The sequence below is a fragment of the Triturus cristatus genome, chromosome 3_1 (assembly GCF_964204655.1).
Source record: "Triturus cristatus chromosome 3_1, aTriCri1.1, whole genome shotgun sequence".
Lineage (NCBI taxonomy): Eukaryota > Metazoa > Chordata > Amphibia > Caudata > Salamandridae > Triturus > Triturus cristatus.
Window position 1 is genome coordinate 10,318,885 of NC_140583.1, and position 288,358 is coordinate 10,607,242.

At 51.0% G+C, this 288,358-nt stretch overlaps 1 protein-coding gene across 3 annotated transcripts; it reads left to right on the top strand.

Moving 5' to 3' along the window:
• The first annotated feature begins 79,910 nt into the window (after nucleotides 1-79,910).
• Nucleotides 79,911-229,873, top strand: C1QTNF4 (C1q and TNF related 4). 3 transcript variants are annotated; one of them, XM_085646271.1, is made up of 3 exons: nucleotides 79,911-80,058; nucleotides 163,630-164,149; nucleotides 228,448-229,873. In XM_085646271.1, exon 3 carries the CDS (start codon nucleotides 228,450-228,452, stop codon nucleotides 229,524-229,526), a length of 1,077 nt encoding a protein of 358 aa, XP_085502397.1. In that variant the 5' UTR covers nucleotides 79,911-80,058; nucleotides 163,630-164,149; nucleotides 228,448-228,449; the 3' UTR covers nucleotides 229,527-229,873. The 3 variants fall into 3 exon arrangements, with proteins under 3 accessions (XP_085502397.1, XP_085502398.1, XP_085502395.1); XM_085646269.1 differs by having other exon boundaries at nucleotides 79,916-80,058; nucleotides 163,627-164,149; XM_085646272.1 differs by lacking the exon at nucleotides 163,630-164,149 and having other exon boundaries at nucleotides 79,913-80,058.
• The last annotated feature ends 58,485 nt before the right edge of the window (nucleotides 229,874-288,358 follow it).

Genomic DNA, 288,358 nt, shown 5'->3' on the forward strand with positions numbered 1-288,358 from the left:
TCTTGGGCGGGACAAGACTTACAGCCGCCTCGTGACCCATTTCTATTAGCCCTAAATGAGAAGAGACGTGGACCAGCACTGCCGGTCCTGCCCGACCTGCCAAGCTTGTGGGAAGACTGGGGGACGAGTGAAAGCCCCCCTCCAACCATTTCCAGCCGTCCACACCCCGTTCAAACGAGTGGGAATCGATATCGTGGGGCCCCTCGACCCCCGAACCGCCCTGGGGCACCGCTTCATCCTGGTACTGGTCGACCACGCCACCCGGTACCCAGAGGCCGTCCCCCTCCGAACTGTGACAGCTCCAGTGGTGGGCCGGGCCCTGATGGGCATCTTCTCCAGGGTGGGGTTCCCCCGAGAAGTGGTGAGCGACAGGGGTACGAACTTTATTTTGAAGTACATGAGATCCCTCTGGCAACAATGTGGGGTCACATATAAATTCACCACCCCTTACCACCCCCAGGGGAACGGACTGGTCGAGCGGTTCAACCGAACCCTGAAGGGGATGATCAAGGGCCTGGAAGAGCCCCTAAGGAGGAGATGGGATGTCCTGCTGCCCTGCCTCCTGTTCGCCTATCGGGAGGTACCACAGAAATCCCTGGGCTTCAGCCCCTTCGAACTGTTGTATGGACACCCCGTCCGAGGGCCCCTCAGCCTGGTCAAGGAGGGCTGGGAGGCGAACGTCCCAGATGCCCCCCCCGACCTCTACCGGTACCTCCTGACCCTGCGGAACCAGACTCGGAAGTTCCGGGCCCTGGCAGACGCCAACCTCGAAGCCAGTCAAGAAGACATGAAACGCTGGTATGACGAAAATGCCTCAGCCGTCGAGTTTGAGCCGGGCCAGCAAGTCTGGGTCATGTCACCCGTGGACCCCTGCGCCCTGCAGGACAAGTGGACCGGGCCCTTCAAGATAGTTGAGAGGAAGAGCCCCGTCACCTACCTGGTCGACATGGAGTCCCCGAGGAACCCCCTCCGGGTCCTGCACACCAACCGGCTCAAGCCCCACTTTGCCCGAACTGAACTAAGCCTACTGCTGGCTACCGATGATGGGGGCGAAAGTGACTCCGAGCCCCTGCCAGACCTCCTGGGGTCCTCGGGCCAAGACGGCTCCTTGGAGGGCGTCCGCCTCTCCGCCACCCTGACACCAGAACAGCGCCATGATTGCCAGAAGCGGAAAACAAACAGGGGAAAGATTCTATTAAGGAGTACAGAGGTTGGAATCTAAAGCTAGAATGAAAACACAGGAGTACCTCTGACACCATCAATTGAGCATATTTGTGTAGGCCAAGTGGATTTTTTATTTATCCCCGGGCAGTAATTAAATACAAAACCAAAACTAATTTAAACTTTTACATCAAGACTTATGGTTCCTGTACATCAGCAGCTAGTGTTTATAACTCCGTGTTTCAAACAATATTTATATACAATAATGACAATCAACATAAGACAAATGCAACAACAAATAGACGATATTTACATCTGTACACACTTGTAGTTAGACCCAAAGTGGAGAAACAGTTAAACAATACTGATACAAATATATTCATACAAATCACTAAATAGGAGTACATCAAAGCAGTCCTACGTATTTCTTTGGGATGGGAGTACGGGAACTCATTTGTAGTAGAGTTCTCAAGGTACACAAATCTATTGTTTGAAGCCAAAGCAACGATGGGGGGGCCTCGTGTGTGGAACACCAGATCCACAGCTCTATAGATTAGAAGGGATTATTTTCTGTGGATAGTAATCGGAAATAATTTGGACATTAGTTCTATCTGGGTTCTTTGGGGCTCGCCTCCACCGTGAAAATACCAACGCGTTTCGACCTCTAAAATGGCGCTTCTTTAATAAGAGGTCTTCATCAGGGTGCGAGATTATTTCAACGCAGGACTCGTGATATCATCACGGCGGTAAATACGTGACAGAATCCGAGGCTTCTAGAGTCAGTGCAGATATAGTTTTTTTATGCCTTTCTTGCGCGTGTCAAGGCTCCAAAATGAATTGGTACGGCGTCTCTATTGCACGCATGCGAACCGCTGCGCGTCTCGTTTTCTTATCCTTCGGCAGTAGTACAGGCAAAAGGCCTTTTGAAGACCTCTTATTAAAGAAGCGCCATTTTGGAGGTCGAAACGCGTTGGTATTTTCACGGTGGAGGCGAGCCCCAAAGAACCCAGATAGAACTAATGTCCAAATTATTTCCGATTACTATCCACAGAAAATAATCCCTTCTAATCTATAGAGCTGTGGATCTGGTGTTCCACACACGAGGCCCCCCCCATCGTTGCTTTGGCTTCAAACAATAGATTTGTGTACCGTGAGAACTCTACTACAAATGAGTTCCCGTACTCCCATCCCAAAGAAATACGTAGGACTGCTTTGATGTACTCCTATTTAGTGATTTGTATGAATATATTTGTATCAGTATTGTTTAACTGTTTCTCCACTTTGGGTCTAACTACAAGTGTGTACAGATGTAAATATCGTCTATTTGTTGTTGCATTTGTCTTATATTGATTGTCATTATTGTATATAAATATTGTTTGAAACACGGAGTTATAAACACTAGCTGCTGATGTACAGGAACCATAAGTCTTGATGTAAAAGTTTAAATTAGTTTTGGTTTTGTATTTAATTACTGCCCAGGGATAAATAAAAAATCCACTTGGCCTACTTAAATATGCTCAATTGATGGTGTCAGAGGTACTCCTGTTTTTTCATTCATGATTGCCAGAAGCTGCTGCAACCCTTCTCTGCCCTCTTCTCTCTCACGCCCGGGGTGACCCCCTGGTGCGTCCACGACGTGGACACGGGGGACAGCCCCCCGGTACGACACCACGCTTATAGAGTACCTAACCGAGTCCGAGCCTGCATAAAGACTGAGGTCGCCAAGATGCTCGCCCTCGGAGTCATCGAGCCTTCCGACAGTCCGTGGGCCAGCCCGGTAGTCTTGGTGCCGAAGGCCGCCGCCCCCGGCACGGCCCCCGAACTCAGGTTTTGTGTCGACTACCGGGGCCTGAACGCAGTCACCAAGACCGATGCCCACCCCTTGCCACGAGCCGACGAGCTGATCGACCGCTCAGGGGCCGCCCGCTACCTCAGCACCTTTGATCTCACCGCTGGGTACTGGCAGATCAAGCTCACTCCCGGCGCCCAAGAACGATCAGCCTTCTCCACCCCCGATGGGCACTACCACTTTCGGGTAATGCCCTTCGGTATGAAGAACGCCCCAGCGACCTTTCAGAGGCTAGTAAACAAGGTCCTGGCCGGACTAGAAGCCTTCAGCGCGGCCTACCTCGATGACATTGCTGTCTTCAGCGACCACTGGGCCGCGCACCTAGGACACCTTGGGGAAGTCCTGGCCACTCTCCAAAGAGCCGGGCTCACCATTAAGGCCAGTAAATGCCAGATCGGTCAAGGATCTGTGACCTATCTGGGCCACCAGGTGGGGAGTGGCCAGGTGGCGCCCCTCCAGTTAAAAGTCGACGCCATCCAGGCGTGGGAGCCCCCCGCAACCCAAACCGCTGTCCGGGCCTTCCTAGGCCTCACAGGCTACTACCGACGATTCATCAAGGATTATGGCAGCATTGTGGGCCCCCTTACGGAACTCACTTCAAAGAAACAGCCCAAGGCGGTGCACTGGACGCCCCGCTGTCAGACCGCGTTTGATGCTCTCAAGGCGGCCATGTGCGCTGCCCCTGTGCTACAGGCACCCGACTACAACAAGGAATTTGTAGTCCAGACCGATGCATCGGAGTACGGGGTCGGGGCGGTCCTCTCCCAGCTGGACGCCAAGGGCCTCGACCGACCGGTGGCCTTTATCAGCCGCCGACTGCTGCCGCGAGAACAGAGGTGGAGCACCATCGAGCGGGAGGCCTTCGCCGTGGTATGGGCTCTCAAGAAGCTCCGGCCCTACCTCTTCGGCACCCACTTCAGGGTCCAGACTGACCACCGGCCCTTGCGGTGGCTCATGCAAATGCGGGGCGAGAACCCCAAGCTGTTACGCTGGTCCATCTCGCTGCAAGGGATGGACTTCACTGTAGAACACCGGCCCGGCAACGACCACGCCAATGCTGACGGCCTGTCCCGATTCTTCCGCCTCGGCGAGGAGAACCCCCAAGGAGATGGGTGACTCTCCCTGCCTTCAGCTGGGGGGGACGCATGTGGGAGCCGGCCTCGTGGCATGGTCCTGTTTCCCCGCGCTAAGCCGCACAAGGTCCCATGCACATCGGGGCTCCTCCATTTTGGATTATACGTCACTTCACGTGACCACCTGCGTGACCCTGCTCTACCCGGCCTCGGTCCCAGCGAGGCCCGACATCGAGACGCCAACCCCTGGCCCGGGGGATACCACGTGAGCCCTTCCCACTCCCGGCGGAGGGCAGTATCGATGGGACCCCCAACCGTCCTTCCACACCTAGGTGCGATCGCCCCACAGCTCTCTGGGGCCTGGCGCCTCTCCTGCTGGGCGTCTGGCCGCGCCCTACTCGGCCTCTCCGCCCCCTCCGGGCGCAAGGGTCCGGACATCAAAGGGCTCCCTTCCTATATCTGGGGCGACCCGACAACAGGACAGGAGTTGTATCCTGGAGTCAAGAGCCCTGCTGATCGGATCGCGGCTGACCCTACGGAAGAAGACTCACCTTGAACCCACCCTCTGAGCCCTGCTGACGACGTCGCGGCTCCACCGTGCTTAAAGACCTTCACGAACCTTTGGGGCCCTGCTGACGCTGTCGCGGCCCGACCTTGTTGAACATTACCACCAGAGCCCAGCTGACCTCGTCGCGGCTCGACCGAAGCGGACCTACCACCGGAGCCGTGCTGACTGCGTCGCGGCTCGACCTAAGCGGAACTGCCACCCGAGCCCTGCAGACGCCGTCGCGGCTCCCCACGTCCGAGCCGCTCTGAGACCAGCACTCAAGGTCTGGCGCAGAGCCCTCCCGTACCTGGTTGGTACTAAGACTGTCCCGCTACCCTATTCCCCAAACGGACATTGAGACTCTTATAGGATCCCTCGATCCCACTGTAAATATTGCACGTATTACTGCTGATAAAGAACCAAGTCACGCAACTGATATTGAGTCCTGTGTGGTGGTGTTACTGGGCCTAGTACGATCATAGGGGAAAGACCTCCCCGAGGGGGCTTCTCAGCGGCGCTCGGCTATAACTTTGCGGTAGGAAGGTGCCCCGGAATAGTCTCCCCGACTACCCGGTGGGCCTCCCTCCAACAACAAGAAAGATACGGATAAAGTTTTCAATACATTTATTGAAACACTTGTAGTCTTGCATCGAAAGAATGAGCTGCGATTATACGGCATATAAAACAAAGCAATGAAACCAGCATGATGAACAGGGTGATAAGAATAAATAGACCAGCCTCTGCAGTCTGATTTTTACATATTCCTACCTATCACTACCCCTACTCTGAGAGCGTAGTGGGTGTACCCTCTGTCCAAACTCTTAAGTTAGCCTGAGCCCCCATACCTGGATAACCAAGCCAGGGAATCAGCCTAGAGTGGAAGTAGCAATCCTTGTCTGCAGAATGGAAGATTAGCGTCAGCAGAGCTGCATGTCGAACACAGGATTAGTTCGAGGACAGCTGTGACCAGAGTGCTCCTCTGACACGTAAAAGCGCAGTGCACTGTTTATATAATAAAAGCCACTGTGTTAGAGGTACAGCTCTGATGCTATGATATGTCTAGATGTTAGTAGCTTTTCGCCGAACAGGCAAGGCAGCACTCGAATATTGTGTTCCATGTACCTACCCTTGAACGGAGTATACTGATCACATAGCAGGAAAGGCTTTCTAAAAACCAGCAACATGTACAACATCTTCTCATAATAATAATATTGTGCAAGCAAAACATGTAAAAATAACATTGTGGAATGCTGCCCGCGCTGCAGGAGGCCTTTTCCAAGGATAAGGTGGATCTGAGACTTGAAGGCCGCGGCACCATCGATTCAGAAGCCAAGCATTGCATTCATCTGATACCAGCGGCCTCAATGGTTCGACAGAGTTGGCATAGGAGGAAACAAGCTCCTCCCTTGAGACAGTCCGATCTAGACCGACTACATATACATTCTTTGTGGGTGTCCTACCACCCAGCACAGCCCTGAGGAAGGCCTTCAGTATGAGAGATTGCCGTGATCCAGCGGGTTACCAGCTAGAGATGCTCACAAACCACATACTCACCGGGGCCCTTTAAACATGTATACACATGAGCTAGTAAAGTACCGCTGGGGTCAATTTTTTGTACTAATACCTGTAAGATGAATTTACCTTATCATTTCTTACCAAACCTTTCTGACCGAATGTACTTTCCTGTGGTCAATGGACCTTTTAGTTAACTATTGTAGGTAAGAATTGACATAGAATAAAATGTTTTAAATAACCACAGACTCGGGAGAGTTTTAAATGTTTATCCAGTTAAATTCATATAAGCCAAGAACCCAAATACAATTCATACTCTGTTTTCTCCAAGGAAGGGAATCAGAATTTAAGTCAGAAACAAATCGTTAAACAATGTTATTAGGATGACAGTACCTCAATAGGGAGAAACACAATGACATACTACACAGATTTTATAGTTACCTAGGATGGTGTTGAAACCAAGCTCTTGGCCAATGAGCTGGAAAGGGTTCCCTGGGACAGATCAGGTGACAAAGGCTCAGGACAGGATTCAGGGACAGGATAGATGGCCTCTTCTAGATACGACGCCTGGGTCGCACCCCTCTCTGACACTATCTTCCTTCTCGATTCTTCCGCGATCTTCTTCTAATTAATCGGCTCAAATTCTAAGTCTGGAAATATATTCTTCTTCAGCATTTATTCGGTTCTCCGACAGCATCCTGGTCTCTCAGCATCTCAGCAGTTTGAGCACTGCAGCATCAGCTGACTAACTAACTAAACTACCTCAATCATACTTTTCTAGAGGCATGTAGCACCCCTAAATGATTCAAATTGATGAAACCCCTAATTCTTATTGGACAAGCAAGGGGGGATTATCATCACCCCATGCTAAGTTTTAATAATTTTCTATAGTCTATTGTTCAGCGTTCCCGCCCCTTAAATTTATTATTTTTCCAAGCTTTATTTCCCACCCGCATTTCACAATTGCTTTATTTCCCACCCGCATTTCACAATTTTATCAATAAAAAGTATACATTTAATAATTTTCTCATTCTTCATTCAGGATGTCCACTGCTTTCTCAGGATATGTTGCGATCGTGGTCTTGGCTGAGGTTCAAGAACATCATCATGGTTCCTGGCGGGTTACGAGTGCGCGTGCGTAGGGTGTCACGTGGTGTATATACTTTAGTATTGCTCTGAGGCCCCATACGAACAAAATAGAAAGAGTCAAAGAAACATGTTACATATCAAAATAAAATGATTTCACTGTATACCACCTATCTCTACTCTAATCCCATTTACTTATAAAAATCTTTCGCATTAGCATTTTAATAAAGTTGCATGGTTAATTTCAGCAAAAGCATGCGCATTAACATGTGAGTTTCAAACGGCCATCTTAAAAGCGATTGCGCAGCTGCAAAGATTTCCCTCCAAGCAAAGACTCGTCATTACTACGTAGATGTAGTTGACGCATGCGCAGTACAGAATTCTGCGTTAGCAGTCATTTTAAGTCACACTCGGGTTACTTGTTAGTGCGACACATATGCAAGCTTCCCCTAAGCTTAAATGTATGAACTGCAATGCATATTAGTATTTACAAACATAATTATTACGGTATTACAAGTTATTGGAGAGGATTGCATCCGAGCAAGTCTCTTTCATATGAGTCCTTGCTCCATCAGCCGCACAGAAGGTCGAAACACATTGGCATACATAAGACTATGGAGAGTGTAACAAAGTGTTATATGGTCCCCTAATGGTCCGAATGAAAGGACTTTTGCAGAAGATGCTTAAACTACCGGGCTTGTGCGTTACTGCGTTAACACTTCTTTAATGTCAAACTGGATTTAAATGGGGGACAGTTGTGTATGTGAAAAGTACTACGGACTGGGATTCAGCTGTGTATCATTTTGTTCAAAGTACTTTTTGAAAGCATCTTTGCTTAAAGTTTTGCACCAGTAAAGTGTATTTTTTAAATACTAGATAAATGTTTGAAAATACGTTCCACAAACCTTGTTATGAATGATACTTTTGGTGTATGTAAGGAAGGCATACTCGGTATATGGAGGGCGTGCCCAGTATAAGGAGGGAGTGCTCAGCATAAGGAGGGAGTGCTCAGTATGAGGAGGGAGTGCCCAGTATAAGGAGGGAGTGCTCAGCATAAGGAGGGAGTGTGCAGTATAAGGAGGGAGTGCCCTGTATAAGGAGGGAGTGCTCAGCATAAGGAGGGAGTGCTCAGTATACGGAGGGAGTGCCCAATATAAGGAGGGAGTGCTCAGTATAAGGAGGGAGTGCCCAGTATAAGGAAGGAGTGCTCAGTATAAGGAGGGAGTGCCCAGTATAAGGAGGGAGTGCCCAGCATAAGGAGGGAGTGCTCATTATACGGAGGGAGTGCCCAATATAAGGAGGGAGTGCTCAGTATAAGTAGAGAGTGCCCAGTATAAGGAAGGAGTGCTCAGTATAAGGAGGGAGTGGCCAGTATAAGGAAGAAGTGCTCAGTATAAGGAGGGAGTACCCAGTATAAGGAGGGAGTGCCCAGCATAAGGAGGGAGAGCTCATTATACGGAGGGAGTGCCCAATATAAGGAGGGAGTGCTCAGTATAAGGAGGGAGTGCACAGTATAAGGAAGGAGTGCTCAGTATAAGGAGGGAGTGCCCAGTATAAGGAAGGAGTGCCCAGCATAAGGAGGGAGTGCTCATTATACGGAGGGAGTGCCCAATATAAGGAGGGAATGCTCAGTATAAGGAGAGAGTGTCCAGTATAAGGAGAGAGTGCTCAGTATAAGAAGGGAGTGCTCAATATAAGAAGGGAGTGCTCAATATAAGGAGGATGGAGTGTTCAGTACAAGGAGGGGACCGTTCAGTATAAGGAGGGAGTGCCCAGTATAAGAAGGGAGTGCTCAGCATAAGGAGGGAGTGCTCAGTATAAGGAGGACTAGCTCAATATAAGGAGGGAGTGCCCAGTATAAGGAGGTGGTGCTCAATATAAGGAGGGAATACTCAGTATAAGGAGGGAGTGCTCAGGAAAAAGAGGAAGTGCGCTTTACAAGGAGTGAGTGCTTGGTATAAGGAGGGCATGCCCAGTATAAGGAGGGAGTGCTCAATATAAGGCGGATGGTGTGTTCAGTACAAGGAGGGGACCGTTCAGTATAAGGAGGGTGTGCTTAATATAAGGAGGATGGAGTGTTCAGTAAGAGGAGGGAGTGCCCAGTATAAGGAGGGAGTGCTCAGTATAAGGAAGGAGTGCTCAGCATAAAGAGGAATTGCCCTTTACAAGGAGGGAGTGCTCAGTATAAGGGGGGAGTGCTCAGCATAATGAGGGAGTGCCCAGTATAAGGAGGGAGTGCTCAGCATAAGGAGGGAGTGCTCAATATAAGGAGGGAGTGCTCAGCATAAGGGGGGAGTGCTCAGCATAAGGAGGGGGTGCCCAGTATAAGGAGGGAGTGCTCAGCATAAGGAGGGAGTGCTCAGGATGAAGAGGGAGTGCACTTTACAAGGAGTGAGTACTCAATATAAGGAGGGAGTACTCAGTATAAGGAGGGAGTGCTCAGGATAAAGAGGAAGTGCACTTTACAAGGAGTGAGTGCTTGGTAAAAGGAGGGAGTTCCCAGTATAAGGAGGGAGTGCTCAATATAAGGAGGGAGTGCTCAATATAAGGAGGATGGAGTGTTCAGTACAAGGAGGGGACCGTTCAGTATAAGGAGTGTTAGACGGACCGGGAGGGTCGGCCGAGGACAAGGGGAGAGGTCTCCGAGGAGAGCCGTCTCCAGCGATCGTACAGATAAATAACTTCTCCCCCACAGACAGATACCACACAAGGAGATGAGTTAGCGTTCTTTATAAGCACTTCTTACGGTACGATGGAAAGGTACAAGGAGGTCTGGACTCAGGGGTCCCCTCGATTCAAGTCTCTCAAGGTGGGACAAGGGGGTAGCGGGATAGTCTGGTTACCAGTTTGGTGGTTGAGGTGGTATGGTGGGTAGCTCACAATCCTCGAGCTTGGTGGTCTAGTGGGTACGGGCCGCGGCAGCGCCAGCAGGTCCCAGTGAAGATGGTTGAGGTACGGTCCGCGGCAGCGCCAGCAGGTCCCGGTGAAGATGGTCGTTACAACGGGCCGCGGCAGCGCCAGCAGGTCCCGACGAGGATGGATGTTGCAGAAGGCCGCGGCAGCGCCAGCAGGCAGGACGATAGTTCACAAGATAGGGCTACGGCAGCGCCAGTAGTCCGTCAAGGCTGAGTTCTCTCGGTGTCTCTCGACTCCAGGATACAACTACCTCCTACTCCGGAGCTGCTCCAGTTATAGGGCAGGTGCCCTTTGATGTCCGGACCCTCGCACTTGGAGGTCGGAGGGTCCGAGATGAAGGTGTCCAGACACCCAGCGGGGGGTGGAGCCGGTGCCTGGGGGGAGCTGGAGGCGATCGTCACCTGGCGGGGGAGAGTCCTTGGCGCTTCGTTCTCCCATTGACCTGCCAAGTGGTCCGCTCACCTCCTGGGTGGATGGTGGTGCCGGGATGTCGGGACTGGCCAGGCCCAGGGTTAGGGTCGGGGGGAGGCCACGCGGCCTCGTGGCGCAGGGCCCAAGATGGCTGCTTGACCCGGCCGAGGGAGCCGGTGGTGGCTTGGGCCCGTGATACATGGAGGTCCCAGGGCAGGAGTCCCGTCGGGAGACGGGGTGCGGGTGATTCTCGTGGGTCACGCCTGGTGGGCCGGGGCTTGGGCCCTGTCAGGCGGGGAGGGAGCAAGCCCTTCGTGTGGCCTGTCCAACATGCGTCCCCCCCAGCTGAAGGCGGGGGGAGTCACCCATCTTCTTGGGGACTCTCCTCGTCGAGGCGGAAGAAGCGTGACAGGCCATCTGCGTTGGCGTGGTCTTGGCCCGGCCGGTGCTCCACGGTGAAGTCCATTCCCTGCAGGGAGATGGACCAGCGCAATAGTTTCGGGTTTTCCCCCCGCATCTGCATCAGCCACTGCAGGGGTCTATGGTCGGTTTGTACCCGGAAGTGGGTACCGAAGAGGTAGGGCCGGAGCTTTTTGAGGGCCCACACCACTGCGAAGGCCTCCCTCTCGATTGTGCTCCAGCGCTGTTCTCGGGCCAGGAGACGTCGGCTGATGAAGGCCACCGGCTGGTCATGACCCTCGGGGTTCACTTGGGAAAGAACCGCTCCGATGCCGTGGTCGGAGGCGTCTGTCTGTACTACGAATTCCCGACTGTAATCGGGGGCCTGGAGCACCGGGGCGGTGCACAGGGCGGCCTTCAGCTTTTCGAAGGCCGCTTGACAATCGGGGGTCCAGTTAATCCGCTTCGGTTGGTTCTTGGACGTGAGACCCGTGAGGGGCCCCACAATGCTGCCGTAGTCCCTCACGAACCGCCGGTAGTAGCCGGTGAGCCCCAAGAAGGCTCGGACTTCGGTCTGGGTGACGGGGGGCTGCCAGGACTGGATGGCAGCAATCTTAAGTTGTAGTGGGGCCACCAGCCCGCTCCCCACCTGGTGCCCCAGGTAGGTCACGGACCCTTGACCAATTTGGCATTTGCCGGCCTTAATCGTGAGGCCGGCCCGCTGGAGGGCCTGTAGGACCTCCTGGAGGTGGAGGAGGTGGTCGGACCAGTGGCGGCTGTATACAGCGATATCGTCCAGGTAGGCAGCGCTGAACTCCTCGAGCCCCGCCAAGACCTGGTTCACAAGACGTTGAAATGTAGCGGGGGCGTTCTTCATGCCGAAGGGCATGACCTTGAAGTGGTAGTGGCCATCGGGGGTAGAGAAGGCGGATCGTTCTTGAGCCCGGGGTGTGAGACCGATCTGCCAGTAGCCCGCTGTTAGGTCGAAGATACTGAGGTAGCGGGCGGCCCCCAGCCGGTCGATCAATTCATCCGCTCTGGGGATAGGATGAGCGTCGGTTCGGGTGACAGCGTTCAAGCCCCGGTAGTCGACGCAGAATCTCAGTTCAGGTGTGGTGCCGGGGGCAGCGGCTTTGGGGACCAATACAACCGGGCTGGCCCAGGGACTGTCCGAGGGCTCGATGACCCCGATCGTGAGCATTTTGGCCACTTCCTCTTGTATGCAGGCCCGTACTCGATCTGGTACGCGGTAGGCCCGGTGTCGGATAGGGGGACTGTCCCCGGTGTCCACGTCGTGCAAGCACCAGGGGGTGACCCCGGGCGTGAGGGAGAACAGTGAAGCGAACCGCAGCAGGAGGTCCCGGCAGCCCTGGCGTTGCTCTGGGGTGAGGGCATCGGAGAGCCGGACCCCGTCCACGGAACCGTCGGTCTCCTGAGTCTTCAGGAGATCCGGGAGGGGTTCGGAGTCCTCCTCTGCTCCACTGTCTGTAGCCATCAGGAGGCTGAGTTCTGAGCGCACAAAGTGTGGCTTGAGTCTGTTGGTGTGGAGGACCCGAAGGGGGTTCCGGGGGGTCCCTATGTCGATGAGGTAAGTGACGGGGCTTTTGCGCTCGACCACTCTGAAGGGCCCCGTCCACTTATCTTGCAAGGCACATGGTTCGGTGGGGGACATCACCCACACTTGTTGACCAGGTTCGAACTCGATGGAGGAGGCGTTGTGGTCATACCATCTCTTCATGTCTGCTTGGCTGACCTCGAGGTTCGCCTTGGCCATTTCCCTGAAGCGCCGGGTCTGATTACGCAAGGCCAGGAGGTACTTGAAGACGTCTGGAGGGGTCTTCGGGGGGGCCATCTCCCAACCTTCTTTGACTAGGCTGAGTGGTCCTCGCACAGGGTGCCCGTACAGGAGTTCGAAAGGGCTAAAACCGAGGGACTTCTGGGGAACTTCTCGGTAGGCGAAGAGGAGGCACGGGAGTAGTACATCCCACTGGCGACGGAGGGGCTCTTCCAATCCCCCAATCATCCCCTTGAGAGTGCGGTTGAATCGTTCCACTAGCCCGTTCCCTTGGGGGTGATAGGGGGTCGTGAATCGGTAGGTGACCCCGCACTGTTGCCAGAGGGACTTCATGTATTTGGAGATGAAGTTCGTGCCTCGGTCGCTGACGACTTCTCGGGGGAAGCCCACCCGGGAGAAGATCCCCATTAGGGCCCGGCCAACCACCGGAGCTGTTACAGTTCGTAGAGGCACCGCCTCGGGGTAGCGGGTGGCGTGATCCACTAGTACCAGGATGAACCTATGTCCTTGTGCTGTGCAGGGGTCCAGGGGCCCCACAATGTCTATTCCTACCCTCTCGAACGGGGTGGTGACCACGGGGAAGGGTTGTAGAGGGGCCTTCAGCTTACGGCCACTCTTCCCGCTGGCCTGGCACGTGGGGCAGGACCGGCAGTGGTTCAGGACGTCGTTCCGCATCTTCGGCCAGAAAAAGTGGGTCACTAGGCGACTGTACGTTTTGTCTTGGCCCAGGTGTCCAGCCAGGGGAACATCGTGGGCCAGGTTGAGCAGGAAGTCTCTGAAGCGGAGAGGTACCACCAGTACTCGACCGGCCCCTAGCTCTGCGATTCTCTGTTCGCTGTATAGCAGGTCGTTCTCCCAGTAGACCCAGTGAGTTCCGGTGGAGTCCCCTGCGCTCTGGGCGCTGGCTTGTTGGCGGAGTCCCTCGAGGGAGGGGCAGGTCTTTTGCTCCTGGCGGAACTGTTCTTGGGTGGGCCCCCCCTCTTGACGCCACTGAGCCAGGCCGGGGACGTCCTGGGGTTGCGCGTCCCCTTCGGTCGTTGGTTCCGGGGGGTTGGCCTCGTCGTTGTCTTCTACTGGGGCGACCGGGGGCGGAGGTGCTGGCCATTCCGGTTCTTCTGGTCGGGGAACGGCACGGGTGGCCATGGACCGGGTGGTTACGCAGGCCCAGTCCGGGAGGCCCAGCATTCCCAGGTGCTCTCTCCTCTCGACGGTGGCCCACGGGGAACTCTCAAGGTCATTCCCCAGGAGGCAGTCCACGGGGGCATCATCCCGGACCGTCACTTTCAACATGCCGGAGACCCCTCCCCATTCGAAGGGGACGCAGGCCATTTGACACAGACTTTCGGAATTGTCGGCTGAGCGGACGGGGCAGAGAATGTTTGGTAGGATCTGGTCGGGTTTCACCAGGTGACAGCGGACGGCCGTCACACTGGCGCCTGTGTCACGTAAGGCCTCGGCCCGATGCCCATTAATGGTCACCCACTGACCGTATTTCCTGGTGTTGGCGGGTAGGGGAGCCCGCGGGACTAGGTCTTTTCCCCCTAGGCACGCTAGAACCATGGCGGCCGGCTCCCACTCTTGCTGGGCCGGCTCATACTCTTCCTGTTCCTCTGATAGTCGTTCTTCCCCCAGGGCGGCGGCAGCGACCTGGCGGGGCTTGGGCGTTTGGTTCTGCGGGCAGCTCGGGTCATTGGCGTAATGGCCGACTCGCTGGCATCGGTGGCACGTGACATTGGCTCGGAACCCTGGACGCATCGGGGGGTTTCCCCGTCCGGCTGGGGGCGGGGTGCTGGCCACGGGGGTTGCCGGGAGGGGGTCTCTCCCTCGCCCCTGGCCTCCTCCTCCTCCCCGAGGACGGTGCTGGCCTTGGTTGCTTCGGTTCTGCTTGTGTGGTCCTCTCCGGCCCACTCGGGTGCTCTCCCATCGGTCAGCTTCAGCGGCGAGCTGCCGGGGGTCAGTCAATTTACTGTCGAGGAGGTGTTGCCTGAGCTCGACGAAGCAGTTGTTCGACAGGTGTTCCCATACCATAAGGTTAAAGAGTTGTTCGTAGGTCGTTACATGGCTCCCCTTTATCCAACCCTCGAAGGCTCGGCTGAAATAGTTTACGTACTCCACCCAAGTTGTACCCGGGATCCGGGTGCAGTCTCTGAACCTCTGGCGGTACATCTCGGGTGTGAGGCCGTAGCGGGTGAGGAGGGCAGCCTTCATGTGGTCGTAGGACGACATTTGGTGATCTGGGAGCTGCAACAGGGCATCGCGACCCTCGTTGACGAACCTCCCCCATAGTCCAGCTCCCCAATCACTCCGGTCGATCCGGTGGGAGGTCATGGCGATCTCGTAGGCTTTGAACCACTGCTGTATGTCGTCTTCTCGGACATACTCTCGGACAACATCCTTGGGGATGTGGACTTTTTTCTCGGTTGCCCCTGGGGTGTGCGGTCGCTCAGGCACCCCCGGTTCTTTATTCTGTTTCCGAAGTTCTATTTCCGCCAGTTTGCGCTCGTGTTCGAGTGTTATTCTTTTTTCCTCAAGCTCTCTCTGTCTCTGTTTTTCTTCTCGTTCCTCTCGGAGCCGCAGATGCTCTAGATTTAATTTCTGCTCGGCTAATTTTAGTTCACCGTCCATCTTGAGTCGTGCCATTTCCAACTCGTGTAATCTGTTCCTTTCTCTTTCCTGGATCTCCTCCTGCGAGAGGCCCGTTCCCCGCTCCTCTGGAGCCGTGGCGTTCCCCTCTGGTGCGACACTGTTTTGGTCGGGTGATCCGGTGACCCCAGTTTCTGCCCACGACTCAAGGGCGCGCTTCAAATCATCTTTGGTACTCAGGCCGGTGGTAGCAATGCCGAGTTCCATGCAGAATTGTTTAAGTTCGCGGTGGCTATATTCTTCCAACTTATCCATTTGGAACTTTTCAGTGGAACCGCTATCTTTGGCTGACATCGTGGTTTTGTCGTGGGGTGAGCTACTCTCTGTACGATTACGCGTTGATTCGGATCGCGCCGCTGGCCACCAATGTTAGACGGACCGGGAGGGTCGGCCGAGGACAAGGGGAGAGGTCTCCGAGGAGAGCCGTCTCCAGCGATCGTACAGATAAATAACTTCCCCCCCACAGACAGATACCACACAAGGAGATGAGTTAGCGTTCTTTATAAGCACTTCTTACGGTACGATGGAAAGGTACAAGGAGGTCTGGACTCAGGGGTCCCCTCGATTCAAGTCTCTCAAGGTGGGACAAGGGGGTAGCGGGATAGTCTGGTTACCAGTTTGGTGGTTGAGGTGGTATGGTGGGTAGCTCACAATCCTCGAGCTTGGTGGTCTAGTGGGTACGGGCCGCGGCAGCGCCAGCAGGTCCCAGTGAAGATGGTCGATACACGGTCCGCGGCAGCGCCAGCAGGTCCCAGTGAAGATGGTTGAGGTACGGTCCGCGGCAGCGCCAGCAGGTCCCGGTGAAGATGGTCGTTACAACGGGCCGTGGCAGCGCCAGCAGGTCCCGACGAGGATGGATGTTGCAGAAGGCCGCGGCAGCGCCAGCAGGCAGGACGATAGTTCACAAGATAGGGCTACGGCAGCGCCAGTAGTCCGTCAAGGCTGAGTTCTCTCGGTGTCTCTCGACTCCAGGATACAACTACCTCCTACTCCGGAGCTGCTCCAGTTATAGGGCAGGTGCCCTTTGATGTCCGGACCCTCGCACTTGGAGGTCGGAGGGTCCGAGATGAAGGTGTCCAGACACCCAGCGGGGGGTGGAGCCGGTGCCTGGGGGGAGCTGGAGGCGATCGTCACCTGGCGGGGGAGAGTCCTTGGCGCTTCGTTCTCCCATTGACCTGCCAAGTGGTCCGCTCACCTCCTGGGTGGATGGTGGTGCCGGGATGTCGGGACTGGCCAGGCCCAGGGTTAGGGTCGGGGGGAGGCCACGCGGCCTCGTGGCGCAGGGCCCAAGATGGCTGCTTGACCCGGCCGAGGGAGCCGGTGGTGGCTTGGGCCCGTGATACATGGAGGTCCCAGGGCAGGAGTCCCGTCGGGAGACGGGGTGCGGGTGATTCTCGTGGGTCACGCCTGGTGGGCCGGGGCTTGGGCCCTGTCAGGCGGGGAGGGAGCAAGCCCTTCGTGTGGCCTGTCCAACAAGGAGGGTGTGCTCAATATAAGGAGGGTGTGCTCAGTAAGAGGAGGGAGTGCCCAGTATAAGGTGGGAGTGCTCAATATAAGGAGGGAGTGCTCAGTATAAGGAGGGAGTGCCCAGTATAAGGAGGGAGTGCTCAGTATAAGGAGGTAGTGCTCGGTATAAGGAGGGAGTGCCCAGTATAAGGAGGGAGTGCCTAGTATAAGGAGGAAGAGCTTAATATAAGGAGGATGGAGTGTTCATTACATGGAGGGGATGTTTCAGTATAAGGAGGGAGTGCTCAGTATAAGGAGGGAGTGCTTAGTGAAAGGAGGGAGTGCTCAGTATAAGGAGGGAGTGTTCAGGGGAAACGGGATGTACGCAGTACAAGGAGGGAGTGTTCAGTACAAGGATGGAGTGTTCAGTATGAGGAGGGAGTGCCCAGTTTAAGGGGCAGTGCTCAAGATAAGAAAGGAGTGCCCAGTATAGGGAGGGAGTGCTCAGGATAAAGAGGAAGTGCGCTTTACAAGGAGTGAGTGCTCGGTATAAGGAGGGAGTGCCCAGTATAAGGACGGAGTGCTCAATATAAGGAGGAAGTGCTCAATATAAGGAGGATGGAGTGTTCAGTACAAGGGGGGGTGTTCAGTATAAGGAGGGTGTGCTCAATATAAGGAGAGAGTGCTCAGTATTAGGGGGGAGTGCTCAGCATAAGGAGGGAGTGCCCAGTATAAGGAGGGAGTGCTTAGCATAAGGAGGGAGTGGTCAGTATAAGGAGGAAGAGCTCAATATAAGGAGGGAGTTCCCAGTATAAGGAGGGAGTGCTCAATATAAGGAGGGAGTGCTCAGTATAAGGAGGGAGTGTTCAGGATAAAGAGGAAGTGCGATTTACAAGGAGTGAGTGCTCTGTATAAGGAGGGAGTGCCCAGTATAAGGAGGGAGTGCTCAATATAAGGAGGGAGTGCCCAGTATAAGGAGGGAGTGTTCAATATAAGGAGGGAGTGCTCAGTATAAGGGCGGGAGTACCCAGTATATGGAGGGAGTGCTCAGTATAAGGAGGGAGTGCTCCGTATAAGGAGGGAGTGCTCAATATAAGGAGAGAGTGCTCAGTATAAGGAGGTAGTGCTCGGTATAAGGAGGGAGTGCCCAGTATAAGGAGGGAGTGCCTAGTATAAGGAGGAAGAGCTTAATATAAGGAGGATGGAGTGTTCAGTACAAGGAGGGGATGGTTCAGTATAAGGAGGGAGTGCTTAATATAAGGAGGGTGCGCTCATTATAAGGAGGGGGTGCTCAGGGGAAAGAGGATGTATGCAGTACAAGGAGGTAGTGTTCAGTACAAGGAGGGAGTGTTCAATATAAGGAGGGAGTGCTCAGTATAAGTGAGAGTGCTCAGGATAAGAAAGGAGTGCCCAGTATAAGGAGGGAGTGCTCAATATAAGGAGGGAGTTCCCAGTATAAGGAGGAAGTTCTCAATATAAGGAGGGAGTGCTCAGTATAAGGAGGGAGTGCCCAGTATAAGGAGGGAGTTATCAGTATAAGGAGGGAGTGCTCCGCATAAGGAGGTAGTGCTCAATATAAGGAGGTAGTGCTCAATATAAGGAGGGAGTGCTCAGTATAAGGAGGGAGTGCTCAATGTAAGGAGGGAGTTCCCAGTATAAGGAGGGAGTGCTCAATATAAGGAGGGTGTGCTCAGTATAAGGAGGGAGTGCCCAGTATAAGGAGAGAGTGCTCAGTATAAGGAGTGAGTGCTCCGTATAATTAGGTAGTGCTCAATATAAGGAGGGAGTGCTCAGTATAAGGAGGGAGTGCTCGGTATAAGGAGGGAGTGCCCAGTATAAGGAGGGAGTGCCTATTATAAGGAGGAAGAGCTCAATATAAGGAGGATGGAGTGTTCAGTACAAGGAGGGGATGGTTCAGTATAAGGAGGGAGTTCTCAGTATAAGGAGGGAGTGCTTACTATAAGGAGGGAGTGCTCAGCATAAGGAGGGAGTGCTCAGGGGAAAGAGGATGTACGTAGTCCAAGGAGGGAGTGTTCAGTACAAGGAGGGAGTGCCCAGTATAAGGAGGGGAGTGCTCAGGACAAGGACTTAGTGCTCAGTATGAGCAGGGAGTGCACAGAATAAGGAGGGAGTGCTCGGTATGTGGAGGAAGTGCTCATGATAATTAGGAAGTGAGCAGTATAAAGGAGTGCTCAGTGTAAAGAGTGAGTTCTCAGTATAAGGAGGGGGTGTTCAGTATAAGGAGGGATTGCCCAATATAAGAAGGGAGTGCCTGGTATTAGGAGAGACTGCTCAGTATCAGGAGGGAGTGCCTAGTTTAAGGAGGGAGGGCCTGGTATAAGGAGAGACTGCTCAGTATCAGGAGGGAGTGACCAGTTTAAGGAGTGAGTGCCTAGTATAAGGAATGAGCACTAAGTATATCAAGGGGGCGTCCCGGAACGTCGCGGTAAGTTAAGTGCACTTTTTATTTTACTTTCATTGTACATTTTCTTTTTAAAATATTTATTGCTGGAGGGTGGGAGCCGCTGAGCGGAGCAGAGCTCCACGTAGTTTTGGCCAACTCCGTAGAGCTCTGCGTAGAGCAACTCCGCCTGCTCCAACCCGTGGTTACTCAGTATACGTAGGGATGCTCGGTATAAGGAGGGAGTGCTCATTATAAGCAGGGGTGCTCAGTATAAGGAAGGAGTGCTGTGAGAAGCCGGCCTGGTGTATGATATACACTTATGTAAGCGGACACCTTGCACCAGTCCAGACAACCCTTATGGTGATTTTAGTGATCTCAGACAGCCTTAGCAAGCTCTCTAAGTGGTAGCTGTGGAGAGCAGCCTTCAAGCTTATTCCAGAAGGAGTGTAAAGAAGCTTGTTTTACCAGAATGCAATTTTATATGTATAGATTAAGTAAAAAAGAACCACAGCAAGTATTCATAAAATTATGTATTGATTATATATTGCTCTTTAGTACATTCAAATATCTCAAACACAGAGATAAACACAATTCTTTAGCAAGAAACACAGTAAATAGCACAGTATACACAGTGGACCCTGGGGGGCTACAAACCATATATTAAGAAAGTGGAATAAGAACCACGGCTCGAGTCAGGACGATGTCGAGAGGACGTAGAAGTGCTGGGGAACCACAGAACCCCCAAGGTAAGTAGATAGGGACCCCACAGAGAGCGTGTGCAGTGTGTAAACACAACCGTGTGCTCCGTACAACTCTAAGTGTAAGTCGCAGTTGGAGTTTTAAAGATTAAGGATCCTTCCCAGTGGACCCTGAAGAAACCCTGTGGAAGACAAAAGGTTGGAGAGTCACCCCACCCGTGGATACCCTAGTACCCACGTTACTGTGAGACCGGCCTCGTGGCGTGGGCCCTCCCGACCAGCAAGTCACACTACAAACACGCTGAACCTCGTGGGCACGGCCTTTCGGCTTCCGTGGTCCAACATCCCGAGGGCCGAACAGATCCCCAACACGCATGCCCGGCCGAGGGAGAACGACACCCCCCCCAAACCAGACCGAGAGGCGCCGACTCTGTCACACCTCTGGTCTCTTCCCCGAGGGAGGTTTCGATCGGCCACCAGGCCCCCGGTGAGCGGGCGCCTCTCCTGCTGGGCGTCTGGAGTCCCTCCCGGACACATCTGAACAGATCAAGGGGCTGAGCGACAGGAAACCCCGACACACCGCCCCCAGGCACCAGACCCCTCTCCGCGAGGACCCCGGACTTCAAAGAGGAAGGGGAGTATAACAAGGGGTGCTTAAGGGACGAGAGGCAGAGAAGACCTGGACTGACGAGAGCCTGCTGACCTGGTCGCGGCTCAATCGCTCACCAAACAGAAGATCGCTATCCGAACTCTGAAACCACCTGAGCCCTGCGGACGCTGTCGCGGCTCCCCGAACTCTGAAACCATCTGAGCCCTGCTGACGCCGTCGCGGCTCCCCGAACCCTGAGACCATCTGAGCCCTGCTGACGCCGTCGCGGCTCCCCGAACTCTGATCCATCTGAGCCCTGCTGACGCCGTCGCGGCTCCCTGAACTAAGACCCTCCGGTGCCTGCTGAGTGACTCGCGGCCCGTTCCTCCAAGAAGATCGGTAGAGATCGCCGAGAGAAGCAACATCCCCTCAGCTCGAGGATTGAGAACTGGGCGCCGGATAACTCGCAGAGACACTGATTCAAAGACTGTCCCGCTACCCCCTTTTTCCCTCATCACAAGATCGCTGCCGGTTGTGGCATTTACTTTGATACCTGCTTACCGGATCATAAAGATCCCTGACAACTACCGATAAAGACTTATTACCTTATAAACGACCTACTGTGTGGTGTCCCTCTATCCGAAGAGAGAGTAAGCGCAGCGCGTGCGATCCTAGGTGCGAGACCCTGCCAGGCAGGGCCTCTCTGCTTGCTCGGCCTAATTCTGGGAAAGGTGGGCCCCAGGGTGGACGGGAGCACACTCCATAGCCTCCCCGGGAACCGCTTTCCAACATTTGGTGGCAGACGACGGGATCCGAGCCAACACCTAGAGATCGAGCAGTAGACGGCTGACGCACTACCGAGAAGAATGGAAGGAGAAACTTCCCTAGGTGCCGCAGGCACCAACCCAAGCACGGCATTTCAAAGAGACCAGTTAGAATCTTATACGCACCGAGAACTGAAACAATTTTGCAAAGACTTTGGAATCGCTACCACCGGACTGAGCACGAAAGAGGACTTCCAGGGGGCATTAAAAACCTGGGTTGAGGCAGAAGCTCCCCGGACACGAACAGAAGGAGAAACCCCCAATGAACCACGAAGCAGCCCGGGGAGGAACGGCGCCCCCGAGGGGGGCCTATCCCCTGAGGAACTAGCGGACCGAGAAAGAGGTCGCAACCACGAACTGGAACTAGCAAAACTAAAAATCGAAGGAGAGATAAAACTGGCCGAGAAAAAACTGGCGGTGGAACAGTTACGCCTACAAGGAGAACTACAGGAAAAGAAACAACAGAGAGACGACGAAGAAAAGAAACTCCAACTAGAGCACGAACGTAGCCTAAAAGAAATCGAGCTCCAGGCCAAGAGGGCGGAGGCCCGACCCTCGGAAACCCAACCCATCTCCTCCACCGTGGAACCGAAGGTCCACATCCCCAAGGATGTGGTGAGAGAATATTATAAGAACGACGACATTCAGCAGTGGTTCAAGGCCTACGAAGTCGCCATGACCTCCCACCGAGTCCCGCAGAAAGACTGGGGGGCTGGGCTGTGGGGCCGGTTCCTGAGTGAGGGGAGAGATACCCTGCTGGACCTGCCCTCCACGGTAATGAACTCCTACAGTCACATGAAAGAGGCCCTGGTAGCCAGATATGGGCTCACCCCTGAAATGTACCGGCAACGGTTTAGAGACTGCAAAAAGATACCCGGTACCACCTGGGTGGAGTACGTGAACTTTTACAGCCGGGCCTTGGACGGATGGATCAAGGGCAGCAAGGTCTCCACCTTTGAGGAGCTGTTCGACCTAATCGCATGGGAACACTTGGCCGCTAATTGCTTCGTAGAGCTGCGCCAGCACCTCCTGGATAGCAAACTCACAGACCCTCGGAAACTGGCCGTCGAGGCTGACCGGTGGGTGAACACCCGGACCTCCCGGGGGCCCGTGGGAGACTACGGTCGCCACAGTCAGGGACCCCCCCGCCAGAGGGGCGGGGGGAACCAAGGCCGGCCAAGGGAGCTCCCGGGGGGATCCCCACTCAGCCCTCCCAGAGGACAATCTCCACCTTTTCCCGCTCCACCTCCGGCCAGCACAGGGCCACCCGGGAGGACGGGGCCCCGAGGGAGGATCACCTGTTTCCGCTGCCAGCAGACCGGACACTATGCCAGTGACCCTCAGTGTCCCCTGTACCAGCGGGCCGCCACCACAACCCCGCCGGCTCGACAGATGGCCTCTGTAGCCCTGGGAGAAGAGGTGGAAGACTCCGAAGAATGGGAACCAGCCGCCATGGCCTTGGTCTCCCTAGGGGACCGGGAGATGGTCCCCGGAACGCCCCTGCCCGCCAACACAAAGAAGTACCGACAGCAGGTAACGGTCAACGGTCACCGCATCGAGGGGCTCCGGGACACGGGGGCGAGTGTCACGGCGGTCCATTGCCACCTGATTTTCGAGGATCAGATCCTGCCTGACGCCTTTTGCCCCGTCATATCATCAGACAATTCCGAGAGCCTCTGCCGGATGGCCCTAGTCCCCTTCGAATGGGGGGGAGTCACCGGCAAGTTAAAAGTAGCGGTCCGAACCTCCCAGCCCGAGGACTGCCTCCTGGGCAACGACCTGGAGAACTCCCCGTGGGGACAAGTGGAACGAAGGGCCCACCTCGAGATGATGGGCCTACCTGAGTGGGTATGCGCCACCACGCGCTCAATGACTCTCCGGGCGCCTTCCTCCGAGGGGGGAGAGGCCAGGCCCCTGAGCACCGCCACTATCCCTGAGAGCCAGGATACACCACCAGAGGCCAACGACCCCCTTCTGGACGAACCAACCGCTCCCGGCGAAGAATCCGGGCCTTCCGACCCTGAAGCCCTGACCAAACTCAGGGACTTGACAGAACTGGCCCCGTGGCCCTGCGAAGGGGGCCCCTCCCGTGAAGAGTTCTGCCAAGAACAATCCACCTGCCCGTCCCTCATTGGGCCCCGACAACAGGCCGAGGCCCAAGCAGCCGGCGACCGGACTGGCACCCACTGGGTATACTGGGAGAACGGACTGCTTTACAGCGAACAGAAGTCGGCCGAGTTGGGATCGGCCCGAGTACTAGTCGTACCCCTACGCTTCCGAAATCTTCTCCTGGGCCTGGCCCATGATGTACCCCTGGCCGGACACTTAGGCCAGGATAAGACCTACCAGCGACTCGTCACCCACTTCTATTGGCCCAAGATGCGAGCAAATGTGGAGGCCCACTGCAAGTCCTGCCCCACGTGCCAGGCCAGCGGAAAGAGTGGGGGCAAGCGCAAGGCTCCGCTCCAACCCTTCCCCGTTGTCAGTACCCCTTTTGAGCGGGTAGGAATCGACATTGTCGGACCCCTGGACCCCAAGACCGCCCAGGGCCACCGATTCATCCTCGTCCTGGTGGACCATGCCACCCGTTACCCCGAGGCCATCCCTCTCCGCACCGTGACGGCCCCCGTGGTGGGACGGGCCTTGATGGGGATCTTCTCCCGCATGGGGTTCCCCCGCGAAGTCGTGAGTGACCGGGGCACAAACTTTATCTCCCGCTATATGAAGTCCCTCTGGCAGCAGTGCGGAGTATCGTACAAATTCACCACCCCGTACCACCCCCAAGGAAACGGCCTAGTCGAGCGCTTTAAAAAGACATTGAAGGGGATGATCATGGGCCTCGAGGAACCCCTACGCCGGAGGTGGGACGTCCTCCTCCCATGTCTCCTGTTCGCCTACCGGGAGGTTCCCCAAAAATCCCTGGGATTCAGCCCATTCGAACTGTTATACGGACACCCCGTCCGAGGACCCCTGAGCCTGGTCAAAGAGGGGTGGGAAGCGACCCCCCGGGGGACCCCTCCGGACGTGTTCCGTTACATCTTGGCGCTCCACAACCAGACCCGAAAATTCAGGGCACTCGCAGAAGCAAACCTTGAGGCCAGTCAAGAAGAGATGAAGCGCTGGTATGACCAGAATGCTACGCTGGTCGAGTTTCAGCCGGGCCAACAAGTCTGGGTCATGGCCCCGGTGAGACCCTGCGCTCTCCAAGATAAATGGACTGGGCCCTACAAGGTGATCGAGCGGAAGAGCCAAGTCACCTATCTCATCGATGTGCAGTCCCCGCGGAACCCCCTCCGGGTTCTCCACGTAAACCGCCTCAAGCCCCACTTTGTACGGACCGAATTAAGTCTACTCCTAGCCACCGACGATGGGGCCGAAGAAGACACCGAGCCCCTCCCAGACCCCCTGGGGGTGAAGGAAACCGATGGATCCGTGGAAGGAGTGAGACTGTCGACCGCCCTCACAGCCCAACAGACCGACGACTGCCGCCAGCTACTAGGGCAGTTCGCGGATCTCTTCTCCCTGACCCCTGGGGTCACCAGCTGGTGTGTCCACGACGTGGACAACGGAGACAGCCCGCCCGTGAGACATCGGGCCTACCGGGTCCCTGATCGGGTCCGGACCTGCATCCAGACCGAGGTAGCAAAGATGTTAGACCTCGGGGTCATTGAACCATCCGACAGCCCTTGGGCCAGCCCGGTAGTCCTGGTTCCGAAAGCGACTACCCCGGGGGTTGCCCCCGAGCTGAGATTCTGCGTGGACTACCGAGGCCTCAATGCGGTCACCCGAGCAGACGCTCATCCTATCCCCCGTGCCGACGAACTCATTGACCGCCTTGGGGCCGCCTGCTACCTCAGCACCTTCGACCTGACCAGTGGGTACTGGCAGATTGCCCTCACCGAGGGAGCCAAGGAGCGCTCCGCCTTCTCCACTCCAGATGGGCACTACCGCTTTAGAGTGATGCCGTTCGGAATGAAAAATGCCCCGGCCACCTTCCAGCGGCTGGTGAACAGGGTCCTGGCCGGACTAGAGGGGTTCAGCGCGGCATACCTTGACGACATAGCAGTCTTCAGCTCCCAATGGACCGAGCACCTCCAGCACCTCCGTCAAGTCCTGCTGGCTCTGCGCCGGGCCGGCCTCACCATCAAAGCTAGCAAATGTCAGATTGGGCACGGCTCCGTAACTTATCTGGGGCACCAGGTGGGGAGTGGGCAGGTCGCCCCCCTCCAGCCGAAGATCGACGCCATCTTGTCTTGGGAACCCCCTACAACCCAAACGGAAGTCCGAGCCTTCCTGGGCCTCACCGGCTACTACCGTAGGTTCATTAAAAACTATGGCAGCATCGCCGGCCCTCTCACAGAACTAACCTCCAAGAAACACCCCAAGAAAATACACTGGACTCCCGCCTGCCAGAAGGCGTTCGACACCCTAAAGGCCGGCTCCGGTACTCAAAGCACCCGACTACACCCAGGAGTTTGTGGTCCAGACGGACGCCTCGGAGCACGGCATCGGGGCAGTCCTCTCGCAATATGACAACAAAGGCATAGATCAGCCCATCGCCTTCATCAGCCGAAGGTTGCTGCCCCGGGAACGGCGGTGGAGCACAATTGAACGAGAGACGTTTGCCGTAGTCTGGGCCCTCAAAAAGCTACGGCCCTACCTGTTCGGAACACACTTCCGAGTGCAAACGGATCATCGACCCCTGCGGTGGTTGATGCAGATGCGAGGGGAAAACCCAAAGCTGCTACGCTGGTCCATCTCTCTCCAGGGGATGGATTTCACTGTGGAACATCGCCCCGGGACTGACCACGCCAACGCGGACGGCCTGTCCCGATTCTTCCGCTTCAGCGAGGAGAACTCCCAAGTGGATGGGTAGTTCTCCCCGCCTTTCAGCTGGGGGGGGCACGTGTGAGACCGGCCTCGTGGCGTGGGCCCTCCCGACCAGCAAGTCACACTACAAACACGCCGAACCTCGTGGGCACGGCCTTTCGGCTTCCGTGGACCAACATCCCGAGGGCCGAACAGATCCCCAACACGCATGCCCGGCCGAGGGAGAATGACACCCCCCCAAACCAGACCGAGAGGCGCCGACTCTGTCACACCTCTGGTCTCTTCCCCGAGGGAGGTTTCGATCGGCCACCAGGCCCCCGGTGAGCAGGCGCCTCTCCTGCTGGGCGTCTGGAGTCCCTCCCGGACACATCTGAACAGATCAAGGGGCTGAGCGACAGGAAACCCCGACACACCGCCCCCAGGCACCAGACCCCTCTCCGCGAGGACCCCGGACTTCAAAGAGGAAGGGGAGTATAACAAGGGGTGCTGAAGGGACGAGAGGCAGAGAAGACCTGGACTGACGAGAGCCTGCTGACCTGTTCGCGGCTCGATCGCTCACCGAACAGAAGATCGCTATCCGAACTCTGAAACCACCTGAGCCCTGCGGACGCTGTCGCGGCTCCCCGAACTCTGAAACCATCTGAGCCCTGCTGACGCCGTCGCGGCTCCCCGAACCGTGAGACCATCTGAGCCCTGCTGACGCCGTCGCGGCTCCCCGAACTCTGATCCATCTGAGCCCTGCTGACGCCGTCGCGGCTCCCATTGAAAGCTACAGGGCACCCGATGCCTATAAAGCACTCTGCACCCGGCCGCCCTAGTGCCGCTGAGGGTGCACCTTTTAATGCTGGCTTAAACCTCCATTTGCCATGAGCTTAAGTCCAGGAGCTTTGCTCCCACAACACTGTGGCCTGCTTGTAAGCAGCCACCAACCGGAGGCTCTCTATATCCCCCATTGATAACATTGGGCCTCTGCACTCTGCACCCGGCCGCCCCTGTGCCGCTGAGGGTGCACCTTTTGTCCTGGGCTTAAAACCCTATTTGCCCTGAGCTTAAGTCCAGGAGCTTTGCTCCCACAACAATGTGGCCTGCTTGTAAGCAGCCACCAACTGGAGGACCCCTGTTCCCCATTAGATAACATTGGGCATCAACACTCTGCACCCGGCCGCCCTAGTGCCGCTGAGGGTGTAGCAAGAGTGCATCCTTTACCCTGGGGGACCACTGAGTGTAACCCAAGAATACCAACTCCCACAACTGAATACTTACCTTTGAACCGATAACCCTATTTTCTTCCATAGGATAACATTGACTGTTTTTCTGTGAAAAGTTTCTAAGTGTGGAGTTGAAAAAACTATGAAACCCTTTAAAACTGTAACTAAATAACAAAAACGCTTTTACTTACCTGTTTACAGGAAATGTCCCAGTGCAGTATCCAGGTATACTGCACTGTGTAAGAAAAGTAATCTGTAAAGTAATCTACTTGACATTCTACTGAAAAGCCAATACAAAGTATATGTACAGTATATCAAAAGCATTGCATTGCTAGTAGTTCTACTGTAATCAAACCAAACGTATGTATACAACTGCAATACAAACTGTTTACAAACTGTCTTATTACTGCAAAGTACTTATCACTTACCTGTGCCAGACTTGCTTGTTTCTAGAAAATAAAATAACTAAAAGAATATTTTTATATAAAGACAATTGGCCTAGAGTTAAGTTCTTAAGTGTGTGAATTCATTTGCTGACTGAGTTGGTACAACAAATGCTTAACACTGTCCTCTGATACTGCCTTACTGCTCGACCACACTCCACAAATAGAGAGTGAGGTGCTATCTAACTTTGCCTCTGCCTACCTTTGGGGATCCACTGGACTCGGTGCACACTATACCTCACTTTGGGATAGTATATATACAAAAAAACACCACCTGTGTTGCAGAGCACACGGATTCCGCAGAAATTCAGGGTCTGCAGACCAGTCAGTTGTGTTGCTGTGCGGTGCCTGCAAATGCAGGGGAGTGACTCCTTCTCTCCAAGGGAGATCCCTTCAGGTGTCTTTGATGCTTCACAGGCCTTGGAACAGACGATGCAGCAGACTGGAAGGGGGATGAAGTCAGGCCCAAACGAAGTCCAGCGAAGTCCAGAGTGCCCAGACAGTAGAAGTGGTATCTGATCTGAATCTTATCCCACAACTAATCTAGGGACCTACACCCAGGTAAGCCCTTAAGTACCCTAGGGACAGGGTTGGGAAGATTCAGGGTACCCTCCCAGGGGAGGGTCTGGACAGGGGGGAGAATACTCCTATGTCCTTTGTCCAGTTTTGCGCCAGAGCAAGAGTCAAAGGCTCCCAGGACTGGTTTGAACTGGACTATGCACAGGGACACCAAATGTGCCCCTCATGCACACTTTCTGGCATTGACAAGCGCCCCCACCCAGCCCAAATACACTAAATCCAGTCTGGGAGGTGGTCACACCTCTCTGTGACAGGATGCCTATTGTGCTGCCTTCCCCTGCTCGAGCTTGGCTAAGCAGCAGGAGGGCAAAATTGTGTCTCTGGTCGGCAGCCACCATTTTGTGCTGTCTGGGTCAAGAAGTATGGTACTGGGAACACTGAGAGCCTAACGGAGGGTGCTTTCAGTGCTTGGAATCATAACGTGTGGGGGTATGATTCCAACATTATTGATACCAAACATGATAGGCTTCGCTGCAGCCGTTTTTGAGATGGTCATCGCGTAATTACGCAGTGCCCCTCTGTTGGACCCGGCCTCGTGGCGTGGTCCTGAACCCCCTACCCGACCCTTCGGGCCATCCCTGGACCGTACCCCAATACCCGCACCAATCTTCACACCGCGACCCGCCCCGGCCGCGGTCCCCGCGAAGCCCCGACATCGAGGCACCAAGATCCGCCCAGGGGGGGTCGAGTGGCCACTCCACAGATCCCGGAAGAGGAGAGTTTCGATGGGGCCTCCAGCCATCCCCCAACGCCTGGTTTCGATCGCCCTCCGGCCTCCCTGGGCGCTGGCGCCCCCTCCCGCTGGGTGTCTGGACTCTCTCATCCCGACTCCTCCGACCCCCCAGGCGCGAGGTTCCGGACATCAAAGGGCTCCAGACCTATATCTGGGGCAGCCCGAAACCAGGACAGTAGTTGTATCCTGGAGTCAAGAGCCCTGCTGATCGGATCGCAGTTGACCCTACGGAGAGAGACTCCTTGCCTGGACCTCGGAACTCGAGCCCTGCTGACTAGGTCGCGACTCCCCCCTTGCTGAGGAGAAGATCCTCACGGAACATCGGAGCCCTGCTGACGTTGTCGCGGCCCGACCTCGTGGAGTAACCATCGGAGCCCTGCTGACCTAGTCGCGGCCCACCTTCGCTGAACTAACCCTCGGAGCCCTGCTGACTTCGTTGCGGCTCCCGGAACCTCCCCAGCCCGAGGATTACGAACTGGCCGCCGAGTATTCCCGTACCAGGCCGGTACTGAGACTGTCCCGCTACCCATCCCTACAAAGACCCTGAGACTCTTTTGGATCCCTCGATCCACTTGTAAATATTGCCACTGAATCCTGCTGTTAATACTGATAAAGACTTGTGTGAAACGATACTCTTGTTGAGTCCTGTGTGGTGGTGCTACTTGGCTGTTACGATTATAGGAGAAGGACCTCGCCTAGGAGGCTTCTCAGCGGCGCTCGGCTACTTCCCCACGGAAAGGAGGCTCTTGGGGGCTCCCCGGGGTCGCCCTTCCAACATTTGGTCCTCGTAGGCCTTGAACCATTGTTGGATGTTGTCGTTCTTGTAGTACTCTTTGACGACATCCTTGGGGATATGTACTTTCGCCTCGGCCGGCGGATGGGTGTCCCTGTTTCTGGGGGTGCCGGTCTCTCCATTTGTTGGAGGGAGGCCCACCGGGGAGTCAGGGGGATCACTCCGGGGCACCTTCCTACCGCAAAGTTATAGCCGAGCGCCGCTGAGAAGCCTCCTAGGGGAGGTCTTTCTCCTGTGATCGTACTAGGCCCAGTAACACCACCACACAGGACTCCGTATCAGTTGCTTATCTAGGTACTTTATCAATAGTAGCACATTTGAAATATTTACAGGGGGATCGAGAGATCCAGAAAGAGTCTCAATGTCTTTGTAGGGACAGGGTAGCGGGATAGTCTTAGTACCAGCCTGGTACGGGGAAGCTCTGCGCCAGACCTTGCGTTAGGCCGAAGGTGGCTCCGGGGACCGGAGCGGCAGGTGCTGGTCTCCAAGCAGCTCGGACGTGGAGAGCCGCGACGGTGTCTGCAGGGCTCGGGTGGTAGTTCCGCTTGGGTCGAGCCGCGACACAGTCAGCAGGGCTCCGGTGGTAGGTCCGTGTTAGACGGACCGGGAGGGTCGGCCGAGGACAAGGGGAGAGGTCTCCGGGGAGAGCCGTCTCCAGCGATCGTACAGATGCGTAACTTCCCCCCCACAGATATACACCACACAAGGATAGGATTTAACGTTCTTTATAAGCGATTTCTTAAGGTACGATGGAATGGTACAAGGAGGTCTGGACTCAGGGGTCCCCTCGATTCTAGTCTCTTGGTTTGGGAAAGGGGGTAGCGGGACAGTCTGGTTACCAATCTGGTAGCTGAGATGGTCTGATGGATAGCTCACAATCCTCGAGCTCGATGTTCTAGCTTTGGACGGGCCGCGGCAGCGCCAGCAGGTCCCGGTGAAGGTGGTCGTTACACGGTCCGTGGCAGCGCCAGCAGGTCCCGATGAAGGTGGTCGTTACACGGTCCGCGGCAGCGCCAGCAGGTCCCGATGAAGGTGGTCGTTACACGGTCCGCGGCAGCGCCAGCAGGTCCCGATGAGGATGGAGGGTGCAGAAGGCCGCGGCAGCGCCAGCAGGCAGGACGATAGTTCACAAGGCAGGGCTACGGCAGCGCCGGTAGTCCGTCAAGGCTGAGTTCTTCTCGGTGTCTCTCGACTCCAGGATACAACTGCCTTCCTGCTCTGGAGCTGCCCTAGTTATAGGTCTGGCGCCCTTTGATGTCCGGACCCTCGCGCTTGGACGTCGGAAGGTCCGGGATGAGGGAGTCCAGACACCCAGCAGGGGGGTGGAGCCAGCGCCCGGGGGAGCTGGAGGGCGATCGGCACCTGGCGGGGGAGAGCCATCGACATCTCTTTCTCCCATTGACCTGCCAAGTGGTCCGTTCACCTCCTGGGTGGAGGGTGGTGCCGGGATGTCGGGGCCTGGCCAGGCCCAGGGTTAGGGTCGAGCTGAGGCCACGCGGCCTCGTGGTGCAGTGTCCAAGATGGCGGCTGATCCGGCCGGGGGAGCCGGTAGGGGTTCGGCCCCATGATACATGGATGTCCGGGGGCAGGAGTTCCGTCGGGAGACGGGGTGCGGGTTGCTCTTGTGGGTAACACCTGGGGTTCCGAGGCTTGGGCCCTGTCATGCGGGGAGGGAGCAAGCCCTTCATGTGGCCTGTCCAACATGCGTCCCCCCCAGCTGTAGGCGGGGAGAGTCACCCATCCTCTTGGGGACTCTCCTCGTCGAGGCGGAAAAAGCGTGACAGGCCATCTGCGTTGGCGTGGTCTTGGCCCGGTCGATGTTCCACAGTGAAGTCCATCCCCTGAAGGGAGATGGACCAGCGCAATAGTTTTGGGTTTTCCCCCCGCATCTGCATTAGCCACTGCAGGGGTCGATGATCGGTTTGCACCCGGAAGTGGGTACCGAAGAGGTAGGGCCGGAGCTTTTTGAGGGCCCACACCACTGCGAAGGCCTCCCTCTCGATTGTGCTCCAGCGCTGTTCTCGGGCCAGGAGGCGTCTGCTGATGAAGGCCACCGGCTGGTCCAGACCCTCGGGGTTCAGCTGGGAGAGAACCACCCCGATGCCGTGGTCGGAGGCGTCCGTTTGCACAATGAATTCCCGACTGTAATCGGGGGCCTGGAGCACAGGGGCAGTGCACAGGGCGGCTTTCAGTTTCTCGAAGGCCGCTTGACAGTCGGGGGTCCAGTTAATCTTCTTCGGGTGGTTTTTGGACGTGAGACCCGTGAGGGGCCCCACAATGCTGCCATAGTCCCTCACGAACCGCCGGTAGTAGCCGGTGAGTCCCAAGAAGGCTCGGACCTCGGTCTGCGTGACAGGGGGTTGCCAGGACTGGATGGCAGCGATTTTGAGTTGCAGAGGGGCCACCAGACCGCTTCCCACCTGGTGTCCGAGGTAGGTCACGGATCCCTGACCAATTTGGCACTTGCCGGCCTTGATTGTGAGGTCGGCCCGCTGAAGGGCCTGCAGGACCTCTCGGAGGTGGTGGAGGTGGTCGGACCAGTGGCGGCTGTACACAGCGATATCGTCCAGGTAGGCGGCGCTGAACTCTTCGAGCCCCGCCAAGACCTGGTTCACTAGTCGCTGAAAAGTAGCTGGGGCATTCTTCATGCCGAAGGGCATGACCTTGAAGTGGTAGTGGCCATCGGGGGTAGAAAAGGCGGACCGTTCTTGGGCTCGGGATGTGAGACCGATCTGCCAGTAGCCCGCTGTCAGGTCGAAGATGCTGAGGTAGCGGGCAGCCCCCAGGCGGTCGATCAATTCATCCGCTCGGGGGATGGGATGAGCGTCGGTCCTGGTGACAGCATTCAAGCCCCGATAGTCGACGCAGAATCGGAGTTCAGGAGTGGTGCCGGGGGCAGCAGCTTTGGGGACCAGCACGACCGGGCTGGCCCAGGGGCTGTCCGAGGGCTCGATGACCCCGAGCGTGAGCATCTTGGACACTTCCTCTTGGATGCAGGCCCGTACCCGATCTGGTACGCGGTATGCCCGGTGTCTGATAGGGGGACTGTCCCCAGTGTCCACGTCGTGCAAGCACCAGGGGGTGACCCCTGGGGTGAGGGAAAACAAGGCAGCAAACTGCAGCAGGAGGTCCCGGCAGCCTTGGCGCTGCTCTGGGGTGAGGGCCTCGGAGAGCCGGACCCCGTCCACAGAACCATCTTTCTCCTGAGTCTTCAGGAGATCAGGGAGAGGCTCGGAGTCTTCTTCCGCCCCACTGTCTGTAGCCATCAGGAGGCTGAGTTCCGAGCGCACAAAGTGGGGTTTGAGTCTGTTGGTGTGGAGGACCCGGAGGGGGTTCCGGGGAGACTCCATATTGATGAGATAGGTGACGGGGCTCTTGCGTTCGACCACTTTGAAGGGCCCCGTCCACTTGTCCTGCAAGGCACATGGTTCGGTGGGGGACATCACCCACACTTGTTGACCAGGTTCGAATTCGACGGAGGAGGCATTTTGATCGTACCATTTTTTCATGTCCTCCTGACTGGCCTCAAGATTTGCTTTTGCCATTTCCCGGAATCGCCGGGTCTGATTGCGTAGTGCCAGGAGGTACTTGAAGACGTCTGGAGGGGTCTTTAGGGGGGCCATCTCCCAACCTTCTTTGACTAGGCTGAGGGGCCCTCGCACAGGGTGCCCGTACAAGAGTTCGAAAGGGCTAAAACCGAGGGACTTCTGGGGAACTTCTCGATAGGCGAAGAGGAGGCACGGAAGTAGTACATCCCACTGGCGACGAAGGGGCTCTTCTAATCCCCCAATCATTCCCTTGAGCGTGCGGTTGAATCGCTCAACTAGTCCGTTTCCTTGAGGATGATAGGGGGTCGTGAATCGGTAGGTGACCCCGCACTGTTGCCAGAGGGACTTCATATATTTCGAAATAAAGTTTGTGCCTCGGTCGCTGACGACTTCTCGGGGAAGCCCACCCGGGAGAAGATCCCCATTAAGGCCCGGCCGACCACCGGAGCTGTTACAGTTCGCAGGGGCACAGCCTCGGGGTAGCGGGTGGCGTGGTCCACCAGTACCAGGATGAACCGATTGTAGGAGAGTAGGGTCTGCAATCCTATGATCACCCAGATTTTTTGCTTTTGCTTCATTGGTTTACGACTTTCTCCGGCTGTGGGCCTGCCAATCAGACCCACAGCCTAGCTGTTCTCTCTCGAAATTAACACACATGTACGTTAGGTGCATCCACTAATTGGAACTGGGCCGCCTTGTCAGTCCCTGTCTCAGCATACCACAGGTATCCAGGGCATCGGTGTACCCAGGGCCTACCAGGGGCTGAAGCATGTATTATGACACCCCTGGAATGGCCGCCCAAATCTGACACAACTGGCTGCACGACAGCTGGGGCCACGTGGTGTAATCACCCGTTGCTGTAGGTGTAGTATTCCTACATCTAAACCCTAAAATGGACACATGGATTCCTATCAGTCACTCCTATAGCAGGCCTTATCAATCCTGAAGGCAGAGTGCAGGGAATCATGTGGGACGGTGCTCTGGCGCGAGCTGAGCCCGTCGACGGCTTGCGGAACCAAGTCCTAATAGCCGTTCCATGGTGACGCGGGCCAACTACTTTTAATGCATTATAATCCTTGCGGTTATTTGCTAACTTTGGCATCGCATCACCTATACATGTCGAGTAAGGTGTCATACGAATGGGAATACGAACCCCTCGCCAGTCCTGGTGCCGGGGTTAGCATTCCCCCCTTTTAGAGGGACACGACATGGAAGTAACCTTGAACCCCGGTTAAAGTTGACTCAAGCCTCAGCATCACAAAATGGATGCTGCCACCAGACACAAGTCTGACCTCCACCTGCTGGGGGGACCTTCCAGCAAGGGGAGCTTGGACAAAGGGTTTCCTGTCGAGGGCGGTGTTAGCACCGTCCCAGACAGGGTTTGTGTATCCCAGGTAGGCAGGGCTGAAAGGAAGGTGATTGCAAGTGGCACCCCGGTGCTCACTGTGCATAGCCCGGCTCAAACCAGTTTCGGGGGCACACCAGCCCCTGAGCCGGCGCGAAGCCGGACAAAGGATAGGGGTGTAACCACCCCCCTCCTGGCTCCACCCATAGGTAGAACCTAGTCACGGGCCAGCCCCTTTTCTTAGAATAAAGGTAGGAGCGAGTCCCCTTCCCAAATTGGATAATCAGATAATCGGATAACTCCGAATCACGAACTACTTTCCACGAAAGGAACTCTTGACTATTTCTGAAGACTCTCCCTTGTGGCTAAGGAGTAGCCACCCTGCACCAGCAGGCACCATCTAAGCGCTTGCGGTTTGCTGTAAGTCTCTCCTACGGATCAAGACTGCCCAGCTCGACGAGACCCGAGTCCCTGCCATCTCTGACCTTTTACCTACCTCATCAGCCCAGCTGAGAGTCGTAGGTGTGACGAGACCTGCGGGACCGGCTATCTTCAGAACCTGCACGACGCTTATCTAGCACGCCCACCGAGGGACCCTCGAGTGAGTGCACCTAGGGTTTGAGAAGCCCTAACCCTGAGCAGCTCCAGCATCGAAGTCTGCCTCCCCAGCATCCCCGAGATCTGCGTGGGGGCCCTTCCGCTCCTTGTTGTTCACCGCGTTGTTCGACCACTTGCCGACCGGCGTGTGGCCCTCTTCACGACGCACCACGATTGTTTCATCACTAGTCTGGTTGCTCCAGACTGGCCCTTGCTCCCCTTCAACAGAGGAGTACCACGGACCCTCCTGGTCCACTCCCGACGCCATCTTGACTCCCCCGCTTGGGTTGCCACTGCCAAGATCCGCTGCCCCTGCCTGGGCCCAGCATCATCGACAGCAGACACCTTCGTGGGACAGCTCGCCCTCCATCCTGGTCGCCGCCGTGCCTCCTGGTCCGAGGAACAGCCGAGTCCGACGTCACCCACTCACCTGGTCGAGGTGACTTCAGCCGGTACCCTCCTGGTACCCACACGATCGCTGGCTAGCGGTTGAGAACTGAGTCCCCTCTGCTTTCAGGTTTCCTTCATCACCGATCCAGGCTTGGATCGCTCCGAACATCGTCACTGGTCGCCTGCCAGCAACTTCTTCTTTCAGGCTCCTGAGACTACACGAGGACTCCCGACATCTTGCCGAACTTCACGCAGCCGCAGCCTCCGGGCTAGGTAACTCGAGCATCTCGGTGCTCCATCGCAGGTTCGCTCTACAAGTGTCCAGTTCCTTTTTCGTTTAGTCCCACTGATCGGATCACTCCGGAATCAGTACCTCCAGACTCTAACCATTCGCATTTCACTGTTAGTGTAGATGGTTTCTCGTGCCCCTCGGGCATTTGTGTAAATTGTGCAACTGAAGTATTTTCCTAAGAGTTTTGTAGTGTGCTTAGCTCCCTGACTCATAAAGAGCCAGGGTAGTCTTGTTATAAATAAATATCCTTTTATTTTCATAACAACTTGTGTGGTGTCCTTTCACTTGGTGTTCAAGGGGTATAGGTGGTGGTAAACAGCTGGCTTAACACGCCCTCTAGAGTTTAGCCTAAAGACTGCTCGTATCCACGCTACTAGGATAGCTGGTCTAAAAGGTTGACTTACAACCAATCATCAATAAGGGTCGTTTGGAATGATACACAGTGATCACTAGAATAGTGAGCACTACATATCAGGCCAACTTCTCACATTGGTGAGCAGCGGTTGGGATTTGAGCTTGCTGTTGTTTTACCACACACGTATCCTAAGAATATCGCAGTGAAAGATCACATAAGTACCCAGGTACATATAACTTAACTTAGAATACTCCGAGTTCTACTGAACCGGCTGTTGTAGTGTAACAGGGCTTAGCACACCCTGACTACAACTCTTAGCAAGGGATCAGTAGGTAAACCCATAGTGTAGGTAGGTGCAACACTTACACCTCACTAGAAAAGCATGTCGGTCCATGGAGAGTCTGCAGGGACTCCCCTAGTGGTCAGTGACCCTCCACAGGTCGTGTCACGATATGCAACTCTTAGCTTCAAGGAGATGAGACAACTGTGTGCCTCCAGGAAGCTAAACCAGGGTTCTAACCCTACCATCGCAATACTGATAGGTCTCTTAGAGGCGTACGATGCTAGGAGGTCCTCTAACCCAGGTCCCCCCAGTGCAGATGGGAACATGCCCCCCTTAGAGGGAACCCTCGGTGACCCAGACCTCGACCTCCACACAGAGGAGGAGGACGAGGACGAGTTATCGGGAGACGAGGCAGACAAAGGTCCAGTGGTAGTCGGCAGGCGTACAAGGACCAACTTAAGCAGGCATGAGAATGGAACTGGGGGAGCCCCGGGCCCACGCTCAAGCAGGCTTAACCTTGGGAACAGACGAGCTAGGTCTCTCTCCAGAGGATCTGGCAGATCGGTTCATACACATGTCTCTCAGGCACCTTCTCAGAGAGGAATGACTTCCCCTCAGAGGAGGGAGCATGAAGCGAAGATGCGGGAGGTCAATCTGAGGATCGAGCGGGAAGAACTTGCCCTCGCCAAAGAAAGACTTGCCTTGGCCCGAGAGCAGAAATTAAGTGGGTTAGATCCCGCTGGTGGCAGCATTCTCAATAGAGAGAAAGACAGGGGTATAGACACTAGACACCTGAGTAAAATAGTGCCCCCCTTTAAACAAGGGGACGACATCCACAAGTGGATAACTGCCTTGGAGAGGGCCTGCACTGTCCAGTGCGTCCCCCCAAGTCAGTGGGCAGCTATACTGTGGCTTTCCTTTGAAGGTAAAGGAAGGGACAAGCTCCTCACTACAAGAGCTGAGGATGCTAACAACTACCAAGTCCTGAAGAACACACTGATTGATGGGTTCGGCTTAACCACGGAACAGTACCGGGTGCTGTTCCGGGACACTCAGAAAATTCAGTCTCAGGATTGGGCTGACTTTGTCGATTGTGCCACTAAGGCTTTGGAAGGCTGGTTGCTGGGTAGCAAGGTTACTGATTACACAGGATTGTACAATCTTATCATGCGAGAACAGATTTTAAACAACTGTCAGAACCAATTGTTGCATCAGCACCTTGTCGACTCGGATCTGACCTCTCCCCAAGAATTGGGAAAGAAGGCAGACAGATGGGTCAGAACAAGGGTCAAGCAGAACCAGAATCAGAATCAGGGTGGTCAGAAGAAAGCAGACCAAAAGGGTAACAAGAACGAACAAAATGACCAGAAGTCTTCGACAGGTCCCCAACAAACCAAAGAGGGTGGGGGTCAGGCTTCACAGAAGAAGAAGACTCAAGAAGGCCAGTCAAAAAGGTGGTGCCAATACTGTAAAAGTAAGACTCACTGGTTTAGTGAGTGCACCAAGAAAGGAGGGCAAACTCCTACCACTGCAGCCCCTAAGGCACCTGCACCCCCTAGTACAGTCAGCAGTGGTAGTGCGCCTCCCAAGGCATTAGTTGGGTTAACCTTGGGAACCGAGGGGAGTGACGACTTAGTCGGCACGCTCACTCAGGCCGTCCTTGTCTGTACAGGGGATATGGATATGTCCCCTGATGCCAGTCCCAATACTTTGGGCAAATACAGGCAGACACCTTTGATAAATGGAAGAGTGGCTCAGGCCTACAGGGACACGTGTGCCAGTGTCACCATGGTGACGCCTAACTTTGTGGACCCTGGACAGATCATGCTAGGTACCAGTTACCTAGTGACCAATGCCAGCAACGTCACTACCAATCACAGTATGGCAGTTGTTGATTTCTCCTGGGGAGGGGTAAGTGGCCCGAAAAAGGTTGTGGTTAGTTCAGACCTCCCCGTAGAATGTCTGTTGGGCAATGATTTGGAAACGTCACAATGGTCAGAAGTGGAGCAGAGGACTCACATGGAAATGTTAGGTTTGCCAGCACATGTCCTTGCTGTGACCAGGTCACAGGCCAAAAGATGCCCCACTGAACAGGTGCTGGATCCTGGAAGAACGGACCAGACACCTTCCAAGAAAAGGAGCAGTAAGGGTAAGGCTTCGCCTTCCCCCTTGCCCCAGGTCGTGGATCAAGTCTCCGAGGAGGCTGACCTTAAAGAACTGAGGGAAACTGAGCCGCAAGAGCTTGAACCTGGTCAGGTTGAGTTTCTGGGCTCAGGGGGACCCTCCAGGGAAGACCTGGGGAAGGCACAGTTAGACTGCCCCTCACTTGAACCCCTCAGACAGCAGGCCGCTGCTGAGGCTGCAGGGAACGCCACAGGTACCCACAAAGTGTACTGGGACGATGGACTCCTGTACTCTGAGGCAAGAGACCCCAAACCTGGTGCGACCAGGAGGCTGGTCATCCCCTTGTCTCTGAGAGGTTTCCTTCTCACCTTGGCCCACGAGATTCCCCTTGCAGGTCACTTAGGCCAGAATAAGACTTGGGACAGAATTGTTCCACACTTTCACTGGCCCCACATGTCCGAAGATACGAAGGAGTTTTGCCGCTCCTGTGTCACTTGCCAAGCCAGTGGTAAGTCAGGTGGCACGACAAAGGCCCCCCTCATACCACTACCAGTGGTGGGGGTACCCTTTGAACGAGTGGGGATCGACATTGTCGGACCAATGGAACCCCAGACAGCATCAGGGCACAAGTTTATACTGGTGGTGGTGGACCACGCCACCAGGTATCCTGAAGCTATTCCCCTTAGGACCACTACGGCACCTGTGGTGGCACGGGCCCTACTTGGAGTGTTCTCCAGAGTGGGCTTCCCTAAGGAGGTCGTCTCAGACAGAGGTGCAAACTTCATGTCGGGATATCTGACTGCTATGTGGAAGGAATGTGGTGTCAACTACAAGTTCACCACACCCTATCACCCACAATGCAATGGGCTTGTTGAGAGATTCAACAGGACCCTAAAAGGGATGATTCACGGGCTACCTGAAAAGCTTCGGCGGAGATGGGATGTCCTGATACCCTGCCTCTTGTTCGCCTACAGAGAGGTCCCGCAGAAGGGGGTTGGCTACAGCCCTTTTGAGCTTCTGTTCGGACATCCTGTAAGGGGACCCCTTTGTTTGGTAAAGGAAGGATGGGAGAGACCTCTCAGAAAGCCGGCATCAAACATTGTGGACTATGTGCTCGGTCTCCGCTCGCGGATGGCGGAGTACATGGAAAAGGCGTCTAAAAACCTGGAGGCGAGCCAAGAATTACAGAAAGCTTGGCACGACCAAAAGGCTGTCCTGACTGTGTACCAGCCTGGACAGAAGGTGTGGGTGCTGGAGCCAGTGGCCCCAGCAGCACTCAAAGACAAATGGTCTGGGCCCCACACGATCATTGAGCAAAAGGGAGAGGTCACCTACTTGGTAGACCTGGGAACTCCCCGGAGCCCCCACAGGGTGCTCCATGTAAACAGGCTCAAGGCATATTTCGACAGGGAGGGCATGGGCTTGCTCATGGCCACAGATGAGGGACAGGAGGAGGAGAGTGACCCTCTCCCAGACCTGCTCTCTCAGAACCCTGACGATGGATCAGTAGATGGTGTTGTCTTTTGTGGCAGCCTCTCTGGACATCAACAAGAGGATTGTAAACAGGTTCTTCAATCCTTTCGACATATGTTCTCTCTGACACCCAGTCAGACCAAGTGGTGTACCCACGAGGTCGACACTGGGGACAGTCTGCCCGTAAAGAGTAAAATCTATCGGCAACCTGATCATGTCAGAGACTGCATCAAGACAGAGGTGCAGAAAATGTTGGAGCTGGGAGTCATTGAACCCTCGGACAGCCCCTGGGCTAGTCCCGTAGTGCTCGTGCCGAAACCTCACACCCAGGGCGGTAAGAAAGAGATGAGGTTTTGCGTGGACTACAGAGGTCTCAATGCGGTCACTAAGACCGACGCCCACCCGATACCAAGAGCAGACGAACTTATCGACCGGTTGGCCTCGGCCAACTACTTAAGTACGTTTGACCTGACAGCTGGGTATTGGCAAATCAGGTTAGCTGAGGAGGCCAAGCCCAAAACAGCATTTTCTACCCCGGGTGGGCATTATCAGTTCGTGGTAATGCCCTTTGGTTTGAAAAATGCACCTGCCACCTTCCAAAGGCTGGTGAATCGAGTTCTCACTGGGTTGGACGACTTCTGTGCGGCGTATCTGGACGATATCGCTGTCTTTAGCTCCACCTGGGAGGATCACCTGGTCCACCTGAGGAAAGTGTTAGAGGCCCTGCAGAAGGCAGGCCTCACTATCAAGGCCACCAAGTGCCAGATAGGGCAGACACAGGTTGTATACCTGGGCCACCTTGTAGGTGGAGGCCAGGTTCAACCATTGGAGAGCAAAATACAGGCCATCCAGGACTGGGCTCCTCCAACCACCCAGACTCAGGTTCGAGCTTTCTTGGGCCTGACTGGTTATTACCGGAAATTTGTCAGAAATTATGGATCCATTGTGACCCCGCTAAACGACCTGACAAGTAAAAAGATGCCAAAAAAAGTTCAGTGGACAGCAAGCTGTCAGAAGGCATTCGATGACCTAAAGCAGGCCATGTGCACAGCACCTATCCTAAAGAGTCCAGACTACTCCAAACCATTCATTGTCCAAACAGACGCTTCGGAGCTGGGTGTGGGAGCTGTTCTATCGCAACTGAATTTTGATGGTCATGACCAGCCCATAGCTTTTATTAGCAGGAGGCTGAACCCCAGAGAGAAGAATTGGTCAGCTATCGAGAGGGAGGCCTTTGCTGTGGTTTGGGCCCTGAAGAAGTTGAGGCCATACTTGTTTGGCACTCACTTCAAGATTCAGACCGACCATAAGCCCCTCTTGTGGCTAAATCAAATGAAGGGTGAAAACCCCAAACTACTTAGGTGGTCCATTTCCCTACAGGGGATGGACTTCACAGTGGAGCATAGACCTGGCACTGATCATGGCAATGCAGATGGGCTCTCCAGGTATTTCCACTTAGAGCAAGAAGACTCACCTGGTCAAGGTTAGCTTATTGTCCCAAAGTTTGGGGGGGGGTCATGTAGGAGAGTAGGGTCTGCAATCCTATGATCACCCAGATTTTTTGCTTTTGCTTCATTGGTTTACGACTTTCTCCGGCTGTGGGCCTGCCAATCAGACCCACAGCCTAGCTGTTCTCTCTCGAAATTAACACACATGTACGTTAGGTGCATCCACTAATTGGAACTGGGCCGCCTTGTCAGTCCCTGTCTCAGCATACCACAGGTATCCAGGGCATCGGTGTACCCAGGGCCTACCAGGGGCTGAAGCATGTATTATGCCACCCCTGGAATGGCCGCCCAAATCTGACACAACTGGCTGCACGACAGCTGGGGCCACGTGGTGTAATCACCCGTTGCTGTAGGTGTAGTATTCCTACACCTAAACCCTAAAATGGACACATAGATTCCTATCAGTCACTCCTATAGCAGGCCTTATCAATCCTGAAGGCAGAGTGCAGGGAATCATGTGGGACGGTGCTCTGGCGCGAGCTGAGCCCGTCGACGGCTTGCGGAACCAAGTCCTAATAGCCGTTCCATGGTGACGCGGGCCAACTACTTTTAATGCATTATAATCCTTGCGGTTATTTGCTAACTTTGGCATCGCATCACCTATACATGTCGAGTAAGGTGTCATACGAATGGGAATACGAACCCCTCGCCAGTCCTGGTGCCGGGGTTAGCATTCCCCCCTTTTAGAGGGACACGACATGGAAGTAACCTTGAACCCCGGTTAAAGTTGACTCAAGCCTCAGCATCACAAAATGGATGCTGCCACCAGACACAAGTCTGACCTCCTGCTGCTGGGGGGACCTTCCAGCAAGGGGAGCTTGGACAAAGGGTTTCCTGTCGAGGGCGGTGTTAGCACCGTCCCAGACAGGGTTTGTGTATCCCAGGTAGGCAGGGCTGAAAGGAAGGTGATTGCAAATGGCACCCCGGTGCTCACTGTGCATAGCCCGGCTCAAACCAGTTTCGGGGGCACACCAGCCCCTGAGCTGGCGCGAAGCCGGACAAAGGATAGGGGTGTAACCACCCCCCTCCTGGCTCCACCCATAGGTAGAACCTAGTCACGGGCCAGCCCCTTTTCTTAGAATAAAGGTAGGAGCGAGTCCCCTTCCCAAATTGGATAATCAGATAATCGGATAACTCCGAATCACGAACTACTTTCCACGAAAGGAACTCTTGACTATTTCTGAAGACTCTCCCTTGTGGCTAAGGAGTAGCCACCCTGCACCAGCAGGCACCATCTAAGCGCTTGCGGTTTGCTGTAAGTCTCTCCTACGGATCAAGACTGCCCAGCTCGACGAGACCCGAGTCCCTGCCATCTCTGACCTTTTACCTACCTCATCAGCCCAGCTGAGAGTCGTAGGTGTGACGAGACCTGCGGGACCGGCTATCTTCAGAACCTGCACGACGCTTATCTAGCACGCCCACCGAGGGACCCTCGAGTGAGTGCACCTAGGGTTTGAGAAGCCCTAACCCTGAGCAGCTCCAGCATCGAAGTCTGCCTCCCCAGCATCCCCGAGATCTGCGTGGGGGCCCTTCCGCTCCTTGTTGTTCACCGCGTTGTTCGACCACTTGCCGACCGGCGTGTGGCCCTCTTCACGACGCACCACGATTGTTTCATCACTAGTCTGGTTGCTCCAGACTGGCCCTTGCTCCCCTTCAACAGAGGAGTACCACGGACCCTCCTGGTCCACTCCCGACGCCATCTTGACTCCCCCGCTTGGGTTGCCACTGCCAAGATCCGCTGCCCCTGCCTCGGCCCAGCATCATCGACAGCAGACACCTTCGTGGGACAGCTCGCCCTCCATCCTGGTCGCCGCCGCGCCTCCTGGTCCGAGGAACAGCCGAGTCCGACGTCACCCACTCACCTGGTCGAGGTGACTTCAGCCGGTACCCTCCTGGTACCCACACGATCGCTGGCTAGCGGTTGAGAACTGAGTCCCCTCTGCTTTCAGGTTTCCTTCATCACCGATCCAGGCTTGGATCGCTCCGAACATCGTCACTGGTCGCCTGCCAGCAACTTCTTCTTTCAGGCTCCTGAGACTACACGAGGACTCCCGACATCTTGCCGAACTTCACGCAGCCGCAGCCTCCGGGCTAGGTAACTCGAGCATCTCGGTGCTCCATCGCAGGTTCGCTCTACAAGTGTCCAGTTCCTTTTTCGTTTAGTCCCACTGATCGGATCACTCCGGAATCAGTACCTTCAGACTCTAACCATTCGCATTTCACTGTTAGTGTAGATGGTTTCTCGTGCCCCTCGGGCATTTGTGTAAATTGTGCAACTGAAGTATTTTCCTAAGAGTTTTGTAGTGTGCTTAGCTCCCTGACTCATAAAGAGCCAGGGTAGTCTTGTTATAAATAAATATCCTTTTATTTTCATAACAACTTGTGTGGTGTCCTTTCACTTGGTGTTCAAGGGGTATAGGTGGTGGTAAACAGCTGGCTTAACACGCCCTCTAAAGTTTAGCCTAAAGGCTGCTCGTATCCACGCTACTAGGATAGCTGGTCTAAAAGGTTGACTTACAACCAATCATCAATAAGGGTCGTTTGGAATGATACACAGTGATCACTAGAATAGTGAGCACTACATATCAGGCCAACTTCTCACACCGATGTCCTTGTGCTGTGCGGGGGTCCAGGGGCCCCACAATGTCTATTCCCACCCTCTCGAACGGGGTGGTGACAACTGGGAAGGGTTGCAGAGGTGCTTTGAGCTTGCGGCCGCTCTTCCCGCTGGCCTGGCACGTGGGGCAGGACCGGCAGTGGTTGAGGACGTCGTTTCGCATCCTCGGCCAGAAAAAGTGGGTCACCAGGCAACTGTAGGTTTTGTCCTGGCCCAGGTGTCCAGCCAGAGGGACATCGTGGGCCAAATTTAGCAGGAAGTCTCTGAAACGGAGGGGCACCACCAGCACTCGACTGGCCCCTAACTCCGCGATTCTCTGTTCACTGTATAACAGGTCGTTATCCCAATAGACCCAATGGGCTCCGGTGGAGTCCCCTGCGCTCTGGGCGATGGCTTGCTGGCGGAGTCCCTCGAGGGAGGGACAGGTCTTCTGCTCTTGGCGGAACTGTTCCTGGGTGGGCCCCCCTTCTTGACTCCACTGAGCCAGGCCGGGAAGGTCCTGGGGCTGGGCGACCCCTTCGGGGATTTGCTCTGTTGTGTCGGTATAGTCGGTGTCCTCTACTGGAGCGATCGGGGGAGGAGGTGCAGGCCATTCTGGTTCTTCCGGTCGGGGGATGGCACGGGCGGCCATGGACCGGGTGGTTACGCACGCCCAGTCCGGGAGGCCCAGCATCCCCAGGTGCTCTCTTCTTTCGACGGCGGCCCACGGGGAACTCTCAAGATCATTCCCCAGGAGACAGTCCACGGGGGCATCATCCCGGACCGTCACCTTCAACATGCCGGAGACCCCTCCCCATTCGAAGGGGACGCAGGCCATCCGACATAGACTCTCGGAATTGTCGGCTGAGCGGACGGGGCAGAGAATGTTCGGCAGGATCTGCTCTGGTTTTACCAGGTGACAGCGGACGGCCGTCACACTGGCCCCTGTGTCACGTAGGGCTTCGGCCCGGCACCCATTAATGTTCACCCACTGGCTATATTTTCTGGTGTTGGCGGGTAGGGGGGCCCGCGGGACCATGTCTTTTCCCCCTAGGCACGTTAGAACCATGGCGGCCGGTTCCCACTCTTGTTGTGCCTGCTCGTATTCTTCTTGTTCTTCGGAGATTTGTTCTCCCCCCAGGGCGGCGGCAGCTACCTGGCGGGGTTTTGGAGTTTGGTTCTGTGGACAGTTCGGGTCATTGGCGTAGTGGCCGACTCGCTGGCATCGGTGACACGTGACGTTGGCTCGGAACCCCGGGCGCATCGGGGGGTTCCCCCGGCTGGCCGGGGGCGGGGTGCTGGCAGTGGGAGCAGCCGGGACGGTGTCTCTCCCTCGCCCCTGGCCTCCTCCTCCTCCTCGGGGACGGTGCTGACCTTGGTTGTTCCGGTTCTGTTCGTGTGGCCCTCTCCGGCCCACTCGGGTGCTTTCCCACCGGTCAGCTTCGGCGGCGAGTTGCCGAGGGTCAGTCAATTTACTGTCGAGGAGGTGCTGCCTGAGCTCGACGAAGCAGTTGTTAGATAGGTGCTCCCACACCATGAGATTAAAAAGTTGCTCGTAGGTCGTTACGTGGCTTCCCTTGATCCAACCCTCGAAGGCTCGGCTGAAATAGTTGACATATTCCACCCAAGTTGTACCCGGGATCCGGGTGCAGTCCCGAAACCTCTGGCGGTACATTTCGGGTGTGAGCCCATATCGGGTGAGGAGGGCAGCCTTCATGTGGTCATAGGATGACATCTGGTGGTCTGGGAGCTGTAGCAGGGCATCGCGGCCTTCGTTGACGATCTCGTAGGCCTTGAACCACTGTTGTATGTCGTCCTCTCGGACATACTCTCGGACGACATCCTTGGGGATGTGGACTTTCTTTTCTGTCGCTCCCGGGGTGCGCGGTCGCTCGGGCACCTCCGGTTCTTTGTTCTGCTTCCGTAGTTCTATTTCTGCCAGTTTGCGCTCGTGTTCGTATGTTAATCTTTTTTCTTCGAGCTCTCTCTGCCTCTGTTTTTCTTCCCGTTCTTCTCGGAGCCGCAGATGTTCTAGGTTCAGTTTTTGCTCGGCTAATTTTAGTTCACCGTCCATTTTGAGTCGTGCCATTTCTAACTCATGTAGTCTGTTTTTTTCTCTTTCTTGGATCTCTTCCTGCGAGAGGCCCGTTCCTCGCTCCTCGGGAGCTGTGGCGTTCCTCTCCGATGCTGCACCGTTTCGGTCTGGGGATCTGGCGACCCCGGTTTCTGCCCATGACTCAATGGCGTGCTTAAAATCGTCTTTGGTACTCAGGCCAGTGGTAGCAATGCCTAGTTCCATGCAGAATTGTTTCAATTCACGATGGCTGTACTCTTCCAATTTATCCATCTGGAATTTCTCGGTGGATCCGCTCTCTTTGGTTGACATCGTGGTTTTGTCGTGGGGTGAGCTACTCTCTGTACGATTACGCGTTGATTCGGATCGCGCCGCTGGCCACCAATGTTAGACGGACCGGGAGGGTCGGCCGAGGACAAGGGGAGAGGTCTCCGGGGAGAGCCATCTCCAGCGATCGTACAGATGCGTAACTTCCCCCCCACAGATATACACCACACAAGGATAGGATTTAACGTTCTTTATAAGCGATTTCTTAAGGTACGATGGAATGGTACAAGGAGGTCTGGACTCAGGGGTCCCCTCGATTCTAGTCTCTTGGTTTGGGAAAGGGGGTAGCGGGACAGTCTGGTTACCAATCTGGTAGCTGAGATGGTCTGATGGATAGCTCACAATCCTCGAGCTCGATGTTCTAGCTTTGGACGGGCCGTGGCAGCGCCAGCAGGTCCCGGTGAAGGTGGTCGTTACACGGTCCGTGGCAGCGCCAGCAGGTCCCGATGAAGGTGGTCGTTACACGGTCCGCGGCAGCGCCAGCAGGTCCCGATGAAGGTGGTCGTTACACGGTCCGCGGCAGCGCCAGCAGGTCCCGATGAGGATGGAGGGTGCAGAAGGCCGCGGCAGCGCCAGCAGGCAGGACGATAGTTCACAAGGCAGGGCTACGGCAGCGCCGGTAGTCCGTCAAGGCTGAGTTCTTCTCGGTGTCTCTCGACTCCAGGATACAACTGCCTTCCTGCTCTCGAGCTGCCCTAGTTATAGGTCTGGCGCCCTTTGATGTCCGGACCCTCGCGCTTGGAGGTCGGAAGGTCCGGGATGAGGGAGTCCAGACACCCAGCAGGGGGGTGGAGCCAGCGCCCGGGGGAGCTGGAGGGCGATCGGCACCTGGCGGGGGAGAGCCATCGACATCTCTTTCTCCCATTGACCTGCCAAGTGGTCCGTTCACCTCCTGGGTGGAGGGTGGTGCCGGGATGTCGGGGCCTGGCCAGGCCCAGGGTTAGGGTCGAGCTGAGGCCACGCGGCCTCGTGGTGCAGTGTCCAAGATGGCGGCTGATCTGGCCGGGGGAGCCGGTAGGGGTTCGGCCCCATGATACATGGATGTCCGGGGGCAGGAGTTCCGTCGGGAGACGGGGTGCGGGTTGCTCTTGTGGGTAACACCTGGGGTTCCGGGGCTTGGGCCCTGTCATGCGGGGAGGGAGCAAGCCCTTCATGTGGCCTGTCCAACAGTCCGCTTCGGTCGAGCCGCGACGGGGTCAGCTGGGCTCTGATGGCAAGTTCAACAAGGTCGGGCCGCGACAGCATCAGCAGGGCCCCAAAAGGTTCGTGAAGGTCTTTAAGCACGGTGGAGCCGCGACGTAGTCAGCAGGGCTCAGAGCGTGGTTCCAGGAGGAGTCTTTCTCCGTAGGGTCAGCCGCGATCCGATCAGCAGGGCTCTTGACTCCGGGATACAACTGCTGTCCTGTTGCAGGGTCCCCCCAGATATAGGTCTGGAGCCCTTTGATGTCCGGACCCTTGCGCCCGGGGGGCGAAGAGGCCGGGTCGGGAGCGACCAGACGCCCAGCAGGAGAGGCGCCAGGCCCAGGAGAGCTGTGGGGTGATCGCACCTAGGTGTGGGAGGACGGTTGGGGGTCCCATCGATACTGCCCTCCGCCGGGAGTGGGGAAGTGTTCACGTGGTACCCCCTGGCCAGTGGTTGGCGCCTTGATGTCGGGGCTTGCTGGGACCGAGGCCGGGTTGAGCGGGGTCACGTAGGCTGGTGCGCAGAGTCACGTATAATCCAAAATGGAGGAGCCCCGAGGTGCAGGGGACCTCGTGCGGCTTAGCGAGGGGGAACAGGACCACGCCACGAGGCCGGCTCCAACACGCGTCCCCCCCAGCTAAAGGCAGGGAGAGTCACCCATCTCCTTGGGGGTTCTCCTCGCCGAGGCGGAAGAATCTGGATAGGCCGTCGGCATTGGCGTGGTCGTTGCCGGGCCGGTGCTCTACGGTGAAGTCCATCCCTTGCAGCGAGATGGACCATCGCAACAACTTGGGGTTCTCGCCCCGCATCTGCATTAGCCACCGCAGGGGCCGGTGGTCAGTCTGGACTCTGAAGTGGGTGCCGAAAAGGTAGGGCCGGAGGTTTTTAGAGCCCATACCACGGCGAAGGCCTCCCGCTCGATGGTGCTCCACCTCTGTTCTCGGGGCAGCATTCGGCGGCTGATGAAGGCCACAGGTCGGTCGAGGCCCTCGGTGTCCATTTGGGAGAGGACCGCCCCAACCCCGTACTCCGAGGCATCTGTCTGAACCACGAATTCCTTGCCGTAGTCAGGGGCCTGTAGTACAGGGGCAGCGCACATGGCCGCCTTGAAGGTTTCAAAAGCGGTCTGACAGCGGGGCGTCCAGTGCACCGTCTTGGGCTGCTTTTTGGAAGTGAGCTCCGTGAGGGGGCCCACAATACTGCCATAGTCTTTGATAAATCGCCGGTAGTAGCCTGTGAGGCCTAAGAAGGCCCGGACAGCTGTTTGGGTTGCGGGAGGCTCCCACGCCTGGATGGCATCGACCTTCAACTGGAGGGGCGCCACCTGGCCACTCCCCACCTGATGGCCCAGATAGGTCACTGATCCTTGACCGATCTGGCACTTGCTGGCCTTAATCGTGAGCCCGGCCCTTTGGAGAGCGGCCAGGACTTCTCTGAGGTGTCCTAGGTGCGCCGCCCAGTGGTTGCTGAAGACTGCAATGTCGTCTAGGTAGGCCGCGCTGAAAGCTTCTAGCCCGGCCAGGACCTTGTTCACCAGCCTCTGGAAGGTCGCTGGGGCGTTCTGTAGTCCACACAAAATCTGAGTTCCGGGGGGGTGCCGGAGGCGGCGGCCTTCGGCACCAAGACCACAGGGCTGGCCCACGGGCTGTCGGATGGCTCGATGACTCCGAGGGCGAGCATCTTGGAGACCTCGGTCTGTATGCAGGCTCGGACACGGTCGGGCACTCTGTAGGCGCGGTGTCGCACAGGGGGGCTGTCCCCGGTATCCACGTCGTGGACGCACCAGGGGGTCACCCCGGGCGTGAGAGAGAAGAGGCAGCGAAGGGTTGCAGCAGCTGCCGGCAGTCATGGCGCTGTTCTGGGGTCAGGGTGGTGGAGAGTTTGATGCCCTCCAGGGAGCCGTCTTGGTCCGATGACCCCAGGAGGTCGGGTAGGGGCTCGGAGTCGCTTTCGCCCCCATCGTCGGTAGCCAGCAGCAGGCTTAGTTCGGTTCGGGCAAAGTGATGTTTGAGCCGGTTGGCGTGTAGGACCCGGAGGGGGTTCCTTGGGGACTCCATGTCGACCAAGTAGGTGACGGGGCTCTTCCTCTCAACCACCTTGAAGGGCCCGGTCCATTTGTCCTGAAGGGCGCAGGGGTCCACGGGCGACATGACCCAGACTTGCTGGCCCGGCTCGAACTCGATGGTCGAGGCATTTTCGTCATACCAGCATTTCATGTCTTCTTGGCTGGCTCCGAGGTTGGCTTCTGCCAGGGCCCGGAACTTCCGAGTCTGGTTCCGCAGGGTCAAGAGGTACCTGTAGACGTCAGGGGGGGCATCTTGGACGCTCGCCTCCCAGCCCTCCTTGACCAGGCTGAGGGGCCCTCGGACGGGGTGCCATACAACAGTTCGAAGGGGCTGAAGCCCAGGGATTTCTGTGGAACCTCTCGATAGGCGAACAGGAGGCATGGCAGCAGGACGTCCCATCTCCTCCTCAGGGGCTCTTCCAGGCCCTTGATCATCCCCTTCAAGGTTCTGTTGAACCGCTCGACCAGTCCGTTCCCCTGGGGGTGGTAAGGGGTGGTGAATTTGTAGGTGTCCCCACATTGTTGCCAGAGGGATCTCATGTATTTCGAAATGAAGTTCGTACCCCTGTCGCTCACCACTTCTCTGGGGAACCCCACCCTGGAGAAGATGCCCATCAGGGCCCGGCCCACCACTGGAGCTGTCACAGTGCGGAGTGAGATGGCCTCTGAGTATCGGGTGGCGTGGTCGACCAGTACCAGGATGAAGCGGTGGCCCAGGGCAGTACGGGGGTCGAGGCGCCCCACGATGTCGATCCCTACTCGTTCGAACGGGGTGTGGACGGCTGGAAATGGTTGGAGGGGGGCCTTGACTCGACCCCCAGTCTTCCCGCTGGCCTGGCAGGTCTGGCAGGACCGGCAGTGGTGGTCCACGTCTCTCCGAAATCAGGGCCAATAGAAATGGGTCACCAAGCGGCTGTAGGTCTTGTCTCGCCTGAGGTGTCCGGCGAGGGGCACGTCATGCGCCAGGTTCAGGAGGAACTCTCGGAATCGGAGGGGAACCACCAACACACGGCCGGCTCCTAGTTCGGCGACTTTCTGCTCGCTATATAATAAGTCATTGTCCCAATAGATCCAGTGGGTTCCCGTGGGGTCCCCCGTGGCCTGGGCGGCTGCTTGCTGTCGGGCCCCCTCGAGGGATGGGCAGGCCTTCTGTTCTTGTTGGAATTGTTTGCGGGTGGGGCCCCCGTCGTGGCGCCACTGGGCCAGCTCGGGGATCTCGTTGAGGGAGGCGGCCTCGTCGGGGGAAAGTTCGGATGGCCCGGCCTCATCGTCAGGCTCCTCCGTGCCGGAGGAGGGTGGCAGTTCTGGACCCGCAGGCTCGTCGGGGGCCGCTGCAGCGGCTGGTTGTGCGGTCATGGACCGGGTGGTGGCGCAGACCCATTCGGGCAGCCCTAGCATCCTCAGATGCTCTCGGCGCTCCACCTGGGCCCAGGGGGAGCTCTCAGGTCGTTCCCCAGGAGGCAGTCCACTGGGGCGTCGTCGCGGACAGTTACTTTCAGGGTGCCTGACACTCCTCCCCACTCGAAGGGGATCCGGGCCATCCGGCACATGCTCTCGGTGTTGTCCGCGGTCCGGACAGGGCATAGGACATGCGGCAGGATCTGTTCGGGGGTCACCAGGTGGCAGCGGACAGCGGTCACACTGGCCCCAGTGTCCCGGAGGGCTTCGGCCCGTTGTCCATTGATGGTGACCCACTGCTGGTAATTCTGGGTGTTGCTCGGGATGGGGGCTCGGGGCACCATTTCTTGGGAGCCCAGGCATACGAGTGACATGGCAGCCGGTTCCCACTCGGGGGACCCGTCGTCGCGGTTTTCCTCCTCTTCTTCTCCTTCCCCCAGGGCTGCGGCGGCTATTTGTCGGGGAGGGGGCCCAGCGGTCCCGTTTTGTCGGTTCACGGGGCATGATGAATACAGGCCCCAGCTAGGCCCGCAAAATACAAGGGTTCGCTCTTCTGTAACGTAAACTAGAAGGAAGTTGGCACGGAAACTGCAAATACAAAGACAAAGTTTATTAACCCTTAAGGGTGGTCCTACAACCCATACAACACTCTTCAGTATTGCATAAAGTAGCACAAAGAACTTGCGTACACGGTCCCCTTTTATACACAACAGAGGGGCTCATGAGTGGGTGGATACAACATGAGGCGAAGAGCATTACCTTTTATGGACATTTTCGATACAGAATCAATATGTGGGCGGAGTTAACACACTCCTAAGCCCGCGAAAACATGTTCAAGCAAGGACTAACTGATAACAGATGTGGTCAAGTCTGGACATGCGCCAGACGGACAAAGGAACTATTTATAGACTGTTACTAGGCAGATTACAAGAGCAACTAGCGAAAAGGTAGGACTCTTCTCGTGCAAAGCACGTGGAGACATGACAATACAAAATGGAGTCCGGACATTAGTCAACATAAGACAGAAAACATGTTTTAACTAGAAAGAAGTCATGTCTTTAGTGAATGCTTAATCACATCGCCGTTTTAGTTTTCAACAGACGACCCTTTCAGCATTTACTGAAGACATTCGGCTTATTAGGATAATCATCATATATGTCAATTTTCATCATCTCTTCCACCTCTTTGGTTAAATGTTTCTGATAGGTGACATTGGCAATAGCTTTCTTATCTGGAATACAAAATGACACACATAAAGAACAGAGTAAAGGACCACACTGGACACAGATGCAACAGGAAAACAGAATTGCCACAATAATGCAGAGACCAGTTAAAACCTTCCATCCCCATGTAGTGATCAATACCCAAAACCATCCAGAAAAGGTCCAAGCGCCATTTTCTGTATGAATCTCAGCTGCGATTTTATGCAATTTATTAATAGCATTATAAACTGATGGCGTATGATCAGGAATAAACACACAACAACTACTTCCGATAATTTTACATGCTCCACCTCTGTCAGCTAACATAACATCTAATACCATACGATTCTGCAATGCAACAATTCTAGTGATTTGTAATTCTTCCGTAAGATTCCCAAGAGCAGCAGCGGTTTGATTCGTCACAGCCTCTACAACTCTCGTTAACCTTCGAACCTTCCTACTATTTAGGGCAGCTCCAACAAAGAAAAACAATCCTAAGTTAAAATCAATATACTGCTGTAAGCTAGTATCAGTTTGATCAACATCATCAATAGATAGAGTACGTTTATATCTATTTACAGTTACATTGTTCAACAATTTCATATCTTTATGATAAGATGCAGGTGCTAAAAATACAGGAGGTAATAAGAACGCTACATAACATACTCCGGACCAGCCGGCTGGCAAACGATAATAACCCTTATTCCCACATACAAAGTATGTATTATGGGAGGCTAAGAAAGTACTATTATTTAGACCATCTATATTCAAAACAATAATACAGTCACTAACACCAACTGGAATATAACCCACACTCTGGACACACAGGTCCGCTTGAGCTTGTGCCACTTGAATCACAAATTTCTCTTTGCCTACTGTGTCTCTAGTGTTCGTGAAAATGTAGGGGATCGATTCATTGTCTGGTCGATATTCTTCCCATTCCCATATTGTCCCATTCGCTTGTGGATAGCCTTCTTTATCCTGATGACATTCCTTATTAAGTCGGAAAAGTAGTCGTCCCACTGTAGGTTTCCGTGTGGCAAAAAGCAAAGTGTACCATGCTCTACAAGAGCCATTATGAGAAAAAGGAAGAGGTATGAATGGCGTTCCTCCTTTCTTCTGATGAGCTGGCATCATACCACATATCCAACAGTTCGTAGCATTTGTAGCAACATGAGTATGATGCAACATCTGGATGAAAGTGTTATTCAAATAAGACTGACGATGCTTCAATTCTTGATACGGGAGGGTATAAAAGTAGTGCTCCTCAGGCACTGGAGTGGTCAAGACAAGCAACTCACGGGCAGGAGTCACGTCTTCAACAAACCATGTGATTATACCAACAATAGCTACACTGATAATAAAACTCGTCGCACAAACAATCTTCTTCTTTTCCATCGTATAGTAAAAGGTCAATAGCTTCCTGAAACTAAAAAGGTTGTCAGAACTCTTCCCCTTAGGCAGCCGTTGATTTCTTCACCAGCGGGCCAAGACGGGTGTCACTACACTAATGCAGGGCTGATCCCCCCCCCTTGCCACATTGGCTCTCCGTTTCACTAACCTAAGGGCCGTTCTGACAACGTCTTTGGATACACAAAGGAAATCACTTCCTCGGTCTGAGATGATATCTTCCTCCTCCAGGAATCGATTGGTCCGGGAAGAGCTCCTCAGTGTCGTTCGGTTCCACAGCACGGCCTTTCTCTGCAGTCAGGATTTCTCGATGGTCGGTCAGCACAGCAGGCTCCACCAATCCAGGCGGCACTTTACGACAGTGCAAGGAGTGAATCCAGTTCTTCCGATTGGAAACTCGCACAGCTGTCCTCGTTGCAAGCAGGACCTGCTCAGGACCAACCCATCTCGGCTCCAGACTGTTCGTCCTTTCGAATACCTTGATCATAACCTGATCGCCAGGTCGGAGATTATGACCTTCACCTGTGGACCGATCAGGGAGCGCTTCTCGAACCTGTTGATGAATAGAAACCAAATTATCCGTTAACTGTGCCAGATAATCATTCATCATTACACAAGGTACATCATACACTGACCTCGGTTTTGGTGGACCCCAAATATTCATTGGGCGTCCGAATACAATCTCGTAGGGTGTGAGACCAGTCCGAGAATGCGGTATCGATCTAATTGACAACAATGCCAGCGGTAAAGCGTCTGGCCAAGTCAAAGAAGTCGAAGCTTGAATCTTCGCGATCTTAAGCTTCAGAGTACCATTATATTTCTCGACCAATCCCGCAGACTGAGGGTGAAACACTGCATGAAATTTTTGGGTAATTCCCAGGCCTTTCAGGACATACTTGATAACGTCTGCTATAAAATGAGGTCCATTATCACTCCACAACAATCTGCAAACCCCATATCGAGGGAAGAACTCCTTCAATAGCATCTTGGCTGTAGTCATTGCAGTATTGGCTTTCGTAGTGTATGTCTCAACTCATTTGCTGAAGGCACAAACCACTACTAGAACATACTTCAGATTGTTACAGCGCTCAAGCTGAATGTAATCCATCTGCAAAACCTCAAAGGGTGCAGTAGGTGTCGCAAATCCTCCTGCTGGGGTTCGTGTACCCTTTCCCGGGTTATACCTCAGGCAAATCATACAGGTCTGCACTACCCTCTTTGCCGTACTAGCGATCTCCGGATGCTCCCAAACTCGTGTGAGTAATTTAACAATTGCGGAAGCTCCGACATGCGCTAGTCCATGTGCCATCTGAACCATAGGTTGTACGAAGGCTGTGGGTAACTTCCACTTATCCATCTGCTTACTTCTCCAACACCCTTCATCATCTAATTCTCCATCATTGGACCATTGCTCCCGTTCCTTATCGGAAGTGGTCCTCTGTATCTCCAGCACTTCTCTCCTAGCATCGTGCCATCTTTCTGCCTGTGACTTCACAACATACATTGCAGTAGCACCAGGCTGCATCGCAGTCTCTCGTGCCACCTGGTCTGCTAAAGCATTCCCTTCTCCAACTTTATCAACCACTTTCTTATGGGCGCTACATTTGACTATAGCAATCTTCTTTGGATATGTTAATGCAGTCAAAAGGTTGTGAACTAACTCCCCGTACATTATCTGTGCTCCATGTGACGTTAGAAACCCTCTCTCCTTCCAGAGTAGGCCGAAATCGTGCGCTACTCCGAAGGCATAGCGGCTATCTGTATAAAAATTCACACACAATCCTGTACTGAGCTCACTTGCTCGTGTTAATGCTATCAGTTCCGCTGCCTGAGCTGATTTCTGCGGTATGCGTGCTGTCTCCACTATTGTTTGTAATGTGGTAATTGCATACGCTGCTGAAGTCGTACCGTCTGGTAGCTTCAGGCATGATCCGTCCACCCATAGTTCTCCATCTACATCTGTAAAGGGCGTATCCTGGAGATCAATACGACCCTTTGTCTGTTCCTCAGTCACAAGAATACAATCATCTGCTTTTCGTGCTTCAGACTGAGTTTCCGGGAACGGCAACAATGTGGCTGGATTTAACGTTGCACATCTCTTTAACGTAATATGAGGAGCCAAAAGCGTCAACTCATATCCCGTTAAACGAGCACTGGTCAAATGCTGCGTCTTTGTCTGATTAAGCAGGGCATCAACAGCATGGGGGACTAATACCAACAGTTTGTGAGATAACACAATTCCCTCACTTTGGCGTATTGACACAGCTGTCGCTGCAACCGAGCGAAAACAACCAGGCAATGCTCGGGCAACAGGATCAAGTACGGCCGAAAAATATGCACAAGGGCGCTGCTTGTCGCCGTGCATCTGCACTAAAACTGATAATGCACATCCATCTTTCTCATGCACATACAGCGAAAAGGGCTTCGTATAATCAGGGGTACCTAACACTGGTGCTGAACAAGGGCTTGTCGTAATTGCTGAAAAGCAATTTCACACTCATTTGACCAGGGAAGAGGGATTGGTGTGTCTTTTGTCAAAAGTGCTAACAATGGTTTAGCTATATGTGAAAATCCCAATATCCATTGCCTACAGAAAGAAGCGAGACCCAAAAATGCACGCACGTCCTTCTGTATGGAGGGTACTGGCGTGTCCAAAATGGCTTGAATACGATCTGGTGTGAGTGCACGCCCCTCCTTAGACAAAAGGTGACCCAAATAAGTCACCTTTGGTCCACAGAATTGCAATTTCTTCTTCGACACTTTGTGATTGTGAGATGCCAAAAAGGAAAGCAAGGATAACGTGCACTTCTCACACAGCTCAGGAGTGTCGGCCGCCAACAAGATGTCATCGACATATTGTATAAGGGCGACACCCTCGGGCAGAACAAAGGAATCCAATTGTCTTTTCAACGCTTGACTGTAAATGCTAGGGCTTTCTGTATAGCCCTGAGGGACTCTACAAAATCTATAAGACCTATTATTCAGAGTAAAACCGAAAAGGTATCGGCTATCAGGATGAATAGGAATCGAAAAGAAAGCATTTTTCAAATCAATAACTGAAAACGTGGTCGCCGTTGGCGGGACCAGAGTAAGTAACGTCGTGATATCAGAAACCACTGGATACTGAGGTATCACTATCTTATTCACTTCCCTTAAGTCAATGATAAAACGATAAACCCTGGTATCGGTATCTTTCTTCAAAATGGGTAAAATAGGGCTATTGCAGACATTGTAGGGACCTTCTTCCACTACTCCCACCTTAATCAAATCCTGCACAATCTGTATGAGTGCCTCCTCCCCCTCTTGGGAAATACGATACTGAGGGAGGCGCGGTAACACCGCACCCTCCTGGACACTAATGTGGACAGGCGGAATCACCATCTGTCCCACATCAGTATCCGAAGTGGCCCACAAAGAATGAGGGAGGGAAGCCAATACAGTATCCTCCGCAACCACACACATCCGGTCTGTCATTGGGTGATTATTGTTTAATATCACACGTACTCCAGTAGGGGAGCAGCGGATCGTTGCTCTGAAGTACTTGAGCATATCAAGACCCATAATGTTGTCGGGCGTGTTCGGAGCAAGCAAAAACGGACAGGACGCAGAAAGGTTGTCAACATGGAATGCAAGGGGTCGGGAAAGAGGGCTTCAAGAGAGTGTACCATCAAACCCTACCGATGTAACCATTAAGCCAGATGGGGGAGCCCTCGGAACCAATTGTTTTGACAGCGCACTGCGAGTAGCTGCTGTATCGACTAGGAACCGATCAGTAGAACCCAAAACATTTGCTGAAACATAAGGACCCTTCTGATCAACCGGCACTTCAACTGATTCTAACCCCATCCAACGCAATCCTACGCATGCAGTGAGTCATGATACCCAGAACGGTCGTTCCCAGACATTTGATACTGGTGTTGTCTATCAAACACATTAGGCCTATCCCGTTGCTGTACGTTAGGCTCAAATCGAGTACGATCATTAGAGTTCCCTCTATAATTCGAAAAACCCCCTCTACCTCTCGGTGGTCCCTGACCACGTCCCTGACGAGATGCATATAATACCGGGCAATCTCTGGCCCAATGACCCGACTGTTTACAATACGCACATTGATTTCTATTTACATCTGACCGACCCGAAGGGGGACCATAGAATCCTCCCCTACCTCCTTCTACACCCCGACGAGGCGGACCATATACTTGTGCTAACATCACCTTAGTTTTCAGATCTTTCGATTTCTTTTCCTCATTTCCCTTCGCTTCTTGTTCCTGACGCTCATAATACTGAGCCATAGTCAGGAGGGATGCCGGAGACGAGGTGGACCAAGAACTTTCACTCGCTTTTAAACGAGCTGCTATTCCCGGTAATAAATTCACAACATATTTATCCACAACAAGATGTCGGCCCGTATCATCCGTAAGCGACTGACCACTGAAATCGTGAAATGTCTCCTCAAAGCGTGTAAAGAAATCTGAGACTGATTCATCACCCTTCTGTTTACACGAGGCTAACATATTCCAGTCAATCTTTTTAGGGGGAATAATCGTTTTCAACTTGGTCAAGATAGCAGCGGGGAGATCTAAAATAATCTGGGGCGGTTTTTTCGCGGGTTTTCTCTCCCTATCCTCATCCTCAATCTCAGACCATTTGGCCTTAAAAACGGCTTGATCATCCACCTTCCGCACAGATCGCCACATATCCGGTAGTAAAATAAGCCCAAAGAACAAATCTATATCTGCTAAAGTCATAGTACAAGAATTCAAGGCCCCTTCGACTTCTTCGTAAAAGGCCGCTGGATTCTTGCGGGGGTCAGGCAATGCATTCTTTAATGCCATAACATCAGCCCTATGCCAGGGAGTATAAACCCAATTATACACAAAATAACCCTTAGCATCGGGGGAAGACATATCTGAGCTAGTTCCTGCTCCTTTAGGAGGAACATACAAAGGTGCCGCCTCTCGCATTGGTTTAGTATGCACTAATTCGCTCTTATCTGAGTAGGAGGTAGATGATTGGTCGCCGCCGATACGTGAATCCGATTGCTCCTCCTGCCCTGTCTTTAGGCGCGCTCTATCTTTAAGTTCACTCGCCGCGTCCCGCAATGCCAACAGCCGCAGGACCGCATCGGGTGCCTTAGAGGGAGAAAAAACACCGTTACGTAATGCTTTAGCATCTAATACTACATCATCAGGCTCAAAAACTTCTGAATATTTCCGAAAGGCAGTAATCACTTCATCAGAAAAGGTTTCAAGAAAATACAACTTCTCTCTATCCCGCCACTTTTCCAAAGAGTCCAACAATTCAGCAAGGGATAACTTGCCCTTAAGTGCACGAAGAGAAATTTTCCGCAGCTCACCCATACGCTCAACTGATAACATGGACCGCGTGTCTACCTTATCCGAAACCGATCCAGAATCCCATGATTTCGGGGCAGACGCGCCAACATAAGGGGGCGGAGAGCGATCTAATAAATAAAAATCATCGTCAAGATTAGTAAGGACAGGATAAAGTGGCTGGCGGACAGCATATTGACCTGAGACTTGCAACCTACGTTCTTTCTCTTGTTTCTCCGCCAGTTCTCTTTCCTCCTGACGCTTCGCTTCCTGCGCTCTCACATGATCATTTTTCCGTTGCTCTTTATCCAACAGCGCTTTCTCACGATTCTCTCGCTCACGCACTTCCTTCACCCATAACCGTACACATTCAAACATGTCTTGCCGAGCACGCCGTTTACACATACACTGTTCCACATACTCAATCTTACGCATATCAAACGATCCATACAAAGGCCATCGTAACTCAGGATCCTTTTTGGTGTATTTCCTCCACACTGTGCTGTACATTATAGAGGAAAGACCATGCTTCACATACATATCCCTATTAGGAGTCCCCTCTGGGGGGGCTGGAGCAGATTCCTCGAGGTTTAACCGATTTCCAAAACAGCAGCACCACTTACGGAGTGCGCTAAAAGCAGGCATGCTCAAAAATAATGCAAAATATGCAGTATTATCAAAAAAATGGCACTTAAGCTTTGCGCCGTTCAGATTTACACAGCTCCGGAGAAATATCTCCACATTACCTGCCTATATGTGTTGCAACGCATATATTCTCACAATAATCAATACAAAATATGACCGGTCATCACAAATCAAACTCAAATAGCCAACCCAGGCTTCAAAACTCGGAGCAAGTACCGTACAACGGTTCTTACCAATCAAGAGTGTCCAGATTCCAACTGCCAAGTTCCAAAATTCGCCCAAACGGCTGTCGCGGCAAACCGACAGAAGAGGTCTCAGTCGAGGACCGGCGCCACCCAGAAGGTCAGTTCGGAAGGGAAGGAAGAAAACCTCGGGATGCCAGGACTAAACCGCCGCTGGCAGTGATCACATCCCCGGCCAAATTCCTCACCTTCGTCACGACCAGTCCTTCAAGCATCCGAGTCGCCGATGAGCCCCACGTGACGGGCGCCAATTGATGAATACAGGCCCCAGCTAGGCCCGCAAAATACAAGGGTTCGCTCTTCTGTAACGTAAACTAGAAGGAAGTTGGCACGGAAACTGCAAATACAAAGACAAAGTTTATTAACCCTTAAGGGTGGTCCTACAACCCATACAACACTCTTCAGTATTGCATAGAGTAGCACAAAGAACTTGCATACACGGTCCCCTTTTATACACAACAGAGGGGCTCATGAGTGGGTGGATACAACATGAGGCGAAGAGCATTACCTTTTATGGACATTTTCGATACAGAATCAATATGTGGGCGGAGTTAACACACTCCTAAGCCCGCGAAAACATGTTCAAGCAAGGACTAACTGATAACAGATGTGGTCAAGTCTGGACATGCGCCAGACGGACAAAGGAACTATTTATAGACTGTTACTAGGCAGATTACAAGAGCAACTAGCGAAAAGGTAGGACTCTTCTCGTGCAAAGCACGTGGAGACATGATAATACAAAATGGAGTCCGGACATTAGTCAACATAAGACAGAAAACATGTTTTAACTAGAAAGAAGTCATGTCTTTAGTGAATGCTTAATCACATCGCCGTTTTAGTTTTCCTCAGGCAGGCCGGGTCGCTCGCATAGTGGCCTGTCTGTTGGCAGCCGAAGCAGGTCACTGTTGGTCGGGGTCCAGGCCTGGCGATGGGAGTCCGTCCCCCTACGGACCAGGGTCGGGGACGTGTTGTTGGCGGCTTGGCCTCGTGGCGGGCTTCGGGGCGGCCCGGCCGGGAATTCTCTACTGCGGTGGGACCCCCCTCCTCCTCCCCGCTGGCGAGGAGGTCCCGTGGTACTCCGTTGGTAGTCCCCCACGGGGTTCCGGGGGACCCGGGTGTTGACCCATCGGTCGGCTTCGGCGGCGAGCTTCCGGGGCTCGGTCAGCTTGCTGTCAAGGAGGTGTTGCCTTAGTTCGACAAAGCAGTTGTTGGCGAGGTGCTCCCAGACAATGAGGTCGAACAGTTCGTTGTACGAGGTGACCTTGCTCCCTCTTATCCACCCTTCAAAAGCTCTGCTGAAGAAGTCCACGTATTCGACCCAGGTGGTACCGGGGAGCTTCTTGCAGTCCCGGAAGCGCTGCCGGTACATCTCGGCTGATAGTACGTAGCGGGTGAGTAGGGCCTCTTTCATGTGGTCGTACGATGTCATCACCGCGTCGGGGAGTTGCAGCAGGGTATCCCGGCCCTCGCTGAGGAACCTCCCCCATAGGCCGGCCCCCCAATCCTTCCGGGGTACCCGATGGGAGGTCATGGCTACCTCGTATGCTCGGAACCATTGCTGGATGTCGTCGTTTTTATACTACTCCTTGACGACATCCTTGGGGATATGAACCTTTGGCTCGGTCAGTGGCAGCGCGTCCCGGGATCCGGGGGTGCTGGTCTCCCCCGTTTTGGATTTCAGTTCGAGTTCCTTGAGGCCCCTCTCGTGCTCGATGGTTAGCCGTTTCTCTTCCAGTTCGCGATGGCGTTTCTTTTCTTCGATTTCCTCCTGCAGTCGTAGTTGCTCCAAGGCCAATTTCTTCTCCGCCAGCAGGAGTTCACAGTCCAGCCGGAGTCGTGCGAGTTCCAATTCGTGTGTCCGGACCCTCTCCCGTTCTCGCATTTCCTCGTGGGATAGGCCGGCTTCCGGGATGCTTCGCCCCCCATCTGCCGGGGTCATGGTCGGCGGCAGGTTTTCGTCCCGGGCCGAGGTCCCTTCGGCTCGGGGTGGAGTGGCCTCGGATTCTGCCCAAGCTTTCAGGGCTTTCTGCATTTCTTCCTTGGTGCCCAATCCTGTGGTTGGGATCCCTTTGTCCTTGCAGAATTGTTTCAATTCTTTGTGGGTGTATTCTTCCAGCCTTTCTTGCTGGAAGGTTGCGGCCACGGTTGTTTCTTGGCTGCTCATGGTTCTCTTCCTTTTTCCGTCTGGTTAGGCAGCGGGTGCGTTACTTGCCTGTACGATTGCGTTTGGCTCGGATCCCGTCGCTGGCCACCAAATGTTGGAGGGATGCCCACCGGGGAGTCAGGGGGATCACTCCGGGGCACCTTCCTACCGCAAAGTTATAGCCGAGCGCCGCTGAGAAGCCTCCTGGGAGAGGTCCTTCTCCTATGATCGTACTAGGCCCAGTAACACCACCACACAGGACTCCTTATCAGTTGCTTATCTTGGTTCTTTATATAAAAGGGAGCACACTCAATATTTACAGTGGGATCGAGTGATCCAGTAAGAGTCTCAATGTTCTTGGAGGGATAGGGTAGCGGGACAGTCTTAGTACCAGCCAGGTACGGGAAGGCTCTGCGCCAGACCTTGGGTGCTGGTCTCCGAGCGGCTCGGACGTGGAGAGCCGCGACGGCGTCTGCAGGGCTCGGGTGGTAATTCCGCTTGGGTCGAGCCGCGACACAGTCAGCAGGGCTCCGGTGGTAGGTCCGCTTCGGTCGAGCCGCGACGAGGTCAGCTGGGCTCTGATGTTACGTTCAACAAGGTCGGGCCGCGACAGCGTCAGCAGGGCCCCAAAGGTTCGTGAAGGTCTTGCAAGCACGATGGAGCCGCGATGTCGTCAGCAGGGCTCAGAGTGTGGTTTCAGGAAGAGTCTTTCTCCGTAGGGTCAGCCGCGATCCGATCAGCAGGGCTCTTGACTCCGGGATACAACTGCTGTCCTCTTGCAGGGTCCCCCCAGATATAGGTCTGGAGCTCATGGTTCTCTTCCTTTTTCCGTCTGGTTAGGCAGCGGGTGCGTTACTTGCCTGTACGATTGCGTTTGGCTCGGATCCCGTCGCTGGCCACCAAATGTTGGAGGGATGCCCACCGGGGAGTCAGGGGGATCACTCCGGGGCACCTTCCTACCGCAAAGGTATAGCCGAGCGCCGCTGAGAAGCCTCCTAGGGGAGGTCTTTCTCCTGTGATCGTACTAGGCCCAGTAACACCACCACACAGGACTCCGTATCAGTTGCTTATCTAGGTACTTTATCAATAGTAGCACATTCGAAATATTTACAGGGGGATCGAGAGATCAGAAAGAGTCTCAATGTCTTTGTAGGGACAGGGTAGCAGGACAGTCTTAGTACCAGCCTGGTACGGGGAAGCTCTGCGCCAGACCTTGCGTTAGGCCGAAGGTGGCTCCGGGGACCGGAGCGGCAGGTGCTGGTCTCCAAGCAGCTTGGACGTGGAGAGCCACGACGGTGTCTGCAGGGCTCGGGTGGTAGTTCCGTTTGGGTCGAGCCGCGACACAGTCAGCAGGGCTCCGGTGGTAGGTCCGCTTCGGTCGAGCCGCGACGGGGTCAGCTGGGCTCTGATGGCAAGTTCAACAAGGTCGGGCCGCGACAGCGTCAGCAGGGCCCCAAAAGGTTCGTGAAGGTCTTTAAGCACGGTGGAGCCGCGACGTAGTCAGCAGGGCTCAGAGCGTGGTTCCAGGATGAGTCTTTCTCCGTAGGGTCAGCCGCGATCCGATCAGCAGGGCTCTTGACTCCGGGATACAACTGCTGTCCTGTTGCAGGGTCCCCCCAGATATAGGTCTGGAGCCCTTTGATGTCCGGACCCTTGCGCCCGGGGGGCGGAGAGGCCGGGTCGGGAGCCGCCAGATGCCCAGCAGGAGAGGCGCCAGGCCCAGGAGAGCTGTGGGGTGATCGCACCTAGGTGTGGGAGGACGGTTGGGGGTCCCATCGATACTGCCCTCCGCCGGGAGTGGGGAAGTGTTCACGTGGTACCCCCTGGCCAGTGGTTGGCGCCTTGATGTCGGGGCTTGCTGGGACCGAGGCCGGGTTGAGCGGGGTCACGTAGGCTGGTGCGCAGAGTCACGTAGAATCCAAAATGGAGGAGCCCCGAGGTGCAGGGGACCTCGTGCGGCTTAGCGAGGGGGAACAGGACCACGCCACGAGGCCGGCTCCAACACCATTTTTGGATTTAAGTTCCATTTCTTTAAGGCTCCGCTCATGCTCGAGGGTTAGCCTCCTCTCTTCCAGTTCTCTGTGTCGTTTTTTCTCCTCTATTTCTTCCTGTAACCGCAGTTGTTCTAGGGCCAGTTTCTTTTCTGCCAGTAGGAGTTCGCCGTCCAGGCGGAGTCGGGTGAGCTCCAACTCATGGGTCCGGACCCTCTCCCGTTCTCTTATCTCTTCTGGGGAGATGCCGGTCTCCATGCTGGTTCTTCCCCCATTTGCTGGGGCTGCGGTTGGTTGTAGGGGCACGTTTGGTACCGGGTTTTCTTCGGTTTGGGGTGACGCTGCTTCGGACTCCACCCAGGCTTTTAGGGCTTTTTGCATGTCTTCTTTCGAGCTTAAACCGGTGGTCGAAATGCCTTTGTCTTTACAAAACTGTTTTAGTTCCCTATGGGTATATTCTTCCAATCGTTCTTGCTGGAACTCCGCGGTTGGGGTGGTTTCTTGGTTGCTCATGGTTACTCTGTGTCTGGGTAGGTGGTGGGTGAGTTACTCGCTGTACGATTCGCGTCTGGCTCGGATCCCGCTGCTGGCCACCAAATGTTGGAAGGGTGACCCCGGGGAGCCCCCAAGAGCCTCCTTTCCGTGGGGAAGTAGCCGAGCGCCGCTGAGAAGCCTCCTAGGCGAGGTCCTTCTCCTATAATCGTAACAGCCAAGTAGCACCACCACACAGGACTCAACAAGAGTCTCGTTTCACACAAGTCTTTATCAGTATTAACGGCAGGATTCAGTGGCAATATTTACAAGCGGATCGAGGGATCCAAAAGAGTCTCAGGGTCTTTGTAGGGATGGGTAGCGGGACAGTCTCAGTACCGGCCTGGTACGGGAATACTCGGCGGCCAGTTCGTAATCCTCGGGCTGGGGAGGTTCCGGGAGCCGCGACGAAGTCAGCAGGGCTCCGAGGGTTAGTTCAGCGAAGGTGGGCCGCGACTAGGTCAGCAGGGCTCCGATGGTTACTCCACGAGGTCGGGCCGCGACGACGTCAGCAGGGCTCCGATGTTCCGTGAGGATCTTCTCCTCAGCAAGGGGGGAGCCGCGACCTAGTCAGCAGGGCTCGAGTTCCGAGGTCCAGGCAAGGAGTCTCTCTCCGTAGGGTCAGCCGCGATCCGATCAGCAGGGCTCTTGACTCCAGGATACAACTACTGTCCTGGTTTCGGGCTGCCTCAGATATAGGTCTGGAGCCCTTTGATGTCCGGAACCTCGCGCCTGGGGGCTCGGAGGAGTCGGGATGAGAGAGTCCAGACACCCAGCGGGAGGGGGCGCCAGCGCCCAGGGAGGCCGGAGGGCGATCGAAACCAGGCGTTGGGGGATGGCTGGAGGCCCCATCGAAACTCTCCTCCTCCGGGATCTGTGGAGTGGCCACTCGACCCCCCCCTGGGCGGATCTTGGTGCCTCGATGTCGGGGCTTCGCGGGGACCGCGGCCGGGGCGGGTCGCGGTGTGAAGATTGGTGCGGGTAGTGGGGTACGGTCCAGGGATGGCCCGAAGGGTCGGGTAGGGGGGTTCAGGACCACGCCACGAGGCCGGGTCCAACACCCTCTATATAGTATATGGCTGCTGCACTGACAATCCGGGAAAATGGACTTTGTAGGCTGCAGAGGTGTCCTGCTCATGCAGGGGAACCCTCTTAGTTGGAACCAAGCACCCTGCCTTCAGGATTGCAAAGGCCTGCTATAGGGGTGACTAATAGATTTTAAGTGCAATAACCATTGGATATAGTAAACCCATATCTTTAGTAAGTGGTGCATGCACCAACTTAAAACCAAAGGGGATGATGAACGGAGTGTTGAACATTGCAAGCACTCACCCCCAGTCAAGTGATCTGGGTTTAATCCATCATCATTCTTTAGCTTACTCTGCCACCCCAGTTCAGATATGCAAATCAGTCTGACCCTGTGCCTCATGGGAACAGTCCAGCCCGAACTGCTAAGTCATGTCTTCCCTGTACCGGAAACAAGCATCCTGGGACCGGTTTCTGGCTAATCAGCCGTCATCAGCCAGGCTAGCTTGAATCCAGTGGCAAAGTGAGCAAGGGACCCACGTCTTGGCATACCCTTCCAACTTAGGGTGAACAAAGCAAAACCAACAAAAAAGGCATTCCACAGTAATGTTGGATGACATCCAAACTAATCCATCAAGGTATAAGCACAATAAGTTGCAACGGCTTCCAAGAGGAAATCATTGGAACGTTCTTCAAAATTATCTGCCATCCAATTCAGCAGGGGGAATGAACACACATGTTCCTCGACAACTGGATCCTCTAGTACCATCAGAGGACAACATGCGTGTTCTTCAAGATAACTTCTCGCCAAGAATTCAGCTGCAGCCGTTCCGATGTCCCAATTCCCTAGGACTCCATGTGCTGCTCCACAGGCCATAATCCTGACACCAGAACAGTCCAACTCATGAGCCACTAAGGGGCTCATTAGTCGATCATAATCCGGGGCGGGAGACACCGAGTTTGACAAGCACAAATCCAGAGCCCATTGGAACGGACACTCTAGTCAATGAAAGACGGGCTGTACGCAAGTAAAGTAGGGAAACCTGAAGGACAACCCATAGGCTATGCTCAATGTTGCCAGTGGTAGTGTTCAATAGTATTCAAGCATCCGGTTACGAAGATGGAGCAGCCGGGACCTGCTGTTGTGTGACAGTTGTGCATCCATCGCGTAGTACGCAGACCAACAACAGTACCCGAGCCACGAGGGCGAGAATCAACGGGAGACCTCCGAAGACGCTGGAAATAATTGAATGAAAAAATGCCGGGATCACACCAAACATAGTTTGGAAGGAGGTCACGAGGCCGGAGCCCACAATTTTGAAAAAATGTGCCAGGCCCCTTGTTGACGAGGCATTAAAGATAGTCTGAATTAGGGCACCAAAATGAAGTGGTAGGTCAGTATTTAAAAGCGCCTGCACCTCGGTGCGCGTGTTTGCTACGTGAAGGACAAATGTTCCCGGGATGAAGTCAACGCGACTTCTTTTTGAGACAATAGAGCCCTTATTCTGCTCATCTTGTTGAACTCTGCTTTCAAGGTTGGAATGGAAGGCCAGATGGATATATCGAGCCGTCCATGCGGGGGTGGGTAAAGGACGTTATTACAGCAAACTACTCTCTGTGATACAGTCACTATGTAGGGAATTCCCACTAACATCCCGCAGCAAGCTTCATTATTCATTAGCAAATAACTACCGTTAGCAAGCAGCGTAAAAGACGGTGTTATAACTGGCACCGGGATCCCTTTCAGGACGCAAGCTAAATTAGGAGCGTGCACATTACATGCACCATGCAATTGAATGTGCCGAAACACCACAGAGTGATCCGGAGTGGAAGTGCACTCTTCACCTTTTAAGTAAACCTCTTTTCCGTCCCTCACGCATCTGTACGTGAATGGGAGTGACCAAACTTCGTGCAGGAAGGCAGTACCTAGTTTTTCATATCTGCCAAGGGCATAATGTTTCATGCACGAACTGAACTTAAAAAGAGGGAACGGTAATGTGATCAACCCGTGGATAAGCCACACAGCAGAATTTAATTCAGCAACAGAGAAAGGTAAAGGTTCTAACTTTTCAATGTGTAACAATGAATAAGTTGCATCTTTCATGGACATGAATTGCTGTTTCGCAGTCAAGTTAAAGGGAAAGGAATAAAGATGAAGTTTTCATGTAATCCCAAGGGACTTTCCCTGCCTTCAACGTTTGCAACGTCCATGCAAACTGCATAATGGAACGCAATTGATTCTGACCATGATACAAAACAGACAAATCATCCTGCACAATGTCTACCACAGATGAAACAATATTATCTAAGGTATGAATTCTGGAAGACAGGGTGTTAATGCTATTATCAATGACAGCCAATACCTTTTCCATATTGGCTTGATCAATAGCTCGTAATCTGGATGCAGCTTCAATCTGTGATAGCTTCCAAACTTCGTTGTAAACAGCATATACCCATCTTTTGGACCTGCCAACCGCAGGACTTTTAACAAAATCATTCAAATCTATTTTGTCGTTCAAATGTGATAAATGAAGTTTAACAGATGCTAAAGTGGAATGTTGCAGCCAAGATTGGCATAACTTCCCTACTGAGTAGGTAGTTACAGTGTGAGAGGATTCAAAACGGGGGTCCACACAAACTTGTGTATACCCAGGATTCAAATCCAGAAACCGATGTTGACAGGAATCTGAGCTCGTTTGCCATATTAACCATCCCTTCGGATTTAATTCAGAAATATTGAAGGATGTGTTAGAAATGTATGACTGCAACGTAGCAAGGGACAGATCCGTATGATTATCCCAATTAGGATAAGCATCCAAATCCGGAGTAGAGGGAGAATTACATTTTTTAGAAGTATCCAATCCAAAACAGGTGGTCTGAAAAATTGACGTATTCAAAAATAACATGTGGTTCGGGATGAGGCAGGCACGATGCAAAGCTTCTGATCCCTGTACCTGCCACGGTTTAGAACCCCAAACCGATTTAAGATCGACAGTAGCTTTCCACAGATCATAACCTCCGATTGCCAACTCGTCCATAAAGGACTTGGAATACAACAATTTAGTGTGTGTCAGTCTAACTTTCAAGGCAGACTCAGCCGCCACCTTAAAGTAAAAGGAGGCCGGATTCGACACACACTGGAATCAGAAAAATATGTGAATTTGTCCACTAACGTGGTGGAGCTCCCCAGCCTTGGGGCGGGACAGTGTTCCCATTGCGTAAAATTTACAAAATTTCTAAACGTATTTGCTTTGTGTAGGAAATGTGTGCCATAATGTTGATAGCAGAATTGCTCATCATAATTAGCAGTATCTAAATACAAATCCTCAGCATCAAACGCAGCATAATATTTCAAATCAGAAAACAGTGCTTCTATGGCTTGAACATCCCAATCATCCGAGCGGATGCTTTGCTTAACTACATCACCCATAGAAACACGAAATACATTTGGCACATTGATAACTTCAGTGGGACCATGAATTTAAAATTTAACAGCATCCCACGCGATCCCATCCAGTACAGGCCAGGCAGTAATGTTCACAAAAGTCTAGTCCCTTTTCATGATATGTGATGAGGAGTGGGGGGCCAAAGTTCCATCAATTAGTCTAATTGTAGATCTTTCTTTCAGGTAGTGTTCATTTATAAGTCGAAAAAACACTACCACAAATCCAATGGACATAAACAAAAAAGCTGATGACAGCTGATTAGCCAGTAACCGGTCCCAGGATGCTTGTTTCCGGTCCAGGGAAGACATGACTTAGCAGTTCGGGCTGGACTGTTCCCATGAGGCACAGGGTCAGACTGATTTGCATATGGCCATGTCTGAACTGGGGTGGAAGAGTGAGCTAAAGAATGATGATGGATTAAACCCAGATCTTTGACTGGGGGTGATTGTCTGAAAAGTTTCAGCGCTCCGTCGATCATCTCCTTGTGTTTGCTTTGTTCACCCTAAGTTGTCAGGGTATGTGTAGGAGAGTAGGATCTGCACTTATGTTGCTCCCCCTTTTTTTCTGATGTATACACTCTCTGTTCTCTCTAAACAAAATGGAGTGCATATTAGATGCACTAGTGATTGGATACTGTGGTACCTTATGAGCTCCTAGTATATGGTACCTTAGGTACCAAGGGCATAGATACTTCACAGGTCTAGCAGGGGCTGAAGCATGTATTATGCCACCCATGGAAAGCAGACTAAATCTGACACCACAGGCCTGCTACTGCAGCCTGGGTGAGGTAGTGTTAGCACTCCTCACAGAGATGTAGGTTCCCTATATCTCACCTTACACACACATATAAACCTATCAGTCACCCCTAAGGCAGGCTCTAACAATCCTGAGGGCTGGGTGCTTGGTTTCCATGTGAGGTGGTGCCTCTGCCTGAGCAGGGCCCCTCTGCAGCTCTCAGAGTCCATTCTCTGTAGCTGTTTGTGGATGCGGTTAAACCATATACTCATAAGTGCATTATAACCTAGCGGTAAATGCTAACTTTGGGATGGCTGCATCAAAACATGTTGTGTTTGGTATCAAACGCTTTGGAATCATACCCCCACCAGTAACTGATGTGGGAGTATGATCCCACCCTTCTAGAGGGATAGATATGTACCCACTGTGGAAACACAGTAGAATCCTGAAGAGCCCTGGCATCACAAAATGGATGCCACCAGTCACAGACACTGGGCTGCCCTCCTGCGGATGACCGAAACTCGCAGTGGAGGAGGCCCAACAATAGGCATACTGTCACAGGGAGGTGTAACCACCTTCCAGACAGGATTTAGTGTATTGGGGCTGGGTGGGTGCACTCTTAGAGTGCTTTGAAGTACTGCACTGGGGGAGCAGTAGGCTCCTCTGTGCATGTGCTTTGGACCACATGTGATCCAAGCCTCTAGCACAATTTCCTCCGAAGATCAGAGGCCTACCTCATCCCGAGTGACCGTGGGCTCCTGGTGAGTGAATCCTCCCGAGGCATCTTTGCGATCCCTTGCCGGCTGGCTTGTAGGTCCCCTGAAGACTTCTCTACAGAACCAAAGGGCTCCCCTGGTTGCCCCAGGGCTGCCCTGACTTACCCTTGCTGGGTGAGTCCCTCAGACCTTGCTGGTCTGCACCGCTGACTTTATTCACTTTCCACTAGACTTGCTGTTGCCAAGGCTTGTTGGCTCCAATCCACTTGCCGACACATCAGTAAGCTGTAGACTTTGTGGGACACTCCGAATCCAGCTCCTGGTTGTCGTCAACGCCTCCTGGACCTTGTGGCTGAAGAGTCAAGACACCCATGATCACCTGAAATCACCCCACTTCTGTGGGCATCCAGCTTCCTGGCCCCGGGTCACTGGCAAGTGACTTTGAACACTGTCTCCTCTGCTTTCAGGTCTTCCTTCTTCTGAATCCAGCCTTGGATTCCACCGGACACTTCTTCTGTCTTCACAAGCAGCAAGTCTTCTTTGGCTCCCATTGAAAATGACGCCGCGACCCAACACCAAAAGACACCTCTGCACCCGACTTCCCTGGGTGAGGTAACTCGAGTACTCCGGTGCTTCTGTGTGTGTTGGCTCTAGAACTATTTACCCTGTAAGTGACTTGCTTGTAGACTCTCCCGAAGTATCCTAAAACTTTAAAATTCCAACCGCTACTTGCTCCTTTGAAGTCTATTGGGATCCGCAGCTGTGTTCTCACACTGCATGCGTCTCCTATGGGTCCTTTACTTACCTGCCTTGGGTGGATTAGTGAGGCCCCAGCGCTTCTGAAGGCCCTAGGCCTTGTCTCTTCTCAAGTCGATATCCTTATACCTCTTTTTTAGTATATGGTCTGGTACGCCCCTAGGGCCCCAGCCATATAAGAGCTTAATTTGTTGTGCAACGTTGATTTGTGCATATGTCCTTGACTTCTAATCTCATAAAGAGATTAGTAGAGTGTGTCTAGTAATAAATATATATATATAGTTTTAACCTGTTTTACAATGTGTCCCAGGATTTTGATAAAATGTGAGTGTTTATACAACCTTGTTTTAACCTTGTTTAACCGTGTATGACTTTTAATACGTATATTTATTTATTTATTTATTTATTAGTCATGTTAATGAGTGTCTGGTATTTAGACCAAAAATTTGCGTTATTTTGCAAATAGCTATGTATCAAAATTGCAATCAACAATTTGCATTTGAAAACCTGAAAGCACTTTACGTAGCATTATGCTGAAATGTCTTCAGTTTCTATGATGTAGATACGGAAGTAATTGCTTGTCCTTCCCGCGCAGTCACTTTAAATGGTGTAGAATGAGCCATGTGATGTATCATGTGACCAAGGCCCCTAGAGGGCTGAAACGTGTAATGGCGGCGGTGCAGGGCACGAAATAAAACTTTGAAAGCACTGAATTTGGGTTTGCTTCGTCCTTTCCTAGCACACGGACTGCGGGACGAGTACCGGATATATTTTATATATATATACCTGTGTGGTGTCCTTTCATTTAGTGATTCAAGAGATTAAAAGGTAAAACGAGCTGCTTTACATCCCTCTAAAGACTTAGCCTGAAGGCTGCTCTCCATAGCTACCACTAGGATAGCTTTCTTTAAAAGGTTGTCTTTAAACCTATCTACCAAGAGTCGAATTGGACTGGTGCAAGGTGGCCACTATAACTAGTGACCAGCATATGCCAGGCCAACTTCTCACAAGGGGTCGGTGCAATCTCTCCTGTGAGGGGAGAGCTGGAGACTGCCTGGCAGTGGAGGGGTCGGAGCGATCTCTCCTGTGAGGGGAGGGATGGAGACTGCCTGGCTCTGGAGGGTTCGGTGGGATCTCTCCTGTGAGGGGAGGGCTGGAGACAGGTTGGTAGTGGAGGGGTCGGAGGGAGGGATCTTTCCTGTAAGGGGAGGGCTGGAGACTGCCTGGCAGTGGAGGGGTCGGAGGGATCTCTTCTGTGAGGGGAGGGCTGGAGACTGCCTGGCAGTGGAGGGGTCGGTGGAATCTCTCCTGTGAGGGGAGGGCTGGAGACAGGCTGGTAGTGGAGGGGTCATAGGGATCTCTCCTGTGAGGGGAGGGCTGGAGACATGTGGTAAATATTTCATTACCGGTACTATTTTTTATGCGGTAAAATCTAGTAAGAATAACTCAGTAAATATAAGAGGCAGAATCCGTGGTATTAGAGGTTCTAAAAGGCTTTATTCCTTTACAAAGGAAATACAATTCGAATTGCAGGCTTCAAATTCCATCACCACGAAAGTTCAGGAAGGAAGGGCATACATTATTGACAGGTAATCACTTTTATAAGAAATGCATTATAGTGAAACAGATGCAGGAGGCGTAACAGTTGATAAGAGAGATAAAATATGCATACGTAACCAAAAAAGGCGGACATATAGGCGTAACTTAGAAAACGTCATTATACATGATGTCACAAGTGGGTGGATCCATAAGAGAATCCTGCAATGTCAGCAGAAATATTTGGCAGAGATGCGCGCGCAGCCGCATGACGTGTGATTGACGTGCAACTAGAGGGTGAAGGGGACTTGACATTTAGCTCTACATGTGGAGACAGAAGTCTGAGGGGTCATGTCAACCTAATCCCAAATCATATCTAATATCTTATGTTTAAAGAACTGTATTATCCAAAAGGAAAGGTCTCTCGGACGGAATCTATTCTATACTGACCGTTAGTGCGTGTACGAGCGTCTAAGTGTCTACATGAGATGCGAGGGGGCAGGAATCTTCCATGGTAACAGGGGCTATGAATTACTTGCATGAGGACAGCAAGGCCTGGCCCTTTGCACTGTAGCTGGAGGAATGTTTACCTAAACTACTAGACAAGAATGCATCAGATGAGGAGCGGAGCAGATAATCTTGAAGGTGAAATACAGTTTTTGGCAGGCAACAGGCTGGATCAAGCACCGTTAGCCGCGCAGGGAGTAGGACAAAGTTCATGGATACAGATGCAAGCTCGGGCTGGAGCTTCCAGAGGCAGAAAGCAGGGAAGGCTTGTTGGCAGAATTCAGGGCCTACTCGCCTGAATCTGTAAAATGTGGAAAGTGAACCACATAAAGTCGGTGGCCTTCCATACTTAGGAATGGAATATCTGACCCATTCATGGCGGATCTGAAAGAGGACATGTTGACGGTGGACGCACATGTATTTGCGTCTTCAAAACTGGAACTGGAGGGAACATACATGTACTTATAGCATGCACATGGAGCCGTTGAGGTCTACGATAGGGGACATAACTGATCACAAAATTCATATTTCCTCAGACAGGCTGGCAGTGGAGGGGTTGGAGTGCTCTCTCCTGTGAGGGGAGGGATGGAGACTGCCTGGCAGTGGAGGGGTCGGAGGATCTATCCTGTGAGGGGAGGGTTGGAGACAGGCTGGTAGTGGAGGGGTCGGAGGGATCTCTCAGGTGAGGGGAGGGCTGGAGACTGCCTGGCAGTGGAGGGGTCAGAGGGATGTCTCCTGTGATGTTAGGGCTGTAGACTGCCTGGCAGTGGAGATGTCGGAGGGATCTCTCCTGTGAGGGGAGGGCTGGAGACTGCCTGGTAGTGGAGGGGTTGGTGGGATCTCTCCTGTGAGGGGAGGGCTGGATACAGGCTGGTAGTGGAGGGGTCAGAGGGATCTCTCCTCTGAGGGGAGGGCTGGAGATAGGCTGGTAGTGGACGGGTCGAAGGGATCTTTTTGGTGAGGGGAGGGCTGGAGACTGCCTGGTAGTGGAAGGGTCGGAGGGATCTCTCATGTGAGGGGAGGGCTGGAGACAGGTTGGTAGTGGAGGGGTCAGAGGGAGGGATCTCTCCTGTGACGGAAGGACTGGAGACTGCCTGGTAGTGGAGGTGTCAGAGAGACCTCTCCTGTTAGTGGAGGGCTGGAGACTGCCTGGCAGTGGAGGGGTTGGTTGAATCTCTCCTGTGAGGGGAGGGCTGGAGACAGGCTGGTAGTGGAAGGGTCGGAAGAATCTCTCCTTTGAGGGGAGGGTTGGAGACTGCCTGGTAGTGTAGGGGTCGGACAGAGGGATCTCTCCTGTGAGGGGAGGGCTAGAGACAGTTCGGCAGTGGAGGGGTTGGAGGGATTCCTCCTGTGAGGGAAGGGCTGGAGACTGCCTGGCAGTGGAGGGGTCGGGGAGATCTCTCCTGTGAGGGGAGGGCTGGAGACTGCGTGGCAGTGGAGGGGTCGGGGGGATCTCTCCTGTGCGGGGAGGGCTGGAGACAGGCTGGTAGTGGAGGGGTCGGAGGGATCTCTTCTGTGAGGGGAGGGCTGGAGACAGGCTGGTAGTGGTGGGGTCGGAGGGGTGTAACTCTCCTGTGAGGGGGGGCTGGAGACTGCCTGGTAGTGGAGGAGTTGGTGGGATCTCTCCTGTGAGGGAAGGGCTGGAGACAGGCTGGTAGTGGAGGGGTCGCAGGCATGCCTCCTGTGACGGGAGGGCTGAAGCCTGCCTGGTAGTGGAGGGGTGGGGGATCTCTGCTGTGAGGGGAGGGCTGGAGACAGGCTGGTAGAGGAGGGGTTGGGGGGGATCTCTCCTGTGAGGGGAGCGCTGGAGACTGCCTGGTAGCAGAGGGGTGGGGAGATCTCTCCTCTGAGGGCAGGGCAGTTGACTGCCTGGTAGTGGAGGGGTCGGAGGGATCTCTCCTGTGAGGGGAGGGCTGGAGACAGGCTGGTAGTGGAGGGGTCGGAAGAATCTCTCCTTTGAGGGGAGGGCTGGAGACTGCCTGATAGTGGAGGGGCGGACAGAGGGATCACTCCTGTGAGGGGAGGGAAGGAGACAGTTCGGCAGTGGAGGGGATGGAGGGATCCCTCCTGTGAGGGAAGGGCTGGAGACTGTCTGGCAGTGGAGGGGTCGGGGAGAACTCTCCTGTGAGGGCGGGCTGGAGACAGGTCGGTAGTGGAGGGGTCGGAGGGATCTCTCATGTGAGGGGAGGGCTGGAGACTGCCTGGTAGTGGAGGGGTCAGTGGAATCTCTGCTGTGAGGGGAGGGCTGGAGACAGGTCAGTAGTGGAGGGGTCGGGCGGATCTCTCCTGTGAGGGGAGAGCTGGAGACTGCCTGGCAATGGAGGGGTCGGAGGGATCTCTCCTCAGAGGGGAGGGCTGGAGACAGGTCGGTAGTGGAGGGGTGGGGGGCTCTCTCTTGTGAGGGGAGGGCTGGAGACAGGTTGGTAGTGGAGGGGTCGGAGGGATCTCTCCTGTGAGGGGAGGGCTGGAGACAGGCTGGTAGTGAAGGGGTCGGGGAGATCTCCCCTCTGAGGGGAGGGCTGGAGACTGCGTGGTAGTGGAGGGGTCGGTGAGATCTCTTCTGTGAGGGGAGGGCTTGAGACTGCCTGGCAGTGGAGGGGTGGGGGGGTATCTCTCCTGTGAGGGGAAGGCTGGAGACAGGTCGGTAGTGGACGGGTCGGGGGAATCTCTCCTATGAGGGGAGGGCTGGAGACTGCCTAGCAGTGGAGGGGTCGGCGGGATCTCTCCAGTGAGGGAGGGCTGGAGACAGGTTGGTAGTGGAGGGGTCGGGGGATCTCTCCTGTAAGGGGAGGGCTGGACACTGCCTGGCAGTGGAGGGGTCGGGGGATCTCTCCTGTGAGGGGAGGGCTGAAGACTGCCTGGCATTGGAGGGGTCAGGGGATCTCTCCTGTGAGTGGAGGGCTGGAAACAGCCTGGCAGTGGAGGGGTCGGAGGGATCTCCTGTGAGGGGAGGGCTAGAGACAGTTTGGTAGTGGAGGGGTCGGAAGGATCTCTCCTGTGAGGGGAGGGCTGGAGACTGCCTGGCAGTGGAGGGGTGGGGGGATCTCTCCTGTGAGGGGAGGGCTGGAGACAGGCTGGTAGTGGAGGGGTCGGGGGATCTCTCCTCTGAGGGGAGGGCTGGAGTCTGCGTGGTAGTGGAGGGGTTGGTGGGATCTCTCCTGTGAGGGGAGGGCTGGAGACTGCCTGGCAGTGGAGGGGTCAGAGGGATCTCTCCTGTGAGGGGAGGGCTGGAGACTGCCTGGCAGTGGAGGGGTCAGAGGGATCTCTCCTCTGAGGGGATGGCTGGAGACTGCCTGGCAGTGGAGGGGTTGGTGGGATATCTCCTGTGAGGGGAGGGCTGGAGACAGGTTGATAGTAGAAGGGTCGGAAGGATCTCTCCTGTGAGGGGAGGGCTGGAGACTGCCTGGCAGTGGAGGGGTGGGGAGGGATCTCTCCAGTGAGGGGAGGGCTGGAGACTGCCTGGCAGTGGAGGGGTCGGAGGGATCTCTCCTGTGAGGGGAGGGTTGGAGACAGGTCGGCAGTGGAGGGGTCGGGGGATCTCTCCTGTGAGGGGAGGGCTGGTGACTGCCTGGCAATGGAGGGGTTGAGGGAGGGATCTCTCTTGTGAGGGGACGGCTGGAGACTGCCTGGTAGTGGAGGGGTCGGGGGGGGGATCTCTCCAGTGAGGGGTGGGTTGGAAACAGGTCGGCAGTGGAGGGGTCGGGGGGATCTCTCCTGTGAGGGGTTGGCTGGAGACTGCTTGGTTGTGGATGGGTCGGAGGGATCTCTCCTGTGAAGGGAGGGCTGGAGACATGTTGGTATTGGAGGGGTCGGAGAGATCTCTCCTGTGAGAGGAGGGCAGGAGACTGCCTGGCAGTGGAGGGGTTGGGGTGATCTCTCCTGTGAGGGGAGGACTGGAGACTGCCTGGTAGTGGAGGGGTCGGGGGGATCTCTCCTGTGAGTGGAGGGCTGGAGACTGCCTGGTTGTGGATGGGTCGGAGGGATCTCTCCTGTGAGTGGAGGGCTGGAGACTGCCTGGTAGTGGAGGGGTTGGGGGGGATCTATCCTGTGAGTGGAGGGCTGGAGACTGCCTGGTAGTGGAGGGGTCGGAAGGATCTCTCCTGTGAGGGGAGAGCTGGAGGCAGGCTGGTAGTGGAGGGGTCGGGGGGATCTCTCCTGTGAGGGGAGGGCTGGAGACTGCCTGGCAATGGAGAGGCTGGGGGAGGGATCTCTCCTGTGAGGGGAGGGCTGGAGACTGCCTGGTAGTGGAGGGGTCGGGGGGGATCTCTCCTGTGAGGGGAGGGTTTGGAAACAGGTCGGCAGTGGAGGGGTCGGGGGATCTCTCCTGTGAGGGGAGGGCTGGAGACTGCCTGGTTGTGGATGGGTCGGAGGGATCTCTCCTGTGAAGGGAGGGCTGGAGACTGCCTGGTAGTGGAGGGGTTGGGGGGGGGGATCTGTCCTGTGAGTGGAGGGCTAGAGACTGCCTGGGAGTGGAGGGGTCGGGGGGATCTCATCTCTCCTGTGAGGGGAGGGCTGGAGACTGCCTGGTAGTGGAGGGGCCGGGGGGATCTCTCCTGTGAGGGGAGGGCTGGAGACTGCCTGGCAGTGGAGGGGTCGGGGGGATCTCTCCTGTGAAGGGAGGGTTGGAGACAGGTCGGCAGTGGAGGGGTGGGGGGATCTCTCTTCTGAGGAGAGGGCTGGAGACAGGCTGGTAGTGGAGGGGACGGAGTGATCTCTCCTGTGAGGGGAGGGCTGGAGACAGGCTGGTAGTGGAGGGGTCGGAGGGTGGGATCTCTTCTGTGAAGTGAGGATGGAGACTGCCTGGTAGTGGAGGGGTCGGGGGATCTCTCCTGTGAGGGGAGGGCTGGAGACTGACTGGCAGTGGAGGGGTCGGGGGGGGGGGTCTCTCCTGTGAAGGGAGGGTTGGAAACAGGTCGGCAGTGGAGGGGTCGTAGGAATCTCTCTTGTGAGGGGAGGTCTGGAGACTGCCTGGCAGTGGAGGGGTCGGGGGGATCTCTCCTGAGAGGGGAGGGCTGGAGACTGCCTGGTAGTGGAGGGGTGGGGGGGAGCTCTCCTGTGAGGGGAGGGCTGGAGACTGACTGGCAGTGGAGGGGTCGGGGGGGGGGGGCTCTCCTGTGAAGGGAGGGTTGGAAACAGGTCGGCAGTGGAGGGGTCGTAGGAATCTCTCTTGTGAGGGGAGGTCTGGAGACTGCCTGGCAGTGGAGGGGTCGGGGGATCTCTCCTGAGAGGGGAGGTCTGGAGACTGCCTGGCAGTGGAGGGGTGGGGGGGTATCTCTCCTGAGAGGGGAGGGCTGGAGACTGCCTGGCAGTGGAGGGGTCGGGGGGATCTCTCCTGAGAGGGGAGGGCTGGAGACTGCCTGGCAGTGGAGGGGTCGTAGGGATCTCTCCTGTGAGGGGAGCGCTGGAGACAGGTCGGTAGTGGAGGGGTCGGGGGGATCTCTCCTGTGAGGGGAGGGCTGGAGACTGCCTGGCTGTGGAGGGGTGGGGGGGTATCTCTCCTGAGAGGGGAGGGCTGGAGACAGGTCGGTAGTGGAGGGGTCGGGGGGATCTCTCTTGTGAGGGGAGGTCTGGAGACTGCCTGGCAGTGGAGGGGTCGGGGGGATCTCTCCTGAGAGGGGAGGGCTGGAGACTGCCTGGCAGTGGAGGGGTGGGGGGGTATCTCTCCTGAGAGGGGAGGGCTGGAGACTGCCTGGCAGTGGAGGGGTCGGGGGGATCTCTCCTGTGAGGGGAGGGCTGGAGACTGCCTGGCAGTGGAGGGGTGGGGGGGTATCTCTCCTGAGAGGGGAGGGCTGGAGACTGCCTGGCAGTGGAGGGGTCGGGGGGATCTCTCCTGTGAAGGGAGGGTTGGAGACAGGTCGGCAGTGGAGGGGTCGGGGGGATCTCTCCTGAGAGGGGAGGGCTGGAGACTGCCTGGCAGTGGAGGGGTCGGGGGGACCTCTCCTGTGAGGGGAGCGCTGGAGACTGCCTGGCAGTGGAGGGGTCGGAGGGATCTCTCCTGTGAGGGGAGCGCTGGAGACTGCCTGGCAGTGGAGGGGTCGGGGGGATCTCTCCTGTGAGGGGAGCGCTGGAGACTGCCTGGCAGTGGAGGGGTCGGGGGTACGGATCTCTCCTGTGAAGGGAGGGTTGGAGACAGGTCGGCAGTGGAGGGGTCGGGGGGATCTCTCCTGTGAGGGGAGCGCTGGAGACTGCCTGGCAGTGGAGGGGTCGGGGGTACGGATCTCTCCTGTGAGGGGAGGGCTGGAGACTGCCTGGCAGCAGAGGGGCTGGGGGAGGGATCTCGCTGCCGCAGCCCGCACTCCCTCAGCCCGTCTCATCCGCCGGAGGAGGAGGAGGACGGTGCAGGTAGGACATCCGCGTCTCCACCATCAAATAACAGCACAGACCACACACGGTGGTCTGTGGGGGCTGTCCGACCTCCCCGGGGCAGCTCCTCGGGGGCAGCTGGGGGTGTTGGGTGGCAAGAGGGGGGCACAGAATCATTGGATGCCGCTCACCTGTCGCCTCGTCAGTCAGTTGGCGGGTTGGGGGGCTTTATTGGACGTGTAGTGTGTGGTGAAGAGGGTCGGGAGATGAGGGTGAGCATAGGTCTGCAGAGGGCAGGGTGTCTGGGGGGGCTGAGTGTGCAGAGGGCAGGGTGTGGGGGGGCAGGGTGCGCAGGGGCGGGTGTTCAGGGGGCGCGGTGTGCAGGGGGCAGGGTGACAGTGGAGGGGGCGGGGTGTGCAGGGGGCAGGGTGACCGTGGAGGGGGCAGGGTGTGCAGTGGGCAGGGTGTGCAGGAGGCAGGGTGTGCAGGGACAGGGTGTGCAGTGGGCATTGTGTGCAGGGGGCAGGGTGTGCAGGGGGCAATGTGTGCAGTGAGCAGGGTGTCCGTGGAGGGGGAAGGATGTGCAGTGGGCAGGGTGTGCAGGAGGCACGATGTGCAGGGACAGGGTGTGCAGGGTGCAGGGTGTCCGTGAAGGGGGCAGGGTGTGCAGGAGGCAGGGTGTGCAGGGGGCGGTGTGTTCAGGAGGCAGTTTGTGCAGGGGGCAGGGTGTGGTGTGTGCAGGGGGCAGGGTGTGCAGGGGGCAGGGTGTGCAGGGGGCGGGGTGTGCAAGAGGCAGTGTTTGCAGGAGGCAGTGTGTGCAGGAGGTAGGTTGTGCAGGGGGCGGGGTGTGCAGGGGGCGGGGCGTGCAAGGGGCGGGGTGTGCAGGGGGCGGGGTGTGCAGGAGGCAGTGTGTGCAGGAGGCAGTGTGTGCAGGAGGCAGGGGTGCAGGGGGCGGGGTGTGCAGGGGGCGGGGTGTGCAGGAGGCAGTGTGTGCAGGAGGCAGTGTGTGCAGGAGGCAGGGTGTGCAGGGGGCCGGGTGTGCAGGGGGAGGGGTGTGCAGGAGGCAGTGTGTACATGGGGCCTGGTGTGGAGGGGGCAGGGTGTGCCGGGGGCGGGGTGTGCAGGAGGCGGGGTGTGCAGGGGGCGTGGTGTGAAGGAGGCAGTGTGTGCAGGAGGCAGGGTGTGCAGGAGGCCGGGTGTGCAGGAGGCAGTGTGTGCAGGGGGCCTGGTGTGCAGGAGGCAGGGTGTGCAGGGGGCAGGGTGTGCAGGGGGCGGGGTGTGCAGGAGGCAGTGTGTGCAGGAGGCAGGGTGTGCAGGAGGCCGGGTGTGCAGGAGGCAGTGTGTGCAGGGGGCCTGGTGTGCAGGAGGCAGGGTGTGCAGGAGGCAGGGTGTGCAGGAGGTAGGTTGTGCAGGGGGCGGGGTGTGCAGGGGCGGGGTGTGCAGGAGGCAGGTTGTGCAGGGGGCCTGGTGTGCAGGGGGCCGGGTGTGCAGGGGGCGGGGTGTGCAGGGGGCGGGGTGTGCAGGGGGCGGGGTGTGCAGGAGGCAGTGTGTGCAGGAGGCAGTGTGTGCAGGAGGTAGGTTGTGCAGGGGGCGGGGTGTGCAGGGGCGGGGTGTGCAGGAGGCAGTGTGTGCAGGAGGCAGTGTGTGCAGGGGGCCTGGTGTGCAGGGGGCCGGGTGTGCAGGGGGCGGGGTGTGCTGGGGGCGGGGTGTGCAGAGGCGGGGTGTGCAGGGGGAAGGGTGTGCAGGAGGCAGTGTGTGCAGGGGGCCGGGTGTGCAGGGGGCGGGGTGTGCAGGAGGCAGTGTGTGCAGGAGGCAGGGTGTGCAGGGGGACGGGTGTGCAGGGGGCGGGGTGTGCAGGAGGCAGTGTGTGCAGGAGGCAGTGTGTGCAGGGGGCCTGGTGTGCAGGGGGCCGGGTGTGCAGGGGGCCGGGTGTGCAGGGGGCGGGGTGTGCAGGAGGCAGTGTGTGCAGGGGGCAGTGTGTGCAGGGGGCAGTGTGTGCAAGTTGGGCAGTATGAAGATATGGGAGCTATATGTGCACCACACTGTATCTGAGGGCAGCGTAGGAGAGTGTGATCAGTGTGAAAATGAAAGCACAGTGGGGCATATCAGCAAAAACCGGTGATAGTTATCGCTAAGCGCACTTAGCGCTAGGATAATTATCGCCGGCTATCGCTGAATTTTATCACTGAGATAGCGTGCTATTAGCAATGCTTATCTCAAAAGCAATAAAATTCCAGGCGCAAGCTGCCAATTGGAAATCCAGCGATAATCGCAAAACGTTTGGCGATAGCTTGCTGATGGGGCAGGGCAGACTCAGCCATGATATCCACCTTCCATAGGATATCATGGCTAAGTCAAACTAAAAGCAGGCGTAAGGAAAGTAGTGGTAACCAAGATTAGCGCTACTTTTCTTATCGCTGTGCTTGTTAGCGTGCCCATTGATAATTGGAGAAATGTCAGTTAGCGATAGTGTGACCTTGCTGATATAGCGATAAAATTATTGCCGCTTTTCGGCCGAAAACAGCCGCAAAAGCGGCGATAAATTTTTTATTGCCGCCTTGTAAATATGCCCCAGTATTTGCGCTGGGGCAGTGCATGCATATCAGGGCAGTGTGTGCATATTAGGGCATGGTAGCATACGAGGGTGTGCCTAGGGCAGTGTGTGCATGACACTGTGTATGTGAGGGCACCGTAGGAGTGTGAGAGCAGTGTGAAAAAGTGAGGGCAGGGTGTGCATGTGAGGGCAGTTTGTGCATTTAAGGGCAGTGTGTGCATGTTGGGACATAGGACAGTATGTACATGTTAGGGCTGTGTATGTATGTTAGGGTGGTGTGTGCATGTTGGAGTAGAGTGTACTTGTGAGGGCAGTGTGCATATGGGCAGTGTGTGCATGTTGGAGCAGTGTGCTTGTGCGGGTAGTGTGCGCATGTTAGGACCGTATGTACATGTTAGAGAAGTGTATACATGTTGGAGCAGTGTGTGCACGTAAGGGTAGTGTGTGCATGTTGAAGCAGTGTGTACATGTGAGGGCAGTGTGTGCATGTTAGTGCATGTTAGGACAGTATGTGCATGTTGGAGCACTGTGTGCATGTAGAAGCAGTGTGTACATGTTAGGACAGTATTTTTTATATATATATTTTCTTTACGGAGTTTTATATAGCGCGAATTTGACCCGAATCAAAGTGCTTTACATAGCACCAGATTGCATTACATGAGGACACATTCATTTTTTTTGGGTTAGGCACGGGGAGGTTAAGTGATTTGCCCAGAATCACAGGATGTTCAGCGTGATTGCCGGGACTCGAACCCAGTTCCCCAGATTGGAGGTCGACCGCCCTAGCTGTTAGTCCAACTCCTCTCCCCATGTACATGATAGAGCAGTGTGTGCATGTTGAAGCACTGTTTGCATGTTGAAGTAGTGTGTACATGTGAGGGCAGTGTGTGCATGTTAGGACAGTATGTGCATGTTGGAGCAATCCGTGTATGTTGGAGCCATCTGTGCATGTGGTAGTAGTGTGTGCATGTTGAAGCAGCGTGTAAATGTGAGGGCAGTGTGTGCATCTTGGAGCAGTGTGTGCATGTTGAAGCAATCTGTGCTTGTGACGGTAGTCTGTACATGTTGGAGCAGTGTGTGCTTGTGAGGATAGTGTAGACATGTGAGGGCAGCTTGTGCATTTGAGGGCAGTATGTGCATCTTGGAGCACTGTGTGCATGTTGAAGAATCTGTGTATGTGACGGTAGTGTGTATATGTTGGAGCAGTATGTGCCTGTTGAAGCAGCTTGTACATGTGTGGGCAGTGTGTGCATGTTGAAGCAGCGTGTTCATGTGAGAGCAGTGTGTGCATGTGAGGGCAGAGTGTGAATGAGAGGGTTTGCACAGGGAGTGTGTGCTACTGAGGGATGTGTATAATTGTGACAACAATTTATGCAATTGAGGGTAGTGTGTGTAAAGGGACGTGCAATGGGTGTCGCTGTTGGCGTTCCACCGCAACACTTATTGCTTATTGACGCTTCCCCAGATTTACAAGGATCTGTAAATCTGAGGCAACGCCAAAAACGAATACCATGGAAGAGCAGGTGTTGCAATGGTGAAATGAGTAGAAATACTGTGATTTCTCCTCATATTTGCTCTTTCTATGTGTGCAACATTGCAGCATTGGGATTGGTCAGGGGAGCCTGGGTGCTTACCAATCATAATACTGTTCGGTAATATGCTGTCGCAGACAGAATGTGGCTTCAGCTCACAATCGGCCATTCTTTCCTTGACACGGAGCCAGTGGAGGGAGGCACGGGCACTGTTAGCTAAGGCCCCTTTGGGGACTGTCAGCAGAGTCCTTGCGGCCACATTTTTGAGAACTTGGAGTCTTTCGGTAACTTGTTTAGGAGCCAATGTATAGGGAGTTCCAGTCGTCCAGTCGGGGGATGACTGGAGATTGGGCCACAGTTCTTCTGGACGGGTTGGGAAGAAGGTCTGGGATTCTGCAGAGAGGAAGCCAAAGCAGGTTGCTTCACGTGTTTTTTCGCATGTGCATCCATCGAGAGGGAAGTGTCCAGCCACAAACCTAAGCGTTGATGGGGGGTAAAGGGTTGGAGAATTGCTGGAGCACTCAGGCCATTCTAGAGAAGGATGGGGACCCGGTCTGTTCCCCAGAATCCTCCACTCTGTCTTTTCCCCAGTAAATTTAAGGCAGAAGTTTGCCGTCCACCTAAGCAGGGAGCCAGCTGTTCGTATTGTGATCCTTTCCCAGGCGTGAGGGAGATGACCAGTTGTGTGTCATCGGCATATGAGATGATCGACAACCAGAATTCCTGAACAATGGCAGCTAGTAGGCGCATATATAGGTTAAAAAGTGTGGGGCTGAGGGCAGAGTCCTGCAGTGCCCCACACTTCAGGGGGAGGATGTCCGTGTAGCATGAGCTTTAGCAGATGTGAAAGGACCTATCCTTTGGAAAGGGAGTGAGACAATTTAGAGCGACATTCTTTTTATAAGTATCTCCTAGTCAACAGTATCAAACGCCGGCTAAGGTCCAGGGCGATGATGGCGACAGCTCCTCCCTGGTGCAGCAGCATTTTTAACTCCTCCGTGAAAGTTAGAAGGGTGGTTGCCATACTATGTTGTGGGCGGATTCCTGTCTGTGTGGGGTGGAGGAAAGAGTTTTCTTCCAGAAAAGGGAGTAGCTTTGATTGTCATGTTTTTCGAGAGCCTTCTCTATTGCTGGAAGTTGGGAGATAGGCATGGAGTTTCCAGGAAAAGATGGATCAAGATTGCTTTGTTTAGTAGAGGTTTGACCACAGCTTGTTTCCAGGTCGGGGGGCTCACACCAGTTGTAAGAGAAAGATTGAGGAGGCCCAGTGGCGTAGGGAACATAACCTGAGCTCCTTGCAGGAGTATGTGGTGTGGGGCTGGGTCCAAATGGGAGCCCAATTTAACCTTCCTAAATAGTGCTGGGAGAGCTTCCCTGGAGATGGGGGAAACGATGGGGCTAGCCGTACACCAGCTTAAAGTGCGCCGAACGGACTACGATGTTCTGAAGGACCAAGCTGGTGCCGTCAGGATTCTGTGTGGAAGCACTGATTGGCTGTTCTGGCGTGAGATATGCACGCCTTATCAGAGTTTACTGCCATGCCTCAAAGCGCCTCGAAGTTGCTGCAGTACTTGCCAGAGTCCTGCACCTAGAAAGGCCCCAGCACGACTACCGTTGAGACTCACCAGAACCGACTGCAGGGCTCTTTTACTGCCTTCAGGATCATGCCAAGTGGCCTGCACCCACCCGGCCTTGACTCGACAGCAGAGCTTGAATGCTCACAAAGAGAATGTGCTGCACCTGCACTATTGACTACTGCATAAGACTCCAAATTAGCAAAATCCGGGGGACGATAGAGTGCATGAGGCTCCCACCTTGAAGCGTATTCGACTCACATGCGGACAGTGGGTATCTAGGCCTTCTTATGATTTGTGTTGTGCCGTGCCTCACTCACTGTACAGTGACAAGCACTGGGATGGGCAAACAAGCTATAGTGCTGCTCGCTGGGGTGTTGAGTTCTGATCCTGTTGTCCGTCAGTAGCCTGTGGCCGCCATCGCTCCCACGAGAGCCAAGCACTGATGAGGGTGTTGAGTTGGTGAGTTCTGATCTGTTCCTCCGCACTAACCTCCTTGAGAAGCCGGTGGCTGCCCCCATCGCTGCCGCTGAGAGTCAAGTGTGAAGGGGTTGTACTTGCCCCAGCTTTGCAGAGCCATAGTAGGACGTACCCTAGGACAGCAGAGGCAAACAACCTCACCCCCACAGCGGCGGGCTAGTTGCCCCTACCTGCCTCATGCCCCCACTACCCTGAATGAGGTCTCAAACTGTCACATTCACTCAAAGAGATCAAACGAGGTCTAAGGTCAACCTTCAATAGATCGGACAGTTGTGAGGAAGTCAAATGCTGTTATGATATTTTGAAGGCTGAATACTCACCTGGCCATTACACGTCACATATAGCATGGAATACTCACATGGAGCACACACATGGCACGGCCATTATAGCACAACACACTCACATGGTGTTTATAGCACAAACACTGGCAGGGCTGTTATATCATAAAGGGCTCACATGGTCTTTATGCAAAAGAAACAATTGATGGACAGAATGTTGGACGATGCAATCATTCACCCCCAGTCACAAGGATCAGGGTTAAATCCATCATTTCTTTGCTTACCACACCACCCCAGTTTAGACCCAGCCATATGCAAATCAGTCTTGACCCTGTTCCTTGTGGGAACAGTTCAGCCCGAACTGTCGAGCCAGGTCCTCACTGGACCGGAAACAAGCATCCTGGCACCTGATTCTACATGCCACTGGAGTCAAGCTATCCTGGCTGATGAGGGGTGAAACCCCGAAACCGGTCCTAGGATGCTTGTTTCCAGTCCAAGGAGGACGTGCCCTGGCAGTTTGGGCTGGACTATTCCCATGAGGCACAGGGTCAAGACTGATTTGCATATGGCTGGGTTCAAACTGGAATGGTATGGTGAGCAAAACAACAATGGATTTAGGCCCAGATCTCCGTACTGGGGTGGATGTATGACATTGTTCTGCATTCTGTCCATCAATTGTTCTTTTTGCATTTGTCACCCATGGTGGAACGGGTATGCTCAGACGTGGGTCCCGTGCTCTCCATGCCACTGATTTCAAGCTATCCTGGCTGATGAGGGGTGAAACCCCGAAACTGGTTCTAGGATGCTGTTTCCAGTCCAGGGAGGACCTAGCACTGCAGTTCAGGCTAGACTGTTCCCATAAGGCACAGGGTCGAGACTGATTTGCATATGGCTGGGTGCAAACTGGAATGGCATGGTGTAGGAAAGTGGGTTTCTGTTGCAGTAACCACCCACCTTTTGCCAGACTACTGATGCACTTTTTCTTGGTGTGCCCTGTGTCCCTCCCAATCAGGTTCCCAGGGCCTATGTTCTTTCCCCAAAACTAACCCAATTGTTATCTCTGGCCACAGGTCAGCCCCTGGTAAATAGTACCACAGGTAACCAGGGCACTGTGACCAGGGTAGACCTCTAAAGGTTGCAGTACTTATTGTGCCACTCTTAGAGGCCCTGTACCTTTACACACACACACTGCCTTAGCAGGCTGCGTGTTTTGGTGCAGAACAAAGTGAAGAGTCGTCATGGCACACATCTCTGTGTGCCATGCCTGCAACACACTTCCCTGGCATAGCTGGGTGCCCTATGCCAGTGGTGAGGGTACAGGTGCATGAGTCCTGTACCCCTACAGTGTCTAAGTCCATTCTTAGAGATTGTAAGTGCAGTGCTGCCATTAAGAGTATATGGTGCTGGGAGCTTGTCATTACCAACTCCACAGCACCATAATGGCTACACTGAAAACTGAGAAGTTTGGTATCAAACTTCTCAGCACATTAAACCCACACTGATGCCAGTGTGGGATTTAATGAAAAATGCATGAAGAGGGCATCTCAGAGATGCCCCCTGAAAACTAACCCACCACTAGTGTCCAGAATGAGTGGCTGATTTCAGCTGCCACCACCAGACATGTTTCTGGACCCCTGGGTCGAGAGCCTGCAACAATGCACATCCTGGGACGAGGTGCCAAGCCTCCTCCCCCAGGATGGGCAGGGTTCAAGAAGGGGACATTTCAAAGGCATGCCGCCTTTGTGAGCCTCCCCAGACCATTTGCTGCTTTCAGCAACTGATCCCACTGGTTCTACCCCCCACTTTGAGCGGGAGAACTGGCGGGAAAAACAAGTGAGGGAAAAGAGGGGTGCCCACCTCTCCCAACTCCACCCCTCAGGTGGGGAGGCGAGGTGAAGCACAACTCTGAGTCCCCGCCATCTTGAGGATGGGGGGACCCAACCAACCAGGAACAGGCTCCTGCCCTCCTCCCACTGGAGGGTGGCACGATAGGGGGAGTCCCCACCCCAGGGAAGGGACCCGTTGGGGTGTTACCTACCTGTAACACCCCTAAATCTAGTATTTAGGGGGCACCCTGAACCTTGCTTCCTCAGATCCAGAAACGAGAAGAAGAAAAGAAGAAGAAGGACCGAACAGCTGTGCAGCCAGCTAACAAGAGGAAGACGCCCACTGACTTGTTCCCAGCCCTAGAGGCCTGTCTTCCCTCGAACCTACTCCTGCGAAATCCTGGTGTGTCCTGCATCCAGCAACTTCAAGACCCCAGAGGACCTGCCTGCCTTCACTTCCAAAGACTGCTTCTCCCGTGAACACCGGATTTGTTTAACTGCAACCTCTGGCAGCAGCCGGAGACCGCAAATCCAGCCCACTCTGCACCCACCGAACTCGGCCCAAGCTTGAGTGGAAAACCACCACGAGGAGGTGACCCCAGCGATCCTGACCCGAGATCCGGCGACCCCTGACCTGCCTCAAGCCTCCAGCCTCCAGCCGACGCCTGCAGCCTAAATCCAGAAGGCCCCCCTGACCGTGACCCAGAGATGGTAAGAAGATCTGACACCCAAAAGGCATCCCTGCACCTGAGGCCCCACCGCCTTGTGTGCCCAAACCAACGGTGCCTAACCAACCCCTAACTTCCCAACTTACCTCTTGAAGTGGTGGTCACACCCAGAAGTCCTTCGTCTCCCTGCCTGCAGTGCTTTTGCAAACCGAAGGTTCGCCGTTGAAAACAACAGGCCGCCCAACGTCGAAACAGCACTCTGCACCCGGCCGCCCTAGCGCCGCTGAGGGTGCACCTTTTGTGCTACTTTGTTTCCCCATTCGCCCTTACCTAAACCTTAGGAGCTTCGCTCCCACAACCCCGTGGCCTGCTTGCCAGCAGCCACCAACCGGAAGCCCCCTTATCCCCCATTGGATAACATTGGGCCGCAACACTCTGCACCCGGCCGCCCTAGTGCCGCTGAGGGTGTAACGAGAGTGGATCCCTGACCTCGGGGGACCCCTGAGTCTAACCCCAGAACCTTAACTCCCACAGTCGATAACTTACCAGTGAACCGATAACTTGTTTTTCCTCTATGGGATAACATTGACAATTTTCTTCCAAAAAGTTTTTTAAGTGTGGAGTTTTGAAATCTAAACATATTCTTTAAAAATCGCACGAATACCCAAAACGTATTTACATACCTGTTTGCAGGAAATGTCCCAGAGCTGAATCTAGGTATCCAGCACTGAGTTAGAAAAGTAACGCAAAAGTATCTTACCTGTGATTTACTGAATATGCCTATTCATTTCAATGTACTGTATTTGCTAAGTATTGCAACCTACTGCATCCCCTGTAAATCAAACAAAGTACAAGTTCTATTGCATTTTCAAACTATTCTACATTCAGCAACGTATTACTGTAAATAATTTAATGCTTACCTGTGCCAGGCCTGCTTGGTTCTAAAAATAAAACAACAGTATATTTTTGTACAAAAACAATTGGCCTAGAGTTCAGTTCTTGAGTGTGTGAATTCATCTGCTGACTGAGTGTGTTCATCAAATGCTTTATACTGCCTTACTGCTCGACCACTCTACCACAAATAGAGAGTAAGGTTATATCTAACTTTACCCTCTGCCTACCTCTGGGGTCACCTGAACTCTATACACACTATACCTCATTTTGGTGTAGTATATATAGTGCCAGTTTCCTACACATGGTAAGCAAAAAAACAATGAATTTAGGCACAGATCTCTGTACTGAGGTGAATGTATGACATTTTTCTGCATTCTGTCCATCAATTTTTCGTTTTGCATTTGTCACCCCGAATGGGGTGGGTATGCCCAGACGTGGGTCCCGTGCGCTCTCCATGCCACTAGAGTCAAACTATCCTAGCTGATGAGGGGTGAAACCCCGAAACCGGTCCTAGGATGCTTGTGTCCAGTCCAGGGAGGACCTGGCCTGGCAGTTCGGGCTGGACTGTTCCCATTGGGCACAGGGTCAAGACTGATTTGCATATGGCTGGGTGCAAACTGGAATGGCATGGTGAGCAAAAAACAATGCATTTAGGCCCAGATCTCTGTACTGGGGTTAATGTATGACATTGTTCTGCATTCTGTTCACATGGTCTTCATAGCATAGAACACATGCAGGGCTGTTATAGCATAACATGCTTACATGGCCTTTATAGCATAGAACATAGGCAGGGCTGTTATAGCATCACGCGGTCACATGGCCTTTATAGCATAGAACACAGGCAGGGCTGTTATAGCATAAGGTGCTCTCATGGCCTTCATAGCATAGAACACAGGGAGGTCTGTTATAGCATCACACGCTAACATGGCATCGGGCGTGACTTCTTCTGGAGCCGGCATGCGGATCGGACGAGGTAGACCATAAAGTTCTGTTTACACAATATTGCTTGTACCGACCTTGATCCCCTGAATTAGCATGACGTTCTGGACCACCGACAGTTGGACACTGACTTGGATTTGACAGCCATCTCTGGCATACATCCTCACAATTTTGAAATTGAGGATCTCTTTGTGAATTTTTCAGACATACCTACAGATTCGGCTTCTACTGTTTCAAGTTTAAGTGCCTAATGGACAACTTATGTTGATTCATTCTTCGTTTTCATTGAGATTTATTTGAAAAACAGTGGACGCTCCTACATATGATGCTTTTGTCCTGATGATGACCTTCTAAGTACCCTTGGGTCGAAACGTCGTCGTCGCCAGTAACGTGGCCTAAAAGAAAGAGGACATAATTGTTGTATTATGTATTTTTGTTTTATTTTGAAACCTGTTTTCTGTATTTTTCCTCAGCCACTATCTGTTTAGTTTACACTTGTCACTGTCTATAATCATAACACTGTCTGTGTAACTGTATGAGCGCCATTAATAATATATATATATATTTGTAATACGCTTTTTGTTCAATTAACATTAAATATCAGTCTTTTGATACAATTACTGGTACATGGGTAATGTGGAATATAGATAGCATTTGTTCTTCTTTTTTATTTTAGGTGCTCTCCTAAATTTTAAAACAACAAACTTTATTTTTAAGTTTGGCTCGAACCATTGTTTGGACTATAGCATCTATTACCCCAAGTTCTTGTTCTAAGGTTGCCCTTGTTGTTTGTAAATCACATGGCCTTCATAGCATAGAAAATAGGCAGGGCTGTTATAGCATAGCACGCTCACATGGCCTTCATAGCATAAAACGCAGGCGCGGCTGTTATAGCATAAAGTGCTCCCATGGTCTTTATAGCATTGAACACAGGGAGGGCTGTTATAGCATAACACACTCACATGGCCTTCATAGCACAGAACACAGCCAGGGCTGTTATAGCATAGCACGCTCACATGGCCTCAATAGCACAAACACAGGCAGGGCTGTTATAGCATAGAGCACTCACATGGTTTATAGCATAGAACACAGGCAGGGCTATTAAGCATAATGCATTCACATGGCCTTTATAGCACAAACACAGGCAGGGCTGTCAAGCATAACTCGCTCAAATGGCCTTCATAGCATAGAACACAGGGTGGGCTGTTATAGCGTAACACTCTCACATGACCTTTATAGCATAGAAACAGAGGCAAGGCTGTTATACCATAACATGCTCACATGGCCTTCATAGCATAGAACACAGGGAGGGCTGTTACAGCATCACACGCTCATATGACCTTCATAGCATAGAAAATAGGCAGGGCTGTTATAGCATAGCACGCTCACATGGCCTTCGTAGCACAGAATACAGGCAGGGCTGTTATAACATAACGTGCTCACATGGTCTTCATAGCACAAACACAGGCAGGGGTGTTATAGCATAATGCGCTCACATGGCCTTCATAGTATAGAATTCAGGCAGGGCTGTTATAGCATAAGGCGCTCACATGGCCTTTATAGTATACAACACAGGCAGGGCTGTTAAACATAACGCTTTCTCATTGCCTTCATAGCACAAACACAGGCAGGGCTGTTAAGCATAACGCATTCACATGGCCTTCATAGCACAAACACAGGCAGGGCTGTTAAGCATAACCCGCTCACATGGCCTTTATAGCACAGAACACGTACATAGCCTTCTCAGCACAGAACAATATCATGGCATTATAACAACACTTGTATGATAGTGCAGCATTGGAGACACCAGGTGTGCTGTAAATCTATTAGGACGCAAAGGCTGAGATTATCGACTCCACCTGTGTGCCCCTGGGGGTCCAGCGCAAGCTATAGGTAAGTGCAGAGGCCTTCACTCAGAGACGTTTTAAGGCATGGGCAAAGTGGGCTCATGCCCAGGGCCCCTCCTTCATAGGGGTCTCATCATTAAGCCTTTAGGACAGTTCCAGACAGTGGCATAACATAAACATGATATGGCTCCCTGCACAATATGAAAATGGGCTCCCAGGTCTCCAACATCTCATAAATATTCAAAAGCTTTTCACTGAGTGGAGGCCCCCTGAATGACTGGGGACCCCTTAAAGGTTTGGGGACCAACAAAGAGGGTTGTGAATGGTCAGCTCATAATTACTGAGGGCGTGAATGAGCTGAAAATGAATAATAAATTCAGAGTTTATCTAAGCGGGGTGCTCCAAATTATGTTTGGCACTGGGCCCCTAAAATTCTTCAGATGTCCCTGCCTTCACTGTGGGAGTCGTGGCTTCTTCTGCCAGAAACAGCGCGGAGCAACAAGGGCTCTGAGCATTCATTAATTTACACATTTAGGGGAAGGCAGGCCTTCTCCCAGCTAAGTGTGAAGTGACAATGTGTTGTGTTGGGAACACATGGTGTAAAACAATGGGGCGCGCAGCAGTCGCTCAGAGTATTCTTGTCATGTTTAGGAAGTTGATTCCTCAGGTTTTCTTTCCCGGATCCTACTCTTGTGAATAATTCCAGTTCCCTGAGTTAGGACAGGTCATCTGCAGGAAATACTAGTGAAGACAAGTTACAGACAGCAGAAAACATCTACCAGCCAAAGAAGAAGTCTGTTTAATTGGTTTCAGATACCTCCCCCAAAGACCAGGCGTAAAACCAAAACACATTCCATGCTCAACTAATGTAGAAGGACTCACTTGGTAAAGAAGTGCTCCTGTTAGGAGTACCTCCGTCATCGATGCATGTTACAGCGCTGCAAAGCAGCAACACCCCATTAGTAGGCACTGACTAACAACAAGTTCATATAATGCCGAGGGACTCTTCGAACAATGTCGATAATCTGCCATTGTGCAGTCAGTGTGAAGACTGACGATGTCCTGTGCACCACAAACCTGTCACTTCCATCGAGTGTGGGCAGGTCAAAGAGCCCAGTGCTCCACCAACCACAGTCTCTTCCCACTCACTGCTACCAAGTGTGAGTTGTCACCATGTGCCACACTCCACCAAACATTCCCCCTTCCCACTCATCGCTTCCGTTATGTGTGGGTGGGTCACTTGCCCCTTCGCTCACCAACAACCACAGACCACCTCTGCCTTGTCACTCATTGCTTCTGTTAAGCGGATGGCGGAGTGCCCTTCACTCCACCATCCACTTCCATCATCCCATTCATTTCTTTCATCCAGTGTGGGTGGTTCACGTGACCTGGGCTCCACCAACCAAATTTGCCTTCCCACTTACTGCTTCAATTGAGTGTGGGTTGTGCTCATGCCCTGCGCTCCAACCTCCCCTCCGCACTTATCACTTCCATCGACTGTGGGTGGCTCACCGTGCTCTTCAGTCTACCAACCACCTCTGCTTTCCCACTCATCTCTTCCATCAAGTGTGGGTGGCTCACTGTGACATGTGCTCCACCAACCAACTCTGACAGCCCACCCACCTCTTCCATTGATTGTGGGGGGCTCACAGTGCCCTTCAGTCCACCAACAACCTCCACCTTCTGATTCCTCTTTTACATTGAGTGTGGGTGGCTCACCATGACCTGTGCTCCACCAACCACCTCCACCTTCCCAACCACCTCTTTCATTGACTGTGGGTGGCTCACAGTGCCATTCAGTCCACCAACCACCTCCACCTTCTTATTCCTCTCTTAAATTGATTGTGGGTGGCTCACCATGACCTGTGCTCCACCAACCACCTCTGCCTTCCCACCTACCTCTTCCGTTGACTGTGGGTGGCTCACAGTGTCCTTCAGTCCACCAACCACCTCCACCTCCACCATCTGATTCCTCCCTTACATTGAGTGTGGGTGGCTCACCGTGACCTGTGCTTCAACAACCACCTCTGCCTTCCCACCCACCTCTTCTGTTGACTGTGGGTGGCTCACAGTGCCCTTCAGTCCACCAACCACCTCCACCTTCTGATTCCTCTCTTACATTGAGTGTGGGTGGATCACCGTGACCTGTGCTTCAACAACCACCTCTGCCTTCCCACCCACCTCTTCCATTGACTGTGGGTGGCTCACAGTGCCCTTCAGTCCAACAACAACCTCCCCCTTCTGGTTCCTCCCTTACATTGAGTGTGGGTGGCTCACTGTGACCTATGCTCCACCAACCACCTTAGCCTTCTCACACATCTCTTCCATTGAGTGTGTATAGCTTACCATACCTGTGCTCCACCAACCACCTCTGCCTTCCCACCCACCTCTTCCATTGACTGTGGGTGGCTCACAGTGCCCTTTAGTCCACCAACCACCTTCTGATTCCTCTCTTACATTGAGTGTGGGTGTCTCACCATGACCTGTGCTCCACCAACCACCTCTGCCTTCCCACCCACTTCTTCCATTGACTGTGGGTGGCCTACAGTGTCCTTCAGTCCACCAACCAACTCCACCTCCACCATCTGATTCCTCCCTTACATTGAGTGTGGGTGGCTCACCGTGACCTGTGCTTTAACAACCACCTCTGCCTTCCCACCCACCTTTTCTGTTGACTGTGGGTGGCTCACAGTGCCCTTCAGTCCACCAACCACATCCACCTTCTGATTCCTCTCTTACATCGAGTGTGGGTGGCTCACCATGACCTGTGCTTCAACAACCACCTCTGCCTTCCCAACTACCTCTTTCATTGACTGTGGGTGGCTCACAGTGCCATTCAGTCCACCAACCACCTCCACCTTCTGATTCCTCTCTTACATTGATTGTGGGTGGCTCACCATGACCTCTGCTCCACCAACCACCTCTGCCTTTCCACCCACCTCTTCTGTTGGCTATGGGTGGCTCACAGTGCCCTTCAGTCCACCAACCACCTCCACCTTCTGATTCCTCTCTTACATTGAGTGTGGGCGGTTCACTGTGACCTGTGCTCCAACAACCACCGCTGCCTTCCCACCCACTTTTTCCATTGACTGTGCGTGGCTCACAGTGTCCTTCAGTCCACCAACCACCTCCACCTCCACCATCTGATTCCTCCCTTACATTGAGTGTGGGTGGCTCGCCGTGACTTGTGCTTCAACAACCACCTCTGCCTTCCCACCCACCTCTTCTGTTGACTGTGGGTGGCTCACAGTGCCCATCAGTCCACCAACCACCTCCACCTTCTGATTCCTCTCTTACATTGAGTGTGGGTGGCTCACCATGACCTGTGCTTCAGCAACCACCTCTGCCTTCCCACCCACCTCTTCCATTGACTGTGGGTGGCTCACAGTGTCCTTCAGTCCACCAACCACCTCCACCTCCACCATCTGATTCCTCCCTTACATTGAGTGTGGGTGGCTCACCGTGACCTGTGCTTCAACAACCACCTCTGACTTCCCACCCACCTCTTCCATTGACTGTGGGTGGCTCACAGTGCCCTTCAGTCCAACAACATCCTCCCCCTTCTGGTTCCTCCCTTACATTGAGTGTGGGTGGCTCACTGTGACCTAGGCTCCACCTTAGCCTTCTCACACATCTCTTCCATTGAGTGTGTATAGCTTACCATACCTGTGCTCCACCAACCACCTCTGCCTTCCCACCCACCTCTTCCATTGACTGTGGGTGGCTCACAGTGCCCTTTAGTCCACCAACCACCTCCACCTTCTGATTCCTCTCTTACATTGAGTGTGGGTGGCTCACCATGACCTGTGCTCCACCAACCACCTCTGCCTTCCCACCCACTTCTTCCATTGACTGTGGGCGGCTCACAGTGTCCTTCAGTCCACCAACCACCTCCACCTCCACCATCTGATTCCTCCCTTACATTGAGTGTGGGTGGCTCACCTTGACCTGTGCTTCAACAACCACCTCTGCCTTCCCACCCACCTCTTCTGTTGACTGTGGGTGGCTCACAGTGCCCTTCAGTCCACCAACCACCTCCACCTTCTCGTTCCTCTCTTACATTGAGTGTGGGTGGCTCACCGTGACCTGTGCTTCAACAACCACCTCTGCCTTCCCACCCACCTCTTCTGTTGACTGTGGGTGGCTCACAGTGTCCTTCAGTCCACCAACCACCTCCACCTCCACCATCTGATTCCTCCCTTACATTGAGTGTGGGTGGCTCACCGTGACCTGTGCTTCAACAACCACCTCTGACTTCCCACCCACCTCTTCCATTGACTGTGGGTGGCTCACAGTGCCCTTCAGTCCAACAACATCCTCCCCCTTCTGGTTCCTCCCTTACATTGAGTGTGGGTGGCTCACTGTGACCTATGCTCCACCAACCACCTCAGCCTTCTCACACATCTCTTCCATTGAGTGTGTATAGCTTACCATACCTGAGCTCCACCAACCACCTCTGACTTCCCACCCACCACTTCCATTGACTGTGGGTGGCTCACAGTGCCCTTTAGTCCACCAACCACCTCCACCTTCTGATTCCTCTCTTACATTGAGTGTGGGTGGCTCACCGTGACCTGTGCTCCACCAACAACCTCTGCCTTCCAACCCACCTCTTCTGTTGACTGTAGGTGGCTCACAGTGCTCTTCAGTCCACCAACCCCCTCCACCTTCTGATTCCTCTCTTACATTGAGTGTGGGTGGCTCACCATGACCCATGCTTCACCAACCACCTCAGCCTTCTTACTCACTGCTTCAATTGAGTGTGGGTTGTCCTCGTGCTCTGCAATCCACCTCCTCCTCCCCACCCATCTCTTCCCTCGACTGTGGGTGGTTCGCCGCGACCTGTGCTCCACCTTTGCCTTCCGACACATCGCTGCCCTTCACTTCACCAACACCCAACAACCATGAATCACCTCCATCTTGTCACTCATTGCTTACGTCTGTAGTTATTGTGCCCTTCACTCCACCTCCCACCTCCATCTTCCCACTTGTCCATCAACTGTGGGTGGCTGACCATGAACTGTGCTCCAACAACCACCTCCACCATCCCACAAATCTCTTCCATCAAGTGTGGGTGACTGTTGGAACTGGTACTTTCTGGTTGGCTGAGGCGGTGCCCAAGTCAGGCAGAATCTACCACTCCCGTCAGGGGCGGGTGATTACACTCACTGTATGACCTACACTCACCCTAGGGTAGATTGCCACTGAGCAGTCAGGCTTATCACAGAAGTAATGTGTAAAGCAAAGGCACAGCATTTTCACACAATTAATATATACACTGAACGTCACAAAAGAGACTTAACATATAGTATATATAAATAAAGATTGTATTCAACACGCACATTAATTAACACAACATGAACATCATGTATTTCTAGGCATAAATCACACTTTGAAATATTACTTGCAATACTGGGCCCAAGAGTGTTAAAATAACAATGATGCGGCGAAGTAGATCACAAAGGAAATTATTCCTAGAGGGAAAGTTAAATTAGTCCCTCTCAAGGACTTAAATTAATGTTAAATAAAGTATTTTACTATAGAAACCAACTCCCATGTGTAATCACAAATACGAGAATTTTCATATATATATATAAATATAAATAACTGCTCCGATGCACCTTTTGAAACGGATCACTCGCTGGCGGGTGCTGCTCGCACGGTGGTGCTCCATGTCTAATATCTCGCTCCAAGGTTTTTCCTCTCTCCCGTCCGGGAAGAAGATAGCTGCACTTGCGGGTTAGGTTGGTAACCAGTTTTATTTAGCGCTTCACAAACGCGTTTCGGGTCTTCCCTTCGTCAGTGTGTTATATGACAGATACAGCGCGGCGCCATTTTATGTACGAAAAATACATCACATTCACCTTTTCGGGCACTGGAAAGCAAGGAAGGACTGCTGCCACATAGTTTGTATGGGCGCCATCTTTCAATATACATATATCGTATTAACACTTGATTGTTAATAAAGTTTCATGTTCAATATTTACAACAATGTCTTTAACATAATTCATTTTTTATCAAGTGTAATTCATCATTAGTTAAATCCTAATGAAATTAATATCTCGCCGTGGATCGGCATTAGTGGTTCCATTGAACCACCCTGTTCCTCCTCGCTTTCTTCCTTCTTGCCGTGTATCGGCTAAAACCCCCAGAGTGTGTGTGTTTTATATTAAGAGGTGTATACAGTATTGTCTATCGTTTTCTTCTGATTTATCGTCTAGATCCCCAGGTGCACCGTTAACTCTTCACTGCTGTTCAGACCTTTCGGGCTTTTTGTTTGTAGATCAATGATAAATCTCGACTCTAATCTCCTCAATTTGAGTACCCTGTCCCCTCCTCTGGTGTGGAGAGGCACATGATCCAGCCCAAAAAATTCAAGTAGGTTCCTGTTGCTTTGGTGTTTGATGGCAAAGTGTCTCGCCACTGGATAACTCATATCCCTGTTTGTTATAGCACGCATGTGCTCTAGAATCCTGATTTTGACACTGTGTATAGTGCTCCCAATGTATCTTAACTTACAGGGACACATCAGACAGTAAACTACATGTGTAGTTTGACATGTGATGAATTTTTTGATGGTTTGTCTTTCTTTCATACCTTTAATTTTATAATTAAGGATTCTTTTACTGAATGCACAGGCTTTGCATTTCCCACACGGGAAAAATCCCCTTAGTTCACCAAATGCCCCTTGTTTAGCTGTGGGATTTTCTAGATGGCTATGAACCAACTTGTCTTTTAGTGATCTTGCCTTTCTAAAAGTCATTAATGGGACAGGCGGAATATCTTTCCCAATGATCTGATCAGTTTTCAAAATGTGCCAATTTTTTCTGAAAATGCGTCTTAAGGAATCTGCATCCTCGGAAAAGGTCGTAATCATACGGAATTTGCCCTCTTCTTTCTTTCCTTCTTTTATGTTAACCTTCAACAGTTTCTTTCTCGGTATCTTATTGACCTTTTCTAGGGTATTGTCTAGTAACTTTGAGTCATAGCCTCTGGCAGCAAATCTGTCAAGGCTCTCTTTGGCTGCAGTTAAGAAATCGCATTCCCTTGAGCAGTTGCGTTTCAAACGCAAGAGTTCTCCATATGGGATGCTTCTCTTCAGTTTTTCTGGATGACCACTAGTTGCATGTAATGTACTGTTGCCTGCAGTCGGCTTTCGGTAGAGAGCCGTAGTGATCCTGTTCTCTTGGATCCTCACTTCAAGGTCGAGATAGTTCACTGCCACCGAACTAATCTCGCCTGTGAAGTGTAGATTAAGATTGTTGTTGTTAAGATGGACTATATAGTCTTTGGCACTATTGGCAGACCCTCTCCAGACTATAAAAAGGTCGTCAATGTACCTGTGCCAGGTCACTATATTGGCTGTCCATACAGCGTTAGTGGGGGACCGGACTACCTGCTCCTCCCACCAGCCCACGAACAAGTTCGCGTAGCTGGGGGCGAAGCAGGTGCCCATCGCGGTCCCCAATACCTGCCTGTAGAGGTCACCTTGAAAAAGAAATATGTTGTTGTATAGGCAAAACCGTATGAGCTCAATTAGCATCTTACTGTGTTCTAATAGTTTGATCGCCCTTTTGTTCAGGAAATATTCCACCGCCTTCAGTCCCTGTTTGTGGTCTATGCATGTATATAGTCCTGTGATATCCAATGTTATAAGAACAAATGATGACTCCCATCTTACATTTTCAATGCATGAAATGAAATCTTTAGTATCTCTTATATAAGAGGATAACTGTAGAACAAATTGAAATAAAAAATGGTCCACAAAGACAGACAATTTTTCTGTTAGACTGCCCAATGATGAAACTATGGGTCTGCCAGGTGGATTTACTTTGTCCTTGTGAACCTTGGGCAGATAGTAGTATGTCGGAATTACGGGATTGATCGTTCTCAGAAAGAGAAACTCCTCCATAGTTAATCCGGCGGTAGTATATAAACCCTCCGATAAAGGGGGTAACATTGTCCTGTTACCGAGGGAACAATATGTGAGGGAAGCCCTACGCCAATTGACTGCCCAACAAAATTACGAATTAACAACTAGGAAGAGATATGAGGAGAGCATTAATGAATACCATCAAATGATTAAAAAATGGCAGGACAAACTGATGTTAACTATGGAGGAGTTTCTCTTTCTGAGAACGATCAATCCCGTAATTGCGACATACTACTATCTGCCCAAGGTTCACAAGGACAAAGTAAATCCACCTGGCAGACCCATAGTTTCATCATTGGGCAGTCTAACAGAAAAATGGTCTGTCTTTGTGGACCATTTTTTATTTCAATTTGTTCTACAGTTATCCTCTTATATAAGAGATACTAAAGATTTCATTTCATGCATTGAAAATGTAAGATGGGAGTCATCATTTGTTCTTATAACATTGGATATCACAGGACTATATACATGCATAGACCACAAACAGGGACTGAAGGCGGTGGAATATTTCCTGAACAAATGGGCGATCAAACTATTAGAACACAGTAAGATGCTAATTGAGCTCATACGGTTTTGCCTATACAACAACATATTTCTTTTTCAAGGTGACCTCTACAGGCAGATATCGGGGACCGCGATGGGCACCTGCTTCACCCCCAGCTACGCGAACTTGTTCGTGGGCTGGTGGGAGGAGCAGGTAGTCCGGTCCCCCACTAACGCCGTATGGACAGCCAATATAGTGACCTGGCACAGGTACATTGACGACCTTTTTATAGTCTGGAGAGGGTCTGCCAATAGTGCCAAAGACTATATAGTCCATCTTAACAACAACAATCTTAATCTACACTTCACAGGCGAGATTAGTTCGGTGGCAGTGAACTATCTCGACCTTGAAGTGAGGATCCAAGAGAACAGGATCACTACGGCTCTCTACCGAAAGCCGACTGCAGGCAATAGTACATTACATGCAACTAGTGGTCATCCAGAAAAACTGAAGAGAAGCATCCCATATGGAGAACTCTTGCGTTTGAAACGCAACTGCTCAACTGAATGCGATTTCTTAACTGCAGCCAAAGAGAGCCTTGGCAGATTTGCTGCCAGAGGCTATGACTCAAAGTTACTAGACAATACCCTAGAAAAGGTCAATAAGATACCGAGAAAGAAACTGTTGGAGGTTAACATAAAAGAAGGAAAGAAAGAAGAGGGCAAATTCCGTATGATTACGACCTTTTCTGAGGATGCAGATTCCTTAAGACGCATTTTCAGAAAAAAATTGGCACATTTTGAAAACTGATCAGATCATTGGGAAAGATATTCCGCCTGTCCCATTAATGACTTTTAGAAAGGCAAGATCACTAAAAGACAAGTTGGTTCATAGCCATCTAGAAAATCCCACAGCTAAACAAGGGGCATTTGGTGAACTAAGGGGATTTTTCCCGTGTGGGAAATGCAAAGCCTGTGCATTCAGTAAAAGAATGCTTAATTATGAAATTAAAGGTATGAAAGAAAGACAAACCATCAAAAAATTCATCACATGTCAAACTACACATGTAGTTTACTGTCTGATGTGTCCCTGTAAGTTAAGATACATTGGGAGCACTATACACAGTGTCAAAATCAGGATTCTAGAGCACATGCGTGCTATAACAAACAGGGATATGAGTTATCCAGTGGCGAGACACTTTGCCATCAAACACCAAAGCAACAGGAACCTACTTGAATTTTTTGGGCTGGATCATGTGCCTCTCCACACCAGAGGAGGGGACAGGGTACTCAAATTGAGGAGATTAGAGTCGAGATTTATCATTGATCTACAAACAAAAAGCCCGAAAGGTCTGAACAGCAGTGAAGAGTTAACGGTGCACCTGGGGATCTAGACGATAAATCAGAAGAAAACGATAGACAATACTGTATACACCTCTTGATATAAAACACACACACTCTGGGGGTTTTAGCTGATACACGGCAAGAAGGAAGAAAGCGAGGAGGAACAGGGTGGTTCAATGGAACCACTAATGCCGATCCACGGCGAGATATTAATTTCATTAGGATTTAACTAATGATGAATTACACTTGATAAAAAATGAATTATGTTAAAGACATTGTTGTAAATATTGAACATGAAACTTTATTAACAATCAAGTGTTAATACGATATATGTATATTGAAAGATGGCGCCCATACAAACTATGTGGCAGCAGTCCTTCCTTGCTTTCCAGTGCCCGAAAAGGTGAATGTGATGTATTTTTCGTACATAAAATGGCGCCGCGCTGTATCTGTCATATAACACACTGACGAAGGGAAGACCCGAAACGCGTTTGTGAAGCGCTAAATAAAACTGGTTACCAACCTAACCCGCGAGTGCAGCTATCTTCTTCCCGGACGGGAGAGAGGAAAACCCTTGGAGCGAGATATAAATATAAATATAAATTTAAATATATATATATATATATATCCAAAACCAAAGATAACGCACTCTCAGAGGTCAACTCTTTTATTTTCTCAAAAACCGCTACGCGTTTCGACACGCAATGTGTCTTGCTCACACGATATTTTTTACTTGACAGAAACCTGCATATGTTCATTATAGACATAGAAGAAGCACTTCGATTACACACCGTTCCTCTACAATCAGTGTTTACATGGCAGCCATCTTAGAACAGACAAAACGATATATGTTTCAATGGTTATGATACATGAGTAATATCAAAAAGCATAAATAATCAAAAGAGGATGGATCACTTGTTGCTGGCACCAGGGTTCAGGTGGTTGTCTCCGATATAGGTAAAAAACCCTCAATCACGTCAAGATATGTATGGGCGGTATATCTTGGTTCTCCGCCTTTAGATACGTGATAGCATCATCATTGGGTTTATTCCATGCATCCTCCAACCCGGAGGGAACCACTGAATTCTCCAGTAGTGATCAGGGAAAAAAATGATAAAATAAAAAAGTGAGGAGTGCTCAAGTGTGTGATTAAAAAGAGTTGTTCCTCATGCTACCTATAAAAAAAGTCTTTATTCTGATAGGTGCTGGGGAAACGTTAAAAAAGGTCAAGTTGCAGGTAGGATGTATGATGAATCCTCTGCGACATTAAACGTGGTGATTGGTCGACATGTTTCAGCTCATGTAAAGCCCATGGGAGGGTCAGGGAGCTTTCTTCAGGACCACAGGTGAATAAAGTGAATTGAAAAAATGTTGTCAATTACATGTAGAAGTTCCAATGTCGATTCAGATGAACTTCGTCAGGACTAGTACCTGATAGTTTCAAAGTACGAGCTCCGTACGAGGATACAGGCAGCGTTAATACGCAATGGTCTGCTACGACTTGTGCTGACTCTGGTTTCCTGGAAACCAGAGTCAGCACAAGTCGTAGCATGTAGCATGTAGATGTAAAGGAATATCTGTATATGCCCAGTGGCAGAAAAATATTGTTAGTTCAAAGTTTTATCTTCTATGAAAAGTAACAACACAAAAAGATTTCACTACATGAAATTCTAAATCAAGTGATTACATTTTTTTTTCATTGAATATTTTTAAAATACTACAAAAAGTGAGAAGAAAAAAGTGCAGTTCTTATCTTATTGTAAGTGTAGCTGGCAATCCTGATGAAGAAAAGGGTAGGGAACCCATGCAGTGTCTTGTAAAGTGATGGGTCCCTTCCTTTCCTCCTAAACAATAAGAGAAGAAAACAATTTTAAAATCAAAGATGACTCAATACCAACACATAAATATTGTTGTCAAATACCAAGAAGTCTACATTAATATACAAAACAGCATGTTGAAGAGAAAACATCTTTTCAGAAAGAACAATTAATCATCATGTAAATGAGTTGCTAGTTCTTCATCAAGGTTGTGTCCCCCCGGAAATCTAGTTTCCAACTCAATTATCCATTTGGATTCTCTTTTCCCTAGGGTTCATTCCCTATTACCCCCTCTCTTGCCTAGATTAATCTGCTCAATGGCAAAGAATCTTAAGAGGGAGTTGTTGAAATGATGTTTCTCCTGGAAGTGTCGTGCGATGGGATAATGCAAATCTACATTCGTAATGGCTCTCAAGTGTTCCTGAATACTTTTCTTGAGTGGTGCTCCCAACATACCTGAGTTTGCATACCTGAGTTTGCATGGACATTCAAGTACATAGATTATAAAGTTAGTATTGCATGTAAGGAACTGTGTTATGATCTTATTCTGTCTTGACCCCGCAACCTCAAATTCCTTAACCATCTGGCTAGATTTGCATGCTCTGCAATGTCCGCAAGGATAGAAACCTTTAAGATTATGTAGATTTCTGTTAGGGATTCCTGTGATGTCACCCCTGACCAAAATATCTTTCAGATTTTTACCTTTCCTGTATGTAATCAAGGGTTTATCACCTATGCTGCCACCAATGATAGAATCTGATTTTAAGATCTTCCAATTGTCAGCCAATATCTTATGGACCTGCTTAGACCGATGATTAAATGTCGTTATTACCCTGGTCTGTGTTTCCTCACTGTTGTCCTTTTCCGTGTACTCTAGAGCTTTGGATCTACTAATGTCCTTGATTTTATCTATGGTTTTTTTGAGTACCCATTCCGGGTAACCACGCTCCTTGAATCTGACTAACATTGTTTCTTCCTCTTGCATATAGGCCTCATCAGTACTGCAGTTTCTTCATACCCTCAGTAACTCCCCAAATGGAATGCTCCATTTAAGTGTCTCTGGATGAGCACTGAGGGCATGCAGTAAACTGTTACCTGCAGTTTCCTTCCGATGTAAGCTTGATACCATAATGCCATTCTGTACTGTAATAAGGGTATCAAGGAATTCAATTCTGTTTTTGCTCATGTTAGATGTAAGCTGTATATTGTACCTATTGTTATTAAGTTTGTTGATGAACTCTGTTGCTTCCTTTTCGTTACCCCTCCATATGATGAAAAGGTCATCGATGTACCTCATCCATACTCTGACTTTGTTAAAGTCAGAGTCAAGATCTTTATTTTTTCGAAGTTCTTCCTCCCACTTCCCTAAGAAGAGGTTCGCAAAGCTAGGTGCGAAACATGTCCCCATTGCGGTGCCGCGCACCTGCTTGTGGAGTTCACCATTAAACATAAAAATATTGTTGGTGAGGCAAATCCTCATCATATCAGCCAACATACTTGTATGTTCCAGGTAACATATATTTCTTTCCTTAAGAAAATGTATACAAGCTTCAATACCCTGGTTGTGATCGATGATGGTGTACAACAAATTCACATCCACGGTAATCAGAATGAACTCGTCCTCCCATGTGATATCTGCTATTTTGTTAAGAAAATCTTTGGTGTCTCTGATATGTGATGGCAGTCTAACAACATATTCTCTAAGAAAAAAATCGACATATTTTGATATGTTTTCATTAACATTCCCTAACGATGAGACTATGGGTCTCCCTGGAGGTTTCTCCGCATTATTATGTATTTTTGGGAGTAAATACAGTATAGGTAATTTCGGAAAATCTCTTTTGAGAAAACAGTATTCCTGCCAAGTGATAAGCCCTTCTGTCTGCCAATTAGATAATCTCTCCCATGTTGTGGTTATACTACAATTGTAAACAGTGGTGGTACATTTGTGCGGCACCGCAATGGGGACATGTTTCGCACCTAGCTTTGCGAACCTCTTCTTAGGGAAGTGGGAGGAAGAACTTCGAAAAAATAAAGATCTTGACTCTGACTTTAACAAAGTCAGAGTATGGATGAGGTACATCGATGACCTTTTCATCATATGGAAGGGTAACGAAAAGGAAGCAACAGAGTTCTTCAACAAACTTAATAACAATAGGTACAATATACAGCTTACATCTAACATGAGCAAAAACAGAATTGAATTCCTTGATACCCTTATTACAGTACAGAATGGCATTATGGTATCAAGCTTACATCGGAAGGAAACTGCAGGTAACAGTTTACTGCATGGCCTCAGTGCTCATCCTAACACTTAAATGGAGCATTCCCTTTGGGGAGTTACTGAGGGTACGAAGAAACTGCAGTACTGATGAGGCCTATATGCAAGAGGAAGAAACAATGTTAGTCAGATTCAAGGAGCGTGGTTACCCGGAATGGGTACTCAAAAAAGCCATAGATAAAATCAAGGACATGGCTCTACAGTACACGGAAAAGGACAACAGTGAGGAAACACAGACCAGGGTAATAACGACATTTAATCATAGGTCTAAGCATGAGAGCCATTACGAATGTAGATTTGCATTATCCCATCGCACGGCACGTCCAGGAGAAACATCATTCCAACAACTCCCTCTTAAGATTCTTTGCCATTGAGCAGATTAATCTAGGCAAGAGAGGGGGTATTAGGGAATTAACCCTAAGGAAAAGAGAATCCAAATGGATAATTGAGTTGGAAACTAGATTTCCGGGGGGACACAACCTTGATGAAGAACTAGCAATTCATTTAAATGATGATTAATTGTTCTTTCTGAAAAGATGTTTTCTCTTCCACATGCTGTTTTGTATATTAATGTAGACTTCTCGGTATTTGACAACAATATTTATGTGTTGGTATTGAGTTGTCTTTGATTTTACAATTGTTTTCTTCTCTTATTGTTTAGGAGGAAAGGAAGGGACCCATCACTTTACAGACACTGCACGGGTTCCCTACCCTTTTCTTCATCAGGATTGCCAGCTACACTTACAATAAGATAAGAACTGCACTTTTTTCTTCTCACTTTTTGTAGTATTTTAAAAATATTCAAAGAAAAAAGAAAAAAATATGTAATCACTTGATTTAGAATTTCATGTAGTGTTGTTACTTTTCATAGAAGATAAAACTTTGAACTAATAATCTTTTTCTGCCACTGGGCATATACAGATATTCCTTTACATCTACTTGGCAAGAATGACAAATAGGCACTAGTCCGCTTGTAAATTCATGTACGCCACGAGTCCAGCAATAGCTGCAACTTTTGCGCCTATATCCACATTAGAATAATCAATTTTAGGTGCCTTCATATAAGTTTGTTGAACACAGAAGAATATCAGATCTTGGCTATAGAAAGGCACATGCCTATAAGTAATCAGATTTAGTCTGTTCAGCCAACTAAATTACCGGGCACTTTGTAAACGGATTCATTTGTAGTATCATGTGCAATAAGATTTAAGAAGCGCAAAATGAACATGGATGTGTCTTTTTGATATTACTCATGTATCATAACCGTTGAAACATATATCGTTTTGTCTGTTCTAAGATGGCTGCCATGTAAACACTGATTGTAGAGGAACGGTGTAATCAAAGTGCTTCTTGTATGTCTATAATGTACACATGCATGTTTCTGCAAGTAAAAAATATCGTGTGAGCAAGACACATTGCGTGTCGAAACGTGTAGCAGTTTTTGAGAAAATAAAAGAGTTGACCTCTGAGAGTGCGTTATCTTTGGTTTTGGACATTTAACGCAACCGGCTTTGGGTTTTGCCGGCAAACGCACCACCTGACTAAGGGACTGATCCCGGAAGGACCCGAATTTGCTTATTTATATATATATATATATATATATATATATATATATATATATATATATATATATATATATATATATATATATATATATATATTATTTTTTTTTCACTTAAAAAAACATAGGTTTCACACAGATTATAGGTTTCACACAGATTATAGTTAGGAATTAGCATTTAAAAAACCTTGCAAATTCCCTGAAAAAACCATAGGTTTCACACACATTATAGTTAGGAATTAGCATTTAAAAAACCTTGCAAATTCACTGAAAAAACCATAGGTTTCACACATGTTATAGTTAGCTGGACATTTCACTCGTAAAAAACCAATGAAATTCCCTCGTTATAGTTAGTTCAGCTAACTATAACTCGCGCGCCCGCAATCCACTGCTGATGACGTCACATATTACATCACTCATGACATGGTCAGTGACATCACTCATGACATCACTGATGACATCTAAAATGACATCACTGATGACATCACTGATGACATCATCCATTGAGTATGTGTTTCTGAACAATTTTAATATGTTTAATATATATAGGGAAAGGCCTGTTGAAGAATGAGTGGGTGTACAAGTGTGTAAATGGATGATTTTCTGTGGTGCGTAACTGACTCTATAAGTGAGTCATTAAATGTATCTTACTGCAGACTAGTGACTAAACTGTGTAAATGTTTGTATGTGTCTGTATGTTGGTGTATAAGTGGCGGCATGGTTTTGTGAATACCTATATAAGTGTCTATATGAGTTATTGATTGTTTGTCTCAGTATCTGTATGGGTTCCTGAGTGTTTGTGTGGGTAGGGTGTGTGTGACTCTATGCATAGATGTGTGAGTGGGTGATTCTATGGGTGCATGGTTTTAAGAGTGCATCTGTGATGGACTGTATGGTTGAGTGAGTGTATGTATGGGTGTGTTAGGGATTGAATGTATTTCTCAGTGGTACATTTGTGACTAACTACATATGTGAAAGGCAGTATATATGCGTGTAAGAGTATATAAGTGGGTAGATGTGAGAGTGTGTGATTGTGAGAGTGACTGTATGGATGAGTGTGTGCTTGTATCAATGATTCTATAAGAGCGTAAGAATGTGATACTATTTTTATGAGTAAGTGAACTTGAGTGTGTATAACCGCATAGGTGAGTAAATGGGAGTGTGATTATTTGCATGACTGAGTAGGTGTGAGAGTACCTCTATGGATGGTTGGTAGTGTGTGAGTGTCTATATAGGTGTATAAATGCATGTGATAGTTTTGTATGGAGTGACTGTAAGTATGAGTGACTGTACAGGTGAATGAGTGGAGGTGTATGTAGACCTAAGAGTTAATAAGTGGGTATGTAGTTATAGGTATTGCAGTATGTATGGTTTTGAGAATGGAACTCTTAAATTTTGAGTTCGTATATCAAAGGTTATATTAGGGTGTGAGAAGATGTGGTAATTTATCACATGGATGACGTCATCAGTGATGTCATGAGTGATGTCATTTGAGATGTCATCAGTGATGTCATGAGTGATGTCACTGACCATGTCATGAGTGATGTAATATGTGACGTCATCAGCAGTGGATTGCGGGCGCGCGAGTTATAGTTAGCTGAACTAACTATTACGGGGGAATTTCATTGTTTTTTTACGAGTGAAATGTCCAGCTAACTATAACATGTGTGAAACCTATGGTTTTTTCAGTGAATTTGCAAGGTTTTTTAAATGCTAATTCCTAACTATAACGTGTGTGAAACCTATGGTTTTTTAAGTGAATTTGCAAGGTTTTTTAAATGCTAATTTATGAATGTATTATTATATTTTTTAAATATTTATTTTACAATAAGCTACCTATATATATAGTTATAGATTAACTTTATCCTGTAATATGGAATGGCTCAGTTTTTTTTTTTATTTGGATAGAGTTGAACAGCATAGTTAATATCTTCTATAAACTTATAAACACTTTTAATGTTTGTTTGTTTTTTTTTAAGTGTTTTTGACCGTGCGCGCACGGTGCACGCATGCATACGTGCTCCGTGTGCGCATGCGTACATGCTCCACGTGCGCATGCGTACGTCGTGCGTGCTCCGTACGCGTGCTCCGTACGCGCATGCGCGTGTGCTCCGTACGCACCATGCGCGTGCGTGCTCCGTGCACGCACCGTGCGCGCACGGCAAGTCATGTGATTTAGAAACAACACTTTTCATTGGTTTATAGTAGTTTCAGGTCATGTGATTTAGAAACAACACTTTTCATTGGTTTATAGTAGTTTCAGTTCCAGACACTTCCAACACCACACCCACTCCCCTCATTATTACTTCTGATTCCCTGGGAGAAGGAGCTGAGCAGCTTTTCCAGTACTCCAGTACTTGAGAATGGCAGAGCAGCAGTCATCTTCTGGGAGTAAGCAGGAGACCCTTGTGCCACAGAGACAGAGGAAACAGAAAAAATCTTTTATATGGCAATTTTTCACTTTTCCAGAGGGGCAGAAGAAGGTGAATGCTCCAAAAGTCACCTGCACTATTTGTAATGGTGTCTTATCAAGAGGAGATCCTAAAAAGAAATACTCTTTTAGTATCTTCACTATGATCAGGCACATTAGAGATGTGCATCCTGTGGCTTATGCTCGAGCTGCTAGAGAAAACCCTCCAGCAGCTCAGCCGAGCACATCCGCAGCAGCTCAGCCGAGCACATCATCGGCAGCTCAGCCGAGCACTTCATCTGCGGCGGCAGCTTCACCTGCTTCTGTTCCTCTGGATATACACCCTCTGTTTAAGAGGGTGCATATACAGTGCAATGCGTGCAATGCTCTTCTCTCTTATGGGGACACCAGCATTTCCCTAATAGAGGGCAAGATACAGCAGCACAAGTGCGGCACCCTATAATTTTTGTCATTTTTTTGTTCCTCTGTTCCTCAATCAACACAATGGCTCTTTTTAGAGCCACCTAACATCTAAACACTTAAATTTGATTTTTAATTCTATTTTTTTAATGATTTTTTTCCCGCCGTGCGCGCACCTCGCGACGGTGCGTGCACGGTGCGCGCACCCCGCGATTTTTAAAAAAAAAATGAAATGTTTTTTTCACCCTTCATGGTCCTTCAGGGACCCCCTGACAAAAGCTAGGGGGTCAGGAACTCTGTACCCTGCCCCCTTTTCACGTTTTCCACCTTTCTTTTTCACTGTCACACACAAAATGGCGGACAACACTTCCTGATTTCGACCGATTCGAATGTTGACTGACATGTAACCACCAATCAGAATTACGCTGGCGCACGTTATGGTGCGCGCACGGTGCGCGCACGGTGCGCGCCTATAGAGATTTATGTACTTTTAACTGCAATTTTCTCAGGAACTACTGAACAGATTGACACCATATATGCAAAAGGCACATCCCTGACCTGAGGACTACCTCTTTGCCAAATTTCAAGTAATTCTGTTCAGCTGTTCGGGCTGTACCTTCGACTAAAGGTCCTATGGGAAAATGCATAGGGAAAACGCGTTTTGGGACCCCCTTTTTTCTCAGCCCCCGCTTGACGAATCACCCCGAGACTTCCAGGGTAGAAGCTGAGCGGCGCGCCCCTTTAGTTTTGAAAATTTCGCGAGGATCCGTCAACCGGCGCCAAAGTTATTCAAAATAGAATTTTCAGATTTCCTATGGAAACACGGTCCTAACTATAACTATCTACTGGCGACCGCCAGTAGATAATATATATATATGTATAATGGGACAATACAAACAATTATATATACACTGTTGGAAATGGCTCTTTTTGCAGGGTCATCCCTAAACTTTTTGCCTTCCTCCTGTATTTTTTCTGACCTGTTTGTGTTGATTTTATGACTCTGGGCACTTTACCACTGCTGATCAGTGCTAAAGTACATATGCTCTCCCTTTGTAAATATGACATGTGAATTGGTATATCCATGATTGGCTTATTTGGTTTACCTATTAGTCCCAAGTAATGTGGCCTGTGTGTGCCCATGGCTGGTAAACCAAATGCTGCTGGTGGGCCTGCAGCGCTGGTTTGCGCCACCCACAGAAGCAGCTTATAAAGTGTGTCTCAGACCTGCCACTGCAGTGTCTGTGTGCAGTCTAGAACTGCCATCTTGGCTGTGAAGTGCACCCACTTCCCAGCCCCTGAACCTTCCCTTGGCATCATGTAAGCCACCCCTATGGTAGGGTGCATTGTATGTGTAAGGTAGGACATGCTCTGATGTGTGTAGCATGTCCTGGTAGTGAATTACACCCAGTTTTGTTTTTCACTACTGCAAGGCTACCTGTTCTCCATAGGCCAGAATGGGCAGTTTGACTATTACACTCTATAGTCCTAAATGACCCCAGGAACATGGTAGAAAAACGAATTTAGTATGCCTGAGCTCAGAATATTAAAATACATCTTTTAGCGAAGGTTATTTTTATATTCTGTGTTTGAAAATACCACTTTTAGAAAGTAGGTATTTTCTTGCCTAAGCCTTCCTGTGTGCTCTGCTGTTATGTGTATTGGCTGTCTGGGTTTAGAGTGACAGGGCTGGGGAATTCCAGGAGACAAGGTGAGGTGTCCCAGTGGTGAATGGAGAGATCTATATCTAGATGGGTGGGAGGAGTTGCACCTGGGACCTGAATAGGGCTGTGCCGTCCCTCCACAATGCTGGCTCCACCTCCTGTGGTGCGTCTGATGTCTCTGCCCTGCACCCTGAAAGGAAAGAAACAGCCTGGTAAACAAAGTGCTCCAGGACTGAGCAGAACTGGTTCTGGCTGGGTTCAGTGACTTGTGACTTCCCTTTTGGGGTATAAATATCTGTGCTTAAACCCCTACAATTTGTATTGCCCCTGGATCTCAAGACCAACCTCTGTCCGTGGAACTGAAAAAAGCTGCAGGAGAGGACTGTCCTGGTGTTGTGTGATGTTCCCTGGATTGGCCTGCAGTAGTTTTCATTGGACTGGAAAAAGGTGGGAAAAGGAGCTGTAAGAGAACTTTTTAATCTTGAACCTGCAATCACCCAAGGACTAAAGAGAGAGCCAGCACCCTTACTGAAGTCTCAGGACCAGTAAACTTCATTTCATCGCTAAAGCCTCAAAATGAGCGCTAAAGCCTAAAAATCATCGCTACACCTACAGAGCGTAAAGAAAATCGTCGCATCGCTGCCTCTGAAGGCTCGCTGGCCTGATCATCGCCCCGCACGTTTGCGGCCAGAAAATCATCGCTACAGTGGCTGAGCGTCCGGAAAATCGTCGCCAACCCCCGTTAACGAGAGGCCGTGACCAAAGCGTGAGGAAAAACATCGCTAACCCACCGGAGCGACATTTCTTGTGGATTATTTGACAACATCTCAGAACTGTGAGTAAAAAGGGTCGCAGAGACCATTGCCCTGAACTGAGCTTTACCTTCCCCATTGGAACTATTTTTGCAGCATCCAGAGAGAACTATTTTTTTGTACAGTATTGTGGTTTCCTTGTTATGTGGTCATGTGATAAGCCTCTAACTATTTTTTGATACCTACCTGTGTTGTGTCCCTTTGTAGTGTTCCTCACTGTATTTGCTGTGTATGATCATCATCGCTTTACACACTGCCTCTGAGATTAGCCTAACTGCTCGTGCTACGTTACCACAGGGTGGAGCGGGGATTGTCAAGGGGGTGCAGCCCTCTGACTCTGACTTAGAAAGAAGGGTCCCTGCTTGGACAGTGGCCATCCACTGCCAACCAGAGACCCCCATTTCTAACATACACAAATTAAATATACAAAACACACCAAAAACAATATATATATCTGGACATCCCAAAAAATCCCATGCAATGAATACTAATGGCAATCCGTAGAAAGGGAGAAGATAGCCCTAAGAGATAACACACAACGGAGGGAAACTTTTTTTAGCCCTCTATCTGAATTGGGATGTGCAATAGTTTATTTTCAATTCATTTAAACTTGTGCAGGGCTTCTCCAAATTGTGGAGTCGACGCATTTACTTCCAACCCGTATATTTTGGGCTTCATCAACCAAGTAAAGTAACACCGCTGTGCGGTGCAACTATTAGCGGGCTGTTCTTATGCAGCACACTCTCCCACACTCACACAGCACCTTAACATGGTGCAAAGGCTATCGACAAGTCTGTATGAAGCACACTCACACACACACGCACTCGGCACCGTAACGTGGTGCAAATTATATCAGGCAGGTCCTTTGACAATATCAATGTGGACCCAATGGCACAGTCCCTCCCACACCACTTAATTATTCCCCTCCCACTACTCTGCCCACAGATTAAAGTCTAAAACCCCCACCTCTCAGTATATCAGTTTAAGGCTGGAGTAACACTTAGTCAAGAGCCCAGGGGAGGAGGCTCGAGTAACTATCAGGGTAAGCAGGCAACAAATGGGGGGTTGGCCACCACTCAGGAAGTTCAACCACTTTATGCAGAGAAGAAATTGGCTAGAGGCTGTCCCAGTTCAATCAAGAGGTCCCTTAATTCACCTTCCGGCACCAGCCCAGTTCTGTGATGCACAGGGGCTCACACTGTCTCTCGACCAGCTTCTGATCAATTTCAGAAGTGTTCCTTAGCCCAGTCACTAACTCTCACCACCCAGGCCCAAACCATGTCATACAACCTGGCATAACAAAGTTGAGAGGCAGGTGAAGGCAGTTGATTCACCGCACTGAGTGCAAGACGAAACACTCGGTGGAGGATGCAGCTGACCTCCACCCCATGGGAAATGATACACAATGTCTGGTGCGTGTTGATCCGAGTCGCACCAGACAATCCAGTCACATTAAACCACGAGTCAGGTTCTCCGTACATCCCTAGAAATGAAGCACAACGTCTAGTGTGTGATGATACTAGTCGCAAAAGACAATCCAGTTACAATCAGCCATTAGTTGGGTTCACTGTGCCTCCCTGGAAATGAGGCACAATGTCTGGTGCGGGATGATATGAGTCGCACCAGACAATTCTGTCTCAATCAACCCAGGATCGGGTTTGCCGCACCTCCCTGGAATGATGCACCAAATCTGGTGCGCAATGATACAAGTCACACAAGACAATTCGGTCACAATCAATCGAGGGTCAGGTTTGCCATACCTCCCTGGAATGAGATACACTGTTGCATGTTCAATAGTACCTCACGAGGTAGAATGAGGCACTACTATGGATGTGCCCTCTCTCCGAGGGTCGCAAACTGTGAATCGGACACCTCAAGCAACGAGCTTGCAGTCGGCGTGTCACACGAGAGAGATGTGGTACAGACATCGAAGCGGGCCACTCTGAGTCCCACAACCGGTGAATCATCTCACCACCAATGAGACACTTATGGGTGAAGAGGCCCCATGATGCAGGGGCCACACTCCTGAGATGCGGGCATGGTTTTGGGGGCTCCGCACAAGGCAATGTGATCTCCAGGCACAATACTTAGCGCCACATTCAAACCGAGATACAGTCAGGATCCAGCAGACGAAGCAGGCGCTTAAGAGGGCACTGCTCTACAGGTGAAACACATAGACGGTGTAGGTTCCACACAGGAGGTCTTTGATGTTCTTGAGACCTCCACAAAGAACAGGGGGCAAGTCAACAAGCACTTGGAGAACACACTTCAGGGTGCCATACAGCAGCAGGCAGTCAGCCCATGGCAGCCACTCTTCAGGCAGGGTGCACGGTCCTTTCCAAAGGCAGTCTCCTCCTTTTACACAACAGATTGCTCTGGTAGTGTTCACTACGCAGTCCAGATATCTGGTCCCACATACCTCTGCCCTGCTGAAACATGGCACCAGTAGTTATACAGTAGTTTGCCTTTGAAGTTGGGGGTGGTTCAGAGGGTTCCCCTTTAAACCACAGATGTCTTCCCTAAGTTTCAGTCCTGTCTGGAATGAAGACTTGAAATGCATATCTTACTCCTTAGTGAGGCCATGATCTGGCTTTCCAGAGCCCATGTCAAACACTCTCCTCCCAACCTATCCAGACAGGTCCTCAAATGGCACAGGTTTGTCCTTCCACTTGCATGCTGTAGGAAAGTGGGATCTGCTTTTATGGTTATCTCCGCTTTTTGCCTGGTTCTATGCTGTTTCTGACTAGTCTGACTGGTATTCTGCTAAGCAAGACCCCAGTCTCTGTGCTTTCTCCCCTAAATTGGTATGGTAAGTGCTTCAGACAAGTTTCTGAGTACCTATGACCTAACTGCTAACTATTGGCAAATCAGACTAGCTGAGGATGCCAAGTCAAAAACAGCATTTTCAACCCCTAGTGGGCATTATCAATTTATTGTAATGCCCTTTGGTCTGAAAAATGCACCTGCCACATTTCAGAGGCTGGTGAACAAAGTTCTCTCAGTTCTGGAAGCCTATAGTGCAGCATATCTTGATGATATTGCTGTCTTTGGCTCCACCTGGCAGGATCACTTGGTCCAGCTCAGAAATATTCTAGAGGCCCTGCAAAAGGTAGGCCTCACTATCGAGGCCACCAAGTGCCAGATAGGGCAGAGTCAGGTTGTGTACCTGGGACACCTTGTAGGTGGAGGCCAGGTTCAACCATTGCAGAGCAAACTCCAGACCATAATGGACTGGGTTGCTCCAACCGCCCCTCCCCCCCCCCCCCCCGGACTGAGGCAAGAGCTTTCTTGGGCCTGACTGGCCACTACAGATGATTTGTGAAAGGATATGGGTCCATAGTGACTCCCTTGAATGATCTCACACCAAAAAGAATACCCAAGAAGGTTCAGTGGACAGTTAGCGGTCAGAAGACATTTGATGATCTCAAGCAGGCCATGTGCACTGCTCACATTCTGCAGAGTCCTGCCTACTCTAAAACTTTAATTATCCACACAAATGCATCTGAGATAGGGGTAGGGGCTGAGTTATCACAACTAAATGCAGAGGGCCATGATCAACCAGTAGCTTTTATCAGCAGAAGGTCGACCCCTAGAGAGAAACTTTGGTCAGCCATTGAGAGGGAGGCCTTTGCTGTGGTTTGGGCCCTGAAGAAGCTGAGGCCATACTTGTTTGGCACTCACTTCATTGTTCAGACAGACCACAAGCCCCTGTTATGGCTAAAACAGATGAAGGGTGAAAACCCCAAACTTTTGAGGTGGTCCAGTTCCCTACAGGGGATGGACTATACAGCGGAACATAGACCTGGGAGTAACCATGCAAATACAGATGGACTCTCCAGATATTTCCACTTAGAACATGAAGACTCAACTGGTCAAGGTTAGTCTCATCTCCTTACGTTGGGGAGGGGGGTTGTGTAGGAAAGTAGGATCTGCTTTTATGGTTACCCCCCCCTTATTACCCAGTGCTCTGCTGTTACTGACTAGTCTGACTGGGATCCTGCTAATCAGGACTCACGTCTTAGTGCTTTCTCCCCTAACTTGTTATGTTCATTACTTAGGTACATCCCAGATTGGCTACTAGGGTACCCTAATAAGTCCCTAGTACATGGTACCCATGTACCCAGGGCATAAGTACACCAGGGGTCCCCCTTGAGCTGAAGCATGTATTATGCCACCCATGAGAGACCACTCAAACTGTAACTACAAGCCTGCCATTGCAGCCTGTGTAAGCTGGTGCTAGCACCGCTTGCAAAAGATATAGGTTTCCTTATATCTAAGGTCACTGCACTTAAAACCTACGAGTCACCCCTAAAGCAGGCCTTCCAATCTTGAAGGCAGGGTGCTCGGTTCTAAGTGTGAGGGTGCCCCTGCATGAGCAGGACACCCCTACAGCCTTCGGATTCCATTCTCCCAGGCTGTAAGTGCTTCAGCCATTACGATACATAGAGTGGACATACGTCATTACGCGATGACCATCTCGAAACTGGCTGTAACGAACCCTGTCATGTTTGGTATCAAACATGTTAAAATCATACCTCCCACACTGTAAGCGGTGTGGGAGGTCTGATTCCATGCACTGTAAAGCTCCTCCGGGAGGCCCTCAGTGCTCCCGGTACCAGTCTTCCAGACCCGGACAGCACGACATGGATGCTGCCGACCAGGGACACGATTCTGCCCTCCTGCTGCTGAGCCAAGCTCAAGCAGGGGAAGGCAGAACAATAGGTATCCTGTCACAGGGAGGTGTGACCACCTCCCAGACAGGGTTTAGTGTATTGGGACGGGTGGGAGCACTTGCCAGTGCCACTCAGTCAGCTTGAAGGGCACATTTGGTGTCCCCGGGCATATTCCAGTTCGAACCAGCTCTAGGAACCATTGGCTCCGGCTCAGGCATGAAACTGAACAAAGGACATGGGAGTATCCTCCCCACTGTCTGACCCCTCCCCTGAGAGAGAACCCTGAATCGTCCCAACCCTTTCCTTAGGGTACTTAAGGGCTTACTTATGGGTGGATCCCTAGATTCGTCACGGGACAATATTCATTTCAAGACACCACTTCTTCTTTGACATCTGGGCTCTCTGGACTTCGCTGGACTTCCCTCTGGGCATCAAGACTGCAAGTGGGTAGACTCCTGCTGCTCCTGGTCTCAGTGCCCTATTCATATGCTGCAACGTCCGAGCCTGTGCACTATACAGGAACCTTCCAAGGCCTGTGGGCATCCAAGACACCTGGAGGAATCTCCTTTGAAGTTAAGGAGTCACTTCCCTACATCTGCAGGCACAGCAACTAAGCTGACCAGTCTGCTGATCCTGGTCTCCCACGGACTCCAAAAACCTCAGTAACACAGGTGGTGGTTCTTCACATCCCGCGAGGCCTGCCCTGTCCTCTCACTAAGTTTGAGGCCAGTATCCCTAGTCGGATCTGCAGGAACTAAACCCCTGTGCACCGCATCGACTTGCTATTGCAAAGGCTTGTTGGCTTCCTTGCATCAAGATCTTCGGGCTCCAAGTAGCCCCTACCTCAAGCATCTCCAGTGACCAAGATCTTCAATCTCACCACATCACTTGCACCGTGGGCCTGCATCTTTGGTGAGCTGCTCGAGGTCTTCTTACGGCTCCAGTGCCTCCGCCCTGTGGACCCTCTTGGGCTCCCATCATTGCTCGGGCCTGCCCTGACTCTCCTGCTCGTGGTGAGTCACCTGGACCTTGCTGGTGCTGACACTGCACCTTCTTCGCTCTCCACGTTGTTTGCAGTTGCCAAGGCTTGTTGGTGCTCTTGACGGATACCGATTTGATTTGTATGGAGAACGCAGTCTTGTTCCCACTCTGCACACGGCCTCTGTGGGGTTCCTGGTTACTCACCTTGGGTGGTTCCTTTGGTCCCCAAGCACTACTACGTATTCTGGATTATGTGGTTTGGTCTCCCCCTGGTGACCACTGTATATTTTGTGCTACTTACCTGTTTCTATTGCTAGGAGATATCTGTATGTGTTCGTGAGTGTCTTACAATAAATACATATTTTTTTAAGTACACTTTTCCTCTAAATCTATACCTGTAAGATTATTGTTGGACCCGGCCTCGTAGAATGGCCCTCCGTGCCCCCGCACCACCGAAACCTGGTGCCTGCAGCCCAAGCACGCGGCCCAGCCGACCTTTCCCACCAGGACACCTGCACCAACCCCGGACATCCCCGTCCATGGCCTCTCTCCTTTCGGCCACCCCGGGCCCGCGTGCCCACTCCCTGCAACAAGATGGCCGCCCGGCTCCAGCGCGACCCGGGCCTCAAGGCGCCACTCCGGCTGGAGGACATCACGCTTCCAGGGGATGAGAGAGGGAGGAGCAGTTTCTATCGCACCTCTGAACTCCCCTGGGACGATGGGTTTCGATCGGCCCTCCGGCCTCCCTGCGGGCTGGCTCCGTGCCTGCTGGGTGTCTGGGACTCCTCCCGACCCGGCCCTGAAAGGATCAAAAGACAATAGCAGGAAACCCCGACAAGCGGCCCCCAGGTGACAAGACCCCTGCCTGCGCAGACTCCGGACATCAAAGCGGGGTCGACCTATAACAAGGGGTGCTCTGAGACTGTCCGGCAGATTCGACGCTGGAACAACGAGAGCCTGCTGACGTGGTCGCGGCTCCTGGAACTGGAACCCACCTGAGCCCTGCTGAGTGACTCGCGGCTCCCTGAAGATCGTAAGACCTCCGAACTTGTACCTGAGCCCTGCTGAGTGACTCGCGGCTCCCTGAAGATCGTAAGACCTCCGAACTTGTACCTGAGCCCTGCTGAGTGACTCGCGGCTCCCTGAAGATCGTAAGACCTCCGAACTTGTACCCGAGCCCTGCTGAGTGACTCGCGGCTCCCTGAAGATCGTAAGACCTCCGAACTTGTACCTGAGCCCTGCTGAGTGACTCGCGGCTCCCCCCCAGACCCTCACGGTCCCGCCGGACCCCGACTCCGACCACGTATCTCCCAGCTCGAGGATTGTGAGCTGTGCGCCGGATACGTCCCTGCCTTGAACCGTTACCAGAGACAGTCCCGCTACCCCCTACCTTTCCGAGACTCTTGAACCCATGCTCATCTTGGACATATTTGCAGTGATACCTATTTGATAAAGCTTGTTTCTGAGAATACCCAGTGTGGTCTCTCTGTGCCGTGTGGTGCCAGAAGTACGATCCTAGTTGCGAGATTCCTCCCCCTGGGGAATCTCTCGCCAGTGCCCGGCTACAATACAATACGGGTGGGACTCAGGGAAGTCGGGACCCCTTTCCGGGCTCCTCTGAGGTCGCCGTCTAACATTGGTGGCAAGCGACGGGATTCGGGCCCATCACCTAGAGATCGTACAGTGAACAACGGACCCACGACCAACAAAGATGGCAGAAGGAAGCGCCATGAGCTCCGCAGAAACCAACGCCAACAGAGTGTTCCAGGTGGAGCATCTGGAAGAATACACACACAAAGAGCTAAAACAATTTTGCAAAGAACTTAAAATAGCTACCACTGGCCTCAACACTAAGGAAGACTTGCAGAAAGCACTGAAAACTTGGGTGGAGACCGGGGCATCCCGCCCGGAAGGCACGGGGGAGCGCCCCGACGAAGCCGAACCCCCTCCAAGTGAAAGCAGCGACAATCAGGTGCAAGGCATTGTACCAGACGGGGGCCTATCCCCGGGAGAACTCGCGGACAGAGAGAGAAGCCGCAGTCATGAACTCGAGTTAGCCAAACTCAAAATCGAGGGCGAATTGAAGTTAGCGGAGAAAAAGCTAGCGGTAGAGCAAATGCGCGTACAAGGCGAACTGGAAGAAAAGAAGCTCCAACGGGAGCACGAAGGAAGAAAGCTCCAACTAGAGCACGAACGCAGCTTAAAAGAACTCGAGCTCAAGGCCCGAAATGAGGACGGGAGGCCCTCGGGGAACCGAGAGATGGCCCCCCCAGCGGAACAGAAGGTCCACATCCCCAAGGATGTGGTCAAAGAATATTATAAAAACGATGACATTCAGCAATGGTTTCGGGCCTACGAGGTCGCCATGACCTCCCATCGGATTCCACAGAAGGACTGGGGGGCGGGGTTGTGGGGGCGGTTTCTGAGCGAAGGAAGGGACACCCTGCTCGACCTACCCCTCTCCCTGCAGACCTCCTACAGCCACATGAAAGAGGCTCTCCTCACAAGATACGGCCTCACCCCAGAAATGTACCGCCAACGGTTCCGGGACTGCAGGAAGATCCCGGGCACCACCTGGGTGGAGTATGTAAACTTTTTTAGTCGGGCCTTCGATGGGTGGGTCAAGGGCAGCAAGGTCACCACCCTTGCCGAACTCACTGACCTCATGTTATGGGAACATCTGGCTGCGAACTGCTTCGTAGAGCTACGTCAACATCTGCTGGATAGCAAGCTCACAGATCCCCGGAAGTTGGCTGTGGAGGCCGACCGCTGGACCAACACCCGGGTCTCCCGGGGCATGGTAGGAGAGTACCCCCGAACCAGTCAGGGACCACCCCGCCAGAGAGGGGGAGGGAACCAGGGAGGGCCGAGAGAGTCCCAGCCTAGCCCCCCGAAGACACCACCTCCACCTTTCCCGGCGCCCCCCCCGCCAGTAACAGGGCCCCCTGGGAGACGAGGACACCGGGTGACCGTCACATGTTTTCGTTGCCAGAAACCCGGGCACTACGCCAATGACCCAGAGTGCCCCATGGCCACCCAAGTCACCCCTGCGAGACAGATAGCCAACGTGGCCCTGGGGGAGGAGGTTGAGGAAGCCGAGGAGTGGGAACCCGCCGCTATGGCCCTAGTATCCCTGGGAGATAGGGAAATGATCCCTGGTAGCCTCCTACCGTCCAACACACAGAAATATGGGCAGCTCGTCAAGATCAATGGCCACCAGGTAGAGGCCCTGCGGGACACCGGGGCCAGTATCACCGGTGTCCTCAGGCACCTAGTTCCCGAGGAGCAGATCCTCCCCAATGTCTTTTGCCCCGTAATCTCTGCAGACAATAGGGAAAGTATGTGTCAGGTAGCCCTGGTGCCATTTGAGTGGGGAGGGGTGATAGGTAAACTCAAGGTGGCCGTAAGAACCTCCCAGCCGGTCGACTGCCTCTTAGGGAATGACCTGGAGAGTTCTCCCTGGAAGCACGTAGAGCGCAAGGCCCACCTAGGAATGATGGGACTCCCCGAGTGGGTGTGTGCCACCACCCGATCCATGACAGCCCGACTCACTCCCCGGAGAGAAGTCGAGAGCATCCCGGTCCAAGAAGCCCGTACCGTCCCCGCCGAGTGTCCTCCCGTTCCCCCATCGGAAGGGTCCGTCGCCAGCGGCGAACCCGCACCATCCGACCCCGCCCCGGTCCCCGAGTTGGGGGATCTACCCGAGTTGGCCCATTGGCGCCACGAGGGCGGGCCCACCCGGGAAGAATTTTGCCGGGAGCAAGCCACCTGTCCTTCCCTGGTCGGGCTGCGGCGCCAGGCCGAGGGCCCAGCCGCAGGTGACCAGACCGGAACGCACCGAATCTATTGGGAAAATAACATCCTGTATAGTGAGCAGAAATCAGTGGAGCTGGGATCCGGACGGGTACTGGTGGTACCCCTCCGCTTCCGGGATTTCCTCCTGGGCTTAGCCCACGATGTCCCCCTCGCCGGTCACCTGGGTCAGGACAAGACCTACAGCCGTCTCGTGACCCATTTTTATTGGCCTAAGATGAAAGCAGCGGTAGAGGCACACTGCAAGTCCTGCCCCACGTGCCAAGCCAGTGGGAAGAGTGGGGGGAAGCGCAAGGCTCCCCTCCAACCCTTCCCGGTCGTCAATACCCCCTTCGAACGAGTCGGAATCGACATCGTGGGGCCACTGGACCCCCCCACCTCCCAAGGTCACCGTTTCATCTTGGTCCTAGTAGACCACGCCACCCGCTATCCAGAGGCTATTCCCCTGCGCACCATTACGGCCCCCGTGGTGGGCCGGGCCCTGATGGGGATCTTTTCCAGGGTGGGTTTCCCCCGCGAGGTCGTGAGCGATCGCGGCACTAATTTTATATCAAGGTATATGACGTCACTGTGGCAACAATGTGGGGTGTCCTATAAGTTCACCACCCCGTACCATCCCCAAGGGAACGGCCTAGTAGAGAGGTTTAATAGGACTTTGAAAGGGATGATCGCTGGCCTAGAAGAGCCCCTCCGGCGTAAGTGGGACGTCCTGCTCCCCTGCCTCTTGTTCGCTTACCGGGAGGTCCCCCAGAAGTCCTTAGGGTTCAGCCCGTTTGAATTACTCTATGGACACCCCGTCCGAGGTCCCCTCAGTTTGGTTAAGGAAGGGTGGGAGGCAGCACCCCAGACCACCCCCCGAGATGTGTTCCAATATGTCCTGGCCCTCCGGAACCAGACCAGGAGGTTCCGAGAACTGGCCGAAGCCAACCTGGAGGCAAGTCAAGAAGAAATGAAGCGCTGGTACGACCAGAATGCTACTCTGGTCGAGTTCCAGCCGGGCCAGCAGGTGTGGGTCATGGCCCCCGTGAAGCCTGGCGCTCTCCAGGACCGATGGACTGGGCCCTACAAAGTGGTTGAGAGGAAGAGCCAAGTCACCTACTTGGTGGACGTCCAGTCGCCTCGGGATCCCCTCCGGGTCCTGCACGTGAACCGCCTCAAGCCTCACTTCGTGCGGACAGAACTGAGCCTCCTGCTGGCCACCGATGACGGGGCCGAAGATGAGTCGGATCCCCTCCCGGACCTCCTGTGTGTCCAGGAGCAGGATGGCTCCGTGGAGGGAGTGAACCTCTCCCCAGCCCTCACTGCCCAGCAACAAGCGGACTGCCGCCAGCTCCTCAGACAATTTTCTGACCTCTTCTCCCTGACCCCCCGGGTCACCAACTGGTGTGTTCACGATGTGGACACCGGGGACAGCCCGCCAGTGAGACACCGAGCCTACCGGGTTCCTGACCGGGTCCGGTCCTGTATTCAAGCCGAAGTCTCGAAGATGTTGACCCTGGGGGTGATCGAGCCCTCTGACAGTCCCTGGGCCAGCCCCGTGGTCCTGGTTCCGAAGGCAGCAGCCCCCGGTGTCGCCCCCGAGCTCCGGTTCTGCGTGGATTACCGGGGGCTCAATGACGTTACCCGAGCCGATGCCCACCCCATTCCACGAGCCGACGAACTCATTGACCGACTAGGGGCCGCCCGGTTCCTCAGCACTTTCGACCTCACCTGCGGCTACTGGCAGATTGCGCTCACCGAAGGGGCCAAGGAGAGGTCTGCTTTCTCCACCCCCGATGGGCACTACCGCTTCCGCGTGATGCCCTTCGGGATGAAAAATGCCCCGGCCACTTTCCAGAGACTGGTAAACAGGGTCCTGGCCGGGCTAGAACCGTTCAGCGCGGCCTATCTGGACGACATCGCTGTCTTCAGTTCAGAGTGGAGTGAGCACCTCCAGCACCTCCGGAGAGTGCTAACCGCCCTGCGCCAGGCAGGCCTCACCATAAAAGCCAGCAAGTGCCAGATCGGGCAAGGATCCGTAGTCTACCTGGGGCACCAAGTCGGGAGTGGCCAGGTCGCTCCTCTACAGCCAAAGATCGACGCCATCCTGGCCTGGGACCCACCCATCACCCAAACGGAAGTCCGAGCCTTTCTGGGACTCACGGGCTACTACCGCCGATTCATTCAGGGGTATGGCAGCCTGGTCGGCCCTCTCACGGAACTCACGTCTAAAAAACAGCCAAAGAAGGTGCAATGGACGGCTGCCTGCCAGGAAGCTTTCGATGCTCTAAAAAAGGCCATGTGCACGGCCCCCGTCCTCCAGGCTCCCGACTACACCAAGGAGTTCATAGTCCAGACCGATGCCTCCGAGCATGGCATTGGGGCCGTCCTGTCCCAAGTGAATGATCAAGGCCTAGACCAGCCCGTCGCCTTCCTCAGTCGGCGGCTGCTACCCCGAGAACAGAAGTGGAGCACCATAGAGCGCGAAGCCTTTGCCGTGGTCTGGGCACTCAAGAAACTACGACCCTACCTGTTCGGCACTCATTTCAGGGTCCAAACTGACCATCGGCCCTTGCGATGGCTCATGCAGATGCGAGGAGAAAACCCCAAGCTACTGCAGTGGTCAATCTCCCTCCAAGGAATGGACTTCACGGTAGAACACCGCCCTGGTACGGACCACGCCAACGCTGACGGCCTCTCCCGGTTCTTCCGCCTCAGCGACGAGAACCCCCCAAGGTGATGGGCAGTTCTCTCCGGCTTTCAGCTGGGGGGGACGCGTGTTGGACCCGGCCTCGTAGAATGGCCCTCCGTGCCCCCGCACCACCGAAACCTGGTGCCTGCAGCCCAAGCACGCGGCCCAGCCGACCTTTCCCACCAGGACACCTGCACCAACCCCGGACATCCCCGTCCATGGCCTCTCTCCTTTCGGCCACCCCGGGCCCGCGTGCCCACTCCCTGCAACAAGATGGCCGCCCGGCTCCAGCGCGACCCGGGCCTCAAGGCGCCACTCCGGCTGGAGGACATCACGCTTCCAGGGGATGAGAGAGGGAGGAGCAGTTTCTATCGCACCTCTGAACTCCCCTGGGACGATGGGTTTCGATCGGCCCTCCGGCCTCCCTGCGGGCTGGCTCCGTGCCTGCTGGGTGTCTGGGACTCCTCCCGACCCGGCCCTGAAAGGATCAAAAGACAATAGCAGGAAACCCCGACAAGCGGCCCCCAGGTGACAAGACCCCTGCCTGCGCAGACTCCGGACATCAAAGCGGGGTCGACCTATAACAAGGGGTGCTCTGAGACTGTCCGGCAGATTCGACGCTGGAACAACGAGAGCCTGCTGACGTGGTCGCGGCTCCTGGAACTGGAACCCACCTGAGCCCTGCTGAGTGACTCGCGGCTCCCTGAAGATCGTAAGACCTCCGAACTTGTACCTGAGCCCTGCTGAGTGACTCGCGGCTCCCTGAAGATCGTAAGACCTCCGAACTTGTACCTGAGCCCTGCTGAGTGACTCGCGGCTCCCTGAAGATCGTAAGACCTCCGAACTTGTACCCGAGCCCTGCTGAGTGACTCGCGGCTCCCTGAAGATCGTAAGACCTCCGAACTTGTACCTGAGCCCTGCTGAGTGACTCGCGGCTCCCCCCCAGACCCTCACGGTCCCGCCGGACCCCGACTCCGACCACGTATCTCCCAGCTCGAGGATTGTGAGCTGTGCGCCGGATACGTCCCTGCCTTGAACCGTTACCAGAGACAGTCCCGCTACCCCCTACCTTTCCGAGACTCTTGAACCCATGCTCATCTTGTACATATTTGCAGTGATACCTATTTGATAAAGCTTGTTTCTGAGAATACCCAGTGTGGTCTCTCTGTGCCGTGTGGTGCCAGAAGTACGATCCTAGTTGCGAGATTCCTCCCCCTGGGGAATCTCTCGCCAGTGCCCGGCTACAATACAATACGGGTGGGACTCAGGGAAGTCGGGACCCCTTTCCGGGCTCCTCTGAGGTCGCCGTCTAACAATTATGTTCTGGTAAAACAAGCTGCTTTACACTCCTTCTGGACTACGCTTTACACTCCTTCTGGACTTAGCCTGAAGGCTTCTCTCCACAGCTACCACTTTGATAGCTTTCTAAGGTTGTCTAAGACCTCTTAAGTCACCATAAGGGTTGTCTGGACTGGCGCAGGGTACTACACTTACAAAAGTGTGCATCATATACCAAGCAAGCTTTTCACACATGCCCAATATTTATGGTTATGTCTAGGGAATGCACATGTGCTCACCGATGCCTCCAATGTGGACTGGAGTCAAACTTAAAGACACGCAAAAGTGTTTAGCACAGAGAAATGCCCACTCTCTAGAATCCAATCTAGCCTAGCTGATGAGGGGTGAGGCCCCGAAACCGTACCCAGGATGCTTGTTTCCGGTCCACGGTGGACCTGGCTTGGCAGTTTGGACTGGACTGTACCCATGAGGCACAGGGTCAAGACTGATTTGCCTATTGCTTGGTCCAAACTGGGGTGACATGGGGAGCAAAAGAGCAAAAGAAACGATGGATTAAACCCAGATCCTTGTGACTGGGGGTGAATGTTTGCATTTTTCAGCATTCCATCCATCGTTTGTTCCTTTCAACTTCTAGAAGTGGAACTTCTAAGCTATTAATGACAAATCCATCTTTACCACACAGGAGGATTTGTCATTGTGAATCCAACGATAGGAAACAACATGAGGCTTCTCCACTGTCAGCCACCGCTGCAGCTTGAAGTCATCTCAGCCATTCCCTCATGTTAGCCTACGGGGAGAGCAAACCTCATCGGCAGTGAAAACACACAGGGGTTCTTCACTACCTGGGCAGGGAACACACACGTGTACCTGTCCTGCCATTCACCTATCACTGGCTCCACCCCCCAGGGCTCCCCCTAGAGGTGCTCTAGTGTTAGTGGAAGGCCCCCTCAGCATTGGCCAATGAGTTAGAGAGGCCAACCTGAGTAGAGGGGCAAATGCGCACACACAGGCCTGCAATGGCTGGTTTGAGACATCTTTGAAAACATCAGACAAGAACCACTTCTGAACATGTGTACGAAGGACCTGCGCTCTTCCACACTGCAGTTACAGTGGGAAAGTGACCAGAGCCCTAAGGCCACAACAAAAGAAACAGCAAAACCGGGGAGGAAAAAGCAAAATGTTTAAGGAAACACTACCTTAAGAGTATCAGGTCTAACAGTGATTCACCGTGACCTGTGCTCTATCAGCCACTTCAGCCTTCCCACACATCTCTTCCATCAACAGTGGGTGGCCCGCTCTGCCCATCAGTCCACCTACATCCCATGCCTTCTGGCTCATCTCTTCCGCCGAGTGTGGGTGGTCACTGAGCCCTGCACTCTAGGGTTGGCACCCGCTTCTGGCCAGTCGATGTGGCATAAGGTTAAGTTTATAAAACACTTAAAAACCTCCTGTGTCTCTTCACTGCCCATGAGTTCAGCTGAGATACAGGTATAGTCAGTGTGTGAAGGCCCCAAAGTACTACTGGGTGTCTCTTGTACTCTGTTCTGCAGAATCAAAACTAACCTTTTACATAGCCAGGATAAAAGGAGGGAAGCACTTCTTACCTACAAAGCACTAGAGCAGATTTGGCCTGAGTAGAGGTCATCTTGTGAAGGTCCAAAGGTCTGGAAACTGGTGCTTTGGTTGTCTGAGGCTGTGTTGGAGGTGGTGGTTGCTGTCGAGATTCAGCCTGGTGGCTCAACTGCGTTAGTGGTGGTGGTTCATGTTGGGTGCAACCTGGTGGCTGAGCTACATTAATGGTGGTGATTCATGTTGAGGTGCTGCCTGATGTCTCAGCTGCTAGTAGTGGTGGTTCATGTCAAGCTGAGGTACAGCCGGTGACGCAGCTGTTTGTGGTGGTGGTTCATGTCAAGTTGAGGTGCAGCCGGTGACTCAGCTGTGTCAGTGGTGGTGGTTCATGTCAAGTTGAGATATAGCCTGGTAGCTGTTAGTGGTTGTGGTTCATGTCAAGTTGAGGTGCAGCCGGTGACGCAGCTGTTAGTGGTGGTGGTTCATGTCGAGGTGCAGCATGGTGGCTCAGCTGTTAGTGGTGGGGGTTCATGTCGAGATGCAGTCGGTGTCTCAGCTGTTAGTGGTGGGGGTTCATGTCCAGATGCAGCCGGTGTCTCAGCTGTTAGTGGTGGTGGTTCATGTCATGTTGAGGTGCAGCCTGGTGGCTCACCTGTCAGTGGTGGTGGTTCATGTCGGGGTGCTGCCTGGTGGCTCAGCTGTTAGTGGTGGTGGTTCATGTCGAGGTGCTGCCGGTGTCTCAGCTGTTAGTGGTGGTGGTTCATGTCATGTTGAGGTGCAGCCTGGTGGCTCACCTGTCAGTGGTGGTGGTTCATGTCGGGGTGCTGCCTGGTGGCTCAGCTGTTAGTGGTGGTGGTTCATGTCGAGGTGCTGCCGGTGGCTCAGATGTTAGTGGTGGTGGTTCATGTCATGTTGAGGTGCAGCCTGGTGGCTCACCTGTCAGTGGTGGTGGTTCATGTCGGGGTGCTGCCTGGTGGCTCAGCTGTTAGTGGTGGTGGTTCATGTCGAGGTGCTGCCGGTGGCTCAGCTGTTAGTGGTGGGGGTTCATGTCGAGATGCAGCCAGTGTCTCAGCTGTTAGTGGTGGGGGGTTCATGTCGAGGTGCTGCCGGTGGCTCAGATGTTAGTGGTGGGGATTCATGTCATGTTGAGGTGCAGCCTGGTGGCTCACCTGTCAGTGATGGTGGTTCATGTCGGGGTGCTGCCTGGTGGCTCAGCTGTTAGTGGTGGTGGTTCATGTCGAAGTGCTGCCCGTGTCTCAGCTGTTAGTGGTGGGGGTTCATGTCGAGGTGCTGCCGGTGGCTCAGCTGTTAGTGGTGGGGGTTCATGTCATGTTGAGGTGCAGCCTGGTGGCTCACCTGTCAGTGATGGTGGTTCATGTCGGGGTGCTGCCTGGTGGCTCAGCTGTTAGTGGTGGTGGTTCATGTCGAGGTGCTGCCCGTGTCTCAGCTGTTAGTGGTGGAGGTTCATGTCATGTTGAGGTGCAGCCTGGTGGCTCACCTGTCAGTGGTGGTGGTGGTTCATGTCTGGGTGCTGCCTGGTGGCTCAGCTGTTAGTGGTGGTGGTTCATGTCGAGGTGCTGCCGGTGTCTCAGCTGTTAGTGGTTGGGGTTCATGTCATGTTGAAGTGCAGCCGGTGCTCAGCTGTTAGTGGTGGGGGTTCATGTCATGTTGAGGTGCTGCCGGTGACTCAGCTGTTAGTGGTGGGGGTTCATGTTATGTTGAGGTGCTGCCGGTGGCTCAGCTGTTAGTGGTGGTGATTCATGTCGAGGTGCTGCCGGTGTCTCAGCTGTTAGTGGTTGGGGTTCATGTCATGTTGAAGTGCAGCCGGTGCTCAGCTGTTAGTGGTGGTGGTCCATGTCATGTCGAGGTGCTTCCGGTGTCTCAGCTGTTAGTGGTGGGCGTTCATGTCAAGTAGAGGTGCTGTTGCTGGCTCAGCTGTTAGTGGTGGTGGTTCATGTTGAGATGCAGCCAGTGTCTCAGCTGTTGGTGGTAGTGGTTCATGTGAAGGTGCAGCCTTGTGACTCACCTGTTAGTGGTCCATGTCATGTCGAGGTGCAGCTATTGTCTCAGCTGTTAGTGGTGGGGGTTCATATCGGGGTGCTGTTGGTTCCTCAGCTGTTAGTGGTGGGGGTTTATGTCAAGTTGACGTGCTGTCGGTGTCTCAACTGTTAGTGGTGGGGGTTCATGTCGGGGTGCTGTCGGTTCCTCAGCTGTTAGTGGTGGGGGTTCATGTCATGTCGAGGTGCAGCCTGGTGGCTCACCTGTCAGTGGTGGTGGTTCATGTTACGTTGAGGTGCTGCCGGTGTCTCAGCTGTTAGTGGTGGTGGTTCATGTCGAGGTGCTGCCCGTGTCTCAGCTGTTAGTGGTGGTGGTTCATGTCGGAGTGCAGCCGGTGTCTCAGCTGTTAGTGGTGGGGGTTCATATTGGGGTGCTGCCAGTGGCTCAGCTGTTAGTGGTGGGGGTTCATGTCAAGTTGAGGTGCTGCTGGTGGCTCAGCTGTGTCAGTGGTGGTGGTTCATGTCAGGGTGCAACCGGTGTCTCAGCTGTTAGTGGTGGGGGGTTCATGTCGGGGTGCAGCCGGTGTCTCAGCTGAGAGTGGTGGGGGGTTCATGTCGGGGTGCTGCCGGTGGCTCAGCTGTCAGTGTTGGGGGTTCATGTCAAGTTGAGGTGCTGCTGGTGGCTCAGCTGTGTCAGTGGTGGTGGTTCATGTCGGGTTGCAGCCGGTGTCTCAGCTGTTAGTGGTGGGGATTCCTGTCGGGGTGCAGCCGGTGTCTCAGCTGTTAGTGGTGGGGGGTTTATATCGGGGTGCTGCTGGTGGCTCAGCTGTTAGTGGTGGGGATGAAAGACTGCGCCAACACCGTCGCTCCACTGAAAAACCCCACCAACACAGACACCAGCAGAAGAGTCAGCTGGTTCACCCCGGAACTCCTCAACTCCAAACGCACCTGCCGAAAACTGGAAAACATATGGCACAATGAAAAGAAGCCAGACAGCCGCACTGCCCACAAAGACGCCATCCGCAACCACCACAACCTCATCAGGACCGCCAAAAGAACCTCCTTCACGGACCGGCTTGACAACAACGCACACAACAGCAAGGAGCTCTTCACCATCGTGAAGGAACTCTCCACCCCAAGCTCCAACGCCAACGACATCCCACCATCGCAAGCCCTGTGTGACTCCCTCGCCACCTTCTTTCACCGGAAAATCACCGACATCCATGACAGCTTCAGACCCCGGATGACCCCTACTGACCACACCGCACCGAACCCACCGCACCCCACCGCCCACGACACCCTGACAACCTGGGCCAACGTGAGCATTGAGGACACAATCAAGACCATGGGAACAGTCCACTCCGGATCCCCATCGGACCCTCTACCGCACCACATCTTCAATAAAGCCAGCAAGTCCATCGCTCCCCACCTGCACAAAATCATCAACCTCTCCTTCGAGACCGCCACCTTCCCTGAGGTCTGGAAGCACGCAGAGATCAACGCCCTACTGAAGAAACCCAAGGCGGACCCGAGCGACCTCAAGAACTTCCGGGCCATCTCCTTGCTTCCATTCCCAGCTAAGGTCATCGAGAAGATAGTAAACACCCAGCACCTCGAAGACAACAACATCCTAGACCCGTCCCAATCAGGATTCCGCAGCAACCACAGTACCGAGCCCGCCCTCATCGCCGCCACAGACGACATCAGGATCCTGCTGGACAACGGCGAGACGGTGGCCCTCATCCTCCTGGACCTCTCCGCCACCTTCAACACCGTCTGCCACCACACACTACGCACACGCCTCCACGACGAAGGGATCCGTAACAAGGCCCTGGACTGGACCACCTCCTTCCTCTCCGGCAGAACTCAGAGAGTCCGCCTCCCCCCGTTCCGATCCGAGGACTCCGAGATCATCTGTGGCGTCCCTCAAGGATCCTCCCTCAGCCCGACGCTGTTCAACGTCTACATGGCGCCACTAGCATGCATCGCCCAACAGCACGACCTCAACATAATCTCCTACGCCGACGACACTCAGCTGATCCTCTCCTTCACAAAGGACCCCCTCACCGCCAAATCCAACCTCCACCAGGGAATGAAGGCCGTCGCCGACTGGATGGAGGACAGCCGCCTCAAACTGAACACAGACAAGACGGAAATCCTCATCCTCGGATCCAACCCCTCCGCATGGGACAACTCCTGGTGGCCCACGTCACTGGGGTCCCCCCCGGCCCCCACTGACCACGCACGCAACCTGGGAATCATCCTCGACTCAAAACTCTCCATGACCAAACAAATCAGCGCTGTCTCCTCCATCTGTTTCAACACCCTCTGCATGCTCCGCAAGTTCTACAGATGGATTCCGACCAACACGAGGAAAACAGTCACCCAGGCCCTAGTCAGCAGCAGACTCGACTACGGAAACGCCCTCTACGCTGGAGCCCCGTCCAAGCTCATCAACAGACTGCAAAGAATCCAGAATGCCTCTGCACGCCTGATCCTCGACGTCCCGCGCCGTGACCACATCACCCCCCACCTGATGAACCTGCACTGGCTCCCCGTCGTCAAAAGAATCTCCTTCAAGCTCCTGATCCACGCACACAAAGCACTCCACAAAACCGGCCCAGCCTATCTCAACAGTCAACTCTACCACGTACCCAACAGGAATCTCCGCTCCGCTGACCACACCCTGGCAACGGTCCCACGCATCCGGAGAACTACTTCCGGAGGCAGGTCCTTCTCCCATCGCGCCGCCAGGACCTGGAACACCCTCCCCCTCGACCTGCGACAAACCGAAGACCTACTGACCTTCAGGAGACAACTCAAGACCTGACTTTTCGAACAGTAAGAGCACCCCCCTGCCCCCCAGCGGCTTGAAACCCTACCGGGTATGTGGTCGCTTTACAAATTATGTGATTGATTGATTGATTGATTGATTGATTGATTGATTACTGGTGGGGGGTTCTTGTTGGGGTGCAGCCGGTGTCTCAGCTGTTAGTGGTGGGGGGGTTCATGTCGGGGTGCTGCCGGTGTCTCAGCTGTTAGTGGCGGTGGTTCATGTCGGGGTGCAGCCGGTGTCTCAGCTGTTAGTGCTAGGGGTTCATATTGGGGGCTGTCGGTTCCTCCCTCAGCTGTTAGTGGTGGGGGCTCATGTCGGGGTGCTGCCGGTTCCTCAGCTGTTAGTGGTGGGGGTTCATGTCATGTCGGGGTGCAGCCGGTGTCTCAGGTGTTAGTGGTGGGGGTTCATGTCAAGTTGAGGTGCCGTTGGTGTCTCAGCTGTTAGTGGTGGGGGTTCATGTCGGGGTGCTGTCGGTTCCTCAGCTGTTAGTGGTGGGGGTTCATGTCATGTCGGGGTGCAGCCGGAGTCTCAGGTGTTAGTGGTGGGGGTTCATGTCATGTCGGGGTGCTGTCGGTTCCTCAGCTGTTAGTGGTGGGGGCTCATGTCATGTCGGGGTGCAGCCGGTGTCTCAGGTGTTAGTGGTGGGGGTTCATGTCATGTCGGGGTGCTGTCGGTTCCTCAGCTGTTAGTGGTGGGGGCTCATGTCATGTCGGGGTGCAGCCGGTGTCTCAGGTGTTAGTGGTGGGGGTTCATGTCATGTCGGGGTGCTGTCGGTTCCTCAGCTGTTAGTGGTGGGGGCTCATGTCAAGTTGAGGTGCCGTTGGTGTCTCAGCTGTTAGTGGTGGGGGCTCATGTCATGTTGGGGGCTGCCCGTGACTCAGCTGCAGACTCCAGAAGTAAACCCCTCCTCTTTGAATCCCGGTCTGGTCAGATCACGTGATGCAGGTATACCACTCCGGGGCTCAGTGATTCAATGTGCGATCTCTTGCACAAGAACACGCAGGTTTCATTTTGAGGCCCCACAGCTGACGGCTCGGACCTGCCCCACAGAGCGCCGCCTGCCCCACACTGCCCTCTGTCGGTGCCCCCACAGCTCCATCCACACATCGCACTGCGCAGATGTTCCCTTTGGTGCCTTCTTCACTTCCACAGCGTCACTTTTCATAGAATCGTGACGTCATGTGACCCAGATGTGACCATCATTCTGTCTCCAGGACGCTCAGTCGTGCAGTTGGGACGCTCCATCTGATCTCCGCACCCGGGGGTGGGGGGAGGGGAGCGTGGAGAAGGGATGGCACGCACTCTGATCTCCCTACTCACCACTTATGAAAGGAAAGCAAACTATTGCGAGAGGAAAGCACACCACGTGTGAAAGGAAAGCACACCACGTGTGAAAGGAAGACCAGTGTCTAGAATATGTCCTCAGGGTTGAAGAGCACTGTTCCTGGAGAGCAGCAGGTCCAGATATGGGGCACCGAACCTCATATAGGGTCCTTGGGACATCTCTCTCCCTGTCCCACCTCCTGTCTCTCTCTCTCTCTCTCTCTTTCTCTCTCTCTCTCTCTTTCTTTCTCTCTCTCTCTCTCTCTCTCTCTCTCTCTCTCTCTCTCTTTCTCTCTATCTCTCTCTCTCTCTTTCTCTCTATCTCTCTCTCTCTCTCCTTTCCTCTCTCTAGTCTCTCTGTTTCTCTTTCTTCCTCTCGCTGCCTCTAATCTCTCTTTCTCTCTCTCTCTCTCTCTCTTTCTCTCTCTCTCTTCTCTCTCTGGCTGTTTCTCTTCTCTCTCTCCCTCTCTGTCTCCTCTCCTCTCTCTCGCAGTATCTCTCGCACTATCTGTCTGTCTGTCTCTCTCTGCCTGTGACTCTCTCTCTCTCTCTGCCTCTCTCTCTCTCTCTGCCTCTCTCACTCTCTCCCTCACTCCCGCTTTATCCTCTCTCTCTTTCTATGTGCCTTCTCCCTGTCTCCCTCTCTCTCATACTCTGTCTCTGCCTCTCTCTCCCTCTCTCGTGCACCATCTGTCTCTGTCTCTCTCTCTCTCTCTCTCTCACTCTCTCTCTCTATCGCTCGGTCTCTCTCTCTTCCTTTCATGGCCAGTGCCCCCTTCTGTCTCTTCCCCTCCTTGTGTCTCTCGCTCCCTACCTTCCGTGTACAGTGGCCCTCTCTCTCTCTATCTCTTCCCTCCTTGTCTCTCTCGCTCCCTCCCCCTGAATACAGTGCCCCTCTCTCTTTCTTTCTCTGTCTCTCTTTCTCTCGGTCTCTGTCTCTCTTTCTTTCTCTCTCTCCGTCTCTCTGTCTATCTCTTTCATTCTTCTCTCTGTCCTCACGCCCCCTGTCAATGCCCCCCCCCCCTTCTCTCTCTAGCTCTCCATCTCCCTATCTCTCCTTTTCCTGTGCTCTCCTGTCCCTCCTCCCTCTCAGGTCCCCATGGACTCTCTTCCTGTGCTGGGCCAGAGCTCTGGTGATTCTCCCTGGAGGGGTTAGAGGGGGGATGGGGGGAGGGGCTTCTCTCTATTGATTCTTGAGACCAGCAGGAGATCCTCTTTCCCCGAGAGGACGAGGTTATGTGCTTTTCATTCCTGGGGCTCCTGCCTTTATTATATCTTAGGGTTTTCAGATGTCTTAGTTCATTATTTCACCCCCCCCCCCAACCCCGAGGGTACGGGGGGAGGGGGACTGGGACAGACAGGTCCTTAATTCAGCCTCTGAGAAAAACTCAAGATACTCTGGAGCGGTGAAAGCCGGGAGCGCCTGAGCCAAGTCTAATACTGAAGGAGGCGCTGCCCAAGCGCTGTGACAACTTGTGGCACCAGGAGGCGCTGTGCAGGGACGACAGGGCGGAATGTAACACACCGTACTCTTACCTAACACACAAACACAGTGTAATGTACAGTAACAGAACTTAAAGTACAGCCACGCCTGAAAGTCTTTATTTATTAAATACAACTTAAATCCACACATGTTACCTTCCTTACACATATGTACATTCCATGTACATTCCATGTACTTATGAATCTTTATTACTTTACTCCTAATTCAGCTTCTCCATTGCACGACCCTATATCTCACCCCATACCGCTCTCGATATATCCTCCACCTCAGCTCGGACTCATCCCAAACATCAATCTACTACTCTCTCCAATGCACGACCCTATATCTCACCCTATATCTCACCCCAATACCTCTCTCAATATATCCTCTACCTCAACTCATCCCAACCCCCATTCTACTACGATCCCCAAAATAACCCTTTCTAGACTGTTCCCTCCCCCACCCCTCCTTGCATCATCTCAAACCTGCTTTGCTATTAAAATCTCCCCAAACAAGCCTTTCTAGACCCTTCCCTCTTTCCTCCTCCTCCTCCTCTCCTGTACGCTTCCCAAAACTCCCACTACTGCTTTGAGCTTAAAAGAAAAAAACACTCTCTCGACCCGTCCCTCTTCTATCCCTGCACAACCCTTTTCAATCCCACTAACAGCCTCACATCTCCACCGCTCAAGTTAATTTCATATTTCTTTATACTAATTCCCAACTAATCCTGTTTGGGTTTCGGAGTACAGCGGTACTCACTGAAAAGCACTTTCGACACCTCATCAGGGGTAGGAAGCGCTATATAAATGCAAACCCTTCCCTCCTCTATCAGCCACTATCCTCTTACAGCCCAAAGAACACTCACATTTCCACCGCTCAAATCCATTTCATGTCTCCCTCCACTATTTCACCACTAATGCTTTTTGGGTTACGCAGCAGTGTGCTACTCACCAAAAAAGTGCTTTGATGCTTTGCCATGGGTAGCAAGCGCTAAATAAATGCAATTACAATTACAATTACTGTAACAGGACAGCGTCACCATATAACTGATCGCCAAACAATGTAACGTACTGTAACAGGACAGTGTCACTGTACCGCTTATCACCACATAATATAATGTACTGTAACGGAATATAGCGTCAGTGTAACTTAAAGCATACATTCCAACATTTTGGAAGAGGAAAGTGATAGATTTTTAAAACCTGATCGGGAGAATGTATTTCTCCCATTGACTTCCATTGCGGCTGCATCGGGTCTATTGTCATGTATGGGACTTGCGCGTGCGCTGCAGGATCGGACATCAGAAATTCAAATATGAGGTCTTCTCCATACCTGTCAGGAGCACAGAGAAGTGGCCATGGCAGGCAGAGAAAGTGTGACAAAAATGTTGTGCACTCGCCTGCAAAAGCAGGTTACAGGCAGTGCATAATCCGAGTCACACAAGACCAGCCCCTGCCCTCTGAAGCCCCCAGGACACACAGGACACACACAGCAGGAGGCCTTGATGCAGAGAAGCCCCCCCCCCCACACACACAGGAGGAGGCCTTGATGGAAGGAAGGCCCCACACACACACAGGAGGAGGCATTCATGCAAGGAAGCCCCCGCTCCCCCCGACACACACAGGAGGAGGCCTTCATGCAAGGAAGCCCCCCCCACACACACAGGAGGAGGCCTTGATGGAAGGAAGGCCCCCCCACACACACAGGAGGAGGCCTTGATGGAAGGAAGGCCCCCCCCCCACACACACAGGAGGAGGCCTTGATGCAAGGGAGCCCCCCCACACACACACAGGAGGAGGCCTTGATGCAAGGAAGCCCCCCCACACACACAGGAGGAGGCCTTGATGCAAGGGAGCCCCCCCACACACACAGGAGGAGGCCTTCATGCAAGGGAGCCCCCAGGACACACACAGGAGGAGGCCTTCATGCAAGGGAGCCCCCCCCACACACAGGAGGAGGCCTTCATGCAAGGAAGCCCCCCCCACACACACAGGAGGAGGCCTTCATGCAAGGAAGCCCCCCCACACACACAGGAGGAGGCCTTGATGCAAGGGAGCCCCCCCACACACACAGGAGGAGGCCTTCATGCAAGGGAGCCCCCAGGACACACACAGGAGGAGGCCTTCTGTGGTAAATAAAAATTCCTTTACCGGGACTGAATTTGATACAGAAACATTATAAAATAGCTCAGTAAAATGAGAGGCAGAATCCGTGATATTAGAGTTTCGGAATGGGCTTTATTCCAATAATCGATTATAATCGGATGCTTCAAGTTCCATCACCACGGGGGTTCAGGAAGTGAAGTACATACTTTATTGACAAGAAGTAACTTTTATAGTACATACATTATAATGAAGTGAATACAGTAGGCGTAACAATTGATAAGGACATTGACGTTTGGTCTGCGTAACCGAAAATGGGTGTAATAATGAGTAAAAAGGAACATGATTGGTTATGATGTAATACATAGGTGGATCTATAAGATAATACTTGGCATTGATGCGCGCGCAGCAGTATGACGTGTAATTGACGTGTAACTAGGGGGTGACGGGGACTTGACATTTAGCTCTATATGTGGAGACGAGAAGTCTGGGGGGTCAAGTCAAACTAATCCCAAATCATATCTAACATCCTATGTTTAAAGAACTATGTTATCCATAAAAGAGGGACTCTCGGACAGAATCTATTCTATACTGACTGTGCGTGCGTGTACAAGCGTCTAAGTGTCTACACTGAATGCGAGGGGGTAGGAATATTCCATGGTAACAGGGCTATGAATTACTTGCATGAGGACAGAGAAGATGGGCCTTTTTGCTTGGTAACTGGAAGAATGTTTACTTAAACTACTAGGCAGGAATGCATCGGCTGAGGGGGAAGCAGATAATTCGAAGGTGAAATACAGTTCTTGGCAGAGAGTAGGCTGATGTCAGGCTTCGTGAGCCGCGCAGAGAATGAGACAAAGTTCATGGTCACAGATGCAGGCTCGGACTGGAGCTTTCAGAGGCAGAAGGCAAGAGGAGTTTTGATGACAGAATCAGGGCCTACTTGCCTGGACTGTAAAGTGGCATAAGTGAACCATATAAAGCCGGTGGCCTTTCATATTTAGGAATGGAATATCCGGCCTATTCATGGCGGATCTGTCAAAGGACATGTTGACGGTGGACGCACATGTATTTGCGTCTTCATAACTGGAACTGGAGGGAACATACATGTACTTGTGACATGCACATGGAACCGTTGGGGTCCAAGATAGGGGACATAACTGACCAGAAAAATCCATATTTCCACATTCCCTCCTTGTCCCCTACTTGCCCTTCAAGAGATATCAATCTTCATCAATCCATTGATCTGTTCATATAGCATCATTTGTTCTTCTTTCTTCTTCCGGGATCTTGAATGAAAATCTTGATGTGGAATGCACGATGTGGCACACAGACCACAAATTGCTGGTCCACATTGTAGACATAGACAGCAACTGAATAGTATGAGAAGGCCAATACCTAGGAAGGATAAAACTCTCCATCCCCAGGCTGATACCGCATTCCAAAACCAACTGGACCAAGTCCAAGTGCCTGGGTTCTGGTGTATCTGGCTTACAATCTTATGAAGGCGAGTGATGGCTTTATATACAGATGGCGAATTTTCTGGTATGAATACGCAGCAGCTTGATCCGATGACCCTACAAGCTCCGCCCCTATCAGCCAGGATGACGTCAAGGACAAGACGATTTTGAAGCACAACAATCCGCATAGCAGACTGCTCTTCCGTTAAATTGCCTAAGGCGGAAATAGTCTCATTCACTACTGCTTCAAGGGTTCTAGTTAATCTACGTATCAGCTTACTATTAGTAACAGTACCTATATAGGGAAAAATGCCTTTATTAAAATCTACATACTTGTCCCATGCCGTCTCAGTGTAATCGACAATGGGGAGATCTCTCCGTTCTCTGTTGTGTACTAAATGAATATTTCTGTAATAATCAGGAGGAGCTAGGAAAACAGGTGGCAAAAGGAAGGCAATGTAGCAGGTACCATCCCAATCTAGGGGTAGACGCATATATGCAGTCTGACCACATATAAAGTAGGAGTGGCGAGAAGCTCTAAATGAAGATTTTCCTTGATCACTGAATTCTACCATAGTAGTGCATTTACTATGGCCCATATGTATGGAACCAACCTTTCTTACACATAATTCACCCTTCGCTGGAAATACTGACATGGTGGGTAAGACTAGTTCAATTCCAGATACGACATTTAGAATCATGAGATTAGGTGTAAAATTACCTAATCCATATACTTCATTTTCTAGATCAGTTCCTGTTCTTTTGGGGCGACCCTCCTTGTCAGGGTAACAGACCTTGAGTAAAGCTAGGTTCAGATTTCCCCATACCCAATGATCTTGGTAAACTGCCGTGTCTGAGTCTATGGAATTAATTAAGCTAAACCATGCTCCACAGGAGCCATTATGTGTAAATGGATGTGGAAAGAAAGGCAGGACTCCTTCATAATTCTGATAGGGAGGGAGTCGGCCACACACCCAACAATTGGTGGCATTACTAGTCTGATGGGAATGATGTAACATACTAATGAAAGTGTTATTGCGCAGCGCAAGTCTATAAGACAATTCACGCGGAGGTAAGTCACTAAAAGAATGTTCAGCAGCAACATTATAAACATGTCTAGAAATAGGGTAATATATGTGCAACAACATACTTGTAATAATTATTAAAAGACTCAATAAAAACAAAATTAATAATGTCACTATGCAGTGGCTACGCAGTGATTTACAATACGCCTGTCGTTTCAACATTTTTCGGGTATTTTCTCTACTCAGGTCCAAGGGATACATGTCAGAGACAATTCAACCGCTTCACCTTGGAGAGGACTTAAACAATCAAATTGCTCGACTGGTTGGGCCTAAGCTTTAGTTTGTAATTTTCAGATTTGTTAGGTTCAACAAAAGGGAGTTTTGTATCAGTCTGTGAGGGAGTGCAGGGCACAATGTCTATATCCGAAGATAGTCCATGAAATTTCTTGATGTGGCTTGAATGAATCCAGCCCTTGCGGCCCTCGATCTTCACGGCTGTTCTTGTGGTCAACAGGACCAACTTGGGTGCTTTCCACCTGGGCTCCAGCTGAGTCTTTCGGTCGAAATTCCTCACAAAGACAAGATTACCCGGAACAACGTCATGGAGTTTCACCTCAGTGTTGTCGGGAAAGGCTGCAGCTACCTGTGAACGAGAAGATTGTAGTGCAGACATCAAGGAAGCCAAGTAATCTGTCAGCATATTACAGTCAATATCAGTTATTTTGCGTGGTATGGGCGTCCCCCACATATTCGGTGGTCTACCGAAGATCACCTCATACGGGGATAGCCCTGTTCGAGAGTGTGCTACCATTCTCATGTAAAAGAGTGCAACTGGTAACGCTACTACCCAGTCGACACCTTTCTCTCTGCATATTTTGGACATTCTAATTTTCAGTATCTGGTTATGTCTTTCTACGAGACCTGCTGCCTCGGGATGTCGGACACAGTGGAATTTCCACTGATATCCTAACAGAAGTGAAACGTGTTTCATTAATTCGGATGAGAACGGCTGGCCGTTATCTGAGTAAACAGCACGTGGTAAACCGTATCGTGGGAAGAATTCTCGAACCAACTGTTTGGCAGTAGTCGGGGCAGTGTAATCTGAAACCGGGTATGCCTCCGTCCAACGGGACAGAGCGCAGACAACTACGAGAACATATTTGAATCCTCTGCATCGTTCCATCTGGATATAATCCATCTGGAGTACTTCAAAAGGATGATTAGGGGTATGAAATCCACCCTGTTCTACGGGAACGCTTTTTCCTGGGTTGAACTGACAACAGATCATACAGGTACGGACCTTTTGTTTTGCTGCTGCTCGTAAATGTTTATTGAACCAAATGTGTTGAATGCTGTCTAGCATAGCTTTTTCTCCTAAATGTGCTGGACTATGTATAGTGTTAATTATGACTTGGACCATTGAATCAGGAAGGAACCATACAGACCTTTCCTTCATCATCCATCCTTGGTCCGTTTGGATCCCTCCTAATTCAGTCCATTTCTTTATTTCGTCTGGTGTAGCATGTGTCTGTATGTCAATTACGTCAAGAGTAGGATCTTTAACTGTCATACAATGTGTCGGTGTCGGGACTATTGTCTTTGTCATGTCGGGGGTTTGAGTTTGAGCAGTCAGTTTAGCTGTTCTGTCGGCTAGATCATTGCCTTGGGAAATGATATCAGTAACCTTCGTATGAGCCTTACATTTCATAATTGATATTTCAGTGGGTAGATGTATTGCATCTAATAATGCATGAATGAGGGGTCCGTGCTGAATGTGGGCACCGTGGGAAGTTAAATAACCTCTCTCTCGCCACAGCACGCCGAAGTCATGTACAACTCCGAATGCATAACGTGAGTCAGTGTATATGTTGACTTTTTTATTCATGGCTTGAATACAGGCTTGTGTCAGAGCGATAAGTTCTGCGGCTTGAGCTGACAAAGTAGTTATACGATTAGTTTCAATGACCTCAGTATCTGTTGTGACTGCGTAGGCGGCTACTAACTCTCCTGTACTTGTTCTCATGCATGAACCATCTACATACAAGGTCAGGTCTGGATCTGACAATGGGACATCGGTTAAGTCTTGTCTGGGTTTTGTTGTTATTGTAATAACTTCAATACAGTCATGGGCTAGTGGGTCTGTTCCGACTTCTGGTAAAAGTGTGGCAGGATTCAATGTGTTACAGCGTCTGATTTCTATATGTGGCTGAAACAATGTAAGCTCGTATCCTGTAAGTCGCGCTACAGTCAAGTGTTGTGTTTGCGTTCTATTTACAAGAACCTCTACTGCATGTGGTACTTGAACTGTCAATGGATGTCCTAACACTATGGCATCGCTTTGTCTGATTGCTAAAGCTGTTGCTGCTACTGATTTTAGGCATGCAGGCAAAGCCTGAGCTACGGGATCTAATGTGCTAGAAAAATAAGCACATGGTTTGTGTGCTCCTGCTTGTTCCTGTGTGAGTACTGACAAGGCAGTACCTTCGCGCTCTGTAACAAAAAGTGTAAACTGTTTTTTGTAACATGGCGTTGCTAAAACGGGTGCTTGACATAAAGCTTTCTTTAAGCTTTCAAAAGCTTGTGTGTGTTCCTGAGTCCAAGGGAGAACAGTCGATGTGGCTGCCTCCTGTGTGGTTAACTGAATGAGGGGTTTTGCTAGAAATGCATACTGAGGGATCCACTGCCTACAATATGAAGTGAGGCCTATGAAAACCCGCACCTCCTTTTGTGTCTTGGGTATTGACATGTTAGCTATCAACTGAATGCGGTCGGGTGTAAGCTGCCTTCCCTCCTTGTCCAGCGAGTGTCCAAGATAAACAACTCGCTGGACACAGAATTGCAGCTTAGAAGGGGACACCTTGTGCCCTTTTTCGGCTAGAAATTGTAAAACTGTCAGTGATGCTTTTTCACATTCGGGTTCGCTTCGGGCGGTGATCAGCAGATCATCGACGTATTGAAGCAAGGCGGTGTTAACTGGCATGTGGATACTGTCAAGTTCTCGTTTCAGTGCTTGGCTATAGATGCTGGGGCTTTCTGTAAATCCTTGAGGTGCGCGGGTGAATTTAAAGCTACGCCCATTTAAACTAAATCCGAACAAATATTGACTTTCCGGATCTATTGGGACGCTGAAAAAGGCATTTTTGAGATCAATTACAGTAAAGAATGTTGCTTCGGAATCAATAGCTGTCAATAATGACGAGATATCTGGGACCACAGGAAATTGTGGCACAATGCATTTGTTTAACTCGCGCAGATCAATAACCAATCGATATACTGGCGGCGCTGTAGGATCTGTTCGTTTAAGAATCGGAATTATCGGTGAATTACATACATTGGAGTCTGTTTCTACAACTACTCCTTGGGCAATGAGCTCGTCAATGATTTGTAGTAAAGCCGCTACAGCATCTGGTGGTAACTTGTATTGTCGCATTCGTGGTAGCACCACTCCTGCCTTTAGTGTGACTCGATATGGTGTAATATTCATGCAACCAACATCAGTAGGGCCTTGTGCCCATAGATGTGTAGGTAAAGTCTGCAGTCGGGGATCCATGTCTCTAGATACATAGTGACCTTTAAAATCACGTAAAAACAACCTTACTCCTTCCGGAGAACAACATATTATGGCTCCTAGGGCTTTCAACGTTTTTATTCCTAACAAGTTTTCTGGACATGATTTAGTAAGCAATAGATCTGTAGTTCGGGTCAGAGGTCCTATCGTAAGTGGAAGAGGCTGTGACACTTCATTAACAATAGGTTTTCCTGAAAAACCAAGGGAAATATTCTGTGAGCCTGAGAGGGGTGCCCCTGGGACTTCACTTCGTTTTATAGTTGTTCGACTTGCCCCTGTATCGAGTAAAAATTTTCTATCTTGACCTAATAATTCACTATGTACATAAGGTCCTTCTTGATCTACAGGAATCTCGATAAGGGGTAAGTCAACTTCCCTCTCTAGGCTAGTTCATGCGTAACGTTGATACTCCGGATATTCATACTGTGCAGTCTGATACATTTGTCGTGTTGTTGTCTGTGTGGCAGCAACAGGCAACGGTGGTGCAGCTGGCACAAACTGTATTGGCTGTTGTGCGGCTGGCATGGCCTGGGCATGCTGCGTAGCTCCTTGTTCATTCTGATCTTGTCTTAGTGGCCGTGATCTTTCTTGTGTTTTACCTATGGCGATATTATGTTTTAGCACTGGACAATCGTGTACGTAATGACCTGGCTTTTTACAATAATTGCATGTCCCTTTTACAGGTCCTGCTGAATCGGAATGTGTCATACCCTTTTTATGTCCTTCAGCTGGAACTGTCTGGGAAACTAGCATTTTCATTTTCGTGTCTTTCATGCGTCTGTGTTCATGTTCTTGTTCCTCTTTAATTCTATTGTGGTGGTACTGTAACATTTGTAACATTTGTGTTGGAGTGTTACCTTGCCAGGTACTCTCGAATTTTAATACTCTATTCTTTACTGGGGGCAGGGCATTTTCCACTAATTTTGTTACAAACAGATGCGGGTATGATTCGCTACTTGCTTTTATGCCACTATTTATACCAAAACATTTCTCGAATCGGGCATAGTAATCGCTAGTGTCTTCATCTTGCTTCTGTTTACAGGCTGAAATTGTACCCCAATCTTCCTTTTTCGTAGTTAATAAACGTGGCAGTACCTGTACTAGTAGACCTGGTAGTGCTTTAGTTTTGTCCCCGAGCCCCGAACCTGGACCTCGGGCCCTTTCTTCTGCTTCTAATGCTGACCATTCTATCTTTTGGTCACCTACCTCCCACTCTCTTTCCTTGAGTTTCTCATAAATGCCAGCAGGCATCAACACCTTTAATATTGTCATGATGTCGGGGTAGGTATACTCTCCCATGAGTAACATGTCTTTAATTTCTCGGTGAAAACCCGCTGGGTCCTTGTCATGACTGGGTACTACTTTCTTCATTTCTAACAATTCTATTTTCGATATAGGCGTATATACAAATACACGTTTAAACTGATTGTCCTCGCCTTTTATTGGGTGTACTTCTCGTAAGGGATTCTGTCTATCCAGGTGATACGTCGTTCTTTCCTTGACAGGCAATGAGACATGCTCTGAGCATACAAAAAGAATATACTGCTTTCTAGATACTAGAATTTCTTTAATTAATTTGGTACCTGGACCTCTCCATTTATTCATAAGCAATTCAGTCAATATGTCAGGTAAGGGACCAGGGTCCGAATGCTGACTCTGATATAGTATAATGAGTTGTTGAATCATATAAATCCCAGCTAACCTCTGCTCATCTGGGGTGAGATTCAAAAATGTGCGTACTACTGTCTCATCACTATATTTTCCGGGACTGTCCACCCAATGAACAGCTGCCCTCGCTAAATCTTGTTCATCCATAGAATCGAGAAAATGATAACCCCTTCGTTCTCGGAGTAGTTTGTCGGCGGTTTGGAACGAATGCTCGTTAGACCTTATGTTAATTATAGGTATTTGGAAATTCCTGTCATTATCTGGACATATTGGACGTATTGGGTCAGTATGACATCTAGTCTGATTCCTATTACAAGATCTTCCTCTACCTACATAGGCTATGGTGTCTGACTGTCCGGCGGGCAGTCCTGACCCTTCTTCCTCGCTTTGCTCGAACTCGTCTGTCTCTAATCTCTCTTCGTGTAGGCGTTCTATTTCTTTACGGATCTTTCGGCACATGGCTATTATACAATTTTGCTTATCGTGTCTCCCTTCTGATATATTCTGGCTCCATTTTGTAAGAATTTTCATTGCTTCCGGATCTACCCCCGGTCGGTCTTGATTTCTGATCACACAGTTTATGAGGAAACGCAACAGTTCCCCCTGTATCTCTACTTTCTGGTATTCCATAGCTCTGTTAATACATTCTGGATCTCGCCCTGTTTGAACAAAATGATATATTTTATCTAGATGCGCAGTCATTCCTGGTAGCTTCGCTAAATACCCTGCGGCTCGTCTGATACGTAATGATGCCAGGATCATTTCGTCCTCTTTACCGAGCACCGGGTCATATCTACAATCTATAAGAAGTTCCTTAAGCGTACGATCACTTACGAATTTGGGTGTACGTGAATGCGCTGACTCTTGGAAAATAAGTTTATTTATTCTAGGTGGCGTAGAAAAAATATTGGTAGCACCTCCCGTGGCCCCGTCTGGGGCGTCGGGTGTGAAAGGATTCGTCGAACGTGACACAGCAACTATAGGTGTGGACTCAGCTATAGAAGTACTTGTAGGAACAGATGCAGAAACAGATGTGCTTGCCGGAACTTGTGACTCGATTTGTTGCTGCAGGGATACGGGTGCTGGATCTTGGCGTTGGACCTCCCTGGTATGCGGTCTACGTGGGGCGGAATTAGCATACTCGGGAGCTGCGTCATCTAAATATGAGGAAAGAAAAACATCTTCTGCGGTTCTAGGATGCCCCTTAGGATGTACCTTGATTGGGAATAATGGGGGTGGCAAGTCTTTCGGTATCTCTGGAGTAGCCTTAGGTAATCCTTCGGCCAGAAGGGGATACATACCATTCATAAGGGCATTTCTTTGTCTGTCTACTTGCTCTGATTTCACTCGGATACCTTCCTCAATTAATAGATTCTCTCGAACTTTGCTTGAACTCTCTTTACTCTTCTCTTCCTGTCTACGTGCTTTTTCTGTACGTCTATGAGATTCTTTACGCCATAACTCAACGGCGTCTTTCTGTGACTGTCTGACTTTTCTTTTCCATAACTCTTCCTCGACTTTCATGATGCACTCTGCATCCCAGGTCCCCGCTGTGGGCCACCTCTGACTTTCTGGTAATCCCTTGGTATAGTCTACCCATAAATCAAGAAATAATATAGCGTCTAAGCCATGTTTGTGATACATAAAGTGCCCTGGAGTGTCCCTAGGAGGAATAGGGACGGCTTCTTCGAGAACCCCTTTTCTGGTAGTGATCTGTCTTAATTTCGAAAAGAGCGGCATATTGAGAACTGACCTTATACTTGATTTTGACCTGATACTTGAATTTGAACAGACTTAATACAATAAACACGATAATGAACAGTCATTCATACCACGATATACAGAACATACTTAAACACTTTAAACATTTAACATTAAACCTTTAACTGAAACAACAATGATGATCGTCTGCATAACTAATCACCAAGCTTAATTCTCGACAATAACTAGACAATAACTAGATACTTCGGAATACTTCGGAATACTTGATATACTGCTAAACAGTACAGATACACTGCTAAAACAGTGCAGACCGGATTTGTGTACCCAAACCCGTCTTGACCGGCACAACCTATGTGCACGTCAGAAATGCCTCCCCAGCAATGGTACTCACCGGGTAGCTTCGGAAACGGAAGGCCTCAGTAACTTGAACTTGAACCGGACTGGACTCGACTCGACTCGACTCGTCTGACACTGGGCTTGACTTCGGACTGGTGGGTCTCTGTATACCTCGGATCTTGCTCTCTCAGTTAGGCTCTGGTCGGGATACTTCGCACTTCTCACCGCCTCGTCTGGGTGTTGATCGCAGTCTCAGTCGCCCCCGCTTGACCGGAGGGAGATACAGGAAATCCTGCTGGTACGCGTTATTGTCCGTCCAGCTGTGGCAGGAGACCGGGCCTGCAACGCACCGCCGGCGCGTGAGATGAGAAAGTGTCCCTGTTCGGGCGCCATCATGTGGTAAATAAAAATTCCTTTACCGGGACTGAATTTGATACAGAAACATTATAAAATAGCTCAGTAAAATGAGAGGCAGAATCCGTGATATTAGAGTTTCGGAATGGGCTTTATTCCAATAATCGATTATAATCGGATGCTTCAAGTTCCATCACCACGGGGGTTCAGGAAGTGAAGTACATACTTTATTGACAAGAAGTAACTTTTATAGTACATACATTATAATGAAGTGAATACAGTAGGCGTAACAATTGATAAGGACATTGACGTTTGGTCTGCGTAACCGAAAATGGGTGTAATAATGAGTAAAAAGGAACATGATTGGTTATGATGTAATACATAGGTGGATCTATAAGATAATACTTGGCATTGATGCGCGCGCAGCAGTATGACGTGTAATTGACGTGTAACTAGGGGGTGACGGGGACTTGACATTTAGCTCTATATGTGGAGACGAGAAGTCTGGGGGGTCAAGTCAACCTAATCCCAAATCATATCTAACATCCTATGTTTAAAGAACTATGTTATCCATAAAAGAGGGACTCTCGGACAGAATCTATTCTATACTGACTGTGCGTGCGTGTACAAGCGTCTAAGTGTCTACACTGAATGCGAGGGGGTAGGAATATTCCATGGTAACAGGGCTATGAATTACTTGCATGAGGACAGAGAAGATGGGCCTTTTTGCTTGGTAACTGGAAGAATGTTTACTTAAACTACTAGGCAGGAATGCATCGGCTGAGGGGGAAGCAGATAATTCGAAGGTGAAATACAGTTCTTGGCAGAGAGTAGGCTGATGTCAGGCTTCGTGAGCCGCGCAGAGAATGAGACAAAGTTCATGGTCACAGATGCAGGCTCGGACTAGAGCTTTCAGAGGCAGAAGGCAAGAGGAGTTTTGATGACAGAATCAGGGCCTACTTGCCTGGACTGTAAAGTGGCATAAGTGAACCATATAAAGCCGGTGGCCTTTCATATTTAGGAATGGAATATCCGGCCTATTCATGGCGGATCTGTCAAAGGACATGTTGACGGTGGACGCACATGTATCTGCGTCTTCATAACTGGAACTGGAGGGAACATACATGTACTTGTGACATGCACATGGAACCGTTGGGGTCCAAGATAGGGGACATAACTGACCAGAAAAATCCATATTTCCACACTTCATGCAAGGGAGCCCCCCCCCACACACAGGAGGAGGCCTTCATGCAAGGAAGCCCCCAGGACACACACAGGAGGAGGCATTCATGCAAGGAAGCCCCCCGCTCCCCCCCCGACACACACAGGAGGAGGCCTTCATGCAAGGAAGCCCCCCCCCGGCCCCCCCACACACACACAGGAGGCGGCCTTGACTAACGGGAGCCCCCAGGACATACACAGGAGGAGGCCTTGATGCAAGGGAGCCCCCCCACACACACAGGAGGAGGCCTTGACTCACGGGAGCCCCCAGGACACACACAGGAGGAGGCCTTGATGCAAGGGAGCCCCCCCACACACACACAGGAGGAGGCCTCCATGCAAGGAAGCCCCCCCACACACACACACAGGAGGAGGCCTTCATACAAGGAAGCCCCCCGCTCCCCCCACACACACAGGAGGAGGCCTTCATGCAAGGAAGCCCCCCCGCCCCCCGACACACACAGGAGGAGGTCTTGACTAACAGGAGCCCCCAGGACACACACAGCAGGAGGCCTTGATGCAAAGAAGGCCCCCCACACACACACAGGAGGAGGCCTTGATGCAAAGAAGGCCCCCCCGACACACACAGGAGGAGGCCTTGATGCAAGGGAGCCCCCCACACACACAGGAGGAGGCATTCATGCAAGGAAGCCCCCCGCTCCCCCCCGACACACACAGGAGGAGGCCTTCATGCAAGGAAGCCCCCCCGCCCCCCCCACACACACAGGAGAAGGCCTTGACTAACGGGAGTCCCCAGGACATACACAGGAGGAGGCCTTGATGCAAGGGAGCCCCCCCCACACACAGGAGGAGGCCTTCATGCAAGGAAGCCCCCCCACACACACACAGGGGGAGGCCTTCATGCAAGGAAGCCCCCCGCTCCCCCCCCACACACACAGGAGGAGGCCTTCATGCAAGGAAGCCCCCCCGCCTCCCCCCGACACACACAGGAGGAGGCCTTGACTAACGGGAGCCCCCAGGACATACACAGGAGGAGGCCTTGATGCAAGGGAGCCCCCCCCCCACACACAGGAGGAGGCCTTCATGCAAGGAAGCCCCCCACACACACACAGGAGGAGGCCTTCATGCAAGGAAGCCCCCCCGCTCACCCCCCCACACACACAGGAGGAGGCCTTCATGCAAGGAAGCCCCCCCGCCTCCCCCCGACACACACAGGAGGAGGCCTTGACTAACGGGAGCACCCAGGACATACACAGGAGGAGGCCTTGATGCAAGGGAGCCCCCCCACACACACACACAGGAGGAGGCCTTGATGCAAGGGAGCCCCCCCCACACACAGGAGGAGGCCTTCATGCAAGGAAGCCCCCCCACACACACACAGGAGGAGGCCTTCATGCAAGGAAGCCCCCCGCTCCCCCCCACACACACAGGAGGAGGCCTTCATGCAAGGAAGCCCCCCGTTCCCCCCCCACACACACAGGAGGAGGCCTTGACTAACGGGAGCCCCCACGACATTCACAGGAGGAGGCCTTGATGCAAGGGAGCCCCCCCCACACACACACAGGAGGAGGCCTTGACTCACGTGAGCCCCCAGTACACACAGGAGGAGGCCTTGATGCAAGGGAGCCTCCCCTCCCCCTCCCCCGACACACACAGGAGGAGGCCTTGACTCACGGGAGCCCCCACGACATACACAGGAGGAGGCCTTGACTCACGTGAGCCCCCAGTACACACAGGAGAAGGCATTCATGCAAGAAGCCCCCCCACACACACAGGAGGAGGCCTTGATGCAAGGGAGCCCACCCCGACACACACAGGAGGAGGCCTTGACTCACGGGAGCCCCTAAGACACACACAGGAGGAGGCCTTGATGCAAGGGAGCCCCCAGTACACACAGGAGGAGGCCTCTATGCAAGGGAGCCCCCCCCCGACACACACAGGAGGAGGCTTTGACTCACGGGAGCCCCCACGACATTCACAGGAGGAGGCCATGATGCAAGGGAGCCCCCCACACACACACAGGAGGAGGCCTTGACTCACGGGAGCCCCCAGGGGACACACAAGTGGAGGCCCTGATGGAAGGGAGCCCCCGGAACACACACAGGAGGAGGCCTTAATGCAAGGGAGCCCCCCCACGCGGCCTTCATGCAAGGGAGCCCCCAGGACACACACAGGAGGAGGCCTTGATGCAAGGGAGCCCCCAGGACACACACAGGAGGAGGCCTTCATGCAAGGGAGCCCCCAGGACACACACAGGAGGAGGCCTTGATGCAAGTGAGCCCCTCCCACACACAGAGGAGGAGGCCTTCATGCAAGGGAGCTCCCAGGACACACACAGGAGGAGGCCTTCATGCAAGGGAGCCCCCAGGACACACACAGGAGGAGGCCTTCATGCAAGGGAGCCCCCAGGACACACACAGGAGGAGGCCTTCATGCAAGGGAGCCACCAGGACACACAGGAGAAGGCCAGCGACACACAGACCCCCCCATCCCAGGATACACAGAGGAGAAGGCCTGTGACACCTGAGAACTCACAATACACACACAGGACAAGGTCAGCAATGCAGGGGAGCCCCCATTGACACACACAGGAGAAGTATGCCTTGGGTCCATTTGCTGACCTAACATGTCCCAAAGTGCCCATGAATAGGTTTGCCAGGCCCAGGGGGGTCTGCTGCTCTGGCACTGCAGAATGCCCTGAATGAGCCCCAGGGGGAGATCTGTGGGGCCCCCGGTTCCTGGTTGGGCTGGAGCCCATATTCAGACTGAGTTGTCCGTCCTTGCTCGCATAGTTCCCTTCAAGGGCAAAGAGAAGATCGGGTGTGACCAGTTGTCCATCCTCTGAACCTGGGCATCTGCTGCATGCCATAGGATTGCAGGGTGCGACCAAATAGCTGGGCTGAGCTGGAAGTCCAGATGAGAGCTTAATTGAAGCTTCAAGCCCAGTCAGCGCGCCAGGACTTTGCATACCATCCCCCAAGGTGGATGGATTATGAGAAAGGCTGGTGGCTTTCCCCACCAGCCTTAGTAAGGCCAGGCTGCTGAGGGCCTGTTTGTCACTGGGCATTCTCCGCAGGCACTGGAGGTCCCTGGCTGACTGTCCCCCCGCTCCTCAGGCACTGGGTCCCTGGCTGACTGTCCCCCCGCTCCGCAGGCACTGGAGGTCCCAGGCTGACTGTCCCCCCGCTCCTCAGGCACTGGGTCCCCAGCCGCATGCCACTCCTGCCCCAGCAACCTTTCCATGAGCCTTCCTTCCTGGGGAGCAGGCAGGCGTGCGAAGCAGTCCGCTCTGGCAAGGCAGCCTGCTCGGGATGTTCTCGCCCGCACCCTACTCTGATCAATTGCACCAATGCTGTCCATTTAGAGATGGACTGCTTGCCAAGCCTTGGCTGTTGCTTCAAGCAAAGAGCTTCCTTCCAGCATGAGTCGAGTGACTGATTTTTAGGGGAGGCCCCTTTCTTAAGAGGGCCTCTCCACCTGCAGAGCACATGCCAAGCGGCCCTGAAGCTCATGTCCCAGAGTAGATGCTTCTGGTGGGATAGCCCTGACACCAGGACTCTGCACGCCGCACCGCTGCCCTTCTTCAACCTGCGCATTCCTGCAGCCGCTCTCGACAACTGTTCCGTGGGCTGGCCACACACCACGCCTGCCAGCGGTGAGGCCAGAACAGCTGTGTCTCGCTCAGACCCCACCCCCTTTCATCATCGTGGAGCAGCCTTGTCTGTAGCTGCCCATGCGATTGTCCAGCGGGGGCCCAGGGCTCCCCTGGGGTGGGACGCTTTGTTTAGGATCGAGATGGTAGCACCTGATTTAGAACTGGTGTAGAGCAGGGGAATCGGACCATTCCACTGAAAGAAGCAGCACCAAGGCCCAGGGCGGCGTTGATACAATGTGATTTCTGTCAGTGCTCTGAAGGTCAAAGCGAAGGAACTGAAGGAAGCGCGGGCAAGCGGCGGGAGCGACTGTGACCGGCCGGGGACTTCTGCGGTATTTGCCAAAGATGGCCGTTGCGTCGATCTCATATGAAAACTGACAGAACCCCCTTGAACAGGCGTATGAAAGCAAGGTTAGTCACTACAGGGAATTAACCCCGGAAAGCAGACCTCCCACTCAATGTGCCACGCGGTGATGATGTCACTCTAACAGATTTAGGCCCCCAAAGCTCATTCACTTTCAAAAAGAATGACTGCCCCACTAGAGTGATGGTCTCTTTAAAGATGTGCCAAATATTCATAGATAATTAACCAATTAGCAAAATTCAATAAATGTGACCTGAATAACATGTTTTAAAAAGTTAACAAGATCTTAATGTGTGACTCTAAGGATGTGTTAGAAATATTTAAAGAGTGGACTAGAAATGTGTGTGAATATGAGGGTAGAGTAGTTAACAACATTAGAATCGCCTTAATTTACTTTGAAAACATTACACACTCACTGCATGCAAGAACAGGCTTTAAATATGTCTTTTAACTTTTAGAATTCGACATCAGTGATGCTGTTTGTTAGTGTATAAATGCATATTTAAAATTTATATCAAACTATATTAGTATGGGTCGCATAGTCAAAAGCTAATAAAAACGTACCTTGCACAAGACAATTGAAAATAGAAAATCTAAAAGTGAGGAAAGTTCTAGAGAATGTTAATTTGCTTGGGAAGCGCCGGCGGTGGGCTCTCCCCGTCCGATATGTGATGAATGTCCCGTGAAGTGAACTTAATCTGCAGGCGCACTTTGGGACAGTCCCTGTGTTGTAGGAAGCAAGACCAATCAATTATAACCCAGAATGAGCCACAGTGTGGTGGTACAAATAGCTAAATGACCTGTCATTTAATTAGTAACACGCTCGACTGGACGAACAAACACAGACAAGGAAATAGGCTTGGCAGATTCAGCGGGAAAGAAAGGGTTGTTGAGCTTGTCTCTAGTCTGGCACTGTCCAGAGATATGAGAACTGTAGGATAAGTGGGTGGCTCTCAAGCCCCCAGTGAACTACCACAACTTGTATTGGTTTTTACTTACCTAGTGAGGCGGGGGGCACGCCTCTAGAGCTCTCACTTGTGGCTGCTAGTGCTTAGAAGCTGCTGGGCATGACCCACTTTGGGGGAGTTTGGAGTGGTCACAGGTCAAAAGATAATGCAGGTGTTCTAAAGCAAGCTCACGGGGGACAGAAACCTTATGCTGTGCAGAAGGGCAAGAGCTCGCTTTATCTTGATTTTCAGTATGAAAACAGGCCTCTCGATCCTTCTGGCTGTTTAGGTTTCAAGCAGGTTGTATCAGAAAAGTTACCACAGGGATGGCTGATTTGTGATGGCCAAGCGTTCATAGCAACGTTGAGTTTTGTTTTCAATAACTCTTTTTATTGCAGTTAATAAACATAGCACAGCAATGGCCTTTACACTCTGCATACAACTTAGTTTGGTACAACGTACCAGCAGTCAGTTTCCTTACATCTCTGATACCTTTGCTAGCCCTCTTCATCAATTTCGCAATGGCATGGTTCGTCACGCAGCCACTTTCATTTCAGGTCCGTCGGTTCCATTCTACTAACATCCCTCTGCTTCCGTTCCAACTCCCTCAGATCTTTGTCCATGTTTGTGGGCACCGCCTGCCTTCATATACCACCTTTTCTGACTGCATGCACCAGTCCATGTCCCTCTTCCAATGTTGAGGCAGATTCAGGTCTCCACTTCCTGGTTATATTACGATTGGCCGCCATGAGGCCGAGTGTAACCCAGAGTCGATCCCCTGAGCTCAAGTCTGGTGTTTCCCAAACATTTAATAGGCACCACTGAGGTGAGGCCACTATAGGTGCTTTGCACAATGCCATCATGCAGGACATCCCTGCCGTCCAGTACTCCTGAAATACAGGGCAGTCCCACCACATGTGGAAAAAGGTGCCCTCCCGACTCAAGCCTGCCCATCTTAACTTGTGCTGTACACACGTAATAGGTCCTGTGCAAGACTTTAAGTTGCGCAAATCTAAAACGGGAACGGATGGCTACTTCTTTGGGAGGCGCCGTTGCCTCTTGCCACTTGTCATCCTCCAGTTGTCCCAGGTCTTCCAACCACTGTCCGCGCAACCTTGCCGGGGTATCAGGGGAGTTGTACAGGATTTACCGATAGTTTAAAGAGATTGCTTTTTGCTGCATGAAGTCATCTAGCAGCCTGTCTTCTCACTGAGAGGGTTCAGGGAGGTCCTCTCCTCTATATTGCCCTCCCCAGTGCGTGCCTTATCTGGAGGTAGCGAAATGTCTTCCCTTCGTAGCTCACCGAGGGACTTTACCTCCACTTTTGCCCACAGGTCCCCTAAACAGTCTCATTCATTGAATCCGGTATGCTTCGCTAGGAGGCCCAACTGTCCCACAGCGGTGTGGCTTGGGTGACCTTGCCTCGCCAGCCCAGTGCTGCCGTTGTAGTGAGCCAGACTTTGACTGTCGATGAGGACAGGGTAAGTGAGTGCGCTGCGTTTCCCCATAAAGAGCTCCGAGATAGCTCTCTGGATGCATGTTCCGCCTGTCCATTCTCTATGCAGGTTCATTTTGCGGAACATGGACCCAGTGATTTACCACCGTCCAGTGATAGTATTGAAGAGCCGGGAGCGCTATTCCTCCGTCGTACCAGCTCCGTGTCAGTTTTTTGTAAAGATATTCTAGGAGCTTCCCCATCCCATAGGAGTGTCCGCACAGTAGCATCGACCACTCACAAATATGAGGGTGGGACCAGATTTGGTGTATTATGAAAAATATATGGAAAACGAGGTAATGCCATCATTTTTATAGGGATGAATTCTGAAGAGGGGCGGTGGCAAGGATCTCCAGGGCTGCACGTCTTCCCGACGGCGTCTCAGTGGGAGCTCCAAATTACGTTCATCGAAGACATTCAGGTCTCTGGTGACGTAAACAGCCAAATGTTGGAATCCCTCTGTCGCCGCCCAGGCTGCACAAGATACAAGGAGAAGTATATATATATATCAGTGATCTGTCCCAGCTTATAGTGTACCCCGAATATTTATGAGAGTGGTAGAATATGTAGAGTATTCTATTCAATGTGGGGTTTGGGTTCACCATGTAAAGGAGGATGTCATCTGCATAAAGGGAGATTTTATCCCCCCAGCCATTTGTCCACCTCAGCCCTCTGATCATAACCCATTGTGGGATAATGTAACCCAACTGGGGTGCCCACCCGCCGCTTCCTCCCCTACCGTAATGTTTCCCACACAGTTGCAGTCCAGTCTGGAAGCAGAGGGTCCACAGGAGTCTTCATATAGTAGGCAGTCCGTCGGGTGGGCGGGGAGAAAGTGTTCACTCGCCCATCCCATCCCACCGGTGAATTTCAGATCTAGTAATAAATCAAGGAAGTTCCTTTTAGTGTCGATTAATCACATCTGATCCATGCAGGGACCTTCTAAGATGCCGCAGTTATGGATGATTCCCTTATGGAGTCATCTGGAGCCTGGCTCTGCTGCTGTTCCCACTATCTCCGATCTTTGCCACTCTTGGGTTTTCGGGTGTACGGCCTCTGATCCTTAGTCATCGGCCAACCATCCAGCCAATCCCAGGATTCCTCCGGGGTCGCAAAAAACCATGTTTTGCCTTCTGCTGCCACACAGAGTTTGGCTGGGAACATTGCATATTTCAGCTCCTCGCACGTAGAGCGTTCTTGACTTCGAGGAAGGAGCTCCTCAGTCTCTGCACTTTAATACTGAAGTGCATATTTCAGCTCCTCGCACGTAGAACGTTCTTGACTTCGAGGAAGGAGCTCCTCAGTCTCTGCACTTTAATACTGAAGTGCATATTTCAGCTCCTCGCACGTAGAGCGTTCTTGACTTCGAGGAAGGAGCTCCTCAGTCTCTGCATTTTAATACTGAAGTGCATATTTCAACTCCTCGCACGTAGAGCGTTCTTGACTTCCAGGAAGGAGCTCCTCAGTCTCTGCACTTTAATACTGAAGTGCATATTTCAGCTCCTCGCACGTAGAGCGTTCTTGACTTCCAGGAAGGAGCTCCTCAGTCTCTGCACTTTAATACTGAAGTGCATATTTCAGCTCCTCGCACGTAGAACGTTCTTGACTTCGAGGAAGGAGCTCCTCAGTCTCTGCACTTTAATACTGAAGTGCAAATTTCAACTCCTCGCACGTAGAGCGTTCTTGACTTCCAGGAAGGAGCTCCTCAGTCTCTGCACTTTAATACTGAAGTGCATATTTCAGCTCCTCGCACGTAGAGCGTTCTTGACTTCCAGGAAGGAGCTCCTCAGTCTCTGCACTTTAATACTGAAGTGCATATTTCAGCTCCTCGCACGTGGAGCGTTCTTGACTTCGAGGAAGGAGCTCCTCAGTCTCTGCACTTTAATTCTGAAGTGCATATTTCAACTCCTCGCACGTAGAACGTTCTTGACTTCCAGGAAGGAGCTCCTCAGTCTCTGCACTTTAATACTGAAGTGCATATTTCAGCTCCTCGCACGTAGAGCGTTCTTGACTTCGAGGAAGGAGCTCCTCAGTCTCTGCACTTTAATACTGAAGTGCATATATTTGAACTCCTCGCACGTAGAGCGTTCTTGACTTCCAGGAAGGGGCTCCTCAGTCTCTGCACTTTAATACTGAAGTGCATAGTTCAGCTCCTCGCACGTAGAGCTTTTTTGACTTCCAGGAAAGAGCTCCTCAGTCTCTGCACATTAATACTGAAGTGCATATTTCAACTCCTCGCACGTAGAGCGTTCTTGACTTCCAGGATGGAGCTCCTCAGTCTCTGCACTTTAATACTGAAGTTCTAGAACAGTGTAATAGTGGCATTCTCCAGTTCACGCGGTTGGGCACTCAAGGCCATTTGCAGTATGACATCTCTGTCTTTATAATTAAAAATTCGAGGCACAATAGGTCGTGGGGGCACCCCAGCTGCGGCATGCCTCCCGGAACCCAGTGGGCTTGTTCCACCGAGAAGTAGCTGGAGATGCCACGAGGCCGAGGGTGTTTTAGGATCAGGTCCTCTACAGAGACATTTGTTGTCAGGCCTTCTGCACGCTCTGGCACTCCTACAAATCAGACATTGTTTCGGCACGATCGCCCTTCAAAGTCTTCCATCCTGACCTCTAGGGTGGTGGTAGTAGTTTGCAGTTTCCTGACTTGCGCCTCGAGCATTTTTGTGGCAGTTGGAGTGTGGCTACTGAAACCTCGGTAACCTTGACGTGAGAACCTTGGTTTTGGAGGTCTGCATGCATCAAGGTTACTTTGGAGGTGGCTGCATCCATTTTACACTCTAGGTCTGCCCGAACGCCTTGAATTGCCGCCATGAGATCTTGCAGTGTCAGGTCCCTGTCTGCTGTAGTTGGCAGCTGTTTTTGTCCCTCTTCCATCATGGCTGGTCTGTCCGGTTTAGGTTTCGCAAATTTAGTTTGGTGTGTCACACGGGATCCCGTGCCCCCTGACACTGCTCCCAGCTAGTCTCTCCCAGAGTGCTGCCTCAATCGTGACACAAGCGAAAGCAGCCAGGACCGGCAGGCGCTGTGGCAGAATCACGAGAAAGAGCTCATAAATAAAAGAGAAGGTGCTCCAACCGGTTGGTATCCTGGGCCATGTCCAAAGGACAGGTGGGACCCTGCAGCATACTGAAGTGAGGAGCTTTTGTGCCACTGCCAGGCTAATCTGGCTCCTCTTGCCCCCTTTTCCACAGTCTCATCCTGGGACAGTATCAGGCGTATATATTTATGGCCGAGGGTAGGGCACCTCCCCCCTCGGTCTCTCGGTATCCACCGGTATGGCGCTGGTCCTGGGGCTGAAGTGCCAGATCTCTTCTCCCAGGGTTGGCGTAGGCCACGCCACAGGAACCAGGCAAGGATGCACCGCACTCCACACGGCAGGAATCCCACAGATACCCACTGGTTTAATTAGACCCCGCTTGGCACCTCTCTGCAGAGCAGACCCAGGGCTGGTTCAGGTGCATCCACCTGCTGCAAGGACAATGTAGGGCTCGTCTTCCCTGGATCGTCGCCAAATGTTTCACCCGATTTCGGCCACACGGCCGTCGCTCAAGTCCATCTGGATACTCCAACGGTCAGTCCGCTTCTCCCCTTGCAGTCATCATCGGGCCTCAGACACAAGCAATCTCTGCCTTGGCAAGCCACTCACCATCATGGCTCCACTGCAGCTTGGGTCTGAACAGCTCTCCAGGCGGTCAGCCAACTCCACGTTAGGCCGCTTCTTCCCTTGCAGTCATCCTCGGGCCACAGACCCACAAAATCTCTGCCTTCGCGAGCCACTCACCAGCAAGGCTCCACCGCGGCCTGCGTTTGCACAGCTCTCCAGTTAGTCAGCCAACTCCGCTGCTCTGGCGGTACTCCAGTTCAGTCTCCACACTACCGCCAGTCCCAACCGGGCATGCGGTCAGCACCACCCCGAACTCCTCCCAGGTTCACTTTGATGGCTGTCTCTTACTTCAGGCGGGATGGTGCAGCGCCGCCCCCACTCGATCTGACCCTCCACAGGGACTTGTTCATGCCAGGCCGCACCTCATTGATTCGGCGTCTGCACTTTTGCCCCGCCATGGTGTCAAATTCGGTTTAGGAAGCCTCCGCCGGCAAGCCAGAAACGTTACATATCCTTCCTTATTAGCTTACAAGTGCGGTAGTCGGATTATTGTATGGATGTATGGGATTTTCACTGTGGACGGCCGGAGGCCCTTCAAGATGCGGCCATCTAGGTCGGCTATTGGCCACGCCCCCTCAGTAATGTTGAGTCTTCATCCTTTGATGTCAGCTTTTCCTATCATTGTGAAGCAGAATTTACGAAGCGTTGGATTGTTCACCCACTAAAAGGGAACGTGAGCTGGGTTTAGACCATTGTGAGGCAGGATAGTTTTACCCTTCTGATGATGTGTTGTTGCAATAGTAATCCTGCTCATTAGGAGAGGAACCGTAGGTGTATGTGCTTGGCTGAGGAGCCAATGGGGCGAAGCTATCATCTGTGGGATTATGACTGAACGCCTCTAAGTGAGGATCCCCCCTAAGTCGTAATACCGCAGTGCTGTGTACCCTCAGTTGGCCTGGGATAACGCACATCTTGGGTTGGTGCGTAGATTGGGGCCCGGAGCATGGATGGAAGGGGGCCATCTCCATCACATATTCTTGGGGCACCCAGTATTAAATCATTTGTAGACCTGCTTCTGGCTCAGGGTTCATAAGTTGCAGAACAGCTACCTTGCTGCAATCCATTGAAAGTCATTGTCTGGGGGGGAGGAGCCAAGATGGCGACCGGAGCAGACGCTTGAGCGCCCGGCTCCGTCGGTCCGTGGCCTCGGACTACTATCCTGATGCCCATCCTCGCCGATTCTCGAGGTGCACCGTGTGCGAAGACGCGCTGACCGCGCTGCTGCTTTCCTGGAGTCTCAACCCGCCCGGATGCCCGAGTTCTGGGTGCTTTTGTCCTCGGCACTGAAACCCTGCGCCCTTACGGCCTTCGCCGGCCTCCTGGAAGCTCCGCAGTTACCGGACCAGCTAGCGCTAACCTGAGCCCCGCGGTCCCGATCACGCCTCGCACCATGGATCGTTGCCGGATGAGCCCGGGGAGAGACGGCCGGACACCTTCTGCACCCTGTGCCTGACGGGCTGGAGCTGTGGGGTGGGCCCCGGTGCGGTGAGTCTCCTGCCCCGCTCTGAGGACCGAGCTGTGGGGGGCTGCTGCCCCCTTTGCCTATTGCTTAGCCAGCGGCGAGGGGGACCGGCGAGAAGATAAGCGACTGTCGGCCTTTCCTGTTGCGGCGTAGACCTGAGGGGAATTGACCTCTTGCCACGACCCCCCCCCCCTGGCCATTGCACCGTATAGCGGCAAAACATGGCGTTGAGTGCCTGCTCGCAGCTGGGGGGTGATACTCCGGTCTCGCCCGCTGCCCACTTCGCCCTCCCTCTTCCGGACACCAGCTCCACAGTGCCGTCCCGGATTGCTGCCGATGTTGGGGCCCAGCTTCCGCTGACATGCGGCTCCGTTCTGGCTGTCCTGCGGGACTTTCAACTACAGATGTGCGCTGGCCTGCAGGCGCTGAGTGAGAGGTTTGACCCCATACTGTCGGCTGCGGGCCGTGAGCGCACTGTTTGTCATCCACAGGGCGTGGGTCCTCCGGTGCTCTTGTCCTCTTGCGGGGACGCAGCGGCGGTGTATGATTGTGCTACACTGGTGCCTTCATCTAGCGCTCCCGGCGCCCAGGGTCCACCGCTCTCCACCTCAACTGCGGATACTTTGTCCCCCTGGTCATGGCTGCCTGCTTCATTGTTCCCTGCCTCACCGCGTCCGCGAGGCTATCCTGCTGAGCGATACCTAACGGCTTCGAGGGACCGTCCGCGGTGGCCCACTGCTGCCTTTTTGTGGAACTCCTGTACCTTACTTGCCAGGTTTGGATTTTATGTGGTGCAACGAGGGACCTCAATCGATGGTCGGCGGCCATTTCGTGATCCTACTTCACCATCCTCTCACAAGCGGCCATCTTGTCTTTGTCTGCTCGGGACACGGGGCCTTCACGCAGGAGCTGGTTTAATCCCAAGCCCGCGATCGGGCCAGGGCTAGACTGACTTCTATCGCTATGGTTTATGGACGGGCTGGCCTGGGACTGGGACTGTATGTATGTTTTGCGCGCACTCGTCGCGACTTGTATCCCTTGCTTAAACTGTGGTGCAATGGTATCTTTGCATGCCGTTTTTTGGCGTAGAGGGCTCTCAGTGTGTGGGGGCCATAACTGGCTGATGGTTCGGGGCGCTCTGGTGTCCAGTGGGCTCCTCCCCACCTTCTTTTCTGTTTTCTTCCCTTCTTTACTCTGTTCCTACTTTCTCTCTTCTCTATATTTCGGGTTCATTGGGCGACAGGCACTATGCTGGGGGGGGGGTAGGCCGTAGCCTCCGCATTGGTGTAGGGTGGGGGGGTAATACTCTGTTCTCAATTAGTTCTATGGGCCTTTCTTCTTTTATGTCTCTGTGCTCTACTTTCTTCGATTCGGGGTCCGGGAGTGGGGTGGATCGAGTGGGGGCGGCTCTGGAGGGGCGCGTACTTGCTCATGTGACTATCCTGATATATCTCTGCACCGCCTCACTGATTGAGATTTTACTCCCATTGTTGTTCTTACTGATGTTGCTGCTCGCCCGTGTGGTGAAGCTATCTTGCGGACTCGAATCTCCTTTGCTCTTATCCTTAATTGACTTTTTTCTCTGATAACATTATCAAAAAAACTTAAAATTAACCTTCACCTCTCCTTCCCCGGGTTTCAAAGATATCTCCAGTATGTGACTCATAACCTGTTGTTAATCCTGACCGTTGATGCACGGGGGCTGTAATGTGGGTATCAGTGCTTTACTGTATCGTGGCCGGCCTGACGGTTGTAGGCCCGTATTTGTTCTTTTAAGATGCACGAATAAAGGTTTTTAAAAAAAAAAGAAAAAAAAAAAAAAAGAAAGTCATTGTCTGAGAAAAGCTTTTGTTTCATGCGTCCAAATCAATCAGCGCAGCCACTTTGCTGCGCTACGTGAAAGGGCAGGAAAGTGCTGTATTTAACATTGCATGTATTTTCTTTGCGCTGGCGCACAATGTGCTGCTGAGTACCAACGCAGGCACCCTTGTGTCGCGGTGCAAGGGTGCCTGCATTGTGGGCATGATTGTTTTTGTGCAGGAAGGGCCACCTTCATACACAAAAACAATCCTCTGAGGCATTTTCCTCTTTCTATGTGTGCTACAAAATGCAGCACACGCGGAAAGAAGAAAAAACAAGACGAACAAGAAGAAATGAAGATATTTCTCCTCGTTAAGCCTCACCTAGGGAGGCGTATCATCTTGACATATTCCCAGACCGATCAGTCTTGGTAAATCTGGGAATGCCCCTAAATCCATGGGTGGGTGCTTGGGAACACCCACGCTCTACCCACGGATCGCCTTCCTTGGGCAGAGAAACGCAATGCCGCGACTTGTGCTGCGTTGCTTTACTCTAGATTTATCAAGGCATGCAGGGCCATGTAAGGTGGCCTTCTGTGGCTTGATAAACTAACTTAGTAGGTGCGTTGCCCTTGCGCCTCCTTGTGTGGCACAAGGGCGGCGCAACTAAATGATGAATCTGCCTCTGAGGATTCTGCACAAATTCTTTTCACCCATTAGATCTTAGTACTTCTAAATATCAAATACCTGTATTTTTTCACTGAAATGTTTCAACCCAAGTGTTGGTCAAGCAATAATAGGGCTGTCCTGTCACTCTCTCTTGTTCCAAAGCAGCAGAAGGTCAAGCTGTGATTCCCGGCTACAGACGCTGCATCAAGTCCCGAGCAATAAGCAGACTCCAGGACCCGTGTAGCGGTGGGCAGTCCCGAGGAACCATCGACAGGCCTGTACTCTGATCATCGCTCGTCTGAACTCATATCACCACTGGTGTAGACACTTACCACCCCAGGGCACTTACCACCCCTGATCTGAGCACTTACCAACCTTGGTCTGGGCCCTTACCACTCCTGGTTTGAGCACTTACCACCCCTGGTCTGGGCACTTACCACCTCTGATCTGGGCACTTACCACGCCTGGTCTGGGCCCTTACCACTCCTGGTCTAAGCACTTACCACCCCATGTCTGGACACTTGCCACCCCTGGTCTGAACACCAGAGGTGGGACACTTACCGTTTACTACGTGTGCCTTGACACCTACCACTTGTGGTCCCGCCTTGCCCTGGTCTGGAAACATCTCCACCGCCTGACCTGGAGAGTTTCTGCTGCCATAAAATCCATCTGCCCAGTACTCAAGGTAAGACTCATCGTCATCGCACAACCTTTCCTCACAGTTTTGACACAGTTTCTTTTGCTTTGCTATTGTCTTGCTACTTCTCCTAGTTTGTGTTTTTCTATCCAACTACCCCTCCCCGGGCCCCTCCTCACCGTTCATTTCCTACCATGTAAAATATTTAGTTGACTTCGAAGCCACCATCCCCTCTTTCTCCACCCTGTGTCTCTTTCTCTACATTCCTTCTCCTTTTCTCCTATGTCCCCTCTGTTCCCTCCACCTCTCTCCCTCTTCCCTTTTCTGGAAATGAAATAAAATACTTTTGTCATCTATGAGGACGATGCGACACTGGGTAAATAAAAATCCCTCACGGATGGGGTAGAGACAGGTGGCTTTAGGACGCCCTCAGCTCAGGTGCGAGCTGTTCCAAGGGTCAGCCTCCTGTGGGCTCTCTGTAGGGGGCTCTGTAGGGCTTCCTGTATTGCTCCCTTCCATATAGGGCTCTCTGTAGGGCTCTCTGTTAGGCTTACTGTACGGCTCCCTTCCCTATAGGGCTCTCTCTGAGCTCTGGCAGTGGAGGATGGACCAGTCAGTGTTCATGAGTCTGAGCTCGGACAATGGAGGATGGAGCAGCCAGTGCTCTTGAGTTTGAGCTCTGGCAGTCGAGAATGGAGCAGCCAGTTGAGAGAAATTGGCCTGATATATGCTGTCCACTACATATAGTGGCCACCTTGCACCAGTCCAAACAACCCCTTATTGGTTATAGGTTAAACACAACCTTTATTGAAAGCTATCCTAGTGGTAGCTATGGAGAGCAGCCTTCAGGCTAAGTCTTGAAGGAATGTAAGGCAGCGTGTTTTACCAGTCTATAATTTCTTGAGTGGCTAACTGAAAGGAGACCACACAAGGTATATATATACAATATATGTATTTATTACTAAACACACCCATCTAGTCTCTTTATGAGGCTAGAGGCAAAAGCACATAAGTTACACTTCAAATATTACGGTAAAGTAGCACAAATGCACGTTAGGCCCTTGGGGTGGACCAAACCAAATACTAAGAAAGTGGTATAAGAACCACGACTTAACTAGACACAAGGCCTAGAGCCTGTAGAATCGCTGGGACCCCAAGGAACCACCCAAGGTAGTGACACAGGGGACCCACGGGGGCCGTGTGCAGTGTGAGAACACAGCCGCGAGCTCCCATTAGCTTCTATGGGGAAAGTCGTGGTTAGATTTTTAAAGTTAAAGGACATTTAGAAATGGACTAGGACCAAACCCTCTTGGTCTTAGACAGTTCTAGGGTCAACATGCATGGGAGCACTGGCGTACTTGAGTTACCTCACCCAGGGAAGCCGGGTGCATACGTGTCAAATGGTGTCGGGTCGCGTCGTCGTTTTCAATGGGAGCTGGCTAAGAAGTGCTGCTGCTGGGAAGATGCGCAGTGTCCGGTGTGATCCAAGCCTGGATCGGAGCAGAGAAGAACCTGAAAGCAGAGGGAACAGAGTCTGGGTCACTTGCCAGTGACCAGGGGCACGAAAGACGAATACCCACCGATGTCGGGTGTTTCATGTGAAGAAGGTGAAGCTTGACTCTTCAGCCAGGAGGTGTCGAGGACAACCAGGAGCTGGATTTGAGCTGTCCCACAAAGGATGTCGAGTGCTGCAGCGTCGGTGCCCGGATTGGACACAACAAGCCTTGGCAACAGCAACCCACGCAGAAAAGAGAAAGATGCTTCGGTGCAGACCAGGAAGGTCCTGGGGACTCCCCAAGTGATGGAGAGTCAGGGCATGTCTGGAGCAACCAAGGAAGCCCAATAAAAGTAATGTTACCCTTCTCAGGGACCCACAAGTCGACGGACAAGGGATTGCAAAGGGACCTTGAGAGGAATCACAAAACGGTGGCCCACGGGTTACTCGGAGTGGGCAGGCCAGCAATCTTCGGTGGATTCACTGCTCGGGGTCTGGGCTACAAGTATCCTAATGCACAACCTCAAGGGACGTCAAGAAGCTATTGCACTAGCAAATGTGCACGGTATCCAGGGGTTCCGGTTCCATGGTACCCACGAGGGCTATGGGTCTCAGCTTTGCCCTGGACTCGGTTCGGCCTCTGGGAAGTCTGGAAATCTACTGCTGGTGTTGCAAAGTCTTCGGCATCCAGCAGGAGCTTCGGTGATGCAGACCGGACAGATGCATCTTTGGTGCCTGCCAAGCAGGGGAGTAACTCCTTTACCCCAAGGGACATTCTGCAGTCATCTGGCGTTGAACAGATTGTTGAAGGTCCAGGATTCAGTTTCAGAGTTTCATCCAGGAATATCTAAAGTCCTGATTACAGAGGTTCCTTCTTTATACCCGAGGAAGGGGTTGGACTAACTCTGGGGACCCACCTATGGGAGGGTTTAGAAAGAGGGGTAGCTACACCCATTTCCTTTGTCCAGTTTCACACCAGAGCAGGGGCTGGTAGCCCCTGCAACCGGTTTGAGCTGGACTATGCACAGGGACACCAATTGCGCCCCCAGTGCAGGACTTCAAAGCACTCTCAGAGTGCACCCACCCAGCCCCAATACACTAAAGCCTGTCTGGGAGGTGGTAACACCTCCCTGTGACAGGAAACCTATTGTCCAGGACTCCCCTGCTGGAGTTTCGGTCAGCAGCAGGAGGCCAGACTCGTGTCTGTGGCTGCAGCATCCATTTTGTGATGCCAGGGCTCTGTTAAGCTGGTACCGAGTGGGATCACACTCCCACACCAGTTACTGGTGTTGTGGTATGATTCCACGGTGTCTGAAACCAAACACGACATGTTTCCGTGCACCCAGTCCAAAGCTAGCATTTACCGTTTGGTTATAATGCACTTAAAAGTATATGGGAAGGGGGCGTGGCTTGCGCGCCTCTGCGAGATGGCGGTCTGCGCTTGAGCTCCGTGCTGAGCAAGTGCCGACGGAGGGTTAGCTGCCGCTTCGGACTGCCCCGGTCATTTCGGAAGTTGGCCTCATGGATATGAAGCTGTCAAGTGTGCTATGAGGGAGTGTTCCTGAACTTTGAGGCTGCTGGTGATCACATTTCGGGCGTCTTTAGTTGGCGCTCGGTGTTTTCGCGAGCGGCCGCCATTTTGTTTTCTCACGAGCAGAGATGTTGCTTCTCCTCAGCACTACGTCGACACTGCTACTGAACTGCCAGGAATAAGGATAAACAAGAGCTGGTGACGTTCCTCCCATTTCCTAAGTTTTTATTGATTTTTTATTTCCCCCTGCTGCTTTGCTGCCTATTATACTTCTCGTCAGAGCACCGTCATTGCCCTTCTATGGGGCCTCTGTGATTTATGTCTCTTGGTTGTTTCTGGGTGTTGGAAGGAGCCCTTTTGGTACCTGCAGAGTATGATTTATTTGTCAGGTGGTTCCTTTCCCTGACCCTGGAGGCCGCCATTATTTTTTGCCTGTTCTCTTGCTGAGAGCGCGCTCTCCATTTTGCTCGTTTCTCTTTGGCATATTGAATTTTCCTACTACATTTGGCACTCTCTTTCCGTAATCTGTCTGGAGGAGTGGATTTTGCTCCTGCTGTGGTGGTGTGCTCTATGGCTGCGAATATGGGCCCGTCACCAAATGTTAAAGACGCAAAGGACTCTAAAGCGTCTCTTAAGAGGTCCAAACAGATATCCCCTACACCTGAATCCGGGCAAAAGGACCCCAGTTCCACTCTTGAGACTATCCTGTCACGCCTTAATGAGGTATATGAAATTGCGCAGTCTACCAAGACTAACACAGATTTATTACAAGTGGAGGTGTCAGCCATCAGGAATGATTTCAAGGCCCTTTCCCTTCGCGTTTCGGACACAGAAGCACGTATTAGTGGCGCAGAGGATTCCATGCAGAAGCAATCTAGATCTCTCTCACAGTTAGAGCGCTCAATGGCAGCATTGCGGAAAGACCTCACTGAGCAAGAAGATCGCAACCGTAGGTCTAATCTGCGCATTTTTGGTCTCCCGGAGGATGTTGAGAAAGATGCATCTTCTATGATTGATTTCCTTTATCAATGGATTCCTTCCACACTGCAAATTTCTTTCCAAAGAGATTTTGAGCTGGAACGTGCACACCGGGTTCCCACCTTTCGCTCTAAATCTGCTACGCAACCTAGAGCGATAATTTTTAAGCCATTGCGCCATCAACATACAGAACAAATTTTGACTCATATGCGGAAGGTTAGGGTTGTCTCTTGTAATGGCCATCATATTTCAATTTCTCAAGATTTTGCCAGAGACACGGTAATAAGGAGGAAGGGCTTTCTTAATCTTCGGAAGCGTTTATCTGTGATGAATATCCCCTTCTCCTTTGCCGGACCTTCAAAATTCCGTATTACTTTCAAAGGTCGCTCCAGAATCTTCGATGAACCTGCTGAATTGAGCTCGTTTTTGGACAATCAGATGGAGCTACAGATGGATCTTCAAATGGAGGCTTCGCTTGTTCCTGGTTCCTCTGGCACCTGATGTGGTTATACATACTGCAATGAGTTTTCTTCTTTGCCAGATCTATTAAGTTTAATCTCTTTTAGATTTGTGCGGTGGTCCTAGTGTCCATTGTTCTTGGTGTGCTTTTGTCGTCTTTTGTTGTTCCCTCCCTATCGTTATTGTGTAGTGGTCTTTTATTGTCGTTAGTACTACTGTATGATTCTTCCAATATTTCGTGGTAGTGTTTCTTGATGGCTTTATTTCACCCATGTACACTTGTCGTCCTTATTACTCCTTTCCTTCCCAATTTGTCTTTCCATATATTGGTCCGGTTTCGTTTCTTCTCCCATTGTATGACTTCTTTATTTTCCTCAAATTGGTGTGTGTGATTTGGTCTTCTCTCTCTTTGTTTTTTGGTCTTTCTGCCTGATCATCGTTTCGGTTGTCTCGTATATATGGAGTACGCCATTGTTTTTATTAATGTTTGGATATATTGATTGGTTACGTATTTGATTCATAGATGCTTATTAGATGATTATTAATTGCTATTATTAGGGATAATCTTTCTTTTCTGTTTAGTTAGTGTTTATATCTATTTCACTGATATATCATTGATTGATTTGTTTACTTATCATTATTAATTGTCTTTTTCGACTAGGTCGGATCTCTATAGTTGTATTGGAATTGTTGGGCTTATGTTTCTTTATTTTCATGCTTGTATATTTAAGATATTCTCGCTTTTTTAAATTACATTAAGTGCAATGGGTTCTATGTATTTGTGGTCAGTTTTGTATAAGCTTATTTATAGAGTTTACACATTTATATATCGTCTCTCTTCTCTTATTTATCTTCCATAGGGCTTCATTGATTGTTATATTGATCTTTACTACATGCTGTTCTCTACTATGTTTTTCTTATTTTCTTTATAATGTACCATATATTATCCTTTGTAATGTAGTTCTTTCTCTTTATTCCTTTCTGCTCTTCGTGGCGTCTGCTTTGGTTTGATTTTACCTAATAGTGTCGATAGCTTTTAGCTTATTTTTCATTAGCTCTTTTTGATTGCATTTGTTTTTTCTCTCTTTTCTGCTCTTTCCATTTTTTATGCTCCCTTAAAGGTTGTTATCTATTTATTAACTTGGTTACATATGTCGCCTTTATAAACTTTATGCTGTACTGTTTCTAGAATACTATAATTAATTACTGTTCATATCCTTTAGATGGTTCTTCTTTTTAACTACGCATAATCAGATATGTACTGGCTTGGGGCTATTTATGCTGATGGTTTTTACCCCTCATGTTGGCCCCCTTGCTCTTTTTCCCATGTTCCCCCTGGTATGAATTTGGTCTTTTTCAGACCTTTCTTGTGGGCTCTTCTCTCTCTTTTTCTGTCTATTTTCTTGCTTTCTTTTTCCTCTTCTTTCTCCTTTTCTCTTCGGATTTTCTTCCTGGATTCTCCCTGTTGCGTGTTGATGTCTAGTGTCTGGTGGCGTGTTTTTTTGGAGGTTGTTGTTCATTTATCATATATGCAATATCCTTCTCTCCTATTAATAGCTCTATGTCTGGTTTGAATATACTCTCCCTCAATGTTAAAGGGTTAAATCACCCAGTTAAAAGGTCGAAGATTTTAGACTACTGCAAATCTCTTTCTTCGGATCTAGTCCTTTTTCAAGAGACAAAGGTCTCTGTCAAGGAGGCGTTATTTCTGAAGAAAGAGTGGGTTTCTGATGTTGCGTGTTCAGATGCTTGTGGTAAAAGAAATGGGGTAATTACTTTAGTTTCTAAACATTCTAGATTATCTATCGTTTCCTCTGAACAGGATACAGAGGGACGTTGGTTACTATCTAAGTTGTCCGATGGTAATGCTGTTCTCTTTGTCATGAATATTTATGCCCCTAACAAGGATGATCCGTCTTTTTGGAAAGCAATTACCAAAAAGCTACATGACACACCTCATTTGGGCAATCTTATTGTAGGAGGAGATTTTAATTTACCAATGGATCCTATATTGGATAGGAATTCTGCATTTAACTTTCGTCCCCCTCAAGCACATAAACAAATGATTAATATGTGTGCTCTGACCCATCTTCAGGACGTTTGGCGTCTTCATAACCCCACTGGCAGTGACTTCTCCTTTTTTTCTTCCCCTCATTCGTCTTTTTCGCGCATTGATTATCTTTTGGTTCACTCCTCTCTGGTTCAATCTTCTTCTTCTCCGCTTATCCATCCTATCTTAATTTCAGACCATGCCGCGGTGACGTTCACACTTATGTCTTTTGCTCCTAGGGCAAGGTCTCGGTCTTGGAAACTAAATACAGAAATTTTACATGATGATTCCCAGGTTCGAGAGTTTTCCAATGATATTGAGACGTTTTTTCTTGAGAATAGTGGTTCAGTAAGCTCCCCGGTGGTTCTCTGGGACTCTTTTAAATGCACTTTCCGTGGTCAGGTCATTAAGTGTATGTCAAGGAGGAACACTGCCATTAAAAAGGAACTCACGGACTTAGCAGATGAGATTAAACGTCAGGAATCTCTTTTTCGACATTCTAAGGATAAGTCATGCTTACAATCTATTAAGAATTTAAAATATACGTACAATACTATTGTTACTAAGAGAGCTCATATTGGCCTTCAGGCTCAGAAATCTAAGCGGTTGTTGTTAAAAAATCGTGCGGGCAGGATTCTTGCGGCTACATTAAAGTTCCAGGAATCTTCTTATAAATCTTCCCAAATCTCTTCTATTACTGACCATCTTGGTAACAAAAAATTTCAGTCTGCAGAAATTCTTGAGGTCTTTCGCGATTTCTATAATAATTTATATACCCCTACTACTCAGGCTTCTTTTGAACAGTGCCAGGAGTTCTTGAATACAGTTCCTTTGAAAGTTTTATCGGAGGAAGATAATAATTCATTGAATTGCCCGATTACCTCTGATGAGATTATTTCCGCGATTAAAGCTACTCGCTCCGGTAAGGCTCTGGGTCCTGATGGGTATCCTATTTTGTTTTATAAGACCTTTCTCTCTGTGATTGTTCCGAAACTTCAATCGGTCTTTGATGCTTTTATTAAAGATGGCTCTGTGTCTGGCTCTGCTGCTGATGCTACTATTGTAGTAATCCCCAAAGAAGGGAAAGATCATTCAGACCCCAAAAATTTTCGTCCCATTTCCCTTCTCAACATGGAAGCTAACATTTTTGCTGAAATCTTAGCTAAACGCTTAGAATCCTTTATTCCTCAATTGGTTCATCCTTCCCAAACAGGTTTTGTTAAGGGACGTCTTGCACGTGATAATATCCGTACTTTCTGTCACATTCTAGGTGCCGCCAAGCGATCCAATCTTCCGGCGGCGGCCTTGGCCCTTGATACTGAAAAGGCCTTTGATAAGGTCTCTTGGCCTTTTTTACGAGCTGTTTTATGTGCGCATAACCTTGGTGATTCCTTTATCCGTATGGTTATGTCTCTTTACTCCCGACCTAGAGCTAACATTAGAGTGAATGGAGCTACGTCGTCCTTTTTTAACCTTTGCCAAGGTACTAGACAAGGGTGTCCTTTGTATCCTCTTTTATTTTTGTTGTCCATCGATCCTCTTCTCAGAATGATTGACGTTCATCCAGACATTAAGGGATTTTCTTTTGGACCCCATCAGATAAAAGCAGCTGCTTATGCTGATGCTGTTCTCATTTTCTCAGATGATATTGCACGTGCCATCCCTGCTATTTCTGATACAATTTCTATTTTCTCAAAGGTTTCAGGATATACCCTGAACAAAGATAAGACAGAGATGTTCCCCTTAAATGCTTACTGTTTCTCTTCTCATATGGGTTCGGCGGGTTTTAAGTGGCAATCTAAACAACTAAAATATTTGGGTATTTATTTTTGTTCTACCCTTTATGCTACGGTTTCTTATAATGAATCTCAAACTATTCTTAAGGTGCGACATCTTTTAGAAAATTGGTCTCCGAAGCATATTTCTTGGTGGGGCCAACTCCAAACTCTTAAAATGATGATAACACCTATCATTAATTTTGTTTCTTCTATGCTTCCAGTAAAGCTCTCTGATGCCTTTTTTCACGAACTTGATTTAATTACTTCCAAATTCTTATGGAATGACAAAAGGGCTAGAATTGCCTATACATTCTTGAGGAAATCCTACGATATGGGAGGCTGTAATCTTCCTGATTGGGGGAAATATCAGTCTGCTTTTCTGGCCTCTCAGGGTGCGCTCTGGTTTTCCTCTCCCTCTATTCATGTTCCGGCTTGGTTGCTAATACAACAGGAATTGGCCTCTCCTCTTCCGACTGCCTCTTTCTTAACCACGAATACCCTTTCTATTCCATTCTCTAGATCTATTATTCTAGACACTATTGCTGCGGTTCGCAAGGTTGATAAGAGAGTGGCGACTCCACTGCATAAAACTAGATGGTCATCTATTTGGCGAAATTCCAAAATTAAAATTAATATTGATCCAGACTTGATGTCTTATTGGTCGGGGAAAGGTATCTCATTGGTTAAACATTTATATGACTCCAATAATGATCCTCTCCCTTTCTCTACCCTGGCTCAGTAATTTTCTTTATCTAATTTAGATTTTTATACCTTTCTTAAGATAAAGGTAGCACTTGCTAAACTACATCTTCATCCTTCCTCCCCTACGATTACGCTTTTTCAATTATGGATTAAATCTGGTCATGTAGCATCTAGGATTTATAATTTTTTGTCGTCCTCGACACGTCCTTCTCAAACTGTTGCACAGCAAAAATGGCTACGTCATTTCGAACATGGTGTTACCGATCATATTTCTTCAGACACTTGGCAAGACATTGGTAGGCTTTCTCTTCGTAATAAAATCGCCCCTTCATTAATGCAATCTAAGTTTTTCTCTATTAATCTTCTTCACTGGACTCCCACTCGTTTATATTCGTTAAATCTCAAAGAAGATAATCGATGTTGGAGTTGTGGCCTTGCACCAGGCGATTTCCAACATATGTTCTTTGACTGCTCTCTTCTCCAATCCTTTTGGGGTTTAATTCACAAACACCTCATGCTTATCTTTAATATTAAGTTTCAACTCTCTTTTCCATGAATTCTTTTAGGCCCGTTGGCGGCCTCGGTCCCGTTGCCTTTGGATTTCATGGAATTACAGTTGTTGGATCTTTTACTAACTATTGCAGTCAAAGTAATTCTCATGGAGTGGAAATCTTTTTCTTCAGTTTCTTACCATACTTGGTGGGCATGGGTTTCTTTTCTACGTAGTGCTCATACGTCAGTTGATCATACTCATCTTTCTCCGTCTTAATCCAATGGTGTGTGGTTGGCTCTTGATACGTACATGCAAATGGCCTCAGAGGGGTTGGTGGATCAATATCCTTTTGATGTGTCTGGTTAATGTTGTCTTGGGTGTGGGGTGAATCCTTTGGAAATCCTTTTCTCTTCTTTCACCTAATCTTGTCTTTCTCCTTCTTTATTCTTTCTTTTTTCCGTCTTTGCTTTTTTCCTTTCTTTCCTTTCATCCCCAAATTAATATCTGATGAGGATACTTTTGATAATCTCTTCTCCCGGTTATCCATTGCTTCCTCTTTAATTGACTTATTTCTCTGATATTTCCAGATTAATGAATTTTAAGGTGTTATTTTTATTGTTTTCTCTTAATCTTCCATAATGTGTGTTTCAGCTGATATCACTTGTATCACTCTTGCTTGTATAGTATGTTTGCATTTACTCCTTTAAAATAATAAATTCTTTTGAAATCCAAAAAAAAGTATATGGGAAGGCTGCATCACAGACAACCCCGGAGAAGAGATTCCGGAGGCTGCAGAGAGGCTCTGCTCATGCATGGGCACCCTCTCACACAAAACCAAGCAACCTGCCTTCAGGATTGATAAGGCCTGCCATAGGGGTGACTGATAGGTTTAATGTGCAGTGATAGGTGAGATATAGTGAACCTATATCTCAGTAAGGGGTGCATGCGCCACCTTACCCAGGCTGCAGTAGCAGACCTGTGGTGTCATTTTGGAGGGCTTCCCAGGGGTGGCATAATAGATGCTGCAGCCCCTGGTCTGCCTCTGGGGTACCTATGCCCTGGGTACATAGTATACCATATACTAGGGACTTATAAGGGCACCTCAGAATCCAATCTGTGGTGTACCTAAGGTACTAGGAATCCATTTAGAGAGGAAGCTGGGGACCTGAATAGCAGGTATCCAGCCAAACTAAGTCAAAAACTACCAAAACACCAGGAAGAACAAGCATTGGCATAGCCAATAGGTCTCGCCTTTGGGACCTTATAAGTGTTTACCCATGCAACAGTTGCATAACTAAATACTTATAAGGTCCCAAAAGCGAGACCTATTGGCTATGCAAAGCAGCCGTGAAAGTGAAAGTGATCGCGGTAAAGCGCAGCGCGCGTGCCCGCGCACATGCACTGTAGCTATAGGCTGGCCTGGTAGCACTTTTTGGAGCCCTCTCAATAAGTCTCGCCAGACCAGCGCATGCGCTGGGTCAGGCGAGACCTAAAAATGGGGGCAACCATGTAGTCAGATTTTACCTTCCTACACCAGTGATTGTGAGTTTGGGTTTCGGCAGTGGAGGATGGAACAGCCGGTGTTCAGGAGTCTGAGCTCTGACAGTAGAGGATGGAGAGGCCGGTGTTCATGAGTCTGAGATCTGTCAGTGGAGGGTGGAGAAGCCGGTGTTTGTGAGTTTGAGCTCCGGAAGTGTAGGATGGAGCAGCCGGTGTTCATGAGTCTGAGCTCTGGGCGTGGAGGATGGAGAAGTCAGTGTACATGAGTCTGAGCTCTGGCAGAGGAGGATGGAGCAGCCGGTGTTCATGAGTCTGAGCTCTGACAGTGTAGGATGGAGCAGCCGGTGTTCATGAGTCTGAGATCTGTCAATGGAGGGTGGAGAAGCCGGTGTTTGTGAGTTTGAGCTCTGACAGTGGAGGATGGAGCAGCCGGTACTCATGAGTCTGAGATCTGTCAGTGGAGGGTGGAGAAGCCGGTGTTTGTGAGTTTGAGCTCTGACAGTGGAGGATGGAGCAGCCGGTACTCATGAGTCTGAGATCTGTCAGTGGAGGGTGGAGAAGCCGGTGTTTGTGAGTTTGAGCTCTGACAGTGGAGGATGGAGCAGCCAGTACTCATGAGTCTGAGCTCTGACAGTGGAGGATGGAGTCAGCAGTGGTCAGGAGTCTGAGCTCTGACAGTGGAGGATGGTGCAGCCGGTGTTCATGAGTCTGAGCTCTGGGCGTGGAGGATGGAGAGGCCAGTGTACATGAGTCTGAGCTCTGACAGTGGAGGATGGAGAGGCCAGTGTTCATGAGTCTCAGCTCTGGGCGTGGAGGATGGAGAGGCCAGTGTACATGAGCCTGAGCTCTGACAGTGTAGGATAGAGCAGCCGGAGTTCATGAGTCTGAGATCTGTCAGTGGAGGGTGGAGAAGCCGGTGTTTGTGAGTTTGAGCTCTGACAGTGGAGGATGGAGCAGCCGGTACGCATGAGTCTCTGATCTGTCAGTGGAGGGTGGAGAAGCCGGTGTTTGTGAGTTTGAGCTCCGGCAGTGGAGGATGGAGGATGGATCAGGCAATGTTCATAAGTCTGAGCTATGACACTGGAAGATGTAGTAGCCAGTGTTCATGAGTCTGAGCTCTGGCAGTGGATTAAGACGCAGCCAGTGTTTGTGAGTATGGACGATGAAATAACCACTTCAGAGGAGTCTGAGCCCTGACAGTGGAAGATGAAGCAGGCAGTGTTCATCAGGCTGAGTTCCGACAGTGGAGGATGGTACAGCCAGTGTATATGAGTCTGAGCTGAGGTAGTGGAGGATGAAGCAGACAGTCTTCATGAGTCTGAGGTCTAACAGTGGAAGATGGAGCAGCCAGTGGTCATGAGTCTTGACTCTGACAGTGGAGGATGGAGTAGCCAGTGATTGTGAGTTTGAGCTTAGGCAGTGGAGGATGGAGAAGCCAGTGTTCATGAGTCTGAGCTCTGGGCGTGGAGGATGGAGAAGCCAGTGTACATGAGTCGGAGTTCTGACAGTGGAGGGTGGAGTCAGCAGTGGTCAGGAGTCTGAGCTCTGACAGTGGAGAATGGAGAGGCCTGTGTTCATGAGTCTGAGCTCTGACAGTGGAGGATGGAGTCAGCAGTGGTCAGGAGTCTGAGCTCTGGGCGTGGAGGATGGAGAAGCCAGTGTACATGAGTCGGAGTTCTGACAGTGGAGGGTGGAGTCAGCAGTGGTCAGGAGTCTGAGCTCTGACAGTGGAGGATGGAGAGGCCAGTGTACATGAGTCTGAGCTCTGACAGTGGAGGATGGAGTCAGCAGTGGTCAGGAGTCTGAGCTCTGACAGTGGAGGATGGAGCAGCCTGTGTTCATGAGTCTGAGCTCTGACAGTGGAGGATGGAGAGGCCAGTGTTCATGAGTCTGAGCTCTGGGCGTGGAGGATGGAGAGGCCAGTGTACATGAGCCAGAGCTCTGACAGTGGAGGATGGAGTCAGCAGTGGTCAGGAGTCTGAGCTCTGGCAGAGGAGGATGGAGTCAGCAGTGGTCAGGAGTCTGAGCTCTGGCAGAGGAGGATGGAGTCAGCAGTGGTCAGGAGTCTGAGCTCTGGCAGTGGAGGATGGAGTCAGCAGTGGTCAGGAGTCTGAGCTCTGGGCGTGGAGGATAGAGAGGCCAGTGTACATGAGTCGGAGTTCTGACAGTGGAGGGTGGAGTCAGCAGTGGTCAGGAGTCTGAGCTCTGACAGTGGAGGATGGAGCAGCCGGTGTTCATGAGTCGGAGCTCTGACAGTGGAGGATGGAGAGGCCAGTGTTCATGAGTCTGAGCTCTGACAGTGGAGGATGGAGAGGCCAGTGTTCATGAGTCTGAGCTCTGGGCGTGGAGGATGGAGAGGCCTGTGTACATGAACCTGAGCTCTGACAGTGGAGGATGGAGAGGCCAGTGTTCATGAGTCTGAGCTCTGGGCGTGGAGGAGGGAGAGGACAGTGTACATGAGTCTGAGTTCTGACATTGGAGGATGGAGTCAGCAGGGGTCAGGAGTCTGAGCTCTGACAGTGGAGGATGGAGTCAGCAGTGGTCAGGAGTCTGAGCTCTGGCAGTGGAGCATGGAGTCAGCAGTGGTCAGGAGTCTGAGCTCTGGGTGTGGAAGATGGAGAGGCCAGTGTACATGAGTCTGAGCCCTGACAGTGGAGGATGGAGTCAGCAGTGGTCAGGAGTCTGAGCTCTGACAGTGGAGGATGGAGCAGCCGATGTTCATGAGTCTGACCTCTGGGCGTGGAGGATGGAGAGGCCAGTGTACATGAGTCTGAGCTCTGACAGTGGAGGATGGAGAGGCCAGTGTTCATGAGTCTGAGCTCTGGGCGTAGAGGATGGAGAGGCCAGTGTACATGAGTCGGAGTTCTGACAGTGGAGGGTGGAGTCAGCAGTGGTCAGGAGTCTGAGCTCTGGCAGAGGAGGATGGAGTCAGCAGTGGTCAGGAGTCTGAGCTCTGGCAGAGGAGGATGGAGTCAGCAGTGGTCAGGAGTCTGAGCTCTGGCAGTGGAGGATGGAGTCAGCAGTGGTCAGGAGTCTGAGCTCTGACAGTGGAGGATGGAGCAGCCGGTGTTCATGAGTCGGAGCTCTGACAGTGGAGGATGGAGAGGCCAGTGTTCATGAGTTTGAGCTCTGTGCGTGGAGGATGGAGAGGCCAGTGTACATGAGTCGGAGTTCTGACAGTGGAGGGTGGAGTCAGCAGTGGTCAGGAGTCTGAGCTCTGACAGTGGAGGATGGAGCAGCCGGTGTTCATGAGTCTGAGCTCTGGGCGTGGAGGAGGGAGAGGACAGTGTACATGAGTCTGAGCTCTGACAGTGGAGGATGGAGAGGCCAGTGTTCATGAGTCTGAGCTCTGGGCGTGGAGGAGGGAGAGGACAGTGTACATGAGTCTGAGTTCTGACATTGGAGGATGGAGTCAGCAGGGGTCAGGAGTCTGAGCTCTGACAGTGGAGGATGGAGTCAGCAGTGGTCAGGAGTCTGAGCTCTGGCAGTGGAGCATGGAGTCAGCAGTGGTCAGGAGTCTGAGCTCTGGGTGTGGAAGATGGAGAGGCCAGTGTACATGAGTCTGAGCCCTGACAGTGGAGGATGGAGTCAGCAGTGGTCAGGAGTCTGAGCTCTGACAGTGGAGGATGGAGCAGCCGATGTTCATGAGTCTGACCTCTGGGCGTGGAGGATGGAGAGGCCTGTGTACATGAGTCTGAGCTCTGACAGTGGAGGATGGAGAGGCCAGTGTTCATGAGTCTGAGCTCTGGGCGTAGAGGATGGAGAGGCCAGTGTTCATGAGTCTGAGTTCTGACAGTGGAGGATGGAGTCAGCAGTGGTCAGGAGTCTGAGCTCTGATAGTGGAGGATGGAGCAGCCAGTGGTCAGGAGTCTGAGCTCTGGCAGAGGAGGATGGAGCAGCCAATGTTCGTGAGTCTGAGCTCTGGGCGTGGAGGATGGAGAGGCCAGTGTACATGAGTCTGAGCTCTGACAGTGGAGGATGGAGTCAGCAGTGGTCAGGAGTCTGAGCTCTGGGTGTGGAGGATGGAGAGGCCAGTGTTCATGAGTCTGAGCTCTGTGCGTGGAGGATGGAGAGGCCAGTGTTCATGAGTCTGAGCCCTGACAGTGGAGGATGGAGTCAGCAGTGGTCAGGAGTCTGAGCTCTGACAGTGGAGGATGGAGCAGCCGGTGTTCATGAGTATGAGCTCTGGGCGTGGAGGATGGAGAGGTCAGTGTACATGAGTCTGAGCTCTGACAGTGGAGGATGGAGCCAGCAGTGGTCTGGGGTCTGAGCTCTGACAGTGGAGGATGGAGTCAGCAGTGGTCAGGAGTCTGAGCTCTGACAGTGGAGGATGGAGCCAGCAGTGGTCAGGGGTCTGAGTTCTGACAGTGGAGGATGGAGTCAGCAGTGGTCAGGAGTCTGAGCTCTGGCAGAGGAGGATGTAGAGGCCAGTGTTCATGAGTCTGAGCTCTGTGCGTGGAGGATGGAGTCAGCAGTGGTCAGGGGTCTGAGCTCTGACAGTGGAGGATGGAGAGGCCAGTGTACATGAGTCTGAGCTCTGACAGTGGAGGATGGAGTCAGCAGTGGTCAGGAGTCGGAGCTCTGACAGTGGAGGATGGAGTCAGCAGTGGTCAGGAGTCTGAGCTCTGACAGTGGAGGATGGAGCAGCCGGTGTTCATGAGTCTGAGCTCTGACAGTGGAGGATGGAGTCAGCAGTGGTCAGGAGTCTGAGCTCTGGCAGAGGAGGGTGGAGTCAGCAGTGGTCAGGAGTCTGAGCTCTGGGCGTGGAGGATGGAGAGGCCAGTGTACATGAGTCTGAGCTCTGACAGTGGAGGATGGAGTCAGCAGTGGTCAGGAGTCTGAGCTCTGGCAGAGGAGGGTGGAGTCAGCAGTGGTCAGGGGTCTGAGCACTGACAGTGGAGGATGGAGTCAGCAGTGGTCAGGAGTCTGAGCTCTGGCAGAGGAGAATGGATAGGCCAGTGTACATGAGTCTGAGCCCTGACAGTGGAGGATGGAGTCAGCAGTGGTCAGGAGTCTGAGCTCTGGGCGTGGAGGAGGGAGAGGCCAGTGTACATGAGTCTGAGCCCTGACAGTGGAGGATGGAGTCAGCAGTGGTCAGGAGTCTGAGCTCTGGGCGTGGAGGAGGGAGAGGCCAGTGTACATGAGTCTAAGCTCTGGCAGAGGAGGATGGAGAGGCCAATGTACATGAGTCTAAGCTCTGGCAGAGGAGGATAGAGCAGCAGTGGTCAGGAGTCTGAGCACTGACAGTGGAGGATGGAGTCAGCAGTGGTCAGGAGTCTGAGCTCTGGCAGAGGAGGATGGAGAGGCCAGTGTACATGAGTCTAAGCTCTGGCAGAGGAGGATGGAGAGGCCAGTGTACATGAGTCTAAGCTCTGGCAGAGGAGGATGGAGAGGCCAGTGTACATGAGTCTGAGCTCTGGCAGAGGAGGATGGAGTCAGCAGTGGTCAGGAGTCTGAGCTCTGACAGTGGAGGATGGAGCAGCCGGTGTTCATGAGTCTGAGCTCTGGGCGTGGAGGATGGAGAGGCCAGTGTACATGAGTCTGAGCTCTGACAGTGGAGGATGGAGTCAGCAGTGGTCAGGAGTCTGAGCTCTGACAGTGGAGGATGGAGAAGCCTGTGTTCATGAGTCTGAGCTCTGACAGTGGAGGATGGAGAGGCCAGTGTTCATGAGTCTGAGCTCTGGGCGTGGAGGATGGAGAGGCCAGTGTACATGAGTCTAAGCTCCGGCAGAGGAGGATGGAGCAGCAGTGGTCAGGAGTCTGAGCACTGACAGTGGAGGATGGAGTCAGCAGTGGTCAGGAGTCTGAGCTCTGACAGAGGAGGATGGAGTCAGCAGTGGTCAGGAGTCTGAGCTCTGGCAGTGGAGGATGGAGTCAGCAGTGGTCAGGAGTCTGAGCTCTGACAGTGGAGGATGGAGTCAGCAGTGGTCAGGAGTCTGAGCTCTGGCAGTGGAGGATGGAGTCAGCAGTGGTCAGGAGTCTGAGCTCTGACAGTGGAGGATGGAGTCAGCAGTGGTCAGGAGTCTGAGCTCTGGCAGTGGAGGAGGGAGAGGCCAGTGTACATGAGTCTGAGCTCTGGCAGAGGAGGATGGAGAGGCCAGTGGTCAGGAGTCTGAGCTCTGACAGTGGAGGATGGAGAGGCCAGTGTACATGAGTCTGAGCTCTGGGCGTGGAGGATGGAGCAGCCAATGTTCGTGAGTCTGAGTACTGACAGTGGAGGATGGATCAGGTAGTGCTTATGGGTTTGAACTCTGTGAGTGAAGGCTGAGTGTCACAAAGCTCTTACACTTTGGCCTTCTCTCGTAAACCTGCCTCGCCTTGGGTTACTCAAGCCCTCCACTAGTCCACCACACTCTGCATGGGGTTGGGTAGAGGGAGAACAAATCCTGCTCACTCAATGAACAGTGACCTTGACACACCACCTTTAATGCCAAAGTAAAGTCCCTCTTCTTTCTCCCCAGCCTGGTGTCTTCTCTCGCTTGTAGATCAGATCCTTGTTTTCCCCCCTCCTCCGGGCCAGCATCTTCCTCCCCTCAACTGCTTCTTGTTTTCAGCTGGAATCGAGAACTCATTTTTTCTCTTCTCTGCTGTTCTTTTCGCCTTGTACCTGCCGCTTCTCACCGTCTTCGTCTCCCTCTTCTATACCTTTGAGCCTTGCTGAAACAAACCCAACCTCCTCAAACTCTGCCTTTCCTTGCAACTTCTCACTCCTGTCTGGTATTACCCCACTCTCTCAATGATGACCCCACTCTTCTTTTCATCCATCTTTCGTTCTATCGACCTATTTCACTCCTGTTTCCTTCTGAGCGCCTTGTCCCCGTCATTTTTATCCAGCTCTCTCCCTACCCAGGAACCACCTCTTCTTGCACCGCCCTTCAGTCTGGCGTCGGTGCCACTCGCTCCATGGAAACAGACATCTTTACTTCTCAACAGAGCAACCACCCTCGCGTCTTCTCTTTGACGTATCAGTGGTTTCTGGTCCTATCAATCACTTTATTCTAAGCTTCTCTCTTCCTGCATTGAGAATCTCTCATACTTCAGCCTCTGGCGGTTGTTCCATCTTTTCTGATCCTTCCTACAGGTCATGGCAGGGCAGCCTGACTCTCTTCCTCGCCACTGTGTCTTTGGTTCTTCTCAAGTCTTCACTTCTACATGGATGACTCCCAGCTTTTAAGTTCCTTCGATTGTTCAGATGATAACTCAGTCTCTTGCTATCTCTCCCCTGTTCGGTCTCGAATGTCACCCCAATCTCTTCATTTTAACCCTTCCAAAAATGGGATTCTTTTCTTCCCAGGCTCTTCTCTCAGGATTACCTGACCCCACGTTCTTGTTTATTCATTTCAGAGTTTGGCTATCTTCCTCTTTCTGTTTGGTTTGTCCAGGGAGGCTTCTTAGCAGATCTAACTTGATGTTGTCAAAGGGCAGGTCTACTGCAGTGCCTGATCCCACACTATGGTGATATGTCTAGGTCTATTCATCTGTTGCTGCAGATCTTTTATCTTCATTTTCTTTTGTCTCTGTGTTCTTGTGCTTCTCTATGTTGATATGTCTAGATGTATGGTTCCAACTTCTTATCTTCTCTGTGGTGATGTGTCTAGGTGTGTGATTTGTTCTACTTGTCTTCTCTATGGTGATATGTGTAGGTGTATGGTTCTGTCTTCATGTCTTCTTTGTGTTGATATGTCTAGGTATCTGGTTCTGTCTGATGTCTTTGTGCTTCTCTGTGTTATGTCTAGGCGTATGGTTCTGTCTGATGTCTTTGTGCTTCTCTGTGTTATGTTTAGGCGTTCGGTTCGGTCTCATGTCTTTGTGCTTCTCTGTGTTATGTCTAGGCGTCCGGTTCGGTCTCATGTCTTTGTGCTTCTCTGTGTTATGTCTAGGCGTATGGTTCTGTCTGATGTCTTTGTGCTTCTCTGTGTTATGTTTAGGCGTTCGGTTCGGTCTCATGTCTTTGTGCTTCTCTGTGTTATGTCTAGGCGTCCGGTTCGGTCTCATGTCTTTGTGCTTCTCTGTGTTATGTCTAGGCGTCCGGTTCTGTCTGATGTCTTTGTGCTTCTCTGTGTTATGTCTAGGCGTCCGGTTCGGTCTCATGTCTTTGTGCTTCTCTGTGTTATGTCTAGGCGTCCGGTTCGGTCTCATGTCTTTGTGCTTCTCTGTGTTATGTCTAGGCGTTCGGTTCTGTCTGATGTCTTTGTGCTTCTCTGTGTTATGTCTAGGCGTCCGGTTCTGTCTGATGTCTTTGTGCTTCTCTGTGTTATGTCTAGGCGTCCGGTTCTGTCTCATGTCTTTGTGCTTCTCTGTGTTATGTCTAGGCGTCCGGTTCTGTCTCATGTCTTTGTGCTTCTCTGTGTTATGTCTAGGCGTCCGGTTCGGTCTCATGTCTTTGTGCTTCTCTGTGTTATGTCTAGGCGTCCGGTTCGATCTCATGTCTTTGTGCTTCTCTGTGTTATGTCTAGGCGTTCGGTTCTGTCTGATGTCTTTGTGCTTCTCTGTGTTATGTCTAGGCGTCCGGTTCTGTCTGATGTCTTTGTGCTTCTCTGTGTTATGTCTAGGCGTCCGGTTCGGTCTCATGTCTTTGTGCTTCTCTGTGTTATGTCTAGGCGTCCGGTTCTGTCTCATGTCTTTGTGCTTCTCTGTGTTATGTCTAGGCGTCCGGTTCGGTCTCATGTCTTTGTGCTTCTCTGTGTTATGTCTAGGCGTCCGGTTCTGTCTGATGTCTTTGTGCTTCTCTGTGTTATGTCTAGGCGTATGGTTCTGTCTGATGTCTTTGTGCTTCTCTGTGTTATGTCTAGGCGTCCGGTTCTGTCTGATGTCTTTGTGCTTCTCTGTGTTATGTTTAGGCGTCCGGTTCGGTCTGATGTCTTTGTGCTTCTCTGTGTTATGTCTAGGCGTCCGGTTCGGTCTCATGTCTTTGTGCTTCTCTGTGTTATGTCTAGGCGTCCGGTTCTGTCTGATGTCTTTGTGCTTCTCTGTGTTATGTCTAGGCGTACGGTTCTGTCTGATGTCTTTGTGCTTCTCTGTGTTATGTTTAGGCGTTCGGTTCTGTCTGATGTCTTTGTGCTTCTCTATGTTATGTCTAGGCGTCCGGTTCTGTCTGATGTCTTTGTGCTTCTCTGTGTTATGTCTAGGCGTCCGGTTCTGTCTGATGTCTTTGTGCTTCTCTGTGTTATGTTTAGGCGTTCGGTTCTGTCTGATGTCTTTGTGCTTCTCTGTGTTATGTATAGGCGTCCGGTTCTGTCTGACGTCTTTGTGCTTTTCTATGTTATGTCTAGGCGTCCGGTTCGGTCTCATGTCTTTGTGCTTCTCTGTGTTATGTCTAGGCGTACGGTTCTGTCTGATGTCTTTGTGCTTCTCTATGTTATGTCTAGGCGTCCGGTTCTGTCTGATGTCTGTGTCCTTCTCTGTGTTATGTTTAGGCGTACGGTTCTGTCTGATGTCTTTGTGCTTCTCTGTGTTATGTCTAGGCGTCCGGTTCTGTCAGATGTCTTTGTGCTTCTCTGTGTTATGTTTAGGCGTCCGGTTCTGTCTGATGTCTTTGTGCTTCTCTATGTTATGTCTAGGCGTCCGGTTCTGTCTGATGTCTTTGTCCTTCTCTGTGTTATGTCTAGGCGTCCGGTTCTGTCTGATGTCTTTGTGCTTCTCTGTGTTATGTTTAGGCGTCCGGTTCGGTCTGATGTCTTTGTGCTTCTCTATGTTATGTCTAGGCGTCCGGTTCTGTCTGATGTCTTTGTGCTTCTCTGTGTTATGTCTAGGCGTACGGTTCTGTCTGATGTCTTTGTGCTTCTCTGTGTTATGTCTAGGCGTATGGTTCTGTCTGATGTCTTTGTGCTTCTCTGTGTTATGTCTAGGCGTATGGTTCTGTCTGATGTCTTTGTGCTTCTCTGTGTTATGTCTAGGCGTCCGGTTCTGTCTGATGTCTTTGTGCTTCTCTGTGTTATGTCTAGGCGTCCGGTTCTGTCTGATGTCTTTGTGCTTCTCTGTGTTATGTCTAGGCGTCCGGTTCTGTCTGAGGGCTTTGTGCTTCTCCATGTTATGTCTAGGCGTCTGGTTCTGTCTGATGTCTTTGTGCTTCTCTGTGTTATGTCTAGGCATATGGTTCTGTCTGATGTCTTTGTGCTTCTCTATGTTATGTCTAGGCGTCCGGTTCTGTGTGATGTCTTTGTGCTTCTCTGTGTTATGTCTAGGCGTCCGGTTCTGTCTGATGTCTTTGTGCTTCTCTATGTTATGTCTAGGCGTCCGGTTCTGTCTGATGTCTTTGTGCTTCTCTGTGTTATGTCTAGGCGTACGGTTCTGTCTGATGTCTTTGTGCTTCTCTGTGTTATGTCTAGGCGTATGGTTCTGTCTGATGTCTTTGTGCTTCTCTGTGTTATGTTTAGGCGTCCGGTTCTGTCTGATGTCTTTGTGCTTCTCTGTGTTATGTCTAGGCGTCCGGTTCTGTCTGATGTCTTTGTGCTTCTCTGTGATATGTCTAGGCTTTCGGTTCTGTCTTCTTGTCTTTGTGCTTCTCTGTGATATGTCTAGGCGTCCGGTTCTGTCTTCTTGTCTTTGTGCTTCTCTGTGTTATGTTTAGGCGTACGGTTCTGTCTGATGTCTTTGTGCTTCTCTGTGTTATGTCTAGGCGTCCGGTTCTGTCAGATGTCTTTGTGCTTCTCTGTGTTATGTTTAGACGTCCGGTTCTGTCTGATGTCTGTGTCCTTCTCTGTGTTATGTTTAGGCGTCCGGTTCTGTCTGATGTCTTTGTGCTTCTCTATGTTATGTCTAGGCGTCCGGTTCTGTCTGATGTCTTTGTCCTTCTCTGTGTTATGTCTAGGCGTCCGGTTCTGTCTGATGTCTTTGTGCTTCTCTGTGTTATGTTTAGGCGTCCGGTTCGGTCTGATGTCTTTGTGCTTCTCTATGTTATGTCTAGGCGTCCGGTTCTGTCTGATGTCTTTGTGCTTCTCTGTGTTATGTCTAGGCGTACGGTTCTGTCTGATGTCTTTGTGCTTCTCTGTGTTATGTCTAGGCGTATGGTTCTGTCTGATGTCTTTGTGCTTCTCTGTGTTATGTCTAGGCGTATGGTTCTGTCTGATGTCTTTGTGCTTCTCTGTGTTATGTCTAGGCGTCCGGTTCTGTCTGATGTCTTTGTGCTTCTCTGTGTTATGTCTAGGCGTCCGGTTCTGTCTGATGTCTTTGTGCTTCTCTGTGTTATGTCTAGGCGTCCGGTTCTGTCTGAGGGCTTTGTGCTTCTCCATGTTATGTCTAGGCGTCTGGTTCTGTCTGATGTCTTTGTGCTTCTCTGTGTTATGTCTAGGCATATGGTTCTGTCTGATGTCTTTGTGCTTCTCTATGTTATGTCTAGGCGTCCGGTTCTGTGTGATGTCTTTGTGCTTCTCTGTGTTATGTCTAGGCGTCCGGTTCTGTCTGATGTCTTTGTGCTTCTCTATGTTATGTCTAGGCGTCCGGTTCTGTCTGATGTCTTTGTGCTTCTCTGTGTTATGTCTAGGCGTACGGTTCTGTCTGATGTCTTTGTGCTTCTCTGTGTTATGTCTAGGCGTATGGTTCTGTCTGATGTCTTTGTGCTTCTCTGTGTTATGTTTAGGCGTCCGGTTCTGTCTGATGTCTTTGTGCTTCTCTGTGTTATGTCTAGGCGTCCGGTTCTGTCTGATGGCTTTGTGCTTCTCCATGTTATGTCTAGGCGTCTGGTTCTGTCTGATGTCTTTGTGCTTCTCTGTGTTATGTCTAGGCGTCCGGTTCTGTCTGATGTCTTTGTGCTTCTCTGTGTTATGTCTAGGCGTATGGTTCTGTCTGATGTCTTTGTGCTTCTCTGTGTTATGTCTAGGCGTCCGGTTTTGTCTGATGTCTTTGTGCTTCTCTATGTTATGTTTAGGCGTCCGGTTCTGTCTGATGTCTTTGTGCTTCTCTGTGTTATGTCTAGGCGTCCGGTTCGGTCTCATGTCTTTGTGCTTCTCTGTGTTATGTCTAGGCGTCCGGTTCTGTCTGATGTCTTTGTGCTTCTCTGTGTTATGTCTAGGCGTCCGGTTCTGTCTGATGTCTTTGTGCTTCTCTGTGTTATGTTTAGGCGTCCGGTTCTGTCTGATGTCTTTGTGCTTCTCTGTGTTATGTCTAGGCGTACGGTTCTGTCTGATGTCTTTGTGCTTCTCTGTGTTATGTCTAGGCGTTCGGTTCTGTCTGATGTCTTTGTGCTTCTCTGTGTTATGTTTAGGCGTCCGGTTCTGTCTGATGTCTTTGTGCTTCTCTGTGTTATGTCTAGGCGTATGGTTCTGTCTGATGTCTTTGTGCTTCTCTGTGTTATGTCTAGGCGTCCGGTTCTGTCTGATGTCTTTGTGCTTCTCTGTGTTATGTCTAGGCGTCCGGTTCTGTCTGATGTCTTTGTGCTTCTCTGTGTTATGTCTAGGCGTCCGGTTCTGTCTGAGGGCTTTGTGCTTCTCCATGTTATGTCTAGGCGTCTGGTTCTGTCTGATGTCTTTGTGCTTCTCTGTGTTATGTCTAGGCATATGGTTCTGTCTGATGTCTTTGTGCTTCTCTATGTTATGTCTAGGCGTCCGGTTCTGTGTGATGTCTTTGTGCTTCTCTGTGTTATGTCTAGGCGTCCGGTTCGGTCTCATGTCTTTGTGCTTCTCTGTGTTATGTCTAGGCGTATGGTTCTGTCTGATGTCTTTGTGCTTCTCTGTGTTATGTTTAGGCGTCCGGTTCTGTCTGATGTCTTTGTGCTTCTCTCTGTTATGTCTAGGCGTCCGGTTCTGTCTGATGTCTTTGTGCTTCTCTGTGATATGTCTAGGCTTTCGGTTCTGTCTTCTTGTCTTTGTCCTTCTCTATGTTATGTCTAGGCGTCCGGTTCTGTCTGATGTCTTTGTGCTTCTCTGTGTTATGTCTAGGCGTCCGGTTCTGTCTGATGGCTTTGTGCTTCTCCATGTTATGTCTAGGCGTCTGGTTCTGTCTGATGTCTTTGTGCTTCTCTGTGTTATGTCTAGGCGTCCGGTTCTGTCTGATGTCTTTGTGCTTCTCTGTGTTATGTCTAGGCGTATGGTTCTGTCTGATGTCTTTGTGCTTCTCTGTGTTATGTCTAGGCGTCCGGTTTTGTCTGATGTCTTTGTGCTTCTCTATGTTATGTTTAGGCGTCCGGTTCTGTCTGATGTCTTTGTGCTTCTCTGTGTTATGTCTAGGCGTCCGGTTCGGTCTCATGTCTTTGTGCTTCTCTGTGTTATGTCTAGGCGTCCGGTTCTGTCTGATGTCTTTGTGCTTCTCTGTGTTATGTCTAGGCGTCCGGTTCTGTCTGATGTCTTTGTGCTTCTCTGTGTTATGTTTAGGCGTCCGGTTCTGTCTGATGTCTTTGTGCTTCTCTATGTTATGTCTAGGCGTCCGGTTCTGTCTGATGTCTTTGTGCTTCTCTGTGTTATGTCTAGGCGTCCGGTTCTGTCTGATGTCTTTGTGCTTCTCTGTGTTATGTCTAGGCGTCCGGTTTTGTCTGATGTCTTTGTGCTTCTCTGTGTTATGTCTAGGCGTACGGTTCTGTCTGATGTCTTTGTGCTTCTCTGTGTTATGTCTAGGCGTATGGTTCTGTCTGATGTCTTTGTGCTTCTCTGTGTTATGTTTAGGCGTCCGGTTTTGTCTGATGTCTTTGTGCTTCTCTATGTTATGTCTAGGCGTCCGGTTCTGTCTGATGTCTTTGTGCTTCTCTATGTTATGTCTAGGCGTCCGGTTCTGTCTGATGTCTTTGCGCTTCTCTATGTTATGTCTAGGCGTCCGGTTCTGTCTGATGTCTTTGTGCTTCTCTGTGTTATGTCTAGGCGTCCGGTTCTGTCTGATGTCTTTGTGCTTCTCTGTGTTATGTCTAGGCGTCCGGTTCTGTCTGATGTCTTTGTGCTTCTCTGTGTTATGTCTAGGCGTCCGGTTCTGTCTGATGTCTTTGTGCTTCTCTGTGTTATGTCTAGGCGTCCGGTTCTGTCTGATGTCTTTGTGCTTCTCTATGTTATGTCTAGGCGTCCGGTTCTGTCTGATGTCTTTGTGCTTCTCTGTGTTATGTCTAGGCGTCCGGTTCTGTCTGATGTCTTTGTGCTTCTCTGTGTTATGTCTAGGCGTCCGGTTCTGTCTGATGTCTTTGTGCTTCTCTATGTTATGTCTAGGCGTCCGGTTTTGTCTGATGTCTTTGTGCTTCTCTATGTTATGTCTAGGCGTCCGGTTCTGTCTTCTTGTCTTTGTGCTTCTCTGTGTTATGTCTAGGCGTATGGTTCTGTCTGATGTCTTTGTGCTTCTCTGTGTTATGTTTAGGCGTCCGGTTCTGTCTGATGTCTTTGTGCTTCTCTGTGTTATGTCTAGGCGTCCGGTTCTGTCTGATGTCTTTGTGCTTCTCTGTGTTATGTTTAGGCATATGGTTCTGTCTGATGTCTTTGTGCTTCTCTATGTTATGTCTAGGCGTCCGGTTCTGTCTGATGTCTTTGTGCTTCTCTGTGTTATGTTTAGGCATATGGTTCTGTCTGATGTCTTTGTGCTTCTCTGTGTTATGTCTAGGCGTCCGGTTCTGTCTGATGTCTTTGTGCTTCTCTGTGTTATGTCTAGGCGTCCGGTTCTGTCTGATGTCTTTGTGCTTCTCCATGTTATGTTTAGGCGTTCGGTTCTGTCTGATGTCTTTGTGCTTCTCTGTGTTATGTCTAGGCGTCCGGTTCTGTCTGATGTCTTTGTGCTTCTCTGTGTTATGTTTAGGCATATGGTTCTGTCTGATGTCTTTGTGCTTCTCTATGTTATGTCTAGGCGTCCGGTTCTGTCTGATGTCTTTGTGCTTCTCTGTGTTATGTTTAGGCATATGGTTCTGTCTGATGTCTTTGTGCTTCTCTGTGTTATGTCTAGGCGTCCGGTTCTGTCTGATGTCTTTGTGCTTCTCTGTGTTATGTCTAGGCGTCCGGTTCTGTCTGATGTCTTTGTGCTTCTCCATGTTATGTTTAGGCGTTCGGTTCTGTCTGATGTCTTTGTGCTTCTCTGTGTTATGTCTAGGCATCCGGTTCTGTCTGATGTCTTTGTACTTCTCTATGTTATGTCTAGGCGTACGGTTCTGTCTGATGTCTTTGTGCTTCTCTATGTTATGTCTAGGCGTCCGGTTCTGTCTGATGTCTTTGTACTTCTCTGTGTTATGTCTAGGCATCCGGTTCTATCTGATGTCTTTGTACTTCTCTATGTTATGTCTAGGCGTACGGTTCTGTCTGATGTCTTTTTGCTTCTCTATGTTATGTTTAGGCGTTCGGTTCTGTCTGATGTCTTTGTGCTTCTCTGTGTTATGTCTAGGCATCCGGTTCTGTCTGATGTCTTTGTACTTTTCTATGTTATGTCTAGGCGTCCGGTTCTGTCTGATGTCTTTGTGCTTCTCTGTGTTATGTCTAGGCGTCCGGTTCGGTCTCATGTCTTTGTGCTTCTCTGTGTTATGTCTAGGCGTCCGGTTCTGTCTGATGTCTTTGTGCTTCTCTGTGTTATGTTTAGGCGTTCGGTTCTGTCTGATGTCTTTGTGCTTCTGTGTGTTATGTCTAGGCGTCCGGTTCTGTCTCATGTCTTTGTGCTTCTCTGTGTTATGTCTAGGCGTCCGGTTCTGTCTGATGTCTTTGTGCTTCTCTGTGTTATGTCTAGGCGTCCGGTTCTGTCTGATGTCTTTGTGCTTCTCTGTGTTATGTCTAGGCGTCCGGTTCTGTCTGATGTCTTTGTGCTTCTCTGTGTTATGTCTAGGCGTCCGGTTCTGTCTGATGTCTTTGTGCTTCTCTGTGTTATGTCTAGGCGTTCGGTTCTGTCTGATGTCTTTGTGCTTCTCTATGTTATGTCTAGGCGTCCGGTTCTGTCTGATGTCTTTGTGCTTCTCTGTGTTATGTCTAGGCGTGCGGTTCTGTCTGAAGTCTTTGTGCTTCTCTGTGTTATGTCTAGGCGTCCGGTTCTGTCTGATGTCTTTGTGCTTCTCTGTGTTATGTCTAGGCGTACGGTTCTGTCTGATGTCTTTGTGCTTCTCTGTGTTATGTCTAGGCGTCCGGTTCTGTCTGATGTCTTTGTGCTTCTCTGTGTTATGTCTAGGCGTACGGTTCTGTCTGATGTCTTTGTCCTTCTCTGTGTTATGTCTAGGCGTTCGGTTCTGTCTGATGTCTTTGTGCTTCTCTATGTTATGTCTAGGCGTCCGGTTCTGTCTGATGTCTTTGTGCTTCTCTGTGTTATGTCTAGGCGTACGGTTCTGTCTGAAGTCTTTGTGCTTCTCTGTGTTATGTCTAGGCGTCCGGTTCTGTCTGATGTCTTTGTGCTTCTCTGTGTTATGTCTAGGCGTCCGGTTCTGTCTGATGTCTTTGTGCTTCTCTGTGTTATGTCTAGGCGTCCGGTTCTGTCTGATGTCTTTGTGCTTCTCTGTGTTATGTCTAGGCGTCCGGTTCTGTCTGATGTCTTTGTGCTTCTCTGTGTTATGTCTAGGCGTACGGTTCTGTCTGAAGTCTTTGTGCTTCTCTGTGTTATGTCTAGGCGTCCGGTTCTGTCTGATGTCTTTGTGCTTCTCTGTGTTATGTCTAGGCGTCCGGTTCTGTCTGATGTCTTTGTGCTTCTCTGTGTTATGTCTAGGCGTACGGTTCTGTCTGAAGTCTTTGTGCTTCTCTGTGTTATGTCTAGGCGTCCGGTTCTGTCTGATGTCTTTGTGCTTCTCTGTGTTATGTCTAGGCGTCCGGTTCTGTCTGATGTCTTTGTGCTTCTCTGTGTTATGTCTAGGCGTCCGGTTCTGTCTGATGTCTTTGAGCTTCTCTGTGTTATGTCTAGGCGTCCGGTTCTGTCTGATGTCTTTGTGCTTCTCTGTGTTATGTCTAGGCGTCCGGTTCTGTCTTCTTGTCTTTGTGCTTCTCTGTGTTATGTTTAGGCGTCCGGTTCTGTCTGGTGTCTTTGTGCTTCTCTGTGTTATGTTTAGGCGTCCGGTTCTGTCTGGTACGTCTTCTTGTCTCTTTTTGCTTCAGACGTTTCTTCATGTATTTATTGTCTCACCTTGTTCAAGTATCTTTGCTTGTCCTTGGCTTTCCACTCTTTTTTTCGCTTCCTAGTTTGTGTTTGCTCATGTCATGTCTTTGTGTTCTGTCACTTCTTGTCCTGTATTTATACATGCTCTGGTGTCTCTCACTGCTTTTTGGATTTCTTCATATTGGCTGGTCTCTGCGTGTTCAAGTGTTTATTCATGTTCTCATGTTTCTGCTTGATTTGTTGTCATGCCCTTGTGTTTATTTATATTGTTGAGTCATCTTGTCTTATTGTTTTTTGCTTCCTCTTCTTGCTGTATCTCTGTTTACACTTGTGTCTTTGCTTGTCTTTTCCTGATGTCTCTGTGCGTAATTGAATTTCTTCATGTCCTTCTTCCTCTCCTCTACCTGGGAAGAGTGGCGCCAGCCTCTCACGCCGGCCACAGCTGCGCTTACATACCTGGGAGGAGTGGCGCCAGCCTCTCATGCCGGCCACAGCTGCGCTTGTATACCTGGGCGGAGTGGCGCCAGCCTCTCACGCCGGCCGCAGCTGCGCTTGTATACCTGGGAGGAGTGGCGCCAGCCTCTCTCAAGCCGGCCACAGCTGTGCTTGTATACCTGGGCGGAGTGGCGCCAGCCTCTCACGCCGGCCGCAGCTGCGCTTGTATACCTGGGAGGAGTGGCGCCAGCCTCTCTCAAGCCGGCCACAGCTGTGCTTGTATACCTGGGAGGAGTGGCGCCAGCCTCTCACGCTGGCCACAGCTGTGCTTGTATACCTGGGAGGAGTAGCGCCAGCCTCTCACGCCGGCCACAGCTGCGCTTGTATACCTGGGAGGAGTGACGCCAGCCTCTCACGCCAGCCACAGCTGCGCTTGTATACCTGGGAGGAGTGACGCCAGCCTCTCACGCCGGCCACAGCTGTGCTTGTGTACCTGCTAAGGAAGGTAAAAGTGAGTATCCTTTTTCTTTGTTACTCCAGATTTCCCGGGAATTCTCTTTACACAAATATCACCCATCTGTTTGAAATTCTGAAAGGTTAAAAATACTTTTGAGGCTGCATTTATTTTTATTCCAGAAGAACTAGGGGGCATATTATCAACGTCCAGCGATAATTATCGCTGGCCGTGCTTAGCGATAATTATATTATCGCAGGCTATCTCTGGAATGTATCGCCCTGGTAGCGCGTTATTAACAACGCGTTTCTCCAGGGCGATAAAAATTCCAGAGATAGCGAGGTTATCACCGTTTTGCAGGGAACATCGCTGGTTTTCCAGCGATGTTCCCTGCAAAACGGCGATAACCTTGCTGATACGACCCTGTGGTCATATCAGCATAATCCACCCATATGTAAAGCATAGGTAAGTCTTGAATTTAGCAGACGTTAGTTTTTGGCGAAAACCGTCGTTGTCGCCAAAATCTAACGTGTGCTAAAATCCTGTAGGCTGCCTTGTAAATATTGCGATGTGAACATCAGCGATATTTGCAAGGTAGTCCATCTTGGGTATGCCCAGTGACGCCCACTTTGCATCTCATTAGAGATGCAAAGGAAGGCATTGGGAAAAAGGGTGCTAACATGCGATTATGCATGTTAGCACCCTCTTGTAAATAGGGCAATATTTTTATCTCCGCTTTTTTGGCTTTATAAGCCAAAAAAGCGGAGATAAAGCCCTTGTAAATATGCCCCTAGATTTTAACCACACCCCTGACAGGAGCGGATCTCTCAATTAATCGCCAAAGGCCACCTACATTGAAAACAAGCACTGGCATAGCCAATAGGTCTCGCCTTTGGGACCTTATAAGTGTTTAGCCAGAGATATTGTCTTTGGCTATGTCTTTAAGCTGTGCTGTGCCAAAGTCTGCAGCATGCTGAAAAGTTATAAAAAAGAAGTGTCAGAAGCATTTTTGTTACCTTATATATGAGCAAGAAAGCATTATGTACAACTGAACGACCATATTAAAAAAGTATTAACAATAAATAATGTCTTGAGTTTTTCTGTCCTGTCAATGCAGGCAGCTTCTATCGGCCTGTCCCAGTGGTTGCTTGTTATGGGGGCATAAATAACGGGAGGGTGAAGGTTGGGAAATAGTACCTGTATACCAGTCAGTGAGAGAGTCAGTCAGTTAGTCAGTCAGTGAGAGAGAGAGAGAGAGAGAGAGAGAGACTCAGTCAGTGAGAGTCAGTCAGTCAGTGAGTCAGTCAGTGGGAGAGTCAGCGAGAGAGAGATTGAGAGAGTCAGTCAGTGATAGAGAGATTGAGAGAGTCAGTCAGTGAGCGAGAGAGTGAGAGAGTCAGTCAGTGAGCGAGAGAGTGAGAGAGTCAGTCAGTCAGTCAGTCAGTGAGAGAGAGACTCAGTCAGTGAGAGTCAGCCAGTCAGTGAGTCAGTCAGTGAGAGAGAGATTGAGAGAGTCAGTCAGTGAGCAGAGAGTGAGAGAGTCAGTCAGTGACAGTCAGGCACTGATGCAGGAATGATTACGTTAAAAAAAAGTCATACTTTATTGTTCCTTGTTACAGCAGGGAAGAGCAGTCAGTGGGCGAACTCTGGTGAGAGTAGGAGGGACGGATAGCTCTGGGTAGATTAACCACCGCTTTCCTTAAGCAACTTTTTATGGAAGTAGAAAAGTTCTGTTTTAGAATATTTCGGATCCAATTTAAAATCATTTTGGAATTGCTTACATTGCTATTCGTGTCTGTGACAGCAGGTGAGGGAACCGTTCTGAAATGAGTGCGACAGAGGTATCAGCGGAGCAGAGGGCACGTGGGCAACATGAAAGAGAAAGCGAGCACCGACCCGTGCCGCGGAGGAGTGCTGCGCTGGCAGGGAGCTGTCCAAGTCGCGCAGTATGGGCTCCCGCGCAATACCTTTGCCCAGCACAGTTGTTCGGGAAAGGAAAAAGAGTGCGCACCAGCAGGCGCCAACATAAATTGAAAAGCTAAACAAACAAGTTGCACAAATGAAACACAGTTAATAATTTGTAGCAAAAACATATTAGAATCAGTTTAATGAAATTACGATTTTTTTTTAAAGAAAAGGTCGTAGCTCAGCATAAGTATTGCTATGCAGGGGGAATCTTTCTTTCCTGTAACAAACTACAGCATGAAACAAAAAGAAAAAAGAAACCTGAATATACCCTTCCTGCTGATCACTGTTCTTTTTACAAACACAGATCATATGAAGGAAAAGCCAGGGCTCGTGTTTTTTCCTTAGAAGACATTATGATGTCACAGTTCAAATGAAATAAGCTACACAATTGGGCAGGTGACTACTGACATCACAAAGCGACTGAAACAGGAATCAGATGCAGCTTTGAACACATGGATTGCAGGCGCCATCCCGCGTATTATAGAAGACGCTTACGGTTTCGCTGTTCAGAAGAAATACAGCCCACAGCAAGAAAAGCAGCAGAGCTCCCGCACGTTCCTCTTCTAGTTTGTTCCCCATTACATTCTGATAGTTCCAGAATAGCTATTTGTACTTTAAAGAACTACGGGGTCGTAGATACAAAAAAAATAGAGGAACGGAAAATCTGAGTGCAGCAGTTTACCTGTTAACTGTCGCTCACGAGGCATGTAAATATCACCCACATGCACAGCGATAACACAGGAACCCCACATGAACCGCGATAACACAGGAACCCCACATGCACAACAATCACACAGAAATCATGTGACAAATATGAAGCCAGAAAGCTGCTTGTATCCGCCTGGCTGACGTCGGGCCTACTTCGTTTCACTATGGGAGTCCTTTCTTTACTCCAGTGAAGCTGCGCAGTCTGACAGCGTACATATGCGGATGGGAAAGTAAGTCTTGCTTGATGTTGAAATCTTTGGGTGTTACCAGCAAAACGGAAGCGAAGAAGTCAGCAGTGACGTTGCTACAATCGTGTAAAGAAGTAATCTACTTCGTTTTTTTATCAGCTAAATCACAACTCCGGGGAAACGATATTTATTCTCTGAATTGTCATTTATGGACATTTCAAATCACGCTGTGCGCATGTGAAAAAGTAAACAAGTGGGAGGGGTGGGGGAGTGCATGTGCGCACGCGCCAGCAAACACACGAGTGGTGCGCTAAAAAGTAAAAGTGATCGCACTGGAAGGGAGGCAGATGGCGGCTGTGCGCATGCACGCTCACGTGAACGCAAGCGCTAGGCCACCAAAATCCTGTGGCAGCACTTTGAAAACCCCGATACTAAATGTCTCGAAGCAGCGCATGCGCTGGCTCAGCGAGACCTAAAAAGCGGTCGGAAGGCCGTGGCAGAACACGGTAAGATGTAGGGAGGGAGGGGAACGAAGATACAGTGCCATCATTCGGGATGTGGGGGGGGGGGCGCCTCATAGCAGGCACAATGATGGCACAGGCAGGTGGGACCATAGGGCAAGGTTGTCTGTTCCCCGCCCTCAAATGCCGGGCTGGCTCCAACTCGCATGCAGGGTGGTTTCAAGGAGCCGCTGGTTTCCTTGGATAGCGGTTTCGGGCCCAGTCTTTATTCCCCAGCCTTTCATCCTTCCTAGACTAATTAAATAAGTTACAACTCTTTGGCAATAACCACGGGGTAGGAGAGTAGGATCTGCTTCACATGGGAGCCCCCACTTTTTGCTGGTGTTTCACTGTTTTTCGACTTTAGTCTGGCTGTGACCCTGCTAATCAGGACCACGGCCTAGCTGCTTCCTCTCTAAAATGGTTTCCATGTACATTAGGTACATATCTAATTGGATTCTGGAGTGCCTTATAAGCCCCAGTATATGGTATACTATGTACCTAGGGCATAGGTACCTCAGAGGCCTACCAGGGGCTGCAGCATGTATTATGCCACCCCTGGGAAGCACTCCAAAATGACACCACAGGTCTGCTACTGCAACCTGGGTAAGGGTGTGCTTGCACCCCTTACTGTGGTATAGGCTACCTATATCACTCCCTTATACAGGCACATATAAACCTATAAGCCACTCCTATGGCAGGCCTTGACAATCCTGAAGGCAGATTGCTTGGTTTTATGTGAGAGGGTGCCCAAGCATGAGCTGAGCCCCTCTGCAGCCTTCGGAAATACTTCCTTTTGGCTGTTCTGTGATACAGCCATACCATATACTCTTAAGTGCACTATAACCTCACGGTAAATGCCAACTTTGGAATAGCTGCATCAAAACATGTCGTGTTTGGTGTCAAACGCTTTGGAATACTACCCCCCCCCCCGCCAGGTCTGGCGGCGGGGGTAGCATTCCACCCTTCTAGAGGGAGAGACATGTTCACACTGGCTAAACCCGGTTAAATCCTTTCAAAGCCCTGGCATCACAAAATGGATGCCACTGCCACAGACACAGGTCTGGCCTCCTGCTGCTGGGGGAAACTCCGGCAGGGGAGGCCTGAACAATAGGTTTCCTGTCACATGGAGGTGTAACCACCTCCCCAGACAGGCAGATGTGTATTGGGGCAGGGTGGGTGCATTCAGTGAATGCTTTTGAGACACTGCCTGGGGCACACAAGGTGTCCCTGTGCATAGCCCGGTTCAAACTGGTTGCAGGGGCACTCAACCCCTGCTTTGGCGTGAAACTGGACAAAGGGGAAGGGGTGTAACCACCCCCACCCCAGGCCCACCCATAGGTGGAGCCTCAGAGGTAGTCCATCCCCTAAACTTAGTATAAGTAGAGGAACCTAGTCCCTAGGACTTTAGATTACCCTGGATGAACCTCTGAACCATATATCCTGGACATTCGACGTTCTATCTCGACTAGAAGATGGAAGAAATCTCCCTTGGGGTCAAGGAGTGACTCCCCTGCTTGGCAGGCACCAAAGAAGCAACTGACTGGACTACACTACATTACTGAAGCTCCTGCCGGACGCCGAAGTCTCTGCATCACCAGAGGTGGATTTCCAGACTTCCCCGAGGCTACCCTGAGTCCACAGCAAAGCTGAGGCCCGTGGCAATCGTGGGTAACGTGGAACTGTGATCCCTGGACAGCATGAACATTTGCAGCAACAACACCTTCCTGGTCATCCTCGAAGTTGTGCTTTGGGCTCTGAGTAGCTCCAGCCTTGAGCACCTCTTGCACTGAAGATTGTTGGCCTCCACTCCACGAGTGACCCGTGGGGCAGCTCAAAGTGCGACCGCTCGAGGCTCCTTCGCGATCACTAGCCCGTTGGCTAGCAGGTCCCCATGAAGGCAACTCCACTTCTACTTTTGCTTTTCTGGTTGCTCCAGACTTGTGCTTACTTATCCTTGCTGGGTGAGTCCATCAGACCTTGCTGGTCTGCACCGCAGTCCTCTCTCTGATTTCCTGAGACTTGCCGTTGCCTAGGCTTGTTGGGTCCTTTCTGGTCGCCAACACTGCAGCACACGACAGACTTTGTGGGACAGCTCGAATCCAGCTCATGGACTTCGTCAACGCCTCCTGGACCTCGTGGCTGAAGAGTCAAGACACTCGACAACTCACCTGAAGCACCCAACATCTGTGGGCATTGGTCCATCCTGCCCTAGGTCACTGGCAAGGGACCCAGACTCTGTCCCCTCTGCTTTCAGGTTCCTTACATCCTAGATCCAGGCTTGGATCTCTCCGGACACTTCTCCTCTTCACGGCGGCAGCAGTTCTTTGCATGCTTCCATTGGAATCGACAACGCGACCCAACACCAAAAGACACCTATGCACCCGGCTTCCCTGGGTGAGGTAACTCAAGTACTCCGGTACTCTCGAGGGTGCTAGCCCTAGAACTGTCTAAGTCCAAAAGGGTTCAGCCCTAGTTCGATTTGAAGTGTCCCTAATCTTTAAAATTCCAACCGCGACATTCCCCTTAGAAAGTAATAGGAACCCGCGGTTGTGTTTCCACACTGCATACGACTCCCGTGGGTCCCCGACGTCCCTACCTTGGGTGGTTCCTTGGGGTCCCAGCGATTCTAGAGGTGATAGGCACCTTGCCTATCTCAGTCGTGGTTCTTATACCACTATTTTAGTATATGGTTTGGTACACCCCTAGGGCCCAAACGTGTATTTGTGCTTTTACTGATGCTTAAACACTTGTAACTGAAGTACTTCGAACTCCAGTCTCATAAAGAGACTAGAGGGGTGTGATTTATCTTAAATACATATATTTTGAGTATATATCTGGTGTGGTTGTCTTTTCATTTGATCATTCAAGAGATTATAGACTGGTAAAACAAGCTGCTTTACATTCCTTCAAGACTTAGCCTGAAGGCTGCTCTCCATAGCTACCACTAGGATAGCTTTCACATAAGGTTGTCTTTAACCTATCACCATAAGGGGTTGTTTGGACTGATACAAGGTGCCCACTAGAGCTAGTGGACAGCATGTATCAGGCCACCTTCTCACACACGGTGCCTATGGTGGCGCTCAATGGGACTTGTCTGGGGAGGGGTGAAGGGGCGCAATACAGGGAGAAATGCAAGGGAGGCTGGAGGTAGTTTGCGCTGGTGGTTGGGGAGAGGACGGTCACCTTCATGAAAGGGAGGGTGCTCTCATGGCACGAGGCAGTAAGGACACACAGGGATACTGGAGATGGAAGGAACAGTGGGTGGAGCGCTGGTGGGCACACACAGGCGGTGGAGCGTGCAATAATTTGAGTGTCTGGCATGGCGGCAGCGAAAAGATTACAGAAGGCTAATTGCGCCCACCCTCACCCCCAGTTGACAGACAGGGAGCAAGGAAGATTGTCTGGTTGGTGCCAGTGCTACACCGGGAGGGTGGGGTTGTAATGTTGGGCCATAGGAGAGGCTAATTTGGCCTATTGGCTGCACCGTTTTATGGGGGTACTCGTACGAGGAGACCAGCAGTTAGGTCAGGGTCCGCAATAACGTAGTCAGTTCTCCTCCCTCAATAAATCCAAGGTTGTACACACCCAAAAAAAACCAATATGCAGCAAAAAGCAACTGTTAAACCTTACTCTGGTTGTGCATTGGCTCTACCATGAAGTTGCCTTAATGAAGCGTCAAAGTGTTAGACATTCCAAATTATATTTGATAGTTGATAAAATATTTTAACTCTAAACATTTTTGCTCTCGTGTCAACTCCCCAATCCCCACGCGTTTTCAAATGCAGCAGGCTGCTAATGCATGTTTGACTACGGTGCTGGCTTTGTTCGACTTGCATTGTTGATGGGGAAACAAGCAGCTTCTGGACTCCTCTTGGGAGAAATTGAAGACCACATTTTTCAATTCAGTTTGCTCTTCTCTTTTGTTATTGTGAATCGTGTTTTCCAAAGATTCACTGAAGAAGTATTGTATAGTGTACTACAATAAGTTCGACTTCTAAAAATGTATTTGGACCTCATATACACTGTACGCACGCTGTCTACATACCATGTATCACTGAAGAAAGCAAGCAATAATAAAAGCAAAGCGTTCCATAAACACCGGCAACACACTGTTTCTGCTGTTTTTTATGGCGCAAAAATGAGTAAACACTGAAAAGCAATGGGTTTTTTTTGTTTGTTTTTTATTAACATTTTATTGATAATAAGCAGCAACCTTCCAGGCATTACAGAGTCATCAGTAGCAAAGCAAAAAATGATGCGAAATGACAGTCTATCAGTTATACCGAGTAAGAGGATACGTAACACATTATTTTGTGCGGTACCAAGCAATCTTGACAGTAGATATACCCTGGAACAACGTAACATCCTTCTTCCCGCCTTTCCATCACACTGTGGTATAATAATTGGCTGCGACTTCAACAGTCAATTTGAGCCGCTTGACGGATTGTCAGGGGGACAAATAGAGGAGGAGGATCAATACTGGCTAATTCCCGATTCCAATATCCCGCCAGTAAGGGCCTGGACTCCACTAGCACTTCAGATCCAAGCTCTAACACTAAACTATTCCTTGAGAGCATGTAACGGACGTACTCGATCAGAGAGCCCGGGAAACCACACCTATAACCGATCTGGCCACACCTCAATTATTGTCAATTAAAGACAAATTGGCCAAACTTTATCAGCAAGCAGTCCCTTACTTTTTAACCACTCTCCAATTATTAGACGACCTCGGAACACCAAACTCTCCCTCCAAGATATCACAAACCCATCATGAGTTGGTTGCCATCTTGGCCAGTTTTTTCCACCAAAATAAAAAGCAGAGAGTGTCTAAAATGCCTAAACATAAATGGTTCCACACCAATTGCCGAGCTGCTAAAACCCAATTATTAATTGCCATCAAAAGTAGCGACAACTGCAGAATCAAGAGAGTTAGATCTGTATAACTAAAGCCAAACTACTATGGGAAGCCCAAAAATGGGAAGACCTCAGAATCGCACTAAACACCCACGATCTGAGGTCTTTCTGGAACATCTTAAATAATGATTCTAAGGCTGGCAAATCGGCTATTGAACCAAACATCGATGAATCTGTATGGAGGGCACACTTTGAAACCCTTTATAGAAGGGATGATGGTGCGGAAGATAGAAAAGACAGGGCCCCAGTCTTTTCAGGCCCAAACCAGGATGCCGCCCCCTTAATTTCGGTCAGAGAAACCACTGATGCACTAGGGAAGATCCTACCTGCAAAAGTGGCAGGTTTGGATAGAATCCCTGGTGATCTCTACCGATCAGAACCCACCATATGGGCACCCTACCTGGCTACGCTGTTTAATGCCCTATTACAAGGTATGGCAATACACAATACCTGGGCGGGAGCCAAAATTATACCAATCTTTCAAAAGGGCTCCCCGCTCTTGCCTGCTAATTACCACCCGATCAGTCTTATCGACGTAGGGCAGAAAATCTTTGCCCGAGTCTTACTGGGCGTTTACAAACCTGCATGGATGAACACAATATTCTAATGCCCCGCGAAGCTGGGTTTCGGGCTAGGACATCTACGATCGACCAACTATTTAGGTTACAGTTGATCTATTGGAAAACCGTTACCATTGAGGGAGGCAGTCTTTACCTTATTGTTGTAGACCTCAAATCTGCCTTCGATCTGATCCCGAGGGAAAATCTATGGGCAATTATAAGAGACATGGGAGTGCCAGAGTACTTGTGCCAACAGATAGAACGTCTCCATGAGGGCAATTACGCTCGCATTAGGTACGGAAAGAATGGTGAACTCTCAGCCTCCTTGCCTGTGGAAAGAGGGGTCCGACAGGGCTGCGTCCTGGCACCCACTCTCTTTTCCCTCTACATCAATGGGTCAATAGATTTCCTGAGTGGTGGGGAAAACATCGATGCCCCCAGGTTGGCCCAGCGAAAGATTCCAGCCCTGATGTTTGCGGGCGATACGCTTCTCCTTGCAAAATCCCCGATGGGGATTCAGAGGACCCTTAACAACTTTAGCGAGTTCTGCAAACTTCGGGGCCTGGAGATTAACCTGCAAAAAACGAATTATATGGCCTTTAACGTAGGTAGAGCCACTCATCCTAACCCTTGCTTGGATGGCAGACCCCTCGAACGAGTAAACATTTTTGACTATTTGGGTCTGACTTTGACCGAGAAAATGGACTGGGGTGCTCAAATAAACAAAGTAGGGCTGAAAATTACACAAACAACGGGGGGTATCCTAAAATTATATAGGAACCGCACCACAAAAATGCTTAGTCCAGAAGTAGAAAATTATAAGGTGCAGGCCAGGCCCGCTGCCCTCTATGGAGCAGAACTCTGGGGCCACTGTGTAGTGAGCCCCCTAGCCCGAATAGAGAACACCTTCACCAGACAACTATTGAGCCTTCCCAATAGTACCCCTCGAACACCCCTCCGCTTAGATCTTGGAGTTAGGCCAATAGCGGAAGAGGTGGCCCTTAGGCCCCTCCTCTACTGGCGCCGTCTTTGGAGTACCCCGGAGCTAGCTGCCTATAGAGACGAACTGATTGACGTCATGGGCATGCGTGGCTCAGGGAGGATACTTTGGCTGACCAGCATTAGGAACACCTGTGAGGGCCTGGGGAGGGGCGATCTCTGGAATAACGCGGAGGCTACGTCTTTAGCAACAGCAAGGAAGACCCTGATGGAGAGCTACAGTCAAGTCAAGTCAAGTCATAAAATTTGTATAGCGCACTACGTACCCAGAGGGTTTCAAGGCGCTTAGGAAGGGGAGGAGGATTATTTGTCAAATATCCACGTTTTAAGCTGCTTTCTGAACGCTAGGTGGTTCTGGGTGAGGCGAAGGTAGGCGGGGAGTGAGTTCCATGTTTTAGCAGCCAGGTATGCAAAGGATCTGCCTCCTATGGTGGTCTTGTTGATGCGAGGTATAGTGGCGAGGGCTTGGCTGGAAGATCGTAGTTGGCGGGAGGGGGTGTAGAAGGACAGTCGAGAGTTGAGGCAATCTGGTCCGATGTCGTAGAGTGATTTGTGTGCGTGGGTAAGCAGTCGGAAGGTGATCCTCTTATTGACGGGTAGCCAGTGGAGGTCTTTAAGGTGATCAGAGATGTGTTCGTTGCGAGGGATGTCTAATATGAGCCTGGCTGATGCGTTTTGGATTCGTTGGAGTTTCTTCTGGAGCTTTGCGGTAGTACCCGCGTAGAGGGTGTTTCCGTAGTCCAGTCGGCTCGTGACTAGAGCGTGGGTAACTGTTTTCCTTGTTTCGAGGGGGATCCAGCGAAATGTTTTTCTGAGCAGGCGAAGAATGTTGAAGCAGGAAGAGGATACGGCGCTGACTTGTCTGTTCATTGAGAGTGAAGAATCCAGGATGACGCCAAGGTTCCGTGCGTGGTCTGTCGGGATGGGTGCTTTTCCGAGGGCTTCAGGCCACCAGGAATCGTCCCATGCAGAGGGGGATGTACCTAAGATGAGGACTTCAGTTTTGTCTGAGTTCAGTTTCAGACGGCTTTGTTTCATCCATTCGGCAACTTCTTTCATTCCTTCGTGTAGGTTAGTTTTGGCGGTGCTAGGGTCATTGGTGAGAGAAAGGATTAGTTGAGTGTCGTCCGCGTAGGAGATGATGTTGAGGTTGTGTCGGCGTGCGATGGCCGCGAGGGGGCTCATGTATACGTTGAAGAGGGTGGGACTGAGTGAGGATCCTTGAGGGACGCCGCAGATGACTTCAGAGGCCTCGGACTTGAATGGAGGAAGGCGGACTCTCTGGGTTCTTCCGGTGAGGAACGAGGTGATCCATTCAAGTGCTTTTCCTTGGATTCCGATGTTATTGAGGCGTTGTAGAAGGGTGCTGTGGCAGACTGTATCGAATGCTGCAGAGAGGTCGAGGAGGATGAGGGCGACTGTGTCTCCGTTGTCCAGTAGAGTTCGAATGTCGTCTGTTGCTGCGATGAGGGCGGTCTCAGTGCTGTGTTTGGCTCGGAAGCCGGACTGTGAGGAGTCGAGGGATTTGTTGGCTTCGAGGAAAGCGGCGAGCTGGTTGTTGACGGCTTTCTCGATGACTTTGGCCGGGAATGGAAGAAGCGAGATGGGGCGGTAATTTTTGAGTTCGGTGGGGTCCGCTGTTGGTTTTTTCAGAAGGGCAGTGAGTTCGGCGTGTTTCCAGTCTTCTGGGAAGGTAGCGGAGTTGAAGGAGCAGTTGATGACGTCTCGGAGGTGCGGTGCTATGACGGAGTCTGCTTTGTTGAAGATGTGGTGAGGGCATGGGTCTGTGGGGGATCCTGAGTGGATGGAATTCATCAGGCGGATGGTGTCCTCAGTGGAGATTGGGTTCCAAGCGTTAAGGGTGTTCACGGGGGGAAGGTGGTCAGAAGATGGTAGGGTGGGTTGGTTTCCGGGTTGGTTGTCAAAGCTGTTGTGGATGTCTGCAATCTTGTTGTGGAAAAAAGAGGCTAGGGAGTCGCAGAGGGTTTGAGAGGGGGTGATGTCGTTGGAGTTGGCCGAGGGATTGGAAAATTCCTTGACGATGTTGAAAAGTTCCTTGCTGTTGTGGGCGTTGTTGTCAAGTCGATCCTTGAAAGCTGTTTTCTTGGCTTTTCGGATCAGTTGGTGGTGGGTGCGGGTGGCGCTTTTGAAGGCGTTCTTGGTGCTGGTGGTTGGGTCTTTTTTCCAGGCCTTTTCAAGGGAGCGGCAGAGTTTCTTGGACTTCTTGAGATCATCGTTGAACCATGAGGCTTTCTTGCTGCCAGGTTTGCTTTGACGTTTTTTCAGTGGAGCTAAGGTGTCGGCGGTGTTGGATAACCATAGGGTGAGGTTGGCGGCGGCTTCGTTGGCGTTAGAAGAGAGGGCTGGGGAGTTTCGAAGGAGCGATGCGGAGATTTGGTCCGTGGTGATTTTGTTCCAGTTTCTTTGCAGGGTAGGTTGGGAGTGGATGATGGGTTTCGGCTTGTTGTAGATGAAGTGAACGCAGCTGTGGTCGGTCCAGAGTAGATCCGTAGTGTGGCAGAAGGAGATATGATTGCTGGATGTGAAGATGGGGTCGAGTGTGTGACCTGCGATGTGGGTGGGGGAAGTGACTAGTTGTTTAAGTCCGAGGTTGGCGAGGTTGTCCACGAGGGTGGAGGTGTTGTGGTCGTTGGTCTTTTCAAGGTGAAAGTTGAGGTCTCCCAGAAGGATGTAATCTTTGGAGGGGAGCGCGTGTGGGGTGATGAAGTCCGTGATGTCTTCACTGAATTTTGCGCGGGGTCCTGGTGGTCTGTAGAGGAGAGTGCCTCTGAGTGTTGTTTTGGGGTCGATGTGGATCTGGAAGTGAAGATGTTCGGAGTTGGCGAGATTGACGTCAGAGCTGGTTGAGATGCGGATAGATTTCTTGTGGACGATGGCGATTCCTCCTCCTGTGTGGCTGTTACGGTCTTTGCGGGTGATCTTATAGTCTTCAGGGATGGCAATGGTGATGTCTGGTGCGGAGGAAGCATTCATCCATGTTTCCGTAAGGAAGGCGATGTCCGGGGAAATGGTGTCTAGTAGATTCCATAGGTCAATGGCATGCCTATGGACCGATCGGGTGTTGAGAAGGATGCATTGTAGGTGGTTGGGGTCGGGAATCTGTGGTGTGGACGTAGCAGAGATGTTGTCGGTGCCGCTGAATTTGCAGGAGTAGCAGGAGAAAGGGCCATGGGTGTGTCCAGGAGCGGCAAGGACGCAGTTGGGGGCGCGACCGGGGTTGAGGGCTAGGAGGGTGGCGGCATCGTAGGTGATGCGGGAGGGCAGCGCAGCGCGAGGGGCAGGGGGTCTGGCGCTGGGCGCGGTCCAGGCGCGGACGGGCGTAGATGGGCTTACCTTTGGCGCACCTTTGGCGCGGGTTGGGCGCGGGCGCTGCGCGTGGGCGCTGCGCGCGGGAACTACTGTCATATATGGATAGCGGAGGGGGAGGGGCGAGGGCGGCTCAGCTGGGAGGCGTGGCGGGCTCAGGGGAACACAACAACAGCAGGATCAAAATGGAGGGGAGGTCAGAGCAGGGCGCCGGGGAAAATCACACACAACAATGCAATCAAAGCAATGTAAGCGCTGTGGGATAATAGCGCTATGAAATTACGAAGCTTACTAAAAATGGAGCTATGCAGATATCACAACTTGGTTACAATGCAGCAATACGATACCACGCTGTGAGGAGCAGCGAGGGGAGCGATCACTCAAGGCGGAAGCAGCGAGTGAATCACAGCGCTGCGAGGTTTGGGGAATGCTTTTGGGTGCTTGTGGGAGGGCGGCTCAGCTGGGAGGCGTGGAGGGCTCAGGGGAACACAACAACAGCAGGATCAAAATGGAGGGGAGGTCAGAGCAGGGCGCCGGGGGAAATCACACACAACAATGCAATCAAAGCAATGTAAGCGCTGTGGGATAATAGCGCTATGAAATTACGAAGCTTACTAAAAATGGAGCTATGCAGATATCACAACTTGGTTACAATGCAGCAATACGATACCACGCTGTGAGGAGCAGCGAGGGGAGCGATCACTCAAGGCGGAAGCACTACAGAGAAGTCAAGCTCAACGAGCTCGAACAAAGATCCGCCACTGGCCGTTTGACAGTGGAATTCCTTGCAATAAAAAATAGATATAAATTAGAATCGGTCCTGGATGATATACAGCCTCTATTAGCTAAAAAAACTCTATGTTCAGTTCAGGCATGGAGTCCTCCCTCTATGTACCTTCTCCCGAAAATGGGAGGGGACTCCAAATATGGGCTGCCCGGCATGTAATTACCCTGATGAATCCGAATTACATGTGTTATTCCTTTGCAAGGGGTTTACAAAGGCTAGAAAACGTTGGTTAATTCAAATATGCAGAAACCTGGGGACTCGTCGCTGCTCTGAAGCGTACAGGATTTTTAAAACAAGCCTGCATCTGCCTATTGTTTATTCCATCTCACGTTTTCTATTCAATATGTGGTATACCCGCAGGGCCATCCTCAAACTATTGTCCCAGCAAATTGATAAGCCAGGCACTGTATGAACGAGCTATATAATGCATTTCTCTGTCTCTATTCAAGGACAATGGTGGGGCCCTATTCTTGATTGTGCTATATTAACTATTTTTTGAAAATCCCATTTCTTAAATCTTGTATTTAATTAATGAAATCAATGTATTTGTATTCCCTGTTCTTAATGTGCTTTTATGGCATTTGATTGCCGAAATAAAGTTTTTATGATGATGACAGTAGATATAGTTTAACAGCCGAGAGAAACCATAGGGAATTGCTGTGCACCTTCCACCCCGCAGAGCTCTAATGGCGGCCACCCAGTGAAAAGATTCCTCCTGTCCCATCCCGTAGATTCAGTATTGTCTGCCTCTCCCTTCGCAGTTCCACCGTGGGAGAAATACATATGTCGCCCCTATATTTATTCCACTTCCCCCATTTACTGTCCCACTTTTTGGGGCATCCACGCCCCTTGAACACCGTCTTTTCAGCCACCATGCCATAGTCCATATTGGTCACCCAATCTCTCAGCCGTGGTAGCACTGCCGAACCCAGTAGACTTCTTCAAAATGAGCAGCAAACACATCAGCAATCCCCTGGGGGTCCGTTATCAACGTGCCATTAGGGACCGTTACCACTTTAACCCACCTCGACGCCTATTCCTTGCGCTCCAGCCACGCTAGAAGCTTACCCGTGTGCTCACCTTGCTCATATATACGGTGTCGCGTGGCCAGGGAGCGCAGAGAAGCGTCCTCCAGCAGAAGTTGTTTATTGTCTAGTCTCTTAAGGCCAATACTATGCTGCGTCTCGGGTCCATGGCTAGGGCCCTCTCCAAATGTAGAATGTCCGTTTCCAACTCGACCACCCTCTTGTTGCGTTCATTTTTATGACCCACCATTTGCGACAATGCACTGCCTTTAATTACCGCACTATATGCCCCCCAGAATGTAACCGCCGACTCGACCGACCCCACATTTTCTGTGAAGTAAAAGTCTGTGTCTTAACGAAGACTCTCCCTAATGTAGGGGACCTTCAATGCCCACGGCTGTATTCTAATTATACCTGGGCGTCTAATCTGCCATGCCCCAAAGACTGCCATCACTGGGGAGTGATCAGATATACCAGGTGCCAGAGTTGTAGGCTCCACGAAATTTTGTATATCTTGTGCATGTGTGAACAAGTAGTCGAGCCGAGATTGACTGCCATGCACTCCCGACTGGAGTGTATAGTGCGTGTGCTGAGGATTCAACCATCTCCACACATCCACTATCCCAAGAGCATCAGCGAACCTATGGAGTTGGGAGCCCTGTGGTGGATCTGGTCTAGGCGGAAGTCTATCTCGGAGGCCATCCATAGTTAGGTTGAAATCCCCCCCACCCCCAGTATCAAGGAGCCCTCTGGCAGGGCCAGAACCAACGTCCCAATCTCCTGCAGGGTTGGGCGCTGTAAACCGGGCGGTGCGTATACTGAGACAATATTGACTACTCTCCCTTCCCAGATTCCCGAAGCTGCTGCGTACTGGCCCTGCACATCTGTCCAGATGCGTTGTGTGATGTATGGACAACCCTTGCGAAGGAGTATCCCCACTCCCCTGGAGCCTGTAGTGAACCCGGAATGAACGATCATACGATAACCCTTCTTGTTTAACGCCATGCACGTATTGCTTATCAAGTGGGTCTCCTGCAGCAGTACTATGTCAAGGGCCTGACGGTGAATATATTGCAGGACTATACCTCGTATAATTTTGTCCCCCAGGCCGTTAACATTCCAGGTAGACACTCTAAGTCCCTGTCTGGGAGCCATCAAGACACAAAACCCCTCCTATTAACACGATAAGCCTGGAGACTGCCCCCCAAACGCTGCCATCTTTCTCCAGGGGCAGCCCAAGACGCTCCCCAACTCTGTACCCAATTCGAGATAAAGTACCACTGACCATCATACTAATGCCACATAGGATATTCGCAATCAAGAAAATGAGCCTGCACAGTGAACACCCCCAACAAAGAAAACCCAAACTCACCCCAACCCATGAAAACATGCCCCCCTCCCTGCCTCCCTGCTCAGCGGGACTGGAACCGCCTACCTCCCCCAACATGCCTGTCGCCGACCCATACACAACTTCAGGGAACATGCGCTACCCCGCTCCCCATCCTTCCACAATAAAACAGGAGAAATGATTTCCCGCGACCCGATCCCCCCCCCCCCCAAAACATTGTGCAACACAGAGGCTCAAAGCGGCCCCAGATCAGTTATTTTGTAGTGCCCATATTCTGGAGCATCAGTCCAGCGTGCCCCTGAAACCAAATTAAATCAACATTTATCGGATATCAAGTGGGCTAGCCTATCAATGGAGATCACAAGTAGGTCAATCGTTCGCCAGGATCAGTCCCACGGACCAGGGTCAATACCATCCCACACGGATCATGAGCCACCCCCGTCTCCCACCTGAAGCGGCATCCCAGCGATCTCAACCTCTGGAAGCCGAGTCCACGCGACCATGCGTAGTAGAGTTCCAGAGAACCCCAGGGGGCCAGGGCCCATATCATGTAACCATACCATACCGCTTCTTAGCGTCCGCCTGTCAGGCCCTAGGAATCAGTGTCAGAGTTAGGAGGAGAGCGTCTCTGTTGGCGACAGTCTGTTGCATCAGAAGCTGCCGAGAACTCCTTCTTTGACTTCTTTTCGACCGCACGCCAGCCTTCCAGTCAGTCCCAGGCGTCTTCTGGGCGAGTGAAGAACCAAGTTTTCCCATTGGCTTCCACCCTCAGCTTGGCGGGAAACATCATTGCATATTTGACTTCTTGGTCACGGAGGGCCCGCTTCACGTACAGGAAGCTACGACGCTGTTTCTGCACGCGCAGAGTGAAGTCCGGGAAGAACTTGACCTTGCTATTCGCAAGGGTTAGTGGCAGGGCTGCACGTGCCGTCTGGAGTATAACATCTCGGTCCCAGAAGAGGAACACTAGAGCCAGGAGAGGACGGTGGGGAGCAACCGGCATTGGATGGCCCCCCGGTACTCGATGGGCTCTTTCGACCTTAAAGCACTTGGAGAGGCCCCTGGGTTGGAGGTGCTTGAGGACCAGCTCCTTGACAAAAAGGTCCGCCGCCTGCCCCTCCGCACGCACCGGGACTTCAATAATGCGGAAGTTATTGCGCCGCTTTCTCCCTTCATAGTCGTCCAGCTGTAGGGCCATCGCCGCAGGCGCGCAGTTCGGTGACCTGGGTCTTGAGCAGGGCAGTGTCGCTGACCAGATCCTTTGTAGTGCTCTCAACTGTAGCCACCCTCTCCACCACTTTCTTCATGTCTTCTCGGATCAGGACAACATCCGTAGCGACTGTGTCGATTCTCACCTCGAGGGAGGTCCGTATCGCTGTGATTGCCTCGAGGAGATCCCAGTTCGAGGTGTCCGCCACTTCTCCCGGGGCCGCTGACTCCATCAGGCTCTCGGATTCCTGTTTCTGCTATGCAATTTTTCCAGCTCGGACTGGGCCATCGTCCGGCTAGTACGTCCTGTGGCCATGCTTCCTATCACGGCTGCACCACCCGAAGTCAGGGTCCGACCGCTACTCCCCGCCGCCTGCAGTGAAAAGTTTCACCCGGCCTGTCGGTTTTCGCGGAGGGCACCCCACACTGAAGGGTATAGGACATGACTCGCCGTACCGGTAGATTAGCTATGGAGACCTCAGACACCCAAACCATTGTGGTGGAATTCCAGCGCAGGAGCAGGCCTCTCGTCCACCTCCAATACCCAGTCTGAGCCCGGAGGTCCAACAGCTTCTCCGGTCAATAGCGTCTATGTTTGATAGGAGGGAGGCGGCAGTGATCCGGCGGAGTTACTTTCTACGAAGACCCCAGGTGATAAGATGTCGTACCTGGCAGTGCGCTTCTCCAAGCATCAGGGGTACCATAAAGTCTCTCCAATGGTCTGAGCCTGCCAGGGATATACAGCTCATTGACAGTGCCCGCACCAAGTCTTGTTAGATCAATCGTGGACCAGGCGCCAGGTTCCTCGGCTCCCGACCCCCCAGAGGCTCCTCGGTGTCTTCTGCCACCGCCTCCAAGCCCCAGGTGATGCACCGTCACTGTTGAGCCAAATGCGGAGTGCAGGCAGGCCGCCGCCAGAACAGCCCAAAGCAGCGGCCTCGCGTGATTCAAGCCCGCCATGCAGCCGCACCCTCATCAGCGGGCCTCCCGGCCTGGAACCAGTCCGTGGAGCTCACCCGAGGTAATAGCTGCAAATCGCCCCAAACTTGCCCAGAAGGACACTGGGCACCCCGCAGCCCACCAAGGGCACCGAGGGCACCAGGGCGGGAATCGGGCCGGCGAGAGCCGTAGATTACAGGATGGTTTGGGAGTGGCGCATCAGAGCCAAGCTACCGAGCGGCCATTCCCTGCGGTGGTTAGCCACGCCCCCAGCACTGTTTTTTAAGGTATTGAAATCACTGGAAAACACTGAAAAAACACCACCAGAATATACCACAAAAAAAAACTGAAAACAGGAAAGCCTAGGTATACTATATACCCAGGGCATATGTACCCCAGAGGCCTCTCAGGGGCTGCAGCATGTATTATGCCACCCCTGGGAGACCATTGAAAATGACACAACAGGGCTCCTACAGCAGTCTGTGTAAGGTGGTGTATGCTACCCTTACTTAGATATAGGTTCACTATATCTATCCTAATCACTGCACATATAAACCTATCAGTCACCCATATGGCAAGCCTTATCAATCCTGAAGGCAGGGTGCTGTGTTTTATGTGAGAGGGTGCACCTGCATGAGCAGAGCCCCTCTGCAGCCTTCGGAACCTCTAATCCAGGGTTGTTTGTGATGCAGCCAAACCATATACTCTTCAGTGCATTATAACCTCGCGGTAAATGCCAACTTTAAAATGGCTGCATGGAAACATGTCGGGGGATATTATCAAGAATTGGCGATAATTATCGCTAACCGCCGTTAGCGTGACTTTTTTATCACCGTCTACCACGGGAAATTATCGCTGTGTTAGCAGGGTATTAACAACACGCCGCTAACAGGCGATAATTTCTCTTACTGGCTGAAATGTCGGGCGATAAAATTAGCGGGATGGTGATAAAAATCCTCGCGATAACGTTAAACAAGTGGTGATAAGCCCATTAGCGATAAAAAAATGTACGTTAGGCAGCCCAACATGATTGATTTTTCCCTCTAACTTAAAAAATAGCCTAACAGTCCACCTCCCATAGAAAAGATGCCCCAAAAAAACATTTAATCAGATTGGAGCAGCCAGGGCCAAGTGCAGCACACATTAACAACCCCCTCAAGCTACCCAACATCCAGGATGACCACCACTACACCGGGGTGCACGGAGGGTATTACCAATGGTGTGTGCAGTCTCCCTGCATCACAGGCCGGATGAAGTTGGGCTGGCCGTACGCTGTGGAGGCTGAGGCCCCTGTGCTACAGTGAACTTGTGTGGCGTGAGCGCTGTGCCTTCACGGCTAAGGGGACCCTGCTGCATCAACTGCATCGGGGGGTCCACCAGTGTACTAGGCGGCGACTGCTGTACCCAGACGAGTAAAATCACACCTGACTGAGGCTCCTGCTGGCTGAGTCACAGATTTGAATAGAGTGCAGTGGAATGTGCCACGGTTTCAATGTTCAATGTCTAGGTAAGGAGAAGGTGGGACGCGTAGCGCAAGAGGGCCTGGGGGGGAGTCGCTCATGCCTAACACACGTAGATGACACACCCCCAGTGGCAGCTCTTCCGCTATGGCGGAAGAGCGTTGCCCCACCGCCTCAAGCAGTGCAGAAGAGGAACGATCATCACAGGATGATAACTCAATCAATGAATCAATCAGGGAAATTGTAAGGGCGCTACTCACTCGTGAGGTTATCAAGGCACTGATGGGTGGGGGTGCAGAACTGTTAGCCGAAGAGCCAGGTCTTGAGGGTCTTCCTGAAGGTGTTCAGGGAGGGGGCACGTCTGATGTCTGCCAGCAGCTCATTCCAGGTCTTGGATACAATGTGGGAGAAGGATCTGCCACCTGCTCTGTCTCTGTGGATGCGCGGGGTTTCGGCCAGTGCGAGTTTGGAAGATCGGATGTCTCTTTTGGGTACGTGGAAGTTGATTCTGTCGTTGAGGTATTTGGGTCCATTGTTGTGTAGGCCTTTGTCGGCGTGAGTGAGGATTTTGAAGGTGACTCTTTTCTCCATAGGGAGCCAGTGGAGTCTACGTAGGCGTTGGATGATGTGTTCATGCCGGGAGATGCCGAGGATGAGTCTGGCTGCGGTGTTCTGTAATGTCTGGAGTTTGCGGAGTAGGGACTTGTAAATGCCAGCGTAGTATGCGTTTCATTAGTCCAGTCTGCTGGTGATGAGTGCATGGGTGACTGTCTTCCTTTACTCCGGGGGGCTCCATTTGAAGGTCTTGTAGAGAATGCGGAGGGTGTTGAAGCAGCTAGAGGTGATGGCATTGACCTGTCGGTTCATGGTGAGGGATGAGTCGAGTACGATGCTGAGGGTTTTGGCACGGTCCGAGGGGGGAGGTGGGCTTCCGAGGGCAGCGGACACCAGTTGTTGTCCCATGCTGAAGGGGAGGTTCCAAGGATGAAGACAACTGTCTTCACGGCGTTTGTCATCCAGACTTCAACATCATGCATTCCTTTCTGGAAGTTAAGTCTGGCGGTGGTGGGGTCTTTGGTGAGGGAGAGGATGAGCTGGGTGTCATCAGCATAGGATACGATGTTGAGGCTGTGTTGTCGGACGATGGCGGCGAGGGGGCACATGTAGATGTTGAAGAGGGTCGGGCTCAGAGATGACCCCTGTGGGACTCTGCAGGTGATTTACGTGGGATCGGAGAGGAAGGGTGGCAGTTTGATCCTTTGGCTTCTTCCGGTGAGGAATGATCGGATCCAGTCTAGGGGTGTTCCTTGTATGCTGGCGTCGTGTTGTCTGGCGACTAGTGTGCGGTGGGAGACGATGTCGAAGGCCGCTGAAAGGTTGAGTAGGATGAGGGCTGCAGAGTGGCCTTGGTCCAGGAGGGTGCAGATGTCGTCTGTGGCGGCGAGTAGAGCGATCTCGGTGCTGTGGTAGATGTGAGGAGGGCAGGGGTCGGTGGGGGCCCCATAGTTGATGCCTTTCATGGTCGAGGTGGTGTATTCGGTTGTGACCGGTGTCCAGGTGGAGATGGTGGGCTGGCTGGTGTGTCAGGGGAGCCGGGGGGGCAGCTGTGGCGTCTGGTGGATGGAAGGCGAAGTTGTTGTAGAGTTTTTTGATCTTGAGGTGGAAGTAGGTTCCACGCTTATCGCAGTGGTCTTGGGACGGGTGATGTCTGTGGCTTTGCTGCATGGGTTGGTGAATTCATGAATGACCTTGAAGAGTTGCTTGTAGTTGGTGGAGTTGTTGAAGATTAGGGGGCATATTATCAAGCACGGAGTTAAAATTATCACTGCTTTAGCGGCAGAAAACTGCCGCTAATGCTGCGATAATGGGCTTGATAATATGCCGCAGAGAATTACAATAGAAGCCCATGTTGACACCAGAACATGGGCTTCTATGGGAATTCTCAAGGGCATATCATCAAGCCCATTATCGCCGCTTTAGCGGCAGTTTTCTGCCGCTAAAGCGGCGATAATTTTAACGCAGTTTCTTGATAATATGGCCCTTGGTTGTGGTAGTACGTCAATGCGTCCTTGTAAGTGGTGTAGATTTCGGGTGTCTCGGTGTTTCTCCAGTTCTTCTCCAGGCATCTGCAGGTGCATCTTGCTTCTTGGAGATCGGTGGTGAACAAGGCGGATTTCCTGGGGCGCTGTTTGTTGGACTTGCGTAGCAGGGCGAGCTTTTATGCGCAGTTGGAGATCCATGTGTGGAGTTCTCTAGCTGCGATGCTGGCGTCGGATGTGTTGGAGGCCGGGGTGGTGGTTAAGGTCTGGCGGCAGTGTAGGCAGGAGAACTGGCCGTGGGTCATGTTTGGCGACGCCTGTTGTCAGTCTCTGAGTTTTCCGTGGTTGAGTGCATGAAGGGTGGCTGAGCTGTAGCAGTGGCTGGCTTGCGATCCAAGGTTCCTGGCGCTGGTCGCGGTCAGGTAACCGATGGACGCAGACGGGCTTGGCTTCGGCGCGCCTTCTGCGTGCCAGCGGCGCATGTCCACTGCGCAACCGCACAGCGTCCGCCATTTAGGAGGGGGAAGGAACGATCAGCTGGGAGGCGGCAATGGGCGAGGACAGGGGTGTGGGGCCACAAGGGCAGCAGCAGCAGGAAACGGGAAGTGCGGGCTCCGAGAAGCCAAAAAAACATATCACAAGTTAAAAACAAGGGATAACTAACTGATGTAATCTTGCTATGTATCCTAAGGGGTTGGGAGGGTGGGTAGGACGGCTCCAAACACAGAGCAGGGCATGGGCGGATTGGCATGCCCACTCAAGTGCGCAATGACTGTTTGGTCGGCCCACTCAGGCTGTCCAAAGCAGTCATGCGCATTTCCCTGTTCGCATGGAAGAAACTTTAAATTACCCCATTACTGACCTCACAATGCCTTTTTGCACAGGAACGCCTACTTTGCATGTCATTAGCGATAAATATCCAACATTTTCTTGACTTCTGTCCTGATACAGTCCCTGACATGGTCAGGTTGCCTATAAATCTTATTTTTAATAGGCAGACTGTCCCCAGTGTCCACTTCATGAGTGCACCAGGTAGTCTGACATGTTTCTGAACTGATTGAGCACCTGTTTGCAATCAGTTTGCTGCTGGGCAGTGAGGCTGCCTGCCAAGGCCACACCATCAACTGACCCATCATCAGGGTTCTGTGAGAGGAGGTCAGGGAGTGGGTCACTCTCTTCCTCCTGTCCCTCATTAGTAGCCATGAGCAAGCCCATGTCAGCCCTGTCCACATATGGCTTTAGCCTGATGACATGGAGAACCCTGTGGGGACTCCTGGGAGTTCCTAGGTCTACTAATTAAGTAACCTCTCCCTTCTGTTCAGCAGTAGTGTGGGGTCCACTCCACTTGTCCTGGAGAGCTGCTGGGGCCACAGGCTCCAACACCCACACTTTTTGTCCTGGCTGGTAAACATTCAGTACAGCCTTTTGGTCATGCCAGGCTTTTTGCAGTTCCAGGCTAGCCTCAAGGTTTTGTTTGCCTTTTTCATGTACTCAGCCATCCTGGAGCGGAGACCAAGTACATAGTCCACTATGTCTTGCTTTGGGGGCTTGAGAGGTAACTCCCATCCTTCCTTCACCAAACACAAAGGACCCCTGACAGGGCGACCAAACAGAAGTTCAAATGGGCTGTAGCCGACCCCCTTCTGAGGCACCTCCCTGTATGCAAATAAAAGGCAGGGCAAGAGCGGGTCCCATTTTTGCCTAAGCTTCTCTGGGAGTCCTTTGATCATGCCCTTTTAAGGTTTTGTTGAATCTCTCAACTAAACCATTGCATTGTGGGTGATATGGTGTGGTGAATTTGTAATTCACTCCACACTCCTTCCACATAGCAGTTAAGCAACTTGACATAAAGTTTGCTGCTCTGTCAGATACTACCTCCTTAGGAAAGCCTACTCTTGAGAACACACTCAAGAGAGCTCTTGCCACTACAGATGCTGTAGTGGTCCTTAGGGGAATTGCCTCTGGGTACCTGGTGGCATGATCCACCACCACCAGTATAAATATGTGCCCAGATGCTGTTTGGGGATCCATGGGACCAACAATGTCAATCCCTACCCTTTCAAAGGGCACCCCCACCACAGGTAGTGGTATCAGGGGGGCCTTTGTAGTGCCACCTGCTTTGTCACTGTCTTGGCAGGTTGCACAGGAACGACAAAACTCATTTGTGTCTTCAGACATGTGTGGCCAGTGAAAGTGAGGTACAATTCTGTCCCAAGTCTTGTTCTGGCCTAAGTGTCCTGCTAGGGGAATATCATGGGCTAGAATAGGAAACCCCTAAACTTCAGAGGTATAACCAACATCCTTGATGCACCAGGCTTGGGGTCTATACTCTCTGAATATAGGAGTCCATCATCCCAATAAACTTTATGGGTGCCACTAGCATTCCCAGCAGCCTCATCAGCAGCTTCCTGTCTGAGGGTTTCAAGAGAGGGGCAGGTTTTCTGCTCCTGGCTCAGATCAGACCTGGAAGAGCCCCCTGTCCCCAAGAACTCAACCTAGTCAGGTTCAAGCTCCTCTGGAACAGTTCCTTCTGCAGGATCAAGATCATCTCCCTGAGGAGACTGATCAGTATCCTGAGACAGGTGGGAAGGCTCTGCCCTAACCCTACTGCTCCTCCTCTTGTGAGGCACCTGGTCCATTAGTCCAGAGTCAAACGTCTGTCCAGCTTTTGACATTTTTACCAATGACCTGGTCACAGCAAAGACATGTGCATGGATCCCTAACATTTCTGCATGTGTCCTGAGCTCCACTTCATCCCAAGCTGAAGTTTCTAGATCATTGCCAAGCAAACACTGTACTGGTAGGTCTGCACTTACCACAACATTCTTAAGACCAGTTACCCCTCCCCAGGAGAAGTTAACATCTGCCAATGGTATGTGCTGACATAGCATTGGTCACTTGGTACATTTCACCAAGTATAATCTGCTCAGGATCCACCATCTTTTGTCACCATTGTGACACTTGCTCCTGTGTCCCTGAATACCCACGCTTCTAAAGGCTGCTATCTGTATTTGCCCAGGTTACAGGGGCTCACAAAGGGGGACATATCCATGCCCCCATCACTGACAAGCACAGCCTGAGTTGGTACTCTGACTAGGTCAGAGTCCATCACAGAACCCAGGGTCAACCCTACTACACCCTTATTCTGTGTATTCCCACCACCAATTGTAACTGCACTAGGGGGAGCAGGTGCCTTAGGGGCATTGGTGGGGGCTGGAGTATTTTCTTTGGCCTTGGTGCAGTCACTAGTCCAGTGAGTTTTCTGTGTACAGATTTTGCACCTGTACAGATTTTGCACCAAGGTTTCTTTTGGCCTTTACCCTTTCCCCACCTGAAGAAGATTTTTGGGGCCCTTGAGAAGACTTCTGGTCTTTACCCTTGTCTCCACCCTTGTCAGAGTTTTTGGAATCTTGCTTCTTTGTGTCACCACCTTGGTTCTGTACATTCTGCCTCACTCTGGTTCTGACCCATGTGTCTGCCTTCATTTCCAATTCTTGGGGAGAGGTCAGATCAGAGTCTACCAGGTACTGGTGCAACAGCTGATTTTGACAGTTATTAAGAATCTGCTCCCTCATTATCAGATTGTACAATCCTTTGAAGTCACACACTTTACTGCCCAATAACCAACCTTCCAGAGCCTTAGCAGCACAATCAACAAAGTCAACCCAGTCCTGATTTTGTGCCGTTTGGGTGTCTCGGAACTTTAACCTGTATTGTTCAGTGGTTAGGCCAAACCCATCTATCAGTGCACTTTTCAAGACTTTGTAATCATCAGCATCCTCTTCTCTTACAGTGAGGAACTTGTCTCTACCTTTGTCTGCAAAGGAGAGCCATAAGATTACTGCCCACTGACCTTGAGGGACCTTCTGTACTTTACAGGCCCTCTCCAAGGCAGTTATCCATTTGTGGATGTCATCCCCACTCTGGTAGGGAGGGACAATCTTACTTAGGTTTCTATGGTAAGACCTCTCCCTATCTCTAGGGAAATTGCTGCCACCAAGGGACTCTAGTCCCTCCTTTTTACTAGCTCTGTAGAGCTCCAGGGCTTCCCTATCTAAGGCCATCTGCTGCTTTCTGAGGTTGAACTTGTCTTGCTCATACTTCAGCAGTCTCTCTCTCCTCTCCTGGGAGGTTTCCCTCCCTCTGTGATAAGAAAAAGAGGTTCCTATAGAGGAGTTAGACTGGATGCATCCCCTTGACCGAGATCTATCCCTTCTAGCCCTGTTGTCAGGCCTACCAGGAGGAATGAAGGAAGTGGCATTATTGTCATCCTCCTCATCCTCATCCTCATCCTGGTGGTCTGTGTTCACCAGAGTCTGGTCATTGTCACCAGTCTGGTCAGCATTAGAGTTAGGGTCAGGGGAGTTTCCACCCCTGGACCCACCCTCGGGTGCTGCCCCACCCACACTGTCTAAATCATCAGGCCCTCTAGACCCTGTGATATCATCCAGTTTCAGTATCTTTATGAGATGCTGGGTGGATGGACTTTTGCTTCCTAATGGAACATAAGGCCCTAAGCTGAGCAAAGGTGAGATCCTCATATTTATAGGGAAGGAGCTCACTGGTTCATGGTAGGGACCCACTGGTTCCTGGCAGGTTAGACATTACTAATGGGGTGTGGTGTATTGCACTACCTACACTAGTGTGGCCTACTAAACTCTCTTGAGTTGTAGAAAGGTTGTGCTATCCCTTGACACACAACTCTAAGTTCAGTAGAACTTACTGTAGCTAAACTTGATATTATATGTCCCTCAGGTACCTTTAGTGGTTTTCAGTTGATCAATTCAATTGAGATTATCTGGTAAAACAATAGCAAGCTTGAATCCCACACGCTGCACACCAATGTGAGAAGGTGGCCTGATATATGCTGTCCACTAGTTCTAGTGGGCACCTTGTATCAGTCCAAACAACCCCTTATGGTGAATCGTTAAAGACAACCTTATATGAAAGCTATCCTAGTGGTAGCTATGGAGAGCAGCCTTCAGGACAAGTCTTGAAAGAATGTAAAGCAGCTTGTTTTATCAGTCTATAATCTCTTGAATGATCAAATGAAAGGACAACCACACCAGGTATATATTTAAAATATATGTATTTAGGTCAACACACCCCTCTAGTCTCTTTATGAGACTGGAGTTTGAAGTACTTAAGTTACAAGATAGCAATCATCAGTAAAAGCACAAATACACGTTTGGGCCCTAGGGGCGTACCAAACCAAATACCAAAAAAGTGGTATAAGAACCACGACTGGAACAGGCACTAGGCCTATTGCCTCTAGAATCACTGGGACCCCAAGGAACCACCCAAGGTAGTGACACAGGGGACCCATGGGGACTGTATGCAGTGTGTAAACACAAGCGCAGGTTTCTATTATCTTCTATGGGCAATGTCGCGGTTGGAAACTTAAAGATTAGGAACACTTCTAATCGAGTCTGGACCAAACCCTTTTGGACTTAAGAATTTCTAGGGCTAGCACCCACGAGAGCACTGGGGTACTCGAGTTACCTCACCCAGGGAAGCCAAGTGCATAGGTGTCTTTTGGTGTCGGGTCGCGTAGTCGATTTCAGTGGAAGCCTGCAAAGAACTGCTGCTGCCGAGAAGAGGAGAAGTGTCCGAAGAGATCCAAGCCTGGATCTAGGATGTAAGGAACCTGAAAGCAGAGGGGACAGAGTCTGGGTCACTAGCCAGTGACCGAGGGCAGGATAGACCAATGCCCACAGATGTTGGGAGCTTCAGGTGAGTTTATGGGTGTCTTGACTCTTCAGCCACGAGGTCCAGGAGGTGTTGACGAAGTCCATGAGCCGGATTCTAGCTGTCCCACAAAGTCTGTTGAGTGCTGCGGTGTCGGCGACCAGAATGGACCCAACAAGCCTTGGCAACGGCAAGTCACTGGAATTCAGAGAAAGGACTGCGGTACAGACCAGTAAGGTCTGAGGGACTCACCCAGCAAGGATAAGTCGGGGCACGTCTGGAGCAACCAGGTAAGCCCAATCAGAAAAGGAGTTGCCTTCGTGGGGACCTGCTAGCCAATGGGCTAGTGATCGTGAAGGTGCCTCAAGCGGTCGCACTTGAAGCTGGCCCACGGGTCACTCGTGGAGTGGAGGCCAACAATCTTTGGTGCAGGAGGAGCTCAAGGCTGGGGCTAGTTGGGGCCCAAAGCACAACTTCGAGGAGGACCAGGAAGATAGTGTTGCTGCAAAAGTTCACGGTGTCCAGGGGTCACGGTTCCACGTCACCCACGATAGCCACGGGCCTCATCTTTATTGTGGACTCAGGGTAGCCTCTGGGAAGTCTGGAAATCCACCTCTGGGGATGCAGAGACTTCAGTGTCTGGCGGGAGCTTCAGAATTGCAGACTGGTCAGTTGCTTCTTTGGTGCCTGCCAAGCAAGGGAGTCACTCCTTGACCCTAAGGGAGATTTCTTCAGTCTTCTAGTCAGGATAGAACATCCAAGGTCCAGGATGTACGTTGCAGAGTTTCGTCCAGGGTAATCTAAAGTCCTAGGGACTGGATTCCTATACTTATAGTAAGTTTAGGGGATGGACTAACTCTATGGCTCCACCTATGGGTGGGCCAGGAAAGAGGGGTGGTTACACCCATTTCCTTTGTCCAGTTTCGCACCAGAGCAGGGGCAGGTAGCCCCTGCAACCGGTTTGAACTGGAATATGCACAGGGACACCAAGTGTACCCCCAGTGCAGGACTTCAAAGCACCAGAGAGTGCTCCCGCCCAGCCCCAATACACATCAGCCTGTCTGGGGAGGTGGGGACACCTCCCCTCGACAGGAAACCTATCGTCCAGGCTTACCCTGCCGGAGTTTCGGTCAGCAGCAGGAGGCCAGACCCATGTCTGTGGCAGTGGCATCCATTTTGTGATGCCAGGGCTCAGGAAAGTCCTACCGGGTATAGCCAGTGTGAACATGTCTCTCCCTCTAGAAGGGTGGAATGCTACCCCCACCGCCAGAATTGATGGGGGGTAGTATTCCAAAGCGTTTGACACCAAACACGACATGTTTTGATGCAGCTATCCCAAAGTTAGCATTTACCACGAGGTTATAATGCACTTAAGAGTATATGGTATGGCTGTATCACAGAACAGCCATAAGGAAGTATTTCCAAAGGCTGCAGAGGGGCTCAGACCATGCTTGGGCACCCTCTCACATAAAACCAAGCACTCTGCCTTCAGGATTGTCAAGGCCTGCCATAGGAGTGGCTTATAGGTTTATATGTGTCTGTATAGGGTAGTGATATAGGTAGCCTATACCACAGTAAAGGGTGCAAGCACACCCTTACCCAGGCTGCAGTAGCAGACCTGTGGTGCCATTTTGGAGTGCTTCCCAGGGGTGGCATAATATATGCTGCAGCACCTGGTAGGCCTCTGAGGTACCTATGCCCTATGTACATAGTATACCATATACTAGGGGCTTATAAGGCACTCTGGAATCCAATTAGATATGTACCTAATGTACATGGAAACCATTTTAGAGAGGAAGCAGCTAGGCGGTGGTCCTGATTAGCAGGGCCACAGCCTGACTAAGGTCGAAAAACAGTGAAACACCAGCAAAAAGTGGGGGTACCCATGTGAAGCAGATCCTACTCTCCTACAACAGGGAGGTGTGACCACCTATCAGACAGGCTTTAGTGTATTGGGGCTGGGTGGGTGCACTCTGAGAGTGCTTTGGTGTCTGCACTGGGGGCACACTTGGTGTCCCTGTGCATAGTCCAGCTCAAACCGGTTGCAGGGGCTCTCATCCCCTGCTCTGGTGCGAAACTGGACAAAGGACATGGGTGTAGCCACCCTCCTGTCCTGAGCCTCCCATAGGTGGGTCACAAGAGTTAGTCCCACCCCTTCCTTGGGTATAAAGTAGGGACCCCTGGCTACAGGACTTTAGACTTACCTGGACGAAACTCTGCTACAGAAACCACGTACTTCAACTATCTACACTACATTGGATGACCGAAGAATCTCCCTTGGAGTAAAGGAGTTACTCCCCTGCAAGGCAGGCACCAAAGACGCATCTGACCGGTTTGCATCTACGCAGCTCCTGAAGGACTCTGAAGATTTTTTGCAACACAGGAGGTGGGTTCCTAAGCTTCCCCGAGGCCGACCAGTGCTCTCGGCAAACCTGAGAGCCGCAGCCCTCGTGGGGACCGTGCAACCCGAACCCCTGGACACCGTGCACATTTGCAGCAGCATATGCTTTTTGGCAATCCCTGAGGCTGTGCTTTGGGCTACTTGCAGTCCAGACCCCGAGCAGTGATTCCACCGAAAATTACAGGCCTACACTCCATTAGTGTTCTGTGGGCTGGTATTTTGAGATTCCTCTTGAGGTCCCTTCGCGATTCCTGGTCCGTCGACCTGTGGGTCCCTGAGATGGGTACTTTAACTTTCAGTGGGCTTTCCTGATTGCTCCAGATGTGCCCTGACTCTCCATTGCTTGGGAAGTCCACAGGACCTTGCTGGTCCACACCGAAGCATCTTTTCTCTGAAGGTGTGGATTGCAGTTGCCAAGGCTTGTTGGTCTCCAATCCGGACACTGACCCCCTAGCACTCGACATCCTTCGTGGGACAGCTCGCCTGCGGACTTTGGTCATTGTCGACGTCTCCTGGTTCCCATGACTGCAGAGTCAAGCTTCACCTCTTCACACCTGAAGCACCCGACATCGGTGGGCATACGTCTACCGAGCCCCTGGTCACTGGCAAGTGACCCAGACACTGTCCCCTCTGCTTTCAGGTTCTTCTCAGCTCCGGTCCAGGCTTGGATCACACCGGACATTTTTTCTCTTCACGGCAGCAGCACTTTTTGTTGCTTGGCCTCCTGTTTCTGTGTTGTTAGATTTGGGGGTCTCTAGTTGGCATAGATAGGTACCTGTGACAAATAGGGACCCTTGCGTCTAGTCAGGGTAAGGGGGTACACTCCTAAAATAACCCCTGCTCACCTCCTTGGTAGCTTGGCACGAACAGACAGGCTTATCTCAGAGGCAGTGTGTTAAGCATTTGTGAACACATACAGTAATCCAGTGACAACACTACAGATGGACATCACACAAGTTTTATATAACTTTAGCTTAGTTCTCTTAAGATGGTAAATGCGACACTCAAGAGTTCAATGTACCTTAAGATGCGACACGCAGGGCAACAAAAGTGTTTCAGGAAAGGTGATGCGGTAGTCCCTTACACGCAAGGACGGTGATGCGTTGAAGATCTGGTGCAAAGAAACAAAGATGGTGGTTTCTCTGATGCAACACGCTTCCCGGAGATGCGGCGGCGTCTGCTGCAACGTCGATCCTCATCTCCGGCAATGCGAGATGCTTTGCACGATGCGAGCCGCGACAGGCCCTGCGACACGCTTCCCAGTGATGCGGCGGCGTCTGCTGCGACATCGATCCTCTTCCCTGGCGATGCGAGTTGATTCTACAACGATACGAGCCACGACAGGCCCTGCGACACTCTTCCCGGTGATGCTGGCGGCGTCTGCTGCGACGTCGATCCTCTTCTCCGGCGATGACCCGCGACAGGTCCTGTGACACGCTTCTCGGAGATGCGACGGCATCTGATGCGATGTCGATCCTTGTCTCCTGCGATGAGCCGCGACAGGCCCTGCGACACACTTCCCAGTGATGCGGCAGCGTCTGCTGCGACATCGATCCTCTTCTCCTGGCGATGCGAGGTGCTTCAGTGGACCTGCGATGACTCAACAATTCTTCTGCGACGCGCTTCCCGGTGATGCCGCGGCGTCTGCTGGGACGTCAATCCTCTTCTCCGGCGATGCGAGGCCCTTCGTGTGGTGAAGCGGCAGTTCGGCGACACGCTTCCTGTTCTTGAGTCGCGCTTCCAGCTCCTTGCAGCACGCAAGTCCTCAAAATGTCCAGCACAACTGCAGGCACTTCAAAAGAACTCTTGGGGAGCTGGTGGGTGAAGTCTGTTGGCCCTGAGACTTCAGCAAGAGGCAACTCTTTTCCAAGCCCTTGGAGATCCTTCACAAGTTGAATAAAGTGCACACAAAGTCCTTTCTCCTTTCTTTGGCAGTCAGGCAACGACTGCAGGCTCAGTTTCTTCTGGTTCCACTCCTCAGCAAAGGTTTCCTCTTGTTTCCCAAAGTGTTCTAAAGGTCTTGGGGTTGGGTCCCAATATTTATACCCAGTTTCTCTTTGTTCTCTGAAGGCAGAGAGGCCTTTGCCTAGTCCAAACCAGTTCTGGTCAGTCCTGGAGCACTTTGTTGACAAGACTCCTTCTTTCCTTTCAGAGTGCAGGGCAGAGACATCAGACGTACCACAGGAGGTGGAGCCAGCATTGTGGAGGGAAGGCACAACCCTATTCAGGTCCTAGGTGCAACTCCTCCTACCCATCTAGATGCAGATCTCTCTATTCAGCCCTGTGCTGACTCACCCTGTCTCCTGGCAGTTCCCCAGCCCCTGTCACTCAAACTCCAGACAAGGAATACACAGCCTAGCAGAGGCAGGTTTGGATGGTTAGACAAGAAAATACCTACTTTCTAAAAGTGGTATTTTCAAACACAGAATGTGAAAAACAACTTCACTAAAATATGTATTTTATCATTCTGAGTTCAGGCATACTAAATTTGAATTTCTACCATGTTCCCTGAGTCAGTTAGGATTATAAGATGTAATAATCAAACTGCCCATTCTGGCCTATGGAGAACAGTTAGCCTAGCAATAGTGAAAAAACGAAGATTGCTGTAATTCACTATTAGAACATGCCACACACACCAGGGCATGTCCTACCTTATACTTACAATGCACCCTGCCCTTAACATAGGGGTGTCTGATATGAAGAAAAGGGAAGGTTTAGGGACTGGCAAGTGGGTGCACTTGCCCAGTCAGCATGACAGTACCAGACTGCACGCAGGCTCTGCAATGGCAGGCCTTAGACACACTTTTACAGGCTGCTTCTGTGGGTGGCACAACCAGTGCTGCAAGCACACCAGCAGCATTTGGATTTACAAGCCCTGGGCACTTCTGGTGCACTGTACTACGGTGTGACAAGTAAACCAAATCAGCCAATCATGGAATCACTAATCCATACTTCAATTTACAATAGGGAGCACTTGCACTGTGGCACTGGACAGCAGTGGCACAGTGCCCAAAGCATCTAACACCAGCAAAAACACATAAGCAAACAGCAAAAAATGGAAGGGAGACCCACGCTAAGGTGCCAGGTCTAACATGTGTGTTTGATTCATGTCATGTTTTCCTGTTGCTAGCCCTCTTGTATCTGAGTGTTTCAGTCATGTCTTTTTGTTGCTTGCCCTCTTGTTTCTGGGTGTTTCAGTCATGTCTTCTTCTTGCTTCCCCTCTTGTTTCTGAGTGTTTCAGTCATGTCTTCGCCTGGCTTCCCCTCCTGTTTCTGAGTGTTTCAGTCATGTCTTCTACTTACTTGCCCTCCTGTTCCTGGGTGTTTCCGTCATGTCTTCTTCTTGCTTCCCCTCCTGTTTCTGAGTGTTTCAGTCATGTCTTCGCCTGGCTTCCCCTCCTGTTTCTGAGTGTTTCAGTCATGTCTTCTACTTACTTGCCCTCCTGTTCCTGGGTGTTTCCGTCATGTCTTCTTCTTGCTTCCCCTCCTGTTTCTGGGTGTTTCAGTCATGTCTTTTTGTTGCTTGGCCTCCTGTTTCTGGGTGTCTCAGTCATGTCTTCATGTTGCATGCCCTCTTGTTTCCGAGTGTTTCAGTCATGTCTTCCTGTTGCTTGCCCTCTTGCTTCGGGCTGCTTCAGCCATGTCTTTTTGTCGCTTGTCCTCCTGTTTCTGGGTGTTTCAGTCATGTCTTTTTGTCGCTTGTCCTCCTGTTTCTGGGTGTTTCAGTCATGTCTTTTTGTTGCTTGGCTTCCTGTTTCTGGGTGTCTCAGTCATGTCTTCATGTTGCATGCCCTCTTGTTTCTGAGTGTTTCAGTCATGTCTTCCTGTTGCTTGCCCTCTTGCTTCGGGCTGCTTCAGCCATGTCTTTTTGTCGCTTGGCCTCTTGGTTCTGAGTGTTTCAGTCATGTCTGTTTGTTGCTTGGCCTCCTGTTTCTGGGTGTTTCAGTCATGTCTTTGTGTTGCTTCCCTCTTGTTTCTGGGTGTTTCAATCATGTCTTCTTCTTGCTTGCCCTCTTGTTTCTGAGTGTTTCAGTCATGTCTTCTTCTTGCTTGCCCTCTTGTTTCTGAGTGTTTCAGCCATGTCTTCCTGTTGCTTGCCCTCTTGCTTCGGGCTGCTTCAGCCATGTCTTTTTGTTGCTTGGCCTCCTGTTTCTGGGTGTCTCAGTCATGTCTTCATGTTGCATGCCCTCTTGTTTCTGAGTGTTTCAGTCATGTCTTCCTGTTGCTTGCCCTCTTGCTTCGGGCTGCTTCAGCCATGTCTTTTTGTCGCTTGTCCTCCTGTTTCTGGGTGTTTCAGTCATGTCTTTTTGTTGCTTGGCCTCTTGGTTCTGAGTGTTTCAGTCATGTCTTTTTGTTGCTTGGCCTCTTGGTTCTGAGTGTTTCAGTCATGTCTGTTTGTTGCTTGGCCTCCTGTTTCTGGGTGTTTCAGTCATGCCTTTGTGTTGCTTGCCCTCTTGTTTCTGAGTGTTTCAGTCATGTCTTCTTTTTGCTTGCCCTCTTGTTTCTGAGTGTTTCAGTCATGTCTTCTACTTGCTTGCCCTCCTGTTCCTGGGTGTTTCAGTCATGTCTTCTTCTTGCTTGCCCTCTTGTTTCCGAGTGTTTCAGTCATGTCTTCTTCTTGCTTGCCTTCTTGTTTCTGAGTGTTTCAGTTGTGTCTTTGTGTTGCTTCCCCTCTTGTTTCTGGGTGTTTCAGTCATGTCTTTTTGTTGCTTGCCCTCCTGTTTCTGGGTGTTTCAGTTGTGTCTTTGTGTTGCTTCCCCTCTTGTTTCTGGGTGTTTCAATCATGTCTTCTTATTGCTTCCCCTCTTGTTTCTGGGTGTTTCAGTCATGTCTTCTTGTTGCTTCCTTTTTGTTTCTGGGTGTTTCAGTCATGTCTTTTTGTTGCTTGTCCTCCTGTTTCTGGGTGTTTCAGTCATGTCTTCTTCTTGCTTGCCCTCCTGTTCCTGGGTGTTTCACTCATGTCTTTTTGTTGCTTGCCCTCTTGTTTCTGATTGTTTCAGTCATATCTTTTTGTTGCTTGCCCTCCTGTCTCTGGGTGTTTCAGTCATGTTTTCGTGTTGCTTGCCCTCTTGTTTTTGAGTATTTCAGTCATGTCTTCCTGTTGCTTGCCCTCCTGTTTCTGGGTGTTTCCGTCATGTCTTCTTCTTGCTTCCCCTCTTGTTTCTGAGTGTTTCAGTCATGTCTTTGTGTTGCTTGCCCTCTTGTTTCTGGCTTCTTCAGTCATGTCTTCCTGTTGCTTGCCCTCTTGTTTCTGGGTGTATCAAGCATGTCTTCTTCATGCTTCCCCTCTTGTTTCTGGGTGTTTCAGTCATGTCTTCTTCTTGCTTGCCCTATTATGTCTGCTTTTTTCAGTCTTACTGGATGTTGTCAGGCTTTTTTTCTCATACTATTGATGTAGTTCTGAAATGTCCCCCCACTGACTATCTCCCTCTTTCTTCTCTGTTGTCTTCAGTGATGGCTCTGCTGCTGCTGAAGGCCTGGATCCTGGTGCAGGTCCTCGTCCAGGTGGCAACCGGCTCCCCAGACACCGAGCTTCGATCCGCCTTCTCTGTGGCGCGGACTAGCAGCATGGAAGGTAGCGCGGAGATGGTTATCACCTTTGATAAGGTTTATGTGAACATCGGAGGTGACTTCGACCCCAAGGCTGGTCTCTTCCGCTGCCGGATCCCAGGGGCATATTACTTCTCATTCACTATGGGCAAGTTCCCCAAGAAGAACTTGTCGGTCATGCTCATGAAGAACAAGAACGAGGTGGAGGTGATTGTTTATGATGAGCACCACGGAAAGGAGCGCAAGGTGGCCAGCCAAAGTGCCATGCTGGCCCTGGACTACGGGGACACAGTCTGGCTGCGCCTGCACGGTGACCCACACTATGCCCTTTACAGCAACGTGGGACCTTGCACCACCTTCAATGGCTACCTCATCTACCCAGACACTTCCTCCTACTTCCACAACAGTGGGGGTTCACGAGATCTGGACAAAGCTATGGCACTGACGAATGGGGACATGAAGGGCTCCGCAAGCCTCACCAATGAGGTGTATGTTGAGTCCCGGAGTGAGCCCCGGTCTGCGTTCTCCGTGGCTCGCTCGGACAGTCTGGTGGGCAGTGATGAGGAGAAGACCCAGCACCTGCCCATTACCTTTGACTCAGAGTTTGTGAACATAGGGCAGGACTTCAACCTGTCGAGTGGGGAGTTCCGCTGCCGCGTGGCAGGCGCCTACTACTTCTCCTTCACCATTGGGAAGATGCCCTACAAGACCATGTCTGTGAAGCTGATGAAGAACCGCAGTGAAGTGCAAGCCATGATCTATGACGACAACCACTCAAAGCGCAGGGAGATGCAGAGCCAGAGTCTCATGCTGGCGCTGCAGCACGGTGACACCGTCTGGCTCTACAGCCACCAGCACAACGGCTACGGGGCCTACAGCAACCATGGCAAGTACATCACCTTCACTGGCTTTCTGGTCTACCCTGAGCCGCAGGGTTACCGTCTAGTGCAGGAATCAGACAGCCAGCCAACCAACATCTGAGTACGGATTAAGGAAGGAGGCCAGACATCCAGGAACTATGGACTCTGAGCCGGCAGCTGGCACTGTCCCTGCCTTGTACAGAGCATGGCATGGCTGTACCTTAACATGCTTTACCCATCTGCACGCATCCATCTCTGCCAAGGGTGGGGTGGCTCATCTCTCTAGTCCAGAAGCTGGAAACTAAGCGAAGGGACTAGAGGAGGCAATGGAAGGGGTGGAGGGGCAAAGGGGGTCTTTAAATGCGGTAAGTGAATGGGCACTGGACTCTACGAGACGTGGGAACATCTCATAGTAAAATTAAACAAGATGCTAAAGTCTGTTGAATGTTACAAGATCAATAAATACGATTGTAAGGGGTGCTGTGGTCTGTGAGGTGTCATTAACAATTGTTGTAGGGAGGCGTGACATCACCCAGACTTCAAGGGTCTTATGGCACAAAAAGAGACAGCCAAGTAGTCCCAAAGTTGGGCCCACCAAGCTCCTTCTACCCCAGACTTCTGGTTACTGTCTGTCATGGTGAACCAGAGCTGCAGAGCCTCCATGGTCCAGCTTGGTACTGACATCAAAACGGCAAGGCCAAGCTCCAAAGAAGTGCTGTGAGGAAGGGAGACATGGTGAGGGACAAGGTGCTACAACAACAAACTAATCAAAGTTGTGTGACCAAAACTGTGTGCTTAAAAACAAGCAACTGGAGGTCACACTGAAAACAATGAGATAAAATCCCTTGAAACTGGATCTGTGGGTGCAGAGGCGACCCCCTGAGAGGACACCAGTGTCATGTCTGACATCTTGGTCTTCTGATGATTTGATCTCTAGATCCTTACATTGTGTCAGCGTATACAACTGTTACAGCTTTGTGCAAGCCTGGGGTGACTGGGCTTCCAATGCCACCCTCTGACGACTGCTGTGACACACAGACCCAGTAGCAACAGGTCTCGCCCTTGTGTGTAACAACCTCGAAGCTTTTAGCCTCACATTCTTCAGAAGAGTTATCTTTACCAGGTCCACACGCATTCAAGGAATTCACAAACACGTGAACTAACACGAGTGCGGGATAAGATGGAGCCATCCCCTTCACCATGACCTTTACATCAGCTCACAGTTACAGGCTCCCAGAGAATGGTATCCCACAATACCTTGCACACACTCTCCCTCATCAGAAAGGGTATCCCAGAATACCTTGCACACACTCTCCCTCATCAGAAGGGGTATCCCACAATACCTTGCACACACTCCCTCATCAGAAAGGGTATCCCACAATATCTTGCACACAGTCTCCCTCATCAGAAGGGGTATCCCAGAATACCTTGCACACACTCTCCCTCATCAGAAGGGGTATCCCACAATACCTTGCACACACTCTCCCTCATCAGAAGGGGTGTCCCACAATACCTTGCACACACTCTCCCTCATCAGAAAGGGTATCCCACAATACCTTGCACACACTCTCCCTCATCAGAAAGGGTATCCCACAATACCTTTCACACACTCTCCCTCATCAGAAGGGGTATCCCACAATACCTTGCACACACTCTCCCTCATCGGAAGGGGTGTCCCAAAATACCTTGCACACAGTCTCCCTCATCAGAAGGGGTATCCCAGAATACCTTGCACCCACTCTCCCTCATCAGAAGGGGTGTCCCAGAATACCTTGCACACACTCTCCCTCATCAGAAGGGGTGTCCCACAATACCTTGCACACACTCTCCCTCATCAGAAGGGGTATCCCAGAATAACTTGCACACACTCTCCCTCAACAGAAGGGTTATCCCACAATACCTTGCACACACTGTCCCTCCCACAATACCTTGCACACACTCTCCCTCATCAGAAGGGGTATCCCAGAATACCTTGCACACACTATCCCTGATCAGAATGGGTATCCCAGAATACCTTGCACACACTCTCCCTGATCAGAATGGGTATCCCAGAATACCTTGCACACACTCTCCCTCATTAGAAGGGGTATCCCAGAATACCTTGCACACACTCTCCCTCATCAGAAGGGTATCCCACAATACCCTGCACACACTCTCCCTCAACAGAAGGGGTATCCCACAATACCCTGCACACACTCTCCCTCATTAGAAGGGGTATCCCAGAATACCTTGCACACACTCTCCCTCATTAGAAGGGGTATCCCACAATTCCTTGCACACACTCTCCCTCATCAGAAGGGGTATCCCACAATACCCTGCACACACTCTCCCTCCCACAATACCTTGCACACACTCTCCCTCATCAGAAGGGGTATCCCAGAATACCTTGCACACACTATCCCTGATCAGAATGGGTATCCCAGAATACCTTGCACACACTCTCCCTCATTAGAAGGGGTATCCCAGAATACCTTGCACACACTCTCCCTCATCAGAAGGGTATCCCACAATACCCTGCACACACTATCCCTCAACAGAAGGGGTATCCCACAATACCCTGCACACACTCTCCCTCATTAGAAGGGGTATCCCAGAATACCTTGCACACACTCTCCCTCATCAGAAGGGTATCCCACAATACCCTGCACACACTCTCCCTCAACAGAAGGGGTATCCCACAATACCCTGCACACACTCTCCCTCATTAGAAGGGGTATCCCAGAATACCTTTCACACACTCTCCCTCATCAGAAGGGGTATCCCACAATACCTTGCACACACTCTCCCTCATTAGAAGGGGTATCCCACAATTCCTTGCACACACTCTCCCTCATCAGAAGGGGTATCCCACAATACCCTGCACACACTCGTCCTCATCAGAAGGGGTATCCCAGAATACCTTTCACACACTCTCCCTCATCAGAAGGGCTATCCCACAATACCTTGCACACACTCTCCCTCGTCAGAAGGGGTATCCCACAATACCTTGCACACACTCTCCCTCATCAGAAGGGGTATCCCAGAATAACTTGCACACACTCTCCCTAATCAGAAGGGTTATCCCACAATACCTTGCACACACTCTCCCTCCCACAATACCTTGCACACAATCTCCCTCATTAGAAGGGGTATCCCAGAATACCTTGCACACACTGTCTCTGATCAGAATGGGTATCCCAGAGTACCTTGCACACACTCTCCCTCATTAGAAGGGGTATCCCAGAATACCTTGCACACACTCTCCCTCATCAGAAGGGTATCCCACAATACCCTGCACACACTCTCCCTCAACAGAAGGGGTATCCCACAATACCCTGCACACACTCTCCCTCATTAGAAGGGGTATCCCAGAATACCTTGCACACACTCTCCCTCATTAGAAGGGGTATCCCACAATTCCTTGCACACACTCTCCCTCATCAGAAGGGGTATCCCACAATACCCTGCACACACTCGTCCTCATCAGAAGGGGTATCCCAGAATACCTTGCACACACTCCCCCTCATCAGAAGGGGTATCCCAGAATAACTTGCACACACTCTCCCTCATCAGAAGGGGTATCCCACAATACCTTGCACACACTCTCCCTCCCACAATACCTTGCACACACTCTCCCTCATCAAAAGGGGTATCCCAGAATACCTTGCACACACTCTCCCTCATCAGAAGGGGTATCCCACAATACCTTGCACACACTCTCCCTTCTCAGAAAGGGTATCCCCAATACCTTGCACACACTCTCCCTCCTCAGAAAGGGTATCCCACAATACCTTGCACCCACTCTCCCTCATCAGAAGGGGTATCCCAGAATACCTTGCACACACTCTCCCTCATCAGAAGGGGTGTCCCAGAATACGTTTCACACACTCTCCCTCATCAGAAGGGGTATCCCACAATACCTTGCACACACTCTCCCTCATCAGAAGGGGTATCCCACAATACCTTGCACACACTCTCCCTCATCAGAAGGGGTATCCCAGAATACCTTGCACACACTCCCCCTCATCAGAAGGGGTGTCCCAGAATACCTTGCACACACTCTCCCTCATCAGAAGGGGTATCCCAGAATACCCTGCACACACTCTCCCTCAACAGAAGGGGTATCCCACAATACCCTGCACACACTCTCCCTCATTAGAAGGGGTATCCCAGAATACCTTGCACACACTCTCCCTCATCAGAAGGGTATCCCACAATACCCTGCACACACTCTCCCTCAACAGAAGGGGTATCCCACAATACCCTGCACACACTCTCCCTCATTAGAAGGGATATCCCAGAATACCTTGCACACACTCTCCCTCATTAGAAGGGGTATCCCACAATTCCTTGCACACACTCTCCCTCATCAGAAGGGGTATCCCAGAATACTTTGCACACACTCCCCCTCATCAGAAGGGGTATCCCAGAATAACTTGCAGACACTCTCCCTCATCAGAAGGGGTATCCCAGAATACCTTGCACACACTCTCCCTCATCAAAAGGGGTATCCCAGAATACCTTGCACACACTCTCCCTCATCAGAAGGGGTATCCCACAATACCTTGCACACACTCTCCCTCCTCAGAAAGGGTATCCCACAATACCTTGCACACACTCTCCCTCAACAGAAGGGGTATCCCAGAATACCTTGCACACACTCTCCCTCATCAGAAGGGGTATCCCAGAATACCTTGCACAGACTCTCCCTCATCAGAAGGGGTATCCCACAATACCTTGCACACACTCCCCCTCATCAGAAGGGGTATCCCAGAATAACTTGCACACACTCTCCCTCATCAGAAGGGGTATCCCACAATACCCTGCACACACTCTCCTCATAGGCAGTGACTATGAAGTAAAAATAATTCCTCGCTTACGTGATCAGTATTTTCAATTCTAGTAAGGACACGGAGGCGAGGACTATGCTGCTCTATCTTTACTGCTTTTATTTCTGCAGCCAATAACAAACAAGAACATTAAAGAACTACACTTCCCATGAACCCTGTAACACATCCACAGTCACAAGCTCCAATCACTTTGAAGCCCGCCCTATAGTAGATGTGATCACCCTTTTAGGCCCTCTTTCTTTGCCAATGTAAAACACCTCCAACATCGGCGACTCAGCAATCCTCAACTTTTCAACCGTTCCAAACCCAACAGCCCAAGGAAAGTTCCAACGAATGCTTCCCTCACACATTCACTGCACGTGGTGTCGACAGATCATTTCTCGCACAGCAAACTGCCACGCCTCTGGAAAGGCCAGGCGTCCAGCCCTATGGAACGGAGTCAACCAGCGAACGCCGGCAATGGACCTGGTTCAAGAATGTTTCTGCTCATCTCCTAAAGAAAAATTAGGATATCAAGCCTTCAATACTGTCCCTCTAGGTTCAAAAACCCAACAATCACCATAAACCAGGCGGGTATACATAACAAGTTAAGTACTGTGTTAAAGTTTGTCAGTTGTGCAAAAAGAGACAGGTCGTGCCCCCCAAATCACATCAGAAAGATGAATAACTCTCACCTGTAACCCCAGACACATGCTCGGATTCTTGCAAGGCCTGTATTGTCCTCTTTGGAAGCAGCTCCTGCTACTGCGGGCTTGGGAGGGGTGGGACGCGGTGCCTGAGGCACAGTCCTGTCATTTCCACGCCTAAAGGGTGAGTTCTCCCTTTGGGAGCCCTGGTAGAAGCCACAGACTGATGAGAACCCACTAAGTTCCCCGGCCCTGCTAGAAAGTGTCGACAGCGGACCTTATTAAGGGAACGTTGGGCCTTGTTCAATTTGCCATATTTGGAAACAGACTTGGCCAGATCGTTTACGAATGACCCACCGAAAAAGAGACCTTGGGCCATGGGACCGGCCTCGAATGCGGCTAGTTCATTCAATTTTGAGCCAATCCGCATCAAGATCGAACGTCTGCATTCCGTTTAGATCGCACAATGGGCCTTACCCAATGGACATATGGCCCACTGCGCCCAGCCTACTAGAACAACCGGGTCTATGAGGGGAGACGTTTCTTTAGCCTGAAAAAAAAGTTCCAGAATCTTCATTAAAGGAGATGACCAGGGTGTATATAATGTCACTGGGTATGAAGTAAAGCATTTTCAAGGGCTTAGAGGAGATTTAAGAATCACTCAGGTGCTAAGAGCACTTTTTCTTACTTGTCCCTGGTTAGTCATCATAGTCGCTATCACTGAATTGAATGTAATCCTCCAATAACTCAACCTTGGAGGGGTGTTCGGGGGGGGGGACCAATGGAGAGGCAATATAGCCATGATCCCCCATCAGCGCTTCGGACAGTCTCTCACACGCCTCTGCATGACTTAGCCTTAGCTTTGCAGGGCTCAGGAGTGGGCATCCGGTCACCCTTTGCCTGTGGGGGAGGACAGATCCAGTCCTGATTTTTGGCGTAGACTTGCAAATGGTGAGTTAAAGGCTTCAAACCCCTAGCCAGGGCTTTATTCACTGATTGTTGGACACTGGAGTCCAGAGCATCAGCCATGTCCTGTTCCAAGGAGTCCTCAGGATCCTCCGCGGAGTGGTCCACGTCAGCTTTGAATGGGTCATATCGGGCCTTCTTATCAGGAAGTCAAACAGACTATTCATGCACCACAAATTGGGTGAGAAAATGTCTTGGGCACACTTGGACACAGGGGTATGTAACCCTAATCAGGCTGAAGTTTCAAGAGTGGAGGGAGCCGCCTGAATGAAACTGTAAACCTGGGCGTAATATATTTTTACAACCCTGGACAAATTCCAGTGCCACAGGTTGTCACCGTGGAGATTCGAGGGCCAGATTGTGCACGACAGAAATACACACCGCCAATGTGTTCAGAATTAAGCCGTGCTCTGAGCAGCTCGCAGCAAAGAGGTGCACATGCACGCGTTTGGCTCTTAGCAATAGAAAAGGGTGTACGCTGGTCAAAGAGATCGACACAAAATAGACACCCGCGGCCAGGCCGCTGTGTCCAGAGGCTGATCGCGCGCGCTCTGCAAAGGGAAAAAAAGCAAATAAGAAACCATACACGCACGAGTGCGGCCAGTCGACAGTTGTGATTCAAATTTGCTGTCACCAAAGCAAGTTTGAACAATCACATTTAGATCACATAATACCCCTAAATGAAATACATCTCGCAGAGCAACAAGGAAGAGGCGCTTAACTGGCTGCGTAGCAGCAAAGAAAGAGGGCCCAAGATGGCGGCCACGGATACTACAGGGCTGGCTTCAAAGTGATTGGAGCATGTGACTAAGAATGTGACACAGTGTTCATGGGAAATGTAGTTTTTATAATGCTTTTGTTTGCTAATGGTTGCTGTCAAAAAAGCAGTAAAGATAGAGAAGCATAATCGGAGCCTTCGGTCCGGACATAGAATTAAGTGACCAACCAAGCACCCTGGACCCTTTAGGGAGGGCATGGTAGGGTGAGCGGGACAGGCCAGACATAGAAGTAGGACTAATGGCTGACGATGACCAGGGTATACATGTATATATTTATAAGCTCATCGTTTAAGGCTGCAAAAGAGAATTGAGAGGTTTACTCGGCGCCTCTAAACCCTCAAATCATGTATGTGATGTATCTTTTTCAGTGGCAGCGCAGGAAGAGGTCAGATGGAAACATGGCCTTCTAAATGCTCGCCTGTATATATAAGGTGCACATTTACAAGGCTACATTTCCATGTGGCAGGGCCTCCAGCTCAAACACCCCTGGCCTCCTCCCACTCTGGTGGGCGTCATCAGCTGACCTCCTCCTGCACAGCCTGGAAACGATAAGCCACAGAGGGTATTTCAGTCTATAGGGGCGCCGGGCACTTCTTCGAGTTCTTCCCAGGACTTGCTGGCATTTGACCCAAAAACTGGGACATGTAGTCAAAATGTAGAAAAGCGTTGGGACACCGGGACACTCCTCTGAAAACTGGGACTGTCGCGGAAACCCGGAATGTCTGGCCACCCAAGGGCATGCCCATGGGAGAGACTTCAGCATGGTGGGCAACATCCCACCTCTGGGTCAGACGAAGGGGCGTCAACACAGGCTCAGCCGAGACGGACACAGACCCACACTGCCTCTGACAGTGAACTCAGCTTACTGGGTCTGGCCAAACTAAAGCACGTGGAGCGGGCATTTTAACACATGTGGAAGAGGCATCGTCAGACTTGTGGAGGGGCACTTTATTAATCATGTGGAGGGGCATTATTGCACAAGTGGAGGGGCATTAGTGCAACATGGAGAGGGCATTATAGCACAGGTGGAGTGGGCATTAGTGCACCATGGAGAGGGCATTACAGCACAGGTGGAGGGGGCATTAGTGCACCATGGAGAGGGCATTACAGCACAGGCGGAGGGGGCGTTATTACACAGTCATGCAATAATCAAGGGGTGTGTATCTTTCATGCAACCTTCAACAGCGGCAGCTGGTTTTTAGGAGGAGTGGGTGGGCAAATGGGTGGGTGCATGCAAGCTAGGTGAGTGTAAATAAAAATTAAAAATAGCCACTTACATTGCTTGCTGCACCACCCCGGCATCCTCCGCAAGCCATGATCTGCTCTGTCTCCTCAATTCCCCTAACCAATCCTGGTGCTGCTCTCATTTTGGTAACCTGCACGAGAGCAGTACCAGGATTCGATGAAGTGGGCTGGCTGGATGCTCCTTCAGGCCCTGTAGGCCCATGCCTGGCCCCCCGCTGTCTAAGATAGCTGAGTGGAGAGCTTCAAAGTGCGCATGTCACTTTGGCCATTGCAAGAGAGCCATCCAAAGTGACATGCACACTTTGAAGCATCCAGCCAGCCACTGCTCGTATCCTCGAATGCAGCGGACACATCCCGCATGTCTCTGGGCGCGGGCAGACTGGTTGCTGCAGCTCGCACAAAGGTAAGAAATAAAATGGCAATGTAATATTTTCCTGCGTGGCTCGTAGTAGGCAACGCTCCCCCACCCTCATGCAGTAGCCGCCACTGACCTTCACCCTGCCTCCTGAGTTGGTGAGGCAATGCATGGTGGAGGAATGAGGAGGGGTGGGCCCTGATCAGGGACCCCCTCTGATATTTTAATTGTAGGTCTGGGAAAAAAGGGGGGCAATAAACAACCAAAATCTATCTCAAAACCTCCCACTCGACCTATATTTCTTTAACCGAGGCTAATACCAGCCCAATTGGGCAACCTACATTAGAGACATGATGTACAAACAATTTGCTATTTTATCAAAAAAATATTTATTATTATATCAAAAAGTTAAAAAACATTCATTGTAGTCATAATTTTTTTTCATGTTTCTTTTGCATGAATATTGTACATTTCATTTTTTTAAAGAGAGACAATAAATATAAACGTTTTCATTCATATGATTTTTTTTTATATATGACCCTACAGTTTGACAGCATTAACATACTAGCCTCTCACATACACATACATACTCACTCATACCGCACAACGTATCCTACCCTCCCAAGAGCACATACACTTAGTGGTCACTCAAAAGACAGATGTATTTCAGTCTTCGTGACCGTGTTGCGGGGCGGGCATTACACAGACAGGTCAACGCACGTTTCGGTGACTATTGACAGTTTGTAACCACCTTCTTCAGGACCACCAATGTAACCAAATTAAGGCGCGTGGTTGGGGTATAGCGTCTGGATGAAGAAGTGGATTGATGAGCCAGCAAAAGATGGAATATCCAATGTAGGGGTGTTTTGTCCGTTTTATTTGGACCTCACTCATAAGAAAAGCGCAACTCTTCACTCCATTATATTTTGTGTCAGAACGCATCCATCTCCGTCTGAGCCAGTTAATGCTTAAAAGTCTTTATGGGACCCCGACAGGCTGCGTGGTACATCAAAGCGACCTGTATAACGTCCTCCCACTATCTCGAATGGTTTGGGGTCATGCTTAAGTTGACTGATCCATGGTAGAGACTGAAACATGTCCGTCATTGAGGTTGGGCATATCAACGGGCGTGGACTGTGTGAGAAAGTGGCTCTGTATATACTGTTCCCTAATAGGTACAGGGTGTACAGAGTCCACAGTCCCCCAGAGGCTGATAGAGGTCAAAGTTAGGTATGACCTTACTCTCAAAAAGTGGTAGCTTGGTCGAGCAGTAAGGCAGTACCAGAGGACAGTGTAAAGCATTTATTGTACACACTCAGTCAGCAAATGGTTTCACACACTCAATAACTGAACTCTAGGCCAATGATTTGTATATATAAAATATATGCTTGTTTTATTTTTAGAACCACAAAGGGGGTAAAAATATACTTTCTCAGAATGAGAGGTTGAATATAAATACTTTTGTTTCAAGCAATACATTTGTGTAAACAGTCACAGTTGGTTGCAATAAACAATCCTATTTCCTAAACATTACAATGCATTGAGCTCAATGGTAAATTCAGGTTATTTGTAATAAATTACTTTTTAGATTACTTTAGGAATTCCAGGTCTGGGTCCTAGAACCAGCCTGGGGTCAGTATTCAGAATCAAGTGATGAAAGTCGACTTAATAACTGTAATGATTTTTAAATAATATTTAGCTATTTCAAAAGTTAGCACTTAGAAAATACTTCACAGAAAACAGTCAATGGATCTCTATGGCAAGAAATTCAAATTGCAGGTAGAGTACTTTATCGTTACTTTAGTAATCCAGGACTGGTTGCCTAGACCCAGGACTGGGGTCCTTATCAAAAGCAGGTAAGTAATTTCGTTTGCAGAAATGGTACGATTTTAAAAGAATATTTCAAATTTGCAAAAGTAGACACTTAGAAGAAATTTCACAGAAAAGCAGACAATGGTTTCCTATGGGAGAAAAATGAGTTAGAAGTAAGTATAGTTGTGAACACTTTTCAGAGTCAGGGCTGGGCACCAAGATCCAGCACTGGGAGCTCACCTAGGAGCAGGTGAGTAAATTCGTTTTTGTCACTTGGCTGATTTTTGGTGAATTTTTGCAGTTTTGAAAAGTTCACACTTAGAAGATTTTTGAAGAAAAAGCCAGTCAATGTTACCCTATGAGGAAAATGAAGTTAGCGGTTTAAGGGTAAGTACTCGACTGGTAGTGTTGAAATTCCGGGCATGGACTCAGGGGTCCCCCAGTGTCAGGTAGGTAAAGTTGGTTCACCCTCAGCGGTTTCAGGACGGCCGGGTGCAGAGAGAGTTGGGCCCAATGTTATCCTATGAGGGATAGGGGGGCCTTGGTTGGTGGCTGCTGTCTGGCAAGCCACGCGGCTGTGGGAGCTGGGCTCCTGGTCACTTACTCAGGGCAAGTGGGGAAGTAGGTTAGTGTAGAGAGGGCACTGCCAGGGCCACTCGGGCGGCTGGGTGCAGGGTGCTTTTGAGCCTTAGGGCGCTCAATGGAAATCAATGGGAATGTTCCGGTTTGGAAAGAGGCTGCAGGCTCGGGGACGAGGATGTTTCAGGTGCCACCACCACTTCGAGAGGTAAGTTGGGTAGTTGTAGGTTAGGTGGGTACCCCGGGATTGGGCACAGGGGGTCGCAGGGCGCCGGGTGCAGGGGTGCCTTTTGACGTCGGGAATCTTACCCTCTGGTTGATCGCGGCTGGGGTGGCACTTGGTTCTGAGGCTGCAGGCTTCTTCCGGGATGTCGAGGGGGGTCCTTGGGTGCCGGACTCTGGGTCACAGTCGCCGTGGGGTCGTCCTCTGGGTCTTTGTCCACTCCGGCACTGGCCAGGCTTGGCTGGTGCAGAGTGTGTTGGGTCCGCGGTCCCGGGCTGGTGCCAGGGATAGCAAGTAGGTTTCTTGAGTAGAGCCTCTACTCGTGGGAGTCCCAGGGGCTTAGAGCTAAAAGGTAGCCAGGTCCTCCGGGGTTGGTGAGGTTGCTGGCCACGTGGGATGCCGCGCTGGTGCAGGTTCGAGAGTCGACAGGCCGGTAGGGCTGGGGCCAAAGCAGTTGGTGTCTTCTTCTCTTTTTAGCAGCTGCAGGGCAGGTCTTTGTTCTTCTTGCTCTTCTTGTCGTTTTTCTATCTGGAATCTGAGGAAGGAAGGTTCAGGGGGCCCCTAAATACTAGATTTAGGGGCGTTACAGGTAGGTGAAGGCCAGGGACCAATGGGTCCTTGTCCTGGGGTGGGTACACCCCCTATCCTGCCTCTCTCCTGTGGGAGGGGGGCAGTAGCCTAATCCTGATAGGGTAGGGCCTCCCATCTTCAAGATGGCGAGAGCCCGGAGATGTGCTTCACCTCGCCTCCCCCACCTGAGGGGTGGGGTGGGCAGGCTGGCACATCCCCTGTCCTTGTATGGGGTTTCCGGCCAAGCTTCCCGCCAGAGTGGGGGGTTGCAGTGGCCTGGGGAAACTCCAACTGGCGGCATGCCTTTGAAGCTTCCCTTTGCTCATCCTGGGGGAGGAGATTTCTCACCTCACCCAGGATGTGCATTGTTGCAGGCCCGGGAGAGCAGGGGCTCTCCCACCCAGGGGTCCAGCAACGTGTCTGCTGTGTGGCAGCCTGGGCAGCCTCAGAGCAGACGTGGATTGCAAGTTAGCTGTAAGGGGGCATCTTCTAAGATGCCCTCTGGGGTGCTTAGTACATTAAATCCTACACTGGCATCAGTGTGGGTTCAATGTGCTGAGAAGTTTGATACCAAACTTCCCAGGCTTCAGTGTTGCCAATATGGTGCTGTGGAGCTCGTGTTTGACAAGCTCTCAGCACCATGTATTCTTAAATGACAGCACTGCACTTACAGTGCCCAGGAATGGACCCGGGTACTGTAGGGGCACAGGGCTCCTGCTCCTGTGCCCACACCATAGGCGTAATGCACCCAGCTAGAGGGGTGGCTGACATATGCCTTGGCAGTGTAGGTGATGGGCATGGTACACAGTGATGTGTGCCATGTCGACTCTTTGTTTTGTCCTGCACCCAGACACTCAGCCTGCAAGGGCAGTGTGTGTGTGTAAGGGTACAGGGTCTCTGAGGGTGGCACAATGAGTGCTGCAGCCCTTAGAGGCCTTCCCTGGTCACAAGGCCCTGGGTACCTAGGGTACCATTTACTAGGGGCTGACATGTGGCTAGGGTTTGCCAATTTGGAGTTTGTGTGGTTTAAGGAAGGAACATAGGCCCTGGGCACCTGATTGGCAGGAACCCAGGGTACACTCAATCGAAGTACATTCAGCAATTTAGCAAAAAGTGGGGGCATACCATGCAAGAAAGATGGCACTTTCTCACACAACCCCCCCCCAAACGAAAGGTGATGAGACTAACCTTGTCCTATGGAGTCTTCATTGTCTAAGTGGAAGAACCTGGAAAGTCCATCTGCATTGGCATGGGCAGTCCCTGGTCTGTGTTCCACTTCAAAGTCCATTCCCTGTAGGGAGATGGACCACCTCAGTAGTTTTGGATTTTCCCCTTTCATCTGCATTAGCCATCTGAGAGGTCTGTGGTCAGTTTGAACTAGGAAGTGAGTGCCAAACAAGTATGGCCTCAGCTTCTTCAGGGACCAAACCACAGCAAAGGCCTCCCTCTCAATGGCACTCCAACGCTGCTCTCTAGGGAGTAGTCTTCTGCTTATAAAAGCAACAGGTTGGTCTTGGCCTTCATCATTGGTCTGGGATAGGACCGCTCCTATCCCTAGCTCAGAGGCATCAGTCTGCACTATGAACTGCTTGGCATAATCTGGAGCTTTTAGAATTGGTGCTGAGCACATTGCTTCTTTTAGGGTGTCAAAAGCCTTTTGACAACTAACTGTCCAGTTAACTTTCTTGGGCATTTTCTTGGAGGTGAGTTCTGTGAGGGGGGTCACAATGGACCCATACCCCTTCACAAACCTCCTGTAGTACCCAGTCAAGCCAAGGAATGCCCTGACTTGGGTCTGGGTTGTTGGAGCTATCCAGTCCATGATGGCCTGGATTTTGGGTTGTAAGGGCTGTACCTGGCCTCCACCTACAAGGTGGCCCAAGTACACCACAGTGCCCTGCCCTATCTGGCATTTGGATGCCTTGATAGTGAGACCTGCACTCTGCAGAGCCTCTAAAACCTTCCCAAGGTGGATCAGGTGATCCTGCCAGGTGGAGCTAAAGACAGCAATATCATCAAGATAAGCTGCACTAAAGGACTCCAACCCAGCCAGGACATGGTTCACCAACCTCTGGAAGGTGGCAGGGGCATTCTTTAACCCAAAGGGCATCACAGTAAACTGATAATGCCCATCAGGGGTGGAGAATGCTGTCTTTTCTTTTGCTCCTGGGGCCATGCCAATCTGCCAGTACCCTGCAGTTAAGTCAAAGGTACTGAGAAATTTGGCAGCCCCCAATTTGTCTATCAGTTCATCTGCTCTTGGGATAGGGTGAGCATCTGTCTTGGTGACAGAGTTGAGCCCTCTATAGTCCACACAGAACCTCATCTCTCTATTTTCACCCTGTTGATGAGGTTTGGGGACCAGAACCACTGGGCTAGCCCAGGGGCTCTCTGAAGGCTCAATGACCCCTAACTCCAGCATCTTGCTGACCTCAGCTTTGATGCTTTCCTTGACTTGATCTGACTGTCGATAGATTTTGTTCTTGACAGGTGCACTGTCCCCAGTGTCCACATCATGGGTACACCAGCTTGTCAGACCAGGGGTCAGGGAAAAGAGGCTAGCATACTGTTGCAAGACTTGCTTGCAGTCAGTCTGCTGTTGGGCAGAGAGGGTGTCTGAGAAGATCACACCATCTACTGACCCATCTTTTGGGCTGTAGGATAGGAGGTCAGGGAGTGGCTCACTCTCTGCTTCCTGTTCTTCATCAGTCACCATCAGCATGGTGATGTCAGCCCTGTCATTGTAGAGCTTAAGGCGGTTCACATGGATAACCCTTTTGGGTGTCCTGATAGTGCCCAGGTCAACTAGATAGGTGACCTCACTCTTTCTTTCTAGGATAGGGTAAGGGCCACTCTATTTATCTTTGAGAGCCCTTGGTGCCACGGGCTCCAAAACCCACACCTGTTGCCCTGGTTGAAATTCAACCAGTGCAGCTTTTTGGTCATACCAGTGCTTCTGGAGCTCCTGGCTGGCCTCAAGGTTCTTGGATGCCTTTTCCATATACTCAGCCATTCTGGACCTTAGGCCAAGCACATAGTCCACTATGTCCTGTTTGGGTTCCTGAAGAGGCCTCTCCCAGCCCTCTTTTACAAGACATAGTGGCCCCCTTACAGGATGACCAAACAGAAGTTCAAAGGGTGAGAAACCTACTCCCTTCTGTGGCACTTCCCTGTAAGCGAAAAGCAAGCATGGTAACAGGACATCCCACCTCCTTTTGAGTTTCTCAGGGAGTCCCATGATCATACCTTTCAATGTCTTGTTGAACCTCTCAACAAGGCCATTGGTTTGTGGGTGGTAGGGTGTAGTAAACTTGTACTGCACTCCACACTCTTTCCACATGTGTGTTAGGTAAGCAGACATGAAGTTGGAACCTCTGTCTGAAACCACCTCCTTAGGAAAACCCACTCTGGTGAAGACACCCAGGAGGGCCTTGGCTACTGCAGGAGCTGTAGTAGTCCTAAGTGGAATTGCTTCAGGGTACCTAGTAGCATGATCCACTACTACTAGAATGAATTTGTTCCCCGAGGCTGTGGGAGGTTCAAGTGGACCCACAATGTCCACACCTACCCTTTCAAAGGGGACCCCCACCACTGGTAGTGGAATGAGGGGGGCCTTTGGGTGGCCACCTGTCTTGCCACTGGCCTGACAGGTAACACAGGAGCTGACAAACTCCTTCACCTTTTGGTGCATCTGGGGCCAGTAAAAGTGACTCACTAACCTTTCCCAAGTTTTGGATTGCCCCAGATGGCCAGCTAGGGGGATGTCATGAGCCAAAGTTAGGAGGAACTCCCTGTACTTCTGTGGCACTACCACCCTCCTGGTGGCTCCAGGAGTGGGGTCTCTTGCCTCAGCATACAGTAATCCATCTTCCCAATAAGCTCTGTGGGTACCACTGACATCTCCCCTGGCTTCTGAAGCAGCTTGTTGTCTCAGGCTTTCAAGAGTGGGACAGTCTCAATGGCCCTGGCACAGCTCTTCCCTAGAGGGTCCCCCTGGGCCCAAGAGTTCAACCTGGTAAGGGTCAAGCTCCATGGACTCAGTTCCCTCAGGGGTATCTACATCCTCTCCAGGGGGAGAGGGGTTCTGAGTGTTTGGCTGTACAGAAGCTGGTACCCCAGTCTCCTTGCCCTTCCTCTTGGTTGGTTGGGCCATTATTCCAGGCTCCAAACCTACTTTTTCACCCTTCCTCTTGCTCTGTGCTCTGGTTTGCACACACACCAATTCAGGGATGCCCAGCATGGCTGCATGGGCTTTTAACTCAACTTCAGCCCAGGCTGAGGTTTCCAGATCATTTCCAAGCAGGCATGCAGCTGGCAACTTTGGAGAGACCACTACCTGTTTCAGGCCAGTAACCCCCCCCCCAGCCTAATGTTACCATGGCCATGGGATGACTAGTGGTGACACTGTCAGCGTTGGTGACTGGGTAAGACTTCCCAATCAAGTATTGCTCAGGGGAAACCAGTGTGTCTTTCACCATAGTGACACTGGCACCTGTATCCCTCAGAGCTTCTACCCTAGTTCCATTTACCCAGGGGTACTGTAAGTATTTCTTTAAGTTGGGGGGCCACACAGCCACAGTGGCAAACTCCACTTCTCCCAAGGAGACTAAACTTGCTTCAGTGTGTTCCCAGATTGGTTATGTATGTCTGTGCATCATGTCTCTAATGAAGGTCGCCCAACTGGCCTGGTATTCGCCTTGGTAAAAGAAATCTAGGTCGAGTGGGAGGTTTTGAGATTGATGAAGAGCAGTGGTCTCCACGGCCTACATGTCATGTGTGACTGTAAAGGAGGCGAAAGCAGCGATGTGTGAAGTGTATTCAGATACGAGGAGTCCACGGCCAGCCTGCTCCCCCCGCAAACTTTGCATCACGTATGAGGAGATGAACGAACCTTGGGACGGGACCAGTGGTGGAAGGTGGAATGCACACTGAAGCCAAACAGGTAAGAAAGCAAACCTGGCGCCAGGCCAGCATAGCTGCAAGCAGCTGCATGGGACTCATGCCACACATTGTATAATGCGTGATACACTTGGGGGCATATTTATGAAGGCTTTGCGTCGCCCTTGCACAACGCAAGTGGGTGCAAAGGTCTCAGCAACACCTTGCGCGGCTCTGCATGGCTTGATGAATCCAGAGGAACACAACCTATCGCAGATCGCTGCCTGGTGTTGCTCTGCCCCGGAGCGGTGTTCCCAGCCGTGGATTTTGGTGCATTCCCAGAATTATCAAAACTGGGAATGCGTCAAAATGCTGCCTGTCCCGGGTGAGGCGTAACAAGGAGCAATATATTAATTTCTCCTCACTAGTTCCTCGTTCTATCTGTACTGCATTCTGGAAAAAGCCTCAGGTCTCACTTCCTGAACAAAGTCAAATCTGCTCACAACGCAGGCGCCCTTGGACCGTGGTGCATGGACTCCGCGTTGGCGTGAGGGAGCCAAGAGCACACTAGTGCTGGGAAAGGAAGGAACGTGCCGTATATTGTTAAGAGCGGCACATTCCTGTCCTGTGCCTATCACACAGCGCGGCAAGGTGACTTCCTGCGCTGCGCGATCATTTCATAAATATGGCCCAGTGACACGCGCTGGACCAGGACCTGCTCGGATGCGACACTGCTGTTTGGCACTGTATGGACGACCAGCAGACTGTGACCGATACAAGGCAGCATAACATGTTCCTATGCAGCACTCCAGGTGAACTCTTTCTGGACCTCCTGACAACATCGACAAGCATCAGCTGCCCCTCTAGTCAGCAGCACACACAGGTCCTCTGACAAAGGCCCCTGGCTCTTGGTGGAAGTCACGCGTCGCCTGCAATTTCAAACAGTGCTTCATGGCGAAATATTTTAATTAAAGGAGGCTGTGTCATCCAAGTGTTTCTGAAATGAATCTACGGATGGTCCTTCCCAGAGCGATAGAATACAAGCTGGATATCAAAACTGTCGGAAACCGGCACACTGCAGACATCAACAATGGTAACCAAAAATAAACAAGCATTTGCAATGCAATAGGTCTCGCATGTGCGAGAGTTTAAGCTATTGGCATTGTACATGACAATGCCTTTAATTTATCTGTTTTGTTAATGAATGCATAAATAAAAGGCACTGTAATTTACAAGGCCAATAGCTCAGACTCTTGTAAATGCGAGACCTGGACCAAGAAATTCAGAGACCCACCGCATAGGCTGGTTTAACGTCTACCAATTATTTTCTGTGCTATGGCCATAAATGTGCTCCAGCAGAAAGGGCAAATTTACATATCCTCCCTGCGTCACAGACCCGTCATCACACTAACTCATTCACACACGCATCCATTGGTGGGGCCCATGTTATGTTATGTTATATGTTATGTTATATTTAATTTATACAGCGCACGGCTACTCGAAAGTGTCCCGGCGCTAGCTTCAAAAAAGGAAAACAAGGGAAGTGCACATCAAAATCAGACTAAAAAAGCAGAGTTTTTAGTTTTTTCTTCAACAGAAGAGGGTCCTGAGTAGCCCGAAGTGCCAAAGGCAATAAATTCCAGGCAAGGCCAGCTTTGCGTACGAAGGAGTTTCCCCCAAGCCTTTGACGTTTAAACCTGGGGGTCTGAACCAGCAGCTGAGCAGACGAGCGCAGCTGTCTTCCTGGTGTGTAAAAGGTAAATCTCTTCCCCAGATAGATGGGTCCCAGGCCATATAGGGCCCGATGAGCAATGGATAACATTTTATATTTTAAACGAGCTTCGACTGGGAGCCAGTGCAAGGAGCGCAGGTGAGTGCGAACACTAAGCCTTGATCGCAGGCCCTGAAGAAGCCTAACCGACGAGTTTTGCACCACCTGCAGTTTCTTAATTAGAAAACCAGAGCTGCCCACCAGAAGGGCATTTGCGTAGTCCAAACGTGATAAAATGAGAGCGCGGACCACAGTTTCCCTGGCACTACCTGGCAACAGAGGAAGAAACTTCCTCAGGGATCTCAGAGTGCCAAAGCAGGTACCGGCCAACTTCTTCACCTGAGTCGAGAAATTCAGGTTTTCCTTGAACCAGACGCCAAGATTTTTTACAGCGCTTTTACTAGTAGTTGGTCGAGGAAAATCCGATGGCCAAAGCCTATCTCTAAACTCCGCTGAAGAAGAGCCATAAAAAAGTATTTCGGATTTACCTTCATTCCATTTCAGCTGAGCATTCCCCAGCCAATGAAATATTGAGGATAAGCAAAGCTGAGCAACTGCAGCCGAATCATCATCCCTGGTCCAAGAAAATAGGAGCTGAGTGTCATCAGCATAAGCTATCACCTTAGCCCCCAATGACTCCGCAAGATAAACCAGCGGTGTCATATAGATGTTAAAAAGCAAGGGGCTAAGTGATGACCCTTGAGGCACACCCGTAGTCACCAGCAAAGGCGCAGAGGCACATGGAGGAAGCCAGACCTGCTGCGACCGACCCCCCAAGAACGACTGCAAAGCTGAGCCAGAGATGCCTATTTCTGAGAGACGGTCAAGGAGCAGGGAATGGGGCACGGTGTCGAAAGCAGCCGAGAGGTCAAACATCACCAAGGCTGTCTTCCCACCGGCATCCAAACACTCGCGGATCGCCTCCGTCACCTCAAGCAATGCTGCCTCCGTGCTATGTAAAGCACGGAAGCCTGACTGAGCTGCGTGAAGCAAGCCTCATACCTCGACAAAGTCAGTAAGTTGAGACGTAACCACCCTCTCACAGGCTTTAGACAAACGCGAGATAGGGCGGTAGTTCTCAGGTAGCAGAGGGTCAAGAGATGGCTTCTTTAGGACGTGAAGAACCAGCGCCTGCTTCCATGAGAGAGGAACATGCGCCTCGTGGAGCGATTTGCTGATCATATAGTTCACTTCTAAGTTGATAGTATCTGCCACGTCAGACAGAAGTCTAGCCGCACACGGGCCTTTAGGTGATCCCGACTTTAGTGCCTTGAAAATCTTAAGAGAGCTAGAAAGATCAATCGGTCTGAACGCAGAGAAGGAAGGAGCAGATTTATCCCTCGACCACGCCAGCACGGCACCACTAAGCTTCCTAGGGGACGTCGAAAACGACTCTTGAATGGTAATTATTTTATCCCTAAAACAATTAGCCAGGGTATTACACCGGGTTTCTGATATAGGCGTCAATGCCGCTTGGGCGCTCGGGGTCAAGAATATCTGAACAAGGGCAAAAATTTCTTTTGGATTATTATTAGCCCTCTCAATGCGGGCGGAATAGCAATGGGCCTTGGCCTCTCCGATGGCCGTATAGTATCGTTTTTGTTTCGCTCTAAGGGTGCGTTTAGCAATGGCACAATAGCCACTAGATCGCCAAGCTCTCTCCAATAGTTTACACGCGTGTTTAAGAATCCTCAACTCGGGGGTAAACCATGGCTTGGAGGGAGACGCACTCCTCATCCTTAGTTGACGTGGTGCAGACAAAGTCTCAACCGAACTTAAGACCCAGTCAGCAAACTGGGACACATTATCCACCAGGTGCCCCCGGAGGGCAGGCCGGGAGGCTGCCAAGGAGCTGCTCAGCCGTCCCGGGTCCATTTTCCTAGTAGCTGGAGGACGGTGGCAGTTGACTGTTCGTAAAGGATGTTACAATCCCATGAAAAAAATATGGGAAAATGATCTGACCAAACGACTGGCTTAGGCCCCACCACTACAACAGGAACATTGGAACAAATGATATCCAAAGTGTGCCCACCCAAATGGGTGGGGTGCATGACCCATTGTGAAGGGAATCCAAAAACGCTGTGGAATCGACTCCACTTGCTCAAGGTGGAGATTAATGTTACCAAGAAATACATACTTTGAAAAACGCAGAGCTCGCTCCGCCAGCGCCTCCCCACAAGTATCCAAGAAGAACCTGGCTGACCTAGGTAGTCGATAAACCAGGGAACCCCCCCCAATATAAATTGGGCGGACAGTTGCAAACGAAAATCCAAGACCTCACAGTCTCCCCAGAGGATAGATGTTTCACTGAGAAGAGACCAACAATCCCTATACACAATGGCCAAACCACCACCTCTACCCACTGGGCGGTCCACACAATGAATTTTAAAGCCAGCCGGTGTAACCAGGGCCACGATGGGATTGGAAAAGGCATCAAGCAGGTCTCGGTGATGAACAGAAGGTCTAAATCATTATCAATAATTAAATCAGCAGCATCCACATAGAGCTTTTTTAGAGATCTGGCATTAATGAGGCAAGCGCTGATGGGGTGGGCCAGGCAGCGGCCGAGGAGACAAAGAGGTAGTGGATTGGTCATCGTGTGAGGGGGCGGGGTGCAGGAGGGGTGACTTTCTAATGAATGATTTGCTGTAACACGTGCCTGGCCCACCCCCTCCCATTGAAATGAATGGAGTTTGTTAACTCCTTCCAGGGCCACTGTGTTGTGCGCCCAAACGGGATCCTTGTAGATCGCTCTAAAATAGGAAAGCACGGCGCCTCGGCACTCTAAAAGTCCTTATTCAAGTCTTAGATAGTATACAAACAATCCTGGCACTTTTCATAAGACTGCTCACAAACATATAATACTTTCAATGAATCATTACAAATCATTTCTCTGGTCATTTACAAAAAAGTTTTAATCGTCTGCTGACAGTGCTTCACTTAGCAATCAGAGATCATATTTCATAGAGCAGATTAACAAGGAAAATATTTAAACAAATGATAGACGTGTTTCTGATATTCCCTCGATGTTAAAAGATGATGGCAGCCGACACGTGTTTCGTTACACACTGTAACTTTTTCAAGGCTGCAAGCACTATCAAGATATACATAGATGTTACAGTCAATGTACAACATATCCCCTTGTTTGCCCCAAGATCAAACAGAAGTGGGTTTCATCGTGCAAAGTGACTAGAAAAAAGGAAAGTGAATAAGTGAAGCATTACCTCATTGTAGGACACCAATGTGCACAAGAAAAGGAAGGCCAAGGATGAAAACTGGAGCCAAAAGTGTCCTCGATCTGGATTCAGAACGGGTCATAGCACGGAACCAGCTCTAACCTATATTGTCGATGACGCTCTGTGAATGCTAGACCGGAACGAACCCGGCCTGCTTAAACTACTTGATCTCTCCTCTGCCTTCGATACGGTAAAACATGATAATATGATCGACCTTCTTGATCCCGTATTAAAGTGGTTTGCCCCGTTGCTTCACAATAGATCACAAAGAATCAAAGCCGATCTGACACCACACCAGTCACGAGAGGTGTCTCACAAAGATCCACGCTCTCACCCACCCTATTCAACCTGCTCATGGAACCCCTTACCGAACTGGTCAAGCTAACATTCACTACCACATGTACGCCGGTGATACACAACTGTATTTGAAAATGTCCTCACCGACGATATCAACTGCTCAACTGGACCCTTCTGAAAACACAACCATGGCTGACCTGCAATCACCTCAGGCTTAACAGATCAACACTGAATTCCTCCCGATTGCCCCTCACAATCACTCTGCCCCCGTAGAAGAATGGCTCAAACAACTCACTGCTCCCAACTACGTCCCACAAGTGATCGATTCCACTGGAGCTCTAGGTACAACGCTGGACAAATACCTGAATATGCAAGAGCACATCAGTCCCACCCCCATGGGAGCCAACTACCAACTAAATATACTGAGGAAAATTAAACCTTCCCTGCCCCCGGTTGACTTCTGCTAGCAGTCCAATCCCTGGTCATCTCCCGCTTAGAATACGGGAGCGCTGCTCTGGCAGGCCTACCTAGAGAGAGGCCGGGCCCTCTACGTGCCGCATTGAACTCAGCTGCTAGGCTCATCATAGGATCCAAGAGATTCTACCAGGTTCCCCCAAACCAGAACAATCTAAAATGGCTCCCACGTGAAGCTGGAATCCGGCTGAAGATAGCTTGCGTGACTAACGAGGCCCTTCACTACAACACGCCTGTCTACCTGGCCACAAATCCTGAACTATCCGTGGGTAGGCACTCCTCAAGAAGCTCTAACTCCCGCCTGCGGAAGCTACAGAAGTTCAACAAAAAAGAAGACTCAAAGCCGCTCCTTCTTCAGTCTTGCCCCAAGAATGTGGGATACATTAAGACCAGAAACTGAGAAAAAATCCTCCTTTACATTCTTCAAAAAAGAAGAAAAAAGTCTTCTGTTGACTGTAATCCTAAACTAGCTTTACTTAAGCACCATGCTTGATCATTTGCATGTGGACTCCAGTTGGATCATGGCCCCACCGCGCACAGTTGGATCATGGCTCCACCGCGCACAGTTGGATCATGACGCCACCACGCCCAGTTGGATCATGGCTCCACCGCGCCCAGTTGGATCAATGCCTCATTACGCCCAGTTGAATGATGGCCCCACCCCGCCCAGTTGGATGATGGCCCCACCCCGCCCAGTTGGATGATGGCCCCACTGCACCCAGTTGGATGATGGCCCCACCGCGCCCAGTTGGATCAATGCCCCACTGCGCCCAGTTGGATGATGGCCCCACCGCGCCCAGTTGGATGACGGCCCCACTGCGCCCAGTTGGATGATGGCCCCACCGCGCCCTGTTGGATGATGGCCCCACCGCGCCCAGTTGGATGATGGCCCCACCGCGCCCAGTTGGATCATGGCCCCACCGCGCCCAGTTGGATGATGGCCCCACCGCGCCCAGTTGGATAATGGCCCCACCGCACCCAGTTGGATCAATGCCCCTCCACGCCCAGTTGGATGATGGCCCCACCGCGCCCAGTTGGATCAATGCCCCTCCACGCCCAGTTGGATGATGGCCCCACCGCGCCCAGTTGGATAATGGCCCCACCGCACCCAGTTGGATCAATGCCCCTCCACGCCCAGTTGGATGATGGCCCCACCGCGCCCAGTTGGATCAATGCCCCTCCACGCCCAGTTGGATGATGGCCCCACCGCGCCCAGTTGGATGATGGCCCCACCGCGCCCAGTTGGATGATGGCCCCACCGCGCCCAGTTGGATGATGGCCCCACCACGCCCAGTTGGAACAAAGCCCCTCCACGCCCAGTTGGATGATGGCCCCACCGCGCCCAGTTGGATCAATGCCCCTCCGCGCCCAGTTGGATGATGGCCCCACCCCGCCCAGTTGGATGATGGCCCCACCGCGCCAAGTTGGATGATGGCCCCACCGCGCCCAGTTGGATAATGGCCCCACCGCGCCGCTGCGGTTTGCTGCGTCTGTCGTCGTGTTTGCGTTGCTCCCTATGCTTGGCTGTTATGTATTTATGACCTCACTGCTGTACGTACAGCGCTCTGATACCCGGATGGGTCATGCTGGCGCTTTATAAAGCTCCTCAAATAAATGAAAAAGATTATATTTCTCAATCAATAATGTGTGTTATCCACACAGACGGAAAAGGAAAACAGAGATGTACATGGATTTCATTGAACGTCGGCGACCGCACACACCTCCCCGGATACTGCGGCATGGACTGGCGCACTTTGTGGCACCAAAAGCGGGCACTGTGCTGCACAGGTGTGTTTTTGAGGCACTTCATTTCCACAGATCTAGTTTTCCTGTCCGGGTAATCCACTCGCCACTTCTGAGCAGCACTTCCTGTTTAGAAATGTAGCCGGAAGCAGTATGCGGACAGAAGAGGCCATGAGCAGAGCAGGGATGGCCAAGGCTCTTCGACGTCCCCCCGAGGCCCTCTGGGTAAGTCTGCACACTTGGTGTCCACACCTGCCACTGGGCACAGAAGAGGCCATGAGCAGAGCAGGGATGGTCAAGCCTCTTCGAAGTCCCCCCCCCCCCCCCCCCCCCGAGGCCCTCTGGTAAGTCTGCACACTTGGTGCCCACACCTTCCACTGGGCACAGAAGAGGCCATGAGCAGAGCAGGGATGGTCAAGCCTCTTCGAAGCCCCCCCCCCCCCCCCCCCCCAGGCCCTCTGGTAAGTCTGTACACTTGGTGTCCACACCTGCCACTGGGCACAGAAGAGGCCATGAGCAGAGCAGGGATGGTCACGCCTCTTCGAAGTCCCCACCCCGAGGCCCTCCGGGTAAGTCTGCACACTTGGTGCCCACACCTTCCACTGGGCACAGAAGAGGCCATGAGCAGAGCAGGGATGGTCACGCCTCTTCGAAGTCGTGTCCCCCCCCCCCCCCCCGCCCCTCTGGATAAGTCTGTACACTTGGTGCCCACACCTTCCACTGGGCAGGCTGCTTGTCAGCTCCACACCCTCCCCGTAGCCTCCTCTGGAAGTCTGTCATCCATTCCATCTGCCGTTCCCTCCGATGTGAAATTCCTCAACGTTGTTTCAACAGAAGGATTCAATCGAGGACATGCCGAGTTTTTCTGTTATTTATTTGATGAGTTTTATATAGCGCTGGCTGGACCCGGAGGTATCAGAGCGCTTTAGCAGATATCAGCGAGAAACAAGTTACACAGAGTTACAAACCATCATACGATGTTGCACGGAAAGAACCAGAGCCTGAGAAGATGAGAATAGAAAACCCGAGGATGGAGAACACGACGCAGGAAAGAGGCGAAGTACAACACGGGTGAAACCCTCGCAGCGTAGGAATGACAGCGGCCTGTAGCGCCGTCCATATTACTGCCAATATCGGCAACTGTTGTCACATAACACATAGTAAATACATAAATAAACCACACGACACTTATTGTAAGTGGAGAAATATTGCTGCAGGTTTATTAGCATAACCAATATGCAAACATGGTGGGTTATCTTACGGGCAATCCCAGGGCAGACCAGCCCTTATGCCGCCTGCCCGTCTGATAAGCCTAGTGTCACCATGGCAGTCGCCGATTGGTGCATGCCAAATCTTGGGAGGGGCCGCCCCTCCCATCCGTGGACCACCAGTCCACGGGCTTACTCACGCCCCCCCCCCCCGAAAGAGGTGGGCGGAGCGTATGCTGGCAGCCCCCGGTTGCTCAGACCCACAACCGCCCGTAGGACTAAACGGGGTGCCGTAGTTCTTCCAGGGGACAACTCTAGACATCCCTGGGTATCCTGGCTTAGCACCCCGCGGTGCTGCTGCATGAAGTACCCCTTGGTATCTGCAGACTCTGGATCGCCCTGTAACTCCTCCACAGCCTTGGGAGTGGCCACCGTCACTACCAGGTCCCCCACCAAGGTAGCCTTATTTCCTTACAACCTGCTGCAGCCAAAGCTTCCCCTCGGTCCAGAGGAAAGGATCCATGCCTAAACTAGAGAGGTGCACCCCATCTCCCTCCAGGCACCCTGTGGACTCGGCGTGTATAAGACCATGCCTGATGAAGCCAAAACCACTTATTGCCGGGATTCTCCCAGGTCCAGCCTAAACAAGTCTTAACCAATACAGGACCGTAGGCCCGAATGCCCCCTCAGGACAGGTGCCCCCATCCATTCTAAACTCCCCATGGATTTATGACTGAATTAACCTGCCTAAAAATAGGCGATGGTCCAATGATACATTTGCCTGGCTGAAGAACAAAACCTATTCCAAGCCACTCCTGCCAGGAGGTGCCAATGCGGGTGGAGTTAAGAGTTGACAAGCCTGCTCCACCTCCTCTTTCCTCAGATAGCTGAGTCTAGCACTAGTCAGAGTATAACCATCACCTTCCGACAGTCACCACCCTATGTGAAGCCTTGCCCTCCCAAACTTCTGCTAGCATACCAGCGAGCAGACAGGACAGCATGACCCAGGGGGGAACCAGAGCGTAAATACCTCTATGCACTGTCCATATGAGCAGAGGCCGCGGACATTCCAGGGAATAATGTGCAGGTGCTGCCCGTGTGCCATGATTGCTGCCATATCATGTCCGGTAGATGGACGTGTCTTCACTACCACACACCGACATTCCCAACTTAACAATTGCCACAAACAATGCCCCCCCCCCTCTTCCCCCTCCCACGGACAGGTATAGGTAACAAGTGACCTATTTGCGCCCAACCACTTTATGTGCCAGGACGTGCACAGCGCCCCTCAGCGACCACCCAGGACGGGACACAAATCTCCTGTAAAAGGGCCACGCTAGTCGTGGGCTTTGCCCCTCCCCACGGGGGCATCTCTCTCGCCCCCCCCTGGTGGTGCAGGGCCGGCACTTCCCTCTGTGCCACCGATCAATGGAGTCCCATCGCCCCACCCCAAGGAGCACTTAATACCTCAATGGTCACAAGTCTCTTTCCCGGAGAAAAGTGTAGAGATGGCCCCACCCTTTGCGAGGTTGGGGCCCTCTCAATGACACCCCCTGGTCGGAGTCCACTTGTGAGTCTAGTGCAGCTGCTGCTGGCCCCAGTTCTGCCCCCTCAGCCTCCGGGGCCCTCTGCATGGCACTCTTGGGGCCACAGGGTCTGCGCTGCAGCTGGCCGGAGGGGTATATTATTGAGGTGCTCGTCACCCCCTGCTTTCCGCCCCTCCACCGTGCCCCCAGCGGGCAGCAGGCGACCCTCGGCCATGTGCAGCCGAGTCCAGGCCTCCTCCGGGCTCCTGAAGTGACACTTTCCTTGACCAGGACTTGGCGTTTTGCAGATATAGCGCCATGTATTTGAGGTTTAAGGAGCAGCGCTTTGGCATTGAATGATCCTGGACCAGTTTCATGTAGTGAGGACGGACAGATGCGCGGCTCCTTCAGACAGATGCGCGGCTCCTTCAGACGGATGCTGGGGTTTCTCGGGCGCTTCGGGGTACAGTCTTGGTCCCAATCATGAAGAGTGTTGGCTGTTAGAGGTCGGCGGTGGAGGGGCCGAGGCTCTTCGTGCCAATATCGGCAACTGTTGTCACATAACACATAGTAAATACATAAATAAACCACACGACACTTTTTGTAAGTGGAGAAATATTGCTGCAGGTTTATTAGCATAACCAATATGCAAACATGGTGGGTTATCTTACAGGCGATCCGATCCCAGGGCAGGCCAACCCCTAGCAGCCTGCCCGTCTGATAAGCCTAAATTACACCATGGCAGTCGCCGATTGGTGCATACCAAACCTTGGGAGGGGCCACCCCTCCCATCCGTGGACCACCAGTCCATGGGCTTACTCACGCCCCCCCCCCCCGAAAGAGGTGGGCGGAGCGTATGCTGGCAGCCCCCGGTTGCTCAGACCCACAACCGCCCGTAGGACTAAACGGGGCGCCGTAGTTCTTCCAGGGAACACTCTAGACATCCCTGGGTATCCTGGCTTAGCACCACGCTGTGCTGCTGCATGAAGTACCCCTTGGTATCTGCAGACTCTGGATCGCCCTGTAACTCCTCCACAGCCTTGGGAGTGGCCACCGTCACTACCAGGTCCCCCACCAAGGTAGCCTTATTTCCTTACAACCTGCTGCAGCCAAAGCTTCCCCTCGGTCCAGAAGAAAGGATCCATGCCTAAACTAGAGAGGTGCACCCCATCTCCCTCCAGGCACCCTGTGGACTCGGCGTGTATAAGACCATGCCTGATGAAGCCAAAACCACTTATTGCCGGGCTTCTCCCAGGTCCAGCCTAAACAAGTCTTAACCAATACAGGACCGTAGGCCCGCATGCCCCCTCAGGACAGGTGCCCCCATCCATTCTAAACTCCCCATGGATTTATGACTGAATTAACCTGCCTAAAAATAGGCGATGGTCCAATGATACATTTGCCTGGCTGAAGAACAAAACCTATTCCAAGCCACTCCTGCCAGGAAGTGCCAATGCGAGTGTAGTTAAGAGTTGACAAGCCCGCTCTACCTCCTCTTTCCTCAGATAGCTGAGTCTAGCACTATTCAGAGTATAACCATCACCTTCCGACAGTCACCACCCTATGTGAAGCCTTGCCCTCCCAAACTTCTGCTAGCATACCAGCGAGCAGACAGGACAGCGTGACCCAGGGGGGAACCAGAGCGTAAATACCTCTCTCTGTTGAATACTGGGAATGCCAGTAGTTCTCCTGCTACTTTGTAGCCCAAAATGTTTCACAGGAGTTTCCCCCAATCATATGGACCAAATCGCCCTGGTTGGAAGGCCACTTCCACAACCTGCATAGCTGCCAGCCAGTGCTGGAGGGCGGGAGAAGTTGCCCTTTACCGTAACTCCCATCAATGGTACCTGTTTCGTCTAACTCAAGGACGGGCTGCTAAGTGGGCTTACCAGGCTCTGCCCTTGAACCAGAGGTCAGACCCAAGCCCCTCTAAGTTCTGCTGCTTTACCTGCCCGTTAACACAAATAACTGGAGCAACTGAACCACTTATCGCCGTGCTACATGTCCTTCTGGACAGGTGCGCGGGCACCTGTCCAAGCATCCAAACGCAACCAGAAAGTCGAACCGTACCCAGAACGGTAACCCCCAACTTGCCTCGAAGCGAAACAGACAATGCTACTGCCTCAACAAGGTATGTCCTGTGCCTATTCCGTGTCTGGCTGTAAGGGTTAGACATTGCCAGTCCCAGTCCCGGGTGAAAATAGGAGCTATACAGCTGCAGGTGCTAAAGATGGAACACGTGGCCTGATGAAGCAGACTGTAATTCCCTTGCTACTGTTGTGCACAAACCCACAACCATTGGCTCTCCATGGTACAATACCTTCATGCTAATCATGGTTTCCTAGGAGGATGTTGAAAAGTCTATGTTCAAGAAGTCTAACCGTGTCCTGAACAGTAACCCCCAACTGGCCCTGAAGCGAGACAAACCATGCCAAGGCACATAGGAGATTTTAATAACTAATAACAGGTCTAACAGCGTAAACAGGCATCCTAAGCTTACAATAGGAGTGTTGGAGTAAGGGTATCCAGTGAGAATAAAGACGACCCTCCCATCTGACCAACCGAGGTGGGAACCACTCCTGTTCATTCCAGTACATATGGTCCCTGTTGACCTGTCACTGCCTGATGTACGTGACCTAGTTACATGGTCCCTTTGCATGGCGGCATGCCATTGAGACAAACATCCATTCCCCGATAAGTACCACTACCTGCCTACTCTACAATCTTGCCTGGCAATCCTCCATGCCCAGATATACCATGCGATGATTGCTCTACTCCGTCACTTGACCCGACCATACTTCGAAGTGTAATGCAGGACATGTGTCCTAGAGTACGTATTGTTTGGGTGCAAATATCAGTACCACAAATACCTGGTGTGTTCAATACTAATAACAGTACTAACAACTCAATCATCGTCTTAAAACCGCGTGTGACAAACAGGGAGATTAAAGGCAGGCTAACCCCAGCGTGACACAGAAAGACCCACCACGCGGCTGTGCTCCAAAAACCACCATCCCTCATATAACAGACCCGATGGAAAGACAACAAGAGCCTAACGCTCTACACCCGCGGATAACCCAGGAAACAACCAATAAGACTTGCGTAAATAACAACGGACATCCTTTCGGCGTCTGAAGGCCTAGCCCTTTCAGAAGTGACCTGGGGACCCAGGGCCAGGCACAGTGCAGGCCTCAGCACCTGTGGTGTGTGTGATCGAGGGCCACTTCAGTGTGAGCCAGGCCCCGCGATGCATACTGTCTTCAAGGCTAAGCACCAGCATTGCATTCTGAATGTTCCTGACACAGCCAAGAAACATGCGCATAACTACAGCAACTGGCACCATGCCATAAAAGTATCCATTCTGCCTTCTATGAACGCAAAATCTGCTCTTGTGGCGATCCATATTAGTGTTCCCTCCAAACCAGCCGCCCTAACCAGGCAACCCGCACCCTCTTGGCACTGGCACACTCCCGCCCCAGCTGCCCTAGAGTGCCTGGTCGTGTGTGGCCACAACCTACGTTTTATCACTGACGTTATATCGGGGTATGATGACACTCAACTAACTCTACTGCTGAGTGCCCGTTGCACCATCGCAAGTATGTCTTTGCCTACTCAGTGGCTGGATGTAAAGTTAGATGACATTGGCAGCCCAGTCCCGGGCGAACCTAGCAGCTATACAGTTTCTATTGCTGTAGACCGTACCTGTAGCTTGATGAACCGAATGCAATTCCCTTGCTACTGTTGAGCACGGAACCCACAACAATTTCTCACCATGGTTCAATACCTTCATGCTGCTCATCATTTCCTAGCAGAATGTTGACAAATTTATGTTCTGCAATGGCACTACTTCGCAGCCTGCACCATTCTGCCAGTGCCGAAAAGACCTTTGTCCTGCTGCCTGGCCTAAGCAATCTTGCCCTGTTCTAGAAGCGCCTGCTTCAGCCCTAGAGCAAACAATTCACCAGTAACCCCAAACTCACTCAACCTTGGCGTACTCTTTGCTTAGCCTAGGTGCTGGATGCAAAGTGACACCTCCCCCTGCTCCCGACCATAGTGGTGAAGTGTCCCAGGAGTGCTCGGCTAATATAAAAGACCTCAACAGAACCGAGGGAGCCCTGCACAGCTACAAGTGTTATCCAGAGTAAAACTGGACTGCAGGGCTACCCAGCATGCTCCAGCACTGGCTATGGCATACAGACCGGCCACCAACACACCGCGCATTTAATAGGTGTTCCAAGTCCACACGGCCTGATTTGCCAATGAAACAAAGCATTGCAACCAGGCCCCCCCCCAGAACCGCTGAGGCAGGAATACTACCAATCAACCTCCCATCTCACATCAGTACTGGCTAGACTAAGCCTCTCTGGTGCATAGGATAACGCGACATCATTGTGGCTAACAGGCATATCCTCTTGAAATTTCCCTCCGTTCAGGCATGGTAAGGCCGGGTCACCAACACTACTAGCCAAACTTACTAAAGTTTTACACTCCCAAGCCCTTTCAGTGTGAATGTTATTTGAATCAGAAGGCACAAGGGATACCTACGGGCCCCGAGCCCATCCCGATGAAGGGTGTGCATTACCAACAGTGAGAGCCGTAGTCATTACTGGTGACCCCAGGCAAAGTCAGGCAGCTCATTGCTTCCCCAGGTCTATTTACAGCATTTACTGAGTTACCAAATACGTTAAGGACATCTGCAATGCATAACCACCAGAATACAGTGTTGGGCCGGTGGCGATGAACGACGTACACAAAAGGCTGGTAAAGCAGTGGACACTGAGAGATGTTGCACTTGGCCACCAAGAACTCACACAATAGGTCAACCTGCCTGGCCCACCGCGGGCAATAACCGGGAAATCACACCTCCTTCCTGGACAAGGGACCTTGACGGACCCAACCAAAACGGGCCCCTCACCCTATGCCATTGACCGACTCGGGCCCACGAGGTAATCTACAGTGGCGGAGGACACCTACCCCTGATGGATGCTGTGTACACATTACGCCTTCAGGAACATGCCTCCAAGGTGGCCGACTCACCACGTGCACTCCGAAAGCTTTCAGCCCGGTAGAGCTCAAGCAACGTCACCCAATCTGTAAGACAAGCAACAATGCCATGACATGTCAATGCATGGGAGGAAGGCAAAGCTGCCACCGCTAACCCAAACCGCCACAAGGGACATATGACCTGGCTATGAATGCACAGCACATGTGGTAAAAACAAGTTTTAAAGGCATATTTATTGTCCATTCACCACCAGCCCACTAATTTAGAATAGAGGCACCATAGACCTAAACCGTTCCTTAATTAATGGAAAGTGTCAAGACAAAATCGACGTTAAAATCCCAAGAGCATCTGGCCATCTTCCACATGCAAGTAGAAGAAGCTGTGCATCAAGTTTGCCAAGAGGTCAGGTGATTCCTTAAAGGTCCCAAAAGCGAAGTACGAGGCCATGTGCTGTATTTAATTAAGTTCAGCTTTTGGCTCTTAGCAGCACTTGCTGCATAACACAGCTAGTGAATAATATTGCAAACGTACGCTTAGGGCGCTGACTGTTGCTTAGGATTCAGGCCCCTGCCTAATATTGCTGCACATACCAAACATGATACCCCTAGCCATGAATTTAGCAGCCGGGCCGTTATGCCACACCCTTTCCCTGGCGGCATACCTAATTTGTATCAAGAGCAAACCTATTAAAGACAAGAGCCTTCAGAGTCCAGGGTCTATAGAAGGATTGCCTCATATGCTGTGGCAGCTGGCGAATTTCCCCCCAAACAGAGTGCCACCCAAGAGAAAACTCCAGCACCGCCCTGCAGCACTAAACTCCTAGATATAGTTGGGCAATTACTCCATTATCTTTGGCTTAGTAAGGCGGTGCAAATATAAATTGAAGCACGCATAATGTGGCACCCTTGTCACGTACTAGCCCTTAAACCCTAGCTTAGGCGCTGCCAACCCATGAGCTGTGCAAAACACACAGATCGATCCCCGTACCGGCTGGCCGTAATAACCGTATCACTAAGCAGGGATGACAACGGAGCGCTTTATATAATCGTAGGTATTCCCTAATGCCCTATCCATTCTTCAATCTCCAGCTGGACTCGTTCTCTTACCGAGCGAAGGTCTGCAGTATCACCCTGACCTATAATAAGAGATAGAAAGAAAGCATGTAACACGATGTGCACGTGCTGGCTCAGACCCAACCTACACCAGAGGTAACACAGGAGCCTTGCACCAGGTCTGCTGCTACTGAGGTTGGTGTCTGAAGACGTCGCCATGCCTCCCGCTATGGTCTGGCCAGCTCCCCACTCCGAAAACGCCGGCTGACTTCACCGGATCGTGCTACCCCATCTCGGCGTGTACTACATGACACCAAACATTCCTGCTTTATCATAAGCACTCAGTTGCTAGGCCAACGGTGGAGCCAACATTAACCCCGACCGTGCCCCATGCCTGCCGTACCCGCCTATGGGAGCGGCCTCCTAATGCCGGAAGTTCTCAATTGCATACTCCCCCCTCATACTAGAGCGGATTCATTCCAGCGTGCCCCATGACCGTATAACTGCCTGAAAACCAAAACTAACTGCCATTGCAGCGGACCCCCATATAGGGGGGCGTCCTCAGTATGCCTACAATCTAAATCGCTGCACCCGCCTGCTGGAGCGGCCTCAATTAGCTGGGCGCGAAACCGTTGAAATAAATCCTTAACTCAAAGAAGTTGTAGGGCAAGTCAATTTCAGAAATCCAAGGACTCGTAAGTACTCTGCCTCCCAGGGTACTTCCGCGCTGATAGCACCAACACATCATTGATCACGACATGCCAGCAATCCGTGCCGCCAATACCGCTACCCCCGCCTACAGGGGTGGTGCTACCCCGTGACGTTAAGCGTGCCTGACCCAACGGGGACTGAATACCATACCCCAGCGGCGAGACTTCCGTGCCGTGCGCTAAACCATTGGAGTAATTCGTTATATGAACGAAGTTGCAAGTGAAATCAGTTTCAACTAATGAAGTAATGCCTCCATTACAAAAGATTCGCTGTACACTACCTCCTGCGGCACACAAGCGCCGATCGCACCCACACATCATGGTCACTAAATGCAAGCATCAAAAGTTGTTTTGTTTCGACACCCACTCTTGTCTGCACTAAAATCGCAATAGATTGCAGTGCTACACCCCATACAACGCCATAGGCATCACGCTATGCTCCCACAACGCGTCCCCTTTCTCTCCGAAGCTCCTGATGAAAGCGACACCCCGCACCTATGATCATTAATGGCACCGACATTCCAGGAAGACTCCCCCACTGTCTTCGACCTGCACCCTCACGCCTACCGGCACCCACCGCAATGAACAACGACACGCGGCTTCAGCTTGTTGGATGGCGTGCCCCAAGGGACCGAAAGGGGGTCAATTGAACTTGCGCAAACTGGCAGAGTGGTGTGGTAAATAAAAATTCCTTTACCGGGACTGAATTTGATACAGAAACATTATAAAATAGCTCAGTAAAATGAGAGGCAGAATCCGTGATATTAGAGGTTCGGAATGGGCTTTATTCCAGTGATCGATTATAATCGGATGCTCCAAGTTCCATCACCACGGGGGTTCAGGAAGTGAAGTACATACTTTATTGACAAGAAGTAACTTTTATAGTACATACATTACAATGAAGTGAATACAGTAGGCGTAACAATTGATAAGGAAAATGACGTTTTGTCTGCGTAACCGAAAATGGGTGTAATAAAGAGTAAAAAGGAACATAATTGGTTATGATGTCATACATAGGTGGATCTATAAGATAATACTTGGCCTAGATGCGCGCGCAGCAGCATGACGTGTAATTGACGTGTAACTAGGGGGTGAAGGGGACTTGACATTTAGCTCTACATGTGGAGACAAAAGTCTGGGGGGTCAGGTCAACCTAATCCCAAATCATATCTTACATCCTATGTTTAAAGAACTATGTTATCCAAGAAAGAAGGACTCTCGGACAGAATCTATTCTATACTGACGGTGTGTGCGTGTACAAGCGTCTAAGTGTCTACACTGAATGCGAGGGGGTAGGAATATTCCATGGTAACAGGGCTATGAATTACTTGCATGATGACAGAGAAGCCGAGCCTTTTGCTCGGTAACTGGAAGAATGTTTACTTAAACTACTAGGCAGGAATGCATCGGCTGAGGGGGAAGCAGATAATTCGAAGGTGAAATACAGTTCTTGGCAGAGAATAGGCTGATGTCAGGCTTTGTGAGCCGCGCAGAGAATGAGACAGAGTTCATGGTCATAGATGCAGGCTCAGACTGGAGCTTTCAGAGGCAGAAGGCAAGAGGAGTTTTGATGACAGAATCAGGGCCTACTTGCCTGGACTGTAAAATGGCATAAGTGAACCATATAAAGCCGGTGGCCTTTCATATTTAGGAATGGAATATCCGGCCTGTTCATGGCGAATCTGACAGAGGACATGTTGACGTTGGACGCACATGTATTTGCGTCTTCATAACTGGAACTGGAGGGAACATACATGTACTTGTGACATGCACATAGAACCGTTGGGGTCCAAGATAGGGGACATAACTGACCAGAAAAATCCATATTTCCACATTCCCTCCTTGTCCCCTACTTGCCCTTCAAGAGATATCAATCTTCATCAATCCATTGATCTGTTCATATAGCATCATTTGTTCTTCTTTCTTCTTCCGTGACGAATGAAATCTTGGTGGTGGAATACACGATGTGGCACACAGACCACAGATCGCTGGTCCACATTGTAGACATAGACAGCAACTGAATAGTATGAGAAGGCCAATACCTAGGAAGGATAAAACTCTCCATCCCCAGGCTGATACCACATTCCAAAACCAACTGGACCAAGTCCAAGTGCCTGGGTTCTGGTGTATCTGGCTTACAATCTTATGAAGGCGAGTGATGGCTTTATATACAGATGGCGAATTTTCTGGTATGAATACGCAGCAGCTTGATCCGATGACCCTACAAGCTCCGCCCCTATCAGCCAGGATGACGTCAAGGACAAGACGATTTTGAAGCACAACAATCCGCATAGCAGACTGCTCTTCCGTTAAATTGCCTAAGGCGGAAATAGTCTCATTCACTACTGCTTCAAGGGTTCTAGTTAATCTACGTATCAGCTTACTATTGGTAACAGTACCTATATAGGGAAATATGCCTTTATTAAAATCTACATACTTGTCCCATGCCGTTTCAGTGTAATCGACAATGGGGAGATCTCTCCGCTCTCTGTTGTGTACTAAATGAATATTTCTGTAATAATCAGGAGGAGCTAGGAAAACAGGTGGCAAAAGGAATGCAATGTAGCAGGTACCATCCCAATCTAGAGGTAAACGCATATATGCAGTCTGACCACATACAAAGTAGGAATGGCGAGAAGCTCTAAATGAAGATTTGCCTTGATCACTGAATTCTACTATAGTAGTGCATTTACTATGGCCCATATGTATGGAACCAACCTTTCTCACACACAATTCACCCTTCGCTGGGAATACTGACATGGTGGGTAAGACTAGTTCAATTTCGGATACGACATTTAGAATCATGAGGTTAGGTGTAAAACTACCTAATCCATATACTTCATTTTCTAGATCAGTTCCTGTTCTTTTGGGGCGACCCTCCTTGTCAGGGTAGCAGACCTTGAGTAAAACTAGGTTCAGGTTTCCCCATACCCAATGATCTTGGTAAACTGCTGTGTCTGAGTCTATGGAATTGATTAAACTGAACCATGCTCCACAGGAGCCATTATGTGTAAATGGATGTGGAAAGAAAGGTAGGACTCCTTCATAATTCTGGTAGGGAGGGAGTCGGCCACACACCCAACAATTGGTGGCATTACTAGTCTGATGGGAATGATGTAGCATACTAATGAAAGTGTTATTGCGCAGCGCAAGTCTATAAGACAATTCATGCGGAGGTAAGTCACTAAAAGAATGTTCAGCAGCAACATTATAAACATGTCTAGAAATAGGGTAATATATGTGCAACAACATACTTGTAATAATTATTAAAAGACTCAATAAAAACAGAATTAATAATGTCACTATACAGTGGCTACGCAGTGATTTACAATACGCCTGTCGTTTCAACATTTTCCGGGTATTTTCTCTACTTAGGTCCAAGGGATACATGTCAGAGACAATTCAACCGCTTCACCTTGGAGAGGACTTAAACAATCAAATTGCTCGACTTGTTGGGCCTAAGCTTTAGTTTGTAAAGTTCAGTTTCAGTCTTTTCAACCAAAGGAAGTTTTGAATCAGTCTGTGAGGGAGTGCAGGGCACAATGTCTATATCCGAGGATAGTCCATGAAATTTCTTGATATGACTTGAATGAATCCAGCCCTTGCGGCCCTCGATCTTCACGGCTGTTCTTGTGGTCAGCAGGACCAACTTGGGTGCTTTCCACCTGGGCTCCAGCTGAGTCTTTCGGTCGAAATTCCGCACAAAGACAAGATCACCCGGAACAACGTCATGGGGTTTCACCTCAGTGTTGTCGGGAAAGGCTGCAGCTACCTGTGAACGACAAGATTGTAGTGCAGACATCAAGGAAGCCAAGTAATCTGTCAGCATATTACAGTCAACATCAGTTATTTTACGGGGTATAGGCGTCCCCCACATATTCGGTGGTCTGCCGAAGATCACCTCATACGGGGATAGCCCTGTTCGAGAGTGTGCTACCATTCTCATGTAAAAGAGTGCAACTGGTAACGCTACTACCCAGTCGACACCTTTCTCTCTGCATATTTTGGACATTCTGATTTTCAGTATCTGGTTATGTCTTTCTACGAGACCTGCTGCCTCGGGGTGTCGGACACAGTGGAATTTCCACTGATATCCTAACAGAAGTGAAACGTGTTTCATTAATTCGGATGAGAACGGCTGGCCGTTATCTGAGTGAACAACACGTGGTAAACCGTATCGTGGGAAGAATTCTCGAACCAACTGTTTGGCAGTAGTCGGGGCAGTGTAATCTGAAACCGGGTACGCCTCCGTCCAACGGGACAGAGCGCAAACAACTACGAGAACATATTTGAATGCTCGACATCGTTCCATCTGGATATAGTCCATCTGGAGTACTTCAAAAGGATGATTAGGAGTATGAAATCCACCCTGTTCTACGGGAACGCTTTTTCCTGGGTTGAACTGACAACAGATCATACAGGTACGGACCTTTTGTTTGGCTGCTGCTCGTAAATGTTTGTTGAACCAAATGTGTTGAATGCTGTCTAGCATAGCTTTTTCTCCTAGATGTGCTGGACTATGTATAGTGTTAATTATAACTTGGACCATTGAATCAGGAAGGAACCATACAGACTTTTCCTTCATCATCCATCCTTGGTCCGTTTGGATCCCTCCTAATTCAGTCCATTTCTTTATTTCGTCTGGTGTAGCATGTGTCTGTATGTCAATTACGTCAAGAGTAGGATCTTTAACTGTCATACAATGTGTCGGTGTCGGGACTATTGTCTTTGTCATGTCGGGGGTTTGAGTTTGAGCAGTCTGTTTAGCTGTTCTGTCAGCTAGATCATTGCCTTGGGAAATGATATCAGTAACCTTCGTATGAGCCTTACATTTCATAATTGATATTGCAGTGGGTAGATGTATTGCATCTAATAAGGCATGAATGAGGGGTCCGTGCTGAATGTGGGCACCGTGAGAAGTTAAATAACCTCTCTCTCGCCACAGCACGCCGAAGTCATGTACAACTCCAAATGCATAACGTGAATCAGTGTATATGTTGACTTTTTTATTTGTGGCTTGAATACAAGCTTGTGTCAGAGCGATGAGCTCTGCGGCTTGAGCTGACAAAGTATTTATACGATTAGTTTCAATGACTTCAGTATCTGTTGTGACTGCGTAAGCGGCCACTAATTCTCCTGCACTTGTTCTCATACATGACCCATCTACATACAACGTCAGGTCTGGATCGGACAATGGAACATCTGTCAAGTCTTGTCTGGGTTTTGTCGTTATAGTAATAACTTCAATACAGTCGTGAGCTAGTGGGTCTGTTCCGATTACAGGTAAAAGTGTGGCAGGATTCAATGTGTTACAGCGTCTGATTTCTATGTGTGGCTGAAACAATGTAAGTTCGTACCCTGTAAGTCGCGCTATAGTCAAGTGTTGTGTTTGCGTTCTATTTACAAGAACCTCTACTGCGTGTGGTACTTGTACTGTCAATTGATGTCCTAACACTATGGCATCGCTTTGTCTGATTGCTAAAGCTGTCGCTGCTACTGATTTCAGGCATGCAGGCAAAGCCTGAGCTACAGGATCTAATGTACTAGAAAAATAAGCACATGGTTTGTGTGCTCCTGCTTGTTCCTGTGTGAGTACTGACAAGGCAGTACCTTCGCGTTCTGTAACAAAGAGTGTAAACTGTTTTCTGTAACATGGCGTTGCTAAAACAGGTGCTTGACATAAAGCTTTCTTTAGGCTTTCAAAAGCTTGTGTGTGTTCCTGAGTCCAAGGGAGAACAGTCGGTGTGGCTGCCTCCTGTGTGGTTAACTGAATGAGTGGTTTTGCTAGAAATGCGTACTGAGGGATCCACTGCCTGCAATATGACGTGAGGCCTATGAAAGCTCGTACTTCCTTTTGTGTCTTGGGTATTGGCATGTTAGCTATTAACTGAATGCGGTCGGGTGTAAGCTGCCTTCCCTCCTTGGACAGCGAGTGTCCAAGATAAACAACTCGCTGGACACAGAATTGCAGCTTAGAAGGGGACACCTTGTGCCCCTTTTCGGCTAGAAATTGTAAAACTGTCAGTGATGCTTTTTCACATTCCGGTTCGCTTCTCGCGGTGATCAGCAGATCATCGACATATTGAAGCAAGGCAGTGTTAACTGGCATGTGGATACCATCTAGTTCTCGTTTCAGTGCTTGGCTATAGATGCTGGGGCTTTCTGTAAATCCTTGAGGTGCGCGTGAGAATTTAAAGCTACGCCCATTTAAACTAAATCCGAACAAATATTGGCTTTCCGGATCTATTGGGACGCTGAAAAAGGCATTCTTGAGATCAATTACAGTAAAGAATGTTGCTTCGGAATCAATAGCTGTCAGTAATGATGAGATATCTGGGACCACAGGAAATTGTGGCACAATGCATTTGTTTAACTCGCGCAGATCAATAACCAATCGATATACTGGCGGGGCTGTAGGGTCTGTTCGTTTAAGAACCGGAATTATCGGTGAATTACATACATTGGAGTCTGTTTCTACAACTACTCCTTGGGCAATAAGCTCGTCAATGATTTGTAGTAAAGCCACTACAGCATCTGGTGGTAACTTGTATTGTCGCATTCGTGGTAGCACCACTCCTGCCTTTAATGTGACTCGATATGGTGTAATATTCATGCAACCAACATCAGTAGGGCCTTGTGCCCATAGACGTGTAGGTAAAGTCTGCAGTCGGGGATCCATGTCTCTAGACACATAGTGACCTTTAAAATCACGTAAAAACAACCTTACTCCTTCCGGAGAACAACATATTATGGCTCCTAGGGCTTTCAACGTTTTTATTCCTAACAAGTTTTCTGGACATGATCTAGTAAGCAATAAATCTGTAGTTCGGGTCAGAGGTCCTATCGTAAGTGGAAGAGGCTGTGATACTTCATTAACAATAGGTTTTCCTGAAAAACCAAGGGAAATATTCTGAGAGCCTGAGAGGGGTGCCCCTGGAACTTCACTACGTTTTATAGTTGTTCGACTTGCCCCTGTATCGAGTAAAAATTTTCTATCTTGACCTAATAATTCACTATGTACATAAGGTCCTTCTTGATCTACAGGAATCTCGATAAGGGGTAAATCAACTTCCCTCTCTAGGCTAGTTCATGCGTAACGCTGATACTCAGGATATTCATACTGTGCGGTCTGATACATTTGTCGTGTTGTTGTCTGTGTGGCAGCAGCAGGCAACGGTGGTGCAGCTGGCACAAACTGTATTGACTGTTGTGCGGCTGGCATGGCCTGGGCATGCTGCATAGCTCCCTGTTCATTCTGATCTTGTCTTAGTGGCCGTGATCTTTCTTGTGTTTTACCTATGGCGATATTATGTTTTAAAACTGGACAATCGTGTACGTAATGACCTGGCTTTTTACAATAATTGCATGTCCCTTTTACAGGTCCTGCTGAATCGGAATGTGTCATACCCTTTTTATGTCCTTCAGCTGGAACAGTCTGGGAAACTAGCATTTTCATTTTCGTGTCTTTCATGCGTCTGTGTTCATGTTCTTGTTCCTCTCTAATTCTATTGTGATGGTACTGTAACATTTGTAACATTTGTGATGGAGTGTTACCTTGCCAGGTACTCTCGAATTTTAATACTCTATTCTTTACTGGGGGCAGGGCATTTTCCACTAATTTTGTTACAAACAGATGCGGGTATGATTCGCTACTTGCTTTTATGCCACTATTTATACCAAAACATTTTTCAAATCAGGCATAGTAATCACTAGTGTCTTCATCTTGCTTCTGTTTACAGGCTGAAATTGTACCCCAATCTTCCTTTTTCGTAGTTAATAAACGTGGCAGTACCTGTACTAGTAAACCTGGTAATGCTTTAGTTTTATCCCCAAGTCCTGAACCTGGACCTCGGGCCTTTTCTTCTGCTTCTAATGCTGACCATTCTATCTTTTGGTCTCCTACCTCCCACTCTTTTTCCTTGAGTTTTTCATAAATGCCAGCAGGCATCAACACCTTTAATATTGTCATAATGTCGGGGTAGGTATACTCTCCCATGAGTAACATGTCTTTAATTTCTCGGTGAAAACCCGCTGGATCTTTGTCATGACTGGGTACCACTTTCTTCATTTGCAACAATTCTATTTTTGATGTAGGCGTATATACAAATACGCGCCTAAACTCGTTGTCCTCGCCTTTTATTGGGTGCACTTCTCGTAAGGGATTCTGTCTATCCATGTGATACGTGGTTCTTTCCTTGACAGGCAATGAGACATGCTCTGAGCATACAAAAAGAATATACTGCTTTCTTGATTCTAGAATTTCTTTAATTAATTTAGTACCTGGACCTCTCCATTTATTCATAAGCAATTCAGTCAGTATGTCAGGTAAGGGACCAGGGTCCGAATGCTGACTCCGATATAGTATAATGAGTTGTTGAATCATATAAATCCCAGCTAACCTCTGTTCATCTGGGGTGAGATTCAAAAATGTGCGTACTACTGTATCATCACTATATTTTCCGGGACTGTCCACCCAATGGACAGCTGCCCTGGCTAAATCTTGTTCATCCATAGAATCGAGAAAATGATAACCCCTTCGTTCTCGGAGTAGCTTGTCGGCGGTTTGGAACGAATGCTCGTTAGACCTTATATTAATTATAGGTATTTGGAAATTCCTGTTATTATCTGGACATATCGGACGTATTGAGTCAGTATGACATCTAGTCTGATTCCTATTACAAGATCTTCCTCTACCTACATAGGCTATGGTGTCCGACTGTCCTGCGGGCAGTCCTGACCCTTCTTCCTCGCTTTGTTCGAACTCGTCTGCCTCTAATCTCTCTTCGTGTAGGCGTTCTATTTCTTTACGGATCTTTCGGCACATGGCTATTATACAATTTTGCTTGTCGTGTCTTCCTTCTGATATATTCTGGCTCCACCTTGTAAGAATTTGTATTACTTCCGGGTCTACCCCTGGTCGGTCTACATTTCTGATCACACAGTTTATGAGGAAACGTAACAGTTCCCCCTGTATCTCTACTTTCTGGTATTCCATAGCTCTGTAAATACATTCTGGATCTCGCCCTGTTTGGACAAAATGGTATATATTATCTAGATGCGCAGTCATTCCTGGTAACTTCGCTAAATATACTGCGGCTCGTCTGATACGTAATGATGCCAGGATCATTTCGTCCTCTATACCGGGCACCGGGTCATATCTACAATCTACAAGAAGTTCTTTAAGCGCACGGGCACTTACGAATTTGGGTGTACGTGAATGCGCTGACTCTTGAAAAGTAAGTTTATTTATTCTAGGTGGCGTAGAAAAAATATTGGTGGCACCTCCCGTGGCCCCATCTGGGGTGTCGGGTGTGAAAGGATTCGTTGAACGTGACACAGCAACTATAGGTGTGGACACAGCTATAGAAGTACCTGTAGGAACAGATGCAGAAACAGATGTGCTTGTCGGAACTTGTGACTCGATTTGTTGCGGTAGGGATACGGGTGCTGGATCTTGGCGTGAGATCTCCCTGGTATGCGGTCTATGTGGGACGGAATTTGCATACTCGGGAGCTGCGTCATCTAAATATGAGGAAAGAAAAACATCTTCTGCGGTTCTAGGATGTCCCTTAGGATGTACCTTGATTGGGAATAATGGGGGTGGCGAGTCTTTCGGTATCTCTGGAGTAGCCTTAGGTAATCCTTCGGCCAGAAGGGGATACATACCATTCATAAGGGCATTTCTTTGTCTGTCTACTTGTTCTGATTTCACTCGGATACCTTCCTCAATTAATAGATTTTCTCGATCTTTGTTTGAACTCTCTTTACTTTTCTCTTCCTGTCTACGTGCTTTTTCTGTACGTCTATGAGATTCTTTACGCCATAACTCAACGGCGTCTTTCTGCGACTGTCTGACTTTCCTTTTCCATAACTCTTCCTCGACTTTCATGATGCACTCTGCATCCCAGGTCCCCGCTGCGGGCCACCTCTGACTTTCTGGTAATCCCTTGGTGTAGTCTACCCATAAATCAAGAAATAATATAGCGTCTAAGCCATGTTTGTGATACATGAAGTGCCCTGGAGTGTCCCTAGGAGGAATAGGGACGGCTTCTTCGAGTACCCCTTTTCTAGTAGTGATCGGTCTTAATTTCGAAAAGAGCGGCATATTGACAACTGATCTGACACTTAATCTTGAACACACAATACGAAAGTACAATAATGAACAACCATTCATACCACAATATGCAGGACGTTTAACACATTAAACATTAAACATTAAACCTTTAACTGAAACAACAATGATGATCGTCTGCATAACTAATCACCAAGCTTAATTCTTGACTATAACTAGATACTTCGGAATACTTGATATACTGTTAAACAGTACAGATACACTGCTAAAACAGTGCAGACCGGATTTGTGTACCCAAACCCGTCTTGACCGGCACAACCTATGTGCACGTCAGAAATGCCTCCCCAGTAATGGTACTCACCGGGTAGCTTCGGAAACGGAAGGCCTCGGTAACTTGAACTTGAACCGGACTGGACTCGACTCGTCGGACACTGGGCTTGACTTCGAACTGGTGGGTCTCTGTATACCTCGGATCTTGCTCTCTCAGCTAGGCTCTGGTCGGGATACTTCGCACTTCTCACCGCCTCGTCTGGGTGTTGATCGCAGTCTCAGTCGCCCCCGCTTGACCGGAGGGAGATACAGGAAATCCTGCTGGTACGCGTAATTGTCCGTCCAGCTGTGGCAGGAGACCGGGCCTGCAACTCACCGCCGGCGCGTGAGATGAGAAAGTGTCCCTGTTCGGGCGCCATCATGTGGTAAATAAAAATTCCTTTACCGGGACTGAATTTGATACAGAAACATTATAAAATAGCTCAGTAAAATGAGAGGCAGAATCCGTGATATTAGAGGTTCGGAATGGGCTTTATTCCAGTGATCGATTATAATCGGATGCTCCAAGTTCCATCACCACGGGGGTTCAGGAAGTGAAGTACATACTTTATTGACAAGAAGTAACTTTTATAGTACATACATTACAATGAAGTGAATACAGTAGGCGTAACAATTGATAAGGAAAATGACGTTTTGTCTGCGTAACCGAAAATGGGTGTAATAAAGAGTAAAAAGGAACATAATTGGTTATGATGTCATACATAGGTGGATCTATAAGATAATACTTGGCCTAGATGCGCGCGCAGCAGCATGACGTGTAATTGACGTGTAACTAGGGGGTGAAGGGGACTTGACATTTAGCTCTACATGTGGAGACAAAAGTCTGGGGGGTCAGGTCAACCTAATCCCAAATCATATCTTACATCCTATGTTTAAAGAACTATGTTATCCAAGAAAGAAGGACTCTCGGACAGAATCTATTCTATACTGACGGTGTGTGCGTGTACAAGCGTCTAAGTGTCTACACTGAATGCGAGGGGGTAGGAATATTCCATGGTAACAGGGCTATGAATTACTTGCATGAGGACAGAGAAGCCGAGCCTTTTGCTCGGTAACTGGAAGAATGTTTACTTAAACTACTAGGCAGGAATGCATCGGCTGAGGGGGAAGCAGATAATTCGAAGGTGAAATACAGTTCTTGGCAGAGAATAGGCTGATGTCAGGCTTTGTGAGCCGCGCAGAGAATGAGACAGAGTTCATGGTCATAGATGCAGGCTCAGACTGGAGCTTTCAGAGGCAGAAGGCAAGAGGAGTTTTGATGACAGAATCAGGGCCTACTTGCCTGGACTGTAAAATGGCATAAGTGAACCATATAAAGCCGGTGGCCTTTCATATTTAGGAATGGAATATCCGGCCTGTTCATGGCGAATCTGACAGAGGACATGTTGACGTTGGACGCACATGTATTTGCGTCTTCATAACTGGAACTGGAGGGAACATACATGTACTTGTGACATGCACATAGAACCGTTGGGGTCCAAGATAGGGGACATAACTGACCAGAAAAATCCATATTTCCACAGTGGCACCCATATTGCGGGGGGACTCACCGCGAAAACCAAGCAGGCACCCACCAACGCGACGATGCCTGATGCACGGCGATGAATCCGACGCCAGACAACCAAGGCGAGACGAGCGGCAGTTGAAGACACATGAGGAGATAGCAACATGCGCCAACGAAACTAAGCCAACAACGTAAATACACTACACATAAAGGAACGGGGAGATTAAGTGATTTGCCCAGAATCACAGGAAGTGGAGGCCCAAACCCCGGTCTCCAGTAGCAATGCCCGACTCCCAAGCTAGCGCAGAGAGTGGAGAGTCTACCTCGACTCTGCAGCTGGAATAACGCGGGCCGCGCGCGAGACTGAATGCCCCCGGCGCCCTAGCGAGCCACCGCGCCGCCCGAGACTATTGTGGCCCCGATGGCAGGGCATGCTCTTGCCCCCCCCTTACCAACTCGCCCCGACAACCGAGCTACAAACCCGCTCCGCGCCTGGCCCTCCCCCTGCCCGTGGTGCTCTGACCACAGGGCCCCGTCACCTGGAACTGCCCAGGAACAGGGCCGGGGCGAGAGAGAGGTCACCGGCAACTCACCCGGTAGAGGCAGTAGCGGAGGTCGCACGCCAACAACCATAACGCCGAGACGATCGAGCAGCGACCTGCTCCAAGGCGAGACGAGAGGGACAAGAGGTCGAGGAAGGGGCGGGCACAGCCTAAATACCCTTGCCCCCTCCCCCACTGCCGTTAGTAATCATTCGCCGGACGTCTTCCTTGTACTCGTGGCAGCTCTGCGCCAAGAGATTAACGCTAGGGCTGGCAGGAGGCGTGAAATGCGGCTGTTCATGGCCCTGGACTCCGGGCCACATCTCATCTCATCTCATCATATCTCATTTTATGCGTTTTTATACAGCGCAGACTTTACCTGAAGGAGTCAGAGCGCTTCACAATAGCACCAGCAGCGTTACATGAGGAGAACATTACAAGTGGGCATGTTACAAAAGCAAACGTTACATTACATGAGGCAAAAGTGACAAATGTGCAAGTATCAAAAGCACACAAAACACAAGAAGAGGTAGCAAACGACACGTTACAAGAGGAACAAGCATTTGCAATGCAATAGGTCTCGCATTTCTTTTTTTTTTTTACAGTTAGAGCTATTGGCATTGTAATTTATAAGTTTTTAATTATGTGTTTTTGAGTGGATGTATGTGATGGCAATAATGTGGAAAATGATACACACTAATTAAACTTCATAAGCTAAATATCAGGGCAAGAGATATTTATTAAAAGGGGCCTGATTTTAAAAGGGGGTTATGGAATTAAATTCTAAAAAAAATTCAGAATGCATAATCCTCTTGTTCTAATGTGTGTTGAATGCAAACTGTTGCCCAAAGTGTCCATTAAAGATATCATGGGAAGTTTGCTGCGCTCGTTGGTACTTTGATTGAAATGTAATTGGAGCAAAATATTCACTAAATGAAACACAAGCATGAAATGATACAATATGATAATACTGATGACAGTGGATAAAGCTAACAACTAATATTGAGGTTAGGGAAGACAAATAGGGAGGGCTTGGTCTTTCATCCTTGCAAAGTCAATTCAAATTGTCAATTAATCAGCGCATGCATTATAATTACTGAACATGCAAGGGGTTATGGGCGGTAAGGTGTACGAATAAAACGCTTCATTTTGGAAGAAAGGAAGGAGAGGGGGTATGATCCATAAAACGCATGCGCACACATGAGGAGACAGGGAGCTCAAAACAAGCTGGGAGTTTTAGATCCCCCCCAAGCTTTGGTACTAGTTGCGCCCCGGTATTTTCCACCTCACATTATTGTTGACATTAAAGGTATAACTTTAACGTATCTTCTTTAATGTTCTTTACTACATCGTCCTAAATGCTGTAGATTTCATTTTCTCAATAAAAGTTTCAATGTTGATTTATTGATTGGCAAGCAGAAGTTTATGCTTATGCCTGTAACAGGATACAGTTGAAACTTTGTGGGCAATCCCACTTATGCGATAACAAGGGGGCTCTGTATTCATACTGTAGGCAAACATTCGAGTAGGCCTTGAATGGAGATTTAGAAAACAAATCAAGAGACGTTAGCCTTCTCTCATGAACTTACAGTGCAATCAAATCGTTTTAAGCGCCACAATCAAAAGAATGTTTTCTCTGCTGGAGAATAGAGAGTGTCCAGGGCTTTAAGTAGGATGAAAAAAACTGGGGGGATAACTCAGGGGGGGGTATTATATAATTAAGGGTGTGGCTTAAAACATTCATGCTAAAAATATGTGCTCAGCATATTGTTCAACCCGGCTGGTACTTTGCTGCTTTAGTTATTGCCTCCCTATACATAACACAACAAGCAACATTACACCTACAACAAGCGAGGACTATTGGCTTTGTCAGTTGGATAAGATAAACATACTACATGCAAACATAAAGCTATGGCCTCGTGGCTTATAATATTGAAAATGCTTTAGTTCTTGCGCGAGAGGTTGTGGCGTAATGGCTAGAGCTGCCAACTTTGGAGCTGAGGATGCAGGTTTGAGTCTTAGCGTCGGCTCAACATCCTGTGTTTCTGGGCAAATTACTTAATCACCCGTGCCTACCAAAAAACAAGGCACAAGTCACAAAATAGAGGCACAATACAGGCTCCTCAAGCAGGGGCACGATATCTAAATTGGGTTGGCGGAGGGCAGACTCAAAACCTGCTAGACAGGGCAGCGTCACGACTGTAGTAATGGCACACCAGCAGAACTGCGGGGGAGAGAGCAGGTCCCCGACCAGGAGGCGTGACAAACGCTTGGTCACAGGCTTCACCAGTAGTGAGACAGCTCATCAGCTCAAACCGCCTGAGGCAGAGATTGAAGTAGACTGCCTCGATGGATGTAGCGCCTGCTACAGATGTGTGTGTAAGAGGCGCTTGGTCACAGGCTTCACCAGTAGTGAGACAGCTCAGAGGCTCAAAGCGCCTGTGGCGGAGATCGGAGTGTACCTTAGAGTAAGAGAGTTGGCTGGGCAGAGCAGCCTGCTGGGAGATGGGTGTACCTGTAGAGACATGGGGCACATGTCAGATTGGAATAAGACCGTTCACTCGGTTACTGCAACTGTATCAGAGACCTGTGTGTGTAGTTCCCAGTAAGCTGACTCAGCTGGTTAATGCACCTACGGCAAAGGGGGCTCAATGGGTAAAACGCATGCTGCAATAGCGTGCCGAGGTCCCTGTAACCTAGCTGCCTGGGTCATGCGTCTCCTGCAGAGAGCTCTATGCCACATGCTGAAGGCCTAGATATAGTTTGTGGTGTTAACACACCTGCTGCTGCCTGTGGAATGTTACAGACTCAGCCTGTTTGACAGGCACGAGACGTTACACAATTACAGCCTGGTAAAGTCATGGAGCAAGTTAAACAGCTGCGAGGCTCTGTTGCGCTTCCCTGCTGCTTTGTAACTCGTTGAAGCTGGACAGTCTGTCCCGAACAATTGCGCGTCATGTTTTGCCCGCTGCGTTTGCCAGGAAATTGCACAATAGGAGGAAGGCAATGCAGTTCTGCCTTTAATGTATGAACGTAAAGCTCTCGTGGAGCGGAAGTGGTCCAAGTGTCTAACAAATACGGCAAGGGTGACTCCCAGTGACAAGCAGTGCTTTCGAAGCGCTCCCTTGTTTTTCTAATTCATGAAATGGGCGGGTGTTATTTGCACAAGAGGTGACAGTCAGTAACAGGCGCTAGAAGACAACAATTAACAAGCGGCCGCGAAAGTGATCGCGATCGCAATGTGCGGGCGCGAAAGTAATGGCGTCAAGCGTGGCGCGCGCGCCCGCGCACATGCACTGAAGCTCTAGGCTGGCCTGGTAGCACTTTTTGGAGCCCTCTCAATAAGTCTCGCCAGAGCAGCGCATGCGCTGGGTCAGGCGAGACCTAAAAAGTGACATGTGTGCAAGTTACATAAGCGTACAAGATACAAGCAGAGATATAAAACTGCAATAAATGGCAGACACTCAAAACACAAGAACACACTGGGAAAGCACTTCTATAGGCATGGAGTGCAGAATTTCCTATAATGGAAGGACTTCCTTCAGATAATAGAGGGTGTGGATTCAATTTGGAAGTGTCATTGAAGGAGGAGAGCTTTGAGGTCAGTTTTGAAGGCCTGGGAATCAATCAATCAAAACATTTATAGAGCGCGCTACTCACCCGTGAGGGTCTCAAGGCGCTGAAGGGAGGGGGGGTGCTGCTACTGCTCGAATAGCCAGGTCTTGAGATGTTTCCTGAAGGCAAGATGGTCCTGGGTCATTCGTAGGTGTGCGGGGAGGGAGTTCCATGTCTTGGCTGCCAGGTAGAACGATCTTCCTCCGGCGGTGGTTCTGCCAATCCGTGGGTCTGTGGCAAGGGCGAGGCTGGCAGAGTGGAGCTGGCGGGTGGGAGTGTAGAACGAGAGGCGGTTGTTGAGGTATTCGGGGCCCATGTTGTGGAGCGCTTTGTGTGCGTGGGTGAGGAGCCTGAACGTGATCCTCTTGCTGACGGGGAGCCAGTGCAGGTTTCTCAGGTGGGCGGTTATGGGGCTGTGGCGAGGGATGTCGAGGATGAGTCATGCGGTGGTGTTCTGTATGCATTGTAGTCGTTTGTGAAGATTGGCAGTGGTTCCTGCGTAAAGGGCTTTTCCGTAGTCCAGTCGGCTGGTGACGAGGGCCTGGGTGACTGTCCTTCTGGTTTCGGTGGGGATCCACTTGAAGATCTTTCAGATAATGCGCAGGGTGTTGAAGCAGGAGGACGAGACAGCGTTGACTTGCTTGGTCTTCGTGAGGGAGGAGCCCAGGATGAATCCCAGTTTGCGTGCGTGGTCCGAGGGTGTCGGTGCGGCACCCAGCGCTGTGGGCCACCAGGAGTCGTCACAGGCGGATGGGGATTGTCCGAGGATGAGGACCTCTGTCTTGTCTGAGTTCAGCTTCAGGCGACTGAGCTTCATCCATTCAGCGACGTCTTTCAATCCTTCCTGGAGGTTGGTTTTGGCAGTGGCTGGGTCTTTGGTGAGAGAGAGTATAAGCTGGGTGTCGTTGGCGTACGAGATGATGTTGATGTTGTGTTTGCGTGCGATGGTGTCGAGGGGGCTCATGTAGATATTGAAGAGGGTAGGGCTGAGCGAGGAGCCCTGGGGTACGCCGCAGATGATCTCGGTGACTGCCGAGTGGAAGGGAGGGAGGCGGACTCTCTGGGTTCTGTCGGAAAGGAACGAGGTGATCCAGTCCAGGGCCTTTCCTTGGATCCCAGTGTTGAAAAGGCGGGTTATTAGGGTGCGATGGCATATGGTATCAAAGGCTGCCGAGAGGTCCAGGAGGATGAGTGCGGTTGTTTCTCCGTTGGCCATCAGGGTCCTGATGTCATCGGTGGCTGCGATGAGGACAGTCTCGGTGCTGTGGTTGGCACGGAATCCGGACTGGGACGGGTCGAGCGAGTTGTTTGCCTCGAGGAATGCAGTCAGCTGTTTATTGACGGTCTTCTCGATGACTTTAGCCGGGAAGGGAAGAAGAGAGATGGGGCGGAAGTCTTTGAGGTCTTTGGGGTCCGCTGTGGGTTTCTTCAGAAAGGCGTCGATTTCTGCGTGCTTCCAGCTTTCAGGGAAGGTGGCTGACGTGAAGGAGTTGTTTATGACGTTCCGGAGGTGGGGTGCGATGATGGTGTCGGCTTTGTTGAAGATATGATGGGGGCAAGGGTCCGAGGGGGAGCCGGAGTGGATGGTGTTCATGACGTGGGTGGTGACTTCAGTGCTGATGGGGGTCCAGGCGCTGAGGGTGGTGGTGGTGGTTGGGTCGGTGACTGGAGGCGGAGCCTGGGGTCCGAAGCTGTCGTGTATGTCTGCGATCTTGCGGTGGAAGTACGTGGCGAGGGAGTTGCAGAGGTCTTGCGACGGTGTGATGTCGTTGTTGCTGGCCTTGGGGTTGGAGAGCTCTTTGACGGTGTTGAAGAGTTCCTTGCTGTTGTGGGTGTTGCTGTCTAGCCGCTCTTTGAACGATGACCTTTTGGTGGTGCGGATCAGCTGGTGGTGTTCGCGAGTAGCGTTCTTGAGGGCTGTCATGTTTTCTGTTGTCCGTTCGTGGCGCCAGTTTTTTTCGAGGGTTCGGCAGGATTTCTTTGAGGGAGTCTGTGCACCATGGGGTTTTCCTGTTGCCGGTCTTGCCTGGGGGGTTCTTCAGTGGGGCTAGGTCATCGACGCAGTTGGTGATCCACTGTGCGAGGTTGTGGGCTGCGATGTTGGTGTCAGCGGTGTCGGCTGGCGGGTTCTGGCTCAGTGATGAGAGGAGCTGGTCTGTGGTGATTTTGCTCCAGCATCTGCGGGGGATTTGTTGCGTTCGGAGGTGGGATGTAGTCTTTTTGAAGGTGAAGTGGATGCATCTGTGGTCGGTCCAGTGTAGTCCGGTGGAGTGGCTGAAGGAGACGTGGTTGCCGGCGGAGAAGATGGGGTAGAGCGTGTGGCCAGCGAGGTGGGTGGGGGTGCTCACCAGTTGTTTGAGTCCGAGGTTGGCGAGGTTGTCGAGCAGGGGGGTGGTGTTGTCGTTTTTCTCCAGGTGGAAGTTTAGGTCCCCTAGGAGGATGTATTCTGGTGAGGCTAGGGCATGCGGGCTGATGAAGTCGGCAATGGTTTCGTTGAATTGTGTGCGCGGGCCCGGGGGTCTGTAGATGAGCGTTCCTCTAAGGGTGGTTTTAGGGTCAGTGTAAATCTGGAAGTGTAGGTGTTCGGCGGTGGAGAGTGTGTCTTCGGCAGTGGTCTTGACGCTGATGGTGTTCCTGTAGATGATGGCCACTCCTCCGGTTTGGTTGACGCGGTCCTTCCGGGTGATCTTGTAGCCGTCCGGGATGGCTATGGCGATGTCGGGGGCCGAGGAAGCGTTTATCCAGGTTTCCGTGAGGAAGGCGACGTCTGGTGCTGTTGTGTCGAGGAAGTCCCAGAGTTCGACGGTGTGTTTGTGGACGGAGCGGGTGTTGAGGAGGATGCATTTGAGGTGGTTGTTGTTGTTGCTTGGTCCGGCGGGTGGGGGGGCAGGTTCGGAGGCAGGTGAATTTGCAGGTTTGACAGGTGAAGGGTCCGTGGGTGCGCTTCGGGGTGGCTCGGTGGCAGGCGTGTGGTCGTCCGGTGTTGAGTGCGTTGAGGGCTGCAGAGTCGTATCTCAGTCGAGGTTTCTGGCTCCGGCAGGGGCCAGGGGTTCTGGCGCTGGGCGCGGTCCAGGCACGGACAGGCGCAGACTGGCTTGCCTTTGGCGCACCAGCGGCGCGCCAAAGGCGTGCGCCCGCTGCGCGGCCTCCATATGAGGGGCAGAGGGAGGAAGGAGCAGCTGGGAGGCGGGAGCGTGGCGGCGAATGGGAAACAAGGGGGCGAGGCCGCAGGGACGCAGCAGCGGGAAACGGAGGCAGGGGACACGAAGGAAGGGGGGCACAGAGGAGAAAAAACAGAGGTAGCAAAAAACTAAAGGAACACAAGGGCAAAGAGCAACGACAGTAACAGCACCAACAGAAGGGAAAACAGGGGTACAGAAAGCAAAATGGACAGGAGGCAAAGGATGACAAAAGCAATATTACCAGAGACGCAGTCGATGCGGGCAGAGCCCGGGCGGCAGAAGCAGCGGGCACCGGTCACACAGGGGGCTGCGTGGCGGTGAGGGGAGCGAAGAGGTGGTGGTCCGGAGCCGAGTCAGAAGTGAGTTCCAGATTCTCACCGTGTTGCCTGAAAAGGATTGGGCCATCGATCTTTCCTTCTTGAAAGTGGGAGGTTCAAGCACTACATTTTCCGCATTACGTGATGGTCTGGAGCCTCCAGAGAGTTTCAGTTTATTCGCCAGGTAGCGAGGGGAGGAGGAGTGCAAGGCTTTGTGGGTGATACAGGCAGTCTTGTAGATAGATCTTGCCTCGATGGGAAGCCAACGGTGGGTGGATAAAATGGGTGTGATGTGGTCGCTTCTTTTGGCCCCATATATGAAATGAGCTGCTGAATGGAGAACAAACTTAAGGGGGGAGAGATGGGATTTGGGGCGGCCAGTAAGAAGAGCATTGCAGTAGTCCAATCTGGAGAGAACCAGCGATTGGACCAGGGTTTTAAGGTCTTGCTCCGGGAAGAAACGACGAATCCCCCAAAGAAGGCGCAGTTGGCATCGAGCAGACTTTGCAATGGAATCGATGTGGGAGAGTAGATTGAGTTTTTTGTCGAGTATGACACCAAGGGATTTTGCGCTGTCGACAATGATGGGTTTATTGTTAAGTAGATTCATCTGATCCATCCATGATTGAACTGGGGGAGGAGAAAGTGAGGAGGAGAGGAGGAGGAATTCAGTTTTGGAGGGATTCAGAATCAGTTGATGAGTTAACATCCAGTTTTGAATGGAGTAGAGAGTAGAGCTTAGGATGGAGAGATCGTGAGTAGAGGCCACCTTGAGGTAGATTTGGGAGTCGTCCGCATAGAGATGAAAGTGGATCCCGGATTTACGAAGGAGATTTCCCAATGGTTCTAAATAGAGATTGAACAATGTGCGTGCAAGTATAGAGCCTTGAGGAACACCTTGACCTACCGCCAAAGGAGATGAAAGACTGTTCGCTATTTTGATCATTTGGGATCTATCAGAGAGGAAGGAGGCAAACCATTTAAGCACAGTGCCCTCCATGCCCATTCTCTGTTGGAGTGTTAAGGAGAGTGTTGTGATTGACAGTGTCAAAGGCTGCAGAAAGCTCAAGGAGAATTAGAAGACAAGACTCCCCCGAATCGAGAATCCGAAGCGCGTCATCAATCACTTGCAGCAGGGCTATTTCAGTGCTGCAGTTTTGAATGAAGCCAGACTGGAAATTGTCAAGAAGATCATTGTCCTTGATATGACGAGAGAGTTGTTTCGCTACACATCTTTCTGTGATTTTCGCCAGAAAAGTTAGGTTAGTGATGGGGCGGAAGTTGTTGAGGTCGTTCGCATCAGCGGTGGGTTTATTAAGCAGAGGGGTGACCTGCCCAGTTTTGAAGAAAACAGGAAGGTAGCCTTGACTGAGGGAGAGGTTAACCAGAGTGGTTCAATAGGAAAGAGAATGGGTATAGAAGTCAATGGGAATGGCGCTAGGGATGGGTTCAAGGAAATGGTTGGAGGGCTTTGTTTCGAGGATGCATTTGAGGAGGGCATCTTCAGAGATGGGGTCAAAGTTCTGCCAAATGGCTAAGGATTTGCGCTCCTCTGGAGGGGTAGGATGAATGACTTGATCCACAAGTAATTTCACTTTTTCGTCAAAGAATATAGTGAATTCCGCTGCTTTCTTTGTAGAATCCTCCAACTTGGAGGTTGGGGGAGAGCAGTTTGGATTCTTGATGAGATCGAATAGTTTTTGGGTCTGTTTTTGGCCGAGTCGAGGAGGGTTCTGAAGTGCGATGCTTTTCCAAGGAAGATGTGTTTGTGGTACTTGGATCTTGCTGAACGAAGCGTGGCCAAATCATCGGTGGAGGGCGCTTGTCTCCATTGTTTCTCCTGGATTCTTAGGTACTTCCTTTCTTCATAAAGAGATTTGTTGAACCAAGGTGCTGAGGGAGTAGGGCTTTTCTTTTTGCTTTGAAGAGGAGCGACGTTATTGATTTCGACTGCAAGGACTGTGAGGCATTGGGAGATGAGTTCATTGACATCCAGGTTCGGTTCTAGCCTAGGAAGTGATAGCAAAGCCTAATCACAGAGGGTACCACGGTCAATATTTTTAGGGTCACGGAACCAGGAAGTAGCCCTCTAGGTTGGCCGAGAGTTATAGAGTGTGATAGGTCAAGAGAGAATGGGATGAGGAGGTGGTCAGACCAGTCTACATGAATAGGGGTAACGATAGTAAGCATGCCTGCTTTAGAAATAACAAGGTCCAGGATTGTGCCCTTAGAGTGTGTTGTTACTGTGCAGTGTTGGATAAGATCGTTTGCAGAGAGGAAGGTGGCCAGCAAATTCGCAGAAGAGTCTTGAAGCGAGCCCAAGTGGAGATTGAAGTCACCCACGAAGATCTGATGGTCACATCTGGCCCCTGTAGCTCTGCATCTGGACCCCCTTGTCTCGCAAGTCTGTGGGGTTGTTGCGAGGAGTAGTATATCAAAAGTCTGGTGAGCACAGCAATAACTCTCTGCTGAAATGACCGTTTGCAGTCATGCGTGGTATGAAAGAGCTTTTCTTGTGGACACTACACCTGGGGATGTCTGTTGATGATCCTGAGGCTGAGGCTGAGGCTGGAAAGGGAGGCAGAGCTCAGTAGCACGTGCACCCACAGGAGCGCAAGGGACCCAGTGTATCCGAATTGTTCCTGATTTTTCATAGCAGAGTTATATTTTACTGCTTGCATTAGTGTCCATGAGACCCCTGCCACGCCACTGAATGTGAACAGAAATGGTAACAAAAGACACACATGGGCACTGCTCGCTGTCCGGGTTCTACCATCGACCGCCTTTCAAGTTTCCCTTTCCGCTAACTCTGCTCCTCGTTTCTGTGTGCCACCCCATCTTGCGTCCTGGACTGTCCTTAGGTGTATGGCACTGCCACCCCTTGTGTGCCTCTCTGCTGCCTTCAGTTTAGCCACAGACCCTGTAGGTGCTTCAATGATTAGGGTTCCTTCCCCATCACCTTCCCTCCTGCTGTCTGCCAGGTCTGATCACTGATAGATCTGCAGCACTACACTCCCATCACGCCGTTCCTCCTGCGGGCATTGGAGAGATGAACCCGAAGTGGCAGGCGAATCTGGACATGTAGGGTATTAGCTAAAGAGTCCTCTTCTCCCACAATAAATTACTCCCTTAAATGCAGAGAGGGGCACTGCACTCAGAGTTATCTGATGAGTTAGTGCCACATGTGGCGGTGGCAGCAGCAGCGTAAATTGTGCCAATGGTTGCAAGTGCTAGGCACTGGCACTTATTTCTGGAGACCAAGACTTATGTTTTATCATCAGGCATTGACCCAAAGCAAGAGAAGGAAAGGCAGGAAAAGGAGAGAGGGAGGAACAGAGAGTTAAACCACGACACAGGAATAAAGCAGGGAATAACAAGCCTGCAAGAGAGATAAAGGGAGAAAGCAGGGATAAAAAAAAACTGCAAGAGAGATAAGGGGAGAAAGCACGGATAAAAAAAAAACCTTCTAGAGTGAGATAAAGGGCGAAAGCAGGGATAAAAAACGTCGAGAGAGATAAGGGGAGAAAGCACGGATAAAAAAATTCTGCAAGAGAGATAAAGGAAGAAAGTAGGGATAAAAAAAAACCTGCAAGAGAGATGAGGGGAGAAAGCAGGGATAAAAAGAAATAACCTTCTAGAGTGATATAAAGGGAGAAAGGAAGTGTAGGTAGTAGAAGTCAGAGGCATGATGTGGCATCCACATGAGGCAAACCCCAGCATGTGGTGCCAGACACATGTGACCAACCAACAGCCAGCACTTGAGGAGGCTGCGACTGTAGAGAAGTGTCATGCGTATTCGTTTGTGCATCTCTGCTATGGATCCCACCTGAGCACAAAGGATGAGGAGGTCAGGACAAAAACACAACCATCACTGCATTTATTGGACATTCAATTCTCCTGCTCTGCCAGGACTGTTCCCATGAGGCACAGGGTCAGACTGATTTGCATATGGCCATGTCTGAACTGGGGTGGCAGAGTGGGCTAAAGAACGGTGATGGATCAAACCCAGATCACTTGACTGGGTGTGAGTGTTTGATTGGTTCTGATGCTCCGTCCATCACCACCCCCTTTTGTACCGCTTTGTTCGCCATAAGTTGGCAGGGTATGCTCAGACGTTGAGTCCCTTGCTCACTTTGCCACTGGATTCAAGCAAGCCTGGCTGAAGACGGCTGAAATGCCAGAAACCGGTCCTAGGAAGCTTGTTTCCGGTCCAGGGAAGGCATGGCTTGGCAGTTCGGGCTGGACTGTTCCCATGAGGCACAGGGTCAGACTGATTTGCATATGGCCATGTCTGAACTGGGGTGGCAGAGTGGGCTAAAGAACGGTGATGGATCAAACCCAGATCTGTTGACTGGGTGTGAGTGTTTGATTGGTTCTGATGCTCCGTCCATCACCACCCCCTTTTGTACCGCTCAGTGCTCGCAGCACACCTGCCATGTGCAAGCCTTGAAAGGTACTGAGATGTAAGCGGGCACAAGGTCATTTTCAAAGCGGCCGTTGGGTTGGCCGTGGGTTTTTTCAGTACTGGTGAAACGTGCACATTTCCAACACACTTTATTTAGTGTCTCAATTAAAGGCTCACGTAAACCTACTACACCAAGCTCTTGAACAATTCTCTCCCTTTTTCCTGATTACAGAAACGGAGCCACGCTACACCAGACAAAATATGCACTCCTTTATTTAGAGACGAGGGCGGCTTTGACTAAAAACATGTGGAGAGTAATTAGTGTGCTTATCAGCCGCTTTATTTATTTACTAAAGCCCTCTCTCCCTCACTCACCCACCCACCTCAGATGATTCTCTTTGCCGGGCAAGCCGTGGCCAAAAGCGGGCAGCTAAAGGACAATACCCAAAGACCCCGCTGGTGCCTGCACCAAGGCGTCCCTGAGGCACGCACTGCCATGCAGGATGAGAGCCAGGCCTCCTTTTATGATCGCACGGAGGCTTTGGAGTATTTACAAACACCACTGGGAGACAATGCAAGCCATTTCCATGCTTCATGGCAGGTTAGTTTAAATATGCCAGCACTGTGCAACTTCAGAAATAGTGCATCAAATTAGTGAACCGCGAAATGCTGGATGTCTGAAAGCAGTAATAACACATCAACGAACCAGTGGTGCGACCCTTGCCACAGTCAGGGAGAATCTGAATGCAGCAGAAATAACACATCAACGAACCAGTGGTGCGAGCCTTGCCACATTTCAGAAGACAAATGCCATAAACCGGTCCCTGGATGCTTGTTTCCGGTCCAGGGAGGACCTGGCTTGGCAGTTCGGTCTGGACTGTTCCCATGAGGCACAGGGTCAGACTGATTTGCATATGGCCATGTCTGAACTGGGGTGGCAGAGTGGACTAAAGAACGGTGATGGATCAAACCCAGATCAGTTGACTGGGGGTGAGTGCTTGCAATGTTCAACACTCCGTCCAACCTTTCCTTTGTTTTTTTTATCCATTTTGTGATGCCAGGGCTCTATAAGATTGCTATAGTTTTACATGTCGTCCCCTCTA

What these genes read in the sequence shown, in the direction of transcription:
- C1QTNF4 (XM_085646271.1), top strand. Translation starts at nt 228,450, where the DNA reads ATGGCTCTGCTGCTGCTGAAGGCCTGGATCCTGGTGCAGGTCCTCGTC.